The sequence below is a fragment of the Pelophylax lessonae genome (assembly GCF_965119305.1).
Source record: "Pelophylax lessonae genome assembly, chromosome: 2".
Taxonomy (NCBI): domain Eukaryota; kingdom Metazoa; phylum Chordata; class Amphibia; order Anura; family Ranidae; genus Pelophylax; species Pelophylax lessonae.
Window position 1 is genome coordinate 393,008,936 of NC_138769.1, and position 259,618 is coordinate 393,268,553.

The 259,618-nt window shown below is 44.3% G+C and overlaps 2 protein-coding genes across 2 annotated transcripts in view; one reads left to right on the top strand and one right to left on the bottom strand.

The window, feature by feature from the left end:
* Positions 1-274: 274 nt before the first annotated feature.
* LOC309546397 (multidrug and toxin extrusion protein 2-like) lies at positions 275-168,011 on the top strand. Its single transcript, XM_082246056.1, has 17 exons — positions 275-397; positions 21,420-21,521; positions 29,517-29,585; positions 32,824-32,972; positions 42,700-42,742; positions 44,825-44,869; positions 46,600-46,697; positions 52,194-52,291; positions 52,384-52,497; positions 74,330-74,397; positions 118,569-118,677; positions 133,513-133,588; positions 134,746-134,815; positions 134,910-135,042; positions 148,042-148,136; positions 167,218-167,320; positions 167,509-168,011. The coding sequence occupies exons 1-17, from the start codon at positions 308-310 to the stop codon at positions 167,763-167,765; spliced, it is 1,719 nt and encodes a 572-aa protein (XP_082102182.1). The 5' UTR covers positions 275-307; the 3' UTR covers positions 167,766-168,011.
* A 36,430-nt stretch (positions 168,012-204,441) lies between these two features.
* Positions 204,442-259,618, bottom strand: part of LOC309546692 (multidrug and toxin extrusion protein 2-like) — a gene marked incomplete at both ends in the record, with an annotated part of 151,864 nt that continues 96,687 nt past the window's right edge. The window contains 8 exons of the mRNA XM_082246406.1: positions 204,442-204,664; positions 205,447-205,586; positions 207,447-207,541; positions 223,281-223,413; positions 234,174-234,243; positions 238,448-238,523; positions 257,520-257,628; positions 258,153-258,220. Coding sequence (XP_082102532.1) covers positions 204,442-204,664; positions 205,447-205,586; positions 207,447-207,541; positions 223,281-223,413; positions 234,174-234,243; positions 238,448-238,523; positions 257,520-257,628; positions 258,153-258,220 — 914 coding nt within the window. The remainder of the gene's footprint in view (positions 204,665-205,446; positions 205,587-207,446; positions 207,542-223,280; positions 223,414-234,173; positions 234,244-238,447; positions 238,524-257,519; positions 257,629-258,152; positions 258,221-259,618) is intronic.

Here is a 259,618-nt window from a genome sequence, read left to right on the forward strand (position 1 = left end):
CTGGGCAGGAAGGTGAAGGTGTCTGGTACTGAAGTGGTGAATTCTCCAACCATGGAGGTGGGTGAGGTAACTGCTATGGCTGGTCATATGTAAGTAGTGCTCGGGTGTTCTCCTCTCATCGCTCTACACACAGGGGAGGGGAGGGGGGAAAGGGAAGGCTCTTCCCTCCCCGCACTGTGCGAATATTAAGAAGGCGGGGCTAGAGACATTAATAATACACGTGCGGACTACCCGGAGGACAGAAGCAGAAATGGCAATGGTCGGGAGCGGGGAAGAGTCCGGGGAGAAGAGAACACACAGCGGATGTATGGAGACTCTGGGAAGGATGATACGCCGGGCGTTACCGCTCTACTTCTGGCCTGAAGTGAAGGAGCTGTGTGCGGTGGCCGGGCCTGTGGTGAGAAGATTGTCTGCTATGTACAGTACAGAATGTTATGTGCCGTGTGAGGAACTCGGCTATTTAATCAATGACTGGATATCCAATCAGGGGACTCTCATTTATTTCCACATATTTATCACTCACAATGACAATTGTACATGCAGCTTCTGTAGACTAGTCTTTCTCCATGCTGTCTGTAAGATGTGAAAAACTAATAATGTAAAGAATGTAAGTAGATAATCCATGCTTAGCTTGCACTTCAACTGTTGGGGAACTACAAATCCCATGAGGCATTGCAAGACAGACAGCCACAGGAATGACTCTAAAGAGGTGAATGCATGATGGGATGTGTAGTTTCACCACATCTGGTGTGCTGAGGTTGCCTAATACAGAAGTATTCCAGGTATGGCTATTTCATACATAGTTACATTATTACAGTTTGGACAGTTGTAACTATGTATATACCATAGCTCAGTGATGGTGAGCCGTGGCACTCCTGATGTTTTGGAAATACATTTTCCATGATGCTCATGCACTCTGCAGTGTAGTTGAGCATCATGGGAAATGTTCCAAAACATCTGGGGTGCCAAGGTTCACCATCACTGCCATACCTGGACGGTGTAATGCACTGACATCACACTCTCCTTTTCATCCAATCAGAGAAGGCTTTGCAATCATTCAGAAAATACAGATCATTCTCCCGCAATGAGCTTCCATCCTCCTGCGTTCACAATGCATCAGGCTGGTCACTCAGCATGGGTCCTGGAAGCAAGTGAAGACCACTGGAGTAAAAGGCTCGGCTCACTGCTGCGACCTTAGGATCCTACTTGTGAGACCCCAAGTTGCATGACATGTGAAATCCCATGTTAGGCAATGAGCGCTGTCTTAGCATGGCTGAAGTCACTTGGAGTTTAGAAAAGGTCCCGGTATTACTTGAAGGTGACTTCTATCCAACTTTTGCCCATCAACTTTAACCACTTCAGCCCCGGACGGTTTTACCCCCCCCCTCCCCCTTAATGACCAGGCCATTTTTTCAAGATTCGGCACTGCATTGCTTTATCTGACATCTGCGCGGTCGTGCGACGCCGTACCAAATACAATTGATGTCCCCCCCCCCCCACAAATAGAGCTTTCTTTTGGTGGTATTTGATCACCTCTGCGGTTTTTTGTTTTTGTGCTATAAACAAAAGAAGAGTGTCACTTTAAAAAAAAAAAAAAACACCAATGTTTTTTATTTTCGGGTAGAAGACATTCCCAATAAAAAAATAAATATCAGTTTAGGCCAATTTGTATTCTGGTACATACTTTTGGTAAAAAAAAATCCCAAAAAGCATATAATAATTGGTTTGCACAAAAGTTAAAGCATTTACAAACTACGGGATAGATTTATGGCCTTTTTATTTTTATATTAGTAATGGCGATCAGCAATTTTAATCGGGACTGCAACATTGTGGCGGACAAATCTCACACTAAGTGACACTTTTTGGGGACCAGTGACATTAATACAGTGATCAGTGCTAAATAATATGCACTATTACTGGATAAATTACGCTGGCCGGGAAGGGGTTAACACTGGGGGTGATCAGGGGGTTAAATGTGTTCCCTAGATGTGCTTACTAACTGTGGGGGGGGGATTGAACAAAGGCAGAGAGAGATTGGTGATTCAGCTTAGCTGAATCACACAATCTTTCCCTGCCTCTCTGACAGGAGAGCTGTCTTGCATTGTTTACATACCAGACGGCTCTCATATCAGTATTGCCGAAGATCACGGGAGGCCGGCGGGGATCAAGCCTGCTCCTCCCGCTGTGTCTAATCACAGTGCGAGCGCAGTTCCGGTGCCGCCAAACCGCATGCGCATAATCACATAGATCTACATGATTATGAGCAGCAGAGCTGCCCTGCCGCAGTAAATCTGCGTGGGACAGTCGGCAAGTGGTTAATGGAAGTCGTCTCCAAGCCTTATCCTCATCTATATTGATGCGATTTGGATCTGACATTACAGGAAGATTACCCGGGAAGTTCATGGTATCTTCCTGTATGCTATTTTTGCATACCTGCACAAGACAGTCAAATCAAAGTAGTACTCAAGTCTCCAGCCAAAAACAAGGAAGTTGCCTGACAAAGTTGTACCGTAAGGGCTTGTTCACACTTGACTAAATTTCCATTGTTTAACAAACGCTCCTATAGCGTTAGTATGGGCATTAGACTCCCTTTAACCACTTTCCGACCACCCGCTGCCTATTTACTGCGGCAGGGTGGCTCGGGCAGGCAAAACCACGTAGACCTACGTCGCTCGCCTGAGAGGAGCTGGGGGGCGAGCACTCCAGATCGTCAGCTGGGAAGCCGGTGCGTGTGCCAGGCGGCTCCAATTGCCGCCTGACACCTGCGATCATTCCCCGCTGAGAGAGAAGGACGGTCGGCTATTGTAAACACCTGCGACTGTCCTTCCCCCTGGGATGATCGCAGAGCTCATGTGATCCTGCTATATAGGCTCACATGTCTCTGTGGTCATCTCAGAAGCCACGCCCCCCACAGTTAGACTCACTCCCCTAGGGTCACATTTAACCCCTTGATCACCTATACTGTTAACCCCTTCCCTGCCAGTGTCATTATTACAGTAACAGTGCATATTTTTAGCACTGATTACTGTAGTAATGTCACACTATTCTGGACGGGCTGCAAAGACTATGAATGTGGTTTTCAAGAGCACACGGCGCTCATTGCCCTGATGAGATTATCCATACCAAATCACCTTCCCAGATAGTTTACTCAGTCACAACTCGCATGTAAGAAGATCTGGCAATGTTGTAAAAGAATGATTCTTCCATACAGGGTAGGCGATATACAACAAGTCACGTTGGATGTACGGCATAGAATGACTAATACAGGAAAGGGGGTGTGCCTAAAGCAGCATGCAAACTATGGAGTGGCACAAGAGACAAACTTAAGATGAACATTAAAGAAACAGTATATTATAATAAAATAATATCATGTAACATGACAGTCACTGGTACCCCCAAAAGTGTCAAAAATGTCAGTTAGGGGTCCGATCTGTCCGCTGCAATGTCGCAGTCCCGCAAAAAATCACAGATCACTACCATTACTAGTATAAAAAAAACAAAACATTAAAAAATGACATAAATCTTTCCTGTAGTTAATAGGCGCGATAACTTTTGCGCAAACTAATCAAAATACGCTTATTGCGACTTTTACCAAAAAATTAAAAAAAAAAAAATTTGGGGAAATGTTATGTAGCAGAAAGTGAAAAATATATATATTTTTTTTTCAAAATTGTCGCAAAACGCAAAAAATAAAAATCGCACAGGTGATCAAATACCACCAAAAGAAAGCTCTATTTGTGGGAAAAAAAGGACATAAATTTAGTTTGTGTACAGTGCCGCACGGCCGCCCAATTGTCCGTTAAAATAACGCAGTGCCGAATTGCAAAATAGGGCCTGGTCATTAAGGGGGCAAATCCTTCTGGTCCAGAAGTGGTTAAAGAGCTTTAGTATGGGGTTAATGGCGTTTTACAAGCTGTAAGGACTTGCATCAAATGTAGAGCTTTAATGACACCACCACTAGCTGTTTCTTCTTTTGAAGGACTAGGTTTGCACATTTTTATGAAAAGAAAGTTCAGTAAACAAAACTTGGGTTTCCCTCGCAGGGGTTTTCAGCATTCCTTTGCTCATCAACATAAACCTCATTCAGCACTTTTGGCTCTCACTTGCACTACTGCTGCTCTGGTCTTAAGCTGGCCATACACTATACGAAAAAACAGGCGATAGCGATTTAAAAAACTGAACAAATTTTTTGGAACGACTCAAGATACTACCATCATGTTGCGACCAAATTTCGAAAGATAAACGTTCAATGGACATAAATGAACCGGTTTATAATTCGATTTGGTCACATTAGAAGGGAAAAGACGACATAAATTTGAGCTCTCGACGTCCCTTCTGGGTATACCCGCTTGGTGTACCGTACGTTCGTTGTGTGGACAGATCTTTCTTTCCTGCTTCGTTAGCATCCTCGTAGCTTTTCTTTCAGTATGGATCATGTGGATGAGAGGACCATTGCCATAGCAATGCTGGGTATCATGGCAATATGTATAACAGGCACATGAGACAATGAACCAAGCAATGGCTGAGGAACCATAAAAAATAATCTCACTTGACATTGTTGAGAGACCTGAAGGAGAATAAACCCGGATGACTTTCGGAATTATCTCAGAATGCTGGATGAAGCCTTTAAGCTGCTATTGAGCCATGTAGCGCCCCTCGTAAGAAAACAGGATACTGTCCTCAGACAAAGTATAACAGCAGAACAACGGTTAATTAACAAGCAACACTTAGTTTTCTGGCAACTGGAAGGACATATGAAGATCTCAAGTTTACCACAGGCATATCGGCCCAGTCGCTAGGTCGCATTTGCCAGAAACCTGTGCAGCTATAGTGAAGGTCCTGCAAACTTAAAATTTAAAGGTAATCACATTATCTCTGATTTACAAAAAAAAACAACATAGAAGTGATTTGATAATATATTTTATTTAACAGTAGGTAGTCAGCAAGAAATTATGTTTGTTTGTTGTTGGTTTTTTTTTTTTTATCGAAAACATAATTTAACAAGAAAACTGAGCACAAATGTGTTTTTGGGGGTTGTAAACATCAGTATAACTAGGAAAAAACATAACACAATTTATACAGAACATGAACACAGTTACAAGGACATGTACTGGAAATCATTTCCCCAGGTGTTTTGTTCATGTTGTTGGAATGGTACACGCCAGTGATGTGACTGCTGAGACTGTTGAGACGGAGTGCTATTGCGTTCAGCCAAGTGAGTGTGTTGTGTGAGCTCCCCTCTGATCCTCTTATTCAGTAGCTGGAGCAGTAATGGCTCAAGCAGTTGTTTTTGTTCTTCAGACATATGTCTTATCTTCTTCGCTATGAGGCCTCCTAAATCGTCACTTTCATCCCTCTGTTTATTCAGTGCCGCAGATGCTTGTGCAAGAAAGCTGGCATTGGAATCTTGGAAAGAGCGTCTTTTTTTACACTTGTGTGGTGTTTCAGCTGCTGATCTGGAAGGTTCTGAAGGATTGACGAATAGATCCTGTGTGGAAAAAAATAAGGAATTTGTTATATTATTACATAAAATAGCACACAATCTTTTAAACAATTATTATTTTGTGTTACAGTTACCAACTTCTGTGCAGGAATGGCTGGCAACAGCGAAGCAATTTCAAGATTATTGGAATTTCCCGAATTGTGGAGGTGCGGTGGATGGGAAGAAGGTGCGTATTGCACCCCCTGCAAACTTATTACACCCCCTGCAAACTCGGGTTCCTACAATTATAAGGAATATTTGAGCATCGTGTTAATGGCCATAGTGAATGCCAAACACGAGTTCGTCTTTGTGAACATTGGGAAGAATGGACGAAACTGAGTTTCACAAACATCTGAAAAGTGGGTCACTCAATCTGCCATCAAGACAAGAGATAGTAAATGGACTCAACTTTGTCTTTGTTGCTGATGAGGCATTTGGTTTAGGAGAAAATCTACTCAAACCATTTCCTATAAAAAATCTTAGCCCAGATCAAAGAATATTTACTGTAATTACAGATTATCACGAGCTAGACGTGTGGTTGAGAATGCATTTGGTATGTCCAACAGGTTTAGAATCTTCCAAACTGCTGTCAATGTCTCCCCTGATAACATTGATACAATTGTGTACAGTTGCTGTGTTCTGCACAATTTCCTGCGTCGCACTACCTCTTCATACATGCCACAGGCAATGCTCAATAGGGAAGACACTGTGGCAGGTAATGTGATTCTTGGTGATTGCCAAAGTGATACTGAGGCACTGGTGACCCTAGGCCATGCACATCCAGGCCTCTCCAGTCAAATTGCATGCCAAAATCGGGTGAAATATATGCAATACTTTGTTGGGCCTGGTGCTGTAGATTGGCAGAATAATATGTGGAGTGTATGCTGCGGCTCATTTTCTGTCAGGTTAAACCAAAGCCATCTATCAAAATAATCTATTAAAGTGTACATATATGTTCTTTGTTATATGATTTAAGATACATGTAAAATGAACAGACAGTCCATAATGTGTTTTTATGTATTTTTCTTCTTGTAAAAAAATACACATGGTACAAATAAAAAGCATTTCATGCAATTTACCTGTGTTCTTGTGTCCTATCCTCTGTATCAGGTCTGTTGTGCTCTCTGGGTAAACTGGATACAGATGGTCTAGCGCCATCTTGGTCATTCAGAAAGCGAAGACTTTCAAAGTACCATAGACAGGGTACATAAATGTCATCTGCCCCAGCTCCTGATCTTTTTGAGTCATTTATCTTATTTAATTCCTTTTTGAATACGGTTCTTAAATTTGCTATTTTTGCTTTAACGTAAGCAACATCAGATTTTTAAAACACAGCAGTGCAAAGTTCAGCCAATTTCAGATATGCATCATTGTTCTTCATTTTGTTAGAATATCCTTTATTGCGGACTTTCCAGAGACAGGGCAGGTCTCTATACATTTGGATAAACTGAGGTATAAAAATCTGGGGAAGTAAATTTATCCACCATAGTGCCTTTAAACAGAAAAATATTGGTTTGAACACTCACAGCATGCTTACATACATGCTATCTTTAGAAAAAAGTTAATTAAAGCAGTGCATATCTCTACTTACTGATACTTTGCAGAAGAAAATTAACGGAAGACTCGTGAAGTGTTCGTAACCATGATCTTTCAACTGGAACAGGAAATGCGTCACCTCGTACAAGGAAAAAGCTGATGTGCTCCGCCCTTCTCGATCAGGCGCCATTTCACCCATACCATGTGGAGTGAGAGTGCAGAAAAAGATGTGATGCCCAAGAAGTGGCAACACAGCACGAAGAAAGCAACACCTATGTGCTTTGAAGAAATGATTACCATGGTCTGAATACTGGAAAGAAACGACTATGATGGCAATATATGCACACTATCCAAAACCAAACACAAAGGACCAAATCATGGCTAAAGTTGTCAGTGCCATCTATGCTAAACACGGTGTGCAAAGATCCAAGGACCAGCTTTGTAAACGGTGGACTGATTTAAAGCTCAGGGAGGTTGATCAGCAGAATCCATAAAATTATCAAGAAAGGTACATTAATTATTATAGCAATTATAATAATAATAATAATAATAATAATGATCAGTGGATGAACATGGAATTGCTTATTTGCCTATTTTGCTGTGGCTTATATTTTATAAACACACGTGAGGACCATTTATAGGAATGCAAACGCTGAACTGCTACCTATATCCAATATGTTCTTTTATGGTTTGGGGTATATTTTTTCAGGTTATAATATTTTATTCCTTCTTATTTAAGAAAAAAAACATAAAGGAAAAATGATTGTTTCAGAAGGCATTGAAGCACACTATGACAATGTACATAAAGAAGATAAAATGCTTATTACTGAAGATGATATCATAGTTGAACCTGCAGAAGATGTTAATCAGCCAACAGACCAAGAAACAGTGTTTTCCATTGGAGAAGAGTGTACTATAGCTGACCAATCCACATGTCTAGATAGAGCTGAGGAGGCATTGGCGACTGAGATTTCTAGCATTTGAATCAAACATATTAGGCATACACATGTTCCAATCTCTCACAAGCCTATATACAGTGTGGTGTATATGTGTGTGTATGTGTGTATATATATATATATATATATATATATATATATATATATATATATATATTCTCCCACTTTTTGTTTTTTTACAGCACATAAGGTGGAAACATATATTAATAGCTTTACTGCCCAGAAAATGGTTGGGAGACATACTGCTGTGCTGCAAAACGATGAAAGAGCTCTTGGCATCAATACAACAAAGTTTGCTTAACCTGGTTGATACTTTAAACAAAATATTTTGAAATTTTTTGTGTTTTAAAAGATTGTATCGTTTTTTTATAAAGTTTATTTTCGAAGTTACAGATTACGCAAACATATTGCACTTTACAAAATCACTGTCAAAACGTAACATAAATGATAATATATACAGTATGTGATGTCTTCATATGTTGATATAGGTTTATTGTTTTATAACTAATGTTCAAAATTGTTTTCTGATTTCCCCTCCCCTCCCTCTTACTACATACTATATATGCTGGCGTATAAGATGACTTTTAAACCTTTAAAACATTCTCCAAAAATTGGGGGAGGTTGTCTTATACACCGAGTATAAAATGTAAACCGAACTCCAGGTTTCGGACCACCAAGCTGGCCCAAAACGAACGTTCCTAATCTGTCAGCCCACTGGATGTGTGGTAATACTGTGTGTACCGTAGCTTCGGCTACATACATGATACTGCGCTGAGACAACCACGGCGAGTGATGTATTCTATTAATAAACACAAAGCTAGCTCGGATTGGCTGAGCCAGAGCCAGAGGTTTTATCATTATCAGCACGCCTCCCTGACTCCGCTAATCTGAGCAGGCTTTGTATGCATAGAACACATCGCTCACTGTGATTGGCTCCGCACAGTATACTGTATGTAGCTGAAGCTACGGTAGTCACATACAGTATTACCGCACACCCGGCAGGCTGACAGATTAAGAACGTTTGTTTTGGCACAGCTTGGTAGTCCTAAACCTGGAGTCCTCCTTCCTCCTAAGGTTCACATTTTATACTCCTGTCTGATTAGTGGGTGTAAATGGCTGCTAGACAAGACCCCATCATGGGGGAGGGGGTGATCTTATATGCCGGTATATACGGTATTTTTTTTTTATTTTTTCCGGGGAGACACATACCTAGTGTCATTACAGTGCATGTCTCTAAACTACAACTGTGGCAAAAAAATAACACGAAGTAGGGTTGTCAATGCACAAAATGGTATTTTTGCACTGGAACAAGAGAGATTTGTATACTCACCACATGCAGCTAAAGTGAACATTTTTCCCCTAAAAAATCCAATGATAACCTTGGTCATGTAATCCTAACATCTTGAGCAGGTGTAGGGCTTGATGGCCATTACAGCATTTGTGCAGCCCAACTGCACAGTTTGCCATTATATGCATAGACCTGAGTGGGTAGAACCTTCTTCTACTTTTTTTTTTTTTTTTGTTTTGTATTATTATTATTACATGTGCGGTAAAAGAAGGGGATTCAATATAATGTGTCTGTCAGCAATTATATTACACAATTATGTTCAAACAAATCTGCAATACAATTATGCACACACTGTTATGTCTATTCTTGTACTGTTCATTCTCTCATACCTGTTAACTTTATCATGCATATTGCATAATCTTGCTCCGTGGGGCACATGATGTCATTCCTGATCATAGCTGTTTAAAAAAGGATTCCTTTGCCTTGTATTACCTAGTGGATAGCCACAAATGTCTTTTATCATTTGATGTCCTAACCATTTGTACTACCTCAACAATGGAGATAAAAACATTTGCACTTTGTTTTATTTAAAATAAAAAAAAAATACAAAAAATTTTAGCTCCAATAAAGTTTGCTAAAAGCAATTTTGCATGTTTTTACTTTTTAAGCATGGCAAACTGAAGTGTACTATTGCCTCGTTTCCACTGAGCGGATCGGTTCGGGTCAGTTCGGTACGGTATGCTAATTTGAGTGTTTCCATTATGAAAGTGGCCCATACAACCGAACCAAACCGCACCATTCTTGGTCCTGCTTCAGATGTAGGGCCATAGGAAATGGTACGGTACGGTTAGGGCGGAGCTACTGGCGTCACACGATAGAGTCCACTGATTGGCGGACAGGAAACCATCAATGCTCACGTCAAATGAAAGAGCAAAACAAACACCTCATTTGGTGTAAACCCCGCATGGTCCCTGGTGGCCCGACTTGCAGTGGAAACGCTCACCTGAATAGACCGGACCATTCTAACCCTTCCAAACTGTACCGACCCGAACCGTTCCGCTCAGTGGAAACGAGGCATATGTGTCCTGCTAGCTGAATGTGTATTTGAGCTTGTGTAGACGAACGATCGTTGCTTGTGTAGGTTACGTTCATTTGTTTACTTCCGGGTTAAAGGTTTTTGTACATGCGCACGAAAAATCGTACCATTTTTTTTTTCCCGTGCGAGGAAGCCACCAAACAAAGTTAGGGCTCTTTCACATGGTCTGCATTCCGTTGCGGACCGTGCTCTGCTCAGCGGGGATCGATCCGCCTATCCCCGCTGAGCCGGCGGATGATAGCTCCGTCTCCACACACAGTGCGGAGAGGGAGGTGTCAGAGTCCCGCTGCTCTCTATGGGGAATCGGATGAGAGCGGATCGCTTGTCCGCTCTCATCCGATCCCATCCCCAGGATGGATGGAAAATAGGGTTTCCATCTGTCCGGATTTCACGGACAGGATCGGATGCGGATGGCAGCGGGTGTCAGCGGACATGTCACCGCTGACATCTGCTGCTCCATAGAGCTGAATGGGGCATCCAATCAGATCCACCTAAAAAAACTGACAGGCGGATCTGATCGGAACGCCTATGTGAAAGAGCCCTTAGTTCAATCAGGAAAAATATTTCAAAATTTTCAAACAATTTTTCGAGGCTAAAAAGTTGAAAGAGATTATCGTTCATCATCCACTAACTAGAAGAAAATCGTCCGAGCGTTCGTAACAATAGAATGTTGCCTGATTTTTTTGTATAGTGTATGCCCAGCTCTACACTTCAGGCCTTTGTCTCCTACAGTCAGTTAGCTCACCAACAGGGTGCACACTGATAGCAGCCGTGTGCTGAACCGACTCCTGGGCCAGACCACCTGTCTGCCGGGGGGGGGGGGTCTTTTTTACTGAAAGACCCAGACACACCTGCACCATCAGTGTCCTGGCTAATCCTAAACCCTGGTCGCAGGATTGGAGATTTCCTCCCACCCAGATCGCTGCAAAATCTCCAGGCTCCAGGTCCCCAACTGGACTTTAGAAAACAATGAGGAAATGTAAAAGCCAGTTTCCTCTGCATTAAGCAAACCCCCTGGAGCCCCTCAACCTGTCCGGTTGAGAACTTTGGGCACAATCTCCTAGACCCTGGCAGGGCAATGCTCTGTCCCACAAAGTGTTGATGAGGAGTTAAAAATGCTCCCCAAATGCCCTATGGAAGCCTTTTTTCTCCTTTTTTTTCCTTTTTTCTGAAGCCTTTTCATAAGCGTAAGGTGCATTAACCACTTGCCGACCAGTGGTTAACTAGGGCGGCAGGTCTGCTCTGTCCCGCGAAACGGCATACCTGTGCGTCGCTTCGTGGGACCGCTAGTGGGGGGCGCACGCGCACCGATTGGCCACAGGGTGCCAATCAGCGGGTTTGGCGGCCTCGATGTCCACCGAGCACCCGCAAATGCTCCCTGTGGAGACAGAAGGGTGGTCTGCCGTTGTAAACATGGCAGACCACTGTTCTGTCAGTAATGAACACAGGGATCCTGTGTTCCTCTTATTTAGGAACACAGGTCTCTGTGTTCATACACAATATACACTTATTGGGATTTTCTTTTTTTTTTTTTACCAAAAACATGTAGCAGAATACAAATCGGCATAAAATGATGAAAAAATTAGATTTTTTTCAATTTTTTTTTTTTAATTGGTAATGTTATATAGCAGAAAGTGAAAAAAAAAATATATATATATTTGTTTATAGCGCAAAAAATAAAAATCGCAGAGATGATCAAATACCTCCAAAAGAGAACTCTATTTGTGGGAAAAAAAGGACATAAATTGTATCTGGGTACAGCATCGCACGACCGCACAATTGTCAGTTAATGTAACGAAGAGCCGTATCGCAAAAAATGGCCTGGCCATTAAGGGGGAAAATCTTCCGGTCCAGAAGTGGTTAAAACTGCTCTACAAACACGTATTCCATTGAAATTAATAAGCTAATCCTAATGCTCTACAACTGCACCATAACTGCCTGCCAGAGGGTTTGCGAAGCGTTACCATAGACTTGAATGGGAGGCGTTGAAAGGCTTCAAATGCCTCCTGACTCGACATGAGGTGTTAAATATGAAGCTACACTAACGCACTGTGTGCTGTCTATTGTATCTTGTACATAGGCTTTGAGGGGTGTTTTTTAACGCCTTCCAAATGCCTGCTTTTAATGCCAATGTGAACTGAGCCGTAGTCGCACGACTTTCAGGTCACAGTGGTTTGAACCGAGCCTCTGTGTCTACCTCAGTGATTTTCAGCTTCCAGAGGGGTCGGCCAGGTATAGTATACACCTGGGGCAGGGTGACAATTGCCCCCCAAATAGGCCGCTCCGCTTTACTCACATATAGTACTTCAATATCAATGTCCTGGCCGGCCGAGACCCATTTTACTTTCTTCCATCGCTGGTGCTAATGCCTCCACTGGTTGCTAGGACCTGGCGTATAGCAACCAGTGATGTCACATCACTGCAGAGCGAGGCCGAGGCCCCAGCATTCAGAGCAGAGGAGGATTTACCTTTTTCTCCTCTGTTCCAAGTTTTTCAGCTCCACCCACCTCCTCCCTCCATCCTCACCGCGTGGCAACATGCTCAGAGGGAAGGGAACTGCAAGGATTGTTAGAGCAACTCCATGAGGTGAGGCCGGGCAGCAGGAATTGATTGGAACTGTGCACCATATGTGTCATGAGGGAGCCGGGCACTGACTGCAGAGAGAGTCCCATACAAAGAGGACGGCAGATAAGCTGGCAGCAGAGGACAGATGACACTCTCGGAGGGGTGGGAGGAGGAGGTCACATCCTCAGCTCTGAGAGGTTCATGCTGGGACTTGTAGTCCTTCACTTTTGGGGATGAGAACAAATGTGAAGGACTACTAGTCCCAGTTTGAACCCCTGAGAGCTGAAGATGTCACCACCCCCCAAACAACTGTTAAAAAACTACAAGTCCCAGCATAAACCAATTAGAGCTAAGGATGTGACTCCCCCATAAATTGAAGAACTACAGGTCCCAGCATGAATCTGTGAGATGTAGGATCACATCCTAAGATCTCATGGGTACATGCTGGCACTTGTAGTCCTTCAACTTTCGGGTGAGGGGGGAGTCACATTCTTAGCTCTAATGGGTTTATGTTGGGACTTTTAGTCCTTAATTTCTTTGGGAGGGGGGGTTCATGTCCTTAGATTTCAGGGGTTTAAGGTGGGACTTTTAGTCCGTCATTTTTGGGGGATGTGACCCTCCCAAAAGTGGAGGACTGCAAGTTCCAGCATGACCCCTCAGATCTGAGGATAAGACCCCCCCCCAACTAGTGAGAGACTACAAGTCCTAACATGAGCCCCTGAGATTAGAGCTGATGAAATTATACCCCCAACTAGTGAAAGATCTCAGGAGTTCATGCCTGGACTTGTAGTCTAGGGGTGTAACCCCCCCCCCAAGTGAAGGCCTACAAGACCCAGCATGAACCCTGAAATCTAAGGATGTGACCCCTTAGATCTTGGGGTTCATGTTGGAACTTGTAGTCCTTCACTAGTTGTGAGGATTGGTTTCTCAGCTCTAAAGGGGTTCATACAGGAACTTGTCTGCACTGCTTACATTTTAGTTCCTGAAGGTCATGGTGGTACAAGTCTGCCAGGGGCCCTGAAGAGCCATATTTTCGCCCCCCCCCCCCCCCCACCCTTTGTGATCATGGGAACCCTAAACTGTTTTCCACGATCCATCACCTGCTTTACTTCCCACCTACCCCCACCACCTAGCATTACCCTGCCCCCCCTCCCCCAGTACAATAATAATGCTGTGTTTTGTGGGTACGAGGAATGTAGACTGTGTACAGTTTACTGCTTCCTGACTGCCCCACAAATATTTACTGAGTGGCCACTCTGTGCTGGATCACGTATCTGATCAGTGCTTCTAGGTAGGGCGTGCACCCACAGACACGTAGCAGAATACAATTTGGGAACAATTTAAGAAATTTGGATTTTATTTTTTTCACTGTTTTTTATTTGTTTATAAATTAAATATAAAAACAAACCCCAGAGGTGATTAAATACCACCAAAAGAAATGTATTTGTGGGGAAAACAAGTTTTATAAATTTTATTTGTGTACAGTGTTGCATGACTGCACAATTGTCAGTTAAAATAATGCAGTGCCAAAAATAAAAAAAATGGCCTGGTCATGAAGGGCAAGTGGTTACATTATGTGTAGGTTTAACCACTTGCCGACCGCCGCACGCCGATCTACGTCGGCGGTCAGCCCCTCACAGGCAAAGTGACGTAGGGCTACGTCACTAGCTTGTGAGGGTCTAGGGAGCGAGCGCGCGCCGCCAGAGGCGCGCTCCCGCGTGGTCACGGACCCCCCCGCGCGTGTGACCGGCGGACCCGATGTCCGCCGGCCACTCTGCGATCGGCGGGGGAGAGGGAGAAAGTCAGGCAGCTTGTGTAAACAAGCTGCCTGTCATTCTCCCCTCTGTATGAGAGCTGATCATATGGATCTACTATGTAGATCCGTTGATCACTCTGCATACAGCTGAAGCCACAGCCAATCACAGTAAGAATCACGCCCCTAGGGACACACACAGCCCCTCCCTCTCAAATAAAGTTAACCCCTTCACTACCAGTGTATTTTTACAGTAACAGTGCATATATATAGCACTGATTACTGTAGAAATGTCACTGGTAACCCCAAAAGTGTCAAAAATGTTAGTCAAGGGTCCGATCTGTCCGCCCCAATGTCGCAGTACCGCAAAAAAATCGCAGATCGCCGCCATTACGCGTTAAAAAAAAAACAACAAAAATGACAAAAATCTTTCCCTTAGTTAGTAAACGCAATAACTTTTGCGCAAACCAATCAAAATACGCTTTTTGCGATTTTTTTTTTTACCAAACATAGGTAGCATAAAACAAATTGGCCGAAAATGTTAAAAAATTTTGATTTTTACATTTTTTTGGGGGGAATTTCATATAAAAAAAGGGAAAAATATTGCTATTTTTGCAAAATTGGCGCTTTTTTTTGTTTATAGCGCGTGATCAAAAAATCGCACAGGTGATCAAATACCGCCAAAAGAAAGCTCTGTTTGTGGGAAAAAAAGGACGCCAAATTCGTTTAGGTACAGCGTCGCACGACCGCGCAATTGTCCATTAAAGTCACGCAGTGCCGAATCGCAAAATAGCCCCTGGTCGTTTAGCAGCCAAATCCTCCGGGGCTTAAGTGGTTAAAGGGTAAAACATAAATTTGTTTAAGTGTGTTGAGATTTCATTCCAAGAAATTACTGACAGTTGCCTTTCCCATTTAGAAGAATATGCTTATCATGCAATGGTTTTATCATTTACTGAATCTGGGTTTAAAGTTCACAGAATAGTTCAGTGGTATTGTCACGCGATTATGACAGCTGTCATTTAAGGCACATTCCTTCCTGTTGTATAATAGGAATTTGAAGAAAGATTCAATTGGTGTCAGAAGATTTTGTATTCTCTCTCTCTATCCATGTAATCTGTCATGCTGGAAATGTTTAAAATAATTTTTCAATGTGCATTGTCAAATATTAAACTATACGTTCTTTGTGCTTTATACATGGTACAATAAATCAAGAAAAACATGTTACTTAACATTCAGGCATGCCTTATGCCATGTACACCCGATCGGATGATCGTAAGAAAACAAATTGCTTTTGAGTTGATGGCACGATAATCTGATCATTAGTACACAGCTTTCGGAAAGCGGATCACGACAGTTCGTCCAACATTATCCTAAGGGACAACTACGAAAACTATTCTAGGACAATAGGCTAGCGAATATCAATAGTTTAATCAATACAGTATGCGTCTGCTAAAAATCAAAAGACAAAGACCACGCATGATCTGACACGTGAAAATAACCCAGAAGGGGATGGGAGAACGTAAACAATGTTCGAACCGCGAAACATACGTCCAGAAAATCGATTGCAGGCTTTCGCAATGTCTCACAACGGTCGGTTGGTACTTTAAAAATACAGAAATCATGATAAGCCTGGCTGCCGTTGCAGTATTTTTGACAATTTTTTTGTCGAAAGACAGGAATCTTTTCCAGAATCGTACGAAAAAAATCATACGTTTAGTAGAGTGCATTTAGCACTGTTAAATTCAATATTCGTATCATGCAACAAAATGCGAAAAGGTCGAACGATAAGTCGTCATATTATCTGATCGTGTGTACGTGGCATTATAGCTAAATGGGAATGGGAATTTTGCTACCGAAACAGAAAATGCAGGATGCAATTGGCCGAAAACTGAAAATGACAGTTTTAAAAGAATATTTATATTTTATATAATTGTATTGTATTAAGCTTTTTAATTAATATGAATTTATTATCGGCCATTACTGGCACTTTTAGCGTAAGAAAAGCTGAAGAAAAATGTATCCCATTAGTTCTATGTATGTCTTCCCATTGATCCGTTGTGCTTCTGTTGTGTTAATAATCTTGCTTGCTGCATTTTTGGTCAGTTAAAAAAAAAAAAAAGAATGCACCAAAAAATGCACCACCCTATTGAAATGCAGCAGGAATGCATCCATAACTCATCCGTGTTATGTTTTTCATGCGGTTTTTGAGTCGCCTAACCTATGAAAAGCACACCGTAAGCACAGTAAAATTGTGGTAAAATTGCAGCAAAATCAGCATGAATTTGCAGCAAAATTAGCGTGAATTTGCAGCAAAATCGCAGTAAAATCGTCACGACTTAGCGTCAAAATCGCATGCGTTTTCGTCATTATCAGCACCTTTTTTCTCTTATTGGCAAGATGCCGATAACGCCAGATCTCTTTAGCCTGCTGACATTTCATTGCATCTCTACTTCATTATTTCTTCTTTGATTTATTTTATTTTTTTCTTTCTTTTATTTTTACCTGGTGATCTGACCAGTAAGGCCCCGTTCACACTGGGGCGATCCGACTTCCAGGGGCAACCTCCGAGGTCGCGGTGCGAGCAGCGCTCCGCGACTTCGAAGCAGCCACCACGGACTTCATAACATTGAAGTCTATGACGGGCGCTCCGGGTCGCCCCAAAGAAGCTCCGGACGCTTTTTCTAAGTCGGAGCGACTTGTGTCGCTCCTATAAGAACGGGTCTTTTGTTGGAGGAAAAAAACAAAACAAAAAAAAAACAAGCTTGCCTGCAGATGTAGCAGTTAGAGGTATGAGACAAGCCATTGACCACTGACAGAGAAGCTTACAATGATCGGCTTTTAATTTATATAAACTTTTTCCATTTTAAATAGAACAAAACTGTTTGCTGTAACTGCCTAAAAAGTGTTAAGCTTTATGTACATTAGGCCATCGTTTACCTCGGCTGAGGGAAAACACAGCAAAATTGTACTGCAGTTTTGCCGTGTTTTCCCACGGCCGGCGATCAAAACGTATCTATCCTGAATGTGATTCTTCTGCCTTCAGGAGAGGGAAGTTGAACCTTATCCAACCGCAGCAGCTCCTAAACTCTGCTAAAAGGCTTTTATGGAGTTGAGTTTAGGAGCTTTGGTTAAAAAAAATGCCATAGCCTCCATGTACACTACATCTCCTTAACTTGAGTTTAGGAGCTTTTAGCGTGTTTTTTATTTTTATTTTTTATTTTTTGCCAAAGCTCCTAAACTCAACTCTATAGGCTTTTAGGAGCTGCTGCAGTTAGGGGAGGAGTTAGGAGAGGTTCAACCTCCCCTCTTTTGAACACGGAAAAACTGCATTCAGGATAGGAATGTGTTAACTGCCGACACAATTTTGCCATGTTTTGCATTTTCCGGCAGTCATAATAGGCTATGTGTACATGAAGTCTTAAGAAATAAAACTTTCAATTGAATTTAGTTTGAAATTCTAGCCACCTATGGCCAGCCTAACAGGCTGATTGTAAAGAAGACTTTGAAAGATTTGAAGGATAAGACTGCAGTAATTGCTTGTGGAGAGAAGTGGAAAGGAGAAGTGGAAGAAAATTAGATGCATACAAGCATTAGTATTTTCATGTCTGTATTCTTTTTCTGAGTCCCGCATAGCTAGTGAACAGGCCATGTGATCTGCTTCCCTGTCATGGTGCTTAGCCTAGCTAGGCCTGAGAACTGTCATGTGACCAGGGGAGTAATATCCCTGCTCCCCTGGGTTGCTGACACAGCCATTTTTGGTGACATTCATGGGTTCTACTGAGAGGCACTAAAGCAGGGTTGTGTTTTTTTTTTTGACCTAAAGCTAGATTTTGGCAAATATGAAGGTTGATATTAGGTTTGAATGGGAAATATATTCAAAGTGTTGAGAAACCTCTTTGGTCCCTAAAGTGGTTATAAAGGCTCAAGGTTTTCGTGCCTTCATGCATTCTATGCATGAAGGTAAAAAACCACCTGTGTGCAGCAGCCCCTCCAACCCCCCCCCCTGTACTTACCTGAGCCCCATCTCGATCCAGCGATGTGCACAGGAACAGCGCCTTGGCTCCCGTCAATCACAGCAAGTGAGCCAGTGAGGAGAGAGCAGGGATGGGGCGGAGTCACACTCAATGTGTGAATAGACACACAGGGCAGCAATTCAAGAGCATGAAGACTCACTCGACAGGAGGGAGAGCCAAGAGCCGCGGCGGGGGGGGGGTTTGTGGCCTGTGTTTGCATGGGCTCGGCAGCCTATCTAAATGAATAAGTTGCTGTGCTTGCGTTTACCGCAGAAAAAGGTGCATGCTCCTTTTTCAAAACAAGGCCCACAGGGAAATCGTATGGTTATATTAACCATGCGATTTCCGTGCAGTTTCTGCAACCACAAACGCTCTGCGTTTTTACATGCGTGGGGTTGCCATTCAGAACGAATGACAGCCCTGAACGTTTTCTCAGAGCAGCACGTGTTCACTGTGAACCTAGTGTAATGCCCATGCCCAATTTTGCAACTTTGATGTGTGTTAATTAATCTGTACATATCATCTAAACTACTTAGTATATCCAGGTGAATTATATCTTGGTGTGTGTTTTTTTTGTGTTTAACCCAGCGGTTTATTGAATAGCTCAGGTCAGAGCTGCTGTACTAACAATCTGACATTAGTACAGCGATCTCCCCTTCTGTGCTCTTGTGTTCTGACAAGGGGGTGCCCCCCTCCCCCCGCCAGAATGCTTGCTCCGGTCAGTGCTCTCAGCCATTGGCTGAGAGCGCTGATCGAGAGCCGATCAGAAGTCCTTTTTCGCTCATGACACTGACAGAAGCTGGCTGAACTGCCGGCTTTTGTCAGGCTGGCTGCCGTACACACGGGTCGAATGTCGTCCGACATTTCGCCCATGTGTACTAGGCTTAACACTGTGACTAACTGATACTGACATTAACACTGCCACAAAAACACTTACACTGACACGTACACTAACACTTGACACACTGACAGTACCATGGACACTCACTAAACTAAATTAAAGCGGAGTTCCACCCGAAATTTATACTTACCTCCATCTTCTCGCTCCCGGTCACCTGAAAAACAAATGGATAATCGCAATTTTTTTTTTTTTCACTTACCTTTTAGAGAAAATATACTCACCTTACTTCCTTCTTCCTCCCCTCGGCGGCCACGGCGATTCGTCACTTCCTGGCTTTTGCAATGATTCCTGGGAGCTGAACGTCATCGCTCCCAGGAATCATTGCGCCTGCACCGGCCCCGACGTCAGTTCCGGGGCGCGCGCGTCATTCCCTTCTAAACAGCTTCTGGGCATGCCCAGAAGCTGTGGAGGGATGACGCGCGCGACCCGGAAGTGACGTCGGGGCCGGTGCAGTGCATCGTGGGACCGAAGAAGGAGGAAGAGGACCGAAGAGGACGCGGAAGAGGATCGCGCTGGCTTCAAGATGCCCACACCCGAGATGGCAGCGCTGGAGAAGACAATTTCAAGGTAAGTATTTCTCCTGAAAGGTAAGTGCAACCCGGGACAGATCAGAGGCTAGCCATTGTGGAATGTGCTAGCCCTGACTGTCCCGGGGGTATTTTTATAAAAAAATGTATAACTAGGGTGGAACTCCGCTTTAAGTCCTGATCTGGTTATTTATTTTTTACAGACCTCCTCCAACAAGGAGAAAAAGGTACAATGTAACTGTTCAGAGGAGAAACAACACGGGCTATAGAGTGAGTGATAGATGTGATAGCCAGTTGCAGGCTATTAAATTGATCAGGTGTTCGGGATCCGATTCTCCTGGGTCCTGATCATTTGTACGAGAACCAGAGCTCAGAGCATTTCCTCCCTTCCAAGAAGTCTCAAACCTGGGATGCTTTCTTATGCAATTTTTACTGTTTGGGAATGTTGACTAAAGCCCCCGTATACACGATCCGAAAATCGAACGACAGATCGTCCATTATTATTATTATTTTCTTTTTTTAGTCACGTATTGAACATGAAGAGTTTCTCATATGACGGAATAAAAAATCGGAAGAGATGTTATGCGCTGTATTACTGTATTTTCGAACGACAACTGTACCGATTAAATGAAAATTTTGTGCTTGTCTGATCAGATAATATCAAATGAACTGTCGTGATTGTCTCTCAAAAGCCGTGTATTAACGATCCGATTATCGTACGATCGTTTCGACAGCGGTATTTTTCGCCTGATTTTCGAAAATGTGTGTACGGGCCTTTAGTGTGCTCGGTTAGAACTTTGGCTAACCCCTAGCAGAAAGATATATACAAAATAAGTTTTGTTAATAAAAAATACAGATGTGCACTTAGTGTTCACAATAATCATGGGCTCATCATGTCACTCGTGGCTAAACTCCAAGGTGTCTGGAAAGTGGTTACAGCATGCTGCTAGTTCGGTCTATGCGGTAACGAGCGGCGTGCGTTTCACCGCGCTTCCGCTTGCGTTCCACCTTACCGGAAGTGACATATGATGTTGCTGACAAGACCGGAAGTAAGTTGACGCATTTCGCCCCTCCCAGTGGGCGTTTTCAAAGACATGATTTTCGAAAACGTGTGTACGAGCCTTTAGTGTGCTCAGTTAGAACTTTGGCTAACCCCTAGCAGAAAGATATACAAAATTAATATTCTTAAATTGTTCCAAAAAATGTACAGCTAGTGTTGCTCCAAGGCTAGCAGAAAATATTGTTTTGCGTTATTCTTAAAACACAAAGCTGCATAATTCTAATGAGTTTGTTTGTTTTTAGTTTCTTTCTCAGATTATGGTATATTCCATTAGCATTGTGAGCACAATCTTCTGTGGCCATTTGGGAAAGATTGAACTTGACTCCGTAATACTTGCTGTAGCCGTAAGTATCATAAATAAAAGGCATGTTTTATGTTTCAGTTTTTATAGAGATATATATATATATATATCTATATATATAGATATATTTATATAATTTTTTGTTTTATTGGCAAGTAAATCATAGGTTGGAACTCTATTTTTTGGGTAATGCAGTAGTGCAATAAACCTAGCAGAATTCCTTTGCCCAGCTGCCAAAAACATTACGTTGCCCAATGACTGTATGTCTGGGTGCTTTTGGGAATAAACATGAGCATGTGCTGAAAAAGACAGAAGATTAAAAATGTGCAGGTTCTGACGGAAAGGTGTAGCATAGTTGCCAATACTTCACATAGTCGTGTGTGTTTGTGCAGAAATATGCACATGAGTGCGACCGTTCCCACTGATGCATGTTCACGCACACCTGCTGACAGAACTGGCGCCAAGATCAGTGGCTGCACTTAGACTTTGCTGGATGATCTTCAGCTAACAGTACTCCTTGTCCGTGTTTCCTGTATGCTTTGGATTACCTGTTACCGACCAGACTTGCCTCTGGACTTCTCTGCTGCCTGATCCCTGGTTTTGACCCGGCTTGTTCTAAAGGACTCTTCTTGCTCTACCCTGTATGACCCTGTCTTGCTCTTGACTACCCTTCTGCTTACTCCCTGGCTTGCCTTCCTATGTATGACTTTGGCTCCCATCCTGACTAAGCCTCTTCAGTCTGGTCCTGCCAGCCTGTTCCTTCCTATTCCTTGGGTGCCACCTTGCCTGTGGTCTCTGCTAAGGATGCACCGAAATGAAAATTCTGGGCCGAAACCGAAAATGCAGGATGCCCTTGGCCGAAAACTGAAACCGAAAATGACTTTTTCCCCCTAATAATTTTAAAATAGATAGAAGAGGGGCATACACCAAAAACAGGCAGCGATGTACACCTGTCGCTGCCACCCTTGCACAGTATATGTACTGTGACGGGTTGGCAAGAGGTTAATTTAATTACCAATAGTATTAGTATTATGCAGCATGAGGGGGTTAATGTATTGCCACTGCTGGTCACTGATGCATTAGTGACCGACCAGTGGCAGTTAATTAACCCCTTTGTGCTGCATTAGTGCAACCAGTATCAGTGTTAATTAACACTGGTTGCACTGATACTGGTTGCACTAATGCAGCACAAAGGGGTTAATTAACTGCCACTGGTCGGTCACTAATGCATCAGTGACCAGCAGTGGCAATACATTAACCCCCTCATGCTGCATAATACTAACACCAATGGTAAGCTCGCCTCAGCTTCCCTCCCCCCCTGCCTCAGCGTCCCTCCCAGCAGTACACCCTCCCCCCCCCCCGCCTCAGCATCCCTCTCAGCAGTACACCCTCCCCCCCTGCCTCAGCGTCCCTCTCGGCAGTACAAAAGCGTCCCTCTCGACAGTACACCCTCCCCCCCTGCCTCAGCGTCCCTCCCCATCCCAAGGATGCAATCACCTTACTGTCACTCTGCTTCTCCGGTGTCCTTCCTTTCAAAAGACGCGCCTCTGGCCGGCGGCCCGCCTCCCTGTGATGTCACTACTACTACGATCTGTGCATGAATGAACTAACACACCGGGCGGGCGGGCGAGCGGCCGTTAATAGCTATAACTATGTGAGCGCTTCACTTCCCTGTCAGAGGAGATACCCGCCTGATAGGGAAGTGAAGCGCTCACTTAGTTACAGCTATTAGCGGCCGCTCGCCCGCCCGCCTGGTGTGTTAGTTCATTCATGCACAGATCGTAGTAGTAGTGACATCACAGGGAGGCGGGCCGCCGGCCAGAGGCGGGTCTTTTGAAACCTGCGCTGCGCCCGCGGCGGCCATCTTTAATATCGGCATCTTTAACCCATTTTGGGCCGAAATGGAATAAGCCCATTTTCGGCCGAAAATTTAAGTTGCCGAAATTTCGGTGCATCACTAGTCTCTGCCCTGGTTCTGTTACACGCCTGGGGCTATGGAGGTCCTGCAAACTGTCCTGACAGACCAGCTGGCGGCTATCCAGTTCCACTGTGCTGCAAGCAGCTTTCAGCAGATCTACCTTAAGAGCACCCATCCTTCTTTGAGCCTAGCACTCCCTGTTCTCACCTTCAGGGTTGCTTTGCAGTTAGCCAAAAGGGAAGCCCTCTTCTCAAATCAGCCCCAGTCCAGGTTTGTGACTCTGTATAACATTGTTAAGGAATTACATTTTTATCTTCCAAGATTGAAACTGCGATCATCGCCTTGGGAGAGAGTGCAGAGATATAAATTACTGCGAGTTGTCACCATCTAAAGAGATGACAAACAACTGGATATTTCAGGCCTTTAGTGGCTACCCTAAAGTGTATGTATAGCCAAAACCTGTTTTTAATGTTGGATAGTGTAGGGAAGGGTTTTAACCATACAGGGAGTGCAGAATTATTAGGCAAATGAGTATTTTTGAGGATTAATTTTATTATTGAACAACAACCATGTTCTCAATGAACCCAAAAAACTCATTAATATCAAAGCTGACTATTTTTGGAAGTAGTTTTTAGTTTGTTTTTAGTTTTAGCTATTTTAGGGGGATATCTGTGTGTGCAGGTGACTATTACTGTGCATAATTATTAGGCAACTTAACAAAAATCAAATATACAGTATACCCATTTCAATTATTTATTTTTACCAGTGAAACCAATATAACATCTCAACATTCACAAATATACATTTCTGTCATTCAAAAACAAAACAAAAACAAATCAGTGACCAATATAGCCACCTTTCTTTGCAAGGACACTCAAAAGCCTGCCATCCATGGATTCTGTCAGTGTTTTGATCTATTCACCATCAACATTGCGTGCAGCAGCAACCACAGCCTCCCAGACACTGTTCAGAGAGGTGTACTGTTTTCCCTCCTTGTAAATCTCACATTTGATGATGGACCGCAGGTTCTCAATGGGGTTCAGATCAGGTGAACAAGGAGGCCATGTCATTAGCTTTTCTTCTTTTATACCCTTTCTTGCCAGCCATGCTGTGGCGTACTTGGACGCGTGTGATGGAGCATTGTCCTGCATGAAAATCATGTTTTTCTTGAAGGATGCAGACTTCTTCCTGTACCACTGCTTGAAGAAGGTGTCTTCCAGAAACTGGCAGTAGGACTGGGAGTTGAGCTTGACTCCATCCTCAACCCGAAAAGGCCCCACAAGCTCATCTTTGATGGTACCAGCCCAAACCAGTATTCCACCTCCACCTTGCTGGCATCTGAGTCGGACTGGAGCTCTCTGCCCTTTACCAATCCAGCCACGGGCCCATTCATCTGGCCCCTCAAGACTCACTCTCATTTTATCAGTCCATAAAACCTTTGAAAAACCAGTCTTGAGATATTTCTTGGCCCAGTCTTGACGTTTCAGCTTGTGTGTCTTGTTCAGTGGTGGTAGTCTTTCAGCCTTTCTTACCTTGGCCATGTCTCTGAGTATTGCACACCTTGTGCTTTTGGGCACTCCAGTGATGTTGCAGCTCTGAAATATGGCCAAACTGGTGGCAAGTGGCATCTTGGCAGCTGCACGCTTGACTTTTCTCAGTTCATGGGCTGTTATTTTGTGCCTTGGTTTTTCCACACGCTTCTTGCGACCCTGTTGACTATTTTGAATGAAATGCTTGATTGTTCGATGATCACGCTTCAGAAGCTTTGCAATTTTAAGAGTGCTGCATCCCTCTGCAAGATATCTCACTATTTTTGACTTTTCTGAGCCTGTCAAGTCCTTCTTTTGACCCATTTTGCCCAAGGAAAGGAAGTTGCCTAATAATTATGCACACCTGATATAGGGTGTTGATGTCATTAGACCACACCCCTTCTCATTACAGAGATGCACATCACCTAATATGCTTAATTGGTAGTAGGCTTTCGAGCCTATACAGCTTGGAGTAAGACAACGTGCATAAAGAGGATGATGTGGTCAAAATACTCATTTGCCTAATAATTCTGCACTCCCTGTAGTGTTTGTTTGTTTTTTTTATTGTCCTGGTGGGGAGATTTCCCTTCAGGTCCCTCCATACCCAGAACCGCAGGGTATTTAGCTGTGGCAGCAGCAGAAGAAAGTGTATCAGGGAGGGCTGCAAAGGTGACTTTAACAATGGGCATAGATGAATCAATGTGTGTGTGTGTGTGTGGCCCTCCCTGTTTGACAGACAGAGACGCTGGAAACTGTTTGCTGTCAAAATATACTGGTGGCTGCAGTCACTGACAGACAGACAGTCCTGCTATCCGATTACAAAGCCCCAGTTTTGGGGTTCCTCCATCCACCTTCATTTTATAGATGGAGGGATGGATTTGTCTTTTTTTTTTTTAACCCGCTGGCTGAACTAAAAAAAATAACGGTTTATGCTCAGCTTAAGCTGGCCAAGGTCTAAACTTTTACCAGAATTTGTCACTTTGCTCTGAATAGGCAAGGTGACCACAGTTTCTTTAAAGTCGAATTCCGGGAACTCAGCAACTTTACAAAAAGTGAAGGCACACTAAGATAAATCCAAGTAGGTGCATGTCATCTCTGAGACTTCTCTATTACATATATGAAGACAAAGTTATTGCACTCCCGGAGGACAGTTGTGAGAGGAGAGAAGAACACACAGCAGCAATGCTTGCCCTTCTGCTTTCCATTCGCAGAAGCTTTTGTATTTTGTAAATCCATTCACATATAACAAAGGCTTCTGTGAATGGGCAGAATTAGGAGTGTGCATAACAGATCCAATGACTGTTCATTAAGGAACGAAGACCACAGTGAGCAACTGGGAGAACCGGAAGTTCTCTTCTTGGAGCACAATGAAACAGTCAGATGTAAATAATGGAGAGAAGCCTACAAGACCAGACAGCAGGCACCTCGTTAGACTTAAAGGAGATGTACAGCCAAAGCTCGTTTGGCTGTAAATCTCCTATTGGATCACAGGAATGCAATTCGTTCTGTACTACTGTGACCCGTTTTCAGCAGAGAGCAGTCTGAAGTCCGCTCTCTGCTGACGTCACAGATGTCAGTCTAGGCTCCACGTCATCATGACCATGGAAGTTTGGATCCACCAGGTGCCTGGACCGACACCCGGCTCAGCCTCTCAGCGAGCTGCTGATAGCCTGAGCCAGCCCCTCTACACCCCTCCACAGCTTAGCATTCCAATGAGTGATGGGAGGGCAGAGCAGAGAGCTGCTGATTGACAGTCAGGAGCTCTCTGCTCGGGAGCTTTTAGAACCGGGCGATCGGCAGTGTTCTATCGCTCAGTTCTCAGTGTAGAGGCGCCGGGGGGGACAGATGCAGCATCAGACCGATGCTGCATCCACCTAGATAAGTATAATGCTCAAAAAAAACTCTAAAGGCATACTTTTCTTTTAACTCATGGTATTCCTGCAGTTTTTTCAAAGTAGCTGAATTTGTGGAATTCAGCTTAAAATGCATGAGAATTTTATGAGGCAAATACAACCAGGCTTATTAAATTTAAACATAGAGCCAAGTGTGTTATTACATAGTAGTCAATCAGCAGTAATCTCTTATTGTAAGCAGTTGTCTTGTCCCCTCTTAATTATTGAAAAGTGAAATCTGTTTATTGAAAAGTGAAATATGTTTAGTTGCAGTGTTACTGTTTAATTTACTTAGAAAATAAGGGAATAATCTACTACAACCTGAGTAATCTTCAAGAGCGCTTATCTCAATCGTACAGTACCAGACCCAGGTTAAATATTCACAGAACTGGAGTTATGGACTGGTACCTTCAGGTGATTGGATAACCCAGGGTCTGTAAATATTTAGCCTCTGTCCTGTGTTGTAGTCCAAAATATGGAAAATACAGATACATCAAAGTGCCTTTTTATCTGCCTCTTCTTTAATAAAGACTATATAGAAAGCTGGCTATGTGTTGCCAGGTGCTGTCATCCCTTTAGAACATGTATGAGGAAAGGAAACCCGCACTGACACAAATAAAAGCTATATTTGATGTAACATCATGAGCGTTTAGTAGAGATTTTTGTGAAACAATGTAACCTTTTATTGATGTTTATTTACCGAAGAGTTTTCTAAAACCATTTCATATTTAGGCCCCATGCACACGGGGCGTTTTTAACGCCGCTGTAAGTAGCGTCAGGCGTTTTCTTTTTGAAGCCTAAAAACGCACCTCCATGTTATTCTATGGCCTCATGCACACACAGACGTTTCTGAGCTGTAAGTGGCCTAGGCGTTTTTAAGCTGCAACAAGAACCCACAGCCTGCATGTTCTGAGGAACAGCGTTACAGCTGTAAAAATGTCTGACGCTGCTAAAGGCTGAATAACGTTGCTATAACGTTGCTTAACGTGCGTTAAGCCACGTTATACATTTTTTTTTTCTTCCATTCAAAATCAATGGTTCCCTATGGGAGCCTATTGATTTGAATGGAAGTCGCACCGCAAGTCGGATGAGGATGAGGAGAATCTTGAGGGGGAACTCCACGCCAAAATGGGAAAAAACGGCATAGGGGTCCCCCCCAGGTTCCAAACCAGGCCCTTCAGGTCTGGTATGGAATTTGAGGGTAGCCCCACGCCGATAAAACGGGGTGGGGTCCCCCCCAAAATCCATACCAGACCCTTATCCGAGCATGCAGCCCTGCAGGCAAGGAAAGGGGAGGGGATGAGCGAGCGACCCCCTGGACCACACCAGGCCACATGCCCTCAACATGGGGGGGTGCTGGTGCTGTGAGGCAGGGGGGGCTCTGCACCCCCCACCCCAAAGCACCTTGCCCCCATGTTGATGAGGACAAGGGCCTCATCCCCACAACTCTGGCCGGTGGTTGTGGGGGTCTGCGAGCAGGGGGCTCATCGGAATCTGGAAGCCCACTTTAACAAGGGGGGCCCCCCAGATCCCGGACCCCCTCCCTATGCGAATGGGTATGGGGTACATTGTACCCCTACCCATTCACCTCATAAAAGGCAGTGTATGTGAATAACGACAGGAGACGTTTTGGAAAGTTTATTTAAAATCTTCATCCGGTCTTCTCCACTCCGGTCTTCTCCACTCTGCTCTTCTCCCTGTCCGCTCTTCTGATCTTCTCCTCTCCGCTCTTCTGCTGTTCAATCTTCTGCTCTTTTGCTGTCCGCTCTTCTGCTCTTTTGCTCTTGGCTCTTCTTCTTCCTCCGGTCCTCCTCCGACGCTGTCCCCGGTGATTATGCCGGTCTCCGGTCTCTGTAGCTTATTATATAGCCATTAGGGGCTGGCCTCTCGATGACGTCATCGGGAGGCCCGCCCCCTTATGTCAGACGACATCATCTGTGACATAAGGGGGTGGGGTCTCCCGATGACGTCATCGAATGGGGCCTAATATGGGATCATTTTAGTTCAGTTGCCATTTTTTTTTTAATGTTCGCTTCTGTACATGTTCATGTGTACTTTTATACATTGTTTTAAATTATATGCATTTTGGGACTCTGTTTCTAGGATGTCCCTTTTTATATTTTGGATCAATAGATGGTATATTCTTTTACAAAAATCTCTAATCTAAGACTAAAATCTTTCATGACTTTACATCACATATATAATTTGTGTCAGTGCCTGCATAGTCCCACTCCTAAGAGTGGTTTTCTTTCCTCCTACATCTTCTTTAATTCAAAGGCCTTTAGCCCACAGTCTAACCTGCTTGGTTGACTTGGAATCCTTCACTTGATTGTGCAGCAAAATTGCATTGACTGAACAACTGTATTGTAGTAGCATCCAGCACGGCTAATAATGTCCATTAGTTACCAGTGATTGTCTTCTATGACCGTATATGGGGACTGTGTTGTGGCATTGAGATAAGTGACTTTTGTTGTATGGTATATTGAACCTGAATGAATTTTGACCATTAGGATATTTGTTCAGTGGTATTCCCAATGAACTTGTTATTTTACTAAGTTCCAGATCTAGCAATTTGATTCTGCACTGTTGCCTACTTGACAAAAAGATGTTTGTGGTTATTTCTCAGTAACCAGTGTTGTGGTCATATCAATGAATTAAGTACCAAGGTTAACCATCTATTATTTTTTTTACCTCAACAGGTTATCAATGTTACAGGGATATCTGTTGGCTCAGGTTTAGCCTCTGCTTGTGATACACTAATGTCTCAGGTATGCTAAGTAGTTCAAATAAAAATGTTGACAAATTCTAATTCTGTTCATTTTGCATAAAGTGAACTGTGTTTACAGAATAAACTACGGAAGTTGTATAGACTGAGGCCTCATGCACACTGGGCTTTTTAAACGTCACTTCTAGTGGTGTCTTCCATTTTTTTTTCTTTTTTGCCTCTAAACTCCCTCAATGTTGGCTTATGTGTACACACACACACACACACACACACACACACACATGCCCACTGGTAGCACATTTAGGAACAGCAGTGTTTTGGCAAAAAAACGTCTGACACACCTAAACGCGCTTAAGCACTTGGGCATGCATTCACTTCTATGGCCAGAAGAAATTATTATTCTGGACAATGAAATAAAGACTCGACGCCCAACTGCTTGATGTGCTTGAACACTGCTCTTCTCCTGGTAGGAGAAAGGCATTAAGAAGAGCTGTGTAAATACCCAGTGTGCATGCTTTCTTAAAGAGAATTCCAGGAAAATGTACAAATTCAACATTTTGTCCAGCAATTTGTTAAAGACCCAGAAACCGCTGCATACAAGGATCAGGCCTTGAGTGGAGGTGCTAGCACTGTGAGCCAACATGGCTTTAATGCATTGCACTGTGTTGATATACAAATATGTTTCAGGTACAGGAAAATGTGGGATCCTTATTTAAAATTCAGTGTGGTGGAGGTGGGTTGGTTACACAGGAAGTTGCAAATCTACAGGTTTTTTTCATTTTTCCTTGTGCGTCACCTTTTGCTGCCTTCATTATCATGCCATTTATTGCACAAGCGAATACTTTTTTTTACCTTGGCTGTTCATGTGTACTCACATTGGAAAAGGAGCTTGTCATTTTAACTCCAAAAACAAACATTCGTGACATTACACTGGTAAAAGGAACTTTTGGCTCTGTTTATAGTGCTAGTAAACTACAAGTAGATAGCACAACACTGTGTATTTTTTAAATGTATCCACTAAAGCGGGGGTCTTCAAACTATGGCCCTCCAGTTGTTCAGGAACTACAATTCCAATCATGCCTAATCATGTCTGTGAATGTCAGAGTTTTACAATTCCTCATGGGAAGTGTAGTTCCGCAACAGCTGGAGGGCCGTAGTTTGAGGATCCCTGCACTAAAGGATGATCATTAACCCTCTTCCCTTTTAAATAGTCAGTCTACCTATTTACAGTATTAGTACTCCTAAATTATTTTATATAGATTGGATTCAATATTTTCCTTAAAATGGTAGTAAACTCTACTTCACAAATCTGTGCCATTTAAATCAGAATATTACACCTTACTAATAGGTGTCTTTCAAAATGTTTCAAGGTGCTCTGTTTAGGAGATATTACCCTCTTTCTGGCATTTAAGCCACGCACGCATATGCACTGGAATTAAGATTGAAGGCACGCTGAGTGTGCCTTCAATCTGTAGAACAATGTGCCATGTTTAGCATTACTCCTCGGCATTAGTGTTATCCTATGAGATTGCTAACAATTATCAGTATCACCATCAGGCTTGGTTTATTCTAACCGTGCATGCGCGTGAGGTAGAAAAAGGGCAGAAGTTCAGGTTGTGAAGCCAGCAGGAGATTTCTGTAAAGATGGCACTGGCTTCAGCCACAGCAGACAAAATCACTAATAAGCTGCAGCAATAGTATAACCACATATGATACGTTTGCTTATTCATTTGTGTTTGAAAGGGCATTATATTGTGGTAATATGCTTTTCCTCAATTTGTTGTATTAAGTTTACTATAGCTTAAAGACATGTCATTTTGTGTAGCTTTGCCCTTGTCTTATGTTGAAGAGGGGAAATCTCTCCCATAGGGATAAAAAACAATATAAAATGGTGGTGATGACAATTCTAAACTTTCTTTACTTTATTAACCACTTTACCACCGGAGGATTTTGCTGTCTTCCGTCCAGGCCACTTTTTGCGATTCGGCACTGTGCGACTTTAACTGACAATTGCGCGATCGTGCGACGCCGTACCCAAACGAAATTTACGTCCTTTTTTTCCCACAAACAGAGCTTTCTTTTGGTGGTATTTGATCACCTGTGCGATTTTTACTTTTTGCGCTATAAACAAAAAAATAGCGTTTATTTTGAAAAAATAACAATATTTTTCACATTTTTTTATATGAAATTCCCCCCCAAAAAAATGTAAAAATCAAATTTTTTTTTAATTTTTGCCCAATTTGTTTTCTGCTACCTATGTTTAGTAAAAAAAATCGCAATAAGCGTATTTTGATTGGTTTGCGCAAAAGTTATTGCGTTTACTAACTAAGGGAAAGATTTCTGTCATTTTTGGTGTTTTTTTTTTAACGCGTAATGGCGGCGATCTGCGATTTTTTTTGCGGGACTGCGACATTGCGGCGGACAGATCGGACCCTTGACTGACATTTTTGACACTTTTGGGGGTACCAGTGACATTTCTACAGTAATCAGTGCTATATATATGCACTGTTACTGTAAAAATGACACTGGCAGGGAAGGGGTTAATTTTATTGGAGAGGGAGGGGTTAATGTATGCCTGGTGCTTACTGACGTGTGGGGGGGGGGTGACTGTGTGACAGAAGGACAGATCGGATGTCCAGCTATGCTGAACACTCCGATCTGTCAGTCCCTGTCACTATGGAGATCCGCCTGCTGTGTTTACATACAGCGGGCGGATCTCCAGACTCGATCCCCGACGATCGGGGCAGAGCAGCGGCAATCGCCGCTGCTCCTCCGCTGGCCCGACTCCCGCTGTGAATGAACACAGCGGGAGCGAGCCTCCGGCGGCGCGCGAGCGCCGCCCACAAGGGGCGGAGTCCAGCGACGTAGGTCTACGTCGCTGGACGGGATCGCGGCACTTTGCCGCAGTAGCCTCCATGTAAGCGGAGGTAAAGTGGTTAATATGGTGGAAAATCTAACCCTTCTTCACTTTATTAAAAAATATTAGACTTTATAGGATATATATATATATATATATATATATTTTTATTTTTTTTAATTTTTTTTTTAAGTTAAATAATCATATGATCTCATTTGTGAAAGCATCTTCACACTCTATCACACTATACAATACCCCCAGGGAATAATACATTCTTTCATAGAGAATAAGTGTCTTGTCTGTGTTTCCTGTTCTGTCAGATGATAACATCACTTGATTTGATCATGGCACAATTTTTTTTTTGTTTTTTGTTTTTTTTTTGTGAATTGTGGTTGTGAATCAATTTTTTACATACTCCTTTTAGACTTATGGGGGAAGAAATCTGAAGCGTGTGGGCATCGTTCTGCAGAGAGGAATTCTCATCCTAATGCTGTGTTGCTTTCCATGTTGGGCAATATTCATTAATACAGAGCAGGTGCTGCTGCTGTGCAAACAAAATCCAGATGTTGCCAGGTGAGAGGACCTTTGTTATATTGGATAGCATTATATCATATAATACGTACAGCTGCAGGATTAATCGTTAAAAAAATTGAAATCTCGCCCTCTCTGCTGCGGATCGATTGGTGCTCTGTGACTGGCAACCGGGTGGTGTTGCCAGAGCAGTGGGGGTTGTCCCTTGGCAGTGTTTTACACTTTTTTGTGGGGTCCCCCTGGGGACTCATGGAGTCTTTGGAGCACATCGCCCCACCTAATCCCCTCTCTGGGGCTGCGGGCCCTCCAAGTCCCATCCATCGATAAGTGCCCCCCGCCTTCCCCTGCCTCATCTGTCTCCTCAGATCGAGTGGGCTAAGCTTTTACACCGTGACCTGGAGGGAGAACAGCCCCCCCCCCCGCCTTTGCTGGGCTAAGCTTTTGCACCGTGACCTGGAGGGAGAACAGCCCCCCCGCCTTTGCTGAGCTGGCAGACCAGATGGTCCAGGGTCTGCAGTTTATCTGTGATGCCTCTTTGGATGCGGCTCCTCTGTTTCAGCAGTGGTCCTTTGGCCAGTCTTTTGGCTTAAATATCGTAAGGATCGTAATCTTTTTTCTAGGCAAAAAAAAATTGTAATAATTATTTTATCCAGAATCATGCAGCTCTAATAATACGTAACAAAATATTTGCAAAATAAATTCAAGCTTTTGAAAACATATTGGGTTTCTTCATCTGGCAGGCGTGATACAAGACTGAATATGAAATCCATGTATTTACAGGAAACCACATATAGGATACAATTTTTGCTATAGCAGAGCTTTCTTTTGGTGGTATTTGATTACCTCTGCGGTTTTTATTTTTTGCGATATAACCAAAGAAATTTTGAGGAAAAAAAGATTTTCTACTTATTATCAATATCCAATAAATGCATTTTTAAACAATGCAGGTTATGTGGGACTTTAAGTGAGACACCAGCAGGTAATGCCCAGTGTCTCCATCCCTGTATCAGAAAAAAAGAAAGTTGAAAAGGATTAAAAGAGGTGCATGGAAGCCAGCCAGCCCCCAGTCTGATGTACTCACCCTCCAGTCTGCCACCAACCAAGTAGACCTGTCTCATGATATAAATAAAGAACAGGGGTTTAGTTGACACGCATTTGCAAACGCATGTGTAAGCTGCAGGGCCACTACACGGCACCCTGTGTTACCTGCAGTCCTAACACTTTCTAATTTGAGTGTCTCCACAATGGAACCACATGGCTGCTAATGGATGGATGGGAGACAGGTGGGAGGGAGCAGCCCAAACCTCCCCCAACCCACCCCCATCCATAACTGGTCTAGTATATTTTCATTTTCAACTTCAGCTTCTCGGCCTTTTGGCTAAGATCAAGTGTAGTATCTGTTCTTATCAGTTGGTATGGAACCTGATGGTTAGTATCGGTGGGGGCCGAAATTAACCGGGGCGCTCTGGGCGTAACTGGAGGACCGGGAAGTAAGCCACACCAGAGAAAGCCGGATGGGTCCATTGCCTTCTGATTTGAATGGGTCCGCCCCTGTCAGTTTGAAGGGAGCGAGAAAGCCGGTTTCGCCAATTTTCCGGTTAGTACTGCTCCTGGATGTGATTGGTAAGGAATGGCGGATGGTGGTGGGGGGACCTTTCCTCCTCGGTTGAATCTGGCCTTGCAAAAGGCTTGTCCCCAGTTGAAGGCAGGTTCTCCCTAAGCTGTCAAAAGTTCTGATGCCTCCTGACAGGATAGGGCTACACTGGGTCTGGCCTCGGGCTGAGACCGAAAAAGCCTGTGGTGTACGTGCCCCTGGGGTGGCAGCCCAGGGGTGCCTTAATTCTCACTGGTGAGGGGCAGCTCACCTGAGTTTTTCGGCACCTTGGTCACTGCACCATCACACTTTTTCAGCACATGCCTCTTGGGGCGGGCCTTTTGGCCAGCACCAGAGGAATTTTTTATTCCTGGCCGGGGGGCCTGCCAAGGTCCTGCACTTTGGCACTACCCAGCACTTCTCCACTTCCCTTTTCCCCACTCTGTTTTTCTTTGTTGTGTGTCACGTTTGTCCCTTTTTGGTTGAGCACTTGCACGACTTGTACGGCGTAGGTCCTCGGGCCTGCCCTGAAAGTCTTGGGAGGGGGTGGATATGGCCTTCTGGCTTAGTTCGCCCTCTCTCATGGGGTCTCCCTTCGGGGGAGCCCCACCTAGTACTCGGGGTGGGCTGTTTCGGCAGTCCCCCTGAAGTGAGTACCTCGGTCCCTGTCAGGAGCTTCGCGCCCCGGGGGATCAGGGTCAGGGCCCTTCCTCTTCGGAGGAGGGCCATGTGTACGCTTGTGCACTTTTTTGTGTGTCTCACGTTTGCGTGTGTGCACTTTTTTATGCACCGGGTGTTAAGTCTTTTGAGTGTGTTTCACACACCACGGGCTTAAAAGAAAAAAAGTATATTTTCAACTTTCGTTTTTTATAAATGCATTTATTGCAATGATGTATGGCTCACGCATGCCATGGGTATATGTGGAATTACACCCCAAAATACATTCTGATGCGGAGTACGGAGATACCCCGTGTGAGACTTTTTTTGGCATTCTAGACGCGTACAGAATCCCGAAAACCAATCACTGCCTTCAGGCTTTCTAAGGGTGTAAATTGTTAATTTCACTCATCACTACCTATCACAGTTTCGGAGGCCATTAAATGGCAAGATAGCACAAACCCCCCCCCCCCCCATCCCCCAAATGACCCCTTTTTGGAAAGTAGACACCCTAGGCTATTTGCTGAGAGGCATGTTGAGTGTTTTGCAGATCTCACTTTTTGTCACAAAGTTTTGAAATTTGAAAAAAGAAAAAAAAAAATGCATTTTCCTTTTTTTTCCCCCTTAATTTTCCACAATAAATGTGAGCTGCAAAATACTCACCATGCATCTTAGCAAATACCTTGGGGTATCTAGTTTCCGAAAAGGGGTCATTTGGGGGGGGGGGGGGTTGTGCTATATTGGCATTTCATGGCCTCCAAAACTGTAATAGGTAGTGAGGAGTGAAATCAACAATTTACACCCTTAGCCTGAAGGCGGTGATTGGTTTTCGGAGGCCTGTACACGGCTAGACTGCCAAAAAGTCTCACATGTGGTATCTTTGTACTCAAGAAAAGCAGCAGAATGTATTTTGGGGTGTCATTTCACATATATTCATGGCATGTGTGAGCAATATATCATTTAGTAATAACTTTGTGTAAAAAAATAAAAAAAATTAATAAAATAATAATTTTCCCGAAACTTGTGGCAAAATATAAAATATTCCATGGACTCACCATGCCTCTCAGCAAATAGCTTGGAGTGTCTAATTTGCAAAATGGGCTAATTTGGGGGGTGGGTTGTGCTATCTTTTCAGGGTCTCTGAAACCGTGATAGATAGTGAGGAAGTAAAATTATGCAATTTATGCCCTTAGAAAGCCTGAAGATGGTGATTTGGTTTTCGGGGTCCTGTACACAGCTAGGCTCCCAAGAAGTCTCACACATGTGGTATCCCTGTACTCAGGAGAAGCAGCAGAATGTATTTTGGGGTGTCATTTCACATATACCCATGGCCTGTGTGACCAATATATAATTTAGTGACAACTTTGTGTAAAAAAAAAAAATGTGGCAAAATATTCCATGGACTCAACATGCCTCTCAGTAAAATAGCTTGGGGTGTCTACTTTCCAAAAAGGGGTAATTTGTGGGGTGTTTGAACTGTCCTGGCTATTTATGCCCAATATTAGAGGCTTATACCACACATCATCCACTCTTCTAACCACTTGAAGACCAAGCCTTTTCTGTGACTTTCTGTTTACATGAAGAGAATTTTTTTTTTTTTTACTAGACAATTAATTTGAATCCCCAATACATATATATATATATATATATATATATATATATATATATATATATATATATATATAATTTTTTTTTTTTAAAGCAGAGGCCCAACAGAACAAAATGGTGGGTTTTGCAATTTTTTTTTTACACTGTATTTGCGCATAGATTTCCAAACGCAATTTTTGCGGGGAAGAAAAAAAAGTTTTTAAATTGAATGCACAGATACACTATAATTTTCCTAATTGTTTGGTAAAATGTAAAAAATTACTGAGTACATAGATACCAAACATGATATGCTTTAAAATGCCCTTAAAGCATCTGTCCACACCAAGATTGGTGTGATAAGATGCTTTCCCAATTTCTCAAAGGCGCTGTTTATATTTGGTGAAACTGAGGTCATGAAATGCTCGTAGCTTCTGGTATCTTAGACCATAGAGATGATTGGAGCCATTCTCGTCCCCAATCAGCTCTATGGTCAGATGATGGAACCACCGGCTGCAGTCTCGGGTTACCCGGTGGGACAGGAGAGTCCGAGGAAAACCGTGAAAGGCGGGGGGAGGAGTCCCCTCCCACTGCTTGTAAAAAGCAGTCTAGTGGCTAATTATCCGCTAGGATTGCTTTTACATGTAAGCCGACCGCTGGCTGTAAAAAAAATGATACCAAGATGATGCCTAAATCTGCAGGCATCATCCTGGTATGACTACTCAAAGTCCAGCGACGTGCTGGTCCTTGTTGGTCATATATTGTACGGTTCTTTTTTTTTTCATGCAGCCCATGGGCTGAAGGAGAAATAAAAAAAGGAACATAGCAGATTCCTCCATTCGCATTGATAAACCTGGATGAAGAAATAACTGCAGTGGTGAAATCCCCACCTTCAGCGCTGCCATAATAGATTTCCATATATGCTGGGAGCAAACGCTGTTGCTGTCAGAATATATAAATCAGTGCCGCAGCTGATGGGTGTACCTGCAAGGCAAACAATGGTTAACAATAAAACCATAACAATAAAACATTACATTATAATAGCACAGAATGGTGGTATCTGAAAAGCAAAAAATGGTTAACAATGAAAAACAGGAACAATAAAACATTACAGTATAAAACTATATTAAAAAGTACAGTAAAAGTAGAGTAAGAACAGAAAATAAACTCAATAAAACAACTTTGGCTTTATTTTTTTAATTTTTTTTTATTTTTTTAACTTTAAAACGTTCCAAGTTAGGGTCTCTCAAAATGTGATCGCCATCTAACATCTTTTGAGACCCTGTGTAAGTGTGCCGTGCTGTACCCTATACTAATAATCTACTAGTGTGTGGTAGCGACAGAAATGGTCCCTGATGCAGCAAGCAGGTTGGCTAGGGCAGGAGGGACAAAAATAGCTGGTGTCACGCCTATATCTGCGTTTTAGACAGACACAATATCTTCTTTGGGGGTGTCTTTGGGTAGAGGTACTTGGGAGGACATTTGGAACATGCCTCTCATGCAGCCGACTCACTGCAGCTTGACTGTGACTTTTGGCGACAGCACCTTCTGGATACAGAAAGGCTGTGATGATCTCTTCCTGGAATTTTAGGAAGGATCCACTTCTTCCTGACGCTTTGTATAGCACATAAGCATTCAACAGAGCCAATTGAAATAGGTATACAGACACTTTTTTTTTTAACCAGCGTCTGGCCTTACGGGCAATTAAGTTCGGCACCATCATCTGGTCCTTGAAGTCCACCCCTCCCATGTTAAGGTTGTATTTATACTGTATAAAGCAGTGGATTTGTTAAGCATAAAGCCAGCTTGGTCTGCATGAACGATATCCGCAATTACTTTAAGCCTCCGAGCCAGTACTTTAGCCAAATTTTTTTATGCCAGCATGTAAACAGGAAATGGGCCTATAGGTATTATACTTCGTAGCTGGCTTACCAGGCTTCAAAAGCAAAATACTAGCACTGTTCATGGAAGGCGTTACCATCCATGCTTATGGGCCTCATTGAATATGTTCAACAGCTTAGTAAAAGGATATCAGTGTGTTGTTGGAATACCTCCATTGGCAGCCCATCATCCCCAGGTGCTTTTGGAGTTGGGAAAAGAGCTGGTTGCCTCCCGGATCTCCTCTGAAGTAAGAGGAGCATTCAGACTTGCTCTATGCGTGTCTGACAGGGTGGGTATATTGATAGGCTGTAAATAACTTGATAGGGCCTCTGGGGTATAGGAGACCTTAGATGCATAGAGATCCAAGTAGAATTTTACTAGTTCTGCCATAACTGTTTCCGGGGAATTGGGATAGCTTTAGTGCACCAATCATCGGAGCCGCTGGGCGTACTTTAACTATTTTTGCAAGCAGGCGACCAGTCTGTTCCCCCTCTTCATAAAAGATTACCTTGGAAAAAACCTACTTTTTTTTGGGCTTTGGAGTTAATCAATGTTGTGTCAGGGCATCCTGTGCAAGGAGCCAAGCTGACTGGGCCTCGTCTGTGCGTTATCCTGAAAGAAACGAACCATGTTTTGTCCAATCCCAGCGCCCTCCGATATCAGTTTCTGCCAAAAAAATTCAGCATATCAAAGGCGAGTGGTTAGACACCCCTCTAGGAGCATACCCTATTTTCAAAATCAATCGATCGAGCTGAACCGAGACAAAGATCTATACGAGACAGTGACCCATATGTCTTAGAATAACAGGAGAATTGGACAGTTATAGGGTACGTTTCTCTCCCTACAGCCACCCATTTTACCTCTTCCATAAATAGTTGCAGTGGTCTGCCCTTTATATTGAGGAACCTAAATTTGTGGGGGAGATGTCTTTCTAGGGTAGAATTTAGGGCATTATTAAAATCACCTAGGCTTATCTAAAGTGAAGACCAACAAGTCCTGCAGCACTGAAATGGGAAAAGGGTTGAGGTATGTAAACCACAGCTATGATACATACTGAAGAAAACAATTTACAATCTAAAAATTATGTATTGCCCCTCAGAATCAGATATTGCAGCTAGTTCATGAAAATGAAGAGATTTGTGTAGAAGGACACACCCCCCCTGGAGTATGAAGTATGCGTGGCATGATCTATCTTTTGTGCCCAGGAATACTTTACACAGCTAAGTCTCTGGTGTGAGATGGGTCTCTTGGAGGCCTATTATTGAAGGATGGTACTTACGGAGGACCGTACTCACCATCACCCTCTTTAAAGGATTGTATAGTTCCCTAACATTCCAGGTAACCAGAGGTACCGTATGTCCATCATGCGACTAATGATAGGATCTTATGCGATGTGGCAAGTGAGATGCATCTGCATCTCATACTACTAAAGTACCTGCTTAGGCCTAGTAAGTATTGTAAATGAACAAGATGGCTCCAAAAGTGCAGAAAACAAAGTCTCATAAAAAATACCAAAGATTAACTGAGGAAAAACCTGGCCGAGATGGTTGAGAGACCGTTCTTCCCGGCTATGGGTATCAATTAAACAAAGCCATAACTTATAGTGGTGCCTTTCAGGCAAAGCTTTCCAACAGATAACACCTATCAGGTGCTTTCGCATTTGGTGGTGAGGTATCTCGCAGAGAGCTTTTAACGATCCCTTACGAGGGGATGCCTCCATTTGAGCTTATCGGTAAACATAGCAACACTTTAGTGACTCCGGTAAAAGTGCAGCGCCCTTCAGAACCAATGAATTAAAAGTATGTGCACATTTGTTAAGGAAGAACAAGAAAATAGTCTTAGATTTCAGCGTTGTCTCAGTGCCGAGCAAGAAGAGAGGGCTCAATGACATCCAGCCAGTCTGCAGCTTCCCCGGCTGAGTTGAAAAAGTGTGCCTGACCCCTGGCTGTAATCCGTAGCCGTGCAGGGTAGAGCATTGTATATGGCAAATTAAGGTGTTGGAGACGTTGCTTGACATCCTGGAATTTGGCCTGCTTCCTCTGCACCTCAGCCGAGAAATCCGGATAAAATAAGACTCTGATGCCATTGTTGTGTATGGTGGATTTCTCCCTTGCTAGCCTTTAGAATTTTCTCTGTCGTGGTAGTGTTCTAGCCACGCCAGGACTGGCCTAGGTGCGTTGCCTGGGAGAGCCCTAGCAGGAACACGATGCGCCCTTTCAACAGCGAACAGTGGGGTAAGGGCTTCTTTCCCAAATAGATCCAGTAGCCATTTCTCAACTAATTCTGTGGGGTCACGTCCCTCAACCTCTTCTGGCAGCCCCACTATGCGAACATTGTTTACACTAAGACGATTTTCAATATCATCCATTTTGTCACTTGTGGCAGTGGCTATGCGGGCGGCTGTGCGGGTTTCAGCAATCAGTGGAGGTATTTCCTCAGGGTCACTGATGCGGCCTTTAGCAGCAGCAGTTCTTATATCTTCTTGAGGTCTTGTCGCAGCAGCAACACCTCTTCTGTCAGCCTCCCTAAACGCTCTTTGACTGAGTTAACTGAAGCAGTGCAATGCTGTACAGCTTGAAAAATTTGACTTGGGATAGGTTGTACTTCTCCCTCTATCATATCTGCAGTATCTGTCTGCTGATCACTGTCAGAGAAAGACATGGTGTTAAGCTCAGTCCCATGCTGTGTCTCTATATACTGGGATGGGTAAGCTTCTTCCTCCTGGGCTGCAGAAGTGCCTTGCCCCTCTTGGGGGCATCTTTTTTTTTTTTTTTTATGACAGTTACCCACTTTGCTGCCTGTGTCTTAGTGCTTCTCAGAGCCTCGTGGTGTTCATTTTGGGCAGTGCATGTTGAATGTCCAGGGCTGTTCCTTCTCCCTTGCCTCCTTGGGTCATCATAGCTCTGATCTGGTCAGGAGTGTTGTTGATAGATTCCTCTGGCTGCGCTGAAGAATATACCTATATCGCCAGGACAAAGTCCAGATCATTAGCAGGATATTAGTCGGGAGCTCTGTGAGGCTGTTCGACTCACATTCCCAGCCTGGCCACGCCCACCTCAGATATAAAATATGAACAAAGCATATCCCTCTATATTGTGAACTTGTCTCAGTCCAGAACACTAAATGCCATTTCTCTCTGCAGTCTTGTTGCTTTGCTTTCAGCATGAATCACTTCTGACAAGTTTTCCTGACACCAAAGGGAAAAAAGGTGATGGGAGGGAGCTCCAGCTGATTGGAGCACTGTTTCTGTGAGCTATGTGAAGGAGGGGGAGGGGGGGCAGTATCCCTTCCCTCCCCTCCAATCAGCTCTCAGAGCCCTGCAGAGTTTAAATTCAGCTCTCTGCCCCTTTTCTCTGACATTTCAGACACGCTTCATAAATTCTGGACTTTGAACAGATGGGGAGAAGACTGCTGATAAACAGGTACAACTTATGTAGGAGGATTTGTTTGATGTGTGTATCACTTGGAGCCAGTCACTTCTCTGGGTATGTGTAAGGGTTTACAACCACTTTAATGTTTTCTAAATATCTATAAATTCAGATAAGTAGAACTTGCTACAGCTACAGACCCCCGATGATCAAGGAGAGATGAGGGTACTCTTGTAAAGAATGGTGACCAGTCCTAGACAGCAGCAGAAAGGTAACGCTCAAGGCAGCACTTTGGTGAGAAGCAATTATAAAGAATCAGAAGAAAAAAGGCACCTCTTAGTGCAGTATTTACAATTGCCTTGTGTTATAAATTTTAAATACTGCACTCAGAGGTGCTTTTTTTTTTTTTTTGCTTCTTAGACCCCCGATGATCACTTGGGGGAAAAGGCAGGAATGGACTCATTTGTAGTAATCCAGAAAAATGTACCAATGAATAGCCATTATGTAGGAAGTAATAAAAGTTAATTTTTTTTCAAACCTTGTAGGAGAGAACGTCACTGAGGTTGTTATCACATGATTGCAGGAATAACCTCTGTAACTTTTGACTTTGCTCTGCATGTATTGTTAGATTCCTAACTAATGAAATCATAGATTTACCATGTAGTGTCCTTTTTATATTTTATAGGTTAACCCAGAAATATGTGATCATTTTCATCCCTGCTCTTCCTGTAAGTTTTTTTTTTTTTTTTTTTGTTTTTTTTTGGTTTTTTGTTTTTTGTATATTATTTATTGGTGTTGGAGACTGACATGTATACAGATAATAGCAAACCATGTAAAATCAAATTTCTTTTTTTTAATGGCTTACCGAAGAAGAGTGAATGAGCCAACACATTTCAGGGGTTCATGATGGTAGACTGAGAGAGAGTGAGTGGGCAGAAAATTTGTCTAGCAATCCAGGGGTTCAAATTTGACAGCACAAGGTCTGCTCCAGTGGCTGGTTTAGCAGACCCCATGGAATACCTGAAATGCTGGTTTTATATGATTACGAACAATGATCTCAATTTTATCTGGACTGTCAACCATACTCTGGCTTAGATGGGTTAACATGTCGGCTGTGTCAGCGTTGTGCGAGCGCCGCTGCGGGGGCTTCATTCTAAGGTAAGTATTTCAGAATGAGCTAGTATGTGGGTGGCACAGTGGTTTAGTGGTTAGTGCTTTCGCCTAGCGGCAAAAGGGTCGCTGGTTCAAATCCAAACCATGACACTACCTGCCTGTATGTTCTCCTTGTGCCTGCGTTGGTTTCCTCCCTTACTGCAAAGACCTGCTGGTACGTTAATTGGCTCCTGTCTAAATTGGCCCTAGTATGTGTATAGATGACTGTGAGTTAGGGACCTTAGATTGTAAGCTTCTTTAGTGTAGGGACTGATGTGCATGTACAATATATATGTAAAGCGCTTCGTACATTGACGGCGCTATATAAGTACCTGAAATAAATATGCGATGCATACTAGCTCTTTATGCCTTTTTGTCTTTCAGATTTTTTTATTTTTTTTTCGGAGGTTTACAACCGCTTTAAGGAGATTTGCTTTCTCTATCCCTGAAAGCACAAACAAATACCCATTTTTAGTACAGTGAGGGGTGGTTACAATGTTTTTTTGCAAAGGTTTACCTTTAAGGCCCAATGACAACTACTGTTACTAGTGCAGTTCTTATAGGGTCGGAAATATGGGGTTACAAACACAAATAACTCTATCCAAAGCAAAAAAAAAAAAAAAAGTTGGAATTTAGTTGTTAAAAAGGTAACCAAATTCACATGGATGGCCAAAAATGTTCTCTAGTATATTGAATTGTTAAGCTGTTATCACAAGTAACATCTCTTACTCAGGTCACTTCCTTGGATCGATCTTGTAACCTGTGTTTAAACTAAAGACACATTTTTTAACTTTGTTAAAAAAGGATCTTTGAAAACCTTGTTGTTAAAGTCCAAAACCGCTTCACACAAATAGATGTACCTGCATGTTTTCGTAACTCGGTGCTTTGACCAGGATCTTGGCTGCAGCAGTGTTCCTGGTATCATTTTTTAGAGTACAGCAAAAGTGATCTGAGCAGCTATCGACATCCAAATCAATTTTACGGGGGTTGAAGGGGGTCCTCCACACCCCCTTGCAGTGCAAGGGTAACTGCTCGATTAATCGAGGGGAGAGTTTTTGCACTTTCGCTTACCTGATCCTCTATTTTCCCATCAAAATGTGCTCCCCCACGCTCTGGCAGTGGACTGTCCCTCGGCATCATCAAGTCCAATGCAGGGCAATTGACCCTGCATTGATTTTGATGACTTCAGGATCTTAGACCGCTGGGCCATAGGGAACAAGAAACTGCAGAGACTAGTCTAGTCCTAAACAAGCAGTTAACCCTTACAGCAGGATTTCTCAACCAGGATTCCGTGTAACCCTAGGGTTTCTCCTGAGGTTGCTTGGGGTTCCTTGAGCAATGGGCAATTTCTGCCTCTCAGATAAGTTCCCAATGACACCATTGTTCCTTTTAGCTGTTTGTAAGGGGGTAGTTCTTCCCAATGATCAGAGTAAGGAGCATTCTTCTCACCGACTGTCCCACTAATTTTTAATTTTTAGCAGGGGTTCTCCGAGACCAGAAATTTATTTCAAGGGTTCCTCTGTGTTGAAAAGGTTGAGAAAGGCTGCCTTACAGTAAAGGAGCAGTTATTTTTAGGTTTCCCAGAGTTGAGCCTTTAAATGTATTTTTTTTGTCTTGCTGCAGAGAGATTTGTTCTAAAATTAAAATTCTGTTTACAGGCAACTTTCCTTTACCAGCTGCAGACACGATATTTACAGAACCAGGTATGCCCCTATGATTTACCATGCTTTTTTAAAGTGCTTGACGGTTTACTTTTATCTATTTTTACTGGCCTCTCAGTGTGCCATCAAGGTAACCCCTATGAACAAATGAGAGCAAAGGTTCTAGCACTTTGCCACTGCTGACATGTAAAATTGCCGAACATGAAATTGTTTAATCTCTTCTGTTTTGTGAGCAGATGGCAGGTTCTGGCAGCATTTTTGTTGCTTCCTCTCCTTAAAGACAAGCCACACCATGATTGAGTGATGAGGTGAAGCCTGGTTGAAATGGATTGAGCCTTGTGCAATATATCCTGGGCTGCAAGCTGGTGTACTGTTGTCACCCCACACCATTCATGTGTGTGTTGCTGCAGCAATCCTGTGAAAATTCCCCACTGGCTTTACAGAAGCCACTGTGCATGCCATACTGTGCAGCAATCATTTAATAGAAGGCATACTGGACTTCTCTGTGCACTTTCCCACCAACTCATAAAAGGACAGTATACAGTACAGATGAATATAGAATGAATGACTTCTTCCTGTATGACAGTCACAGAGATGGTCTGCAGTATATCTGCCTGACATGCACTCTTCATTTTGTCGATCAATAGGGAGAGAGAGAGACAGAATTTTTTTTTTCCTTCCCAATAATTTTTATTAGTTTTTAGACACACATCTTTGGTACTGCTCTGGGACTTGGCTAACCCAGAATGGATATGGATCCTCTGTTCACCCTAATCTGGTCAGTCACTCTTCAGGTGTTTTTCCACCTTTGCAGCCATATAGGGGGTAAGACCTATTTTTATATTTATTACGTGTTCCATTCACATATTGAGTTTAAATATTTTTTATAGTTAGGCTGATCCCCTTTTTTTACTTGCTGAAAAATTGTACTTGGCTTTCTCTTTCTATATGGGGGGTTTGTATCTGTCGTAATTAACCCTGTGTATACTGTGCTAACAGATCCTATTATGAGTTGTAAACATTGTCTAACAAAGGGCTAAAGATCTCAAGGCGTGGGTGTTACTTTGTATGTTAATACAATTTTAAACCTGTCCCTAAATCTGTTTCCCACTTGCTCACTGCACGGTATTCTGAAAAATACAAACTTTTTGAGAGTGTATAATTCTGCTTCAGAGAAACAACTATAAAGGTAAAAATGTCTAAATTGTTTTAAGGTATGCTGTGTGAAAAGGAAAACCTAATAAACATGCTCTGGGGATTTCTCAAGTTTGACTGCAAAGGTGGAAATGCACTTTAGAGTCACTTAGTCCTGCAAGATGGCATGGTCAAACTGCTGATCTCATTTTTCTCCTCTGTAGGGAAGCCTAGTCATGGCAAATGTGTTTTTGCACAGAGATGGCGGGTGCAGGTCATCGAGGGGGCCTGCCCTGATGCCGGGAGGAGCTGCTTAAAAAAACAAAACAAGCCTAGCTTGTGACTGGATAGTAAAATCGAAGTACACTGGTTAGGCTACCTTCTTTTGGCAAAGTCTCTTTTAGATTGACAGCACTGTGCATTGCAGTAAAACCTGAATAGCTTACAGCATGCTTCTTCCTCTGTGCTCTTTTTTGACTAATTCTGTGCAGTGGAGTGCAGGATGCTAATATAAAGACACGTTAAATATTTAAGGCTACATATCCTGGTTTATTGTCGGTGTTTAAATCTGTTTATAGTTCTAACTACTACTGTTCCATGGTATTTACTTTGAAGTTTGTTTTTATCTTTAATTCCAGAATATAATATGGCCACAGGTTATAACTGGTTTTGCAGTAAACCTCATTAATGTTGCTGTTAATGCCACCTTTATGTATGGTTTGAAGCTTGGAGTTGAGTAAGTATGTTTTATTTTCATAATTATACTGTATATTTTATGTTAAATCTATTTCAATATGTACATGAAACATGTACGAAATGTCTGTCAGGCAAATAAGTACAAAGATGAAAAGAACAAGCTTATAAGAGCATAGGATATCCTAAAAAATCCAGTTAAAGACTATTTTGACCCAAAATGTCATATTCCTGAAATGTCTGCTGTACCATGTAATTGTATGAAAAAGTATCCTGTTCTATGTGTTGTTTCTTTTGTGTGAAATACAATGTGCTTTCCAGTCCCTCTGCTTTCTTATTAAAAACTGACCACACTAGGCAGACATGCACAGCATGGTCAGTTTCCTAGTTGTGCTGGGAACTCGGCCTGCTCTCCTCCAATGATTCGAATTTTGCTCTCCTGATCCCCCCTCCCCCCCTGCAGAACCATTCAACTGGGTATGGGAGGGCCACGTGACAGTCTCAGTGGGCCCATTCCTAGTTAGAGAATTTGGCATGAGTAGTGTGCGCACCCTTTGGTGCCACCAAAGTTGGGGGACCTCCATACTTATGTAAAAAGTAAATCCCAGACCCTACAGGGAGGGCTGTTGAGAAGGGACTTTATACAGTGGGGAAAATAATTAGTTGACCCCCCTGCGGATTCTGTAAGTTTGCCCACCTACAAAAATGAAGGGTATGTAATTTTTATACCTTTAATTTAGGTGTATTTTAAATGGTAGAGACAGAATATCAACCAAAAATCCAGAAAAAAAACACATGATACAAACGTTATAAATTGAGTTGCAGTTCAGTGAGTAAAATAAGTATTTGATCCCCAAGCAAAACATTACTTAGTACTTGGTGGAGAAACCCTTGTTGGCGAGCACAGTGACCAGGTTTGCCCACCTCTCAGGAGGGATTTTGGTCCACTCTTCTTTACAGATCGTCTCTAAATCCTTAGGGTTTCTTGGCAACTCTAAGTTTCGGCTCCCTCCATAAATTTTCTATAGGATTAAGGTCTGGAGACTGGCTAGGCCACTCCATGACCCTAATGTGCTGCTTCTTGAGCCACTCCTTTGTTACCTTTGCGGTATGTTTTGGGTCATTGTCATGCTGGAAGACCCATCCATGACACATCTCCAGTGTTCTGGCTGAGGAAAGAAGGTTCTCATCCAAGATTTTACAATACATGGCCCCATCCATTGGCCCCTCAATGGGGCAAAGCCGGTCTTTACCCTTTGCAGAGAAACAGCCCCAAAGCATAATGTTTCCATCTCTGTGCTTGACTGTAGGGATGATGTTCTTAGGTCATAGTCCGCATTTTCTTCCTCCAAACATAGCGAGTCCCCCTCCTCAAGAAGGCACATGTACAGTCATGCCAATGAACATTTAAATGATTCGGAGAAGTATTGGGAGAAAGTGCTGTGGTCATATGAGACCAAAATTGAGCTCTTTGGCATTAATTTGACTCACTGTATTTGGAGGAAAAAAATACTGACTGTGACCCTAAGAACACCATCTCTACAGTCAAGCATGGAGGTGGAAACATGATGCTTTGGGGCTGCTTCTATGCTAAAGGTACAGGCCAATTTTGCCGCATTATAAGGATATAAAGTCAGTGGTGTGTCATCCATGGGTGCAGGGTGTTCACTGCACATGGGCCTGAAGGGGGGGGGCACTGTGCTCTTACACACACTGCACCCTTGGATGCTATCACTTGTGTAGCAGGATCTCCTGCACACCCGATCTACAGCAAAACAAGCAGGAGGGAGGCCGGTCCCAGAGAGAAGATAGGATTGGAGCCCTCCCCCACTAAGTATAAGTGCTCCTCATTTAAGCAGTGGGGAACCAAACTGCAGGTGGATGGCTAGATGATCCATGCAGAGTGCCCACCCTGCTGCCTGGATGGAGCTGAGTCCGACAGGAGGCAGCGGGGAGGAGAAGGGGGGAGTCGGGCATCGGAGGTGAAGAGGGCACAGGGTTGGGATGTGACCAGGGCATGGTATGGGAAGAAAGAGCACCTCCCCCGGGAACAGGCTAAATCTTTATTGAGAAGGGAACACTGTTCTCCTCCCCACTCAACGGGCCAACCTTCTTCCTCGGCCTCAGGGCACAATGTAATGATTCCCAAACTCCTCTGTTCCAGCCGACCAAATTCTTCCTTATCTCTCCTACTTGCTGCAACTATTAATCACTCCCCTCCTTCACCAAACTCCACTCTGCGGTCAGCTTGCTCTATCTTCAGGTCACTTTACCTTCTCTGTGAGGTCACTCTCACTTCCTCCAGCTCATGTCACCTCCACCCTCCATGTACACCTCTCTCTGTCTTCCTTGCAAAACCATGTAGTAAGTCAGCACTGATCCTCCTGTTTTTTTTTTTTTTTTTATCTCTTCATCTTCTGTCTTGTCTCCCCTCCATAAATCTGCAGGACATACATTCTGCAGCTTCCTGTCTCGGCATTCCACAAACCCATCTGTAGAACACCCTTTCAATCCCAGTTTACTTTTATCTCTACTAATTGTCCTATCACCATAATGCAGTCTAGCACATTCTCTCATGTCTCTCTGCCCCCCCTCCTGTGACACTGCGGCCCTTCTGTTCTGCTGCCCCTCCTTTTAACACTGGCCCTCTCCTGTCCCACTGCCCCCCCTCTGCTGTGACGCTATCCCCTCCTGTGGCGCTGCCCCCCTCCTGTCCCTCTGTCCACCTCCTATGACACTACACCCCCCCCCCCAACTGTCCCTCTGCCCCCAGGTTGGTCAGGAGACTATTGAGCCATAGGCTGCCGTGTTGACTGGCAGGGGCTGCCCCTCCCTCCACATGTCTTGTGTCTTCACCCGGCAGTGCAGAGGCTGCTCAGGGTGTCGGTGGTGAAGTCTGTACAAGGAGTCCAGGGATGGGGGAGGATCTATCTGCATGGGGAGTCCAGGGATCCGGTGAGTCCAGTGATGGGGAGGATCTGTCTGTCTGCACACATTACAATCTGTGTGGGGTCACATGACTACTCTATCACTAGTCCTGCCTTAGAGTGCCAGGATTGGAACACTCCCCTCCTGCACATACTACCCACCATAATACACACCACTCCCCTTTCTCGTACATACTACCCACCGCTGTGCACTCCGCTCTATACAAGTCCCTATTTAACATTGCCTCATTCTGCACTAGGTAAGTCACCTCAGACTCTATTAAACCACACCCCCTTTAAGCTACGCCCAATATTTAGCACAGTTTAAACCATGCCCACCCCTCGCCGTGGCGTGCTTTGCAAGTTTTAGTTTTCTTCAATGTCTAGGGCCCACTTTTGATCTTGCACACAGGCCCACTGATTACATGATACGCCCTGAAGTGTTGGTTCAGCTGCTGCAATAACAAAAATGTGTGTTCCTAAAAATTAAAACCATGTGATTCGTTGCTGTAAATCTTAACAAACTAAAAACACATTTTTGTATAATAAGCAATACTCCATGAACAGTAGGTGAAATATGAAGTAATAAAAAATAAATGAGGCTTAATACTCTCAATAATAATGTGAATACAAAGTTTTCTTAAGGAGGGAAGATACACTCTCAGTGCTATATACCAAAAAAAAAAAAAGTCCAATGATGTGAAACAAATCAGTGTTAAAACACAATATATATCTTCCAATGTTCTATCAATTGTCAATCCACTCAGTGAAATCTTAGTGTAGACAAAACTCCACCAAAGGTGTAATCCTTCGCCTCAGGCGATTGCACACATATAAAGATCCAGTTTGGGATTGAACACCCAACCCCTGTGCTGTAAATTAAAGAACTAATCCGGTGCTCCACCACAAAGTGAGTATAGGATGGACATGTACCTGTTGCATAGATCTATGATAGTTCTAGGAACGCTTGATCCCCAATCTAGGGGTACTCTAATGTATGAGCCGTCAATGGATGATCAGCAGTCTTCACCTTCAATGTACACATCAGTGGTGTCATCTCTCTTTTATAACAATTATCACAGAAGCTAGTAGGCTTATAGGATTCTGAAAACAGAGCTCAAAGCCACAAGTAGACTACCATAGCGTAGTAAGTATAATACAAGATGCTTTATAATACATTAATGCACTCACAAGTAAAACGCTTGTAACATTGCATCTGTCAGGGGTACCACATGCAGGCATCCAGCAAGGGTGATCAGATTAGTTGGCTGCACTTAAGGAATCAGGATCAGGACTGAATAAGGTTGAAATAAGTTGAATAAGCCAAATAATACACTCCAATACCAACACCAGTAAACCATAAACAAAGTAAATGAAAATAAATGTGACAGTGCAAACCCAAATAATAACCTAACTTACTATAGAAATGGAGGGAGCACACATGAGCAAGACAGGACAGGGGCAGGAGACAAGGGGAACAGGAAGTCAGGTACAGGAAGCAGGGTATAGGGAAGACTTGGGATCAGGATACGAGTTACAGGATCAGGATCAGGTTCAGGCTCAGGCTCAAATAGAGACACGACTTGCAGGTAAAATACTGAAGCCCTTAACCTCAGTGAAGGGCGGTCTTTTATTCCCCCAGCAGTCCACATCAGCTGCAGCCTAATTAAGTGTCCAGTACAGCTGCTGGGAGACACCCGCTGGTGGCCCACCAGAGTTACGTTCTTAGATTCCATGAACAACAGTGCCATCAGCAGGTGACCCAAATAATGACACCGATCCTGACCGCTTCTAAGTATGACAGCAGTTGCCTGACTTTTATTGTCAACATGATGAGGTCATGTGATTAGTGACGATACGCGTGGGGAGGAGCTGGGCGAGGACATGGACGAACACGGGGATTATATGGATGGAAAAATCGGCTGGGGTGAAGGCCTTGTGGGATCCCTGCACAGGTAAGTGTCCTAATATTAAAAGTCAGCAGCTACAGTATTTGTAGCTGCTGACTTTTATTTTTTTCTGAAGGAGCCTGGAGCTCCTCTTTATTGGTTAAATTAAACCTCTTTCTGAATATTGAGATGTACAGTATATACAAGTGATAAAACGGTGGTCACAACTGCAAATTCATGTTGATGTTGTAGAATGACATATTTTTTATGCAGCTTTTTTTTTATGCAGCTTTTGATATTGTGGCTGACAACATATTTACACTCCACTTGTTTTCTTGCAATTTCTTTAGGGCTCTTTCACACGGTCCGCCTCCGTAGGCGGATCCGTGCTGCTCAGTGGGGATCTATCCGCCGATCCCCGCTGAGTCGGCGGATGACAGCTCCGTCTCCGCTTGCAGTGCAGGATCGGATACGGATGGCAGCGGGTGTCAGCGGAGGTGTCTCCGCTGACACTTGCTGCCCCATAGAGCTGCATGGAGGATCCGATCAGATCCGCCTGAAAAACTGACAGGCGGATCTGATCGGATCGCCCGTGTGAAAGAGCCCTAACAGTTAATTCTTAGGGTTAATAGGCACACACGAGGTGCATATCTTAAATGTGTTTTGTAACATTATTCTGCTCTTTTTTGTATAGTTATAATGCTTTTTTTATTGATTTTATAGAGGATCAGCTTGGGCAACCACCTTATCTCAATTTGCAATGTCTGGTGTTCTATTTGCGTATATTGTTTTGAAAAAGCTACATGTATCAACTTGGGGAGGTATGTGAGTATGAAGAAAGTCCCTCAACTATATCTGGATAGTACTTTCAGTCAGTGTGCTGTATTTCATATTTTTATATTGTCTTCTTTAGGTTGGTCCATAGACTGTTTACAGGAATGGGGCTTATTTATGCGCTTGGCAATCCCCAGCATGCTTATGGTGTGCATCGAGTGGTGGAGCTTTGAGATTGGAGGCTTTTTGGCAGGTTGGTTGGAACCCTACCTTTTACTTAAACTGCTGTTTTCCCAGTAGCCATTTATACAGTGACTATGTAGCAGAAAAGTGCATATATTTTTAGCTGTCAGCAATGCACTATTCCTGGAGACAAAGGATAATTATATTAGTGAATATCCAATAATGAGGAATTAATGAAAGGAGAAACAGTGGCGTTGAGTCATTTGGCCCGGATCGGGCCAAAATGTGAGGCCACTGCTTTGCGGCCTACTCACGGCTGACGAAACTAGCTGTCCAAGCGACTGACCAAGCTGTCCGAATTGCTGATCAAGCTAACAGAGCTGTCGGCGGACTCGCGACCCACGCGGCTGGGTCTGACCTCAAATTTAGGCTGGCTGTCTGAGCTGTTGACCAGGCTGTTTGAGCTGGTGACTGGCTGCATTTTTTAGCTAAGCAGCCATTATTGTGTGGGTGAGGGTACTCTGCCTGCGTGTCTGCATCACGGCTTAGCATATAGCAAATCTACTGGGTCTGTGTGCATGCACTTGGGGTGCTCTGACGGTGAGGATGATTCCTCTTTTACTGCACATGCGAATGCAAAGGCGCTGGTGGATGCACTGAATGTATCGGTGCGGGTAATTTTAAATATTGGGATGCAGAGGCGCCGTTCCCCTTGGGGCCACAGTTCCCTAAAAAGCGGTGGAGGTTTTTTCCTTTTTTTCCACCTACTGTGACAAGTTTGTCGCGAGTCAGTGGGGTTGTTCTAAAGACAATATGGCGGTGCCTGAGTGTTTCAATAGTCGGTATCCCTTGAGGGGAGTCTCTGAGTACGTGGGCAGTCCCACCTGTGGGGGACTCTCAGGTCTCCAAGCTAAAAAAAAAACACCATAATTCCGATGGAGGAGTCTCCGGTTTTTAAAATATCCTTTTGACAGAAGAGCCGAGACTTTGGGCCGATTCGGTCCTTGGGCTTGTGTTCACCATAGCTTTGGTGTCCCTGACTTTCCCAAATGGGCAAAGTTTTTTTTTTTTTGCCCCAAGTTCTGAAAGGGGGAACCTGCCTTTGCGGAGTCGGCAGGCTTTTCGGTTATGGTTAATATACTGGTCTGCAGACCATGCTGTCTAGAAGACCTTATGTGATCTTCCCTTTGTGGGGAATCGCCTGTTCGGGGCCTCTCTGGAAAAACCTCCTCCGGAGGTTCCTTTGCGGACCCGGTCTGGAATTCCGAGAACGGATCTTTTCAAACCTGCAGACAATGCCTCTTCTGCCTGAAGGTGCGTCATCACCCGTGTTTGGGGTGGGGGAAGACGCTTCCTTCTTTGCTTCCTTCAGACCCATGGACCTCCCTGATTCAGATAGGTGGGTCCATAAGTTGATGGACCAGGCTACAAGATCGAGTCTTCGATCTTCTCCTTTAGTGCGCTTCTCTCCTTCCACCTGCGTTTATCCCCAGACCGCCTGTGTGGTCTCTTTGGGGCGGTGAAAAACTTGCTACTACAAGGGGTGATTGTTCCGGTCTCAGAATCGGAACGTTTGTTTCATGGCTTTTATTCAAACATGTTTGCAGAGCCTAGGAAGGAGAGTGTGGTTTGTCCAATTTTGGACCTTCAAGTTCTAAACTGTTTTGTGCGGGTGCAAATTTTTTGAATGGAGTCCATTCGTAAGGTAGTGGCATTCATACGTCACGGGGATCTTAACAAGGCTTAGTGCCGGTTCACACTTGTGCGGTTTGCGAGATCGCATGTAATTCGGAGCGCACTGCTCCTTTATTACATGCGATCTCATCTGCGGATGCGAGTTCAGCCATACACTTTGTATGGCTGAATTCGCAGCGCATCTGCAGCAAACGCGCACATGAGGCTTTTTTTGAGCCGCATCAGAATCGGATCGCACAGTGGTTCACACTTGTGTGATCCGATTCTGTGCGAACTTGCAGATCGCACTGCGATATGCGATCGCAACTGGGGGTGTCGTTAACTTTTAATTGACACCCCCTGCATATCGCATATGGCAGTGTGAACTGCCAGATGTGCGGATGCGATGCGGGAACACGCTGCATATTCGCAGCGTTCCCGCATCGCACAAGTGTGAACCGAGCCTTACCGTCTATTCCGGTATGTCGGTCATCCGCGCTTCCTTCGCTTGCCGTGGGCAAGAAGCATTGTCAAGAGGTCTCACCTCAGCCTCTCTGGCTTTCACGAGTGTTGGCCCCGGTGTTGACGTTGTGTCAGTGGGGGATTGTGGTACTGGAGTACCTGGGTGATCTTTTTTGGCGAGTAGAGTCTCTGACTATTCTGACAGACAACCGGGAGATTACTGTGTAGACTCTGTAGGACTTTGGTTGAAAATTAAATTTCTAGTTATTGGCTTTGGTTTCGTCCACCTAGTTGGACTATCTGGGTCTGTTCTGGACTCGGCCTCAGCCAGGGTGTTCCTCCCATGGGACGAGTTCCAAAATCTGTCCACTGAAGACCTCTGCAAGAGAGTTCCTTACTATGTGAAGCGAAGATCCACAGTCTCTAGACAATCTGATCCCGTTGAGTTGGGGTACAAGAAGGTCCCTGCTTTATTAGAAAAATTATATATATGAACACATGGTGTTCAAACAAATTTGGGACTTTATATGAGGTGTGACCAGTGTACACATAATGTTAATAATATACATATACATCCGCTGGTAAGCATATGGAAGCATATGGTTAGCATCACATGTTTAATAACGTATCAATAGCAGTTTAACATAGATACAATAAGTATACAAACAAAGTATGAGGGGACATAAAATGGTATACATTTGGATAATCATAATAAAACCATAATAGTCAATAAAAAACAATAACAGAATAAATCAGAAACATATGGTATAGATGAATGTAGATAATAGGATGCATGATGGATTGGACAAAAAAACTTTAAATGGCCTCCATTGCTCAACGCGTTTCGTGACCAAAGTCACTTCGTCAGGAGCAGGCACAATGCTGATTTCTAGAAAACATATAAATGTATAAACAATCTAGCATCCAATATGGGAGTACATTTAAAAAATATAAAAGAAACAGATGTATAACTTACAATGAAGTATTAGCTATCAATGAGGCAGTCTGGTCTCCCACAGAAACGTCCATAAAGGGAACTGAGGGGGCAAGGTCTCTGCCCAGAGCCAGAGCGCAGGATCCGGTGACAAAGTGTGAATTCCCATGGTAGGGCTTGGGCATGATAGGCAAGTAGAATTCTAGTAGGGTATACCAAAATTAATAATAATTATAAGTATATATACATATATATGTATAAACACATATATGCACGTAATATATATAAAAATATATAAAAGGAGGAAAGTCATCAAAATAAATTTGATGAGCCCAAAACCATAAAAAGTGGATGAAAAATAAAAATAAAAAAGGGTGAGTAGGTTATGTGGAACAATATATTCCAAATAATTGAAGAGTGAACAAAAAAGAGAAAAACATAGCGGCCAGAACCAGTATGTATTAAAAATGTGCCAGAGAAAGTGCTGAAACTGAGTGCAAAAAGAGAAAGGGATGACTATCCAGTGAGTTGATGTTAAAAGGAAAAGAAAGAATTCCCAAACCAGGGGTACAACCAAAATGGTGAAAGAAAAAGGAACCTCATGCATAAAAAATAAATAAATAAATAATGAAAAACGTGAACCCAGAATAGCAATAGTATTGTGCATGGAGATAAATGAAAAGATAGATTTCCCCTTTTGTCCTTTTATTACATTGATCCAGGGATGGAGGTGTGTCCCAGCATTTTCAACAATCCTACCTATTCATATTACCCCAATTCATCCCATTTATTATTATACTAGACATTAAGCCCGTTAAATTAACGGGCGCTAGAACATATGTGGTCAAACATTTGTAAAAACAGACTTAGCAGTAAGTCCACGCGAGCGCGCACCCGCCGTGCGCTTGCGCACACCAACCGATTCCAACAGTTTTGCCCGGCTGCCCGAAGTCTCTGCGCTCCAAGTCCCAACGGCTGTCCGTGGGGCACATGCGCAGTAGCGCAATCCCACGCACACAGGGACTGGACGCAGAGACATTTGTACTTTATATGTATAGATTATTTAGTATACTTAGAACAGAAGGAGCTATATATATATATATATATATATATATATATATATATTTTTTTATTTTTTTTATTTAGTATACTTAGAACAGAAGGAGCTATATATATGGGGGGGGGGGATTGTAGTGTGTTGAATGGGGGAGGGAGGGGATTGTAGTTTATGGGGGAGGGAGGGGATTGTAGTGTATGGGGGGACAGAGGGGATTGTAGTGTATGGGGGGGGAGATTATAGTGCATGGGGGAGGGGTTCTACAGTGCATGGGGGGATGGGTTCTACAGTGTATGGGGGAGGGAGGGGATTGAAGTGTGGGTGGGGAGAGGAAGGGGATTGTAGTGGGGGGAGGGAGGGGATTGTAGTGTGTTGGGGGGGAGGGGATTGTAGTGTGTTGGGGAAGGGAGGGGATTGTAGTGTATGGGGAGGGGATTGTAGTGTATGGGGAAGGGAGGGGATTGTAGTGTGGGGGAGGGAGGGGATTGTAGTGTTGGGGGGAGGGAGGGGATTGTAGTGTGGGGGGAGGGAGGGGATTGTAGTGTATGAGGGGGGGGAGAGAGGGAATTGTAGTGTATGGGGGGAGGGGATTGTAGTGTATGGAGAGGGAGGGGATTGTAGTGTATGGGGGAGGGAGGGGATTGTAGTGTGTGGGGGAGGGGGGGATTGTAGTGTGTGGGAGGGAGAGAGGGGACTGTAGTGTATGGGGGGGGATTGTAGTGTATGGGGGAGGGAGGGGATTGTAGTGTATGGGGGAGGGAGGGGATTGTAGTGTATGGGGGGACAGAGGGGATTGTAGTGTATGGGGGGGAGATTATAGTGTATGGGGGAGGGGTTCTACAGTGTATGGGGGAGGGAGGGGATTGAAGCATGGGTGGGGGGAGGGAGGGGATTGTAGTGTGTTGGGAGGAGGGGATTGTAGTGTGTTGGGGAAGGGAGGGGATTGTAGTGTATGGGGAAGGGAGGGGATTGTAGTGTGGGGGGGGAGGGAGGGGATTGTAGTTTTGGGGGGAGGGAGGGGATTGTAGTGTGGGGGGGTAGAGGGGATTGTAGTGTATGGGGGGAGGGGATTGTAGTGTATGGGGGAGGGGATTGTAGTGTATGGGGGAGGGAGGGGATTGCAGTGTATGGGGGAGGGAGGGGATTGTAGTGTGGGGGGGTAGAGGGGATTGTAGTGTATGGGGGGAGGAGATTGTAGTGTATGAGGGAGGGAGGGAGGGAGGGGATTGTAGTGTATGGGGGAGGGAGGGGATTGTATTTGTATGGAGGGGAGGGGATTGTAGTGTATGGGGGAGGGAGGGGATTGTAGTGTATAGGGAGACAGAGGGGATTGTAGTGTATGGGGGGTATTATAGTGTATGGGGGAGGGGTTCTACAGTGTATGGGGGAGGGGCTCTACAGTGTATGGGGAGGGAGAGGATTGTAGCGTGGGGGGGGAGGGAGGGGATTGTAGTGGGGGGAGGAAGGGGATTGTAGTGTGTTGGGGTGGAGGGGATTGTAGTGTGTTGGGGAAGGGAGGGGATTGTAGTGTATGGGGAGGGAGGGGATTGTAGTGTGGGGGGGGGGGAGAGGATTGTAGTGTATGGAGAAGAGAGGGGATTGTAGTGTATGTGGGGAGGGAGGTGATTGCAGTGTATTGGGGGGGAGGGGTTCTACAGTGTATGGGGGAGGGGTTCTACAGTGTATGGGGGAGAGAGGGGATTGAAGCGTGAGGGGGAGGGAGGGGATTATAGTGGGAGGGGATTGTAGTGTATGGGGAAGGGAGGGGATTGTAGTGTGGGGGGAGGGAGGGAGAGGATTGTAGTGTATGGGGAGGGGATTGCAGTGTATGGGGAAGGGAGGGGATTGTAGTGTGGGGGGAGGGAGGGAGAGGATTGTAGTGTGGGGGGGGAAAATTGCTGTCACGGGCGAACCAAAGGTGTTGGAGACCCCAAAATTGTACCGCAGGTGGCCAAGACACTCCACTACAGCTGAGAAAAATTTCGGGGTTCGGGGATGTAAGGGCGCGGAGCAGTGACCCCGAGAACCGGGCCGTGACCTAACCGCGATTTGACCAGGTTTAACATTGGAGTCTATGGCGGGTGGAGGCCCGGTTCTCGGGGTCACTGTTCCGCGCCCTTTCATCCCCGAACCCCTAAATTTTATCAGCTGTAGTGGAGTGTCTTGGCCACCTGCGGTACAATTCTGGGGTCTCCAGCACCTTTGGTTCGCCCGTGACAGCAATTTTCCCGCGGCGGTATTCTCTGCGTCCCAACGGCTGTTCTTTCAGCACATGCGCAGTAGTGCAATATCACGGACACAGGGAAAGCGGACACAGGGACACATGCGTTTTATTATTATAGATTTTTTACTCCCCCATTTTATAGCTTGCCATGCCTTTGGGTCATCCCCAATTGGTATCCTTTATTATTGTTCTATCATTCAGGCTGACAATACTGGGGCAGATTGGTAGACTCCCAGATCGTCCCCCCCTTGGGAACTGCGATGCTCCTCGATCGCTTCCGCCCCCTTCTCTTCCCCACCCCGACTGTTTCTGTACTGGACGGAGGCGGTGGGCCGTGGTCTGTGACCGCGGCGCATCGGCGCCACGTTTTCCCGCGCAGAGCATGACGTCACTTGTTGGCGTTGGCGTCTCTGCGCGTGTTTGCCATCTGCTTTCATAACCGGGACGCCATTCTAGGCAGCACAGTCTGCCTGGTGGCGCTCCTTCTTTTGTGAACGGCTCGTGACGCTGGGAGCCGTCCTTGCCCTTGCCATTCTGCAGGTCCATTCTCCTTATCTATCTTTTCATTTATCTCCATGCACAATACTATTGCTATTCTGGGTTCACGTTTTTCATTATTTATTTATTTATTTTTTATGCATGAGGTTCCTTTTTCTTTCACCATTTTGGTTGTACCCCTGGTTTGGGAATTCTTTCTTTTCCTTTTAACATCAACTCACTGGATAGTCATCCCTTTCTCTTTTTGCACTCAGTTTCAGCACTTTCTCTGGCACATTTTTAATACATACTGGTTCTGGCCGCTATGTTTTTCTCTTTTTTGTTCACTCTTAACTTATTTGGAATATATTGTTCCACATAACCTACTCACCCTTTTTTTAATTTTTATTTTTCATCCACTTTTTATGGTTTTGGGCTCATCAAATTTATTTTGATGACTTTCCTCCTTTTATATATTTTTATATATATTACGTGCATATATGTGTATATACATATATATGTATATATACTTATAATTATTATTAATTTTGGTATACCCTACTAGAATTCTACTTGCCTATCATGCCCAAGCCCTACCATGGGAATTCACACTTTGTCACCAGATCCTGTGCTCTGGCTCTGGGCAGAGACCTTGCCCCCTCAGTTCCCTTTATGGACGTTTCTGTGGGAGATCAGACTGCCTCATTGATAGCTAATACTTCATTGTAAGTTATACATCTGTTTGTTTTATATTTTTTAAATGTACTCCCATATTGGATGCTAGATTGTTTATACATTTATATGTTTTCTAGAAATCAGCATTGTGCCTGCTCCTGACGAAGTGACTTTGGTCACGAAACGCGTTGAGCAATGGAGGCCATTTAAAGTTTTTTTGTCCAATCCATCATGCATCCTATTATCTACATTCATCTATACCATATGTTTCTGATTTATTCTGTTATTGTTTTTTATTGACTATTATGGTTTTATTATGATTATCCAAATGTATACCATTTTATGTCCCCTCATACTTTGTTTGTATACTTATTGTATCTATGTTAAACTGCTATTGATACGTTATTAAACATGTGATGCTAACCATATGCTTCCATATGCTTACCAGCGGATGTATATGTATATTATTAACATTATGTGTACACTGGTCACACCTCATATAAAGTCCCAAATTTGTTTGAACACCATGTGTTCATATATATAATTTTTCTAATTAATCAGGGATGGAGACTCAATTGCACGAGTCTCATTTAAAGTCCCACTTTCCTTGCCTTTCCCCTTTCTTCAACATTCCCTCCCCTTCCCCCATTTCCCCTTTTGTCCTTTTATTACAAGGTCCCTGCTTTGGTGATTTCGCTTTCCAGTGCTGCGACAGGGTGAATTTTTCTTCCCCCTGTCCTGGACGGTGGTTACCATGGATGCCACCCTGTCCGGATGGGGTGGCGTTTTGACACGGATTGTGTTCAAAGGGTCTGGCCTCTAGAAGCATCCAGACTACCGATCTAATTACTGGACATCTCCTCCGGAGGTGTTTCATTGGTGGTCTCTCAGGTGGTGAACTCCCGAGTTGTACCTGTTGGCCTCTCGTTTCCACAGGAAGGTTTTTGGGTTTGTAGCACAGTCTTTGGATCCTCTCGCCGAGGCCACGGACGCACTGGTGGCTCCTTTGGGGCTGGTGTCGCCTGAAATCCGGCTTTCCTCTTCTGGAACCTCTGCCAAGATTCCTGCATAGGCTCGAGGCAGAAGGGATTACGGTCATCCTAGTGGCTCCCGACTGGCTTTTCCGGTCTTGGTACACAGATCTGTTATGGTTGGTCTTCGATGTTCCTTGGTAACTTCCTCTAGGGAACTTACTAGAGGAGATCTGTTGGCTCAAGGGTCAATCTTCCATCTTGCTTTACAGTTGCTGGCTTTAACAGCTTGGCTGTCGAAGCCTAGAGAGTTTTCTGTTTCCCACACTGCTGCAAGCTAGTAAATCTACTTTTATGTAGATTTACCATCGCCTTTGAGGAGCATACTTTGCGGATGTGAATCCCATGGGGCTCACTCCTGCTCTTTTTCAGTGATTTAGAGTTCAATGATTCTCAACGAGGTGTTGAGCAGCAGCTGGCCTTGGGTACCATTAAGGGCCAAGTTCGACCATTGGCGGTTTGCTTTCTTCGTCCTTAGGCAATGCCTTCTGTGGTCTGCACCTTTGTTCAGGGGGTTCGCCACTTGGTTGCCCTCGTGGGATCTCAACTTGGTGCTGTTGGTTCTTCAGTAACCGCCGTTGGAAAATATTCACAAGATTCCTTTGCTTGCATTGTCCCAGAATGTAGCCTTTTCTTGGTGGCTTTTTCTTCTGCACTGAGGGTTTTGGAGCTGGCAGCTGTCTTGTTTTTCACCTGGGTGGTTCTCGGAGATAGGAGTGGTGCTTCATACCTGCCAGTTTCCTTCCTAAGGTCGTCTCTTGTTTCCATTTAAATAAAAGCATTGTGTTGCTTACCTTGTGTTTATAAGCCTAAGCACCCTGAAGAGATTGTCTTTTATTCTTTGGATGTTGTTCGTGCAATCGGGGTGTACCTAGCGGAGTCGTTCCAAAAAATCAGATTCCCTGTTTGTCCTTACGGATAGTTTTGGTAAGGGGCTGGCCACGTCTGCTGTCACCTTTTTCAATGGATTTGGCAGATGGTGTGCAGGCCTCTTGTATTTAAGATCAGGATCCTCCATTTTCCTGTCAGGGCGTGTTCAATGAGGGCGCTTAGTGCCTCTTGGACCTTCCCTCATCTGGCGTCAGTGGTGCAGGTTCGCAGGCCGCCTGGTTGGCCGTGCACACTTTCATAAAATTTTCTAGGGTAGATATGTTGGCATCTATTGATGCCGCTTTTGGCCGCATGGTTTTTCAGCCTGCTGTTGGAGAAGATTAGCCCTCTTTGTGGGTGACAATTATTGCCAGGTGAGCTTAAAGCGGAGTTCCGGGCAGAGAAACGATTTTTTTCTGAACATACCCCCGGGACAGTCAGGGCTAGCACATTCCACAATGGCTAGCCTCTGATCTGTCCCGGTTCGCACTTACCTGTAAGAAGAAATACTTACTTAGAAATTTTCTTCCACAGCGTTTCCATCTCGGTTGTGGGCAGCTGAAGCCGGCGCGGTCCTCTTCTCTGTCTTCTTCCGCGTCTTCGTGTCCCAGAATGCACTGCACCGGCCCCTCTCGTCACTTCCGGTGCGGCGCCGCATTCCTAAACAGCTTCTGGGCATGCCCAGAAGCTGTTTAGCAGGGGAATGCGGCGTCGCCCGGAAATGACGAGCGGGGCCGGTGCGGCGCATTGATTCCTGGGAGCTATGACGTTTAGCTCCCAGGAATCATCGCGAGGCAGGAAGTGACGGGGTGAGCCTCGGCGCTGGAGGAGGAAGCTGTCATAGGTGAGTATTTACGATCTTCAATAAAAAGGTGAGTAAACAAAAAAAAAAAAAAAAATAACTATCCAATTCCTTTTCAGGTGAGGCATACCTAGCGGAGGGGCACAAAAAAAAAAAATCTTTTTTGTGCCCGGAACTCCGCTTTAAGTTGTTTTCCTGGTTGAGCTCCTATTTTACCTGGTTGGCTACGTTTAGCCTTTGGGAAGTATGTTTATTGCTGTGTTCTTCCCACCCCTCGTGTTGATACTGCTTTGGGACGTCCCAAGGGTCAAAGAAGCTATTGAGCTGTGTCCGTCAATGAACGAAAGAGATCTAGATTTTTGTCTTACTGTAAAATACTTTTCTCTGATGCTCATTGACGGACACAGCACCCGCCCCTCTAATGAGTTGGGGGTTATGTTCTTCGGACACTGCTTGTTACAAAACTGAAGAACTAGAGCAGGAAGTGGCACTATATCCCCTGGGACTACCCTATGGGCGTAGTCAAACTTTTTTTTCTACCTAGTGCCCTACTCCAATGGAGAGCAGCATAACCCAAGGGCCAAAGAAGATATGAAGCTGTGGATAAATGATTTTACGGTAAGACAAAAATCTATTTTCTTTTTTTTCTTCGAAGTGTCGGTTTTGCTGCAGCAGGTTCTATACACGGTACAGATGCACCACTTTGCAGGCAGACTAAGGGAACCCCACAGACACTATATTTAAAGGCGATTTTCATTTTTATTGTTTAATTGTTTCACTTTAACCATCAAAAAAAATCACTGCTCTTTTAAAAAGAACATTTTGCATTGATACATATCCCCCAGGGCAGTACTTGGACCCATATACCCTTTTTATGGCCAATACCTTGCATATCTGCCTTCTGAATGGGGACTTTTGATTTTTCAAGTTTGGGTCCTATAGACTTTAATAGGGTTTCAGGTTCTGGTCCGAACTTTGCGATGTTCAAGAGTTCTGGAGCAAACCAAACCTGGGGGGGGGGGGGGGGGTTGTTTAGCCCCACTCTATCTATTATTTGCTGCTGTCAAACACTATATAGGCATGAAATAGAGGGATACAAAGTAACATTGCTACTATTGTATTGTATTCTATCTACTCTGTTTCATTCTACTGCAGATCATAGATAAGAGCTTCAATCTGCAGCAACCTGGTAAAATGTATTTATTTTCTTTTTCGTTCATTGACATACACAGCTCCAGATATTCTTAACCATTGGGTTATACTGCCCCCTACAGGAGTAAGACATTAGGCAGAAAAAAAGTCTGGCTACACCTATGGGCAGTCCCAGGGGGTATACTCTCTCTCTCTGCTATAGGTACTTTTTCTGCCTAGTTAGGAGTAAGGACCTAGTTCCATGCTGGGATCTTTGGTTCTAGCAAAAATTTTTTTCTTTTTTCCTGTTTTTTTTTTCTGTGAGATCTACAATCAACTGCCGAACAGGCGGGATAATCTAGATCCAGTGGTCACCCAAGTCTGGGCAGCGAGCGAGCGCAGACCTCAGCCCCACCGTGACATAGCCCCACTGGACGGGAGCTGGCCTGTGAGTTAAACGCCTCGCGAGGTTGCATATGACCAGGTCTCGGCCTGAGTCGCAGCGTTCCTCCTGGCCGACAGCCCCCCATTTAGAAGGCGAGGGGTTCTGTCTGGAGCAGTGCACGTCTGGTTCCTGGTATGATGAGTAGCTGTCCCCCCCTCTCCCCCTTGAGGGTTTTGGAGTGGACATGGGTCCCTCCATGGGACGGTCAGACCCCCAGGTTCCCCTCCGTTCCTTAGGCACCCCCTTCACCCCCTTCACCTATCCCCCCATCCCCCCCCACTAATGCTGGGGCTGTGTGGGTGGTCTGGTACACTCCCGGGGTGTGGACAGGGCGCTGGGGGCAGGCGTGCGCCACCAGTGACTGGACGATCTACTGTGCAGGGGGGGGGGTTGTCCTGCCTGTGCCTGTCCAGAGGCCTAGGGATCCCTCCTGGGTCCGTGGGAGCCTTGTAGTGCCGCGCAGAGCTGCCATTTTCTTGTAGCCTTTGTGGGCGGCCGTGTTTGTGTGGTCTAGTGGCGATTTTTCAGTGCTTTGCCATAGAAAACAGCAGCGACCATGACAGTGGAGCCCTATGGGCGGCGATTTCAGTGGTGGGAGCCCCTCCTCATCCCCTGGTGCTGACTCCTGGATCCTTTCCTTTCCTCATCACCGTACGTGCATTACAGATTCTCCTGGTGGCTGTGGTTCCTAGTTTCTGCGGGGTGGTGAGTCTGGTGGGGTCCTCTACCTCCCTGCTGAGGATTGATTGGGGCTCTGGGACTGGCAGCCGGGTGTGCTGCCACAGTGGTTGGGGTGTCCCTTAGTAGTGTTTTACACTTTTTTTTTGTGGGGTTGTTAGGTACCTGTTAGGTAAAGTCCGAAGTGGAGTTTGAGTGCTGAGGATTCAGGCGAAAACGTAGTCAGGGATCAGGCCGGCAACAGATCGGGCAAAGCGGTATCCAAACGTAATCCAAAGAATGGTCAGGCAGGCAGAAGTCATACACAAGCTGGCGGTGAAGTACAGATTCGGCAGGCTGAAGAGGGGTCAAGAATACAGGCAAAAGTTCATACACGAAAGTCTATCAAAGAGCAAGCAGCACACCCAGGAACAGGAAGATATTCCAAGCAAACGGGCATTGAGTAACAGGAAGTTCTGCTTTTTGAAAGCTGAGTAAATTGTACATTGTTTGCAGCTGGCAGCAGGTGGAGCTAGTGAGTCCAAAAGTAAAGCATCAGGCTGGAAAAATCACTGCACAAACTCCAGAGCTTCTCTGTGGCACAACAGATAAGGCTGCAAGCTATGGAACAGGGAAGCTCCCGGTTCAAGGACACCCAGGTACATGAAAGGGGTCCCCCTGGTGGCTCATGGAGTTTAAGGGCACATCTTCCTACCTGATCCCCTCTCTGAGGTTGCGGGGCCTTCCGGGTCCCAACCATCCATCGACTCACACTGACGGCGGCCCTGGAGTCCTTTGTGTCCCGGGTGGAATTGGATTTTGGGTGACCAGACTGGCAGAAAAACGCCCCCTGCCTCATCTGTTCCCTCAGATCCTGAATCTGATTTGGCCCCTGCGACCACGTGCCCTGAATCCTCAGATAGGGAGGAGGATTCCTCCACTTCTGCAACCGCGCATAAAAATGCGCTGGGGGACGCACTGATTGTATCTGTGCCTGAGACCTTAAAGATGGAGGATGTTGCTGCAGCTGTGATGGAGGCGCAGGTCCCCTTTGGCACTTAAAAGCCATCCAGGGGTTGCAGTTTATCTGTGATGCCTCTTTCGATGCGGCTCCCCTAGTGGCTTGGCTCTCTGCAATGACAGTGGTCCTTCGGTGTATCTTTTGGCTCAAATGCTGATCTGTGGACCAGACTTCTAAAAAGGCCTTAACTGATCTTCCCGTTTAAGGATAAAAGAGAAAGAGATTTGGACTTTGAGTGAGGCAAGTGGTATACAGCTGATAAAACAATGTTATACAATGGCGTATTTATTGATTGATTCATGGATAACAAAGTTCGACATGGCACATCACAGAAATGAAACATGTTAATTATTAATGTGAGCTGATATACATGCCTTAGCATCCAATAGATAAAATACATAATTACAAACAATTGCAAAATTTCATATATTAGATCAAGATATAAATGCCTGATTGGGATATGGCTACATCCAGTTAAAGCTCAACGTGTTTCGTGCGCTAAATGCACTTCCACAGGAGCAGATGCAGGACATAAATAAATCCGCTCATAGTTGGAAATGGTGCTGAAAGTAGAGAATAGCTGAGAATGTGTCTATTCCGGAAGCTGTGGGAGCATAGCTAGCGGAAGTCCAAGGCATACACACAGCACATCCCTGACTGGGATAGGTCCCAAAAAGTTGTAAGTAATGCATGAAGCAGCTTCGAACATTGTCTGTAAAGGAAATAAATAGTATATAAAATAGTATATACATTTAAATGTTGCTGCTTGCATATAAGTATCTTACCTGGGAAGCCTAATTAGACCAAAAAGAGGATAAAGAACAAGTAGGTAATAAGAGTTAAACCAAAGGACCAACAACCAAGAAAACAAAGTGGTATAGTGTAGGAAGTGAATGAATTTGGAAGAGCATGAAAAAGTTAACCCCAAAAGAGTGAATAGAACCAAAGCTGAAAGGGGAATCTAGAAAAAAAAAAACACAGTGGTTAGTTACCATATTGAGTGATGTGTATTACTACTTATATATTGGTATGGGGCTCGTGCTCTTAAAAAGTCAAAGCAATAGAAAATATCAAGTGACACAAGCCAAGAAGAAAAAGGGTGCAAATGTGATAAAATCTAAGTGAGGGCCAAGGAAAATTAAATCCATGACACTTGCATGGACTCTGGAAGAATCAAGACAGTGGAGAAAGGGGAAAGGAGGTGAATGGAAAAACCATACTGAAATGATTACCTTGTAGATCCCACGATGGCAAACAAAAATATGAATGTAAACAACAGCCTCCCCAGGAGAAAAGAGTATGTGGGACCAATTACTCCCCCAGGGGTTCTATATGCACCCAAGGCAAAACCGCAAGATGCTCCCAGCCAATCTTCCACCCTGCTTTACAGTCGCTGGCTTTGATGGCTTGGCTGAGGGATAAGGGTTGGTCTGAAACAGTTATTCCTACGCTGTTAATAGCTAGGAAATCTACTTCTAGGAAGATCTACCATCGTACGTGGAAGATGTACATCGCTTTGTGTGAGTCCCTTGGGGTTCATCCTCGCTTCTTCTCGGTGACTCACATCATAACCTTCCTTCACTGGGGGTTGAACAGAAATTGCCCCTTGAGTACCATCAAGGGTCAAGTGTCAGCCTTAATGAATCTTCTTTCAGTTACCCTTGGCCACACACTCCCTGGTGCGTACCTTTCTTCAGGGCGTTTGCCATTTTGTCCCTCCAGTGCGTCTCCATTGCTGCCTTGGGACCACAATTTGGTTCTTTCGGTCCTCCACAAGTTTACCTTTGAGATTCTTCGGGAGATTCCCTTGTTTACGCTGTCTCAGAAGTAGGGAATGTAGACATTGTGTTGACTGGCGGTATTATCCTGTTGTTCACCTTACTTGGTGGTTCACAGAGATGAGGTGGTTCTTCGCCCCTGTCCGTCATTCCTTCCAAAGGTTGTTTCTGATTTCCATTTGAATGAAGACATTGTGTTGCCTTCGCTGTGTCCCAGGACAAAACATCCTAAGGAAATTGCCTTGAATGCCTTGGATGTGATTCGCGTAATTAGGGTGTACATGGCAGCTATGGGGTCTTTTAGGAAGTCTGACTCCTTATTTGTGCTTACGGATGTGTCTCAGACAGGGTTGTCTGCTTCCTTTGTGACCATTCCCAGATGGATCAGACCGACGGTGGTTCAGGCCTATTCCATCAGGGGTCAGGTAACTTCCTTTCCATATCAAGGCGCACTCTACTTGGGCGCTCAATGCCTCCTTGGCTTTCCGTCATCAGGCGTCAGTTATTTTGGTTGAGCCCCTGTTGCCTGGTTGGCTACTGTGTTTAGCCTTAGGAATTTTTTGCTGTTCCCACCCCTCCATGTTTAACACTGCTTTGGAACGCCCCAATGATTAAGAATATCAGAAGCTGTGTCGCGTCAATGAATGAAAGAGAAAATGGGATTTTTGACTTACCGTAAAATCCATTTCTCTGATGTCCATCGACGGACACAGCACCTACCCCTCTGTGAAGTTGTATTTTCTCTGACACTGAGTGCCTATAGCAGAGAGGCAGTATACCCCCTGGGACTGCCCATAGGCGTAGCCAAACTTTTTTCTGCCTAGTGTTCTACTCCTGTAGGGGGCAGTATAACCCAATGATTAAGAATATCAGGAGCTGTGTCTGTCAATGAACATCAGAAAAATGGATTTTACGGTAAGTCAAAAATCCCATTTTCTCTTTCGTTTATTGAGGGACACAGCTCCAGATCTTCTTGAACCTTGGTTTTATGCTGCCCCTACAGGAGTAGGACACTAGGTGGAAAAGAGTTTGTCTACGCCTTTAGGGCAGTCCCAGAAGGTATACTCCCACTTCCTGCTATAGGTCTTCAGTTTTTTTTCTGCCTAGTCAGGAGTAAGGACCTAGTTCCTTGCTGGGATCTCTGGTCCTAGCATTTTTTTATTTTATTATTTTTTGTTCCTGTGCGAACTACAATCAACTGCCAGACTGGGCGACGGACTGGATATCCTATATCCTTACGGTCTTCCCAGTCTGGCCAGCGAGCGTGACCCAACCATAACCTCGCGCTAGGTTGGCCACGACATAGCCCCACTGGACGGGGGCTGGCCAGGGAGTTAAACTCCTCGCAAGGATGCATAGCTCTGGTCACGGCCCTGGTCACGACCTAAGTCACAGCGTGCCTCTGGCCTGCAGCACCCCTTTTTCAGTATGGTGTGGTGGTCTGCCTGGAGCGGTGCCCGCCTGGTCCCAAGGTGTGGTTTGTAGTGTCCCCACCTCCTGTCTGGTGGTTTTTCGGGGTGGACGTGGACCCTCCCTGGGTTGGTCGGGCCCCCGAGTGCCCTTCCTTCCCTCATGCCGCTCCCCCTTACTATCGGGGTCCCTCTGCGGGTCACCCCCCCATTCACCCATGCCTAGCTCCGCCTCCCTTTCACAGGGCAGTCATGCCTGTTTTTTCTGTTTGGTGGTGTCGAGCGGGTGCTTGGTGGGGGAGGGCCGTCGGCTGCGTTTGGGGGGGGTGGGGGTCCCTAGCGCGGTCCCCCCCTTACTGAGCAAGTGTACCTGGGGGTCTGTTTTTGAAGCCTATGGATCAGTGAATCGTTGGTGGGCCTCTAGTGGCAGTTCCTATACTTCCTCTTTCTCGTTGATCGCCGCACAGCGTGCAGCCTGGCTCTCTGGCTCTGCATCTGAGGAGGGGGTATTGAGTCCTGTGGGTGCTAAATTGCTCCCTCTTTATGTTATAGGTCTTTGGCGTGCATAGACTATTGGTGCCGCTGGTGCAGCAGTGGGGGGAATTTTTGACAGCAATTTTTATACTTTTTGCTGGCGGTCCTCAGGTTAACCGTGGAGTCTCTGGAGCACGAGTCACCACCGGACCCCCTCTTAGAGGCTGCAGGGGCCCGTGGGGTCCCATTCCGCTTTGTCTACTATGGCAGGGGTTCTGCAGTCACTGGTGTATAAAGTAGATATAGCCCTCCAATATAGGATGAGCGAAAAGCGTCCTACCCCCCCTTCACCTGCATCCTCTGTCTCTCCAAATTCTGAGGTGGATTTGGCCGCCACAGGCACAAATCACCCTACTGGATCTGCTTCCACGTACCCTGAGTGCTCTGATAGTGTGGATGATTCCTCTACCATTATAGCCGTGCATGAAAAAGCGCTAGTGGATGCGCTGATTGTATCAGTGCGGGAAACTTTGAAACTGGAGGACGCAGCTGCATCGGTGCAATTTGGTACCCGCAGAGCCTCTAAAGCGGCAAAGGTGTTTCCCTTTCCCGCCTATTTTGACAACATTGTCACCAGTCAGTGGGGCTCCCCCAAACGCACTAGTGGGGTCCCCAAATGCTTCGCTAGAAGGTATCCCTTTCCTGTTGAAAAAAAAAAAATATTGACAGTAACACCTGTGGTGGACTTGCAGGTTTCCAGGTTGAATAAAGCCACCCTTCTCCCGGTGGAGGAATCTCTTGTCCAATACCTTTTTGCCATGGCCTGTTCCAAAACCTTGGTTTCCCAGACCTGAGCTGAATGGGCTAAGCTCCTGCGCCAGGGTTTGGAAGGGGGATAACCTCCTCCTGACCTGGCGGCCCAGTCGGTTCAGGGGTTGCAGTATATCTGTGATACCTCTCTGGATGTGCCCCCCTTAGCATGTAGAGTGTCCGTGACAGCGGTGACTCTTTGCCGTGTGATATGGCTGAACTACTGGTCTGTGGACCAGGCTTCAAAGAAAGTATTGACTGATCTCCCTTTTGTAGGAGACCGTTTGTTCAGAGATTCCATGGAAGAGATCATTAAGGGGCTTACTGGAGGTAAGAGTACTTGCTTCCACAGACTACCAGGAGCAACGTGGCCCTTTCTTTTCGGCCCATAAGCGGCCCTTTCGTTCCTTCAGTACCGCAGACAAGCCCGCTTCTGCCTGAAGGGACACCCTCACACGTATCTGGGGTGGGGGGACGTCTTCGCTTTTTTCCTGTTCCGTGGGCCGCCTTGGTTCAAGACAAATGGATCCACGGGTTGATTTGGTCCGGTTACAAGATCGAGTTCAGGTGCTTGTCCCTGGCAAGGTACTTGCCTTCCAACCTGCGTTTGACCCCAGATCCCCTACGAGGTTTTCTTGGGGCAGTACAGGATCTGCTTTTACAGGGTGTCATTGTACCAGATCCGGAATCGGAACACTTTCAGGGGTTTTATTCAAACCTATTTACTGTTCCCAGGAAGGAAGGCAAGGTCCGTCCAATCCTGGACCTCAAGGCATTGAACCCCTTTGTGCGGGTTCAGAAATTTCTAATAGAGTCCATTCGCACGGTAGTGGCATTCCTTCATCAGGGGGATTTCCTGGCCTCTATCGATATCAAGGATGCTTACCTTTATATCCCAATATATGTCGGGCATCAGCGTTTCCTTCGCTATGCCGTGGGCGAGGAGCACTATCAATTCGTGGCATTACCCTTTGGTCTTGCCTCAGCTCCTCGGGTGTTCACAAAAGTTTTGGCCCCTGTGTTAGCATTGCTAAGGCAGAAGGGGATTGCAGTACTGGAGTACTTGGCCGATCTCCTTCTGCGAGCAGAGTCTCAGAATGCCTTACCAGACAGTCTGGACATTTCGGTGCAAGAGTTGGGATGGAAACTGAATTTCCAAAAATCTGTTCTGGTCCCCTCCACCAAGCTGGACTATCTGGGCATGACCCTGGACACATCCTCAGCCCGGGTGTTTCTTCTGGAGGTGAAACTCCAGAAGTTGCAGGATGCAATATGGCTCCTGTTGGCCAGCCGGCGGTCATCTCTCAGGACTCGTATGCAAGTACTGGGCTTGATGGTCTCCACCTTTGAGGCAGTCCTGTTTGCCCAGTTCTATACCAGTTCTCTGCAAAAGGAGATTCTTGCCAAGTGGAACAAGAATCCACAGTCTCTAGACAATCTGATCCTGTTGAGCTGGGGTACGAGGGGATCCCTGATCTGGTGGCTCCACACTCCGGCGTTTCGACAGGAAAAATCTTTTCTCCCCCTGTATTTGGACGGTGGTCACCACGGATGCCAGCCTGTCCGGGTGGAGAGCTGTCTATGGGCAGGGATTGTGCTCAGGGGGTTTGGACTCTGAAGGAGTCCAGCCTACCGATTTAATATGGAAAATTTGGGTGATCAGGCTTTGCCTGACCCAATGGACGAATCGTCTGCAGGGGCGCCTGGTAAGGATTCAGTCGGACAATGCCACGGGCTTGGCATATGTCAATCATCAACGGGGCACCAAAAGTGTCCTAGCAGCCCAGGAAGTAGCCAGCATTCTAAGGTGGGCAGAACGCTTTGTTCCAGCCATCTCTGTTGCGCATATTCCAGGGGTGGAAATATGGCAAGCAGACTACCTCAGTCGGCAGACGTTGGATCAGGGAGAATGGTCTCTCTACCCGGAGGTGTTTCATCAACTGTGTCTCTGGTGGAGACTACCGATGTGGACATGTTGGCCTCTCGTCTCAACAGGAAGGTTCAGAGGTTCGTAGCAAGGTCTCGGGATCCTCTGGCTGATGCCACAGATGCTTGGGGCCAGTATCGTCTGATAACTCTTATGCCAAAACGAAGAATTAAGGCACAAGGTTTTCCAGTCATCCTAGTGGCCCCGTACTGTCCTCACAGGTCTTGGTATGCAGACCTGGTATGGCTGGTCTCCGATGTCCCTCGGAGACTTATCTCAAAGAAGATCTTCTAGCTCAAGGGCCAATCTTCCATCCTGCTTTACAGTCTCTGGCTTTAACGGCTTGGCTATTGAAAGCCAGCTGCTGAAGGATAGAGGGGTGTCTGACCGGTAATTCCTACGCTGTTAAATGCTAGAAAATCTACTTCGAGGAAGATTTATCATCAAGTCTGGAAGGCGTTAATTGCGTGGTGTGAGTCTCAGGGGGTTCCCCCCCGTTCCTTTTTGGTGTCTCGTGTCTTGGAGTTTCTCCAAAGAGGTGTAGATCAGTGTTTGGCCTTGGGTACCATCCAAGGCCAGATTTCGGCCCTGGCGATTCTCTTTCAGCGCCTGTTGGCCATGAATTCCTTGGCTCACACCTTTGTTCAGGGGGTCTGCCACGTGGCTCCCCCAGTGATGTCCCTGTTACCTCTGAGGGACCTCAATTTGGTGCTGTCGGTTCTTCAGAAACAGCCTTTTAAAAATATTTGTGAGGTTCCTCTCCTTACTTTTGGCAGAAGGTAGCCTTCTTGGTGGCTATTACTTCTGCGCGCAGGGTGTCAAGAGTTGACTGCGTTGTCTTGTTTTCACCCTATCTGGTGGTTCACAGAGACAAAGCGGTGCTTCGTCCCTGCCAGTCGTTCCTTTCTAAAGTCATCTTTGGTTTCCATTTAAATGAAGACATTGTGTTGTCTTCCTTGTGTCCTAAACATCCTAAAGAGATTGCCTAACATTCTGTGGATGTGGTTTAGGCAATCAGGGTGTACCTGGCGGCGACTCAGTCATTTCGCAAATCAGATTCTTTATTTGTCCTTACGGATGGACCCCGTAAGGGGCTGGCCTCATCTGCTGCGACCATTTCTAGATGGAGCAGGCAGGCGGTGGTACAGGCCTATTCCATTAAGGGTCAGGATCTTCCTTTCCCTGTTAAGGTGCATTCTACTAGGGCATTTAGTGCCTCTTGGGCAAATGTTATAAGGTGGATGTGTTGGCATCTGTGGATGCTTCTTTTGGCCGCAAGGTTTTGCAGGCCGCTGTTGGAGAGGATTAGTCCTCTTTGAGGGTGTTTTTGTTTTTTGTCAGGTGAGCTCCAGTTCCTGGTTGAGCTCCTGTTTTACCTGGTTGGCTATGTTTAGCCTTTGGGAAGTGTGTTTCTTGCTGTGTTCTTCCCACCCCTCACGTTGACACTGCTTTGGGATGTCCCAAGGGTCAAGAAGATCTGGAGCTGTGTCCGTCAATGAATTAAAGAGAAAACTGGATTTTTGTCTTACTGTAAAATTCTTTTCTCTGATGGTCATTGATGGACACCGCACCCGCCTCTCTATTGAGTAGGGTTTTATGTTCTTCTGACACCGCTTGTTTCAAAACTGAAGACCTATGGCAGGAAGTGGAAGTATACCCCGTAAGACTGCCCTATAGGCGTAGTCAAACTTTTTTCTGCCTAGTGTCCTACTCCTGTAGGGGGCCGCATAAATCCAAGGGTCAAGAAGATCTGGAGCTGTCTGTCAATGAACACCAGAGAAGAGGATTTTACGGTAAGATAAAAATCCAGTCTTTTTTTTTAATTTCATATTTGACTCTATTTAACTTCATATTAACCATTAGTTTACCCTAATTTGCCCTAATTTACTCCATTCTTTCCCTCAAACTATTATTTTTCTTCTGGTTTTTTTTTTTTTTTTTTTATTTCTATTTTATATTAATATTTAGTGTAGTTCTTTATACATAACTGTACAGCTTCAGCATATAACCAGTCTTGTAATGTTTTTTTATATTTAATCTCTAGGTGTTATAAGTGTTGTTGAACTGGGTGCACAAGCTATAATGCTGGAACTGGCCACAACAGCTTACATGGTGAGTGTTCTTGAATGGTAACTTATAAACTTATTTACTTATCAACTTGAAAATAACTTGTTTCTAATGGTCAGACAGTTTCTGACTTTAGCTTTCACCTCTCTGTCCTTAATGCCTATGATTGGCACTGAAACTGAGAAACGTTTTTGGGTTCTTTTGTCATGAGGTGCCCAGTACCAATTAATGCATGTCAAGGTTACTATTTTTAACAGTACACCAACCTAGTACTGCAAATATGAATGCACAAAAAGCCAATGATGAAGAACGTTCATGAACCATTTTTAAGAATCCGGGCTTGGAATGGAGTTGTAGGGCCTTTACGGTATATGTAAACCCAATCACTAAAATCTTGTATACAGTGGGTTTTGAAAAGAATCAATAGTATATATGAAAGTGGTGCTGCACTATTCCTGAATGAGTGATAGTGTGAAGATAATAGATGAAAGTAAGAGTAATTTAAGAAATAATGTGACATCAAGTAATCATCTAAATAAATATCATCCTTAATACACATGATCCATCAGTGATGAGTGGTAAAAACAAGAATGAAAATGTCAAATAGTAAAACTAGAGTGATAATGCAGTATGCAAATAAAGCAGCACAAATTGGCATGTAAAGATACATAAGTAATCATCAACTTAAAGAGCTGAGGATTAATATAACTAAGGCGAGTAAAATGAAGAGTCCCTGGCCAGTGACTGGCCTTATGTAGCAAGTAATAGAAGACAGGCAATGCAATCAAAACAAATGATGAGTCAAATAGTGACTAAGTAACAAAAATGATCCGTGGTGTCTCTGGCTGTGCTACATTCTTACCTTACAGCATGAATATCCAAGGGACTTGACTTATCCATGGATCGAACGGGGTTGCTCTTTTTCTGTATCTTTCAGATGTCCATTCAGTGTTCCTAGGACTGTTGGTGATCTTACTTGCTAGTGAATCTAGGAAAACTTCTTAATCTTGTAGAAGATGGGTGGTCCTGGAAGGTGACCCAGGAAGCATGGGCAAGGAGAGAGGAAGGCTCCAATAGTGTAGTCGTTTTTTAAAATAAATTTATTGTGAATAAAATCACTTACATTAAAAACAGGCGATCCTGTGTATGACAAACAAGCGTCCGGCTTGTCCTCCAGCAGCACTTCTGGTACCCACCAGTTGTATGCCCGACGCGTGTCGTCACCGTCATGTGACTTCTTCAGGGGATACTGATAGGTAGTTGCGGATGTGTTTATATAGACAAAAACGAGGGGTGTTTAGGGGGCAATTTTCTTAGAGTCTCTGTGTTTTACATAGTGTTAGATACGAATAGCGGCCATTTTCGTGAAGACCAATCTTTAATATCAAAAGTGTGGCCAATGTATACACCTCCATATTGTGATAGTGGTGAAAGAAGAAATTATTGTTACAACTCCCCATTGAGATCTCACATTAGAGTTGTCAATTGCAAAGTGCTAATGTGAAGATAAATTAATGATTTGATAGCGGCCGTTTTTTTGAAGCCAAATAGCCAAATATCCGAAGTAAGAGCCAATAAGTGCATAAGTGTAGTAAGGATAATGTGAAGAATATGTGGCTAAATATGAACAACTAAAATGAAAAGGTTGCATGGAAATGTTGCTTGGGGCAATGACATAAAGCCGTAAAAACATAAATATTAAAATATATAATATATAGAAGTCGTGGAATTAAACATGGATGTATGGAATATATCATGAAGGAGTCTCAATAGACATGAATAACGCAATCAGGAACGGTAGTGCATAGAGGATATCCGTATAAGAGAGAGAGCAATAGACAAAGTATATACCTAACTAGAAAATTTACAATTTCCAGGGAAATTGTGTGAAATTTTCTTGCCGCCAGTCTCCAGCTGGAGTGGGCGGAGTAACTGTGTGTGTGTGTGGGAGTGGCAGCAGTTTGTGTGGTGGTTCCTATGGCAACTCACTCTACAGCAAGGGCAGAGAAAAGCGGCTAAAAAAACAAACTGCTCCAACTTGCTCACAGCATAAGGCTTTATATTGTGAGAATCACAAGACCCAGACCTACATTTTGCATAGTATGTGTCTGAAATATTAAAAATGAAGGCACAGTTGCAGTTTAGATATTGTCCTTCAAATTTTAGGTGGCTAGAGTGGAGTTTCAATGAATGTCAATGGGCGGCGTGAGTTGCAAACAAATGGTCATATTGTGAAAACTATCAGGACTATGGCTTAGCCGTGGACATTTTTAGTGACAGCAGGGATAGCTGAACATTTAGATATAAATATTTGTGTATGTGAAAATGAGGGAGTGGTGGCAGTTTAGAAATCATGTCCTGATTTTTCAGCTCCCACTCTAGTTTTGAACATTCCACCAGTTATTCCTATGGGACCAATTTCGCCACAAAAGCGCCGATATTTCGTGAACCATTGGGCGAAACGTAGCACACCAATCGGGAACAATCTGCTCGTTTCGGTATATTACTTGTCTTTGTAGTGTAAAAACTGTGGGAGGAGTTAGGGTGGTAAATTTGGCTATAATAAGAATATATATGTGAGATAACAGTAAGTGGTCTTGCCATGCAAGAACTCTTAATAAACAAAAAATAAAGGAAAAAAATATATAAGGCTTAACGCCAAGTCTACATATGAGATAACCTAGATGTTGAGATGAAAGATATCTGATGATATAAGGTATATACTGCTGAATAAAAGTAAAGCATTTTGTCTGATGCCCAAGAAGAGACTTTGGAAGTAGATAAGTAGGACGATTTTAGATATGAAGGTAAGTAAGTACATGTATATAAGAATAACCCAAAGGGCACAAACATCAATGCAATAGAATGAGACTCAGAAATCACTAATGAAACAATTCAAGTCAAATTCTATGCTGAGCCCCTTTGGATTAAGTGTATCCATAAGGAATATCCATTTGGATTCCAATTGGCTAAGGGTTCTGACTTTCTGACTTTCTCGCCAATGTCTCTTATAAGGGATTATACCCCAGAATGTTAAATGCTTAAAATCTTTGTCATGTACCCTAGCAAAATGTTTGGATGACACTATGCTTGTCATATCGTTTGATAATATTCTGCACGTGTTCCCTAATTCTCACTTTTTTTTACTTGAATTAATTTTTATTTGGTTTTCACAATAAGGAACAGAAATATAAAACATAAAAAAGTATTTTACAAAGCGATATGACAATATTTATCGCAAGAACAGGAGATGGAAAAAACAAAGAAGATACATCTCGTAAAAAAATGAATATACATTCATAACATAAGGAAATATCACTAAACTTTGGGTGAGACTATAATCTGGCGTCAATATCCAATTAAACAATATGAAAGTAAGAACTCTGTTGCCAGAAAAGCCAGGCTGTATGAAATTTGCTACCTCGAAACACAGAGTATGCATATGCCTTTTCCAAGGAAAAATGTTGATTGACTAGACGTATTACCTCTATATGGGAGGGGGCTATGGGTTGTTTCCAACATCTAGCAATGACCGTTTGGTCTGCTATCAATGACAGGTCTGATGTCAAAGGGTATGTTTTCAATGCCCAAGTAAAGAAGGGCTATGGCAGGTTCAGGTTTGATCAGTACACCCGTAACATCAGAAAGTATTTCAAAGATCTTCCTCCAAAAACTAATAAGTCCTTTACAGGACCAGAATATATGAAAAAGAGTACCAGTTTGGTTGCACTTTCGCCAGCACAGTGGGTCATAATTAGAGTAGATTGAAGACAGGCGGTAAGGAGTCAGGTACCATCTAGTAACTATTTTTTGAAATTGTTACCAGTGTGTAACACATTGTGTTGCCTTATAAGACATGCGTATCGCCCATCTCCATTGCTCATTGGAAAAGGTCGAACCCAGGTCTCTTTCCCATTTCGTCATGTGGGACGTTTTAAGGAATACAAGTTTCTGCTGTAGTTGATTATAAAACACCGATATCCCTTTAATCTTTGATTTTGGGTCTGTAAGATATTTCCACAGTAATTGAGGAAGGTCAAGTTTAGGGAGTTGATTTTTAGATATAAAACTTACTATGCTATTATAAGCAAAAACAGCCTGAGGGGAAAGTGAGAATTCTCGTTGGAGGGCTGGAAAAGATTTAATAGTATTATCTTGATACAATTGCGTGACTGTGTCAATGCCCCCCGACACCAATTTGCTAATGTGAACACAAGGAAGCAAAATACTCATAGTCGATAATGGTATGGGAACTGATATATTATTTTGTTGTAGCAAGGGTTGTGCGATTAAATAACGCCAGGAGAGTAGGGACGCCCTTATTGTTAGTGGGAGAGTGTGTAGTGTTATAGGTTTCCACATGTCCCCCAAGAGTAACGTATATAAGTCCTGAGAGTTGGATAACGCAGCTTCTATCGGAAGCCACGGGAGGGATATTTTATGGGTTCTATGGGTGAACCAATACTGCAAAGGGGCAAGACTGGATGCATGATAATAGTCTTCAAGACTTGGCAGTCCCAACCCTCCGACCGATTTATGTCGTATCATATGTGAATATGCACATCTTGCTCGTTTCTGCTGCCAGATGAAGATACGTAGAAGTTTATTAAGCGAGTTTATATAATGTTTGGGGATATGAATCGGAAGGGCGCGAAATATATATAGTATCTTAGGGAGATACGTCATTTTAAATGCAGCTATTCTACCAGCCCAGGATAGTTCCGTCTTCTTTAATTTATTAGTGTCATTTGAAATAGAGGCTATCAATGGTCGCAAATTAGATGACAGTAACCCAGAGGTTGGAAACGTTAAAGATATACCTAGGTATTGCAAGGCTTGAAGGGTCCATGTATAGGGTAGTTTTTGCTTGAGGTGACTAAGTGCATGACCCTGTATGCCCAAATTTAGAATGACAGATTTATCAAAGTTGACCTTATAATAGGAGATAGCACTAAAGGTTTGCAAAGTAACATGAACAGCGGGTAGGGACACGGTGGGGTTCGTCAAGCTCAGGATTATGTCATCAGCAAATAGCGTGATAACATGTTGTGAGTGCTGAAGTTTAAAGCCCGAAATCATAGAGTTTTGTCTAAACGTTTCTGCCAAAGGTTCGATCAGTAAATTAAATATCAGAGGGGAGAGTGGGCAACCCTGGCGCGTGCCATTTAGTATTGGAAAAGATTTAGATAGGGTGCCCGCCAAGAGAACTCTGGCCGTTGGGGAAGTATATAGGGTCAGGATAGCCGACAAAATCGGGCCAATGAACCCAAACTTCTCCAATACTGCTCTCATATACCCCCAATGAACACGGTCAAACGCCTTCTCTGCATCTATAGATAAGAGCAGAGAAGGCGTTTTAGTGCGCTCGGCATGGTGGAGCAGGTTAATAACTCGCCTTGTGGCGTCAGGGGCCTGTCTGCCCTTAACGAACCCCATCTGGTCCTCCTTTATAAGGGTGGGCAAAATTAATGCTATCCTATTAGCTATAAGTTTAGCATATAATTTAATGTCATTATTCAGAAGGGATATCGGCCTATAGTTAGCGGGGGCGGTAGGAGATTTGCCTGGTTTCGGGATTGTAATGATATTAGCCTGTAACATTTCGGAAGGTACCAAACCGATCTTAACTATATTTGTAAAAAGTTTCAATAGGTGGGGTGCTGATTGATCTTTCATGGACTTGTAATATTCGTTTGTGAAGCCATCAGGGCCTGGAGATTTATTTAGAGACATGGTTGCAAGTGTGTCGGTCAATTCTTTAAAGGAAAATGGTCTATTTAATTGCGTTAGCGCATCTGTCGTCAAGGTCGGAAGATGGAGTTTATGAAGGAAATCCATTATAGATGTGTCCGTAGGTTGAGGGGTGTCTGTGTCTAGTTTAAGATTGTATAAAGAGCTATAATAATCTGCGAATGTATCCGCTATTTCTTGTGGGTGTAAATGCTTGTTACCAGTGTGTGGATGCACTATGGATTCAATTCTAGTTTTGACCCTCCTCGCCTTAATCCTGGATGCCAAAAATTTGCCTGCTTTATTGTGTGCAGAGTAGTACCGCATGTGAAGGTGTGATAACATGCTTTCGTGACGCTCAAGGAGAAGTCTTCTAAGGTCAACGCGGAGTGAGGCTAATTTAGAAGCATTAGATGGAGAAGGAGTCTTTTTATTTGCGGTATCTACATCCTGGATAACACGAATAAGATCTTCCATTTTGTGATGGAACCTCCTCTTCAGCTTAGACCCTAGCTGAATAAGAAGTCCCCTCGCAAAGGCCTTATGTGTGTTCCACAGCGTGGCAGGATCAATATCAGGAGTATTATTGATTGAGAAGAATTCTTCCAGTTGGGATTTCAAAATTTTAAGGGACTCTGGGTCCGATAAAATAGAATTGTTACACCGCCACAAGTGTGTAGTAGAGGAAGCAGGGCGATGGGACATTGAGATATGGATAGCGGCATGGTCTGACCATGTTATAGGTGAAATAAATGTATGGGAAACATGAGGTAATGTTTGTATGTCAACTAAAAACATGTCAATTCTGGTATAGGAATTATGACTTGCGGAAAAGTAGGAATAATCCCTCTCCTCCGCATGTTGATACCGCCACACATCATGGAGCCCTTCAGAATGGATAAGTGTAGCTAAAGAAGGAGCCGAGGGTTTTCCTTTAGAAGAAGCATCCATGACGTGATTCGCCACCAAGTTAAAGTCTCCGCAGACAATTAGTCTCCCAGATTTGAGTTTGTTAATCTTTACCCACAACGGAGAAACCTCAGTTGGTGCGTGTTGGGGGCATACACGTTCACTATGGTGTATGCACAATTATCAATGGTGCAGTTAAGGATGATGTAGCGACCTTCTGTATCCAACACCACCCTAGTGAAGGTGAAGGATACAGAATCACTAATTGCCAACAAAACCCCTCTTTTTTTTCCCCTAGCAGAAGATTGGAAAATATGTGGGTAGTCCCTATGAGAACATCTCGGGCTGTGATCAAATTGGAAATGTGTCTCTTGGATGGCAAGGATATCTACCTTGTGGGAAGATGCCTCCTTCCACATGGAATACCTTTTAGCAGGATGGTTCAAACCCCTAACGTTTAAAGATAACAGTTGCAAAGACATGACATAAACATTCTACAATGATCGTAATCTATTGACATATAATGAAAAGGTAGTACCTTAAATTTATGGATACGTTTAATAAGATCTGGCAAATACCGTATTGTAAGTGAGGTAGTTCGTTCAGAGAAAAAAAACAATTCAGTCGGCGGTAGTCCCCAGTCCAAAAGATACGTTGGAGCATGATAATATTTCTTATTATCCGTAGTGTGAGGCTTCAAAGTGTTCATTATGAACCTGTTCTGAAATAAAGAACGTGTAATAAAAAAGGCAAAAAAGGCAAAAGAAAAAAAAAAGATGAAAAAAGAAACAGACATATGAACATATAAACAAACATACAGACAAACAATACATGTAAAAAAAAAACAGGCCCAAACGGACCAAGTGCGCAGCTGTGGCTGCATCTTCAGTGGGAGAAAAAAAAGAAAAAAAAAAGCACGATTTAGAGTGCTGTTCAAGAGCAGGGGGGTCTCACTCCGTCTAGCTCAAAAAAGTACGGCCGTCATCATTTATGGCGATAGGTAGACCTGGAAGAACGATTAGCGACCTGCCAGTCAGTTTGTAGATGCTGGGGTCTCTGATCGTCACGGTGCTGCTGCAGGTCAGATGTGTCTGGTAGAATTTTCCATTGGCGGAGACATCTGAGCCCTTGTTCCGTAGTTATCTGGGAGGTTGAGCCTTGATAGGTCACACATATCTTAGCCGGGTATTTCCACTTATAGGGTATTTTATTGTCACGAGCCTTAGTAATTGTATTAAGGTTGCGTCTCAGTTGAAGAGTGTACTGAGAGTAATCCGGAAGGATCTGTAGTGACGCAGCCTGGTCAGGAAGATGATCTTTTTTCCTAAAGGTGTCCAAAATCTTTTCTTTCGCTTGAAAAAAGTGGATTCTCAGCAATACATCTCTGGGGATCTCTTGAGGTAAAAAAGAGGGTTTCGGTATACGGTGAATCCTATCTATAGTGAGATCGGAATTCGTGAGTTCAGGCACTGCTTTGGAAAGGAGATCATTTACAAAACCTGGTAGTTGGGACGATTGTATGGATTCAGGTATTCCCCTTATCTTGAGGTTGTTTCGCCTCGACCTATCCTCCAAATCGGCTATTTTTGCTCGCATACGCTGCATGTCCTCTTGGTGTGAAGAATGGGAATCGATTAGGGCATTATGAGATACCACTAACTCCCCCATTCTGTTCTCAACCACGTTTACCCTGTCTCCCATCTGATGCAGTTCCTTCTGGCAATACTGGATAGATGCTAAGATGTTATTTTGCATAGATGTATGGAAAATCGATAACATTTCCTTCAGTGTCGTATCAGACACCGGCTGACCCGTGGTGGGGAGATGTGCAAAAGGGTCTGGCTGTGGTGTAAAAGCCCAAACACCCTGCGGTGTTGTAACCTTACTGCTAACTTCCATAGATGGGTTGCTATGCTGCTGGGTATCCTCTTGTGTGTCTTCCTCTCTCCTCGGTTTTGATTTTGCAGGGCTCTGCATTGAAGGTGATGCGGGGGAAGAGTCCACGGATCGTGCCAATGTCATGGGGGATCTATCCAGCGATTGCACAGGCTGTCCCCGGGCTGCTACGTGCTGTGTGTCCGGAATCTGTGATACCGCTAGAGGACCTGGCTGTTGCGGGTCGGAGGTATGACCGCCGCCATTTTGCCGAAGTCCCGCCGGTGCCTGCGGGAAAAACTCTGATAACGTGCGAAGTTGCACGGCGGTAGTCTTCCTTTTCATCATCCTGGCCAGGGAACCGGAACCAGACCCCGATTCAAACCCCAATGTCAGCCGGCAAAAGCGCTACAAGATGAGGCCGCTATAGCTGCCGTGTCGGGCCGTAGCTATGGAAGTGGCAGACGGAGTGAGGAGCTCCCTGGTCACGCGGCCATCTTGGACCGCCCTCCTCCCTGTCTAATTCTCACTTTTAAAGGTATTTTTATGCGTCCAATGTATTGTAGCCCGCAACTACATTCAAGGGCATAAACTGTACCCTCTGTGTTTCAGCTAATAAATTCTTTGATATCCTATAGTATATCAGTGCTGTTGGCGATAAACTGAAATTTTCTTTTGTTTGGACGATGAGTACGGGTACAGGCAAAGCATTTTTTGCAGGGATAGAATCCCTTGCCATTAAAAAAAGTAAAAGGCTTTTTCTACTACACTTTTTACAATTTTGTCACGCAGGGTAGGGGCTCTTCTGTAAACAAATCTTGGTTTTGGAGGTAGAATATTTCCCAAGTGTTTATCAAACTTTAAAATGTGCAAATGGCGGTGGATAATTATTTCAACATTCTTATGTTGGATGTTGTAGTTTAATATGATAGGTACTTGGTCTAGACTTTTTTCCTTCCTGTTGATATCTCTGACAAGTTTGTTCCGATCCATTTGTGACACCTCCTAATTTTTTTGATTTATAAACTTCTTATCATACCCTTTATGTATGAATCTCTGTCCTAGCTGGTTAGCATGTATAGAGAAATCGACTATCTTTGTTCAATTCCGTCGCAGCCTCATTAGTTGTCATTAGTATATATATCAAGTAGTGCAGCGCTATGAACAACAAAATAAATTGTGCTTAAAAAAGGATAAACAAATGCAATATGGTGACATAATATGCATCAAAAACGTGAGTCCATTCAGCACATGGAGATATAAAGAGTCCACTTAAAGAATGAAGATCCCAAGATGTGGAAAACAGAATGGAAAACAGGCACCCGTGCAGATAGACAAGGTGGCAGCTTACCACAATGCGTGGGCCTCCAAATTAATGGAAAGGCCACTGAAAGTATAAGATGTTAGCTCTTATGGGCTGGACTCTCTCCTCTGCACGAACAGACCAGGTTTGCACTTCAGTTATCCTCCGCCTATTCATAGATCCAGGAATGACTCCGGAGTATATGGCAATATGTGGAGGAATGAAGATAACATAGTGTACTCCCGTATGGTAAAAAATGCAGCTTTATTACAAGTTCTACTTACAAGAGGATGAATATGCACAAGCGACTGGATATAAAAAGCGGCGTCCCGCTATGGTAAGCATGCAGCCGGCGTCCTGGGGGCGTGACAAGCGCGATGTCCGGAACCTCCCGACCGGTTTCGTCAGAGTGACGTCGTCAGGGGCGTGGTTACTGGACATCGCGGGCACGCCTCACATATACCCCATACAGTAATTACATCCGGAACTTCGTCCAATCACGGACGAGAAAGGGCGGAAGTGACGCACCCGATGTCTGGCCATTGAGGGCGGAAGTGTCCGGAGACACAACAGCGATCAAGGAGGACACAAAACTCGGATCAAATGAGTAATCCGCCATCCTCAATATACTGAAAATATAAAAACAAGGGCTACTACCACTTGCGCGGTAATAAAAATTATGAAAAAATAAACATGTATGGATAAAAAACGGGACTCTATAAATATACCACCGATATAAGAAAAACGCCATCTGGTGGCCAAACAAAGTATTGTCCCGGGAGAGATGTTAGAAAAAAGAGACCAGGCCAGAAAACGAATTGCAGCACTTTTCCCTTTAACATACAATCCATCTAAATGACATAACAGTAATCTCTAACAAATCGATAAAAGGACCATAAAAGATTAAATACCACTTACTGATAAATGGAAATAATGAACAATGAATAAAAAATTTATAAAATTCCGTAATAGTGTACATATAATAATGAAAGGGAAAAACGTGGCTTTACCTTTCCTGTCTTTGGCAACACTAACTGTTATTAATGAAACAGTTAATGTCCCATTCGACATTAAGGCCATGAGGTACATAGGTTTTCAAAATATAAATCCATCGCGTCTCGGCGCGAGATAATTCCCTTTTTGCGTTCGCCCCTCGCCAATTAGGAGTAAACTTGTCAAAAGCCACAAACAACGTGTTTCTGGGGTCTTTGTGTCGACAGTGGTCAAAATGTTTTGACACACTGTGGCCAGGGAACCCTTTACGAATATTTGCCACGTGTTCTCCCATGCGAATTTGCATATTCCTCAGGGTTCGTCCGATGTACTGCTTCCCACATTTACATTGAAGTAAATACACAACATTTTGTGTTGAGCATGTGATATAGGATTTTATCGGATATTCTCTCCCGGTGACATGGGACCTAATTTTCTCAATCTTTCTACCTTTAAATACATTTAAGGCGCAAATATTGCATCTCTTGCAGGGATAAAACCCTTTTAGTTCGGGTAGAAACATGGGCCTCTCTGGTTTTTCAATGACATTGTGGGCCACCTGGTGTCGTAGTGATGGAGCACCTCTAAAAATAACATTAGGTCGGTCTGGGAGAGCCGGACCCAATACTCTGTCATTCTTAATAACTGACCAGTGTTTCAGCATAATTTTCTTAACCTCATAGTGCTGTATGCTAAAAAAGGTGATAAAACAATTTTTAAATGGTTGACAGTCATTGTTTCTAATGCGTGGGGCTAATAGGTCAGATCTGTTCATATCAGCTACTTCCCTGATGGTCTTATCCAGGGAGTCAGCATGATAGCCCTTGTCCAAAAATTTACTTTTGAGTTGTGAGGCCTGTGTGAGAAAAGTATCGAGATGGGTACAATTCCGCCGTAGCCTCATAAACTGTCCCTTAGGGACAGCTTGTAACCATGATTTATGGTGACAGCTGTCAACTGGGATGAAGCTATTACGGTCGGTTTGTTTGAAGAAGGTGGAAGTGACCAACCTGTCCTCTTCAACTACCAGGTTAAGATCCAGAAAGTTGACACTGGTTGTACTACTGGTACAGTCAAGTTTAATGCCTCTATTGTTCTCGTTTAAGGTAGACATGAATCGGTCAAGGGAACATTGATCTCCATCCCATAGGAGGAGGATGTCGTCTATGTACCTACGCCACAGCACCAGCTGGGGCGGCCGGTCCCTATAGACGACATCCTCCTCCCACCTGGCCATAAACAAATTGGCCAGGCTGGGGGCAAATTTAGCCCCCATAGCCACACCACGACATTGTAAGAAATACGTATTATTGAACCAGAAAAAATTGTCAGTCATTGCAAAGTTCAAGATCTCAAGAATGAACTCAATCTGTACTCTATCTAAACCACTGAGAGTGTTCAAATAGTATTGTACTGCCTCATATCCTAATTGGTGCAGTATGATCGTGTACAGGGACATGACGTCCGCTGTAGCCACGATCATGCCTTCCTTCCATGTGATATCTTTAATGATATTGAGGACATGTGTTGTATCCTTAAGGTAGGAGGGCATCTGTGATACCAATGGTTGGAAGAAAGAGTCCACGTATCTTCCGACACGGGAACAAAGGGAGTCTATCCTGCTGATAATAGGGCGGCCGGGAGGTTTGATAGGATTTTTATGTACTTTTGGAAGGAAGTACATAACCGGCAGGCGGGGAGCCAGAGGTACTAAGAATAATTTCTCCTTCTCCTTCAAGATGCCTTTATCAAAGGCTTGGTTTACAAGAACCTGAAGCTCTTTTTTGTATTTAATTGTTGGGTTCCTTTTAAGGATTTGATAAGTGTCCCTATCACTCAAAATGTTATTCATCTGAAGGACATAGTCATCCTTGTCGAGCACGACAATACCACCGCCTTTGTCGGCCGGGCGGATGACTATGTCCTTGTGTTTACACAATGTTTGCAACCCAATTTGTAAAGAGTTGTTGGTTGGTGGCTTTTTTATTTTAATCCTTTCAAGGTCTCCCAGCACCAGTTCCTTGAAGACCTGTACAGAGGAGGAGACCTTACCGCGTGGATTAAAAAGGGAGGCGTTGGCCAGGGTGGTATGAGTATATTTACTACCATTATTTGATGTTGTTCTGGGGTTAGACAATATATGTCTTTGTATATTCAACTTCCTGATGTACTACATTTGGAAGGATTGGGAAACAGAGATTTCGGGCACAAAAGTTTTGTTAAAAAGATTTCTTTTATTCAATACAAAACTAAATATTTTAAAATCATAGAAAAATACAATATTTAAATATTGTTATTTCTCACACAGACAAAGAAATGATATGCTCCAGATGAAGCTTTTTTGTCTAAGAAAGCGAAACATGTCGAGCAAAGGTCATATATTACATGGTAAATGTTAACTTATATTTTCAGTCGACCCTGCTGACCGGCACCATACTACTTGGGTGTCCGTCGGCGGTTCTTCTGATAACAAGCAATACGTTTCCAAGGATTATATGACTACTAATGATCCTGTACTTTGAACTGTATATAAACCGACTTTTATAAGTTCTATGCACTGAGACATTGTACAAAATAGACCATTGTCATGTGGTCTTACTGTGTCCTTAATACACAATCATTTGCCTGTATTTTTCTATGATTTTAAAATATTTAGTTTTGTATTGAATAAAAGAAATCTTTTTAACAAAACTTTTGTGCCCGAAATCTCTGTTTCCCAATCCTTCCAAATGTAATTGATCAATTGAGGATAGGGGCACACCCTAAATTGGATACGTCATGGCCAAGATGGCTGCTATCTGTGGACACATGACTTATAAAATAACTTCCTGATGTATTTTTGGACATCAATAAAGGTGTCAAACTTATTGAGTGTCCTAGGAGGTGCAAACTTTAACCCGCGGTTTAGCACGGATTGTTCCTCTTTTGTAAAAGAGGCTTTAGAAAGGTTGAATATACCCCCATCATTTAGAGTCGCCTTCTTTTTTGCCCTAGCCTTCCGCCCCCCTCTGGTCCCTCTCTTAGTTCGGTGTCCCTCTGGGTATTTTGATTGCCCCTGGGAAAATCCCTCTGGATATTTTGGTTGCCCCTGGGAAAATCCCCCTGGTATGTATTAGTATTAAATGGTGGAAGTGGACGGAAATTTCGTGGTGACTCAAATTGTTCATATTCAGAACCGAAGTGGTCACCGAAACGATCACCGTTATCATTCCACCCCCTAGGTTCCATCCTAGGATGTCGGGTAATGACCCTGTTATTATTAGGGGAATCCCATCCACCATCATCCAAAGGGGTGAACCGATTGAAGGTGGGCACAGTGTATCCTGGTCTAGGTGTATAAGGGGCATTCTGATAATCATACTGCGGTGGGCCCCGTCTGTTATTAACAAACGGTTTTTGTCGGTTGGTAGATTGGGGTCTATTAACATTTCTGGTGTTATTGTAATTTTTAAACCCTCTATTAGGTAAAGCACCTAGGGGAAATTTAAGGTTTTGACCTCTCCCTTCACTAATAGGTCTATTGTTAGCCCCTCCAGCAATGTCCTGACTGTTAGGTATAGAGGTGGTTGCTGTAACCGTGTCCATGGGTTCACCCTGAAGGTTATTACTAGTGTTGGTATTACCAGCAGCCCTAGTAATTTGCCATTTAAACACTGTATCGTTTTTGTAGTCACCCACATCACGATTAAATTTCCGTTTTTTCTTATTTTTTTGATCAGAGGTTTCCTTCTCTAGATGTCTCACAAGGAGCTCAGACTGTTTTTTATAGTCATCCTTCTCCTTAAATTCCTCCAGAGATTTTTTCAAATCACTGATTTCGCTATCAATCTTGGATAGCTTACTTCTTTTCCTACTGATGAGGAATTGTAGAAAATGGATCCCAGCCTCATTGAAGTATTTAAACCAGCCATCCAGATCTAGTTCGTCATTCTGAGGATTGACCTCCCACCTGAGACTCCTGGGTACCATCTTGTCTGCGATATATCGTTCTAAGAACGCTATATCCCAGTTGGTGTGTACTTCGGTAGTCATCAGGTTCTTGAGTCTCGTAAATCGACTCCCAATTGGGATGACTATAAAAAACAGTCTGAGCTCCTTGTGAGACATCTAGAGAAGGAAACCTCTGATCAAAAAAATAAGAAAAAACGGAAATTTAATCGTGATGTGGGTGACTACAAAAACGATAAAGTGTTTAAATGGCAAATTACTAGGGCTGCTGGTAATACCAACACTAGTAATAACCTTCAGGGTGAACCCATGGACACGGTTACAGCAACCACCTCTATACCTAACAGTCAGGACATTGCTGGAGGGGCTAACAATAGACCTATTAGTGGTGGGAGAGGTCAAAACCTTAAATTTCCCCTAGGTGCTTTACCTAATAGAGGGTTTAAAAATTACAATAACACCAGAAATGTTAATAGACCCCAATCTACCAACCGACAAAAACCGTTTGTTAATAACAGACGTGGCCCACCGCAGTATGATTATCAGAATGCCCCTTATACACCTAGACCAGGATACACTGTGCCCACCTTCAATCGGTTCACCCCTTTGGATGATGGTGGATGGGATTCCCCTAATAATAACAGGGTCATTACCCGACATCCTAGGATGGAACCTAGGGGGTTGTCATGGTCTTTCCTTCTTGCTGTTCTCCTTCGTTTGACATGTGCTGGCGGCCATCTTGGTTTCTGGGTTTCTTGTAGCCTCCCACCCTGCGGCTCCTCCTTCCCACTGGGAGGAGCTGGATGCCTAGCTCATATATATAGGAGGTCTGTGGCTTCAGTTCCCTGCTTGGTCCTCCTGTGTTCACATGCTACTAAGACTGCTGCTACTTCTGATTCCTGTTCCTGGCTTCGTCTGACTACCCTGCTGGTTCCTGATCCTGGCTTCGTCTGACTACCCTGCTGGTTCCTGTTCCTGGCTTCGTCTGACTACCCTGCTGGTTCCTGACCCCTGGCTTCGCAAAAGACTCTGCATCGGTTTCGCCATCCGTTTGGACTTTTGCTTTATGCTTGTTTTTCAATAAAGCTTTCTTATTTTCACTTATCTGTTGTTGTACGTCTGGTTCATGGTTCCGTGGCATTAGGACCAAGCCATGAATTCTGACGGTACAGGGCCATCCTCGCTACCCACGCTGGTTGCCAGACTTGATCAGCAGGATCACCTGTTGGGTCGGTTCGCCGTGGCGTTGCAAACCCTGGTTGAACGCACGGTTCATTTCGCTCCCGTTGCCGATGGGTCGGTTGTCGCTCCTGGGTCCGCTCCTACTGCCGCTCCGGTTGTTGCGCCAGAGTCTACCCCGACACCTGTTGTTGCGCCTGCGGTGTTTCGGGGTATGTCCGGTTCTGCCCCCCTTCCACAGCGCTTTGGGGGAGAGCCAACTCAGTGCCGAGGTTTCCTTAACCAGGTGGGCATTTTTTTCGAGTTGCTGCCACATGCCTTTCCTACTGAGAGATCAAAGGTGGGCTTCTTAATCTCGCTGCTCTCGGACAAGGCCTTGGCCTGGGCCAGCCCTTTATGGGAGAACAACAATCCGGTGGTTGCCGAGTTTTCCGGTTTTGTTGCTTCTCTTCGGAAGGTATTCGATGTGCCGGCTCGTGCTGCCTCTGCTGCGAAGCTCCTTATGTCCATCAGACAGGGTTCACGATCCGTAGCTGAATACGCCATTGAGTTTCGTACCCTGGCAGCAGAGGTGGGCTGGAATAATGAGGCTCTGGTCGCTGCTTTCTCTCATGGTCTCTCGGATGCCTTGAAGGATGAGGTTGCAGCTAAGGACCTACCAGTGGAGCTCGAGTCTCTTATTTCTTTCCTGATTTTGATTGACACCAGACTCAGGGAGAGACCTTCCTTTAAGGAGAGTCTGCGGAGGCCTCCTAACAGATTGGCGCCTACCTTTGTTGTCCCACCCGTGCCTCCCTCTCCTCCCACGCCTCCTGGGGATGACTTGTCTGGGGGTGAACCCATGCAGCTGGGGTTTGCTCGCCTGTCCGAGGGGGAGAGGGTACTCCGGAGACGCGAGGGCCGATGCATGTACTGTGGTCTCGGTGGGCATTTTCGGTTGGCATGTCCGAACCGTCCAGGGAAACGCTCGCACCTGAGATCCTGTCGGGGGCAGATCTTGGGTGGAGTCTCCTCGTCCCCGGTTTCCCGTGTTGACAAACCACTGATCACTGTTGTCCTTTCCTGGGTCGGGGGCTCGGTGACGACCCAGGCGTTGGTGGACTCTGGTGCTGGTGGTTTGTTCATTGATAGTGTGTTCGCTGCCGCCAATTCTATTCCTCTGCAGGCTCGAGGTTCTCCTCTGGCTCTTGAGGCGATAGACGGCAGACCCCTTCTGCCGCCACACGTGACTCATGAGACCCTTCCAGTGGGGTTAGCCATTGGTGCCGTCCACAGAGAGTCGGTCTGCTTCCAGGTTATTTCGTCTCCACACTACTCGGTGGTCTTGGGGTACCCCTGGCTCCAGAAGCATAATCCGATTTTCGATTGGAGATCGGCCGAGATCCTCTCGTGGTCACCGCAGTGTGGGGCTAGTTGCATCCATGGGCCTGTCAAGTTGCTGTGTACTTCCTCGGACTCTCTGTTGCCCCCTGAATACGAGGAGTACCGGGATGTATTCGATAAGGTGCACGCAGTTGCCCTACCTCCGCACCGCCCATACGATTGTGCCATCGAGTTACAATCTGGTGCCGTTCCTCCTCGTGGCAAAGTCTATCCACTGTCGGTAGCGGAGAATGAGGCCATGGAGGAGTACGTGAGGGAGGCGCTTTCACGTGGACACATTCGCAAATCCTCGTCCCCGGCAGGGGCTGGATTTTTCTTTGTGAAAAAGAAGGGCGGTGAGTTGAGGCCTTGCATCGATTACAGGGGTCTCAATCGCATCACGATCAAGAACGCTTACCCGATACCCTTGATTTCCGAGCTGTTCGATCGCCTTAAAGGGGCCACGGTCTTTACCAAACTCGACCTGAGGGCGGCATATAACCTCGTAAGGATCAAGGCGGGCGATGAGTGGAAGACCGCGTTTAACACCAGGACCGGTCATTATGAATCCTTGGTTATGCCCTTTGGGCTGTGCAATGCGCCCGCAGTCTTTCAGGAATTCATCAACGATGTTTTCCGTGACCTGTTGCAGCAGTGTGTGGTGGTCTACCTGGATGACATCTTGGTATATTCTGAGTCCATGGAGACCCACATTCTGGATGTCAAACGAGTGTTGCAACAGTTACGAGAGAACAAGCTGTTCGGTAAGCTTGAGAAATGCGAATTTCACCGATCCCAGGTAACCTTCTTAGGTTACATCATTTCCGCTGAGGGGTTCTCCATGGATCCTGAGAAGGTTTCGGCTGTCTTACAGTGGCCCCAGCCCAGTGGTCTTCGCTCCCTGCAGCGCTTTTTGGGCTTCGCCAATTATTATCGGAAGTTCATCAGGGACTTTTCCATGCTAGCCAAGCCTCTCACGGATCTGACCAGGAAGGGCAGTAATTCCCAGGTCTGGCCGCCCGAGGCCATCCGAGCTTTTGGAGCTCTAAAGTCCGCCTTTGTGTCGGCTCCGATTCTGTCGCATCCCAACCCTGGGTTGCCCTTTGTCCTCGAGGTGGACGCGTCTGAGATGGGAGTAGGCGCCCTTCTGTCTCAGCGTAGAACACCAGAGGGTCCTCTGCTTCCTTGTGGGTTTTACTCCCGGAAACTGTCTTCCGCGGAGTGCAACTACCAGATTGGTGACAGGGAGTTATTGGCCATCGTGCAGGCTCTTAAAGAATGGAGGCACTTGCTCGAGGGTTCGGTGGTTCCGGTCCTCATCCTGACGGACCACAAGAATCTGACCTACCTCTCTGAGGCCAAGAGATTGACACCACGTCAGGCCAGATGGGCTCTGTTCTTGTCACGTTTTAATTACGTGGTCTCCTACCTACCCGGTTCCAAGAACATCAAGGCTGATGCCTTATCACGGCAGTACTCTGACCTGTCCAGGGAGGAGTCGATTCCGACTTCGGTCATACCTCCGAATCAGATCCTGGCTGCCATTCGCACCAGCCTGACCTCTCCCCTGGGTGAGCAGATTTTGGCGGCTCAATCTGGTGCTCCCTCTGGGAGACCCAACGGCAGATGTTTTGTGCCTGAGGAGTTGCGCACTCGGTTGTTGCGAACCTACCATAACTCCAAGACCGCGGGGCATCCTGGAAAGAATCAGCTGTCCTGGGCTGTTTCACGTCTGTTCTGGTGGCCTTCCCTACGTTCCGACATCGCCGCATATGTAGCGGCATGCTCCGTTTGTGCCCAGAGTAAGTCCCCTCGGCACCTTCCGTTGGGCCTTCTGCAACCCTTAGCCACCGGGGAGCGCCCATGGTCACACCTGGGGATGGATTTCATTGTGGACCTCCCTGCATCCCGAGGCCATACGGTCATTCTCATGATTGTAGATCGGTTTTCCAAAATGTGTCACTGTGTTCCTCTCAAGAAGTTACCCTCTGCACAGGAGTTGGCCACGATTTTTGCCAGGGAGGTCTTCCGGTTGCACGGTTTGCCCAAGGAGATTGTGTCGGATCGGGGGAGTCAGTTTGTGTCCAGGTTCTGGCGCGCCTTTTGCTCCCAGTTGGGGATTCATCTCTCCTTCTCCTCGGCCTACCACCCTCAGTCCAATGGGGCCGCAGAACGATCCAATCAGGCCTTGGAGCAATTCCTTCGTTGCTATGTCTCCGATCACCAAGACAATTGGGTTGACCTCCTGCCTTGGGCTGAGTTTGCCAGGAACACGGCGGTGAACTCTTCCTCTGGGACGTCTCCCTTCATGGCCAACTATGGGTTCCAACCTGCCGTGTTACCGGAGGTATTCTCTCCCCAGGATATTCCGGCTGTGGAGGATCACCTTTCCGTCCTACGTGCTTCTTGGGTACAGATCCAGAAGTCCCTTGAGGTCTCTGCGCAGCGCCAGAGACTCCAGGCTGATCGCAGACGAGCGCCTGCTCCTTCCTACCAGGCCGGAGACCGTGTATGGTTGTCCACCCGCAACCTCAACCTTCGAGTGCCCACTCCCAAGCTGGCGCCTCGCTTTGTTGGTCCCTTCCGAGTGCTTCGCAGGGTAAACCCGGTAGCCTATGCCCTTGCGCTTCCTCCTGGCATGCGGATCTCCAACGTGTTTCATGTCTCCCTGTTGAAGCCTCTGGTGTGTAATCGTTTCACTTCCTCGGTTCCTCGGCCTCGTCCGGTCCGAGTGGGCAATCGTGAGGAGTATGAGGTGAGCAATATCCTGGACTCAGGCCTGGTCCGCGGTCGGGTGCAGTTTTTGGTTCATTGGCGTGGTTATGGTCCAGAGGAGCGTTCCTGGGTTCCCTCCGCAGATGTCCATGCTCCTGCCTTGCTCCGAGCCTTCCACGCACGCTTCCCTCAGAAACCGTTCTTTACTCCGCGGAGGAGGGGCCCTTGAGGGGGAGGTACTGTCATGGTCTTACCTTCTTGCTGTTCTCCTTCGTTTGACATGTGCTGGCGGCCATCTTGGTTTCTGGGTTTCTTGTAGCCTCCCACCCTGCGGCTCCTCCTTCCCACTGGGAGGAGCTGGATGCCTAGCTCATATATATAGGAGGTCTGTGGCTTCAGTTCCCTGCTTGGTCCTCCTGTGTTCACATGCTACTAAGACTGCTGCTACTTCTGATTCCTGTTCCTGGCTTCGTCTGACTACCCTGCTGGTTCCTGTTCCTGGCTTCGTCTGACTACCCTGCTGGTTCCTGATCCTGGCTTCGTCTGACTACCCTGCTGGTTCCTGTTCCTGGCTTCGTCTGACTACCCTGCTGGTTCCTGACCCCTGGCTTCGCAAAAGACTCTGCATCGGTTTCGCCATCCGTTTGGACTTTTGCTTTATGCTTGTTTTTCAATAAAGCTTTCTTATTTTCACTTATCTGTTGTTGTACGTCTGGTTCATGGTTCCGTGACAGGGGTGGAATGATAACGGTGATCGTTTCGGTGACCGCTTCGGTTCTGAATATGAACAATTTGAGTCACCACGAAATTTCCGTCCACTTCCACCATTTAATACTAATACATACCAGGGGGATTTTCCCAGGGGCAACCAAAATATCCAGAGGGATTTTCCCAGGGGCAATCAAAATACCCAGAGGGACACCGAACTAAGAGAGGGACCAGAGGGGGGCGGAAGGCGAGGGCAAAAAAGAAGGCGACTCTAAATGATGGGGGTATATTCAACCTTTCTAAAGCCTCTTTTACAAAAGAGGAACAATCCGTGCTAAACCGCTGGTTAAAGTTTGCACCTCCTAGGACACTCAATAAGTTTGACACCTTTATTGATGTCCAAAAATACATCAGGAAGTTGAATATACAAAGACATATATTGTCTAACCCCAGAACAACATCAAATAATGGTAGTAAATATACTCATACCACCCTGGCCAACGCCTCCCTTTTTAATCCACGCAGTAAGGTCTCCTCCTCTGTACAGGTCTTCAAGGAACTGGTGCTGGGAGACCTTGAAAGGATTAAAATAAAAAAGCCACCAACCAACAACTCTTTACAAATTGGGTTGCAAACATTGTGTAAACACAAGGACATAGTCATCCGCCCGGCCGACAAAGGCGGTGGTATTGTCGTGCTCGACAAGGATGACTATGTCCTTGAGATGAATAACATTTTGAGTGATAGGGACACTTATCAAATCCTTAAAAGGAACCCAACAATTAAATACAAAAAAGAGCTTCAGGTTCTTGTAAACCAAGCCTTTGATAAAGGCATCTTGAAGGAGAAGGAGAAATTATTCTTAGTACCTCTGGCTCCCCGCCTGCCGGTTATGTACTTCCTTCCAAAAGTACATAAAAATCCTATCAAACCTCCCGGCCGCCCTATTATCAGCGGGATAGACTCCCTTTGTTCCCGTGTCGGAAGATACGTGGACTCTTTCCTCCAACCATTGGTATCGCAGATGCCCTCCTACCTTAAGGATACAACACATGTCCTCAATATCATTAAAGATATCACATGGAAGGAAGGCATGAACGTGGCTACAGCGGACGTCATGTCCCTGTACACGATCATACCGCACCAATTAGGATATGAGGCAGTACAATACTATTTGAACACTCTCAGTGGTTTAGATAGGGTACAGATTGAGTTCATTCTTGAGATCTTGAACTTTGCAATGACTCACAATTTTTTCTGGTTCAATAATACGTATTTCTTACAATGTCATGGTGTGGCTATGGGGGCTAAATTTGCCCCCAGCCTGGCCAATTTGTTTATGGCCAGGTGGGAGGAGGATGTCGTCTATAGGGACCGGCCGCCCCAGCTGGTGCTGTGGCGTAGGTACATAGACGACATCCTCCTCCTATGGGATGGAGATCAATGTTCCCTTAACCGATTCATGTCTACCTTAAACGAGAACAGTAGAGGCATTAAACTTGACTGTACCAGTAGTACAACCAGTGTCAACTTTCTGGATCTTAACCTGGTAGTTGAAGAGGACAGGTTGGTCACTTCCACCTTCTTCAAACAAACCGACCGTAATAGCTTCATCCCAGTTGACAGCTGTCACCATAAATCATGGTTACAAGCTGTCCCTAAGGGACAGTTTATGAGGCTACGGCGGAATTGTACCCATCTCGATACTTTTCTCACACAGGCCTCACAACTCAAAAGTAAATTTTTGGACAAGGGCTATCATGCTGACTCCCTGGATAAGACCATCAGGGAAGTAGCTGATATGAACAGATCTGACCTATTAGCCCCACGCATTAGAAACAATGACTGTCAACCATTTAAAAATTGTTTTATCACCTTTTTTAGCATACAGCACTATGAGGTTAAGAAAATTATGCTGAAACACTGGTCAGTTATTAAGAATGACAGAGTATTGGGTTCGGCTCTCCCAGACCGACCTAATGTTATTTTTAGAGGTGCTCCTTCACTACGACACCAGGTGGCCCACAATGTCATTGAAAAACCAGAGAGGTCCATGTTTCTACCCGAACTAAAAGGGTTTTATCCCTGCAAGAGATGCAATATTTGCGCCTTAAATGTATTTAAAGGTAGAAAGATTGAGAAAATTAGGTCCCATGTCACCGGGAGAGAATATCCGATAAAATCCTTCATCACATGCTCAACACAAAATGTTGTGTATTTACTTCAATGTAAATGTGGGAAGCAGTACATCGGACGAACCCTGAGGAATATGCAAATTCGCATGGGAGAACACGTGGCAAATATTCGTAAAGGGTTCCCTGGCCACAGTGTGTCAAAACATTTTGACCACTGTCGACACAAAGACCCCAGAAACACGTTGTTTGTGGCTTTTGACAAGTTTACTCCTAATTGGCGAGGGGCGAACGCAAAAAGGGAATTATCTCGCGCCGAGACGCGATGGATTTATATTTTGAAAACCTATGTACCTCATGGCCTTAATGTCGAATGGGACATTAACTGTTTCATTAATAACAGTTAGTGTTGCCAAAGACAGGAAAGGTAAAGCCACGTTTTTCCCTTTCATTATTATATGTACACTATTACGGAATTTTATAAATTTTTTATTCATTGTTCATTGTTTCCATTTATCAGTAAGTGGTATTTAATCTTTTATGGTCCTTTTATCGATTTGTTAGAGATTACTGTTATGTCATTTAGATGGATTGTATGTTAAAGGGAAAAGTGCTGCAATTCGTTTTCTGGCCTGGTCTCTTTTTTCTAACATCTCTCCCGGGACAATACTTTGTTTGGCCACCAGATGACGTTTTTCTTATATCGGTGGTATATTTATAGAGTCCCGTTTTTTATCCATACATGTTTATTTTTTCATAATTTTTATTACCGCGCAAGTGGTAGTAGCCCTTGTTTTTATATTTTCAGTATATTGAGGATGGCGGATTACTCATTTGATCCGAGTTTTGTGTCCTCCTTGATCGCTGTTGTGTCTCCGGACACTTCCGCCCTCAATGGCCAGACATCGGGTGCATCACTTCCGCCCTTTCTCGTCCGTGATTGGACGAAGTTCCGGATGTAATTACTGTATGGGGTATATGTGAGGCGTGCCCGCGATGTCCGGTAACCACGCCCCTGACAACGTCACTCTGACAAAACCGGTCGGGAGGTTCCGGACATCGCGCTTGTCACGCCCCCAGGACGCCGGCTGCATGCTTACCATAGTGGGACGCCGCTTTTTATATCCAGTCGCTTGTGCATATTCATCCTCTTGTAAGTAGAACTTGTAATAAAGCTGCATTTTTTACCATACGGGAGTACACTATGTTATCTTCATTCCTCCACATATTGCCATATACTCCGGAGTCATTCCTGGATCTATGAATAGGCGGAGGATAACTGAAGTGCAAACCTGGTCTGTTCGTGCAGAGGAGAGAGTCCAGCCCATAAGAGCTAACATCTTATACTTTCAGTGGCCTTTCCATTAATTTGGAGGCCCACGCATTGTGGTAAGCTGCCACCTTGTCTATCTGCACGGGTGCCTGTTTTCCACATCTTGGGATCTTCATTCTTTAAGTGGACTCTTTATATCTCCATGTGCTGAATGGACTCACGTTTTTGATGCATATTATGTCACCATATTGCATTTGTTTATCCTTTTTTAAGCACAATTTATTTTGTTGTTCATAGCGCTGCACTACTTGATATATATACTGAATGGGATTGCTATGATTCCAGTGTTCTAGCTGCTATTTGCTTATGTCATTTGCTTATGTCATTTCACTATATTGAACTCATCTACCATTAAGCGCAGGATTCCCCCCTTGATTTTAGTTGTCATTAGTAGCCAATTCTTATGATGGCAACTGTTAATCGGAAGGTAACTATTCCGATCGGCGTTTTTAAAATGTGTCTTGGTAGTCAGCCTTTGATTTTCTTGCATGATCTCAAGGTCAAGAAAGGAAATTTTCTTGTCGCGTATTTCCCATGATAGTTTGATATTTCTATTGTTCATATTCAACTGGGTTAACAAAATCATGTAGACTCTATTCATATCCTCTCCAAAGGATGAACACATCATCAATGTATCTTTTATAAAAGACTAGTTCCGTCTGAGTTTCCATAAAAATTGCTCCCATTCTGCCATAATTAGGTTTCTACGCTTGGAGCAAATTTTGCTCCCAAAGCTACCCCTGTCTTCTGTTGGTAATAGTTGTGATGATACCAAAAATAATTTTTACTAAGGCAGAATTTTAGACATTTGATCAAAAATTTCCTCTGCGAACAAGGTAAGTTGGTATGTACCCTCAGGCCCCATTTAGTGGCTTCACAGGCCTGATGATGTTGGATAATGGTATATAATGAGGAAACATCTGCAGTTGCCATCACAAAAGGGCCTTTGTCAAATTGTAATTCTTCTAAAAGTTGTAACATCTGTTTTGTATCTTAGATACTTTTAAGTATTTTGCACTGCTGGTTGCAGGTAGTTATCTATATATTGTCCCATTTATGATGGGTCTGGTAGGTGGATCAGTTTTGCCTTTATGAATCTTCGGAAGTATATATAATTGGAGTTCTACATGCTTCAGGCACTAGGAACTTAGCCTTCTTTTTGTTCAAAATTTTCTTTTTCAGCCCCCAAATGTAGTACGTTCTTTTTTTTTCTAAATTTGATAACAGGGTTATTTGTGAGCTTCATGTGGGTTTCCTGATCGACCAAGATCGACCAATAACTTTATCATACTGTTATGGTATTGTTCTTTGTTTAAAATCACTATTCCTCCACCCTTATCTGTGGGTCGTAAGACTAGGTCCTTTCTTTTTGTGAGTTTCCGAATGGCACTTGCGATATGTCGAGGTTCCGCTACCTTCTTTACTGTTAACCGCTTGCCGACTGCTCACAGTATATTTACTGCGGCAGTCAGCCCCTCACAGGCAGAGCGACGTAGGTCTACGTCGCTAGCCTGTGAGGCTCTGGGGAGCGAGCGTGCGCCCGCGGAGGCGCGCTCCCACTCCCGCGCGGTCACGGACCCCCCCCCGCGCGTGTGACCGGCGGACCCGATGTCCGCCGGTCACTCGTCGATCGTCGGGGGAGAGGGAGAAAGTCAGGTGGCTTGTGTAAACAAGCCACCTGTCATTCTCCTCAGTGTAAAAACACTGATCACACGGTTCTACAATGTAGAACCGTTGATCAGTGTTCCTACAGCTCAAGCCACAGCCAATCACAGTAAGAATCATGCCCCTAGGGACACACACAGCCCCTCCCTCTCAAATAAAGTTAACCCCTTCACTACCAGTGTATTTTTACAGTAACAGTGCATATGTATAGCACTGATTACTGTAGAAATGTCACTGGTAACCCCAAAAGTGTAAAAAATGTCAGTCAAGGGTCCGATCTGTCCGCCGCAATGTCGCAGTACCGCAAAAAAAATCGCAGATCGCCGCCATTACGCGTTAAAAAAAAACAACAAAAATGACAAAAATCTTTCCCTTTGTTAGTAAACGCGATAACTTTTGTGTAAACCAATAAAAATACGCTTTTTGCGATTTTTTCTTTACCAAACATAGGTAGCATAAAACAAATTGGCCGAAAATGTTAAAAAATTTAGATTTTTACATTTTTTTTTGGGGAATTTCATATATAAAAAATGTGAAAAATATTGTTATTTTTGCAAAATTTACGCTCTTTTTTTGTTTATAGCGCGTGATCAAAAAATCGCACAGGTGATCAAATACCACCAAAAGAAAGCTCTGTTTGTGGGAAAAAAAGGATGTCAAATCCGTTTAGGTACAGCGTCACACGACCGCGCAATTGTCCGTTAAAGTCACGCAGTGCCGAATCGCAAAATACCCCCTGGTCGTTTAGCAGCCAAATCCTCCGGGGCTTAAGTGGTTAAATCTTTAATATCTTGTAGAACTAGACTTTTGAACACTTCCACATGCTTATTGTCATTAACAGTCCGGTTAAACATTGATTTATTTTGAAGGTTGCTATGTCTAATATCATTTATGGGGGTATATTCCACTTTGGAAGTAGCATGTACTTCTTGATGTTTAATTGTCTAATATATTTTTGAACTCCGATTTATATTCCATACATCCTTGTTTACTTCCACGACTTCTATATATTTATATATTTTAATAATAATACGTTTTTACGGCTTTGTCATTGCCCCACGCAACATTTACGGTTTTATTCAACTCTTATTGGATCTATTTTTGATTGGTGTATATACAGCTATGGCTTATATATTCTCTTTTCACCAGCGGTGTCCTTTTTTAGGTATTTGATTTTTTTTTTTTTTGTGATCGGCACAGGGTCAATCAGCACTGTCCTAACAGAGGGTCAGGAGTCATGCAGCTTTATAGGACAGTCGGAAGAGAATGAAAATTTCTCCTACAAGCTTTAACCAGTGCTCGGCTGGACGCTGTTAGAAGTCACAAGACTTCTATCAGTGATATTTAGCAGTTTATATGTACTAAAATAATTGCGCCTCCATGTTTTGTGTACTGTGGGAGACCAGATATAGTGAATGCAGGGTCCTTGGTTTAGTAACGTCCTAACCACTTCAAGACCGATATATATATATATATATATATATATATATATAAAAAATTACACACACATGTTGCGCCTTTGAAGTGGTTTACCTGGGTTATGGCTGAAGCTATCGTCCATAACCCCGGTATTTTTTATTTTTTTTCCGAAAGCGCTCAGAGTGGCTTATGAGCTGCTGGAATGCTTTCAGAAATGGCAGGAGGGGGCAGTGTGTAACGCTCCTGCGTTTTTGTAACAAGATGGATTTGCAGCTGCAGAAATCTCCACTCAGCAGTCATGTAGAGATGTGTTGAAATACCAATTCCAACTCCCAAGACTCATCACTGTGGCCTGCCTGATTCAGCATACAAATATACACACTCAATAAGATGTTCCTGGAGTGATAGATGTATATAGCAGTATAGTGGTGATGTGCTGAAGGGACAGGTATGAACAGTGACAGTAGATGGCAAGCACTTGAGAGAAATGTTCAGGAGAGTATAGATGGTAACAGGTAGGATGCAGATAGGTTAGCAATCATGTATGGTAGTAGGTGGTAGGATAGCAGATGACATACAGGAGAGACTAACCCAGTGCAAGGATAGATGTTAGTAGGCTCAAGAGCTAGCAATCTAAATAACAGTGCAGATGATAGGTTTAGTATTGCATAGAGAGTGACAGTCTTTAGTGAGCAATAGATATAGTGTAAGTAGGTTTTATGGAGGTTTCCCCTGCGGGGTACTTATCACTAGAGAGTAGGTTAGTAGCGGGGTCCGGTAATGAGGAGTGATCCGGTAGCGAGATACAGGGATCAGGAGCGAGGTTCCGGTCTGTTCAAGGCAAAGGAAAGCAACTGGAGGTTCCGACAGCGAGACACACTAGCAAGCATGTGGACAGCCAAGCAGGAAAGCAGGGTGAGATAGCCATAAGTAGAAGCAGTATTCCAAGAGTGATCGGGTAGCGAGATACAAGATCAGTGAGTGAAACAAGTCCAGGTAGCGAGATACACGAGCGAGTAACATCAAGTATGGCTGCTTCAGACATGGCTTGATCGAACCAACCATGCGGTTGAACGAACAATGTGAGTGAGACCGCCGGCGGTTGAAATAGCCGCTCTGTGGCGCTCAGCAGTGACCTCATCGCTCTTAAAGGTATATGCGTACCACCTAAAGGGAAAGGTGGGACGCATTGAAAAGAAAGTAGTAAATAAGGGTACTAGAGGTACCAGAATCTTACAGTACCCCCCCTTAAGGCCGGCTCCGGAAGGCCTATAGTACTGGTTTCTCTGGGTATTTCGAGTGAACTCTTCGTATAAGCCTAGGTGCATGTACATCAGAGGTATCTAACCAGGTGTCGTCTTGGGGTCCATAGTTCTTCCATCTTATGAGATACTGGAGTCTTCCTCTATGGATGCGAGAATCCAAAATCTCTTTGATCTCATATTCTTCTCCGCCTTCAACTTGTATAGGAGGTGGAGGCAAGATGGTAGGCCTTATTCCTTGGTTAGGAACGTGTGGCTTCAATAGCGACACATGGAAGATGGGATGGATCTTGAGATCTGCCGGTAAGGTGAGCTGTACTGCAGCTTTTCCAATAAGTTTCCTGATTGGGAAGGGTCCCAAGAATAAAGGTCCAAGCTTTTTGCTAGGGATCTTTAATCTTAAATTTTTTGTTGATAGCCAAACGAGGTCCCCAATAGCATACTGAGGAGAAGGTCTTCTACGAAGGTCGTAGTACTTTTTTTGTTGACTATGAGCGTGTGAGATGGTAGTATTAAGTAAACCCAGAGAGTCTTTTATTTGGGTAAGATAGTCTGAGGCTACTGGGTTACTTGAGGGAAGGATGCGTGGTGGAAGAAGAGAGGGATGAAACCCATAGTTCAAGTAGAACGGACTTTGTTTGGTAGTACTGTGGGTTGAGTTGTTGTAAGCAAATTCTGCTAGGAGAAGGAGATCCACCCAATCATCCTGTAGGTATGATGTGTAGCAACGTAGATATTGCTCAATGCACTGGTTGACTCTTTCAGTCTGTCCGTTGGTCGGAGGATGGTAGGGAGAAGTGAGCTTTCGCTCAATCCGTAGTATGTGACATAGTTCTTGCCAAAACTTGGAGATGAACTGTGAACCACGGTCAGATAAGAGAGTCTTTGGAATTCCATGTAACTTAAAGACATGTTTCACTAGTAGTTCCGCTGTTTGTTTGGATGAAGGTAATCTGCGAATAGCAACGAAATGTGCCATCTTTGTTAGATGGTCCACTGACACTAGAATGGTATTAAATCCTTTGGAAGGTGGTAGTTCTACTATAAAGTCCAAGGACACAACTTCCCATGGAGCCTGGGGTATTGGTAGACTGCATAGTAGACCGGATGGTTTTGTAATGTCAATTTTGGACGTGGCACAAACAAATTTCTGTACAGATGTCTTCATCTCAGGCCACCAAAACTGTCTGGTAAGCAAATTAAGAGTTTTCGTCATACCCATATGTCCTGCCATAGGCACATCATGTGACAATTCCAGGATCTTGGTACGCATAGTAGGGGGTATGTAGAGTTTGTCGTTGTAGTAGAGGAAGCCTTCTGCATCAGTACTTAGGTGTGGTGGAGGTGAATCCAATCCTATACTGTGCAAAATCTCTTCCTTCAAGGAACGGACAACCCCAATAATACGCTTGTAGGGTATTATAGGAACAGAAGGGATTTCGGCGTAATTATTTTCAGTTAATCGTGATAGCGCATCCGCTTTTTTATTCTTGTCTGCAGGCATGTAGGTCACTAGGAAATTGAATCTTAGGAAGAATAGTGACCATCGTACCTGCCGGTGGGAGAGAGTTTTGTTAGTCTGAAGATATTGAAGATTTTTATGATCTGTATATATGATTATTGGTAATCGGGTACCTTCAAGTAGATGTCGCCAGTTTTCCAGAGCCAGTTTTATGGCAAGCAACTCCTTTTCACCCACTGGGTAATTTACCTCTGGGCTGCTTAATGATTTGGAGAAGAAGGCTACTGGATGGAGTGGTGAAGTATTTGTTGGTCGTTGGGAGAGAACTGCTCCTACTGCCATATTTGACGCATCTACTTCCAGAATATATTGGAGGGATGGGTCTGGATGGCGTAGTATGGGAGCAGAGATAAAGCTTGATTTTAACAAGCGAAAAGCGCCACTTGCTTCATCTGACCATTTAAATGTTTTTTTTTATACTTGTGAGCTGTGTGAGAGGTCTCACAATGGCAGAGAAGTTCTTGATGAACTTCCTATAGAAGTTTGAAAATCCAAGGAATCGCTGTAGAGCCTTGCGGGTGGTTGGTATAGGCCAATCCTGAATGCAGGATATCTTACTCATATCCATCTTGATTCCGGTTTTGGATATGATGTATCCTAGGAATAATACTTCTTCTTTATGGAATAGGCATTTTTTTAATTTCACGTATAGATTGTGTGTGAGTAGTCTGGATAACACATGTCTTACATGTTTTATATGTTCAGACAAGGATCGTGAATAGATAAGTATATCGTCCAGATATACCACCACACAGACATCAAGTAAGTCTCTAAAGATGTCGTTTATGAATCGTTGGAAGGCTGCGGGAGCGTTACATAGCCCGAATGGCATTACAAGATATTCGAATAATCCGTATCTGGTTCTGAATGCTGTCTTCCACTCATCTCCATCACGGATTCGGATTAGATTGTATGCCCCTTTCAGGTCCAATTTTGAGAAGTAGGTAGCTCCACGCACTTGTTCAATGAGTTCAGGGATGAGCGGTAAAGGATAGCGATCCTTTACTGTGATGGCATTCAATTGCCTATAGTCGATAATAGGCCTAAGACTTGAGTCCTTATTGCGGACAAAGAAAAGTCCTGCAGCTGTGGAAGAAGTAGAGGGTCTAATAAACCCTTTTGCCAAATTCTCATCCAAGTATTCCTTGAGATGAGAAAGTTCATCCTGGGAAAGAGGATAAACATGACCAAAAGGCAATTTGCTATTTGGGAGTAGATCGATAGTGCAATCGTAATCCCTATGGGGAGGCAATATTTGAGCGTTTTTCTCAAGAAAAACTTCGGACAGATCCTGATAGCATAGTGGTGCAATCTCGTCTGACACCACAGACAGGATCTTTCCATAAGACGGGAGGTTACACGTAGTCTCGCAATAATAAGAAAGGAAGTTTAAGGTCCGTTTCTTTCAATCTATGGTTGGTTGATGTGTGTGTAACCAGGGAAGTCCCAAAACAATGGGAAAGTGGGGTGAAGATAATAGATCGAAGGTGGTGGTCTCCGTATGGGACTCGTTAGTAGTGACGAGAAGTGCTTGTGTCTGATTAGTGATTGGGCCAGAAGCTAACGGGATACCGTTAATAAGACTAACAGAGACAGGCTTAGGTTTTGAAATAATAGGTACTTTATTTAAAGTAGCAAAATGTATATCGATATAATTTCCGCAAGATCCTGTGTCGATCATGGCTTTAGTGGTAATCCTAGTCTGGTCCCACTGCAATGTCAAACGAACAAAAAGATAAGGGTTAGTAATTGAAGTTGTTAATCCCCCCAGGAGGACATGTGAACACTCACCCTCTTTTTTGCGGGCAAGGGGACAGACGCTTATCATATGATCCGGGGATGCGCAGTACATGCAGAGATTACTGGATCGTCTCCTGGCTCGTTCAGTAGTTGATAAAGGTGGGCGTATGGTTCCTACCTCCATAGGAGTAGGGTCAACAGCGGCAATCCGAGAAGGACTGGACAATGGCATTCCCATTTTTTCAGCCTTTCTTTCTCGCAGCCGCCTGTCTATGTTGATACTGAGTTGTATCAAGGCATCCAGAGTGCCAGGTAAATCCGCTCGGGCGAGCTCGTCTTTAACGGCTTCTGATAAGCCGAGTCTGAATTGAGTTCGCAGAGATGTATCATTCCACCCCGAATCAAGGGTCCATCTTTTGAACTCTGCTACAAAGTCTTCTACAGGTCTCCTACCTTGTTTCAAGGACCTCAATTGAATATCAGCAGTACTCTGCCTATTGGGGTCATCATATAAACTAGCGAGTTCCGCTAGGAATAAAGCATAGGAGTTGAGAAGCTGGTCATCTTTCTCAAAGAGAGAGTCTGCCCAGGCCCGTGGATCACCCGTCAGATATGAAATAATAGTACAGACTTTAATATGATCAGTAAGGTAAGTACGAGGTTTTAGCAAAAAAAGTAACTGACATGCGTTTTTGAATTCACTAAATTTTTTGCGATCACCTGTAAACACTAGGGGAGGATTTATTTTGGGTTCAGGGGGCTGAGCAGTGGCAAGTTGTGATAGACGGGTTACCTGCTGCTTCAGAGCCTGATTGTCTTCTTTTAATTCAGCAAGAGCATGTATTAATGCATTTACTTGTTGTTTTAATTGTGTCACTTGAGTGGGTATTTCTGCTGAATCCATTTTTAGGGTTCGTTCAATCTGTAACGCTCCTGCGTTTTTGTAACAAGAGGGATTTGCAGCTGCAGAAATCTCCACTCAGCAGTCATGTAGAGATGTGTTGAAATACCAATTCCAACTTCCAAGACTCATCACTGTGGCCTGCCTGATTCAGCATACAAATATACACACTCAATAAGATGTTCCTGGAGTGATAGATGTATATAGCAGTATAGTGGTGATGTGCTGAAGGGACAGGTATGAACAGTGACAGTAGATGGCAAGCACTTGAGAGAAATGTTCAGGAGAGTATAGATGGTAACAGGTAGGATGCAGATAGGTTAGCAATCATGTATGGTAGTAGGTGGTAGGATAGCAGATGACATACAGGAGAGACTAACCCAGTGCAAGGATAGATGTTAGTAGGCTCAAGAGCTAGCAATCTAAATAACAGTGCAGATGATAGGTTTAGTATTGCATAGAGAGTGACAGTCTTTAGTGAGCAATAGATATAGTGTAAGTAGGTTTTATGGAGGTTTCCCCTGCGGGGTACTTATCACTAGAGAGTAGGTTAGTAGCGGGGTCCGGTAATGAGGAGTGATCCGGTAGCGAGATACAGGGATCAGGAGCGAGGTTCCGGTCTGTTCAAGGCAAAGGAAAGCAACTGGAGGTTCCGACAGCGAGACACACTAGCAAGCATGTGGACAGCCAAGCAGGAAAGCAGGGTGAGATAGCCATAAGTAGAAGCAGTATTCCAAGAGTGATCGGGTAGCGAGATACAAGATCAGTGAGTGAAACAAGTCCAGGTAGCGAGATACACGAGCGAGTAACATCAAGTATGGCTGCTTCAGACATGGCTTGATCGAACCAACCATGCGGTTGAACGAACGATGTGAGTGAGACTGCCGGCGGTTGAAATAGCCGCTCTGCGGCGCTCAGCAGTGACCTCATCGCTCTTAAAGGTATATGCGTACCACCTAAAGGGAAAGGTGGGACGCATTGAAAAGAAAGTAGTAAATAAGGGTACTAGAGGTACCAGAATCTTACACAGTGTTTCTCGAAAACGAGAAACAATCCGACAGTGTGGTCAGAGGGAATAAAAGACCATATCATTTTTGATCGCCTCTATGGCCCTAGAGGAGCAGAGCAACATCAGGACGTCCCTTTTCGGTCCAGGGTGGAAGTAAATGATTTGTTTTTTTGTTTTTTAAGCAAAAAGATAAAAAAAAATGTTTTCTCTTTCGTTCATTGACGGACACAGCTCCATAGCTCCTTTGACCTTTGGCTTATGCTTCCCCCTACAGGAGTAAAACTCTAGGCGGAAAATTATTGTCTATGCCTATAGGGCAGTCCTAGGGGGAATACTGCCACTTCCTGTTATAGGACTCCAGTTTTTTTCTGCCTAGTCAGGAGTAAGGACCTAGTTCTTTGCTGGGCTCTCTGGTCCTAGCATTTTTTTTTTTCCATTTTAAACAACATTTTTTTCTTTTCTTTTTTTCTGAAACTGCAATCAAGTCTGTTCCAGTGAGAGCTACAATCCACTACTGGACAGGGTGATGCATTGGATATTCTAGGTCCCGCACAAAGCGGTTCAAGGCCTTGAGATCCAGGATTGGACAGACCTTGCCTTCCTTCCTGGGATCAGTAAATAGGTTTGAATAAAACCCCTGAAAACATTCAGACTCTGGAACGGGTACAATGAATCCTTGTGAGAGCAGATCCTGTACTGCCCCAAAAAGGCCTCACAGATGATCCGGGGGCAGACGCAAGTTGCAAGCGAAGAACCTGCTGGCAGCAAGGAACGAAACTTGATCTTGTAACCTGACCGAATCAACTCGTGGACCCACTTGTCTTGAATCAAGGAGGTCCAAGGGTCAGGAAAAAAGCAAAGACGTCCCCCACCCACCCAAGATACGGGTGAGGGCGCCCCTTCAGGCACAAGTGGTCTTGTCTGCGGGACCAGCGGAACCCGCTTTTTGGCTTACCAGACCAGGGTCTCTTGAAACCTCCCGCTAAGTTACGGGCAGATTTTGATCCTTTGTCCTGCGATCCTGCAGGGCGAAGGGGCCGTTTGTGGGCTGAGAAGAAAGGACCACGTTTGCAACAAGGCCATTTGCCCTTGGTAACCTGAGGAAGCAGAGTACACTTACCTCCCGTAAGACCTTTAATGATCTCTTACATGAAAGCTCCAAACAGGCGGTCTCCTACAAAGGGGAGATTGGTCAGCACATTTTTGAACGCCTGGTCCACAAACCAGCATTTCAGCCAAATCATGCGGCGAAGAGTCACCACCGTCACGTACACCCTGCATCCAGGGAGGCATCACATATTGCAAGCCCTGTACTAACTGGTCCGCCAGTTCCAACAGCTCAGGAAGATGCTTCCAAATCCGGGCGCAGAAGCTTTACCCATTCCGTTACGGTCTGGGAGACCAAGGTTATGGCAAACACCGGCCTCAAAATTGAACCGGCCATGGTAAAAAGGTATCGGACCAAAGCTCTCTTGTTAACAGGGTCCTTAAAGGACTGAGAGTCCTCCACCGCTAGCAGTGTGGCTTTATATAACCTGGGAATCCACCACTGGCGGAACTGTCAGTTTCTTTACAAGGGACTCTTCAAAAGGATACCTTCTAGCGAAATGCTTAGGTACCCCGATCATGGATTTTGGGGAACCCCACTGACTATCTGGGTATCACTGTGTGAACTTTACAAGAGCTCGGCTGGAAACTGAATTTTCAAAATTCTGATTTCATCCAACAAACTGGACTATCTGGGTCTGACTGGATTCATCGTCAGCCAGGGTGTTTCTCCCAGAGAAAAAACTCCAGCATTTTCAGGATGCGATTCGGCTCCTGTTATCCAATCGGCAGTCCTCTCTCAGGACTTGCATGCAAGTGCTTGGCTCAAAGGTCTCCACCTTCAAGGCGGTTCTGTTTACTCAGTTCCATAGCAGACCTCTGCAAAAGGAGATTCTTGCTAAATGGAACAATAATCCACATTCCCTAGACAATCTGATCCTGTTGAGCCAGGGTATGAGGGGGTCCTTGATATGGTGGCTCCGCTCCCCGGCGCTTTGATAGGGAAAATCCTTTCTCCCCCTGTACTGGACAGTGGTCACCAAGAATGCCAGCTTGTCCGGGTGGGGAGGTGTCTTGGGCACGGTTCCAGATCAGAGGGTTTGGACTCTGAAGCAGTCCAGTCTGCCAATCAATATCTCGGAGATTTGGGCAATCAGGCTCTGCCTGTCTCTGTAAACAGATCATCTGCAGGAGCGCCCGGTAAGGATGCAATCAGACAGCGCCACGGCTATGACGTATGTCAATCATCAAGGGGGCACCAAAAGTGCTCTAGCTGCCAGAGAAGTGGCCGGCATTCTAAGGTGAGCAGAACGTTTTATTCCAACCCTCTCTGCTATGCATATTCCAGTGGTGGAAAATTGGCAGGCGGACTACCTCAGTTGGCAGACGCTGGATAGGGGAGAATGGTCTCTTCAACCGGAGGTGTTTCAACAACTGTCTCCGGTGGGGTACTCCCTTTGTAGGCCTGTTTTTCGGCCTGCATTTCGTCTCAACCAGAAGGTTCAGAGATTTTTGGCAAGGTCTCGGGATCTTCTGGCCGACTCCACAGATGCTCTGGTGGCCCCTTGGGGCCAGTATCATCTAATGTGTGCCTTTCCTCCACTAAAACTTCTGCCGAGGCTTCTGCGCAGGATCGAGGCAGAAGGGATTCCAGTCATTCTGGGGGCTCCAGACTGGCCTCGCCGGACTTGGTACGCAGATCTAGTAAGACTTGTTGCTGATGTCCCTTGGAGACTCCCTCTCAGAGAAGATCTTTTGGCTCAAGGACCGATCTTCCATCCTGCTTTACGGTCGGGTGCTGAAAGACAGAGGGTTGTCAGAATCGGTAATTCCTACGCTGCTGAAAGCTAGAAAATATACTTCTAGGAAGATTTATCATCGAGTCTGGAGGGCGTACATTACTTGGTGTGAGTCTTGAGGGGTTTCCCTCTGTTCCTTTTTGGTGTCTCGTCTTTTGGAGTTTCACCAAAAAGGTGTAGATCCACGTTTGGCCCTGGGCACCATCAAGGGCCGTATTTCAGCCTTGGCTATTTTCTTCCAACTCCCTTTGGCCACAAATTCTTTGGTTCACACTTTCGTTCAGGGGGTACACCGCCTGGCTCCCCCGGTATGGTCTCTGTTGCCTCCGTGGGACCTTATTCTGGTGCTATCGGTTCTTCAAAAACCGCCTTTTGAAAATATTCCTGAACTTCCTCTGCTTACTTTGTCACAGAAGGTGGCCTTCTTAGTGGCTATTACTTCGGCATGCAGGGTGTCTGAGTTGGCTGCGTTGTCCTGTCGGTCACCTTACCTGGTGGTACTACGACTCTGCCAGTCATTCCTTCCTACGGTCGATTCTGGTTTCCACTTGAATGAAGATGTTGTGTTGCCTTCCTTGTGTCCTAAACCTAAGCATCATAAAGAGATTGCCTTACATTCCTTGAATGTGGTTCGGGCAATCAGAATGTACCTGGCGGCAACTGAGTCATTTCAGAAATCGAATTCCATGTTTGTCCTTACGGATATTCCTTGTTTGCCCTTACAGGTGGTTCTCGTAAGGGGCATGCCGCATCTGCTGCGACCATTTCCAGGTGGTTTAGGCAGACGGAGGTGCAGGACTATTCCATTAAGGGTCAGGTTCCTCCCTTTCTCAGTTAAGGCGCATTCTATGAGGGCACTTAATGCCTCCTGGGCCTTCCGTCAGGCGTCAGTGGTCCGGGTTTCCAAGGCGGCCACTTGGTCGCCTGTGCACACCCTCACAAAATTTTACTAGGTGGATGTATTTGCCTCTGTGGATGCTGCTTTTGGGCACAAGGTTTTGCATGCAGCTGTTGGAGAGGCTTAAGCTTCTTGAGGGTGTAATTTTAAATTTTTTCAGGTGTGCTCTGGTTGTTCCTGTTTGAGCTCCTTTGTTACCTGGGTGGCTATGATTAGTCTTTTTAGAAAGTATGTTTATTGCTGTGTTTTTTCCCACTTGTCACTGCTTTGGGACATCCCAAGGGTCAAAGAAGATATGGAGCTGTGTCCGTCAATGAACAAAAGAGAAAACTGGACTTTTGTCATACCATAAAATCCTTTTCTAATGTTCAACACCCACCCCTCTGAGTTGGGTTATGTGTTCGTCTGACAGTGCTTGTTACAAAACGGAAGTCCTATAGCAGGAAGAGGGAGTATGCCCCCTAGGATGGCCCCCATAGGCGTAGTCAATTATTTTCCGCCTAGTGTCCTACTCCTGTAGGGGGCAGCACAACCCAAGGGTCAAAGAATATGTGGAGCTGTGTCCGTCAATGAACTTCAGAGAAAAGGATTTGACAGTAAGACAAAAATCCAGTGTTTTTTTTTTTTTTTTATCTTTTGCTTTTAAGGGTAGAGGAGAGATTTGGGGTGTCTTTGACCCCAGCTCTCTGTTAGGTACCTGTTAGGTAAAGTCCGAAGTGGAGTGCTAAGGATTCAGGCAAAAACGTAGTCAGGGATCAGGCCAGCAACAGATTGGGCAAAGCGGTATCCAAACGTAATCCAAAGAATGGTCAGGCAGTCAGAAGTCATACACAAGCTGACGGTGAAGTACAGATTCGGCAGGCTGAAGAGGGGTCAAGAATACAGGCAAAAGTTCATACACGAAAGTCTATCAAAGAGCAAGCAGCACACCCAGAAACAGGAAGATATTCCAAACAAACAGGCATTGAGGAACAGGAAGTGCTGCTTTTTGAAAGCTGAGCAAATTGTACATTGTTTGCAGCTGGCAGCAGGTGGAGCTAGTGAGTCCAAAAGTAAAGCATCAGGCTGGAAAATCACTGCACAAGCTCCAGAGCTTCTTTGTGGCACAACAGATAAGGCTGCAAGCTATGGAACAGGGAAGTTCCCGGCTCAAGGACACCCAGGTACATGACAGGACCTCCTCTCCCTCGGGGGGCCTAGCGAGGCTTAGCAGGAAAAGAGGCATGAAAGTCTCGGATGAGAGCAGGGGCATGCAAATCTTTAGCTGGAACCCAGGAACAGTCTGTGATGGGGTATTCTTTTCAATGAACCAGATACTGTAGGCCACGACCCCACCTTCTAGAATCCAGAATCTTAGAGACTTCAAACTCATGTTGTCCATCAACAAGAACAGGAGGAAGTAGTTTTTGAGTTCTGGAGTAATGATTGAAGATTGCCCTTTTAAGGAGAGAAACATGGAACATAGGGTGTATCCAGTGTGAGGAGGGCAATTTCAACCGATCGGAGACTGGTCCGACTCTAGAAATAACCCTAAAAGGACCAATGAATCGAGGGCCCAATTTGGTAGAGGGTTGCTTCAGTCTTATGTATTTGGTAGACAGCCAAACTCTGTCCCTCACAGCATATGGAGGTATATGGCGTCGTCGTCTGTTGGAGAAAAGTTTATGTCTGCCTGCTGACTTCCGTAGCAATAAGTGAATCTTTTTCCAGTGTAGCAAGATATTCTTTACCCGTTGATCTGCTGTTGGTACACCAGATGAAGGCTGAAGTAGCGGAAAGGTCTGAGGGTGATAGCCCAATGCTGTATAGAATGGCGTGGTATGCAGGGCACTGTGCAAACGAGAGTTAATGGTGAATTCAGCCAAGGGCAAATATTTAGACCAATTGGAGTTGACGAGTTGATGTAATGCCGAAGATAGGTTTCAAGGGTCTGGTTCATGCTTTTGGTTTGACCATCTGTTTGCGGGTGATGTGAGGTAGAAAGTGAGAGCGTTACTCCCAGTTTCTTACAAAATGCTCTCCAGAATTGGGAAATGAACTGAGATCCGCAGTCTGAGACGATATTGGTAGGTATACCATGATGTTTCACAACATGAGAAAGGACGAGGGTAGACAGAGCTTCCGCTGTAGGTAATCCAGAGAGTGGTACAAAATGAGACATCTTTGAAAAGCGATCCACTATAACCCTTATAGCAGTCATGCCATCAGATTTGGGTAATTCTGTAATGAAGTCCATAGTTAAATGGGTCCAAGGCTGGCGAGGTGCAGGAAGCGGTTGTAAGAGCCCAGCAGGCAATGTGCGAGGTACTTTATTAGCAGCACAGGTTGGACAGGCAGCCACATAGTCTGTAACATCTCTTTTCATATGAGGCCACCAAACATGACGCTGCAAGGTCTTAAGAGGGATTGTGATAGAGGAGTACAGCTCTCCTGAGGCTGGGGGCTACAAACAGGCGACCTGGTGGTACCTTCAGCCCTTGAGGAACACGATTCTGGGTTTCCTGTAACTGTTGGGAAAGAGCTGCAGAGATCTGTGCGACAATCTTGTGAGGTGGAATAATATATTGTTCGGTAGGTTGATCTTCTTCAGAAGTAACAAACTGTCTGGAAAGAGCATCGGCCTTCCTGTTCTTATGACCAGGGACATAGGAAAGGACAAAATTAAAATGGGAAAAGAACAGAGCCCATTGAGCTTGACGTGAATTCAAACGTTTAGCAGTCTGAAGATACAGCAGGTTTTTATGGTCGGTCAGGATAGAAAAAGGCTTTAGAGCCCCTTCCAGAAGATGTCGCCATTCGGTTAATGCAAGTTTTATAGCAAGTAGTTCTCGATTCCCAACATCATAATTCATCTCCACTGGAGAAAAAGTTTTAGAAAAAAACGCCACTGGATGAATCTTGCTGGTCTTAGGTTGTCTCTGGGACAGCACGGCACCTGCTCCTACCTCAGAGGCATCCACCTCAACAATGTATTGGAGATCAGGGTTTGGATGCTGAAGAATTGGAGCCTTGCTGAACATACCCTTTAAAAGCTGGAAAGCTGATTCTGCTTCAGAGGGCCACAGTTTGCATTTGGTGCCTTTCCTAGTCATAGCAGTAAGGGGGGCAGCTATGGAGGCAAAACCCTTGATGAAATGCCTGTAGTAATTTGCAAACCCCAGAAAGCTTTGGAGTCCCTTCAAAGTGGTCGGTTGGGGCCATTGCAAGACAGCAGAGAGTTTCTGTGGGTCCATTTAGAAAACCGACACTATTTATGATGTATCCAAGAAAAGATATCTGGTTTTGATGGAAACTGCATTTCTCAATCTTTACATAAAGGTGGTTTTCTCTTAGCCACTGTAATACTTGCCTTACATGTGAGCGGTGCTCAAGGCGAGTCTTGGAAAAAATTAAGATATCATCCAGATAGATTATCACAAAACGGTTACTGAAATCATGAAGAATGTCATTCATGAAACGTTGGAAGACAGCAGGAGCGTTACAGAGTCCAAATGGCATAACCAGATACTCATAGTGTCCATTGCGGGTGTTAAAAGCTGTCTTCCACTCATCTCCCTCTCTAATTCAAACCAGATTATAAGCCCCTCTGAGGTCAAGTTTGGTGAAGAGAACGGCTCCCTTAAGCATATCAAATAACTCTAGAATAAGAGGCAACGGGTAGGAGTCCTTTACAGTGATCTGATTTAACCCTCTATAGTCTATGCATGGTCGGAGACCCCCATCCTTCTTTTCGACAAAGAAGAAACCTGCCCCTACTGGAGAAGAAGAGGGTCGAATAAAACCTCTTTCCAAGTTGTCCTTTACATATTCCTCCATGGACTATTGTTCAGGCAGAGACAGGGGATATGTCCTTCCTTTGGGAAGAGGTGCTCCAGGGATCAGATTAATCGCACAGTCAAAAGAACGATGTGGAGGTAAAACCCCCGCCTTTTTCTTGCAAAACACATCTGCAAATTCATGGTATTCATGAGGCAAGGTAGGAGGGATGGTCGCGGAAGCCAAGAGACAGCCAGAAAGTCTTGTGGGTTGAGATAAACAGTTCAAATAACAAGAAGACCCCCAAGAGGTTAATTCTCCCTTTACCCAATCAAAGGAAGGGTTGTGTTGTTGTAACCAAGGGTAGCCAAGGATAACAGGCAGAAGTGGGGAATCAATAAAAGACAGAATGATTTCCTCTTTATGGAGTGCGCCTACCTGAAGGGTAATAGTGGTGGTCTCAAACTTGACAAGGCCATCTGCCAATGGCTGTCCATTCAAGGTGGTAATACTCAGGGGTCTAGACTTTGAAACAAATGGGATGTTATTTGCTTTAGCAAAATTGTAATCCAAGAATATACCAGCGGCTCCCGAATCTACAAAAGCCTCAGGAGGAGACAAGTTTAAAGGCTAAGTGGAAAGTTGCGGGTACAGTAATCTTGGTTTTGGAGGAAGTACTTGTAAGGTCTAACCCAGCTCCTCCGACACTGATTAGACCCTGTCTTTTACTGGACGGGCTGGACAACCAGATAGCAAATGTCCTTTAAGTCCACAGTATAAGCATAAGCCCAATGCACGCCTCCTCTGTCTCTCCGATTCTGAGAGGTGGAGATGGCTGACTTCCATGGGTTCCACAGGAGACTTGGATTCAACAGAAATTTCTGTTTCAGGCTGAGGTGGTGCTTGGAAGTTAGGGGCCAAGCGATATACCGGCCTTGGATGCTTATGAGTTTTGAGTCTCTCCTGGCACCTTTCATGATACCAGAGATCCAGACGAACACACAACTCTATGAATTTTTCAAGATCTTCTGGGGAGTCCTTTTAGACCAATTCATCCTTAATGCGATCTGTAAGACCTTTACGGAAAGCTGCACGTAATGCCCCTGAGTCCCATTTAGTCTCAGCCGCCAGGGTACGGAACTCAATAGCATACTGTGCCACAGTCCTGTTACCTTGTTGTATGTCCAAAAGTGAGCTCTCGGCTGCAGAAGCTCTATCCAACTTGTCAAATACAGTCTGAAGAGAAGCCAGAAATCTATCAGCATCTTGCAGCACAGGATCATTGCGTTCCAGGTAAGGAGAGACCCATGCCAGGGCTTTCCCTTTTAACAATGAAATTACAAATGTCACTTTGGCAGAAGAAGTACTGAAAGCCCCAGGGTTGTTGCGGAAGTGCAAACGACAAACGTTTAAAAAACCTCTGCAGTCCTCGGTGTCACCACCAAACTTTTCAGGTAAGGGAAGTTTGAGGGGCACAGAAGAGGTGGGTTGGATTGGAGCAGGAGTCTGGACAGATACAGAGGAGCCAGGCAAACTGGATTTTAGCATAGCACAAAGTTCATCTAGCTTAGCATCCAGAGAAGAAATATGCCGTTCATGAGCTCCAATCAATTTCTCCCTGATGCATAAGCGCCTTAACAATCTCAGCAGGGTCCACTGACATTATGGCCCGTTTGTTATGTTAGGTACCTGTTAGGTAAAGTCCGAAGTGGAGTTTGAGTGCTGAGGATTCAGGCGAAAACGTAGTCAGGGATCAGGCCGGCAACAGATCGGGCAAAGCGGTATCCAAACGTAATCCAAAGAATATTTTGTCATACACGAAAGTCTATCAAAGAGCAAGCAGCACACCCAGGAACAGGAAGAAATTCCTAACAAACGGGCATTGAGGAACAGGAAGTGCTGCTTTTTGAAAGCTGTGTAAATTGATCACAGCTGGTTAAATTGTACATTGTTTGCAGCTGGCAGCAGGTGGAGCTAGTGAGTCCAAAAGTAAAGCATCATGCTGGAAAATCACTGCACAAACTCCAGAGCTTCTTTGTGGCACAACAGATAAGGCTGCAAGCTATGGAACAGGGAAGCTCCCGGTTCAAGGACACCCAGGTACATGACACTCTCTCCATAAAGAGGACTTGCCATCCCTATTTCTATTACAAGGGATGTTTGCATTCCTTGTAATAGGAATAAAAGTAGAAAACAAAAGGGACAGGTTAAAAAAAAAAAAAAATTAAAAGCACCCCTACCCCTCTGTGTCAGCATGCAGAAGCGACGCCACATGTAAGTTGTGCACGCATATGGAAATTGTGTTCGCACTATACGTGTCTGGTATTGTTGCAAGCATTCGAGCCAGAACAATAATTCTAGCGCAACACCTCTGTAACTCCAAACAGGAGATTAAGTACCATAGTTTGTTGGCATTCCACGAGCGTGCACAATTTTAAAACGTGACATGTTAGGTACCTATTTAACTCTGTGTAACATCATCTTTCACATTTTACAAAAATATTGGGGTATATATTGTTTTTTTTTATTCATAAAAGTGCATTTTGTCCAAAAAAACTGTTTAAAATACCGCTGTGCAAATACCACGTGACATAAAAAATTGCAACAATTGCCATTTTATTCCCTAGAGTCTCTACTAAAAAAAAGTATTATGTTTGGAGGTTGTAGGTAACTTTTTAGCAAACAAAGTGCCAGAAAAAGCTTGGTCGTCTATTGCTCAAAAACTTCCAACACGACCCAAAAATGGCCTAAATGTCTGTTGAACTTGTTTGCTCATAGCCCTGATCAGATCCTGCTAACATAAGTCATCTTCTATGTTTGGATAGAATGAAGAAGAGCAGTGAGAAATAGTGTACAATATATATATTATCATTTTTTTTTTTTTTAACCTTCAAAGAATGTTTGAAAACTGACTTGATAAGACTAAATGCCTCTGATAATGACCCGGATTACTGATCTAAGAAAATATGATGTTGCATGATTTTTTTCAAAATTTTTTATTTTTTTTGCAGGTAGCAGTTGGATTATCTGTGGCAGCAAATGTCAGAATAGGGAATGCGTTAGGAGCTGGGAATGTGGAGCAAGCAAAAACCTCATGTAAAGTTGTCCTCGTATGTATAGGTAAGATAGATATTTACTGTTACAATAATGCATTTTATACTTACAGCAGCAGAAAATGTTTTTTGTTGATCATTCAGTTTATTTAAAGGGCACCTGCTGGTAAAGAAATGTGTAGTCTACCATTGCTGGCACCTGCTGAGAATCCTGGACGTCTGCCTGTTATGCTGATCAGCGTTTGTTACCCAAAAAAAAAAAAAATATGGATCCTGCTCCTTTAAAGCATGTTATACAGCACAGTGATTGTGCTGTATCATTTGGCCCTTTCTATCACCTGAAATACCTGGCTGATCCTGCCTGGTTCCATCCCCCCCTGTAAACTGACCACAGTTTATCATGGCTGCTGAGCCCTGACGCTGTGATCTGTTTACATGCCTCCATCATTGGCAGCTCTCGTCTCTGCTCCCCTGCCTGTCAACTAGTGACAGTGCCTGCCCCTCTCCTCCCATCCTGTGGCTAAAATAACTTTTAGATTTACATATAATCCTCTGTGTTTCCTAAAGCTGTGTGCCCCTGTGTGAGTGCTTTATTTAAAAAAATGCCGTCCTATACCTTTTTTTTTTTTTTTTCAGAGCACCTCCCGGCACTCACCTGAGTGGTCACCTCTCTCCTCCTCTCCTCCCCTCCTCCTGGCTGACATTAGCAGGGAATTTTCGGACTCTCCTTCAGCTCTCAGATCGAGAGGAGAGAGGCGGTCTGAAATAAAGTATAGACGGCATATTTTTTAAAAAAAACAGACACACAGGGGCACCTAGCATTAGGAAACACAGAGGAACGTATGAATGGATATAATGGCTTAACAACTACTTTAAAGGACAAATTTAGTCATGGATCTGGAACCAATTTGCAGATTATGAGTTTTGACACAGTTTGCTGCATGTTTTTTCCAAGTCTGTAACAGAAAACAAATTGGGCCAACAAGTAATCTTGTGAAGAACAGTTCATTCTATTCAAGAAGCATTGCAGCTTTGTTACACCCAACAGATCCTCAACGGCATTTATTTCACCTAGTGTATACCTATTTTAATTTATTCTTCTGTCCACCGATGCTGAGAAAGCAATTGACAGAAGTCAGTTTGGAATTTATTGTATACCTGCCACTTTGGCACATATTGGTATGGGAAAATTTGTAGGCAAAAACTGGATCACTGCCCTCTGCTGAACATTGATGGCAGCAGTCAACGTTAACAAGACTATCTTGAACTGTTACTGTTTGTAAGGGTGCCCTCTTTATATTTACCATAAAACTCTCTCTATGCAATATTAGGGAACATCTGGACATTAAGGGGTTAACTACTAACATAGGTTGACGCAAGGTCACCACATACCCTGATGACTTAATTTTCTTTCTCACCTTGGTAATCTCTATTCCAGTGTTACTAAAACTGCGAATTGCATGGCAGTATCTCCAGCTTCAAAAGAAACCTCTCTAAATCAGAAGCTACAGTATGAATGTAGCTGTCTACCGGACCAAATCTGAGGAAGCTTTACCTTGAGTTGGTCCTCTTGCTATATCTATTTAGGAACCCATGTTCCCTAAAATGAGAACCTTAGCAAAGACTATAAAAGCAGACTTGCAATGCTGGGAAAAAGAAGCAATGACATGGTTTAGACAAAACAATGTCATGACATTAAACATCTTACCGCACCTACTAAATCCTGTTTCAAACATTACCCATTATTCTAATAATTTCTAATTGTCACCTTTGGCACCAAATTAGATTCCCCAAGATGCCAACCCAGTGCTTACCTCCAGTCCTTACTCACTGCACATACAGTAAGTTAATTAAAAGAAACACATCTTTTGAACAAATATATCTAGCCAGTAACTTTTAACACCACTGGCTGGCTTTCCTTTATGCTACTCTGCTTTAAGATGGTGACCAGAGAGGCCCCCCGTTCTGCGGTGTTGGGAGGAGAAGTTGTAGAAGATGTTATCACAGGCCCGAAAAGCTTTGCTTTGCAGTTAATATCAGCAAAAAGGCAGTTTTTTATCATCTTAATACAAATGGTTTTGGTAATTGGCTTAACATACCTATCCTACTTCCAATGTAAAAAGTGTTTCTATTTAGCAATTATATGTAAGATAATCCTGTACTTATTACCCTTGCTGATGGTCTTCTGAAATAAAGACTTTGATTAAAAAAAAAAAAAAAAACCTGTATGGAAATATCTGACATACATTCCAACAGATGAGGTTTCAAGAGGACTTGAAGAAAGATGGACATTTACATGGGTATGTTGTGGTAATGAAGGAAGTGTAGTTAGTGATACCCATGTCTACCCCTGCACCACATTGTACTCCATTCTTTGAAGCATCAGAATATCCTGGAATGCAGACTCAAATGCTGCAGTTAAGTCAACTGAATGCACTCTAAAAATACACAGATCTTCTTACTTTGATATACACATTGGGGTTAATTTACTAAAGACAGACTGCTCACTTTGCAAGGGAATTTTCCCAGGACCTTGGTGAATGAGGTGAAGCTCTGATGACTTCCAACATTCATTCCTGTAGAGATACAAATGTTGTCTCTCTATCGTTCATTGACAGACGCAGCTCCATATTCTTCTTAACCATTGGGTTATGCTGCCCCCTACAGAGGTAGAACACTAGGCAGGAAAAAACTTTACCACGCCTATGGGGCAGTCCCTGAAGGCATACACCCACTCACTCTGCTATAGGATTCAGTTTGTTTCTGCCTACTTTAGGAGTAGGACCTAGTTCCCGGCTGGGACTTCGGTGTTAGCTTGTTTGTTTTTTTATTTTAAAAGGAACCTTTGTTAAAATTTTAATTTTTTTAGCTAGTTATGTTCCCAAGAGAACTGCAATCAACAGCTGGACTGGGTTCCGGACTGGATATCCTAGTCCGGCCAGCGAGCATGTGCAGGTTATAGCCCCCCGCTAGGCCTCGCCACGACAGAGCCCCAATGGACAGGCCCCAGGAGTGAAACACCTCGCTGGGATGCACACGACATGGTTCGGCCTGAATCGCAATGTGCCCCTTGGCCATCTGCACCCCCACCCCGAGTGGAGAGGTAGTCTGTCCGGAGTGGCGCCCACCCGATTTGTCGTTGGTATGGTGAGTAGTGTCCCCCATAGCTTTGGCGGTCTCGGGGTGGACGTTGGCCACTCCTTGGGGTGGTCGGTCCCCCGGGTTTCCTTCTATTTCCCTCAGCCCCTCTAACAGTCATGGTAGGCTTTTGGCCTCAACCTACAGCCCCCCTCAAACCTCGCGGGATTTTGTAGGAGCAGGCTTTGCCACTTTCTCCAGTAAGGGGGGTGGATGCGGTTGTTGCTGACCGGGCCATCTGGATCGCACATGGGGGTCTTTAAGCAAGTTCCCAGCCCCCTGGGACTTAGTGACTGGGGAAGGGATGACCTTTGGGCTCCCTGTGGTTATAGATTTTGGGGGGGATGTTTCTTCATCAGCTGGTCTGCTTCTCACGTGGCTGGATCGGGCCGATAATTTAGTCCACTTTGCGGCCTACTCGTGGCAGTCACAAAGCCCCCCCCCCTGAGTGCCCGCTTGCTTTGTGGTGTTACCCTTTGGTCTCGCCTCCGCCCCCAGGGTCTTCACCAACGTGTTGGCTCCGGTATTAGCATTACTGTGACAGCGGGGGATTGCGGTACTAGTATACTTGAACGATCCCCTCTTAAGAGCAGGCTCCACTCAGTTCTGGTGGGCGACCTGTCAATCACTGTGTGGACTCTGCAAGTGTTCGGTTGGACTATCAATTTCAGAAAATCTGCTCTGGTCCCAGCCTGCAAAATGGTTTATCTGGGAATGACTCTGGACTCTTCCCCCGGAAAAGCTGCAAACGTTTCAGAGGGTGACTCAGTTGCTGTTATCCAGCACTCTGTCCTCATTTCGGACTTGCATGCAAGCTCTAAGCCTGATGGTGTCTACCTTCGGGGCGGTTCCGTTTGCTCAGTTCCACACGAGACCTCTGCAAAGGGGTATTCTTGTCAAGTGGAACAAGGTTTCAAAATCTTTGGACAATCTGATTCAGTTGAGTCAAAACCCAAGAAGTGCTCTTTCTGTGGTGGCTCCGTTCCTTGGCCCTGCGTCAGGGTAAGCCCTTCCTTCCATTGTATTGGACTGTGGTAACCACCGATGCCAGCCTGTCCAGCTGGGGGGGGGGGGGGGGGGGAGTACTTGGAAAGCTGTGTGTCCAGGGGACCTACCTTCTGAAAGGGTCCGGACTTCCGATTAATATATTTAGAGTGATAAAGCTTTGATTGAGTCACTGGAAAAATCGTCTGCAGGATTTTACGTCAATCATCAAGGGGGCACCAAGAGTGTCCTGGCAGCCCGGGAGGTGGCCTAGATCGTAATATGGGCAGGAAATTTTGTTCCAGTCCTCTCTGCCGTGCATATACCCGGAGTTGAGAACTGGCAGGCGGATTACTTGAGTCGTTGGTGTTGGATCAGGGGGAATGGTCCCTGCACCCGGAGCTGTTTTCACCTGTTGTGTCCGGTGGGGGACACCCAATGTAGATCTGTTCGTTTCTCGGCTCAATAAGAAGGTACAGAGGTTTGTAGCTAGGTCTCAGGATCCTCTGGCCGATGCCACAGATGCACTGGTTGCTCCTTGGGGTCAGTATCGGCTGATCTATGTGTTTCCTCTGCTGAAACATCTGCAGAGACTTTAACGCAGAATAGAGGTGGAAGGGATTCCGGTCATTCTGGTGGGCCAAGACTGGCTTCGTCGGTCTGGGTACGCAGATCTGGTAAGGTTGGCCGCCGATGCTTCTTGGAGACTTCCTCTCAGGAAAAATCAGTTGTCTCAAGGACCAACGACTAAGCGGACGTTTATCCGTGAACCGCGTCAACTGCTATGCTTTCATCCCTTGTCTCTGACTGTATCATGGACTGTATCTTGGATTGATTTTAACTTTTGGATTCAAATAAACGGATTTTATATTTTGCACCTTCAAGTTCGAGTGCGGCTGCCTTTCTCTCTATATAATATAGAAAATCCTACCTCCAGGAAGATTCATCATGGTATATGGAAATTGTACATCTCATGGTGTGAATCAATTAAGGTTCATCCAAGCTCCTTTTCAGTGTCTAGGATATTGGCTTTCCTCAAAAGAGGGGTTGAGCAGCAGTTGGCCTTGGGTACTATTAAAGGCCAAGTGTTGGCTTTGGTTGTGTTTTTTCAACGCCCTTTAGCTAAGCATTCTTTGATTCGCACTTTTATCCAGGGAGATCGTCCTGTGGCTCCTCCAATACAGTCCCTGTTATCTCCGTGGGATCTTGGTATTGTCTGTTCTTAAAAAAACCTCCCTTTGAAAACTTAGGGAGATTCTTCTGCTTATAGTAAAAAAACTATCAGCGCAAGACTAAGTGAAATTCAAATGTGTATAAAATGTGCTAGAATAAATCAATATATAAATCCGGCTGCATACACAAATTGTGTCCACACCTCACAACAAAAACATAAAAATCAAAAAACGTGCTGCGCCAGAAGTGCACAAAAATAATTAGTGATTACATGAATCAACAAGTGTTATCAACAAAATATGGTGTCCATCATATGTGCTCTGATGAAACATAAATGTTCATATAAAGTGCTCCAAAGTAATGATTAGTATATCCAGGTGATGACAGGACAGCCTCAATCCCTTGTGAATCAAGCAGGAACCACCAGTGTGTGAACTCCCTCCACCAGTAAGATTGGCCTCTCACCTTGATACCAGACCCAAATGGGCCAGCATGAGCATATCAGGGGATAAACAGACTATCACAGTCTGTTTATCCCCTCTCTACGTTCTCTACCCCTACCGAAGAAGCCAAACGGAGCCCACGCTCCAGGCGTAACGCGTATAGGGAGGCGGAGCCTGCATGCCTGACGCCGATCGCTCGGGTGCTACTCTCCAACACTGAATGCCATAATAGCAGGCACGGCTGAGTGCCCAACAAATGTGAGTTACCCCTTTATGCTCAATGAAAGCTCATTATTTACATTCAGAGAGCACTAGATCTTTGCTTTATCTTTATTTTATGTCCTGGCGACCCCCGGAGGTGAAGGCTGGAGAGGTTACCTGTGATAGTCTGTTTATCCCCTGATATGCTCATGCTGGCCCATTTGGGTCTGGTATCAAGGTGAGAGGCCAATCTTACTGGTGGAGGGAGTTCACACACTGGTGGTTCCTGCTTGATTCACAAGGGATTGAGGCTGTCCTGTCATCACCTGGATATACTAATCATTAGTTTGGAGCACTTTATATGAACATTTATGTTTCATCAGAGCACATATGATGGACACCATATTTTGTTGATAACACTTGTTGATTCATGTAATCACTAATTATTTTTGTGCACTTCTGGCGCAGCACGTTTTTTGATTTTTAGATTCTTCTGCTTACACTGTCACAGAAGGTAGCCTTTTTGGTGGCTACTACCTCTGCCTCAGAGCCTCTGAATTGGTGGCGCTGTCCTGCCGTTCTCCTTCTCTGGTGTTCCACAGAGATTAAGTGGTACTTTGACCTAATCAGTCATTTTCTTCCTAATGTGGTTTCTGTTTTCCATTGAGTGAAGACATTGCGCTGCCTTAACTCTGTCCTAAACCCAAGGAAATTGCTTTGCATTTTTTGGCTGTGGTTTGGGCAGTTAGGGTTTGCCTGGCAGTTATTGAGTCTTTCAGGAAAGACGATGGTACAGGGGTATTCACTTAAGGGTCAGGTTCCACCTTTCCCTGTAAAGGCGCATTCTGTTAGGGTGCTGAGTGCTTCTTGGGCTTTTCGCCATTAGGCATCAGTAATGCAAGTTTGCAAGGTGGCAACTTGGTCATCACGTTCACAAAATTCTACAAAGTAGATGTGTTGGCATCATCGGATGCTTCTTTTGGCCGCAAGGTTTTGCAGGCTGCTGTTTAAAAGAACAATTTTTCTCTTTGAGTGTATGTTGTTTCTAGGTGAGCTCCAGTGGTTCCTGGTTGAGCTCCGTGCTACCTCATTGGCTAAGTTTAGCCTTTGGGGTATTACGTTCTTTCTCTGCGTTTTCCCACCCCTCATGCAAATACTGCTTTGGGATGTCCCAATGGTTAAGAAGAATATGGAGCTGCTTCTGTCAATGAACGATAGAGAAAACTGGATTTTTGACTTACCGTAAAATCCTTTTCTCTGAAGTTCATTGACAGACGCAGCACCCGCCCCTCTATTTCTGAGTGGGTTTTTTTTTCTTCTATAGCAGAGTGAGTGGATGTATGCCTTCAGGGACTGCCCCATAGGCGTGGTTTCCTGTCTAATGTCCTACTCCTGTAGGGGGCAGCATAACTCAATGGTTAAGAAGAATACGGAGCTGCGTCTGTCATTGAACTTCAGAGAAAAGGATTTTACAGTAAGTCCAGGCCGGCGAGTGAAACATCTCACAAGGACGCATAGCCCTGGTCTCGACACTGGTCACGACCTGAGTCGCAGCGTACCTCTAGCCCGCAGCACCCCCATTCCAAGATGGTTGTGTGGACTGCCTGGAGTGGTGCCTGCTCGGTTCCCTTGTGTTGTGAGTAGTGTCCCCCCCCCCTCCTCTGGGAAAATATTGGGGTGGACACGGGCCCTTTCCTCAGCTTGGTAGGCCTTCTATGTGCCCTTCCTTCCCACCTGGTGTTCCCACTCCTCTCTAGCAGGGTTCCCCTGCACATGTCACCCTCACCTAACCCCCTTGACCCCCCCCCTCCTTGGGGTGGCCTGGCTACTTTCAAGTAGGGGTCATGCGGTGTTGGGCTGGAGGGGAGGGAGCGCGCCACCGGTGGCTCACAATACAATTTTATGTGGCAATGTCGGGGGGGGGGTCCCTGTTAGGGCCCCCCTGGTGGACTACAAGTATCTGGAGGTTTGTTGGGGTTCCTGGGTGCTGCGCCGCACCACGTGGTGCAGCCATTTTACTGTGGATGGCTGTTCTGAGGCTTTGGCGGCCATGTGTTCGGAGTTTCCCATTGACCTCAATGCGGCGGCCATTTTGTTAAAGTCTGTGAGCGGTGATGTGACGGTGGGCCTCTAGTGGCAGTGACGGCACTTCCTCCTCTCTGATCGCCGCATGGCAAGTAGCTTGGCGCTCTGTATCCTTCCCTGAGTCGGTGGTGGGGAGTCCCTGCGGGTGTACAGCTCCCTCTTTCTGCTATAGTAGCACCGCCCATGCGCTGGGATTTGTAACACTACCGCTGCAGTGGTGAGGGGGGTTTTCTATTGCAATATTTTCACATATTGCGGGTGGCCTCTGGTTTAACTATGGAGCCCTGGAGCATGTGTCACCACCTGACACTCGGAAGCTGCGGGACCCCCACCCCCTTCACCTGTAGCCTCTGCCTCCTCAGATTCCGAGGTGGATTTGGCTGCCACGAACGCAAATCAACCCACCGGATCTGCGTCCACGCACCCTGTGTGCTCTGACAGTGAGAATGAATCCTCTTCCACTTCAGCTGCACATGAAACTACACTTGTGGAGGCACTGTTTGCTTCAGTGCGGGAAGCTTAAAAATTTGAGGACACTGCTAATGCTGCATCGGTGAAATTTGGTACCCGCAGACCATCCAAAGTGTTCTCCTTTCCTGACTATTTCAATGAGATTGTCGCAAGTCAGTGGGGATCCCCAAAACATAGTTGGGATACCTAAGCGTTTCACTAGGAGGTGTCCTATTTGAAGAGCCCCTTTTGAAGAAACTTACAGTTCCACTGGGGGTAGATTTTCAGGTTTCCAGATTGAATAAAGCCACGCTTTTTCCGGTGGAGGATTACCTGTTTTTTAAAGACCCGGTGGACAAGAGAGCTGAGGCTCTGGTCCGATATCTTTTCACCGTGGCAGGTTCAATTTTGAGACCTGTGTTTACCATCACCTTCTGCACCAGGATTTGAAAGGAGGTCAACATCCTCCTGGGTTGGCGGAGTTGGCAGATCAGTTGATACAGGGTTTACAGTATATCTGTGATGCCTCTCTGGATGCAGCCCCTTTATCCTGCAGAGTGTCTGTGACAGCTGTGATCCTTCACTGCATGATTTAGCTGAAATACTGGTCTGCGGACCATACTTCCTAAAAGGTGTTGACTGATCTCCCTTTTTGTAGGAGACCGCCTGTTCAGAGCTTCTATGGAAGAGATCATAAAAGGTCTTATGGGAGGTAAGAGTACTCTGCTTCCACAGGTTGCCAAGAGCTGAGAGCTTCATCGTAAAAGTGGTCCTTTCGTTTTGCGGGCTCGCAGGACATGGGACAAAAATACACCCATAACTTTGCGGAAGGTTCCAAGAGGCCCAGGGCTGGTAAGTCAAAAGTGGTTTCCACTGGTTCTGCAGACAAGCCCTCCTCTGCCTGAAGGAGCGCCCTCACCCGTATCTGGGGTGGAGGGACATCTTCACTTCTTTCCAGACCCGTGGGTCTCTTTCTTTCAAGACAAATGGGTCCACGAGTTGATTCGGTCTGGTTACAAGATCGAGTTTCGGCTCTGGTCTCCGGCAAGGTTCTTCCCTTCTAACTTGCGCCTATCCCTGGATTGGCTGCAGGGCGGTGCAGGATCTGTTATCCACAGGAAGTAATTGTGCCAGTTCCAGAGTTGGGACCTTTTCAGGGATTTTATTCAAATCTGTTTACTGTTCCCAGGAAAGAAGGCAAGGTCTGTCCAATATTGGACCTCAAGGCCCTGAATCGCTTTGTGCAGGTTCAGAAATGTCAGCTGGAGTCAGTTCGCACGGTGGTGGCATCCCTTCTTTAAGGGGATGTTCTGGCCTCTATCGATATCAAGGACTCTTACCTTCATATCCTAATGTATGTCGGGCATCAGCGTTTTCTTCGCTTTGCCATGGGAGAGAAGCATTATCAATTTGTGACGTTACCCTTTGATCTTGCTTCAGCTCCTCGGGTGTTCACAAAACTGTTGTCCCCGGTGTTGGCCTTGCTCAGGCAGAAGGGGATTGCGGTACTGGGGTACCTGGAGATCTCCTTCTGTGAGCAGAGTCTCCGTCTGTCTTAGGAGACGATCTGGACATCACTGTGTGAACTTTACAAGAGTTCGGCTGGAAACTGAATTTTCAGAAATCGACTCTGACCCCGTCCAACAACCTGGACTACCTAGGTCTGAGGCAAATTGAACTGGGAATTTTATCTTTGTTTGTTTCAACTGACTTTGGATTCAGCCACACAGTTAGAGGGAAAGTGCTGACAGGAGCAGGCTACCTGATACTGGTATCCACTAGCAGTGCCCTAACCAGTGAGCACTAGGAGACTAGCTTATGAAAATTCAAAGTTATTCTAAATCCAAAGTGATAACACAAAGTAAGCCAGATCAATAAAAGGAGTTCCACTGCTGCAATAATGTAGGGGGTAGGGTACCTTTAGGAAGGGGGGGGGGCCTTGATCCGTCCTCCCACGACGGAGTCTGCGTTGGATCCGTATGGTGTAGCAGGCAGAGGGGTGTTCTCTCCAGTAAAGGAGTGCCGCTTGATGGAGGAGGGGGGCAGTCTGACCAGGTGACCGGGATAGATGTACAGTGTAGCGTGCCTCGGCCGTGTAGCGCTATCTCCCCCTTCTCTCATTATCTTATGTTTATTCAGGCTCTTGTATCTTGCATAGTCAATGGTAAGTCCTGGCTTCTGTAGGGAGTCTTTTGCAGCAGTGTAGTTGTGTTTCTTTCCACTCTCTTTTCATTCCTTAATTTTTGTAACTGCAATCTAATTTGACCTTCTGTATGTGCAGACTGTAAAGGGAGGATCCGCTCGCTCCGCTTGCCAAGGGGTGCAACTTTAAACTTTAGAAAACTTTCATAGCTATCTATTTCCAAGAGGTGCTGCTGACTTGCTTTGCATCTGAATGCTGACTGTCAGCATTCAGAGTGAAGGAATGAAAAGAGAATGGAAAGAAACACAACTACACTGCAAAAGAATCCCTACAGAAGCCAGGTCTTACCTTTGACTATGCAAGATACAAGAGCCTGAGTAAACATAAGATAATGAGAGAAGGGGGAGATAATGCTACACGGCCGAGGCACGCTACACTGTACATCCATCCCGGTCACCTGGCCAGAATGCCCCTCCTCCATCAAGCGGCACCCCTATACCGGAGAGAACACCCCTCTGCCTCCTACACCGTACGGCTCCAGCGCAGACTCCATCGTGGAGGATGGATCGAGGCTTCCCCCTCCCCTTCCTAAAGGTACCCTACCCCCTGCATTATTGCAGCAGTGGATTGATCTGGCTTACTTTGTGTTATCACTTTGGATTTACAATAAACTTTGAATTTTTATGAGCTAGTCTCCTAGTACTCAGTAGCCTGCTCCTGTAAGCGCTTTCCCTCTAACTGTGTGGCTTTTTTCTGTTGCCCCCCTCCCAAGGTGTCTTTTTCAACAGCAGCTCAGGATCAGTCAGGCACTGTACTCTTCACCATCACCTATTGGTAAGCGCCAGAGTTTATCTGTGACTTTTTTCCTGACTTTGGATTCAGCCTCAACCAGGGTAGGTGAAACTACTAAAGTTGCAGCATGTGATTTGGTTCCTGTTGTCCAACAGTCAGTCATCTCTCAGGACTTGCATGCAGGTGCTGGGCTTGATGGTCTCCACCTTCAAGGCGGATGCGTTTGCTCAGTTCCAAACCAGGCCTCTGCAAAAGGAGATTCTTGCCAAGAAGACAAGAATCCTGAATCCCTGGACAATCTGATCCTGTTGAGCCTGGGGCGAGGGGATCCCTGATTTGGTTGCTCCGTTCCCCGGCGCTTCGGCAGGGGAAGTCCTTTCTCCCCCTGTATTAGACAGTGGTTTCCACGGATGTCAGCCTGTCTTGGTGGGGAGGTGTCTTGGGAACAGACTCGGCTCAAAGAGTTTGGACTCGGGAGTCAAGTCTGCCAATCAACATCCTGGAGATTCGGGCAATCAGGCTTTGTCTTTTCCTGTGGACAGATCGTTTGCAGGGGTGCCCTGTAAGGGTTCAATTGGACAATGCCATGGCTGTGGCATATGTCAATCATCAAGGAGGCACAAAAATTTCTGGCCTGGAAAGTAGCCGGCATCCTAAGGTTGGCAGAACGATATGTTCCAGCCCTCTATGCTGTGCACATTCCAGGGGTGGAAAATTGGCAGGCGGACTACCTCAGTCGACAGGTGTTGGAGCCGGGCGAATGGTCTCTTCACCCGGAGGTGTTTTCAAAAACTGTCTCCGGTGGGGGACCCCCGGTGTGGACCGGTTAGCTTGTTGTTTCAACTGTAAAGTTCAGAGGTTTGTGGCAAGGTCTCGGGATCCTTTGGCGGATGTCACAGACGCGCTAGTGGCCCCATGGGGTCAGTATTGTCTGATTTACACCTTCCCTCCTCTCAAGCTTCTGGCAAGCCTTCTATGCAGGATCAAGGCAGAAGGGATTCCAGTCATCTTAGTGGCTCCGGACTGGCTTTGCTGGGCTTGGTACACCGATCTGGTGCAGCTGGTCGCCGACTTTCCTTGGAAGCTTGCTCTCAGGGAGGATCTTCTGTCCCAAGGACTGATCTTCCATTCTGCTTTACAGTTGCTGGCTTTGACGGCTTGGCAGTTGATCGCCAGGTGCTGAAGGATAGAGGTTTATTTGAGTCGGTGATTCCTACACTGTTAAAAGCTAGGAAATCTACTTCTAGGAGGAGCTACCATCATACGTGGAAGACGTACATTGCATGGTGTGAGTCTCTTGGGGTTCATCCTCGCTCCTTTTCGGTGGCTCGGATCTTGACCTACCTTCAACAGGGGGGGAGGGGGGTCGAACAAATTGGCCTTGAGTACCATCAAGAGCCAGGTGTCAGCTTTGGCGGATTTCTTTCAACAACCTTTGGCCACTCACTCCCTGGTGCATACCTTTCTTCAGGGTGTCCGACATTTTGTTCGCCCTGTGCAGGCTCTGTTGCCGCCTTGGGACCTCAATTTGGTGCTTTCGGTCCTCCAGAAGCCTTCCCGTTGAGTCTTCGGGAGATCCCCCTGCTTACACTGTCCCAGAAGGTGGCCTTTTTGGTGGCGATCACCTCTGCGAACAGGGTGTCGAGTGTTATGCTGTTCACCTTACCTGGTGATTCAGAGATAAGGTGGTTCTTCTCCCCTGTCCATCGTCTTTCCAAAGGTTGTCTGATTTTCATTTGAATGAAGACATTGTGTTGCCTTCCCTGTGTCCCAGGCCTAAACATCCAAAGGAAATTGCCTTGCTTTGGATGTGCTCCGGGCATCTAGGGTGTACCTGGCAGCTATGGAGTTTTTCAGGAAGTCAGCCTCTTTGTGATCACAGATAGGCCTCGTAAAGGGTTGTCCGCTCCCTCTGCGACCATTTCCAGATGAATCAGACAGACATTGATTCAGGCCTATTCCATCAAGTATCAGGTTCCTCCTTTCCCTTTCCCTGTTAAGGCGCACTCTACTCAGACGCTTAGTGCCTCCTGGGCTTTTCGTCATCAGGCATCAGTGGCGCAGGTTTGCAAAGTGGCCACTTTTTTTGTTGGTGCACACTTTCACAGAGTTTTATAAAGTGAATGTGTTGGCATCTGTGGATGCTTCTTTTGGCTGCAAGGTTTTGCAGGCTCCCGCATTTTTACAGACCCTTATGCTCCTGATTACTATTTATAGGTCTCCTAGGTAGAGGAGATACTCCTAGGTACTTGCGAAGAACTGGGTCGTTGGTAAGTATATCCCAATTATTCTCAAGCACCGCGCGGATCTCTGAGTGCTGTCTCGAATACGTAGTGATAAATGACATTTTATCATCTCCATCCCTCTCTTTTTTTATTAAATAATAGCTCATGACGTGTTTTACTCTTAGCTTTATTATAAGCCTTACGTAATAGAGATTTGTTATATCCTCTTTGCAAGAGGCGTGTTCTTAAGTTATCCGATTCACGTTTAAAGTTAATATCAACAGAACAGTTGCGCCTAAGCCGGAGGTATTGCAAGTACAGAATACTATTAACCAGTGTTTTGAGGTGCGCACTATCAGAGTGCAGGATAGTATATAGTGCCTATAGCAGATAGAGGGAGTATACCCCCTGGGACTGCCCATGGGCGTAGCCAGAATTTTTTTTTTCTGCCTAGTGTCCTCCTGTAGGGGGCAGTATAACCCAACGGCTATGGAGATCTGAAGCTGCTGTGTCCATCAATGAACAATCAGAGAAATGGATTTTACGGTAAGTCAAAAATACCATAAAATCGCGTAGTGCTAAATATAAAAAAAATGGCCTGGTCATGAAGGGGTCATGAAGGGGGTACAATCTTTCGAAGCGGAAGTGGTTAGTGTAATCTCAGCTATTTTAGCTTCATCTTCCTTTAGTATACATTAGGCTTCATATTGTCTAGTTTTGTATTTAGTATCGAATGACTATGTAACCGTGTACTGAATATGTAAGATAGGTGAGTGTTTGTTTTAAGATTTACATTAGAAAAAAATCTGAAAAAGGTACATGCTGTGACTTTATCTGTCATTGAATATTTGTATACAGTATGTGAATCCAGAAAGAACAGATGGTATTTCTGGTTGCATACTTCTTACAGTATGTAATGCAGGTGCTGTAGTTCTTCCTGGGAGATGCAAGTTCAGAATGCACAGCCTATATGCAATCTGATCCTAGAGAAGCTCATGGTGGCTCACTTTTAACCATAGAATGTCTTTTCTTTTTGCAGTTTAGCTATTCTTCCTCTATACTGTATGTTAGTGTATCACAACCTGCAGCCATTGGTAAAGGGATATGAGGCCAGTGATTAAACCTGCATGGAGAACCGCAAAAAGTGTTAAAAAAAAAAAAGAAAAAAAGATTAATGAAAGTAGGACACTTATCTAGAGTTTTAACTCTTGAAAATCCTAAGTGTGCTGTTACATTTTAGCCTAAACTTTTTGTTTTCTTTCTCCTAGCGTTTTGCTCTTTAGTGTCTGGTAGTTTGCTGGCTGGACTGAAAGATGTAATTGCTTATATGTTTACCTCTGACAGGTGGGTAGAATAAATGGCATTTTCTCTGAATTCTTGATTATCCTTTTATATATTAAATCAAAGCCCAAGAAGAAACTAAAACAAAGGCATAGTAACACAGAAACTGTTTCCTTTACTGTTTAGAAGACTCCTGCTGCACTGGTCTTGGGCTCACTTCCCTCTTCTTAGAAAATGGGTGTCCTGGCGCTGCAGACAAAAAAAGGTCCTATGCGCCGTACTTCACTGCAAGACCCTGTGGATATGTGAAATGCCTAAGCCCGGATTGAGGCTGTCATTTCACATATCCACAGGGTCTAACGGCGCATAGGACCTTATTTGTCTGCTCTATTATTTGGAGGTGGGATGAGCTGTGTTGTGTCCTTGCCAGCACTCCCAGCGGTGAACTGCAGGAGAGGACCTGGCTGCAGTTTTTTGGCTGTTCTGGCGTTGCTCATCCTGCATCTCTTCTAAGTGTAGTGGCAGGTTAAGCAGCAGTTGAGGTCACAGGCCAGAGAATCACAATAGGGCAGTACAGTTGCTTCTACTGGCCGTGCTCAGCACAATTTGACAAGTGCCATACCACTAGCAGTGATGGTGACTGAATAAGTATGTGGCATGACCATGGTGGAGCTGTCTATGAGGGACTTGTGGAGTTAAGCAGGAAGGTAAGGAGGGTAGGAGATAGAGCCTATAGGGAGGCTGGCAGATTCTAAAAGGGTTGAAGAGGAGCCATGAGAGAATGAAAGGGACAAAAGTGCAGAAAAGAGCCAAACAGGGATGCAGGAGAGAAAAGAGGTGTAGGCAAAGTTTGACTGAAAAACGACCGTAGCCGCATCCCTCCGGCCATTTCACTTTACCCCCTCGTGTTTCTTCTTTCCACAGCCACCATCCCCCTACTCCACTCCACAGCCACTTAATACAAGCCCTCCCATTTACAGCCTGTTCCTCCCTGGCCACCCCCACTTTCCCCATTGCATTTCAGGCAGCCTCTTACTTATATTCTTAGGGCACATATGTGTTCCCTTGACAGCATGTCTCACAGTAAATCTAAATTTGTGGTCGTGGAAAAAAGCTAATCCTATCTGTTTTGAGGTCTTTTAAGTGGATTTGTCTGTTCAGGACACGTTCCATCTTAACCCTCCAGTTACTCTGCTCTAATTAATTTCCTTTTCTTATAGAGAGATTGTAACACTGGTTTCCAAGCTCATGGTCATCTTTGTTCCATTCCACCTGTGCGATGCTATAGCTGTAAGTACTATAATATCTGTTATATATATCTCAAATATATGTAATGGTAGCCTATCATTGACTCTCATAATTCACAACTGGTGTTTACTTCTAGGGTACCTGTTCTGGCATACTTAGAGGAACTGGAAAGCAAAAGATTGGCGCTATTACGAATGCTATTGGGTTTTACCTTGTAGGTTTACCCATAGGAATAACGCTGATGTTTGCAGCAAAACTTGGCGTAATAGGTATGAACAATAGATATGAAAGTATACAGTGATTATAGCTAATCTCTGGGATAAGCAAATATTGTTTAATACCTAAAAATGGATCATTAAAGCGCTATAATGCAGACTTTTTTGCAAATGTGTATTGGGGTGCTATTCAAAATTAATTCCAACCCACATATACCATGTGTTTACTGTGTAATGAGTTAACCACTTCTGGACCGGGCCTTTTTCTGACACTTGTTTTTTACAAGTTAAAATCATTTTTTTTGGTAGATAATTACTTAGAACGCCCAAACATCATACATATATATATATATATATATATATATATATATATATATACATACATACATACATACATACATACATACAGTATATATATATATATAAAATATATTTTAGCAGAGATCCTAGAGAATAAAATTGAGATGGTTGCAATATTTTTTATCACACCGTATTTGCGCAATGGTGTTACAAGTGCAATTTTTTTGGGGAAAAAAAACACTTTTTTTTTTTAATAAAAAAGAAAACAGTAAAGTTAGCCCATTTTTTTTATAAGGTGAAATATGTTATGCTGAGTAAATGGATACCCAACATCTCATGCTTCAAAATTACGCACGCTCGTGGAATGGCACCAAACATTGGTACTTAAAAATCCCCATAGGCGACAATTTAAAACTTTCTACAGGTTACCAGTTTAGAGTTACAGAGGAGATCTAGGGCTAAAATTATTGCTCTCGCTCTAAGGATCGCGGAAATACCTCACATGTGTGGTTTGACCGCCGTTTACATATGTAGGCACGACTTGCGTATGCGGTCACATCTGCGCGCAAGCTAATGGGGGCGGGGCGCTTTAATTTTTTTCCCTATATATTTTAATTTATTTATTCCTACACAGTTTTTTTTTTTAATTTTTGATGATTTTTTTTTTCCTATTACAAGGAATGTAAACATCCCTTGTAATAGAAATAAGCATGTCAGGACCTCTTTAATGTGAGATCTGGGGTCAAAAGGATGATACCTCTCCCGCCGCCTATAAGGGTGATCCCGTGCCGAATCCGCCGCTGGGACCACCCTTATGTTAAAGCGGACTGCCCGCTGTTTAAAAAAATACTGGGGTTATGGCAGTTATCTGCTGCCATAACCCCGGAATTTAACGTCAAAGTACCGAAGTAAATACACGGTGGGCGGTCCGTAAGTGGTTAACCTGCATTAAAATGCAGAGATTTAAATGCAAGGTAATACGAGAGGTGTGAATGGGCCCCTAATGGCCATGTCTCTATAGAAAAGATTTCACTTCTGTTCAGTCCTGCATGACATTTGTCAGCTGGACAGGAGAAGTGCGGAAACCGAGAGCAGCTAAATCCTGAAAGGGGTGCTAAACTTTCCACACTGTACTATAAAATGTAGTGTTATTGTGGCGTGTGTCTCCGATAGAGCATGTACTTCCTGTTTTCTGTGACAGCCATCAAAAAGACACGATGTGGAGGATTTCTCTTTCGTTCATTGACGGACACAGCTCCTGATCTTCTTAACCATTGGGTTATACTGTCATCTACAGGAGTAGGACACTAGGCAGAAAAAAAAGTTTGGCCATGCCTATGGCCAGTCCCAGGTGGTATACTTCCTCTCTGCTATAGGTACTAGTTACTTGCTGGGATCTTTGGTCCTGACAATTTTTTCTTTTTAATTATAATTTTTCTCCTGGTTTTTTCCTGTCAGATCTTCAATCCACTGCCGGACTGGGTGACGGGCTGGATAATCTAGATCTAGTGGTCACCCTAGTCTGGCCAGCCAGCGAGCGCACACACGTGCAGACCTCAGGGGCTGGCCTGCGAGTTAATTTCCTCGCTCGGTCGCATACGACCAGGTCTCTCCTCTTTAGGACGGAAGGACCCCCGGTTTCCCCTCCTCCCCGTTAGGAATCCCCCGTAATTGTTCCTCCCATCCTACCCCCCCTTTTCACTGACGCTGGGGCTGTTTGGTTGGTCTGGTCCAATTTCTGGGGTGGGGGCAGAGCACTTTGCTGGCGATGCCGGGGGGGGGGTGCGCTGCTGACGTCCAGACAATCGGCTGTGCAGGGTGGGGGGGGGGCAGGGAAGACCCTGCCAGGGCCCCCTGTCCTGCCCGGGCCTGTCCTTGAGGCTTGGGGATCCCTCCTGGGTCCCAGGAAACCTCATGGTGCCAAACTGGGCTGCCATTTTCTTGTAGCCTGTGTGCTTAATGCACGGCGGCCAGATTTGTGTAGTCTGGTGGCCATTTTTTGCGATGGTTTGCCATTGAAAATAGCGGCGGCTATGACAGTGGAGCTCTCTGGGTGGCTATTTCAGCCGTGGGTGGCTATTTCAGCGGTGGGAGCCCCTCCTCATCCCCTGGTGCTGACTCCTTGATCCTTTTATTTCCTGATCGCCGCTCGTGCATTGCAGATTCTCCTGGATGCTGCGGTGCTTGGTTTCTGTGGGGTGTTGAGTCTGGTGGGGTCCTCTCCCTCTGCTGCAGATCGATTGGTGTGACTGGCAACCAGGTGGTGCTGTCAGAGCGGTGTTTGTTGTCCCTTAGCATTGTTTTACACTTTTTTGTGGGGTCCTCCTGGTGACTCATGGAGTCTTTGGAGCACATCTCCCCACCTTATCCCCTCTCTGGGGCTACGGGGCCTCCGGGTCCCATCCATCCATCAATGCACTGACGGCGGTCCTGGAGTGCCTTGTGTCGCGGGTGGAGATGGCTTTTGGGCGACGGGCTGGCATAAAGCGCCCCCGCCTTCCCCTGCCTCATCTATCTCCTCAGATCCTGAATCGGATTTGGCCGCTGCAGACAGGGGTCACTCTGCTGGGTCTGTGACCATGCGCCCTGAATCCCCAGATAGTAAGAATGATTCCTCCGCTTCTGCAACCACGCACGAAAAGACGCTGGTGGACGCACTGATTATATCTGTGCTTGAGACTTAGTTGAAGGACGCAGCTGCGATGGAGGCGCAGGTTCCCTTTGGCACTCGCAAGCCATCCAGAGTGGCAAAGGAGTTCCCTTCCCCTCCTATTTTGATAGAATTGTCACTGAAGAGTGGGGATGACCAAAGCATTCCTTGGGGTCCCTAAGCAAGTTGCTAGGCAATACCCCTATGAGGATTCCCTTCTTAAGAAGTGTACTGTTCTCCGGTGGTGGACCCTCCGGTTTACATGTTAAACAAGGCAACCATGATTCTGGTTGAAGAGTCCCCAGCCTTTAAGGACCCGGCTGACAGGGAGGTGGAGGCTGTGGCCCGCAAATTGTACACCCTTGCTGGTTCGGCACTGAGACCGATTTTCACCATTTCCCTGGTGCCACAGACTCTTACCGAGTGGGCTATGCTTTTACGCCGTGACCTGGAGGGGGAGTAGCTCCCCCCTGCCTTTACTGAGCTGGTGGACCAGTTGGTCGAGGGGCTGAAGTTTATCTGTGATGCCTCTTTGGATGCGGCTCCCCTAGTGGCTCGGCACTCTATTTCGGCAGTGGTCCTTTTTTGGCTCAAATGCTGGTCTGCGGACCAGACTTCTAAAAAGGCCTTGACTGACCTTTCAAGGAGATCGCCTGTTTGGTGCTACCGTGGATGACATAATTTAAAGGTCTCATTGGGGGAAGAGTACATTTCTTCCGCAGGCAAGTCAAGTGAAGGCTTCTCCAGACCCGACGTTCCTTTGAAGCTTCCTCTCAGGCAGAATCTGTGGTCCCTAGGACAAATTGTTATAATCATGTATGGTGTAGAAAATCGGCGCTGATTCAAATCATAAATAAATGTGATACACTCTGTGACAATAATGATGTCCACCACTGTGGATAGTGCTCTATGTGATTAAACCTGATGCAAAAAATTCGAAGTAAAATCAATCCTCAATATAAAACTGTAAAAGCGAGCCCATACACAAAAGATCCTCAGTGGATGACTCTGAAAAGACTGTGCACAAATAAAGTCCTCAAATAAATAAATAGTGTGTCAATCCCAAGGAAATATATATATATAATGCAATCACAAAATCAATGCAATCGATGAAAAAGGGCGATGATCAACATAATCGTTGATGACTGATATGTGACGAAAAAATTCCTAAAAATATTTCATAAAACAATTCATATAAAAAGTTGTGTATAAAAATATAAGTATCTGAGAAAATCCCACAGTGCCCAATATACAATCAAAGATGAATGAAATAAATCTTCAAAGGATCAACCAATCGTAAAAAACGTGTGTGTGTATGTATATATATATATATATATATATATATATATATATATATATATATATATATATATATATATATATATATATATATACACACACACACATATATATATATAATATAACGCATGAATTATAATCTAATCAATAATATTATTTTATTATATAATATAAATATTGATTCGATTATAATTCATGCGTTTGTGTTTCAAATTTATCACATCTGGGATGTCTACTAGAGTCTTGTTTTGGTCAGGTTTAAGTCAGTAATTACTAAGAATTGTAGGCCTATAATACATAACGCCAAATTTCCATGAAAAAAATTGTACCACTTTTGGTACAGAATTCCTGACATAATCATACCGCCAGGGAGGTTAATATATTTTCATATCTTGACACAATCTTCCATCCTGCTTTACAGTCATGTTAACAGCTAGGAAACCTACTTCTAGGAAGATCTACAGTCCTATGTGGAAGACTTGCATTGCGTGGTGTGAGTCTCTTGGGGTTCATCCTTGCTCTTTTTCGGTGGCTCGGATTTTGGACCTTCCTTTAATGGGGGGTTGACCAGGAACTGGCCTTGAATACTATCAATGGTCAGGTGTCGGCCTTAGCGGGCTTATTTCATACTCACTGGTGCGTACTTTTCTTCAGGGAGTTAGGCACTTGACTCTTCCAGTGCAGTCTCTGTAGTCACCTTGGGACCTTGATTTGGTGCTCTGTCCTCCAGAAGCCTCTTTTTGAGAATCTTCGGCAGATTCCCCTGCTTACGCTGTCTCAGAAGGTGGCATTTTTGGTGTCTTTCATCTGCGCGCAGGGAGTGGGAATTGGCGGCGTTATCCTGTCGTTCACCCTACTGGTGCTTCTCAGTGATTAGGTGGTTCTTTGCCTCTGTCCATCGTTCCTTCCTCGGGTCGTCTCTGATTTTCATTTGAATTAAGACATTGTGTTGCCTGGCCAACACATCTGAGGGAAATTGCTTTGCATGCCTTGGATGTGGATTTGACAATTTGGGTGTACCTGGCAGCTACGGAGTCTTTTAGGAAGACCGACTCAATATTTGTGCTCACGGCTTTGGCCTTAGAAAGGGTTGTCCGTTTTCCTCTGCGATCATTTCCAGATGGATCAGACAGACGATGGTTCAGGTCTATTCCATCCAGGGTCAGGTTCCTGCTTTCCCTGTCAAGGCTCATTCGACTCGGGCGCTCGGTGCCTCCTGGGCTTTCCGTCATCAGGCGTCAGTGACACAGGTTTGCAAGGCGGCCTCCTGGTCATCGATGCACACTTTCATAAAGTTCTATAAAGTGTATGTGTTGGCATCTGCGGATGCATCCTTTTGCCACAATGTTTTTGCAGGCTGCTGTTTAGAGGGTCTGGTCCCCTTTTAGGGTGTATTGTTTTTTCAGGTGAGCTCCAGTTGATTTGGTTGAGCTTCTGTTTACCTGGTTAGCTATAGCTTTCCTTAGGGATTTCTTTTTCGCTGTTCCCACCCCTCATGTTTAATACTGCTTTGGGACGTTCCAATTGTTAAGAAGATCAAGAGCTGTGTCAAAAATGGGATTTCTCTATCGTTCATTGACAGACGCAGCTCCATATAATTCTTGACCATTGGGTTATGCTGCCCCCTACAGGAATAGAACACTAGGCAGGTAAAAGCTTTACCACGCCTATGGGGCTGTCCCTGCAGGCATACGCCCACACACTCTGCTATAGCCTTCAGTTTGTTTCTGCCTAGTTTAGGAGTAGTTCCCTTCTGGGACTTCGGTCTTAGCGGGTTTTTTTTTGGGAACCTTTTTGTAAGACTTTTTTTTTTTTTTTTAGTTCGTTTTGTTCCTGAGAGAACTACAAGCAACACCCGGCTGGGTTTCGGACTGGATATGCTAGATCTTTAAGGTCTCCCAGCCCGGCCAGCGAGCATGCACAGGTTATAGTCCAGCACTAGGCCTCACCACGACAGAACCCCTGATGGACAGGGGCTGGCCCGTGAGCAAAACACCTTGCCGGTACGCATATGACCTGGGTCGCACTGAGCCGCAGTACACCCGCTGGCCGTCAGCACCCCCACCTCGGGTGGAGAGGTCTGTTCGGAGTGGTGCCCGCCTGATGCCGTTGGTATGGTAAGTGTCCCCCCATTTCTCTGACGGTCTCGAAGTGGATGTGGGCCCCTCCCTGGGAAAGTCGGTCTCTGACGGTCTCGAAGTGGATGTGGGCCCCTCCCTGGGAAAGTCGGACCCTTGGGTATCCCTCGCTTCTCCTGGCCTCTTGGTGATGCCAGGCCCCCCTTAAGCTTTTCCCCCTCAAGCGGGGGGCGGATGTATTGTGGCGGTTCTGCGGGGGGGGGCTTATTCTGGTGGGGCCCTCTCCTGGGGACCCCCCCTCCCCCGATGCCACTGTCTGACCTCCCTAGGGGGTCCTGGAGACCGCATGGCGCTCCGTGGGGGCCGCCATTTTGCTGTAGTTTTCATTCTGCAAACAACAAATTTTCCCGTTGAAATGCATGAGCTGCCATGTTTTGGTAGTTCCCCCATAGGAATGCATGGGGCGGCCATTTTCCTGGAGTCTGTGATCTCTGCACAGATAGTTCCTACATCCCTCCAGATCCTTTTGGTGGTATGTTACTGGGGTCCCTGTAAGTATTTCTTATTCACCCTGCTGCAGGCTGCTAGGCTGGGACTTGTGGTGCCGCTGGTGCAGCGGTGCGGATCACGTTTTTTTGCAGTCTCTCTTAAAGTGACACTGCCTTTTTTTATATTAAGTAAATAAGGAGTCCCAGGACCAAATTTCACCCACAGACCCCCCTCAGTGCAGTTGCAGGACCCTCCGGGTCGTAGCCCCTGTCTGCATTTAAAGCAGTTTTGGAAAACCTCATGTCTAAGGTGTATTTCGTTTTAAAAAAATGCCACTAGTAGAAAGCGCCCTATGCCTTCCCCTGCCTCTCTAGTATCCTCGGATTCTGAGGTAGATATGGCCGCTGCAGACGCATGCCACCCTGGTGGTTCTGTGTCTTCGCATTCTGATGGCGAGGAAGATGTATCCTCGTCAGCAGCCACACAGAAAATCGCGCTGGTGAAGGCATTTAGTGTCAGTGCGGGAAACCTTAAAAATGGCGGATGATTCTACAGCGTCAGGGACGCAGGTGTCTTTTGGCACCCGTAAATCCCAGAAGTCGGGTAAGGTTTTTCCCTGTCCGGAATTTTTTGACATTGTCAATGAACAGTGGGGGCGCAGCAAACAAATGTTAGAGGTGTCTAAGCGTTTTAAAAGGCGCTACCCCTTCGCGGACGCGGTATCCGCTAGATGGACTGTACCACAAAAGGTGGATCATCCGGTTGCCAGACTAAACAAGTCTGTGGTACTTCCGGTTGAGGAGTCCCCGGTATTTACAGACCCCGTGGATAGACGGATGGAGTCTCTGTCCCGCCATTTGCATGTGATCGTGGGCTCAATACTGAAACCAGTCTTTGTGATCACTCTGGTGTCACAGAACATAGCGGAATGGGCGAAGTTACTGAAAGGTGACCTAGAAACGAAGCAGCTCCCGTCGGGACTGACAGAGCTAACAAATCAAATGATCCAAGCCCTTCCGTATATATGTGATGCGTCACTGGATGCAGTTCCACTGATGGCCAGAGTGTCTGCAGTGGGGGTTTGCGATTAGACGCATGGTGTGGCTAAAAAGCTGGTCTGCAGACCAGGCTTCCAAAAAGGCTCTTTTTGATCTTTGCTTTATGGGGGACAAACTGTTTGGTTCCTCCTTGGATTAGCTGATCAAAGGCCTTACAGGTGGGAAGAGTATTCTTCTTCCCCAATCCACCAAGAGCAAGGCACCGCGTAATAGACGGGGGCCTTAATTTACTGCTCATAGACGGCCCCTTCGTGCCTCCGGGGTACAGGAGAAAGGAGCTAAGCCATTTAAGTCTTCTGGGGGTTTCAAGAAGACATGGTAGGGTAAGCCGAGAACATTCCAATCCGGATTTGCGGACAAATACTCGTCTGCATGAAGGGACGCCCTCACGCCTGTCTGGGGTGGGGGGACGTCTTCGCTTCTTTCCGGAACCATGGATTTCCTTGATTCAGGACAAATGGGTTCACAAACTGATCCGATTGGGTTACAAGATCGAATTCAGGTACCGACCGTCGGACAGGTTATTTCCGTCCAACCTCCGCCTATTTCCAGATCGGTTAACGGACCTACTAGGAGCGGTGCAATATCTGCTGTCGCAGGGAGTGATTGTGCCGGTTCTCTCTCGGGAAGGTTTTCAATGGTTTTATTCAAACCTGTTCACTGTGCCCAGGAAATGCGGCATAGTGCGTCCAATCCTGGATCCAAATAATGCGTTTTCAGAAGTTTCGAATGGAATCTATTCGCACGGTGGTGGCGTCCCTACATCAGGGAGACCTATTGGCCTCTATCGATATCAAGGACGCATATCTACACATCCCTATATACACTGGGCACCAGCGTTTTCTTCATCTCGCTGTGGGAGAAGAGCACTTTAAATTTGTGGTGTTATCCTTTGGTCTCGCCTCTGCTCCCAGGGTCTTCACAAAAGTGTTGGCTCCAATATTGGCACTTCTACGTCAGAGGGGGATTGCGGGCGGTCCTGGGGTACCTGGACGATCTTCTGTTAAGAGGAGATTCTCATTCAGCTCTGTTGGAGGATTTGGCAATCACTGTAAGGACTCTGCAAAAGTTCGGTTGGACTATCAATTACTCAAAATCAGCCCTGGTGCCATCCTCAAGTCTGGTCTACCTGGGTCTGAATCTGGACTCCACATCGGTGAAGGTTTTTTCTTCCCCTGGACAAGCTGCAGAAGTTGCAGGGGGTGATTCGTTTGTTGCTGTCCAACAATCTGTCCTCTCTGCAGACTTGCATGAGAGTCCTAGGCCTGATGGTGTCGACCTTCGAGGTGGTCACATTGTCTCCTTACAAAGGAAAATTCGGGTCAAATGGAACAAAGATCCAAAGTCCTTGGACTCTATGATTCGGTTGAATCACAACACAGACTGCTCTTCTATAGTGGCTTTGCTCGTTGGCATTGCGTCAGGGCAAGTCTTTCCTTCCTTTGTATTGGACCGTGGTAACCACAGACGCCAGCCTGTCCGGGTGGGGAGGAGTGCTGGGAAAACTGTGTGCCCAGGGGTCCTGGACAGTGGAAGAGTCCAGACTACCGATTAATGTTCTGGAACTCAGGGCAATAAAGCTTTGTCTTTTTCACTGGACTAATCATCTACAAGGTTGTCCAGTTTGGGTTCAATCAGACAACTCCACGGCCGTGGCTTACATCAATCAAGGGAGCACCAAGAGTGTCCTAGCAGCCTGGGAGGTGGCCGAGATCTTAAAATGGGCAGAGAATTTTGTTCCAGCTCTCTCTGTTGTACATATTCCAGGTGTGGAAAACTGGCAGGTGGACTACCTGAGCCATTAGGTGTTTGATCAGGGGGAATGGCCTCTACACCCGGAGGTGTTTCATCTCCTGTGTGCTCGGTGGGGACACCAGATGTCGACCTGTTGGCCTCTTGGCTCAACAAGAATGTTTAAAGGTTTGTAGCCAGGTCAGGGGATCCCCTAGCCGACGCCGTAGATGCACTGGTGGCTCCTTGGGTTCATAATCGGCTGATCTATGCGTTTCCACCGCTGAAACTCCTGCCGAGACTTCTGCATGGAATAGAGGCGGAGGGGATCTCAGTCATTCTGGTAGCTCCAGACTGGCCTCGCCGGTCTTGGTGTGCAGATCTGGTAAGATTGGTCGCTGATGCACCTTGGAGACTTCCTCTCAGGGCAGATGTGCGGTCTCAAGGGCCGATCTTCTATCCTTCTTTACATGCACTGGCTTCAACTGCGTGGCTGTTGAAAGCCAGGTGTTGAAGGATAGGGGTCTTTCTGATTCAGTAATTCCTACACTGTTGAAGGCCAGGAAGTTTACTTCCAGGAAGATCTATCATCGTATGTGGAAATCATACGTTTCTTGGTGCGAATGCATGAAGGTGCATGCTTGCCTTTTTTTTTGGTGGCTAGGATTTTGGCTTTCCTTAACCTCCCTGGCGGTATGATTATGTCAGGAATTACATACCAAAAGCGGTACAATTCTTTTCATGGAAATTTGGCGTTATGTATTATAGGCCTACAATTCTTAGTAATTACTGACTTAAACCTGACCAAAACAAGAGTCTAGTAGACATCCCAGATGTGATAAATTTGAAACACAAACACGTGAATTATAATCGAATCAATAATATTATTTTATTATTTAATATATAATATATATAATAAAATTATATTATTGATTAGATTATAATTCATGCATTATATATTATATATAGATATATGTGTGTGTGCATATATATATATATATACATATATATATATATATATATATATATATGCATACATATATATATATATATATATATATATATATACTGTATATATATATATATATATATATATATGCATGTGTATATATATATATATATATATATATGCATGTATATATATATATATATATATATATGCATATATATATATATATATATATATATGCATATATATATAATATAAAATGTGTTTTGTGTTTTTTGCAACGTTTTTTTTTTTTTTTTTTTTTTGAATCTCCCTCCCTAGTTCCGCTCCCATGCAGCATTGCTGCTGCAGGGAACGGAACTAGGAAGTGATCAGAGCGACGGAGACCGACGGAGGAGCGGCGGGACTCTCGGCTGGCGGTCACAGCAATGAGAGATCATCGCTGGATCGCCAGGAGAAGGTAAGAGAACACCGCTACGCTCTCTGCAATCCACCCCGAGCGTGACTCGGGGTTACCGCTCCTGATATGAAAAACCAACCCCGAGTCACGCTCGGGATTACCGCTAAGGAGGTTAAGAGGTGTTCAACAGAAGTTGGCCTAGGCTGCTATAAAACGGCCAAGTCGGCCTTGGCTGTGTTTTTCCAACGTCCATTAGCCTCGCATGCTTTGATTCGCACCTTTATCCAAGGGGTCCATCATGTGGCCCCTCCGAGGCAATCCCCGTTACCTCCGTGGGATCTGCATTTGGTATTGTCTGTTCTTCAAAAACCTCCTTTTGAGAACATTAGGTATATTCCTTTGCTTACCTTGTCTCAGAAGGTTGCCTTTTTGGTGGCTATTACTTCTGCTCGCAGAGTATCAGAATACGCTTTCCTGCCGGTCGCCTAATTTGGTGGTCCACAGAGATAAAGTGGTACTTCGACTTAGTCAGTCGTTTCTTCCTAAGGTGGTTTCTGATTTCTATCTAAATGAAGACATTGGCTGCCTTCTTTATGTTCTAAGCTTAAGCATTCTAAGGAAATTGCTCTCTTTGGATGTGGTTTGGGCAATTAGGGTTTACCTGGTGGCTACTGAATCTTTTATGAAATCGGATTCTCTGTTTCTGCTCACGGAAGGACCCAGAAAGGGATTGGCTGCGTCTGCTGCGACCATATCTAGGTGGATCAGGCAGACGGTCGTTCAGGCTTATTCTGAAGGGTTAGGTTCCACTTTCCCTGTGAAGGCACATTCTACTAGGGTGCTGAGTTCTTCTTGGGCTTTTCGCCTTAAGGCGTCAGTGATACGAGTTTGCAAGGCGGCAACTTGGTTGTCTGCGCACACGTTCACAACATTTTAAAAAAGTAGATGTGTTGGCATCCTCAGATGCTTCTTTTGGCCTCAAGGTTTTGCAGGCTGCTGTTTGAAAGAGACTTAGTCTCTTTCAGGGTGTTTGTCCAGGTGAGCTCCTGTCCTTCCTGGTTGAGCTCTATATTCTCTGGTTGGCTACATTTTTTGCCTTGTTGGGAATTGCATTCTTTTTCTGCATTATTTTTCCACCCCTCGTGCAATTACTGCTTTGGGACGTCCCAATGGTCAAGAATTATTTGGAGCTGCATCTGTCAATAAACGATAGAGAACTGGATTTTTGACTTACCGTAAAATCCTTTTCTCTGAAGTTCATTTGACAGACGCAGCACCTGCCCCTCTATCTTGAATGGGTTGGGGTTTTTCCTCTAAACACTGCTTGCAATTAAACTGAAGGCTATGGCAGAGTGTGTGAGTGTATGCCTGCAGGGACGGCCCCATAGGCGTGGTAAAGATTTTTCCTGCCTAGTGTTCTACTCCTGTAGGGGGCAGCATAACCCAATGGTCAAGAATTTTACAAGTTCTATCAATGAACTTCAGAGAAAAGGATTTTACGGTAAGACGAAAATCCAGTTTTTTGACTTACCATAAAATCCATTTCTCTGATGTTCATTGACTGACACAGCACCCACCCCTCTGTGGAATTGTGATTCTTCACTACTTGTAACAAAACTGAGTACCTATAGCAGAGAGAGGGAGTATACCCCCTGTGACTGCCCATAGGCGTAGCCAGACTTTTTTTTTCTGCCTAGTGTCTTACTCCTCTAGGGGGCAGTATAACCCAATGGTTAAGAAGATCAGGAGCTGTATCCGTCAATGAACATCAGAGAAATGGACTTTACGATAAGTCAAAAATCCCATGATTTTTCCCTTACGTCCATTTCTCTCTGACGCCCATCAAATATCCAAAAAGTGAGAATAAATGTCTGAATGGGAACACAAGACAATATCAAAAGTTAAAGAGGTTCTAACCTTTCCCCATTTTATGCAAATCTAAAAAAAAAATAGGCTGGAATTGCGCTTTAAGATTTGCTCGCCAATTCTACCCAGGTGACTGTGGTCAATCATAATAGATTATTTCAGGGCTTTATTTTCAGTGAAATAACACTTTTCAGTCTCAAAAATCTTAGTTGATACTATTTTAATTTGTGTAGGTCTGTGGATTGGAATGATCTTCCCTGTGTTTATGCAAGCTTCCTTTTTTGTGGTCTACGTTCTGCGTATGAACTGGGATAAAGTGTGTCAGGAGGTATGTACATGTTCCTGCATTCTATTAGTTAGACAGAAAAAAATAAAAAATACACAGACATTGATCAGCCATAACTTTATGACCACGCCCCTAATATTGAGTAGTCCTGCCGAACCAGCCCTGACTGGTTGAGGCATAGATACCACTAGACCTCTAAAGGTATGCTGTGGTATCTGACACCAATCTGTCAGTGGCAGATCTTTTTAAGGCCTGTAAGTTGTGAGGTGGGCCTCTATAGATCAAATTGAACAATATAATAGTGCACACATAGACAGAAAAAAGTTGTTTTCAAATCTTGCAAGGCTATTTAAAAACACCTGCTCTTATAAAGTAAATATGGGGATTTGGTCACACCATATGGCCATACTGTGCTTAAGCTCACCACTATGTCAAAGTACCCCATTTCCAGTGGGTCCTACACTATTCATAGAAAAGATAATCCCACTTCTCAAAACCATAGAAGTTTGCAAGCTGCAGATTCATCTGCTGAAACTGCAATGAAGGGACACCTGTAACTACTCACAGGTGGACAAAGCTAATGAGGTCTCTATAGATCAGACATGTATTTCCATGCATATCCACAGATGCTTGATAGTGCTAAGATGTGGAGAATTTGGAGGCCAAGTAAACCCCTAGAATTTTTGCAGCATGGCAGTGCGCATTATCCTACTGAAATAGGCCACTGCCATCAGATGTAGTTTCCATGAAGTGATGTACTTGGTCAGCAGCAATGTTCAGGTATTTTATAAATTATATTAGCGCACAGGAAAAAGTCAGTTTAGCCCCAGCAGCTGAAATACAGTGCCCCCCTGGGCAGATGAAAAAGATCTTCTATGCTCTCACCAGAAAGACTGATCGTTCTCACATATGGGTTAAATTAAGTTTATTGTGCAAAGAATGTAGTGTAATTATTTAATCAAATCCACTTCCTCCTCAGGACATGCATTATATCCAAAAGAACAAACGACAAACAAACATACAGTGTAGTATGTCCCAGGAAAAAAACTCTTAAATCAGAAGCAATTATGTTGCTCACATATTATAATGCAATAATATATGTAATGCGCCTAGCACCCAGTGTTCATCGGTGCAGTGACCTTCCCCACTTACAAGCTATTTTACAGAGTATTAATTCCACTCTGGCATATATCCTTTATCTCTAAGGGCTTTCCTCCTTTTGAAGGTTCCAAATTTTTCCAGCTCCACAGTATTCTGATACCAAAAATGAAAAATATATGATGGTGTGATACAGTTTTTATTTAAAATATAAGACTCAATCATATGTGCTCACATTTGTAAAGTGCAATAAAGTGACAAACCAACCACATTTCCCGTGAGTTCATGCAAGCCACTCCCCAAAGCATAATCTACTTTACCAGACCCTCTGTCCACTGGATGATGGGCTTTATCAGCACTTTTGCAATCCAATGCAATCCTCTGTTTTTGCTCCACAAAAATCACCAGATTGTACTTGACAGCATGTAAAAAGGGTTAAAATTGGCTCATAGTATAGTATTTTAATGAAATTAGATGTATTATACCCCATACCTTTAAAAACAACTATAGAAGAACATATCAAAGACCACCAACAAAGTGGCCAACAAGGAACTTCTGGTTTCTGGCTGTGCGCCTGACGTAATTCGGACACATTTTGTCCAATAGACTTCTTCAATGTGGCATTGGACTCAATGACTGTACTTGTATAGTCCAACTTCTGCCATGCACTGGCCTAGAATCCGCCATATTATATACCAGAAAACCACATCTATATCTCCAGCAGTAATGTTAAGTACACTGTCACTCTGTAAAGTTCCTTTTTCCATTTGGCTCATTCTATTCCTTATATAAATACATATAAAAAAAGCAATAAAAACAATATAAAATACATTTAAACCCTTACTATGAATCTCATAAATCTTTTATACAGCCATCCTTAAACTCCCCCCAGTGGACAAACTGTATCGTTACATCTTTTAAAAAATATAAATATCTAATTTATACATAATTAAAATAGAAGTATAAAAATTACAAAAATAAATGTAAAATATCTTTAAAAAAATTATAAGATTTAAAATTTAGCAATGAAGCAATTTAGGTCCAGTTCTATATTTAGTCCCTTCGGACATAAACGAATTCAAGTTCAATAATCCAGTAGGTCTCAATTCTAGAAATATCCCTGACCTGATTAGACCCCCTCCAGTGTTCACCAACTGTATCTATTCCACAGAATTTTAGTAAAGATGGATCACAATTGTGTGAATACCTAAAATGTCTAGAGAGAATGTGTTTTTTTTTTTTAAACCTTTTTTGATGTTTAGAACATGTTCACGTAATCTGACCTGAAGCTTTCTGGTGGTACGCCCCACATACTGAAAAACACATATTACATCTACGACAAGGATAAAACCCCTTCATGTTAAACATATTTAACATCTGTTTTTGTGGAGGGAAAACCACATTTTTGACCAACCTATCCCATAAATTCATGGATTTTCGATATACAGTGGGTAAAATAAAGTATTAAACAGGTCACCATTTGCCTAGGTAAATTAATTTCTAAAGGTGCAATTGACATTAAACTTTCACCACATGTTGGTAACAACCCATGCAATCCATACATACAAAGAAACCAAAACTAAGAAGTTCAGAAATTAAGTTATGTGTAATAAAATGAAATGACACTGGGAAAAAGTATTAAACACGATAACTGAAATTTATTGAATACTTCATACAAAATCCTTTGTTGGTAATAACCGCTTCAAGATGCCTCCTGTATGGAGAAACTATTCGCATGCATTTCTCAGGTGTAATTTTGGCCCATTCATTCCACATAAACAGTATCCAAATCTTGAAGGCCTCTTCTGTGAACTCTGATCTTTAGTGCTTTCCATAGATTTTCTATTGGACTCAATTTAGGTGACTGACTGAGCCATTCTAGCAGCTTTATTTTCTTTCTTTGAAATTGAGAGTTCCCTTGGCTTTGTGTTTGGGGTCATTGTCTTGCTGAAATTTCAACCCTCATTTCATCTTCATCATCTTGGTAGATGACAACAGATTTTTATCAAGAATGTCTTGGTACATTTGTCTATTCATCCTTCCTTTAATGGCATGAAGTTTGCCAGTACCGTATGCTGAATAACAACCTCACACCATGATGTTCCCACCTCCAAACTTCACTGTTGGTATGGTGTTTTTGGGTGATGTGTAGTGCCATTTGACCTCCAAACATGGTGTGTATTATGACATCCAAAGAGTTTAATTTTGGTCTCCTCTTACCTTCTTCTCTATATTCTCCCAGTATTTCACAGGCTTGTCTAAATGATGTGCAGCAAACTTTAACCGATTGCCGACCGCCGCACGACTATATACTGCGGCGGTCAGCCCCGGCCAGGCAGAGTGACGTATGGATACGTCACTCGCCTGTCACTGACTTGCGAGCCAATTGCGGGCAGGCGCGCGCCCGCCGCGGCTCGTTCACAGACAAGTCAGTGCGTGTGACCGGCGGACTCGATGTCCGCCGGTCACACTACGATCGCTCCTGTGAAGGGAGAAAGGCGGAGCGGCTTATGTAAACAAGCCGCCCGTCATTCTCCCTGTGTAAAAGTGAAGATCAGACGGTTCTACTACGTAGAACCGTTGATCTTTGTTTTTACACCAATAGCAATGTCCCTGCACAGTTAGAAGCACGCCCCTAGGACACACTTAACCCCTCCCTGTCTAATAAAGTTAACCCCTTCCCTGCCAGTGTCATTTTTGCAGTAACAGTGCATATATATAGCACTGATTACTGCAGTAATGTCACTGGTACCCCCAAAAGTGTCAAAAATGTCAGTCAAGGGTCCGATCTGTCCGCCGCAATGTCGCAGTACCGAAAAAAAAATCGCAGATCGCCGCCATTACGCGTTAAAAAAAAAAACACCAAAAATGACAAAAATCTTTCCCTTTGTTAGTAAACGCGATAACTTTTGCGCAAACCAATCAAAATCCGCTTTTTGCGATTTTTTTTACCAAACATATGTAGCATAAAACAAATTGGCCGAAAATGTTAAAAAATTTTGATTTTTACATTTTTTTGGGGAATTTCATATAAAAAAATGTGAAAAATATTGTTATTTTTGCAAAATTGACGCTCTTTTTTTGTTTATAGCGCATGATCAAAAAATCGCACAGGTGATCAAATACCACCAAAAGAAAGCTCTGTTTGTGGGAAAAAAAGGACGTCAAATTCGTTTAGGTACAGCGTCGCACGACCGCGCAATTGTCCGTTAAAGTCACGCAGTAAAAAATCGCAAAAAACCCCCCGGTCTTTTAGCAGCCAAATCCTCCGGGGCTTAAGTGGTTAAGTGAGCTTCTACATGTTTTTTCTTCAGCAATAGTTTTGCGTGGTGAGCGTGCATACAGGCTATGGCGAGTGAGTGCATTACTTGTTGTTTTCTTTGAAACACTTGTACCTGCTAATTCCAGGTCTTTCTGAAGCCCTCCACAAATGGCCGTTGGCTCTTGGACAACTCTTCTGATAATTCTTTTCACTTGCACCTGGTCGTGATCGGTTTATGGTGAAATTATGTTCTTTCCACTTCTGGATTATGGCCCCAACAGTGCACGCTGGAACATTCAGAAGTTTAGAAATCCCTCTGTAACCAATGCCATCAGTACGTTTTGCAACAATAAGGTTGCAAAGGTCTTGAGAGAGCTTTTTGTTTTTACCCATCATGAGATGTTTCTTGTGTGTTACCTTGGTAATGGGAAACCTCTTTATATGCCATCAGTTGAGACTGAACCAGCTGATATTAATTTGCACTGACAAGGGGCAGGATTGCTTTCTAATTACTAATAGATTTCAGCTAGTGTCTTGGCTTTTCATGACTTTTTGCACCTCCATTTCTTCGTGTGTTCAATACTTTTTCCCTGTGTTATTCCATTTTATTATACACAACTTAAAGTGTTGCTAAACCCACAACAGTAAAATCAGTCTTTATATGCAGTAAAGCATGCTTATTATACTCACTGTGGAACCTAATGAGTTAATCCTCTGTGTTGGGTGTGTATGTGTGTGTGTGTGTATAAAAGCTGTATGATCCTGTTTTCTCTGATCCTCCTTTCATTGATTCCAACCAATCTCTTGATAGAATAGAGTATTAGGAGTCAGGCTGCACATGCTCGGTTTGGTGTGTATTGCTAGAGTTTTTTCTTTCTTTCATGACAGAGTGCATGTGATCAGCACAGGGCCAATCAGCACTCCCCATACAGAGGGTCAGCTGGGAATGAAAACACCTCCTACAAAAAGCTTAACCACTTAAGCCCCGGAAGATTTTACCCCCATTCCGACCAGGGGGTATTTTACGGCTCGGCACTGCGTGACTTTAACTGGCAATTACACGGTCATGCAATGTGGTACCCAAACGAAATTTACGTCCTTTTTTTCCCACAAACAGAGCTTTCTTTTGGTGGTATTTGATCACCTCTGCGCTTTTTATTTTTTGCGATATTAATAAAAAAAGAGCGAAAATTTTGCAAAAAAATGACATTTTCAACTTTGTCTTTTAAAAAATATCCAATATACTCAATTTATGTATTTTTTTTTGGCCAAAATATATTTAGCTACATGTCTTTGACAAAAAAAAATTCAATGAGCGTATTTTTATTGGTTTGCGCAAAAGTTATAGCGTCTACAAACTATGGTGTAAATACAGAAATTTACACAGCTTTAATTTTTGACTGCCTATCTCATTTCATGAAGTGCTAAAATGGCAGGGCAGTACAAAACCCCCCCAAACTACCACTTTTTGGAAAGTAGACATCCTAAGGAATGTTCTGAGAGGCATGTTGAGCTCATTGAATATTTCATTTTTTTGTCACAGGTGTTTGAAAAATGACTAAAAACTTTTTTTTTTACACAAAGTTGTCATTGAAATTATATATTGCTCACACATGCCATGGGTATATGTGTAATTACACCCCAAAATATATTCTGCTGCTTCTCCTGAGTACAGGGATACCACATATGTGGGACTTTTTGGGAGCCTAGCTGTGTACGGGACCACAAAAACAAATCCCCACCATCAGAATTTCAAAGGGCGTACATTTTTCATTGCATTTTCTCACTACCTCTAACGGTTTAGGAGGCCCTGAAATGTCAAGATACCACAAAACCCCCCCAAATGACCCCATTTTGGAAAGTAGACACCCCAAGCTGTTTGCTGAGAGGCATGGTGAGTCCATGGAATATTTTATATTTTACCACAAGTTTTGGGAATATTACTATTTTTTTTTTTTATTTTTATTTTTTTACACAACGTCACTAAAAGATAAAATTCTCACACATGACATGGGTATATGTGGAATTACACCCCAAAATACATTCTGCCACTTCTCCTGAGTATGGGGATGCCCCATGTGTGAGACTTTTTGGGAGCCTAGCTGTGTACAGGACCGCGAAAACCAATCAACACTCCCAGGTTTTCTAATGGCGTAAATTGTGCATGTCACCTCTGCACTACCTGTCACAGTTTCGGAGGCCCTAAAATTCCAAGATAGCACAAACCCCCCCCAAATGACCCCATTTTGGAAAGTAGACACCCCAAGCTATTTGCTGAGAGGCATGGTGAGTCCATGGAATATTTTATATTCTGCCACAAGTTCCGGGAAATACATATATATATATATATTTTTTTTTTCACAAAGTTGTCAGTAAATGAAATATTGCTCACACATGCCATGGGTATATGTGAAATGACACCCCAAAATACATTCTGCTGCTTCTCCTGAGTACATGGATACCCCATGTGTGAGACTTTTTTGCAGTCTAGCCGAGTACAGGTCCCCGAAAACCAGTCCCCGCTTTCAGGCTTTCCAAGGGCGTAAATTGTTGATTTCACTCCTGACTACCTATCACAGTTTCGGAGGCCCTAAAATTCCAAGATAGCACAAAACCCCCCCAAATGACCCCATTTTGGAAAGTAGACACGCCAAGCTATTTGCTGAGAGGCATGGTGAGTCCATGGAATATTTTATATTTTGCCACAAGTTCCGGGAAATATATATATATATATATATTTTTTTTTTTTTTTTACACAAAGTTGTCAGTAAATGATATATTGCTCACACATGCCATGGGTATATGTGAACTGACACCCCAAAATACATTCTGCTGCTTCTCCTGAGTATAGGGATACCCCATGTGTGAGACTTTTTTTGCAGTCTAGCCGAGTACAGGACCCCGAAAACCAATCATCGCCTTCAGGCTTTCCAAGGGCGTAAATTGTTGATTTCACTCCTGACTACCTATCACAGTTTTGGAGGCCATGAAATGCCAAGACAGCACAACCCCCCCCCCAAATGACCCCTTTTCGGAAAGTAGACACCCTGAGCTATTTGCAGAGAGGCATGTTGAGTGTTTTGCAGATCTCACTTTTTGTCACAAAGTTTTGGAAATTGAAAAAAAGAGGAAAAAAAATGCATTTTCCTGTTTTTTCTTCATTTTCCAAAAAAAATTAGAGCTGCAAAATACTCACCATGCCTCTCAGCAAATAGATTGGAGTGTCTACTTTGCAAAATGGGGTCATTTGGGGGGGGTTTGTGCAATCTTGGCTTTTTATGGACTTCAAAAGTGTGATAGGTAGTAAGGAGTGAGATCAACAATTTACGCCCTTAGAAAGCCTAAAGGTGCGCATTGGTTTTCCGGGTCCTGTACGCGGCTAGACTGGCAAAAAGTCTCACACATGGGGTATCATTGTACTCAGGAGAAGCAGCAGAATGTATTTTGGGGTGTCATTTCACATATACCCATGGCCTGTGTGAGCAATATATCATTTACTGACAACTTTGTGTAAAAAAATAAAAGAAAATAAAAAAAAAAATTTTCCCCGAAACTTGTGGCAAAATATAAACTATTCCATGGACTCACCATACTTCTCAGCCAGTAGCTTGGAGTGTCTACTTTGCAAAATGGGGTCATTTGGGGGGGTTTTGTGCCATCTTGAAATTTCAGGGCCTCTGAAACTGTGACAGGTAGTCAGGGGTAAAATCAGCAATTTACGCCATTAGAAAACCTGAAGATGTGGATTGGTTTTCGGGGGCGCGTACACAGCTAGGCTCCCAAAAAGTCTCACACATGTGGTATCCCTGTACTCAGGAGAAGCAAAAGAATGTATTTTGGGGTGTCATTTCACATATTCCCATGGCATGCATGAGCAATATATCATTTAGTGACAACTTTCTGTAAAAAAACAACAAAAAAAAAAATAATAATTTTCCCGAAACTTGTGGCAAAATATAAAATACTCCATGGACTCACCATGCCTCTCAGAAAAAAGCTTTGGGTGTCTACTTTTCAAAAAGAGGTCATTTGGGGGGTGTTTGAACAGTCCCGGCATTTTATGCTCAATCTTATCCACACATCACCCACTCTTCTAACCACTTGAAAACCAAGCCTTTTCTGTGCCTTTTTGTTTACATGAAAAAATATTTTTTTTTTACTAGAAAATTACTTTGAACCCCCAAACATTATATATTTTTTTAAAGCAGAGGCCCTATAGAATAAAATGCTGGATGTTGCAAATTTTTTTGTCACACGGTATTTGCGCACAGATTTTTCAAACGCAATTTTTGCAAAAAAATACATTTTTTTTTAATTTATTGCACAAATACACTATATAATTCCAATTTTTTTGGTAAAATTTAAAAGATGATCTTATGCCGAGTTCATAGACACCTAACATGACATGCTTTAAAAATTGCGCATGCCTGCGCAGCGACAAAAACGTATGTACATTTTTAAAAACATTTAAAAGTCTCTACAGGTTACCACTTTAGACTTACAGAGGAGGTCTACTGCAAGAATTACTGCACTCGATCTGGCGATCGCGGCGATACCTCACATGCATGCTGCAATTGTGGTTTACATATGACACTAGACCACCGCTTGCGTGCGCCATTGCGCGCAAGCACCGGGGGTAAGGGGGGGGGCTCAATTTTTTTTTTTTTTTTTTTTTTTTCTTTTGCTTTTTTATGTTATTTTGACACTTTTCCTTTAATTTTTTTTTTTTTTTAAATCATTTTTATTGTTATCATAGTGAATTTAAATATCCCCTATGATAGCAATCTGTGGTGACAGGTACTCTTTTTTAAAAAAATTGGGGTCTTTTAGACTCTAGATCTCTCCTCTGACCTTAACGCATCTGACCACACCAAAATTGGTGTGATAAAATACTTTCCCAATTTCCCAATGGCCCTGTTTATTTCTGGCGAAACAGAAGTCATAAAATGCTCGTAGCCTCCGGCATCTTAGGCCATAGAGATGATTGGAGCCATTCTCATCTCCAATTAGCTCTATGGTTAGATAATTGAACCACCGGCTGCACTCTCGGGTTAACCGGTGGGACAGGAGAGCCAGAGAAAAACCATGGAAGGCTGCGGAAGGCGGCGGTGGGGGGGGGGAGGCCCCTCCCACTGCATGTAAAAGCAGTCTAGCGGCCAATTACCTGCTAGAATTGCTTTTACATGTAAGCCGACCGCTGGCTGTAAAAAACGATACCAAGATGATGCCTAAATCTGCAGGCATCATCCTGGTATAACCACTCAAAGTCCAGCAACGTACCAGTACATTGCTGGTCCTTGTTTGGCATATAGGTTTTTTTTTTTTTCATGCAGCCTGTGGGCTGAACGGAAAAAAAGAGAACCTATCAGAAATCAGCACAGGAATAATGCGTAGTATTTCTCATCATTAACCGCCCAAACAACCACCCACTGAATTTAATGATGGGTATACACGACACTATCCACGTATACCAAAATAGGATTTTAACTGCAGTGCTGAAATCAGAAAATCACCACAGCTGCTATCAGCAAAGGTATCCATATATGCTGAGCGCAAACGCTGTTTGTGTCAGAATATATAAAATCAATGCGTGGTAGCCGACGAGTACCTGCAAGAGAAACAGGTCACAAAAGAATGAAAAAACAAACAAAGGACATTGAAAAAAGTATAGTAGGAAGGAGTAGAAGGACATATAAAATGACTGACAACAACAGTTTTTTGATCTTCATCATTAACCGCTCAAACAACCACCCACTGAATTTAATGATGGGTATACACGGCGCTATCCAAGTATACCAAAATAGGATTTTAACTGCAGTGCTGAAATCAGAAAATCACCACAGCTGCTATCAGCAAAGGTATCCATATATGCTGAGCGCAAACACTGTTTGTGTCAGAATATATAAAATCAATGCGTGGTAGCTGACGAGTACCTGCAAGAAAAACAGGTCACAAAAGAATGAAAAAACAAACAAAGGACATTGAAAAAAGTATAGTAGGAAGGAGTAGAAGGACATATAAAATTACTGACACCACAACAGTTTTTGGATCCTTTTATTTTTCTTTCTAACTGTTCCTTTATTTCTTGATTTGGGAGGGACTGCGATCTTCTGCGATCTTCTCTTCCAGCTTGGGTCTCTCAAAATGTCGATGGACATCCAACATCCTTCGAGACCCTGTGTTTATGTGCCCTACACTGTGTCGTGCTGTACCCTACGCTAATAATCCACTAGTGTATGGTAGCGCTCGAAACATTCCCCGATGCAGAGACCAGGTTGGTCAGGACATTTGGGACAATAATAACGGGTGTCACGCCTAAATCCGCGCTTGCTACAGACACGACATCTTCTTTGGGGCCATCTTTGGGTAGGGGTACTCGGGAGGACATGTGAAAAATGCCTCTCATGCAGCCGGCTCACTGCATCTGGAAGGGGAAGTTGGGCAGGCATGCCTCCTGGGTACAGGTAGGCAAGGATGATCTCTTCCTGGAATTCCCGGAAAGATCCAGTTCGTCCTGACGCCCTGTATAGGACAAAGGTGTTCAGCATAGCCAATTGGTATAGGTAAACAGACACTTTTTTGTACCAGCGTCTGGCTTTACGGGCAACTAAATACGGCGCCAAAAGCTGGTCGTTAAGGTCCACCCCTCCCATATTAAGGTTATATTCGTGGACACAGAGGGGTTTCTCCATAACGCCAGTTGCCGTAGGAATTTGGATCGTCGTGTCTGGGTGAAGGGAGGACAGAACATAAACATCCCGTGTATCCTTCCACTTCACCGCAAGCAATTTGTCCGTTTTCAAGCAGGCTCTCGCCCCCCGACTAAGACGGGAATCTACAAGCCGTTGGGGGAAGCCCCGGCGATTAGGTCGCACGGTGCCACATGCGCCAATTTGTAAATCGAGAAGGTGACTAAATAGTGGCACGCTTGTGTAAAAGTTGTCCACGTACAAATGGTACCCCTTTCCGGATAAGGGTGACACCAAGTCCCAAACGATCTTACCACTGCTCCCTATGTAGTCTGGGCAGTTGGGGGGCTCCACACAGCTATCTTTTCCCTCATAGACCCGGAAACTAACTGTATAGCCTGTGGCCCTGTCACACAATTTATACAGTTTGACCCCGTACTTGGCACGCTTGCTGGGGAGGTACTGTTTCATAGCAAGGCGGCCAGTAAATTTAATCAGGGACTCGTCAACGCAGACAACTTGTTCGGGGGTAAACAAGGCTGCAAACCGCTGATTGAAGTGGTCTATGAGGGGCCGAATTTTGTGGAGCCGATCGTATGCAGGGTCTCCCCGAGGACGACAGATTTCATTGTCGCTGAAATGCATAAATCGCAGAATTTGCTCGTATCTCGTCCTGGACATAGAGGCAGAGTACATGCGCATATGGTGAACTGGGCTAGTGGACCAATATAGCCGCAATTCACTCTGTTTAGTTATGCCCATGTGGAGGGAAAGGCCCAGAAAGATCTTAAATTCGGAAACCGTTATAGGTTTCCAGCCGAATTGTCTGGCAAGGTGTGAATTTGGGTTGGCGGCGATGAACTGTTGTGCATATAAATTTGATTGATCCACAATAGATCTGTAAAGAAGAACAGCTCAAAAAAGTTCAGGGGCGTAAAACCAGCTGTCTCCACGTGGATTCCAGGTTGGGCGGTGAATGGGGGAAGTACTGGCGCTGTAGTATCAGTGGGTTGCCAATTAGGAAATGCCAGCGCATCAGGGAGGGCACTATGGGCTCTACGGGCCTGTCTTCGAATACGCGGTGGCTGCGGGCCACTACTTGTGCTAGCCACCGCACCAGCTTCAACTGCACTTAGGGGACTCGCCACGTCACCAGGTCTTACTGCAGTGCTGGTTGTACTAGGTCCAGGTTGTACTAGGCCGCTGGCGCTTGCCAGGTCGCCAGAAGGATGAGCGGCACTAGTACCCACACTCTGCTCCATACGAGCACCCTGCGATTCCTGCATCTCAACAACTTCAGAATGGGGTCGGGTACGCCTGGGTCTAACAGGGACCCATCTGTCGTCGGAGCTATCTGTCAGGGAGCCGCTGCCGTCATCAGGTTCATATACTGACACTAATTCGGTCATTGTAGCTTCCCCTTCGCTATCAGATGACTCGGTCAGCATATAACTGATAAGCTCTTCATCCCTGTACGAACGTTTGGTCATTTTGGTAACTAAATTTACCCGTACAGTGATGCGACTCACAGGTAATAAAAGCACCTGGTTGTCGAAGATTATTTCAAGCGCTACAAAAAAAAAAACTGCTAATGCTAGCAGGGATCAGGCCTGACTCTGCTAACACAGCGGTTTTGTGTCTTGTGTTTTTTTGCAAGTGACAGTAATCTATTGATTACTACACTTGCCTGGGTGAAAGGGTTAAACGCAGGTGCTGGCCGGAATCAGTACTGATCGTGCAAACACCGCGTTTTGGGAACCCTAAACTATGGGGGCGCTAGTATAGTTCTGATCAGATCAGATATTCATCTGTTCAAACACTATACTAGAAATGGAAGTGTAGGTGCGTGCGTGCGTGTGTGGCAATCAAGGGGTTACTTCTAAACTATGCGCCGGGGATCTGGGGGGGGGTGGCGGGGACCCTAAACCTCCTTTGGGAAAGAAACTAGCTAGCTAGCGCAAACTCAAGTCACAATGACACCAATACAAAATACAGTAAAAACAGTATATTATGTGTGTATTAGTGCTAATGTGACAGAGGGTGTAGGGGTTAACGGGATGTGATCAGGGGGGGATCAGGGGTTTAAATCTTTATTGGAAGGGACTGGCGGGTATCCTAAGGATAAAAGGAACGGTGGCAAGCGCTAAACCTGGTCACAAGTCACACTTATACGGGTATATAGAAAATGCTATATAATGTATACGGTGTGCGTTGTGGCAGGGGGTGTAGGGGTGATCAGGGGGGGATCAGGGGATTAAATCTTTATTGGGCGGGTGGCGGGGACCCTAAACCTCCTTGGGACACAAACTTAGTCGCCTGCGCTAATTCTGATCACAATGACACTAATACAAATATACAAAAACACAGTATATTACGTTTGTATTAGTGCTGATGTGACAGAGGGTGTAGGGGTTAACTAGCGGTGATCAGGGGGGATCAGGGGCTTAAATCTTTATTAGGGGGGGTGGCGGGTAATTCAAGTGGAAAAAGGGGGGTCGCAAGCGCTAGACCTGACCACAAATCACACTTATACGGGTATATAGCAAAATGCTATATACTGTATACGGTGTGTGTTATGGCAGGGGGTGTAGGGGTGATCAGGGGGGGTCAGGGGCTTAAATCTTTATTGGGCGGGTGGCGGGGACCCTAAACCTTCTTGGGACAGAAACTTAGTCGCCTGCGCTAATTCTGATCACAATGACACTAATACAAAAATACAATAACACCGTATATTGCGTTTGTATTAGTGCTGATGTGACAGAGGGTGTAGGGGTTAACGGCGGTGATCAGGGGGGGGTCAGGGGAGATCAGTGGGTTAAATCTTTATTAGGGGGGGTGGGGGGTAATTTGAGTGGAAAAGGGGGGGTCGCAAGTGCTACACCTGTTCACAAATCACACTTATACAGGTATATAGGTAACTGCTAAATGCTGTATATAGTGTGTGTTGTGTCAGGTGCTGTAGGGGTTAATTGGGGGGGCGATCGGGGGTGAAATGTGCCTATCTACCTGTGTGTGGGTGTGCTTGGTGCAATACTCACAGTAAGATGTGCTCTCCTCTCACGCTGGATCCAAAAAGACCGTTGTGGGGGGAGGGCACATCTCCTCTAAGCCTGTGTTTACATTTCACAGGCTTAGAGGATGATCTGATTGGGCAGGACCGATCAACAGGTCCAGACCAAAAATGATTGGCCTGGACCTGATGACTGATCGGTTCTGAACCCAATCGAGTCATCGTCGGCGGCGGGGACGCGCGGGAGCGCGCACAGGGCCGGCAAATAGTGCTGACGTAAGCCTACGTCAGTTTGCCTGGCCGGGGCTGAGTGCCGACGTAGATCGTCGTGCGCCGGTCGTAAAGTGGTTAAAAAGGCTCTGATAGAAGTCACAAGACTGTTATATACTGCTGATGAAAAAAGATATTTATCAGTTTACATCTTCTAAAACTTTTGCATGTCCATATTCTGTGGGAGACAAGACAGTGAAGGCATGGTTTTGGGTTTACTAACACTTTAATTTCTGAACCTATTTGTTTTTTTTTTGTTTTTTGTGTGTATGGATTGCATGGGTTTTTACCGACATGTGAAAATTTTTATGTCAATAGCACCTATAGAAAATACAGTATCTCACAAAAGTGAGTACACCCCTCTCATTTTTGTAAATATTTTATTATAGCTTTTCATATGACAACTGAAGAAAGGACACTTTTCTACAATGTAAAGTAGTGAGTGTACAGCTTGTATAACATTGTAAATTTGCTGTCCCCTCAAAATAACTCATCACACAGCCATTAATGTCTAAACTGCTGGACAAAAACGTGAGTGAAAATGTCCAAATTGTGCCAAATTAGCAATTTCTTCTCCTGTGTCATGTGACTCATTAGTGTTACAAGGTCTCAGGTGTGAATGGGGAGCAGGTGTGTTAAATTTGGTGTTATCGCTCTCACTCGCTCATACTGGTCACTGAAGGTTCAACATGGCACCTCATGGCAGAAAACTCTCTTAGGATCTGAAGAAAAGAATTGTTGCTCTACATAAAGATGGCCTAGGCTATAGGAAGATTGCCAAGTCCCTGAAACTGAGCTGCAGCACGGTGGCCTAAGACCATACAGCGGTTTAACAGGACAGGATCCACTCAGAACAGGCCTCGTCATGGTCGACCAAAGAAGTTGAGTACACGTGCTCAGCATCATATCCAGCGATTGTCTTTGGAAAATAGATGTATGAATGCTGCCAGCATTGCTGCAGAGATTGAAGGGGTGGGGGGACAGCCTGTCAGTGCTCAGAACATACACCGCACACTGCATCAAATTGGTCTGCATGGCTGTCATCCCAGAAGGAAGCCTCTTCTAAAGATGATGCACAAGAAAGCCTGCAAACAGTTTGCTGAAGACTAGCAGACTAAGAACATGGATTACTGAAACCATGTCCTGTGGTCTGATGAGACCAAGATAAACTTATTTGGTTCAGATGGTGCCAAGCATGTGTGGCGGCAACCAGATGAGGAGTACAAAGACAAGTGTGTCTTGCCTACAGTCAGGGGAGTATCATGGTCTGTGGCTGCACTGGGGAGCTACAGTTCATTGAGGGAACCTTGAATGCCAACATGTACTGGGACATACTGAAGCAGAGCATGATCCCCTGCCTTTGAGACTGGGCCGCAGGGCAGTATTCCAACATGATAGATGACCTCCAAGATGACCACTGCCTTGCTAACGAAGCTGAGAGTAGAGGTGATGGACTGGCCAAGCATGTGTCCAAACCTAAATCCTATTGAGCATCTGGAGGGCATCCTCAAATGGGAGGTGGAGGAGCGTAAGGTCTCTAACAGCTACTTGGCATGCCTGCACCCATCCAGTTCATTGGTAGTAGTGACTATAGTTGGTTTTGACAAGTCACTCCCACTCAACGGATGGTATGCAATGTTGGTTTTGTTGCTTGGGTGGGACATTGGCGTGTGTGTTTGTATGTTGTCTGTGTTACTTGGCTGTCTGCCCAGGTCTTCAGTGGTCTGAATCATGTGCCAAATTGACCTATGAATTCTATTTTTGTATACATATTTTATCCACCAATAAAGAATTTTCACTTTTCAATTACAACCATAGTTGATCCTCCATTGTATGCAACCTTTCTGAGGTGATATTCACCTATCTCCTCTAAACCTCTTTTTAAGTCTCTAACATCCACCAGCTCCATTATGTCATCATGGAGGAGTGAAAGAGTAATCTAGTCGCAACCTATGAAGCCCTGGTGAACTTCATGCCCAAAAGGGTTAAGGCAGTGCTGGAAAATAATGGTGGCCACACAAATTGACACTTTGGGCCTAGTTTGGACATTTTCACTTAGGGGTATACTCACTTTTGTTGCCAGCGGTTTAGACATTAATGACTGTGTGTTGAGTTATTTTGAGGGGACAGCAAATTTACACTGTTATACAGGCTGTACGCTCACTACTTTACATTGTAGCAAAGTGTAATTTCTTCAGTGTTGTCACATAAAACTAAATAATAAAATATTTACAAAAATGTGAGGGGTGTACTCACTTGTCAGATACTGTATATTTACCTAGAAAAATGGTGATGTGTTCGATACTCATTTTACCCACTGTATAAACTGAGGTTCCTTAAGAATTAAAGGAACCTAAATTGTGTTCATCGGAATGGGCCAATATTTTCTTATAATGCTTATAAGCTCCTTTTTATTGGCAATTGTTATCAAAAACAATTGCAAACTCCAAATTATTATGATTTTTTTGCTTCTTCTCCAGTTTCTTTTTTGACCCCCTATGTCGTTTTTGCTAAATTCATACCTCACCATCTCTAATTTTAGTGGGTCATAACCTTTATCTAAAAATCTTCCTTCGATGACCTGTGACTGTGATATAAAGTCTTCCGACCTGGAATAATTCTCCGTAATTCTGACAGATTGTCCCTTAGGAACATTTTCAATCCACTCATTATGACAACTAAAAATTGGGATATATTTTGGTCGTATATTTTTTTTCGTTCATACTCTCCCCTCTCTTATAAAAATGTTGAGATCAAGGAAGTAACCTCCGCATGAATGGCAAGACCAGGAAGTAACATCCGCATGAATCGCAGGACCCAAGGTTTTCAAGCAGAACATTGCCCAAAGCATCACACAGCCTCCAACAGCTTGCTTCCCATACAGCATCTTTGTGCTATCTCTTCCCCAGGGGAGCAAAACATACGCACCAGACCATCCACATGATGTAAAGCCCCGTACACACGTACCGATTGTCGGCCGTCTTTTGTCCGGTGCTGTCCTGTCGGCTGAAAAGTGCTAAAGACTGCACACGAATTTTGTCGGCCAACAACAGCCGACTGCAGAAGTGATGTCATGTGATGGTTAACTTTCAGTGTGTTTTTTCTTTTCTGAGCATGCCCAGTCTTGCTAATCTGCTGTTTGTCGGCCGAATTCTGTACTGACTGGCGAACAATCGGCCGTTCTGGTGACGGCCAACAAAAATTTTAAAGTCTGCACGCCAGATTCTGTTCGGCCGAAAATTCGCTGTCGGTTGTCGGAAGCATCATACTAACAAGCCGACAATCGGCCGATCGTTCGGCGGCCGAATATTTACGGCCGACAATCGCTACGTGTGTACGGGGCTTTAAAGAAAATATGATTTATCAGACCAGGCCACCTTCTTCCATTGCTCACATGCCCGTTGTAGGTATGTTTAGCTGTGGACACCAGTCAGCATGGGCTCGCTGGCAGGTATGCGGCTAACCAGTCCCATAGACAACAAACTGTGATGGCCATTTTTTTTTTCTGCTTTCAACACATCAGCTTCAGGGACAGCATGTTTACTTGCTGCCTAATATATCCTACTGACTTTCAGATGCCATTGTGAGATAATCGGTGATTATCAAGCTCTAGCTGATCGGTATGTGTGTGTTTTTAATATGCACACAGTATTTTACTTATGTCAAAATTCCAGTTTATTGAACATCATAGACTATTCTTCAATATAAACAGAACTGTCCTCAGCAAAATATAAACATAGCTCTTATCGCTTTCAGTGGCATATATAAAGTACTTTTAGGACAAGGCTCATCAGCCAATAGACCAATGCTGCCAAAGCTGTCCTAGTCTGGGCCCCCACCCACATGGCGTTCATGTGGTTCACTGCATTGACTTACACACCGTATTGATCCCACTGCACCCCTGACTCACTATAGGCTGAACCCATCTATTCTCTATTGGATCCCTGTTCTCCCAGACACCCTTTCACTGCTTTCTCACCCAGCGCTGTTCGGTGACATTTGGGGGTTGATTTATTAAAACTGGAGAGTGCAAAATCTGGTGCAGCTCTGCATAGAAAGCAATCAACTTCCAGAATTTTTTTCAAAGCTTTATTGAACAAGCTGAAGTTAGAAGCGGATTGGCTACCATGCACAACTGCATCAGATTTGGAACTTTCCAGTTTTAGTAAAGCAGCACCTTGGTGTCCAATCACAATATGTATGTGCCATGTAAGTTGTAGTTGGAGAAAATTGCTTCTAGCATTAGCGATTTGTAGATCAATCAATCGCTGCTAAACAATCACCAGTGTGACATAGTGTGCCCTTAAGCCCCGTACACACGTACCGATCGTCGTCATACAAACGTCGGCGGACGAAAGATCTGCCGATTGTACGCTTGTTAGTATGGTGCCTCCGACAGCTGTCTGCGCACATTCTGCGGACAAGAGTCTTTCTTGCAAACATGAAAATTTTTGTATGCCGACACCAGAACGGACGATTGTTCGCCAGTCAGTACAGAATTCTGCCGACAGACTGCAGATTTGCAAGACTGGGCATGCTCAGAAAAGAAAAAACACAGGGAAAGTTAACCATTACATGACATCACTTCTGCAGTCGGCTGTAGTCGGCGGACAAAATTCTTGGGCAGTCTTTGCACTTTTCAACAGACACCGACATCCCGGGGAGAAAAGACGAACGTTTGTATGCCGACGATCGGTACGTGTGTACGGGGCTTTACTGTTGTCTGTTTCAGTGTGCCCTTACTGTTGTCTTAAAATGTTCTCAAAGACTAAGTAATGAAAATCTGTCTTTTAGGCTCAGGTTCGAGCAGGAGTAAAATCGAAGAAAGATCATGCATCCAGCATCTCAGCGGTGGAATATTCTATCACCGAGTTTGGGCCAGTTACAAATGGCAAGTGTACAAAAACACTGTATCGAATTTTGTACTTTTGAAACAGTTACTCTTATTTTGCCTTTTATTTACATCAGTAATGTTATGAGAGAATCTGCGCTAGCCAATTTATTGTGTTCGCTTAGTCACCATTTATATAAAGGTTTTGAAGTTAGTAGATATTACAATGGTATTTTCTAACTTTTTTCATGCAGGTGACATGCAGTCTTACGATACTGGCTATTCTGTTGTGGATCAGGATGTTACAGGTGCAGTTATTGTCCCAGATGTTGGCTTCAGTCATACAGAGCATCTGGTGTCAGAAGAGGACTCATCCCTAGAAGCTGTGAACGTAGTGGGTGAAGTCCTCTCCACCAAGCAGCTCATACTGCGAAGAGGACCTGTAGTGTTTTTAGCAGTGATAATTCTTCTAATAGGAGTGACAGTTCGACTTTTGACTGGCAATGGATAGGGCGAATGGCTTGGTTACCTCCACATGAAACCTATACACAGGCTCAGCAGAGCAGAGCCTATGCTGCACATTCTCAAAGAGTCAGGCCATTGTGATTACCAAAGGATAGCTTGTATAAAAATAATTCTCAGGTTTCAAGCTTTTCCTTCTTTCCATAAACATGTGAGCTGCAAACAGATTTCAGGGACAACACTGGTTCCATTGTGATAAGAAAAAAAAAGGGGTTTTCAAGTTACCTCCTATATCTTTCATTGGCTAGAACTGATCATTTTTTACATTTTTTTTTCAGCCAGAGTTAATCCAATTGTAATTCGTCATCGTAATTTTGAAAGGAGCTGCAGTGAGATCTGCAGCTTGAAGCGCTAGAAAGCAGTATGATGTAGCATAGCTAAATACAGAGGATTTACTAAAATTAATTATTTAAGCGCCTAAGACATCACTTAGTAAAATGTCCCCTGCAGTGTACTCGTCTAGATGATATGTATTCTCTCCCTATCTTCCTTGTGTTTGGCTGTTGCTAATTAATATTTACTCTTCTGGATATATAAATTCAGATCTCTTAACAAATGTGTAATTCGCTAATCCAGGAAATCAAGATTCATGAACCAATTATTTGAGTAATTCTTCATGCATTTGTTTAGGTAAATCCAAAAAAGTGCAACTCACAGCTTGATTTCTGAATTGGTTCACTAATCAGTACTTTTGATTCTGATCCCACAGGATGGGTGCATCACTCGTATTCTTTGTAACAGGATAGCTGGTGGTTACATAAAGCCTTGTTCACACCTTCATGCATTTATGTGCATTTTGCCATGCATAAAAATGCATGTCATGAAAATACAACGAGGCCCCTCACATCTATGTGCTGCGTTGCAAATATTGATGCATTCATTGAAAGCTCATGAAAAAATGCATAGAAAAAAACACATTGTAAAAGCACTACAAACACGTGTTAAAAATATAAAACACAAAGAAAAATGCATGACAGTGGAAATGGAGTGATGTGTACCCAGCAAGTGCCTTTGTGTCTTGGTTCTACAGTGAAGTTGCACATGGACTTATATTAACTAGAACATGACCTTGTCTGATGAATCAGTAATCACTGGTAGTGTGATACCAGTGATAGGAAGATGTCACACGGTGACCACTAGTCTTTATTTACATTTTTTGTTTCAGATCTTTTGTTAACTGTCTAATGATACCAGGCATTGTATTTCAAAATAGCCTTATGTTGGTCTGTAATAAATATCATGTCTGCTGTTTCCATATTTCATTGCCTCTAAAGGTAGAACATACGCACTTTGCTACTGTTGTTGATAAGGAGAAAATTATACTTCATTGTCATTTTGCTTTGCAGTTATGAATTCCATGTTTGATGGCATATTCTATCAAAAGCTCTGGGATGTAGGAGACATGGACAGTATAGCAAATTTACTAGAAAAAAGCTATTTCTGCATCATGTTGAACATGTATCATCTGGGACCCTGCGCATACCTGTGAAGTTTTGTGTTTTTACAGGCTCACTTTCCCAACAGTGCCACTAATGCAGACAGGTGACACTCTGCAAGGGAATTTCCACTTTGCAAAGGAACCTCCCCCTTAGCTTAGTGAATGAGATGAAGATATGTTGACTTTCATCATCCCAAAAAAATGCTGTAAATTAAGCGTGCTTTCAGAAGTAAAAACATTTGGTAATAGGTTTTTTTTTTTTTTGTTTTATAAGTTATAATGGAAAGAAAATGAACAGTAGAGGAATCCAAATCGATATTTGTTGTGACCACCCTTTGGCTTCAAAGCTGCGTCAATTCTTCTAGGTACACTTGCACACAATGTTGAAGGAACTCGGCAGGTAGGTTGCTCCAAACATCTTGGAGAATTAACCACAGATCTTCTGTGGATGTAGGCTGCCTCACTTCCTGTCTCCATGTAATCCTAGACATACTCCATGATGTTGAGATCAGGGTTCTGTGGGGGGCCAAACCATCACTTCCAGGACTCCTTGTTCTACTTTACATTGAAGATACCTTTTTAATGACATTGGCTGCATGTTTGGGGTCATTGTACTTTTGCAGAATACATTTGGGATCACACTCCTTCCTGATGGTATGGCATGATTTAAGTAGCTTCCTGTATTTCTCAGCATTGAGGACACCATTGGTCCTGACCAAATCTCCTACTCCATTTGTAGAAATGCAGCCCCAAACTTGCAAGGAACCTACACCATGCTTCACTGTTGTCTGCAGACACTCATTGTACGGTTTTCCAGCCCTTCGCGAGCTAACTTCCTCCTGCTATAGCCAAATATTTAATTTCTCTTACGTCCTCCGACAGTCGCCGCCTCCTCTAAGTCATCACTATTGGGTATTGTCCACCTATCCGTAGGAATAGCTAGGCATATAGACTTAGTCAAAAGACAAAAGGCATTAGCATATACACACCCACGGGAGCTGTCCCATCTGGTCAATACCCCCCCGCAGCATCACCACTCCCAACTCAGTTTTAGTTTGCCTAGCAATCAGGAATAGTCAGGCTACCTTGTGCTGTGGCTTCAGTCTCAGCCTTCCTAAATCTTTTATTTGATTTTCTTTTAAAATGTCAGTTTTTCTCTCACTTTACTAGCTGTTTATTTTGTCAGCTTTAGTGTTAGTTTATTCTTCGGATGAAGATGGATCATGCGGTGCTGGGATTCGGACTGGCCGCCCTGGTTCTCCAGGGCACGGAGGGTCAGATGGACCCCCAGCCCGCCATCAAGCATTCAGCTATGGTTCGCCCTGGCATTAAGAGCGACCCATCCCTGTTCGCTGCAGGGATGCAGCCGTGAGGTGGCTACCTCACAGGACTTGTCTGCGGTACTGCAGCGTCATGTCTCTGGCTCACGGCACTCCCTGTCAGATGAGGACAGAGGTTTATCCGTGCATGGAGGCTCCCCACGCAATCGGGTACAGGTAAGTACTTTCTGTGTGGGGCCTCTGCCTGGGGTGGCAGTCTGTGTTGCTGTGTGTCCCCATGTCTGTGCCTGTGTGACTCCCTGTGCGATCCCTGCGGGGTTCGCTGTGTGCAGATCATGTATGTTTGCCGGGGTCCCTGTCCCTGTGTCACCTTAGGGGCATGTTTGGGGGTACAGACTTGTGTGCTGTGCGGCGACCGCTGCGGGGGTGAAATCGCGCGGTCTGCCATGTTTTTACTACGCACAGGTGTATAGCCCCTCTGGGGCGAGTATCCAGCTCATTTTGGCGCCATCCGCCGCCATTTTGTGGGCGGTGAGACGATCGATTCGGCCACATGTCGGCGGCCATCTTGGTGTAGCCTCCTATGCATCCCTATGGGGCAGCCATTTTCTCTGGGGTCTGGCTTATGGCCAGCCCCCTCCAGCAGCATTTCCTTTTCCTCTCAGACAGCACAGACACAGGTAGCAACGATCTGCAGGCTCTGCAGTTTATCTCTCTCAGTCTTCCTCTGTATACTGCTTCTGGCTCAGTTTCTTTCTCCTTTTGGGGGTCTTCACAGCTGTGATAGTAGCGGTGGGCTGCGCACTCCGCAGCGCTATTTAAGGGGACAGCACACTATTTTTTTGCACTGTAGTTTTTTTATTATCTTGAGCCATGGATTCTCAGGAAAGCAAGTTTCCTCCAGCTTTAGTGGGGGGCCCCAGTTCTCCTGTGGCCCCGCTGCGACCTGATCTGGCTGCTGTAGTTGCGACTTTAGTGGCAAATATGGAAATGCTGATGTCTGAACGGGCTGCGAGAAAACGGCCAAGGCTGTCTCTCTCTTCTGATTCAGATGGGGATATGGATGCTGCTGCGAGCGTGCCCTTTTCAGGGTCCCGCTCATCCTTAGACCCCCCGGGGTCTGAGGGGGAGGCTGAGGTGGAGGGTGTTGATACATCCTCCCCAGGGTCACCCGAAGAACGGGCGACCATGGATGAGTTGATTGTTTCTGTTAAGGAAACCTTACATTTAGAGGATGAGCCCTGTCCTCCGGGCGTTGTGTCCTCATTTGAGACGCACAGGACCCGCAAGTCTGCGCTGGTTTTTCCCTGCCCAGCGGAATTCCATTACACTGTTAATGAAATGTGGCGCACGTTAAAACGTCCATTCCTGGTACCTAGTCGGTTCAAATTGCTTTATCCTTTTGCGCCGGCTACGGAATCACGATGGTGTGTGCCTCCACAGGTAGATCACACTGTGGCCGTGCTGAACAAGGCTACCTTGATTCCTACTGCGGATACCCCGGTTTTCCGGGATCCCACGGACCGGCGGTTGGAGTCTCTAGCCCGCCATTCCTATGCGGTGGCGGGTTCGTTGCTCAAACCCGTTTTCGCGTCCGTTATGGTGGCTCAGGCGGTGGCTGATTGGAATAAGGTGCTTAGAAGCAACCTAGTGTCCGATGGCGTGCCGTCTGCACGACTGGAAATGGTGGACCAGATCCATCAAGGAGTCATGTATCTGTGTGATGCAGCCCTTAATGAGGCCCCCTTGGTGGCTCACCTCTCGAGTGTCGCGGTGCTTAACCGGTGACTGATATGGCTGAAGAGCTGGTCGGCCGACCAGTCCTCGCGGAAAACTGTTGCTGATTTTCCCTATGCTGGTTCTCGCCTTTTTGGCGAGGCGTTGGATACCCTGGTGAAGGGCGTCACGGGGGGTAAGAGCACTATGCTACCCCAGAACCCGAAGAACAAGTCTTTCCGTGGCAAGCGGGGTTCTGCGCCTAAATCAAGTCAGGGGTCCTTTCGTGCCTTTCGGAAACCAATCCAAGGGCAAGCCCTTCAAGGCCCAGGGCAACCAGAAGAAACCCTGGGCGGGTAAGCAGAAGACCGGCAATGCCGGTTTGGCGGGACACTCCGCCTCTGCCTGAAGGAGCGCCCTCACCCATTTCTGGGGTGGGGGGATGTTTGCGCGGTTTCCTCCAACCTTGGCTGCTCCGGATCTCAGACAGGTGGGTCCAGGAAATCGTTCGATCAGGTTACAAGATCGAATTCCTTTCCAGGCCGGCGGACAGATTCTTTTCCTCCAATCTCCATTTGCTTCGTGTCTTCAGGACTTGCATCAAGCGGTGCAGGACGTCTGCAGGACTTGCATCAAGCGGTGCAGGACATGCTTGCTCAGGGGGTGATTGTCCCGGTGCCTCATCGGGACAGGTTTCGGGGGTTTTACTCGAATCTGTTCACTGTGCCCAGGAAGGAGGGCAAAGTGCGTCCTATTCTGGACCTGAAAGCGCTGAACCGCTTCGTGCGTGTTCGGAAGTTTCGAATGGAGTCTCTCCGTTCGGTTGTGGCCTCCTTGAGTCCAGGAGAATTCCTGGCTTCGATAGATCTGAAGGATGCGTACCTGCACATCCCCATTTTCGAGGGTCATCAGCGGTACCTTCGGTTCGCTATCGCAGAGGACCACTACCAGTTGGTGGCGTTACCGTTCGGTCTCGCTTCGGCACCCAGGGTTTTTTACCAAGGTGTTGGCACCGGTTCTGGGCCTGCTGCGGGCCCAGGGCATTGCGGTCTGGACCTGGACGATCTGCTTCTGAGATCGCGTGCCAGTCAGGACCTTGTGCGTGATCTGTCCATCACGGTACAGACGCTCCAGGAGTTCGGGTGGACCATCAACGTTCAAAAATCAGCGTTGTCTCCGTCGCTTCGCCTTCCCTATCTGGGAATGGTTCTGGACTCTGCTCAGGCAAAGGTATTCTTGCCGGAGGACAAGCTCCGGACTTTACGGGACGAAATCCGGTCTCTCAGGGACAATCCGTCCTCGTCACTCAGGGCCTGCATGCGGGGCCTCGGTTTGATGGTGTCGGCCTTCGAGGCGATTCCCTTTGCCCAGTTCCACACACGGGCTCTCCAGACGGAGATCCTGGCCAGGTGGGACAGACTTCCTCAGTCTTTGGATCTGGAGGTCTCCTTGAGTCGCCGGACCAGATTGACTCTTCTGTGGTGGATCCAGTTCCCGTCGGTGGCGGAAGGCAAGTCCTTCCGCCCGTTGGTGTGGACGGTGGTTACCACAGATGCCAGCCTGTCGGGCTGGGGTGGAGTCCTGGGCACCCTGTCTGCCCAGGGCACTTGGTCGGAGGAGGAATCCTCCCTCCCGATAAATGTGCTGGAACTACGAACGATAAAACTCTGTCTCTTCCAGTGGTCGGACCGTCTCCAGGGCCTGCCTGTTCGCGTACCGACGGACAATGCTACCGCGGTGGCTTACATCAACCACCAGGGGGGCACCAGGAGTGCTCGAGCAGCCCGGGAGGTGACCGACATCCTGTCTTGGGCCGAGACTCATGTCCCGGCGATTTCGGCAGTTCACATTCCGGTTGTGGAGAATTGGCAGGCAGACTATCTGAGCCGCCAGACCCTGGACCAGGGGGGATCCCCAAACGTGGATCTGTTCGCATCCCGGCTAAACCGAAAGGTGGATAGGTTTGTGGCAAGAACGCGCGACCCGTTGGCGGACGCCTCAGATGCGTTGGTGGCCCCTTGGCATCAGTATCGTCTGATGTATGCCTTTCCTCCGATTCAGTTACTATCCTGGTTCCTTCGCAGATTGGTCTCGGAACCGCACATGGTGATTCTGGTGGCGCCGGACTGGCCTCGCCGGTCTTGGTACGCCGACGTTGTTTACCTGGCAGTGGCGCCTCCGTGGCGCCTGCCTCTGCGGGAAGATCTCCTGTCTCAGGGTCCGATCTTCCATCCTGCTTTACAGTCGCTGGCTTTAACGACCTGGCTGTTGAGACCCAGGTCTTGAAGGACAAGGGTCTATCTTCTGAGGTTATCCCTACCCTGATCAAGGCTAGGAAATCTTCCTCTGGTAAGATCTATTACCGTACCTGGAAAGCCTACTTCACCTGGTGTGAGTCCAGGGGGTTTTCCCCTCGTTCTTACTTGGTGTCAAGAATCTTGGCTTTCCTCCAGTCTGGAGTGGATCAGCGCCTGGCGCTAGCCACTATAAAGGGCCAGGTGTCAGCACTGGCGGTCCTTTTCCAACGCCCTGTGGCGTCTCATTCCTTGGTGCACACATTCAGTCAAGTGCGACATTTGGCTCCTCCTAGGAAGGAGCCTTTACCTCCATGGGACTTGAACTTAGTCCTGTCCGCATTGCAGCGTGCTCCTTTTGAAAATATCAGGGAGATATCATTGCCTCTGCTGTCGAAAAAGGTTGCTTTTCTTGTGGCGATCACTTCGGCTCGCAGAGTGACGGAGCTGGCGGCGTTGTCTTGCCGCTCCCCTTACTTGATAATTCACAAGGATAAGGTGGTGTTGAGATCACTGAGTTCCACCTTAATGAGGTAATTGTCTTGCCTTCGCTTTGTACAAAGCCTAAGCATCCTAAGGAGATTGCTTTGCATTCCTTGGATGTTGTCAGGGCGATCAAGGTTTACCTGAAGTCTACGGAATCCTTTCGGAAGGCGGACTCTCTCTTTGTTCTTCCTGAGGGACCTCGGAAGGGCATGGCTGCATCGGCAGCGACTATTGCCAAATGGATCAGACAGACCATTGAGCAGGCCTATGCCTTGAAGGAACGGGTTCCGCCCTTCCCTGTTAAGGTGCACTCTACCAGGTCTTTGAGTACTTCCTGGGCCTGTTGGCATCGGGCCTCGGTGGCCCAGGTGTGCAAGGCGGCGACTTGGTCGTCGGTGCACACTTTTTCCAAGTTCTACAAAGTAGATGTTCTGGCATCAGCTGATGCTTCTTTTGGCCGCAAAGTTCTCAGTGCGGCTGTGCCATGATGGACCCTTGATTTTTTCTCTGGGTCCCTGGCTGTTGGCATTTCCTTTCCTGGGCTCCTGCTCCTGTTGAGCATTGTTTTTTTCTGTTGCCCAGTTGGGTATGTAAGATTCCTTTCTCTGATGTGGGTACTGCGTTGCCTTTTCTACGGTTGCGTCTCCCACCCCTCATGTCTATACTGCTTTGGGACATCCCAATAGTGATGACTTAGAGGAGGCGGCGACTGTTGGAGGACGTAAGAGAAAACAGAATTTTTGTAAAATCTTACCTGTAAAATTCCTTTCTCTGAGTCCTCCGACAGTCGCCGCCCCCGCCCCTCTTTTGGGGTTCTTATTACCTACTGCTATGCTACCAAACTGAGTTGGGAGTGGTGATGCAGGGGGGTATTGACCAGATGGGACAGCCCCCGTGGGTGTGTATATGCTAATGCCTTTTGACTAAGTATATATGCCTAGCTATTCCTACGGATAGGTGGACAATACCTAATAGTGATGACTTAGAGGAGGCGGCGACTGTCGGAGGACTCCGAGAAAGGAATTTTACAGGTAAGATTTTACAAAAATTCTGTTTTTTTAGATAATTATTTCAAAGCTTGCTACTATTTTTCTGAACCTCAGTTCCTATGTTTTAATGCATAGTTGAAACGTTTAGCCTTGTTCCATGAACACACACACAGTGTTTTTTTTTTTTTTTTAACCTTTAGTTAATCAGCACCTTTGCATATGCTTCTATTGTATAAAGGGTAACTATTGTGTTATTCCCTGTTTATTCTTTGATGTAGGACCTAACTGCCAGACTTCATCTGACAGGTGTTCTGACAGGTCATCTTACATATCTTACATATCTTCCTGTATATGATGAGTTTTCTATTGCCTAGCTCCTGGGAGTTATGGTTTCTGCAGTTGTCTTTCAGGTGTCTGTAGATATAACCTGTACTAAACATACCCGCACACTAGTCAAATAGCACCAATATAGTGACATACAGCTAGCAACCATGTATATCAAGTTTCTATGTTGCTAATTGCTGTCAAGCATATTATTCCTTAATTTTTCCAGTGTAAAGAATGTTTACATGCAAGCCTAAGTGTCTAAATCCGTCTTGATATTCATCATCTGCACATCAGAACTGAGACTGGAAGAAGGGAGTACAGTACTATGCACTCCTCAGACTCTGCTGCATACGCATTTACTGAGGAGGAGTGAGTAGAGCCGATTATGTATCACTGTAGTGCTGCTTGTTCATAATAACAGCATGCTGCAAGTTGGAAGGAAGATATTCCTCCTTTTAAAGCTGAACTCTGGGTTCAAAATCTTTAATTTGCCTACATTCCTCAATATCTATAAAGGTTATAAATATACTATGTGTGCACTTAATGCCTTTGCAAACCCAGATATTGCCTTGTAAAAGTAACAGGAGCTCTTTACTGTGGTGTACATAACCTGTGAAGAGGTCAGAACTGTGGGAGGGACCCAGAAGCCCCTCCCACTACAGACTCCCTGCAAAAAACTACAGATGGAGAATCTTCACCAGTCATCCTGCATAGGAGGAGAGGGCAGCAGTGACTGGTGTTTATTACATGAAGCTCCTGCACAAAGTGAGACTCTTGCACAGATAAGGAAGAAATAAACAAAGCACACCGAGATTCAAATAAGTACTGTAACCACAAGGTTCTTGTATTTGGACAACATTTGCTTATCCCAGAGCTCAGCTTCAGCCGACATATCTGACATTCTGGGATTCAGTTAGTGCATTTAATCTGCTGTAGAACCTGTATAGATTTTTCATGGAAACAGTTGTGGTTTTGAAATTGTAGGTCATCATAGGCAACAGGCCAGGAAGAACTACAGGGCAGTAGGGGCCAGATTTCAAGAGACAAATATGCCAGCAGAAGTAGGTTGCAATCAGGCCAGGCACATCAACAGAAGACCATCAGTACTGGTAAAGCATTAGGAGTAGGAATTGATCGATTATCGGCAAGGCCGATATATTGAGGGCCGATATTGACTTTTGCCGATATATCTGTATCGCCCCCGGAACTGGCCGATATTGCCGATATTCCAAATATTGCTCATGTAAGGGTAAAATTATGTCACATAGCATAATTCTGTTTACAAATGTTATTGAATATGCCACTCACATATGTACAAATTAAAGATATAAGCAATTCCACATTAGCAGATCTGCTGGCAGATCGGTATCTCTCACCCACTTGCCGTAAGTGACACCCGGGTGATACCGCTCCGTCCGGCATATGATCTCGGAGGTCACGTGCGTGGTCACGCCCAGATCGATACCGATCTGCCAGCAGATCTGCTAATGTGGAATTGCTTATATCTTTAATTTGTACATATGTGAGCGGCATATTCAATAACATTTGTAAATGGAATTATGCTTTGTAAAATCATTTTACCTTTACATGAGCATCACCACCTAATGGTTGGAGAAGGAGAAGACTAGTCTCTGACCATGACATAGGATGTACAAAATATCGGCCGATACCAATATGCGAAGGCCAAAATATCGGTATCAGCAACGAAAAAACGTTATCGGTCGATACCTAATCAGCAGTAAGTTGAGCTCAGTAGCAGAAAGCAGCAAAGATCTGCCAGAAAGGAGTAAGTAGGCAGGCATGAGATGATGCTTTACTTGGTGAAAACATGATACATATTGCTGAGAACTCTGACATCAGCTTGGGCAAGCTCCTATTTAATACAATACTGGGTTTCTGGTTTACTTATTTGTCTCACTCCCCTTTGAGTACTAACAGCATCACTACTTGCAGTCACACAAAAAAGCAAAGAACTGAAGCTGTAGTGGGAAAAAGAAACAAGAGGATATGTAGTCAGTATCTTGGCTGGATATAAGGTAATTTAATATGTATATTAGGACATTTCTTGGTACACAAACCGAATCGCCCAGGCTTTATGATCTTGAAAGTTTTTCTGCTGGGGTTGTTATTGCAGTCTAAATAATAAAGTTTGAGGTTTATTTAGTCAGATTTACTGTATGGTGTCTAGTATTTGATATAGCAGAAAGCCTATTTTTTAGTTTTTCCTAGTACTGTAGTTTAGTTACACTGACTTTCTGCCCTATTGAAATAATTTAGGTTAAAAAAAGTTTTTCTCTTTTGTTCATTGACGGACACAGCTTTAGATCTTCATAACCGTTGGGTTATACTGCCTCTACAGGAGTGGGACATTAGGCATAAAAAAGTCTTGTGACACCCATAGGCAGTACCAGGGGGTATACTCCCTCTCTCTGCTATAGGCACTCTTTTTTTCTGCCTAGTCAGGAGTAGAGACCTAGTTCCTTGCTGGGATCTTTGGTCCTGGCAATTTTTTCTTTTTTGATAGAATTTTTTTTTTCTCCTGGATTTTTTCCTGTGAGGTCTTCAGTCACCTGCCGAACTGGGAGACGGGCTGGATGATCTAGATCCAATGGTCACCACAGTCTGGCCAGCGAAAGGGCGCAGATCTCAGCTCCGCGCTAGGTCGGCTGCGATGTAGCCCCACTGGATGGGGGCTGGCCTGCGAGTTAAATGGCTCGCGAGCTCGCATATGACCGGGTCTCGGCCTGAGTCGCAGCGTTCCTCCTAGCTGGCAGCCCCCCCATTTTGATGGGGAGGGGTCCAGTCTGGAGCGGTGCCCGCCTGGTTCCTGGTATGGTGAGTAGCTGTCTTCCCCTCTCCCCCTGGAGGGTTTTGGGACGGTCGGACCCCTGGGTTCCCCTCCTTCCTGTTAGGCACCCCCCCTTGTCATCTGTCCCCTATCCTACCCCTCTCCCCCTCCACATATGTTTGGGTGGTTTGGTCCACCTCCTAGGGTGGGGGCAGGGTGCTATGCTGGAGATGGGGGCCGGGGCGAGGTGCGCCACCGGCGACCGATCGACTGACTGTGCGGGGGGGTTGTACCTGATGGGGGGCTCCTGCCTGGTTGCATCTGTGCGTAAGACCTTGAAGATGGGGGATGTAGCTGCAACTGTGACGGAGGCGCAGGTTCCCTTTGAGACTGACAAGCCATTCAGAGCGGCAAAGGTGTTTCCTTTCCCTGCCTATTTTGACAGAATTGTCGCTAAAGAGTGAAGACAACCAAAGCGTCCCCGTGGGGTCCCTAAGCGCTTTACTGGGTGTTACCCCTTTGAGAAGTCCCTTCTTAAGAAGTGGACTGTTCCACCGGTGGTGGACCCTCTGGTTTCCAGATTAAACAAGGCAACCATGATTCCTGTTGAAGAGTCCCCGGCCTTAAGGGTATGGCTGAGAGGAAGGTGGAGGCTGTGGCCTGCAATATGTACACTCTGGCTGGTTCAGCACTGAGGCTGGTATTTACCATTGCCCTGGTGTTGCAAACTCAGACTAAGTGGGCAAAGCTTTTACGCCATGACCTGGAGGGAGAACAGCTCCCCCTGCCTTTGCTGAGCTGGCGGACCAGCTGGTCCAGGGGCTGCAGTTTATCTGTAATTAAGGCAGGAGAAGAACGTGTTCGGAGCATGCGTGCTCCTTCATCAGGCTCTGAAGGGGCATCGTGGAAGTAGTATAAATTGCCAGCTGGACGTATGATGGGTGGGTTGGGACAAATGTATAAGTCAAATTGTAAAGAACAAGACAAGAGCTTGCCGGATGTGACGTCATCCGTGCCTCTGCACAGACCCAGGCGCTGTGGAAACAGCTATGCCGATTGATAGACGCTGACAGCCATCAGCCCACTTGTCTCAGCAGCATCCATCCGTTACCAGAGACTCTGCAGATGACTCATTACATTCACCATGCTGGCATACCGTTTACCTTTAGTGAGTGCATCATTTCTTTTAACCCCTGTTAAACTGCAGGTCACATCAGGTTTTGAGGATGCCATCACGCTACCCAGCAGTAGAGAAGTGTCCTGGAAGCGAGCGGTGCCCATTTCCTATATGCTTGTTCATATGCTACATTTGTGAGTATATTGTACGCTACCCTTCTTTGATTTTAATAAACTTTTAAGTGGTAATGCACGAGGTCGGTGCGCCCTACTCTTGTTGTTTTCTTGGGGTGGCACAAGACCTGTTACATCAAATCTGTTTACAGTTCCCAGGAAGGAAGGCAAAGTGCATCCAATCCTGGACCTCAAGGCGCTGAATTGCTTTGTGCGGGTCCAGAAGTTTAGAATGGAGTCCATTTGCACGGTGGTGGCATCCCTGCATCAGTGGAATTTCCTCTCCTCTATCGACATCAAGGATGCTTAGCTTCACAATCCAATATGTGCAAGTAACCAGCGTTTCCTCCGCTTTGCCGTGGTAGAGGTGCATTTTCCGTATGTGGCGTTACTCTTTGGTCTCGCCTCTGCTCCTCGGGTCTTCACAAAAGTGATAGCTTTGATACGCCAACGGGGGGTCGCGGTACCAGGCTACTTGGACAATCTCCTTCTGCGTGCTGAGTCCCCTTCTGCTCTGGTGGAAAACCTGGAGATCGCAATACAAACTCTGCGGGGGTTTGACTGGATTCTGAATTTTCAGAAGTCTGCCCTGGTCCCGTCTATAAAGCTGGACTGTCTGGGCTTGACTCTATACTCGGCCTTAGCCAGAGTGCTCCTTTCTCTGGACAAACTCCAAAAATTGCAGGCTGCAATTCGTCTCCTGCTGTCCAACAGATGGTCATCCCTACCTTTTTGAGGCAGTTCCATATGAGGTCCCTGCAAAGGGAGATTCTGACCAAATGGGAAAAGACACCGCAGTCTCTGGACAATCCGAGTCGGGCAACGTAGGAGTCATTGATATTGTGGCTTCGTTCTACGGCGCTTCGGCTGGGCAAATCCTTCCTCCCCTTGTATTGGACAGTGGTCACCATGGATGCCATCCTGTCCGGATGGGGAGGCATCCTTGGTAAGCATTCTGCTCAGGGAATCTGGATGCTGGAAGAGTCCAGACTCCTGATCACCGTCTTGGAACACCGAGCGATCAGACTGTGTCTGGACCATTGGACGGATCGTCTTCAGAGTTGTCCAGTGCACATTCAATCGGACAATGCCACGGCTATGGCTTATGTCAATCACCAATGGGGCACAAAAAATGTCCTGGCCCTGACCCTTTTTGAGGACGGTGCGGGCTAATGTGGACATCGCTGGCTTATCAGTTGCGGCAGGAGAATCTCCAAGGTGGCGGCATATGCGGACGACCTTCTCTTTTTCCTGACTAAACCACTCACTTCTCTCCCCAATCTTTTGAAAGAATTCCGCGTCTATGAATCATTGTCGTTCTACAAAATTAATCAAATGAAATCGTAAGCGCTTACGGTGGGACTGCCAGCATCCCTATCATCCCCCATTCAGGGCTGATTTTCTCTTCAAATGGGGCCAGTCCCATATCCGGTACCTGGGGATCTCTCTCCCGAGTTGCCCGGAAAATTTTTTTGAATATAACTTTCCTCCTTTATGTAATGTTCTGGTACCTATGGTTCCCTTATTTCCATTTCTCTCCTAACATTGCGTCCCATCTTGCTATCCAAATGGAATGCATACACCTTTAAGGGCAATGACATCATCGCCGAGCGCCGCTATGAGCGGCTATTTCAATCGCCGGTTTGCTCTCACTCATTGCTCGATCAAACCGCATGTTCACCTTACCTTGTCTTGTGCTGCCGGAGCTTCTAGCTATACCCTTTGCCTGAACTGAACCGGAACCTCGCTGCCGATCCCGTATCTCGCTACCGGATCACTCCTTACTACTGGACCTTGCTACTACTAACTATCTAGTGATAAATACCCCACAGGGTATTCCTTCCTAACCTATACTTTCACTATCATCTACTGCATATTACAAAGACTATTACTATCTAATCTATTCCTATCATCTGCATAGATTGTTAGCTCTTGGGACTACCATCATCTATCATTGCACTAGGTTACTCTATCTTGTATACATTCTGCTGTCCCCTACCATCTGTACTATACATGATTGCTAGAACCTATCTGCATACTACCATCACCTACCACTCTCCTGAATACTATTACTGAGTGCTCACCATACTATCGCCTGTCTCTCACCTCTATACTATCATATATTCTATCACTCCAGGAACATCATATTGAGTGTATGTATATTGCATAACAGGCTGTGCACAGTGATGAAGTCCTGCGAGTTGGATATGTTGTTCAACAGAATCTCTACACGACTACTGAGTGTAACAATTCTGCAGCTGCAAATCCATTCATTAACAAAAAACGCATGAGCGTTACAGATTGATCGAGCCCTAAAAAAAAAAAAAAAAATATGGATTCAGCAGATTTGTCCACTCAAGTAATGCAACTAAAACAACAAGTAGATGCATTGATACTTGCTCTTACAGAGGTAAAAAACGAAAATCAGGCTTTAAGACAGCAGGTTGGCCGTCTTGCGCAGCTCTCTGCTGCCCAGCCCCGTGAACCTAAGGTAAACCCTCCTCTAGTGTTTACTGGTGATCGGAGTAAATTTCGTGAATTTAAAAACGCATGTCAATTGCTTTTCTCGTTGAAACCTCATACCTATCCCACCGACCAAATCAAAGTCTGTACCGCTATTTCCTATTTGACGGGTGACCCCCGGGCCTGGGCAGACTCTCTCTTTGAGAAAGATGACCCACTCCTTAACTCCTATCCTTTATTCCTAGCGCAACTCGCTAGTTTATATGAAGACCCCAATAAGCAGAGTACTGCTGATACACAATTGAGGGCTTTAAAACAAGGAAGGAGACCTGTTGAGGACTTCGTGGCAGATTTCAAAAGATGGTCCCTTGATTCAGGGTGGAATGACACATCCTTGCGAACGCAGTTCAGAAGCCGTTAAAGATGAGCTCGCCCGAGCGGATTTACCTGACACCTTGGATGGCCTGATACAGACCAGTGTCAATATTGACAGACGACTACGAGAAAGAAAGGCTGAGAAGATGGGATTACCATTGTCCAGACCTTCTCAGATGTTGCCTGTTGACCCTACTCCTATGGAAGTAGGAATGATACGTCCACCTTTGACCTTTTCCAAACGTGCCAGGAGGAAATCCGAACATCTCTGCATGTCCTGCGCATCCCCGGATCATTTGATAAGCGGCTGTCCCCTTGTCCGCAAAAAAGAGGGTGAGTGTTCAAATGTCTTGCTAGGGGGACTAACAACTTCCTTTTCTAATCCTTATCTTTTTATTCATTTGACATTACAGTGGGACCAAACTAGGATCACCACCAAGGCTATGATTGACACAGGATCTTGTGGAAACTACATTGATACTTGTTTTGTTACCTTAAATAAAATACCTATTATTTCAAAACTTAAACCTGTCTCTGTTAGTTTCATTAACGGTATTCCGTTATCCTCTGGTCCCATCACCAATCAGACACAGGCACTCCTCGTCACTGCTGACAAATCCCATGTGGAGACCACTACTTTTGATGTACTGACCTCACCACATTTTCCCATTATTTTGGGACTCCCCTGGTTACACATACATCAACCTATCATCGATTGGAAAACAAGAACTTTAACCTTCTCTTCTCACTACTGTGAAACCACGTGTAACCTCTCATCATATGGAAGGATCCTGTCTGTGGTGTCGGATGAGACTATACCACCATGTTATGACGATTTGGCGGAGGTCTTCCTTGAGAAAAACGCTCAAATATTGCCTCCCCATAGGGACTATGATTGTTGTATCGATCTACTCCCTAATAGCAAATTACCTTTCGGTCACGTTTATCCTCTTTCACAGGATGAACTCTCTCATCTCAAGGAATACTTGGATGAAAATTTGGCGAAAGGATTCATCAGACCTTCTACTTCCTCCACTGCTGCAGGACTCTTCTTTGTCCGCAATAAGGATTCAAGTCTCAGACCTATTATTGATTTCAGACAATTAAATACCATTACAATAAAGGATCGTTATCCTTTACCGCTTATTCCTGAACTTATAGAACAGGTGCGCGGAGCTCATACTTTTCTAAATTGGACCTAAAAGGGGCATACAATTTAATTCGAATTCGTGACGGGGATGAATGGAAGACAGCATTCAGAACCAGATACAGACTGTTCGAGTACCTCGTGATGCCATTTGGGTTGTGTAATGCTCCCGCAGCTTTCCAACGATTTATAAATGATATATTCAGAGACTTGCTTGACGTTTGTGTTGTAGTATATTTGGACGATATACTTATTTATTCTCATTCCTTACCTGAGCACATAAAACATGTAAGACTTGTGTTGTCAAGACTACTTGCACATAACTTATATGTTAAATCAAAAAAATGTTTATTTCATAAAGAGGAGGTACTATTCCTAGGATACATTATATCCAAACATGGAATCAAAATGGACAGGAGCAAAATATCCTGTATTCTAGATTGGCCTGTGCCAACAACTCGCAAAGCATTACAAAGATTCCTCGGATTCTCTAACTACTATAGAAAGTTCATTAAGAACTTCTCTGCCATTGTGAGACCTCTCACACAACTCACAAGTACAAAAAAAACATTCAAATGGTCAGAAGAAGCAAATGGAGCTTTCTGCTTGTTGAAATCAAGCTTTACTTCTGCTCCCATACTACGCCATCCAGACCCATCCCTTCAATACATCTTGGAGGTAGATGCGTCAAATATGGCAGTAGGAGCAGTTCTCTCACAACGACCAACAAACACTTCACCACTTCACCCAGTTGCTTTCTTCTCAAAGTCATTAAGCAGCCCCGAGGTGAATTACCCAGTGGGTGAAAAAGAGTTACTAGCCATAAAACTGGCATTAGAGAATTGGCGACATCTACTTGAGGGTACTCGATTGCCAATCCTTATATATACTGATCACAAAAACCTTCAATACCTTCAGACTAATAGAACTCTTTCCCACCGGCAGGTACGATGGTCGTTATTCTTTTTGAGATTTAATTTTCTAGTGACCTACACGCCTGCAGACAAAAATAAAAAAGCGGATGCGCTTTCACGATTAACCAAGGATGGCTACGCCGAGGTTCCCTCAGTTCCTATAATACCCTATGAACGTATTATCGGTGTTGTCCGTTCCCTGAAGGAAGAGATTTTGCACAGCATAGGACTGGATTCACCTCCACCACAACTAAATGCTGATGCAGAAGGCTTCCTCTACTACAACGACAAATTATACATACCCCCTACTATGCGAACCAAGATCTTGGAATTGTCGCATGATGTACCTATGGCAGGACATATGGGTATGACTAAAACATTCAATCTACTTACTAGGCAGTTTTGGTGGCCTGACATGAAGACGACCGTACAAAAGTTCGTTTCATCTTGTGACATCTGTGCAAGGTCCAAAATTGACACTACAAAACCATCTGGTCTACTTTGTAGTTTACCAATACCCCAGGTTCCGTGGGAAGTGGTATCCTTAGACTTTATAGTGGAACTACCACCTTCCAAAGGATTCAACACCATTTTAGTGTCAGTGGACCATCTGACCAAGATGGCACATTTCACTCCTATCCGAAGACTACCTTCATCCAAACAAACAGCGGAATTACTTGTGAAACATGTCTTTAAAGCGGTTGTAAACCCTATAAAAAAAAAAAAATAAAAAAAAAAACCTGCAAGACAAAGGCATAATGAGCTAGTATGCATCGCATACTAGCCCATTATGTGTAACTTACCTTAAAACGAAGCCCCGACACGGACCCCCGGACATCGATGCGGGCGCTGCCATGATCCCTCGTCGGCTCCGGCGCGCTGATTGGCCGGAAGAGACGGCTCCGGCGCGCTGATTGGCCGGAGCCGCGATGACGTCACTCCTGCGCATGCGCGCGGGAGTGATTTTTCCGGCAAGCTCCCGGCAAGTTAATTGAAGGTCCCCCCGGACCTTCAGAGCGCATGCGCCGCTCGCGCGAGCGGCTGCATGCACTGTAAATATCTCCTAAACCGTGCCGGTTTAGGAGATATTATTTGTACCTACAGGTAAGCCTTATTATAGGCTTACCTGTAGGTAAAAGTGAAAAAAGCGGGATACTACCACTTTAAGTTACATGGTATTCCAAAAACACTTCTGTCTGACCGTGGTTCACAGTTCATCTCGAAGTTTTGGCAAGCTCTATGTCAGATACTACGAATAGAGCGAAAACTTACCTCTCCTTACCACCCTCAGACCAACGGACAGACAGAGAGAGTTAACCAGTGCATTGAGCAATATCTACGTTGCTATACTTCATATCTACAGGACGATTGGGTGGACCTCCTCCCGCTGGCGGAATTCGCCTATAACAACGCGACCCACAGCACTACTAAACAAAGTTCATTCTACTTAAACCAAGGGTTTCATCCCACACTTCTTCCACCACGTATCTTGCCATCAAGTAATCCAGTGGCTTCTGATTATCTTACCCAAATAAAGGATTCCCTGGGTTTGCTCAACACCACCATCTCACATGCTCATAGCCAACAAAAGAGGTACTACAACCTTCGTAGGAGACCCTCTCCCCAATATGCCATTGGGGATCTTGTCTGGCTTTCTACAAAAAATCTGAGATTAAAGATCCCTAGTAAAAAACTTGGACCGTTATTCCTGGGACCTTTCCCAATAGAGAAGCTTATTGGAAAAGCTGCAGTACAACTCACATTACCAACAGACCTCAAGATACATCCCATCTTCCATGTGTCGCTACTAAAGCCCCATGTTCATAATCAAGGAATAAGGCCTACCATCTCACCTCCACCTCCTGTACAAGTTGAAGGCGGAGAAGAATTTGAGATAAAGGAGATTCTGGATTCTCGTATCCATAGAAGAAGACTCCAATATCTAGTACGATGGAAGAACTATGGGCCCCAAGACGACACCTGGCTGGATATATCCGATATACATGCCCCTAGACTGATTCGCCATTTCCACTCAAAATACCCGGAAAAACCAGTTCTAGAGGCCTTCCGGAGCCGGCCTTAAGGGGGGGGGGGGGTACTGTAATGTTCTGGTACCTATGGTACCCTTATTTCCATTTCTCTCCTAACATTGCGTCCCATCTTGCTATCCAAATGGAACGCATACACCTTTAAGGGCAATGACATCATCGCCGAGCGCCGCTATGAGCGGCTATTTCAATCGCCGGTTTGCTCTCACTCATTGCTCGATCAATCCGCATGTTCACCTTACCTTGTCTTGTGCTGCCGGAGCTTCTAGCTATACCCTTTGCCTGAACTGAGCCGGAACCTCGCTGCCGATCCCGTATCTCGCTACCGGATCACTCCTTACTACTGGACCTTGCTACTACTAACTATCTAGTGATAAGTACCCCACAGGGTATTCCTTCCTAACCTATACTTTCACTATCATCTACTGCATATTACAAAGACTATTACTATCTAATCTATTCCTATCATCTGCATAGATTGTTAGCTCTTGGGACTACCATCATCTATCATTGCACTAGGTTACTCTATCTTGTATACATTCTGCTGTCCCCTACCATCTGTACTATACATGATTGCTAGAACCTATCTGCATACTACCATCACCTACCACTCTCCTGAATACTATTACTGAGTGCTCACCATACTATCGCCTGTCTCTCACCTCTATACTATCATATATGCTATCACTCCAGGAACATCATATTGAGTGTATGTATATTGCATAACAGGCTGTGCACGGTGATGAAGTCCTGAGAGTTGGATATGTTGTTCAACAGAATCTCTACACGACTACTGAGTGTAACAATTCTGCAGCTGCAAATCCATTCATTAACAAAAAACGCTTGAGCGTTACACTTTATTGGCTTGTATAAAGAAGGATCTGGAAGGGTGGCGTCAGGGAACGTTCTCCTGGTTTGGACGCTGCAATATTATCAAGATGAACATGATGCCTCGCCTTCTGTATGTGCTTCAAGACCTGCCCGTAACTATTCCGTCCTCCTTCCTCAAGAAGGTGAATCAAGTATTCCGGGTGTTCCTCTGGATTAGAGGCCCTCCACGCCTAGCTCTGCGGGTTCTTCGTTTGCCTAAATTGAGTGGCGGCATGGCACTACCTGACGCTGTCCTCTACTACGAAGCATGTCATCTGTCTCGCATAATTGACTGGTATCGCCATGGTTCCCTGAAGCAGTGAGTCCGACTTGAGCGTCACTCTGTGGGGGTCTCCCCTTGAGTCCTCTCTGTGGAGTTCCTCCCCCGTGCCCAGGGAGCTGTCTGTTCACCCCGACCATAGGCTCCACATTACCTGTGGGAAGACGTTTTTGTCATGATGGCCCACTGGCTACCTTTCAGTCGCCTCTCCTCCCAGTGATTGACAACCCGGACTTTCTGCCAGGGGTCGACCAGCCGGGTTTCCGCTCTCTGAAAGTTGCCGGGTGTCACCAGGCACGGCATTTCGTGAGAGCTGGGGCCTGGGTCTCTAGATCTCTTATGAATTCTGGCGCAGCCTTTGCCGCTTTGTCCTTTTTGGCAACGGGTCCAGCTTGCTCACTTCTTACAGGCTTTACCTTCGGCATCCTTGTTCACTAGACGGCTCACATATTTTGAGAATCTATGCTCTGATCCCTCACCTCTACGTCACACAATCTCTTTAGTCTATCGTGCTCTGGTCACACCTGATGAGTCTTTCCGACCCCCGTACATCGCGCTTTGGGAAAGAGACTTGAATATGGCTTTTACGGATTACCAGGTTGAAAGAATACTGTTCTTTACTTACAAGACCTCCCGTTGTTCTCGATACCAGGAGGTTGGCTACAAGTGTCTGACCTACTGGCACTATACCCCGACTAAACTTCATCGGATGTTACCGGCTTGCCCGGATGTTTGCTGGAGATGCGGTGAGGCAGTGGGGTCCTATCTGCACGTATTCTGGTCTTGCACTCGTTTACAGTCCTTTTGGACATCTGTACTTCGTATTGCCCAAAAATTTACTGACCATACCCTTACGCTAGATCCAGCCCTCTTTCTTCTCCACCATCACAAATTTCTTATTGGAAATCGATACTGCCGCTTCTGTTTACGGCGGCAAAAAGCTGTATCCCCCCGCTTTGGAAGACTCAGCCCCCTACGGTGACTGTGTGGCTCCATAAGGTTACCTGCCTTAATGAAATGGAAGACCTAGTTGCCACTGAGCACGGTACCAGGGACAAGTTTATGAAATGCTGGTATTACTGGCAGGAATTCACATTTACGACAGAATACAAAGATTTAATTGCCTGACGGACCGCGGATGTGGGGTAGGCCTCCCCCCCTCCTCCCTTTTTCCTCCCCCTTCCCCTTCTACTGCCTTCCCTCCACCATCTTTTTCTTCCTTTCAGCTTAATATCTATTTCCTTCTTTTTATTCCATCCCCCTCTTCTGCTTGACCTGGGAGCTTGACATTAGTTTATTAGTTCCTTTACACAAAGTTTAGCCTGTTTCCTAGGCCTGCATTATGCTCTCCCCCCTAGGGGGCATACACGCGCTAGACCCCTCTGTGACTACTACGATGACCTGGGACTCTGGGGATGCCTCTCCCAATTCCCAGTAGCCGGCCATGAGATGAATGCCGGTGGGTGGGGGGGGATCTCCCTAGCTATGTCCTCTGGGCTTCCCTGTCTATCTTAAGTCATACTGCCTTCAACCGTGGGGGTCCATTGGTGGTCTATCTCCTCTCCACGATCTCTTATGCTGTCATGTTTTTGATCAATGCTTGGTTTGGACTCTGTTTGTACTATGGTATTGGACTACTGTTTCTTCTTCACACCTACTGTTGCTTTATTGTATGCCTTCATGTTTTACTAAATAAAGAATTTATAAAAAAAAAAAAAGTGTCCTGGCGGCTCTGGAGGAACCTGGCATTCTAAGGTGGGCAGTGCGGTTAGTTTCAGCCCTCTCCGCCGTACACATTCCCGGGGTGGAAAAGTCAGCAGGCGTTGGACCAAGGGGAGTGGTCCCTTCATCCAGAGGCATTTCATCAGTTGTGTCTCTGGTGGGGCACCCCGTGGTGGATCTGTTGGCGTCTCGGCTCAACAGGTGCAGAGGTTTGTGGCTCGGTCAAGGGATCCACTGGTCGACACCACAGATGCGCTTGTGGCCCCGTGGCTCCCTGGGCTTGGTACGCTGATCTGGTGCAGCTGGTCGCCGATGTTACTTGGAAGCTTCCTCTCAGGGAGCATCTGCTGTCCCAAGGACTAATCTTCCATCCTGCTTTTCAGTCGGTGGCTTTGACGGCTTGGCTGTTGAACGCCAGGTGCTGAAGGGTAGAGGTTTATCTGAGTCGGTGATTCCTACACTGTTAAAAGCTAGGAAATTTACTTCTAGGAGGATCTACCATCGTACGTGGAAGACGTACATTGCGTGATGTGAGTCTCTTGGGATTCATCCCTGCTCCTTCTCGGTAGCTTGGAGCTTGGATCTTGACCTTCCTTCAACGGGGGGATTCAAGAGAAATTGGCCTTGAGTACCATCAAGGGCCAGGTATCGGCGTTGGAGGTCGTCTTCCAACTACCTTTAGCCACACACTTCCGGGTGTCCGACATTTGGTTCCTCCAGTGTGGGCTCTGTTGCCGCCTTGGGACCACAATTTGTTGCTTTCCTCCAGAAGCCTCCCTTTGAGAACCTTCGGGAGATTCCCCTGCTTACACTGTCCCAGAAGGTGGCCTTTTTGGTGGCTATCACCTCTGTGCACAGGGTGTCGGAAGTGGCGGCGTTATCCTGTCGTTCACTTTACCTGGTGATTTACAGAGATAAGGTGGTTCTTCGCCCCTGTCCATTGTTCCTTCCAAAGGTTGTCTCTGATTTTCATTTGCATGAAGACATTGTGTTTGCCTTCCCTATGTCCCGGGCCTAAACATCCGAAGGAAATTGCCTTGCATGCCTTGGATGTGGTCTGGGCAATTAGGGTGTACCTGGCAGCTACGGAGTCTTTCAGGAAGTCAGACTCTGTGCTCATGGATGGGCCTCGTAAAGAGCTGTCTGCTTCCTCTGCGCCCAATTTACAGATGGATCAGACAGGCAGACAGACAGTGATTCAGGCCTATTCCATCAAGGGTCAGATTCCTCCTTTCACTGTTAAGGCGCACTCTACTCAGACGCTTATTGCCTCCTGGGCTTTCCGTCATCAGGCATCAGTGACGCAGGTTTGCAAGGCGGCCACTTGGTCCTCGGTGAACACTTTAACAAAGTTTTATAAAGTGGATGTGTTGGTATCTGTGGATGCTTCTTTTGGCTGCAAGGTTTTGCAGGCTGCTGTGGAGAGGACCTGATCCTCTTCGAGGGTGTATTGTTTTTTTTTTTCAGGTGGGCTTCAGTTGTTTTGGATGAGCTCCCGTTGCCTGGTTAGCTACAGTTTTTAGCCCTGGGATTTTTTTTGCTGTTCACACCCCTCATGTTTAACACTGCTTTGGGACGTTCCAACGGTTATGAAGATCCGAAGCTGTGTCCGTCAAAGAACAAGAGAGAAAATGGGATTTTTGACTTACCGTAAAATCCATTTCTCTGATGTTCATTGACGGACACGGCACCCACCCCTCTGTGGAGTTATAATTCTCCTGACACTGCTTGTAACAAAACGGAGTGGCTACAGCAGAGAGAGGGAGTATACCCTCTGGGACTGCCCATGGGTGTAGCCAGAATTTTTTTCTGCCTAGTGCCCTAATCCTATAGGGGGCAGTATAACCCAATGGTTAAGAATACCAGAAGCTCTGTCCGCCAATGAACATCAGAGAAATGGATTTTACGGTAAGTAAAAAATCCCATTTTTTTTTCTTTTGCAGGTAAAACATAACTGGATTTTTGACTTGCCATAAAATCCTTTTCTCTTAAGTTCATTGACGGATGCAGTTCCTGATGCATATCAGTAGGTTATATTGCCCCCTACAGGAGTAGGACACTAGACAGAAAAATTCTGGCTACGCCTATGGGCAGTCCCAGAGGGTAAACCCTCTCCTTCTGCATAGGATATCAGTTTTGTAAAAGAGCAGTGTCAGAGAAGTAATACAAACCCAACTCAAAATTGAGGGGCGGGTACTGCGTCCGTCAATAAGAAAAAAAGGATTTTACGGTAAGTCAAAAACCCAGTTTTCTCTATCGTTTATTGACGGACGCAGTTACTGATGAATATCAGTAGGGACGTTCCAAAGCAGTGCCTTTAAATGAGGGGTGGGAATGGCAGAAAAAAAACATGTCCCCAAGGCTAAACATAGCCAACTCATTAGAAAAACAAGATGAGGCCCACCTGAAACAAACAGAAAACACCCTCAAGGAAGGCCAAAAAGCCCCTAAAACAGCAGCCTGCAAAACTTTGCGGCCAAAAGAGACATCAGCAGATGCCAGCACATCCACCTTTTAAAATTTGGTAAAGGTGTGAACAGATGACCAGGTAGCCGCCTTGCAAACCTGAAGCGCAGATGCCTGATGGCGAAAAGCCCATGAAGCACTAAGCATCCGAGTAGAATGCCCCTTAACAGGGAAAGGAGGAACCTGACCCTTAATCGAATAAGCCTGCACCGCCGTCTGTCTGCGTCTGGAAATAGTCACTGCAAACGCAGGCAGCCCTTTCTTAGAGCCATCCGTGAGCACAAAGCGCAAATCTGACTTTCGAAAAGACTCAGTAGTCGCGAAGTACACCCTGAGTGCCCGAACCACATCGAGTATGCAGGGCAAACTCCTTAGGATGTTTTGACTTAGGACACAAAGAGGGTAACATGATGTCCTTATGCAAGTGAAAACTGGAAACGAAGGATGGATCCGGACGAAGTACCAATTTATTCCTGTGAACCACCAGGTAGGGAGAACGACAGGGCAACACCGCCAGTTCCGACACTCTGCGCACAGAAGTGGTATCCACCAAAAAGGCCACCTTCTGGGATAAAGTAAGCAGGGGAATCTCCAGTCCAGTGGACTAGGCAAAGCCGGATCACTCTCAGCTCCAGAACATTGATCGGTAACCTGGATTCTTCCAGGGACCAGACTCCTAGAGCAGACAACCTGCCGAGAACCCCCCCCATCCGGACAGACTTGCATCCATGGTGACAATTGTCCAATATATAGGAAGGAAGGATTTCCCTTGTTTGAGCATCGGGGACCAAAAGCCTCCCTTGGTAGTCTGGCTCAGCTGGATCTGAATGTCCAGGGAATTTGGATTCTTGTTCCACTTAAGGAGGATTTCCTTCTGAAGGATCCTTGTGTGGAATTGAGCGAAGGGGACCGCCTCAAAGGACGACACCATCAGTCCCAGAACGCTCATGCAGGTTCGAAGGGATGACCATTTGCTGGACAGCAACAGCTGAACTGCAGTCTGGCGTTTTTTGGAGTTTTTTCCCTGAGGAAGAAATACCCTGGCTGAGGATGAATCCAAAGTCAGGCCCAGGTATTCCAGTCTCCTGGAAGGGACCAAGAACGACTTCTGAAGGTTCAGAATCCACCTGAACTCCTCCAGAGTTCTCATGGTGACTGCCAGATTTGTTTCCAGAACCGTAGGAGACTCCGCACGGAGAAACAGATTGTCCAGATAACCGATAGGACCGATATCGCCCGCTGCCGCAACAGCGCCAGGATCGGAGCCAACACCTTTGTGAAGACCTGAGGAGCAGAGGCTAGAACAAAGGCCAACACCACAAACTGATAGGGATCCTCTCCCATGGAGAAACCGTTGGTGTCCTGCACATTTTGGGATGTGAAGGTAGGCATCTTTTGATGTCTATAGAGGCCAGGAAATTCCCCGATTCCATCTTGAGCTTTTGAACTTGCACTAAGCAATTTAGTACTTTCAGGTCCAGAATTGGACACACCTCGCCTTCCTACCTGGGAATCGTGAACAGGTATGAATAAAAGCCCTAAAAACGTTCCACACATGGAACTGGAACTATTACCCCCTGTTGCACCAGGTCCTGAACTGCCCCAGAGAACGCCAGCAAGCGATCTGAGGACAGGCGCACATTGGAAGGGAAAAACCTTACCGGAGGGATTGATCAAAATTCCATCTTGTAACCGGACCGTATGACCTCTTGAACCCATTTGTCTGGTATCTGGGATAGCCACAGGTCCGGGAACCGGCAAAGACATCCCCCCCACCCCAGATACAGGTAGGAGCAAACCTTCAGGTCTTGTCTGCAGGTCTGGAGAAACCGGACTTTTGTTTGCCAGACCAGGTTTGCTTGGACCCGTCCGAGGGAGTCCTGAAGGACTTTGCCTTATCGACTGACCCTGAGGAACGAAAAAACTTGTGTGTGCGGAGGAGGAACCCCATCTGCGATGAGGGTCCTTACCCTTGTTAGCCTGTGGAAGAAAGATACTCTTCCCCCCTGTGAGACCCTTAATGATGTCATCCAGGTAGCTCCGAACAAGGGATCTCCTTTAAAATGTAGATCAGTCAAGGCCCTCTTTGAAGTCTGATCCGCAGACCAGCATTTTAGCCAAAGTATACGCCGGAGGACCACTGCCAAAACCGACAGTCGGCCCAAAATGAGAGCAGTGTCCAGCACGGCATCGCACACCAATTGCAGCCCCTGCACCATCTGGACCAACAGCTCCTTGAAGGCAGAGGCAACATGTTTCCCCTCCAGGTCACGGTGTAGTAACTTAGCCCATTCAGTCAACGTTTGCGTGACAAGGGCAACCGTAAATACCACCCTCAGTGCAGACCCTGCCAGGGGGTACATATTGCGGGCCACAGCCTCCGCCTTCCTATCCTCCGGATCCTTAAAGGACAGGGAAACCTCCACTGGGATCATGATAGCCTTATTCAGTCTTCAGACCGGACGGTCCACCGTAGGTAGCACAGTCCACTTTATCAGGGACTCCTCAAAAGCGTGGCATCTAGCAATCTGCTTAGGCAGCCCAGGGAAATGCTTTGGGCATGTTGTCAAGATACGCGGGAAAGGGAAAAACCTTTGCCGTTCTGGATGGCTTGTGAGTGCCAAACGTAACCTGCGCCCCAGTTGCTGCCGCAGCTGTGTTCTCCAATTTCAGGGTCTCATACACAAACATCTAGTGCGTACACCAGCACCTTCTCTTGCGTGCCAATGGAGGTCGAAACCTCAGAGGAGACAGGGCGAAAGGTAACAGACCCGGCAGGGAGACTCGCGTCTGCAGTGGCTGAGTCAGACTCAGAACCTGAGGCATCAGATGAGGCAGGGGTAGGCAGAGGGCGTTTCTTAGCATCTCTCCCTTTAAAGACCACCTCCACCCGGGACACAAACACTTCCAGGACCGCCAAAATTGCATCAGCAGACAGCTGGGTTCCCGGAGGGCCCTGCGGCCTCCCCGAGGGGATAAGGTGGGGACACATGATTTGTAGGGTCCATGTTGCACCAGGGGAACCCCTTCAGCAAAAGCTAAAAAAAGGTTGGAAATTTTATTTTATTTTTTTGCAAAAAACGTCCTACGGCGCTACAACCTCCCCCCCCCCCCCAAGGTCAGGCAGCATGCTAGAGACCCCCAGCAGAGAGAGAGTCCCCCAGACTCACTGTATTAAGATGCAGAAGCAGGCCTAGGTCATCTGCATGTGTCAGCAGTAAGTTCTCCAAAAGAAAATGAGCTGAGAAACTGCCCAGGGTATAGGGAGGGACTCCACCAACAGAACAACGCATCCAGGAACTCTTATACAGATTCCTAGCAGAAGAATCCACCGCAAAGTGGCCTAACTGGGTGTACGAAGATGGCCGCCAATCTCCTCAGCACATGTGGCGAGAAAATGGCGGCCTCACGCAGCTTGCAGAGCAGCCGAGGACCCTCATGGGGATCCCCCAGACTCAGCGGGATCGATCAGCAGGTGGGCCCTGGAGGTACAGACCAAGACCCCCCCCCCCTGCAGAATCGTTCCCCTGGTGGCGCCCCCTCTGCCCCCACATTTGGCCCGGAAATGTGGTCCCAGCCCCCGGGAGTAGGCCCAACAGCCCCCAGTGTGGGAGGCAGGTAGAAGAGGGGATGCGTTATAGGACAGAGGGAAACCCGGGATTGTGAGGGTCCAACTGTCCCAGGGAGGGGCCCGCGTCCACCCCAAAATCCGCCAGGGGAAGAGCTGGGGAACATTTACTCACCATACCAGGAACACAGGCGGGTGCCATCTCCTGACAGGACTCCTCTCCGCCGAAGTGGGGGGGCTGTCAGCCAAATAGGACTGCTGCGACTCGGGCCTAGACCCGGCCGTATGCGACCTGGCGAGAGGTTTAACTCGCGGGGCCAGTCCCCGTCCAGTGGGACTATGTCACGGCTAAGGCCTGCGCACACTCGTTGGCCGGCTGGGGTGACCACTGGATCTTAACATCCAGCCCGTCGCCTAGATCCAGCATAGTTACTTGTAGATCTCACAAGAAGAAATCTGGAGAAAAGTTAACTAAAAAAAATTAATTAGAAAAAAAACTTTGCCAGGGCCAGAGATCCCAGCAGGGAACTAGGTCCTTACTCCTGACTAGACAGATTAAAACTGACATCCTATGCAGGAAGAGAGAGGGTTTACCCTCTGGGACTGCCCATAGGCATAGCCAGAACTTTTTTTCTGTCTAGTGTCCTACTCCTATGGGGGGCAATATAACCTACTGATATGCATCAGGAACTGCGTCCGTCAATGAACGATAGAGCAATGTGCATTTATTATTTTTTGTTTCTGGAGCGAAAGCATTGCACCAGTGATCAGCAGATCGCTGGTGCCATTCAGGTCTCCTACAGTCTTGTAGGTGTATCTGTGTGCCTGTTTATCATACGGGCAAGCAGATACAATCTGACTGGAAGACTCAATAAACTACCACATCTCTCAGCAGCACAGTGGTAGTTCATTGAAAACTACAAGCTGACAGACAGAAAAGTTGTCAGGATTTGTAGCTATCTATTCAGAGGGCTTGGGAATGAGTATCATGGCCGGAATCCTGCTCAGCTGTGTTTTGTTTAAATTGCGACTGCTAGTGGGGGGAGAACATCCCTGCTAGCTGTCAAATGGGGGGAGCAGAGGCTAGTCTGTTCATAACATGTTACACCCTGAATATAGGTGTAACATGTTACAAAAGGTGAAGTTCTTCTTTAAATGTACCCAATATTTGTAATGCAAGAACAATGGAGTTCCCCTTGGGGCGGGACTTTTAAGGCACTATGTAATATCAAGATACACAATTTATTTGAAAATTTTATTGAAAAAAGTATATACAAAACAAGAAAAAATGTTAAAATACTGGCAAGTTATACAGACATAACGTACAGCAGTGAATTGCACCACAAATAGACCGCGGGTAATTGACCCGACGCGTTTCGGAGAGGAACCCCGAACTCCTTCTTCAGGGGTGCCCGCAGGAAGTGGTCTAGAAATAATTAGTATGTAAGTCATGTGTCACTTAGACAAAATTAAATACAATATAGTATTTTAACAAAATTTTCAAAGCACTTACATATTCACTGTAGAGAATGAAGAAAACTTGCCCGCCTGTAAAGGCTAAAACCAAGAGGTCAGACTGCCGCAAGGTGCTAAACTGGGATGCCGTAAAGAAGTGCTCGATGTTGGACCCAAAAGAAACCTTCTCTGTGTGTCGCAGGTGGCTGAAAAACTGCTTGCAACCCCAATTCCCCAAAAGGGAAAGAGGGGGTAGGAATAGCTGGAACCCCCAGAAGACAGTCCTGCTGAGCAAAAACCAAATAATTAGAAAAGATCCCCAATTTAGCTGAAAACGCAATAATGGTAGTAATTGCTTTTTTTTGGAAAAAAAATCCCAAAAACCAAAAATTAATAAAAATCAGAAAACTTGTAAAATAAGAATTATTGTTTTGGGGGGAAAAAAAAGGGCCATCGTCTGTTGCTTAGGTAGTAAGAAAAAACACAGATTAATTGTGATTGGAAAAATTGCACTGCGGGATTTTGCAAGTCCCAAAACCTATGGTTGAAAATACCAGAGGAGAGATATAATGAGTGTCCTCTTGTAAAAAATATGAATTCAACAAGAAAGAAAAAGAAAACAGAACTTGCCATCAGCATTGTAGTACCTCGGCAGACTGTTTAGCAAACTTTCTCAAAAAAAAAAATATAAATACCTTAGAGTCACTTGTAACGGGCAGACAAATCCAGCTTGGCAAAATCGATGTTATCTCATGCTCGGCAGTGGAACAAATGAGTCCAATGTCGGGCATGTAAGATATATAAGGAGCCTTGTCAATCAGCTGAGACTTGTCTCAGCCGAGAGACAATTGCAAACAGCTGGTTGCCTATGGGGTTCCCCGGGTCACATACGCCGGGCCTGCCCCCTGCCGGAAACATCCGGCGGAAGCTGGGCCGGCCTGTGCGTCCCACCGACACGGTGAAGGACTTCCGCCTGCGTGAGACGCAAGGCGGAGTCCACTGGGCATGCGCCTATAGCTCAAACAGAGCTAGATGGAATTGGGCTGTTGCCGCTGTTGCGGGCGCCATCTAGTGGCGTCCGCTTACCGTGCCGGGCTATTCCAGAGCCAGGATGGGAAACAAGTGTCTCTCCATCGTGCAGCTTCCATCCATCGAGACATCAGAGAAGGTTTGGGTCCTGTAAAAGAGTAAAATAAAGCAATAAATACCAAAAGGTCTTTTGGTATTTATTGCTTTATTTTACTCTTTTACAGGACCCAAACCTTCTCTGATGTCTCGATGGATGGAAGCTGCACGATGGAGAGACACTTGTTTCCCATCCTGGCTCTGGAATAGCCCGGCACGGTAAGCGGACGCCACTAGATGGCGCCCGCAACAGCGGCAACAGCCCAATTCCATCTAGCTCTGTTTGAGCTATAGGCGCATGCCCAGTGGACTCCGCCTTGCGTCTCACGCAGGCGGAAGTCCTTCACCGTGTCGGTGGGACGCACAGGCCGGCCCAGCTTCCGCCGGATGTTTCCGGCAGGGGGCAGGCCCGGCGTATGTGACCCGGGGAACCCCATAGGCAACCAGCTGTTTGCAATTGTCTCTCGGCTGAGACAAGTCTCAGCTGATTGACAAGGCTCCTTATATATCTTACATGCCCGACATTGGACTCATTTGTTCCACTGCCGAGCATGAGATAACATCGATTTTGCCAAGCTGGATTTGTCTGCCCGTTACAAGTGACTCTAAGGTATTTATATTTTTTTTTTTGAGAAAGTTTGCTAAACAGTCTGCCGAGGTACTACAATGCTGATGGCAAGTTCTGTTTTCTTTTTCTTTTTCTTTCTTGTTGAATTCATATTTTTTACAAGAGGACACTCATTATATCTCTCCTCTGGTATTTTCAACCATAGGTTTTGGGACTTGCAAAATCCCGCAGTGCAATTTTTCCAATCACAATTAATCTGTGTTTTTTCTTACTACCTAAGCAACAGACGATGGCCCTTTTTTTTCCCCCCAAAACAATAATTCTTATTTTACAAGTTTTCTGATTTTTATTAATTTTTGGTTTTTGGGATTTTTTTTCCAAAAAAAAGCAATTACTACCATTATTGCGTTTTCAGCTAAATTGGGGATCTTTTCTAATTATTTGGTTTTTGCTCAGCAGGACTGTCTTCTGGGGGTTCCAGCTATTCCTACCCCCTCTTTCCCTTTTGGGGAATTGGGGTTGCAAGCAGTTTTTCAGCCACCTGCGACACACAGAGAAGGTTTCTTTTGGGTCCAACATCGAGCACTTCTTTACGGCATCCCAGTTTAGCACCTTGCGGCAGTCTGACCTCTTGGTTTTAGCCTTTACAGGCGGGCAAGTTTTCTTCATTCTCTACAGTGAATATGTAAGTGCTTTGAAAATTTTGTTAAAATACTATATTGTATTTAATTTTGTCTAAGTGACACATGACTTACATACTAATTATTTCTAGACCACTTCCTGCGGGCACCCCTGAAGAAGGAGTTCGGGGTTCCTCTCCGAAACGCGTCGGGTCAATTACCCGCGGTCTATTTGTGGTGCAATTCACTGCTGTACGTTATGTCTGTATAACTTGCCAGTATTTTAACATTTTTTCTTGTTTTGTATATACTTTTTTCAATAAAATTTTCAAATAAATTGTGTATCTTGATATTACATAGTGCCTTAAAAGTCCCGCCCCAAGGGGAACTCCATTGTTCTTGTATCTTTATTTGGGATGTGGCACTCAAGGGACCACCCCACATGAATCAAAGTTTCTTTAATATTTGTAATGCATGTATTTTTTTTTTTTCTATGTTAAAAAGGTCATAGATTCGGAGGATCAGGGGAATTCCACTAAATGGCTAGCTCAAGTAATTCCCTTATACATACTGACCTCCTATGCACATGGTTGTCCACGTAAGTTTGACAAGATCTGGTCACCCTGACTGGAATTGCAATCTGCAATTCCTCTTGAGTGATATCCCCTTTCTGTGGTATTGTACTTTTTCTAGGTAAAATGCTGCCATGTATGAGAAATGATGTGACGTGAAGAGTGAGACAGGAACACCTTATAGTATAATTGTATTAAGTTTATTGGTCACAATGAAAGTACTTTCTTTCGACCTTCTTTTACAAATGTTCTACTTTATTACACTTTTTTCTAAAAAAAAAATGTACTTTTGGGATGCGGTGCATCATTTGGGAGCTTATGCATTTGCAAAACAATAGCAGGCAAGAATATCCAAACAGTGAACACACAAGGGATATAAAAAAAATGGGCATTTTAGATTGTGTGTTATTTTGTGATATACCCATGGGAACCACCAATATGTATATATTTTTTGTTTAAAATATAAAACCTTTTTTATTTAATACATACAATATGCTCACAAAAGTAAATCCACCCCTCACGTTTTTTTTTTAATATTTTATTTTATCTTTTCATGTGATAACACTGAAGAAATGACACTTTGCTACAATGTAAAGTAGTGAGTGTACAGCTTGTATAACAGCGTACATTTTCTGTCCCCTCAAAATAACCCAACACACAGCCATTAATGTCTAAACCCCTGGCAACAAAAGTGAGTACACCCCTAAGTCAAAATGTCAAAATTGGGCCCCAAGTGTCAATATTTTGTGTGGCCACCAATATTTTCCAGCCCTGCCTTAACCCTCTCGGGCATGGAGTTCACCTAAGCTTCACTGGTTGCCACTGGAGTCCTATTCCACTCCTCCATGACGACATCACAGAGCTGGTGGATGTTAGAGACCCTGCGCTCCTCCACCTTCCGTTTGAGGATGCCCCATAGATGCTCAAAAGGTCTGAAGACATGCTTGGCCAGTCCACCTTTACCCTCAGCTTTGTTGAACAAGGCAGTGGTCCTCTTGGAGGTGTGCTTGGGGTCGTTATAATGTTGGAATACTGCCCTGCGGCCCAGTCTCCGAAGGGAGGGGATCATGCTTTGCTTCAGTATGTCACAGTACATGTTGGCATTCATGAACTGTAGCTCCCCAGTGCCAGCAGCACTCATGCAGCCCCAGACCATGACACTCCCGCCACCATGCTTGACTGTAGGCAAGAAACACTTGTCTTTGTACTTGACACCATCTGAACCAAATACGTTTGTCTTGTTCTCAGACCACAGGACATGATCCATGTCCTTAGTCTACTTGTCTTCAGCAAACTGTTTTTTGCAGGCTTTCTTGTGCATCATCCTTAGAAGAGGCTTCCATCTGGGACGACAGCCATGCAGACCAATTTGATGCAGTGTGCGGCGTATGGTCTAAGCACTGACAGACTGACCCTCCCTACCCCTTCAATCTCTGCAGCAATGCTGGCAGCACTCGTATATCCATTTCCCAAAGACAACCTCTAGATATGACGCTGAGCAAGTGCACTTAACTTCTTTGGTTGACCATGGCGAGGCCTGTTGTGAGTGGAAGGTGTCCTGTTAAACTGCTGTATGGTGTTGGCCACCGTGACCAGTATGAGTGAGTGAGAGCGATAACACCAAGTTTAAAACACTTGCTCCCCATTTACACCTGAGACCTTGTAACACTAACGAGCCACATGACACCGGGGAGGGAAAATGGCTAATTGGGCCCAATTTGGACATTTTCACTTAGGGGTGTACTCACTTTTGTTTAGACATTAATGGCTGTGTGTTGAGTTATTTTGAGGGGACAGCAAATTGACACGGTTATACAAGCTGTACACTCACTACGTTATATTGTAGCAAAGTTTCCTTTCTTCAGTGTTGTGGGAAGGAAAGGAAGGGGAAAAAAAAACCCGGTCATAGGGGAGCATACATGTTTTGCTGCCATTTTAGCTTCCTGTCCCATGCTGGTCCTACAAACTCATTTAGATACTGTTTCACTTTTAGGCCAATTGAGAGAGGACCCACCCAGCTCTCTAGTGACCGCCCTTTGTGCCCTTATTAAGGGCTGGTCTATGTGCGGATTGATTGCTGGATCAATGGGTTCTCGGGAAACCCAGAGACCGCGTGTGGGTATTTCCGGTATTGAGGTCTATCCCTCACATACAATAGAGTGGTTAGCGCATGGTTAAATATGACTACTATCCCCAAACTAGGGTAAAGATTATACCATATATCAAATTAGATTATGGGATCCCCCCCCCAGTTAATTCCCCTTTCTCTATCGTTCATTGACAGACGCAGCTCAATATTCTTCTTGACCATTGGGTTATGCTGCAGGAAAAATCTTTACCACACCTATGGGGCAGTCCTTGCAGGCATACACCCACTCACTCTGCTATAGGATTAGGTTTGTTTCTGCCTAGTTTAGGAGTAGGACCAAGTTCCTGGCTGGGACTTCGGTCTTAGCTTTTTTTTTATTTTAAAGGGAACCTTTGTTGAAATCTTAATTTTTGAGCTAGTTATGTCCCTGAAAGAACTGCAATCAACAGCCGAACTGGGTTTTGGACGGAATATCCTAGATCCTTAAGGTCTCCCAGCCCGGCCAGCGAGCGTGAGCAGGTTCTAGCCCAGCGCTAGGCCTCACCACGACAGAGCCCCAATGGACTCCTTCCTATTTCCGTGGAAGCCCAATCGGGAGGAAACGCGTCAGAGCGAATGAGGAGTCGCGCCGTCACTCAACTCGCCGCGGCTTGCACTGCAGGCAACCGCGGCTCTATATATACAGCAGAATTGTGATCGTTTCTTGTAAGTGTTCTTGCATTTTCTTAATAAAACTTTTAATTGGGGTAATGCACTATTTGGCCTCTTTCCTCATTCCATTTATGGTGAACCGAACCTTGGATTGAGCTAAAAGCCAGGAGCACCAGGAGTCCCTCTTTACACATGATCTCCAGAGAGTCTGCATATAACCAATAGCTTTATAATATTGGGATCTGGTAAGCAGCCACTTTATTTATAAGTGTGAATTCCAGCACAGCACTGCCTCTTGGGTACATCATAGAGGTTCCCCTTTGGACCGATCTTTCTGTTTATCTGCCCTTTATTTACATTTATCTGGTAAGAAGTGAATCTGTGAGGTGGTGGGAAACTTCACATCCCATTTTCAACACGACTGTCGTCACTCCTGAAACACCAGTTTATTTTCTTTCACGTTTTTACATTCAGCACGTGTGGACTTTCAATTGGACCTTATTTTGGGAATTGTTGCACGTTTTACAGCTGGACTGATTTCTGTGTGATTATTGCAATATATTGTTTTAAGGACTCCTTAAGAAAATGTTTCACGTTGCACATATTGTTTTTGTTATCATCACTATTTGTTTTAAATAGGTCTAAGTTTTTTGGTATCACCAACACTTGTTCATGATGATAACACTGTAGCGCACCAGACTTTTTTCATCATTACAACTATTATTGCTTGTCTAGAAATGATTGGCTAATCTTTATTATTATTTATTTCCAGCATGAGCCCAGACATAAACAGCCATATTGTTAGCTATACTACGCTCATAGATGTTTGAGTGTAAGGGTGTGTAAACATGCAAAAAATCTTTTGGTGATCAGATGATTTCTCAGCAAACAATGCATTGAATACCCGTGAAAGTAAAACATTTTGTTTCACAATTGTTTCTTTTACAGATTATTCATATCTGATTTCATTGATTTCATACATTGAGTCAGCTAAATGTAGACTCGGTGCGCTACCCCTCTAAAAAATGACATTAGATAATGTACTTTTGTTATGTATTTTGGGGTAGGGGATTGCAAAGGTTTTTGGAAATGGGAAAATCGTCCTGGAAACATAGCACACTTATTTACGTGTGTTCATCGAGTCTCACCAGCTCCTGCATTACCTTTTTAGTAGTAATTAGTTTAATAAAGATACCAATCATTAGTAGGCTAATGCATAGAAGCAATGCTAGTCCCCTTCGGACAATCAGCTGTTTAGTGGAGAGGATTTCACCCACAACATTAGTTGTTTCCATTGGTAGATCATCTCTTACATCCAGTTGCTTTGGATGATTTTTGGATGATATAATTTTTTTTTACAAATGAATGAGTGGGATTCATATTGGCAGGGCTTTTCTGCAGCCATAGGAAACATTTTTACTTGGTGATGAGCCACCTATCTTTGTGTGTGCATGTGTGTGTGCGCGCGTATGTGTGTGTGTGACCCCTGTTCAGTACATGAGGTGCCAGGACAATAGAGAGTGAGCAGGCCTTTTTGAGTGTGAGTAAGCACATAATTTATCCCTGTTGAGAAACCCCTATTGTAGCATTAAAGCACATATCCAAGACCATAGAGAGACACATATGAGCAAAGTAATATGCCTAGAGCACTGCTGCATGTGCTATACTGAGAGAGTTTTGAACATAGTGGTCAAATATCAATGTAGTTTGAATAACTCATCAGAGGGAACCTGCAAGTTGGGTACAGGTGAAGAAACCTGTTAATCTGCGATCTTGCCTAATGATGGTGATCCTTTTATTCTACCTGTGGGCTTTTAAATTCTATCTAAAATGGTTTGTCCCCCCACCCCCTATGAGCTTATGGATTCAATGTGTTTTTTTTTTTTTTGGCATGAGATTTTTTTAGCTGCCTGGAGTTTGGCTGTAAAAACATTGGGCATATGTCCTAGGTACCCAGGTCTAGCAAAGCTATTGGAGTAACGTAGAGTAAAAGGTACTGATAGGTACCTAAAAGATACTGGCCAATCCAACCGAACACTAAGATTTGCCATACATGGATCTTTTTTTTTTCTCCCCCACTGTGCTATTGTATTCTGACAACAGGGACAATTCCAATTGACCGCAGGCACTGATCAAGTGAAAATGTTCTTTCGTCAAGTTCAGTAAGAAACTTTTTGTTCAACTTGCCATATTCAGATTTCGAAATATCTTTTTTTGAACTTCTTGAGTCAGGGACTTTTACCGTTTTCACTCCAGCTCTTATTTTAGCCTAGTAAAGTAAAATGTATAGTTAGGTGCCACTAGTACACATAATAATCCATCATACAATATATTTTAAAAGAGAAGTATGGACTTTCAAAAAAAAATTGTACTCACCTAGGGGGATGTAGCATAGATCCAATGCTGCATCTGTCCCCTGCCGCTGCTCGCTCAGTTCTCAGCATTCTGTGAGAAGAGAGCCTAGGACTGTCAGTCTCCAGCTCTCTGCTCTGTCCCCCCCAGCGCTGACTGGATTGCTGAGCGGTGGAGGGCTTGGCTCAGGATCTCAGAGCAGCACATCCCTGAGAGGCTGAGCCAGGTGCCAGTCCAGGCATCTGGATGGATCTCAACCATATGGTAGGGATCTTATCAGAGCCTGGACCAGCTCTGTAACATCAGCCGACAGCAGCTTTACCTTGCAAAGCATAGTTATGGTATGTGGTAAAATAGTGCCAATGGTTGTGGTACATCACAGCTAGCTGAAAAGTTTAATGGTGGTGTACATTCTGTCTGAAGGAAAAAATATCCCTGCATCGGTGGTGTTGATAAAGAGAAAAATGCAGCTGCATCATTGTTGTTAGTGAAAAATTGCTGCTGTGTCAATGTTGTGAGTCTAAGGAGAACTTTGTGTCAGTGAGATTGCTATGGGGGCAGATGTGTGGGCTTGCTCCCAAGTGGGGCTATGTGTGTCCATAGTCAAACACAGTGCCTCTTGGCCAGGCCCCCCACTCTGCTGAGCAAAACCTGTGAGAGCGGGGAGAGGGCTGCAATACGGCTCCTGGGACATTTGTTTTTTTTTAACTTTAATACAGGAAATGCATTAAGGTATAAAATGTCTTGGCTTTAACCACTTTAACTAAACAAGCCCATTCTTAGACAGTCTGCCTCCATTAGCCCTGTCTGCCAGTCCAACCAAAAGCCTAGACCGCTTCCCTACAACACCAACCCCATGCAGCCTGCCAGTGGGAGGGAGTGGTTACCTGGCTACTCTCCCTTCAGGCCTGACCAAAATACAAGCAGTCTTTTCTGGCTTGGTTCAAATGCTGCATCAGTGAAAGGGGCGGGCCAGGGGCTTTACAATGTGGCATGGCTGTGGGAAATGGAGTGGATGTATCAGCAAGAGAGGTGCCATACTAAGAAGGAGGTGTGTTCTCAGCGGGAGCCCTTTTTTCTTCTACCCACAGTAGGCTGCTGTTGAAGAAAGGAGAGAATCCTCCCTCCAGCAGCTATTGAGGCCCTTCTCATTGGAATGACACTGCCATCACTCTTGTCACTGAGGCAGCTGGAGAGCAGAATAGCTACATGCTCCCAATGTGCCCCCCCCGCTCTACATAGTATCATTGCACACACTTCTTTTGCCCTTGCCCCTAGTTCACACCATGAATATCAGCAAATAAAGGAAAATACCTGTCACTGCAACTTCCTGTGCACTAATCTAGAAACAATCAAATCAGCTTCCTCAGCTATGTTATGTGAAACTGCCCTCTATTCTGAGATGAGTGGGGGGGGTTTGCAGTCCAAATAAGGAGAGCAGCATACCGTGACAACACTGCTTTTCTTTATATAGAGTGCAATAGGTAGCTTTTGTCAACCCAGGACAGGAATGTAGTATTGGCAGCATTAACAGGGAAAAATTAAACAAAAAATAAATAAAATCTAACACCAGGTAAGCTGCAATATTACTTTTTTTTAGGGTTTATATCATTGAAATAGTTGGTCTGCAATAGATTTCACCAGCTGTTAATGCTGCAGGTGAAATCTAGAAATAATAGTAACTTGTTTAGGCAAATCTCAGGAGTGCTTCTGCATGGGCAAAGCACAGGTTCACTTTATTTCCGACTACAGTCTTTTTATGGAATAAGCTCCTTACCTCTTCACAAACCTTGTGCCAGTTCATGCAAAAGATATAGGTTATATGGATGCAAGTTTGCAGCAACATTGGACAAAGCATTCCAATCCATAGACCTTGAAAGATAAAACATTGGAAAAATATACAACTGTTAGCACCAGAAGCTATAACTGCCTTTAAAATAAATGATGAAATATAGTATATTAGCCAGTGTAAAGACATTATTTCAAATAATGTTGTATTAGAAACAAATTTACCTTAAGAGTAAATGTTGGATTATTTAGAAATATTTCTAAAAAATAATAGGATACTTGGAGCCACATTTATTTGCCAATTGCTGTAGCCAGACTGTATTGAGATTCCTGTGCTTCTGGGTTCTATTGCAGTCTCATAGTCTTATATTGGTAAAGCTAAGCCCTTGCTGCTAACTATTCCTACATACTATTACCATGTGGGATCATTGAAGAATACCACAAGCAGGATATACAGCTGACTAGGAGTACCCCACCACCCAACTGTTTTACTAGCACTATTGAGATTTTTTTTTTTTGGAGCATCAGGGCCCAGCTTTGGAAAATCATTGTTGTGTGGACATGAAAAGCAATCATTTGTGATGGCTGTTGGCTCCATGAGATAAGATGACATAGCATACAACTACCAAATTGTTCCTCTATATCTGACCTATTAGTCAGTGTTGTTTGTCAAACAGGATATTGCACTAAACCTGTAGGTAAATAAGAGAACTAGGAGAGAAAACTCAAGCGCCATCTATGTGTAGCACATCAAGTGATTTATTGGCAAGAGGTATACAGGTACTCACAATTAATTATGTGATAGAACATATAAGGCACTGTAAAGCATGTCCCCCTGTGGGAAGGGATTCATCAGGATGACTCGGCGGCTGTGGCTGGCAGGGATGTGACCGATGGATGTCAGCATTTCCAATGATCAGTGATGAGTCCACGCGGCATTCCGTGACGTGCACTTCCAGGTCACATCCCTGCCAGCCGCAGTTGCCGAGGCCATCCTGATAAATCCATTTCTGAAATGGGACATGCTTCACAGTGCCATATATGTTCTATCACATAATTAATTGTGAGTACCTGTATACCTCTTGCCAATAAATCACTTAGATGTGCTAAACTTAAATGGCGCTTGTGTTTTCTCTCCAGTAACCCACAAGCCCCTTCTTGCTTGCACACTGAGCAGCCGTTTAAAGGAGCCAGCACAAGAACATCCTCAAGGACCTATTTTGAACTTCCTATTGAACTTTTCATTGCCCTTATTATACCACATTACCTATGGCAGTGTTTCTCAACTCCGGTCCTCAGGGCACACTAACAGTCCAGGTTTGCAAGAAAACTAAAATACATCACAGGTGATATAATTTGCTGCTCAGTGATTGCACTATTCTAGTCTGCATCTCCCCAAGGTAATACTTAAAATCTGGCCTGTTAGTGTGCCCTGAGTACCGGAGTTGAAAAACTGACCTATGGGATGTAGCCTAATTCATGTTCTTTGTGCCAGTATGATTCTCCCAAATAAGAGAACTAGAAATTGCTAAGTGGAAGGGTGTGTTTGATAACAAAATTGTCAGTGCCTAAACCCAGGACAGGGCCTCTGTGAACAAAAGGAATTTATTTTCTGGGGAATCAACCAGTAATTTATTCAGAATATTTGGGAGCAGAGGAACTACTGCAATCAACATATAACATTAACCATACATATATAGCTGTACACCAGTAAGGAAATATAAAATACAAGCTTTATATAAGAAAAGATTAATAGCACATCTAATGTACAAATGGGTATTATCAGCCCAACAAAAGTCCTGATTGAATCGTGCATATATATACCCGGGTACGCTGTATAGTGTGCTAGAAGTAAGTATAGGCCAAAATATATTCTGACTCAGACTTGAGCCAGTGAGTCTTAATTGGGTCAGGGTTTATTAGAAGTCAGGGCTGTATGACACCTCTTGGCAGTTTTCTCTGCCTCTTACCCCTGGTCAAGAAGGTTGGAAAATCTTCTAGATTTAGTGGGTGGAGGTTAGGAGGAGCTGCCTTGAATATTTATGGAACCTCAGCCAATTCTCAAAGTCTGGCTGGCAGGGGGCTAAGAGCATTCCATAAGTAGATATGGGCCACTCCAGCAGAGGCAGTCGGTTGGAAGATGGAGATGCAGTGTTGAGGAGGTTGTCGATGGCCTTGAGGGGTACATTATAGTCTGTGGGGGGGGGGTGTCTTGCCTTAGGTGCTGGGAGGTTCCTTCTGCAACACACAGGAGCAGGCTTTTCTGGAGGAATGGGAGCAGGAGAGGACAGCGTGAGTAGAAACACTGTTGGGGACTGACAAGTGGGGAAACTGCCACATGTAGCCAGTCTCCCTGAAGACAACAGTGTGCTTAAGTCTTCATTCTTTCCCGAGAGATCTCCTGAGAGTCAGCTGGATGGGCTGGTGTGGAGAGTTAGCCTGGAGGGCTAGTGAAAGGGGCAGGTGCAGCCAGATGCGTTGGCAGTGCCTGAAGAGGTGGTGCTGAAATCAGTGGCCACAAACAAGTAGTAAGCTGTTTCACTACATTTTGCTACACTACATGGGACAGTGAGTTCCTGCCTGTAAAGGGCTATTGCTACACATCTGACTGGGAGCCTGTCAGATTATTCTACAGTGATTCATCTGGAGGAAGAAAGTGTGCAGGAGACAAGTGAAGGAAACTGTATATAGGAGGATTTCCCTGACAATTTTGCTGAAGTCAAGTGGGCATCCCATAATCTGCCATCCTTATCGAAGTTATTAACCCTCAATAAATAACAAAAAAAACAAAGTCACAAACTGTTCTCTGACTCTGAGGTGCTTGTGAAAATTTGGGGTGCCTGGCTGTGCAGGAGTGGGGGATCCAAGTTCATCTGCAGCTCCTACATGGGGTGTGCTACATTATTAATAAGGAATCCTCCAGATAAATGTTGTAGCAAAGTTCAGTTGCAGGGGCCCCTGAGGATGATCACAATAGGGCGTCTGTCTTTGTGTCTGAGACTTGTTGGACAACAGTTGGAAGACCTCCCAATCACCGCTGATCTTGTCTCCAACAACTGCTCAGCTTCTCACACACTCAGAGTCAGCCTATCTACTCTGTGCTTTAATCAGCAGTAGTCTCTCTAACCTGACATGCAACCAGGCCTCTAACTACCAGAAGTGGCTGTTGGATGCCTAACCTGGCTCTGGCCTATGCTAGTAATCGAGCCCTAATCTACAACTAGTTATAGAATCCCAGACCAGAAGAGACAATGTTCACTAAATCAACAGGAGCTGCATAAAAACTCAATTGTAAACCAATGGGCTGTCACTACTCCATTGACCGTTCCCTCAGGTATCCCTAACGTTAACTGCTCCTGACTAGACATACACGTATTTGGTGTTTGCCCCCTGTTCCCTGATACAGTAAGTTCCCCGCAGGGGGTATCGGGCTACAGGGAGCACTACCGACACATACATTCAGCTTTCGCCCCCAGGTTCCCCATAATCAAGCGGATGCCTTTGAAGTTCTTAACAATATGGTATTCCATCCCTCCCTAAAATCCTAGTACAGACATTTGTGCATTATCAGGCCTTATTATGGGTATAGTTAGACAGTTCTACGCAGATATATATGTTACATTGTTTCTAACTGTACGATATTGCTCTGGTCTGTACATCCCCCGGTTCTTTTTGTTTTCTTATTGTAATACCTGTTATGTTTTCTATGTACTCTGTTTCATTTCAATAAAATGTTTTGACAAAAAAAAAAAAAAACTAAATTGTAAATAAACAGGTTCCCCTTCTGATATAATGGAAGTTGGCCACTACACACAGTAGCACAGACCTAGCTATCTGCCACTGTGCATGTGAGATGAAACCAATAAGACCGAGATAAGTCTGTCACAATACTTTAAAATGTACACTCAAGAAACTATGGACAACTGCAGGTAAACTATTCTCTATAGGAATAATTGCTTAATAATCTCTGCTTGTCTGGGTCTGGATTTGAACCTGCAACCTTTGTGATGTCTGGCTGTAGCTCTTCTCGTTGTGCCATCTGAGATGGTAGACAGCTGCCTGTCTGATCTCTTGGACAATCTTGCCATGTCTCATGTTTCTGATGAACCTTGAACTGTTTCCTCCTCCCATGGTAAGTAGTGTCTCTGCTCTTGTTTGCCATATTATTGTGCTGTCTCCAGCTGATATCTTGTTCCATTAAATACTAGCAGCTGTCCTTATTTCCACTTCCACTCTTTTCTGAACTTGTTCTTTGACTTCACTTCTGCTTAATTACAACCTGGAACCATTCATTGTCGACCTCTGGCTTGGTTTTTGACTATGCTTCCGTTTGATTACAATCAAGTTACTGACCTTTGGCTTATTTACCTACAAAACTTCTGCTTGATCCCTATCTGCCACTGAACCCTGGTTTACTCACCTACGGATGATGCGATCGAGAGGACCACAACCTGGCACTAACATGCAGCACAACCCATCTCCACCATCAGCAGCTCTGATGAATACAAATTAGTGCTTAGACCCTGTGCCTTGAATGAGCTCGGGTCATCCACCATGGTGACCTGCTTGTGTACTTATCCTTCTGGTCAGTAGGAGCCTGTCTTCTGCTATATCTACTGGTCTCCGAACCTAACCCTTGATTGTGACACTGCTTTTCATGTGTTTGAAGATACAGCAGCAGTAATTGCATGGGCAGGACATGTGGCTGAGACTTTCTCTTTACACTTCCTCCTTCAGGATTTTTCAAGCCAGTCTCTCAGACAAGTGCATACATAACTAACCCTACATATGAAAAACACAGGTATTCACATAAACAGACCATAGAGTGCAAACAGATCCCTACGCAAATAATTATTTTTAATAGATCTGAGAAAAACAAATCAGAGTAGAGCAAATACACTAATACATTGTCTTGCTTTTTCAATCCGATTCTAATATTAAATAAAGTAAGATTAAAATACATGAGATGACCATCACCCACTTTATCAGATTGATCAATGACGTGTATGGCAAGCCCTATCCCTAACATCCGACTCTTGTGTAGGACAGTTAAATAGACAGGTTGCTATTGCTCATAAATAGATAACTGGCACTTGAAGTGTCTGCACCCAAAACCGAATCGATAAACGTTCACTCATAATAACCATTCATATTTATAAGCCCATTTGATGATGGTAATGCTTGAGAAAAGTTAGACTATGCATACACTTAAGACTGCTGTCAAAAGCCTGTGGGCACATTATAGACACCCACATAAAACATCCTAATTTAGGCTACACATCCATTAGCTCTCTTAGATGTATGGATGCCTAAACCTTTAAATACAGAATGAAAGCCGGTCTTATGTCTAGGGGCATTTCATGGTGCCTCCTCTCAGCAGAGTTAAAGGGGAATAGCTGTTCGAAAAAATGCTAGTGTGTGAACCTCAAAAAGCCAACAACCAAAGGTGTCTGGCAGGAGTTTCCTTTTCCTTCTACATTGCATAAACAAGCATGCTTGCTCAAAACAATGGGCAAAACAGGAAGGTCAGATGATGTCTGTACATCTGTACAACACAGAAGTTTTACATGTACCATGATACTTTGCTTTTTCGTGTTGTAAAAAATTATAGCTCGACTTTCATATTGGCACGGTTATAGAATGCATATTTAAAGTGGAAAAAAAACTGTGTTTTGAAAAACTGCTGACCAGCAGTATTTTTATGACAGGAGAGACCCCATCAGTCTTTTCTGTCATAAATACTTCCCCCTGCCTGTCAGCTAAAATTTACACAGTTCTGCACATGCACAGCTTAACTACTCTGTGCCATTATGATATGAATCTTGTACGCATGTACACGTGGAATCTTCTTACCTCATAACAAACTTCTGTCCCTTCACTCCCGTGCTTGGACTCTTCTACCACAGAGGAAGCCCCCATTTTGTGCCTTCATGAGGGTTTTGGGTCTAATGATTGCTTTCTTTGATACTGTTCCATAAGGCCAGTTTCACTCCTGACCATTGCAACTCAACATTTTGACAGCAAGGGACAAACAGACTATACATATACTATACTATACAGACCCTTGGACTATACCATGTGTCTGACCCCCAAGGACAGGCTCTCCCTAGCATGATGGATTTTCAGCCCAGTGCTGGAAATAGAGAAGTCTTTTGCGGGCACCTGAAATTGCACTGCACAAAAGGAAGTGGACTTTATATTTCTTGGGCAAAACTGCCAGCCCTGTCCAAAGCCCACATTCCAGGCATGGAAGATTGGCAGGCAGACTTTCTCAGTCATCAGTGTCGAGATCTGGGGGCATGGGCTCTCCTTTTAAAAGGTTTTCAAGCCATTTGCCAAAGGTGGGGGACACTGAAAGTGGATTTGCTGGCATCCAGATTCAACAATAAGTTGGAGTTTGTCTCCAGGTCCAGGGACCATCGGGCATTTGTAGTTGTCACTCTGGTGATGCAGTGAGATCAGTTCAGACTGATCTATTCTTTTCCAGCCCTCTAGAGTCTCCCTCATCTTCCCTGCAGGATTGAGATAGAGGCATTAATCTCGAATGCGCAATGCACCAAATTTTCCCAGAACCATGTGGACATACCAAGACTCCTGGAAGATGCTCTGTTGGCTCCTTCTGGATTGTGTGGACCTTCTTTTCCAAGGGCCAGTGTTCCACCCTGCTTCTCATTCACTGGCTTTAATGGCATGGCTGTTAAAGTCATAGTCCTGAGGGACCTTTCAGAATTCAAACAGAGGTCATCTCACCTTCTTGAATGGTAGGCAATCAACATATGAAAGTCTATTGCACCCAGAAAGCCCATTTTTCTAGCTGGGAGTCTGAACATTCATCCTAGAAAGCACTCCCTAGGATGTATTCTGTCTTTCCTACAGTCTGGCCTGGAATTAGCATCTAGCCTTGAGTAAAATAAAAAAGGAGAAATATGGGCCTTGGTCAGTCTGTTTCAGAGACCTTACTGCTTAGTTAAGGCCTTTGTGCAGCAAGGTGGTTTTTATTGCTATCACCTCTAAAGCCCATAGCCTGAGATATAGGGCTGCTCCCTTCCCTGTTAAGGCACAGTCTACCAGATCTGTTGGTGCTTCGTAAGCATTTGTACATCTGTTTTGCCATTTGTTTCTCAGATTTGCAAAGCTGCTACTTGGGATTCTGTTCACATATTTGTTAAGTTGTATCAGATGCCAGTTTCAGGTGCAAGGTGCTATAAGCTGCTGTCCAAATCTGTCAAGCCTTTTTCTGACCTGTTTTGTTAGGTGGGCTTGTTGGCATTGTTTGCAGTGTTTCCCACCCCTCAGTCGAACTGCATTTGGACATCCCACTTGCAATGAATAAAGAACTCAAGGGAGTACTGGGAACTTTTAGACTTGCAACTGTAATCAGATGAATGAAAATTTCAAATAAGCTTAATAGTTCCTGTGAGGCTGCTCCCACACAGCAAGGCTTCTCTCAATGGGCACACAACAGTAGCTCAAACTATAGAAATACAGAAAGCAGCACCAGAGTAAAATTGGATAAAATAGTCCAAGATATTTTTTATTGTTAAAAAATTGTAAAAAACAGCCAGTGCATTTCGAAGGCAACATCAATCCCCCTTCGATGATTAGGAAACATTGCTCAAGGTGTGAGTGCTACAAGTCTAGTTTTGCTTCCAAAGCAGAGGTGCCCACCCAGCTCGTCTCCGAGATCAACAGGGAAAAACGGATGATTGGCTGCACACTCCCAAAAGGATGCCAAAAATCTTTATTGTAGTGATCAACAAATAAAAGCATATAGAGCACAGTGAGCACCAGGAGATAAAAATGTTAATGCATTACACGCAGATAACAGTGCCTAATCATAGCACAAATAAAGAGAAAATGCCTCAAAATTGTGGTAAGGAATCACAGGTGTTAACCATAATTACAAGTTGGCCCTCACACCATCATGACCATATAATGACAAAAAGTATATAAAAAAAAAAGCTACCAAAAAATAAACAAAAACAGTGACTCAGAATAAATAATAATCAAATCATTGATGACAATCAATCTATCTAAAGTCACTGTCACAAAAAGACAAAAAAAAAAAAAGAGGGAGATCAGCAAAGAGAAAAGTGAAGGGAAAAAGTATTTGATCCCCTGCTGATTTTGTATGTTTGCCCACTGACAAAGAAATGATCAGTATATCATTTTAATGGTAGGTTTATTTTAACAGAGAGACAGAAGAACAAAAAAAAAAAAAAAAAGGCATTTCAAAAAAGGTATTATTTGATTTGCATTTTAATGAGTGAAATAAGTTTTTGACCCCTTCCCAAAACATGGCTTACTATTTGCTGGCAAAACCCTTGTTGGCAATCACAGAGGGCAGACGTTTTTTGTAGTTGGTCACCAGGATTGCACACATCTCAGGAAGTATTTTGTCCCACTCCTCTTTGCAGATCCTCTCCAAGTCATTAAGGTTTTGTGGCTGATGATTGGTAACTCGAACCTTCAGCTCCCTCCACATGTTTTCTATGGGATTAAGGTCTTGGGACTGGCTAGGCCACTCCAGCAACTTAATGTGCTTTTTTTTTGGAGCCACTACTTTGTTGCCTTGGCCGTGTGTTTTGGGTCATTGTCATGCTGGAATACCCATCTACGACCCATTCATAATGCCCTTGCTGAGGGAAGGAGGTTCTTGCCCAAGATTTGAGGGTACATGGCCCTGTTCATCGTCCCTTTGAAGCAGTGAAGTTGTCCTGTCCCCTTACCAGAAAAACACTCCCAAAGCATAATGTTTCTACCTCAATGTTTGACGGTGGGGATTGTGTTCTTGGGGCCATAGGCAGCATTCCTCTTCCTCCAAGCACAGCGAGTTGAGTTGATGCCAAAGAGCTTGATTTTGGTCTCATTTGACCACAACACTTTCACCCAGTTCTCCTCTGAATCATTCAGATGTTTATTAGCAAACTTCAGACAGCCCTGTACATGTGCTTTCTTGACCAGAAGGACCTTGCGGGCGTTGCACGATTTCAGTCTTTTACGGTGTAGTGTGTTACCAATTGTTTTCTTGGGGACTTTGGTCCCAGCTGCCTTGAGATCATTGACAAAATATACCTGTGTAGTTCTGGGCTGTTTCCTCACCGTTCTCATGATCATTGAAACCTCCACGAAGTGAAATCTTGCATTGTGCCCCAGACTGAGGGAGATTGACAGTTATTTTGCATTTCTTCCATTTGCGAGTAATCGCACCAACTGTTGTCACACTCTCACCAAGCTGCTTGGCGATGGTCTTGTAACCCATTCCAGCCTTGTGTAGGTCTATAATTTTTTCCCTGACATCCTTGAAAGGCTCTTTGGTCTTGGTGGAGAGATTGAAATCTGATTGATTGTTTCTTGGACAGGTGTCTTTTATACAGGTAACAAGCTGAGATTAGGATCAGTCTCTTTAACCACTTAAGGACCGCCCATTGCAGATTTACTGTGGCAGGCTGGCCCTCCTGCACGAAGCGACGTAGCTCTATGTAGGTTGTGCGCCTGCAGCTAGGGGCGCTCCCGTCCCCACTCAGCAGCGGGGACTCCGATGCCGCCGGGCACCCGCGATCGCTCCCCGCTGATAGAGAAGGACGGACAGCTGTTGCAAACACAGCTGACCGTTCTTCTCCCTGGAATGATCACAGAGCGCCTGTGACCCTTGATGTCACTGGTCCCCCCAAAAAGTGTCAAATATGTCAGTTAGGGGTCCGATCTGTCCACCGCAATGTCGCAGTCCCATTAAAAATCACAGATCGCCGCCATTACTAGTAAAAAAAACAAGCAATAAAAATAACATAAATCTTTCCCATAGTTAGTAGACGCGATATCTTTTGCGCAAACCAATCAAAATACGCTTATTGCGATTTTCTTTTTCTTTTTTTACCAAAAATATGTAGCAGAAAACAAATAGGACTAAAATGTTAAAACAATTCTGATTTTTTAATTTTTTTTTTTTTTTATGGAATGTTATATAGCAGAATGTGAAAAATATTGTTTTTTTTTTTTTTTTTTTTAGAATTGTTGCTCTTTTTTGTTTATAGTGCAAAAAAAAAAAAATCACAGAGGTGATCAAATAACACCAAAAGAAAGCTCTATTTGTGGGGAAAAAAGGACATCAATTTTTTTTTTAGGTACAGCATCGCACGACCGCGCAATTGTCCATTAAATTAATGCAGTGCCGAATCGCAAAGAATGGCCTGGTCATTAAGGGGGCAAATCTCAGCTTGTTACCTGTCTAGAAGACACATTGAAGCTAGAAATCTTACTGATTGATAGGGGATCAAATACTTATTTCACTCACTAAAATGCAAATCAATTTATAACTTTTTTGAAATGTGTTTTCTGGATGTTTTTTTTGTTCTGTCTCTCACAGTTAAAATAAACCTACCATTAAAATTATGGACTGATCATTTCTTTGTCAGTGGGCAAACGTACAAAATTTGCAGGGAATCAAATACTTTTCCTCTTTCGTTCATTGGCGGATACAGTTCCTGATCTTCTTAACCATTGGGTTATACTGCCCCTACAGGAGTAGGACACTAGGCAGAAAAAAAGTCTGGCTATGCCTGTAGGGTAGGCAGTCCCAGGGGGTATACCCCCTCTCCCTGCTATAAGTACTCAGTTTTTTTTTCTGCCTAGTCAGGAGTAAGGACCTAGTTCCTTGCTGGGATCTCTGGTCCTTGCAATTTTTCCTTTTATATAGAAATTTTTCTTCTGTTTTTTTCCTGTGGTATCTACAATCAACTGCCCGACTGGGCGACGGGCTGGATAATCTAGATCCAGTTGTCACCCCCAGTCTGGCCAGCGAGCGTGCATAGGCCTCAGCTCCAGGCTAGGTCGGCCCCTCCTTGCCGTCAAGCTCCCCCTTCATCTGTCCCCCCCATCCTACCCCCCTCCACCTATGCTGGGGCTGTGTGGATGGTCTAGTCCACCTCCTGGGGTGGGGGGAGGGTGCTATGCTGACAATGGGGCAGAGGGATGCACCGCTGGCGACCGGACGATCGGTTGTGCAGGGGGGTTGTACCTGATGGAGGCTACTGCCAGGGCCCCCCATTCTGCCTGGGCCTGTTCTTGAGGTGCATGCACATTCAATCGGACAATGCCATGGCCGTGACTAATGCCAATCACCAGGGGGACACAAGAAGTGTCCTGGCGGCTTTGGAGGTACCTGGCATTCTAAGGTGGGCAGAACGGTTAGTTTCAGCCTTCTCCGCCGTACACATTCCCAAGGTGATAAACTGGCAGGCGGATTACCTCAGTCAGCAGGCGTTGGACCAAGGGGAGTGGTCCCTTTGTCCGGAGGTGTTTTATCAGTTGTGTCTCCGGGGGGGGGGGGGGCATTCCTGAGGTGGATCTGTTGATCCACCTCAACAGAAAGGTGCAGAGGTTTGTGGCTCAGTCACAGGATCCTCTAGCGGATGCCACTGATGCTTTGGTGGCCACGTGGGGTCAGTATTGTCTGATTTACGCCTTCCCTCCTCTCCAGTATCTGCCAAGACTTCTATTCAGGATCGAGGCAGGAGGAATTCTGGTCATCTTAGTGGCTCTGGACTGGCCTCGCCAGGCTTGGTACGCTGATCTGGTGCGGCTGGTCACCGACGTTCCTTGGAAGCTTCCTCTCAGGGAGGATATGCTGTCCCCAGGGCCAATCTTCCATCCTACTTTACAGTCGCTGGTTTTGACAGCTTGGCTGTTGAACGCTAGGTGCTGATGGATAGAGGTTTGTCAGAGTCAGTGATTCCAACGCTGTTAAAAGTTACGAAATCTACTTCTAGGAAGATCCACCATTGTGAGTGGAAGTTGTGCATTGCATGGTGTGAGTCTCTTGGGGTTCATGTTAGCTTATTCTCGGTGGCTCGGATCTGACCTTCCTTCAACGGGGGGTTGAGCAAAAACTTGCTTGAGTACTATGAAGGGTCAGGTATTGGTCTTAGTGGTCTTCTTTTAATGGGCTTTGGCCACATACTCCCTGATGCGTACCTTTCTTTAGGGAGTTAGGCACTTGGCCCCTCCAGTGCGGTCTCTGTTGCCGCCTTGCAACCTCAATTTAGTGCTCTCAGTCCTCCAGAAGCCTCCTTTTGAAAAGATTTGGAAATTCCCCTGCTTACGCTGTCCCAGAAGGTGGCCTTCTTGGTGGCTATCAGCTCTTTGCACAGGGTGTCCGAATTGGTGGCATTATCCTGTCATTTATCTTACTTGGTGGTTAACAGAGATAAGGTGGTTCTTCGTCCCTGTCTGTCGTTCCTTCCAAAGGTTGTCTCTGATTTTCACTTGAATGAAGACATTATGTTGCCTTCCCTGTGTCCCAGGCCAAAACATTCGAAGGAAATTGCTTTGCATGCCTTGGATGTGGTCCAGGCTTTTAGGGTGTACCTAGCAGCCATGGAGTCTTTTAGGAAATCAGACTCGCTATTTGTGCTTATGGATGGGCCTCGGAGAGGGTTGTCTGCTTCCTCTGCAACGATTTCCAGATGGATCAGACAGATGGTGACTCATGCCTATTTCATCAAGTGTCAGGTTCCGCCTTTCCCTGTCGAGGCACACTCTATTCAGGCGCTCCGTGTCCTGGGCCTTCCGTCATCAGGCGTCAGTGATGCAGGTTTGCAAGGCGGCCACCTTGTCGTCGGTGCACTTTCACAAAGTTCTATAAAGTGTATGTTTGGCATCTGCGGATTCTTCCTTTGGCCGCAAGGTTTTGCAGGCTGCTGTTTAGAGGACCTGGTCCTCGTTAAGGGTGTATTGTTTTTTTCAGGTGAGCTCCAGTTGTTTTGGTTGAGCTCCTGTTTACCTGTTTGGCTATAGTTAGCCTTGGGAGTTTATTTTTCGCTGTTCCCACCCCTCATGTTTAACACTGCTTTGGAACGTCCCACTGGTTAAGACGATCAGGAGCTGTGTCTGTCAATGAACATCAGAGAAATGGATTTTACGGTAAGTCAAAAATCTAATTTTTCTCTCACTGTACTGTATGTTTATATATTCAAAAGCATCTACAGAGTTGCATTGAATGAGTGTTTGCACCCATATATAACTAACACTAGATAACATCCAGTAAAAATAAAGTCCAAAAAAGTGGGACCATTTCAAAGGTTAAAATATGAATATGGTATTTTAGTCAGGGTATCTGTAATATGACCACCATTGGTCACCAGGAATGTGAAATGGTCAGGAGGACCACCACCTATTCAGACAGAGTGCTCGCTTACCAGCTCACAGAGACCTCCTATCACGGAAGGTCTATAGCGCTTGTGGCTTTACACCCAGCCAGGGCCTTTTAATGCCGCCTGAAGGTGTTCTCAAAACCATAGATGAGGACCATCCAGAGGATGTTCCATACATCCCCAAAAATACAAAAAGCCACATATAGTGTAAAATCTTAAGGAAATATATTGTGATAAGATAAGGTTGCACTTACATCAAAACAGATTACAAATGCCTTGTTTACAATCTCGCCGGCCGGCGAAACAGCAGCAACCCATACTTCCGGGACTGAAAACGGACCCTGTGAAAAACTGAATATTGCAGTTGATTACACATTCCTGGTGATGGATGGTGGTCATATTACAGATAAACTGACAAGAATTCCATATTCATATTTTCAACTTTGAAATTATCCCAATTTTCTGGACTTTATTTTTACTGGATGTTACTTATTGTTTGTTATATATGGGTGCAAACGCTCATTCAGCACGACTATGTAGATGCTTTTGATTATTACGGTACTGTGTTTATATCTCACAGGAGAGATGCTGCTTGAATAATTGGTGTACTATTAGGTCAATTTTATTTAATAAGCGCGTTTTTTCTTGACCCTTTATGTATATATAAAGTGCTCTAGATCTATTAAATTAAGATCCAAAAGAACAGATCCCTATATAGATCCTAGAGCATCAACAAGAACACTGGACATGAAGCTGCAGTAAAAGCAAGGGATGGGTACACAAAATGGGGAACAGTACCCTCTAAATAGTGGTAAGGAATCACAGGTGTTAACCATAATTACAAGTGGTTCTAAAGGCAGAAGGTTTTTTTATCTTAATGCATTCTATGCATTGGGATAAAAAACCTTCTGTGTGCAGCAGCCCCACCAATACTTACCTGAGCCCCATCTCAATCCAGCGATGTTTCACGAGAGACTCGGGCTGTGCGGGACTCTCCCTCCAGATTGGCTGAGACACACAGCGGGCACCATTGGCTCCTGCTGCTGTCAATCAAAGTCAATGAAGCGAGAGAGGGGGCGGGGCGGGGCCGAGCTGCGGCTCTGTGTCTGAATGGACACACAGAGCCAGCAGTTCGGCTTGGGTGCCCCCATAGCAAGCTGCTTGCTGTGGGGGCAGGAGGGAGGGGCCAGGAGCACCAGCTAGGGAACTGAGAACAGGAGGATCTGGGCTGCTCTGTGCAAAACCACTGCACAGAGCAGGTAAGTATAACATGTTTGTTATTTTTAAACAAACAAAAAAAAGATTTCAGTATCACTTTAACTCTTACACCATCATCACTGGATAAAGCAAAAAGAGTATATAAAAAGAATCTTCCAAAAAATCTTTCCACATGGAGTAATAACTTAACAGTTGCTAAGCAGCAATGGTCTGGCGCTCCTTTCTGTATTTTTGTGCAGTGATTTAGGAGTCTGCGTCCTGCACGTTACAACTAAGAAAATAGAATTTTTGACTTACCAGTAAAATCTGTTTCTTGGAGTACAGTATAGAGCACAAGTCCCTCCCATCTGATTTCATGATCTCCCTATTGCTTGCTATTAAACTGAGGCTAGATGGGAGTGGTAGCTGTCAAATATGGGGGGCATTGCTCAGGTGTAGTGCTCACCAATGAGCTTATTTCAGCTAGAAAATACTGTTTAGGGCTTGTTGGTTCACTTTTATTTAAAGAATAAAACAAAAAGTTCCACAGAACAAAAGATTACCCTCGCAGGGGTTTTCACCATCATGTGAAAACACAAAAATAAATAATTTTACCCTCCTGGCTTGCTCTTTCAGCACCATTACTCAGGCCTCAAGCCTAGGCCTTTGGTCTGGTCCCACAGATCATTAAACAGCACCCACTGTGCTCCTGTACCACTTGGTATCTCTCTCCAAGCTCTCTCTGTACTCTCTTCACTGGCCCAAGTCCTGGCATGGGCAGGGAACCTTCTGTCTCTCGGGTAGAGCCCTAACCTGTTGTCTGGCCTTGAAAATAAACACTGTGCACATCTGCACTCACACGGCCTGCTGGTTACTGGTAAAATCTGGACACAGGGATAAAGGCTTTGTCACACCCAAGGTTCTTTAAAAAGCCTTTGGACTCTGGAGACAAATCCACAAATGACTACCATGCACAGGTTCACCAGATTCTGAGTGCTCCAGTTTTAGTAAATCTACCTAATTGCATAGTAAAAATGATGCTTAGAGCAGGGTTTCTAAACCAGGGTTCCACAGAACCCTAGAGTACTTTCAGAGGTCGCTAGGGGTTCCTTGAGCAAAGAGCAACTTTGTAAATCCCTATATTATTCCTACAAGGTTCACATCGAGGCTAGGAAAATAAAATAATCATTTTTAACACTTAAAACACTGCATCTATCGAATAATATTGCTTGGCTCAAATTTTTGAATGCAGTAAAGATATTTGTGGATGCCAAGTTTTTGTTGAGTTCAGCTGTATAATGAACATTGTCTGCAATGGTGGTCTCCACTATATTCAGGCCAGGCACAGAGGTCTCAAAAAGGGATAGGTCAATATTATAACAATTCAAGTCAAAATACAAACAGTTCAGTGTAGTAAGATGGAAACAGTTTGTAAGCATATATATTCCCGTCATATATGCAGTTTGTGATCTTACCTATAACCCCAAGTTTTGTTAGAAACATCAGCGATAATCCAACTGGAATCCCAATGAGGTAATAACCAAAAATATTTGTAATAGCACCAATTTTTTGTCTTCCCGTTCCTCTTAATATTCCACTGCAGGCTGTCTACAACAGATAATTGAATGTTAAATATCCTATACAATTATTTTACATAGGATCGCTATGAAAGTGTATGAACTGCAAAAACTGTGCAGCAACCTTTAAATAAATAAAACATTTTCTTGCATAGATTATCAAACAAAAGACCAAAAAGTTTTTCTTTCTCATCCACTGAGGGACACATGAATTCATAAATAGTTTGGTTATACTTCTGCTTATAGGAGGTTGTGACACAGGCAAACAGAAAAGTTGTAAACCAACAAGCTATCTCACTGACACTTTTCAATTTCCTGCCACTGCTGGTTTTACCATGGTGGGAACTGAGTGCTGATGTCATCTGCTCAGTGGAGCGACACTCCTGCTCCATGCTGTCCTTCACACCATTCAGTCTAAAGGACTAACCCAGCCTTTTTCAACCAGGGTGCCTTGAAGCTTCATTAGGGGTGCCATGGCAAAATGCCTAACAGTTGATCAAAAATTGTATACAAGCCAGCAGGTGGATGGAGCCTGCCTTTTAGTTACACAAAGCCACAGGTTTTCATTATGCATCATTGTTACTTTCTAGACACTGGCATCCTAACAACCTATGATGTGTGATCAGTTAATAAGGAGGATGTCTGTTCCTCCACAGCATCCTTGTTTGACCCTCCTTTGCCTCTCGCCCTCAGCACTAGGGTCACATTAGCTGACTAATGGAGAGAAATTGAGAGAGAAGAGAAACATTAGAATAATAGACAGTACCAGTGTGCAAAAGTGTATATGCTTTGGGAAAAAAAACCTCTAATGTTGGGCGTCCTACATGTGTAAATGTTGCTGCATTATGTAAAACTATTTAGCATAATTTTTTACATTTTAGAATAGGGTGCCTTAAGGCTGTCCATAATTTTAAAAGGATGCCTTCAGATTTTTGATAAGTTTATAGGGTGCCTTGACTGAAAAAAGGTTGAGAAACACTGGACTAACAATCCCACTGGTACTCTTGCTTGTGAAGCAGCAAGTTGATTTCCACTGCCCACCCACAGTGACCTTATTACCTTCGACTAAAAGCATCTGAGGCCTTACCTCACATTGGGTCCAGTTGCATTACAGATGTGCGGAAGCAAAATATCTGAGAGAACAGGCTGCCACGGGTGACCCCAGCCCATTCTTCACTAGTGGTTCCGGGGGCATTTAATCAGTATCTTCAGAGGAAATTGGAATCTGTAAGCTGGGACCCATATTATCATAGGGTTATTATCATCAGAGTCCTTCACAGCTCCGTTGGGAAAGACCAGGTCCTCCCCCATGTCCACGTAAACCTAAATTGCGGAATCAACACTTTTTAGCTATATTTGTTGGGACACTCTGCCTGCAGAGACCCTAAGCAAGCTCTGGCACCATCCCCTGCAGAGTCTGAATCTGACAGGGGCCACAGGCTTGATTTAATGTTTGGGCTCAGAGTCTCAGCAGTCCATCTCTAAAGAGCTGTTTTTTGAAGAGCTACAGTCTGCCACTGACTTAGATTTACAGTTTACAGGGGGTTGATCCAAACCTTAGGCTCCATTCACACCTGAGCATATCGTTTTCGGGCTTTTTCAGGTGTTTTTTGGACGTTTTTTTGCAGGTGTTTGGAGGCAGATATTAACATCTGACCAAAAATGGTTGTAATCTGCCAAAAAAGAAGCTCATACTTTTTTAAGCTTCAACGTTTTGCTTCAGGGGACAAAACGCTCATATGTGAACGGGGGCCATTGAAATGAATGGGATTTAGCTTTTTGGGCGTTTTGGAACTTCAGAGATGAGCGGATTATGAGCTGAAAAACGCTCAGGTGAGAACAGGGCTATACTGATGCAGTGGATATTGCCCTGCATCTGGGTTGATGTTCCAGGCCCTGTGTATTTATAAACTTCTACAGCTGCAAATCTAGTTTCTTTTTTAGACAATTCTCTGTGCAGACTAGAATAACACACTGAAGGGTTCTAGGTCCCACCTGAAAGTATAGTGGAACTTCTCCCTTTTTAAAGGGAATTTGTAAATTGGGGGTCTGTTCGAACTGTGATATACTAGTGACCCACCTTAACAGTAATACTACTTGACTGGTTGAGAGTGTGTTCACTTTTCAGGGATCCACTGAGAAGCAGCTAGAAACCCTCCATATATACCAATTTGGATTGACTGGTCTGGCCCCTCCATCTATTGTTGGCAGTAACCTTAATCTGTCAGACTTTGCCAGAATGGGTAGATTCCCTTTAGAGGGATATCTCCACCACCAGGGTTGTGCCTCTTTTTATAGAGCAGTTGTAGAAAATATCTATAGTGCTGTGCTTTAGATGTGATGGCTTGCTGATAGCTTCTTAACTTGTGTATTGCATGGGACTGATATTCATACAGATGTTCAGAACACTGGCTGTGTGATTGGGACATACAGTCAGGTCCATAAATATTGGGACATCAACACAATTCTAATCTTTTTGGCTCTATACACCACCATAATGGATTTGAAATGAAACAAACAACTGCTTTAACTGCAGACTTTCAGCTTTAATTTGAGGGTATTTACATCCAAATCAGGTGAAAGGTGTAGGAATTACAACAGTTTGTATATGTGCCTCCCACTTTTGTAAGGGACCAAAACTAATGGGACAATTGGCTGCTCAGCTGTTCCATGGCCAGGTGTGTGTTATTCCCTCATTATCCCATTTATTTGGAGCAGATAAGAGGTAAAAGTTCATTTCAAGTGTGCTATTTGCATTTGGAATCTGTTGCTGTCAACTCTCAATAGGAGATCCAAAGAGCTCTCACTATCAGTGAAGCAAGCCATCATTAGGCTGAAAAAACAAAACAAACCCATCAGAGAGATAGCAAAAACATTAGGTGTGGCCAAATCAACTGTTTGAAACATCCTTAAAAAGAAAGAACGCAACGACGAGCTCAGCAACACCGAAAGACCCGGAAGACCACGGAAAACAACTGTGGTGGATGACCGAACAATTCTTTCCCTGGTGAAGAAAACACCCTTCACAACAGTTGGCCAGATCAAGAATACAGAGGGTTCACCACAAAATGTAAACCATTGGTGAGCCTCAAAAACAGGAAGGCCAGATTAGAGTTTGCCAAACAACCTCTAAAAAAGCCTTCACAGTTCTGATACAACATCCTATGGACAGATGAGACCAATGTCAACTTGTACCAGAGTGATGGCAATAGAAGAGCATGGAGAAGGAAAGGAACTGCTCATGATCCAAAGCATACCACCTAATCAGTGAAGCATGGTGGTGGTAGTGTCATGGCGTGGGCATGTATGGCTGCCAATGGAACTGGTTCTCTTGTATTTATTGATGATGTGACTGCTGACAAAAGCAGCAGGATGAATTCTGAAGTGTTAAGGACAATATTATCTGCTCATATTTAGCCAAATGCTTCAGAACTCATTGGACGGCGCTTCACAGTGCAGATGGACAATGACCCGAAGCATACTGCGAAAGCAACCAAAGAGGTTTTTAAGGGAAAGAAGTGGAATGTTATGCTTTTGGACATCCCTACTGTTTTTGAATTCCGGTTTCCCCCAATGGAAAGGAAAGAAAATATGATTTTTGTACTTACCTGAAATCTATTTCTTGGGCTGGCCATACACTATACAATTTTCTTGTTCAACTTTCCTTTAGATTTACCAAAACCATGTAATATAGGGTCAAACCTAAACACTTTCAATTTGTATGCAGTCAGGCAGGCCCTTGCACTACATAGTTTAAGGTAAATCTAAAGGAAATGGAATAAGAAAATTGTATAGTGTATGGCCAGCCTTGGAGTCTTTTGAGGGACATATGCCCCACCCCTCTGTGATTTTTGCTTTGCCCTTTGCCCTTGCCAATCACCTGATCTGAATCCGATCGAGCATGTATTTCACTTGCTGAAGACAAAACTGAAGGGAAAATGCCCCAAGAACAAGCAGGAACTGAAGACAGTTGCAGTAGAGGCCTGGCAGAGCATCACCAGGGATGAAACCCAGCGTCTGGTGATGTCTATGCGTTCCAGACTTCAGGCTGTAATTGACTGCAAAGGATTTGCAACCAAGTATTAAAAAGTAAAAGTTTGATTTACCTGGGCTCCCACTTCGACAGGGACAAGAACATCCAGGGTGCAGGGAGCCCTGGGAAGTTACACTGCTTTGTGCAGGAGCACATGAAATACAGTGAAGGGCAGCTGAAAGAGATGCCCCGGAGGATTTGGCTGCTCAAAGACCAGGGCCTATTTTGCAATTCGGCACTGCGTGATTTTAACGGACAATTGCGCAGTTGTGCGATGCTGTACCCAAATGAAATTGACATCCTTATTTTTTCCACAAACAGGGCTTTCATTTGGTGGTATTTGATCACCTGTGCGATTTTTATTTTTTGCGCTATAAACAAAAAAAGAGCATCAATTTTGAAAAAAATAACAATATTTTTCACATTTTTTTTATATGAAATTCCCAAAATAAAAAATGTAAAAATCTAATTTTTTTTAACATTTTAGGCCAATTTGTTTTCTGCTACATATTTTTGGTAAAAAAAAAAAAAATCGCAATAAGCGTATTTTGATTGGTTTGCGCAAAAGTTATTGCGTTTACTAACTAAGGGAAAGATTTATGTCATTTTTATTGGTGTTTTTTTTAAACTAGTAATGGCGGCGATCTGCGATTTTTTTTGCGGGACTGCAACATTGCGGCGGACAGATTGGACCCCTGACTAACATTTTTGACACTTTTGGGGGTACCAGTGACATTACTACAGTAATCAGTGCTATACATATGCACTGTTACTGTAAAAATGACACTGGCAGGGAAGGGGTTAACTTTATTAGAGATCCAGGGGTTAAGTGTGTCCCTAGGGGCGTGCTTCTAACTGTCAAGGGGCGTGGCTTTTGATGTAACCACAGAGACATACGATCCTACATAGCAGGATCGTACAGTCTCTGCAGTTACACCAGGGAGAATGACAGACGGCTGTGTTTACATCAGCCGCCTGCCTTTCTCCCTCTCCAGCGGGAGATTGCGAGTGACCGGCGGACATCGGAGCCGCCGGTCACTCGCGTGGGGATGCCCGTCAACGAGCGGGGGCAGGAGAGCCGCCTCCGGCGGCGCGCGCTCGCCCCCTACAGGCTCCTGGGCGAGCGACGTAGTACTACGTCGCTTTGCCCAGGAGGGGCTGATTGCCGCAGTAAATGTACTTGCGGCGGTCGGTAAGCGGTTAAATTAAAGCTGAAAGTCTGCAGCTAAAGCACATCATGTTTGTTTCATTTCAAATCGATTGTGGTGGTGTATAGAGCCAAAAAGATTAGAATTGTGTTGATGTCCCAATATTTATGGTCCTGACTATAGTTCTGATTTGCAGATGGTTCTCCATTCTCTACTGTTGCTTTTCCCCCAACCTTCAGTTGGACTGCTTTTGGACATCCCTACTGTTTTTGAATTCCGGTTTCCCCCAATGGAAAGGAAATAAAATATGATTTTTGTACTTACCTGAAATCTATTTCTTGGAGTCTTTTGAGGGACATATGCCCCACCCCTCTGTGATTTTTGCTTTGCCCTTGATACTATTTCTCCCCAAAACTAAGGTATGCTGGGTAGAGGAGGTGTTATATGGGGGTGGTTTACAATTTTCTGTTTACTTGAACATCCAGCAGGCAGCAGTATAACTGGACTGTTTTTGAATTCCTATGTCCCTCAATGGACTCCAAAAAATAGATTTTATGTAAGTATTTAATTCTCCCCCCCTCCCCCCCCCCCCCAAAAAAAAAAAAGTAAAATATTGCAGCTTACCAAGATCTGAGTAAATAACAAATGTGTATAAAAATGATCAAACACTTATATTCAAATATAAAACAATTAGAGATACCCAAGATGGTGCCACGCATGCGTGTGCCATGATGTTACAATGCTGCTGTACAAGCTCATGCCAGTGATCTCATGGAGTGTGCATGTGCGACAGTATTGGCATGTGAGTGCTGATCATTTTGGCACCAAATTCTACAAGAAGGGGAGGGGATTGCCTTCATCTATAAAGGGATACCACAGACAGTGTTTTGGTAGCATCACTGGATGGAGTGGTTATGTGGCAGCTACATTTATGAATAGAAGACTGGAGCAATGGTATGCTTTATCTTTGACAGTTACTTAGTCTAAGATGCCGCAATAGAATCCATATACCAAGGGGTGTAGTTGGGAAATCAACATAGGCGTAACAAATTTATATTGATATTTTTGTATACAGACGTAAGCACAATAGGGACCATTCGGGGCTGAAGTTTTGGGGTATTCATGGGACTTATCCAATATGGAGGGGAGCCTATAGGGTGAAGGAACTATCCAGATGTGAGACCAAGTGGATTTACCTGACCAATACTTTAAGACCCAGGGGAATGAATGTTGAATTGGATCTCAACTGTTTTATAAGTGATTATTGATTTTATATGATTATATGTCCATATGAGAGCGGGTAATTATAATATTTTTTATAGATATACAGTATCTCACAAAAGTAAGTACACCCCTCAAATTTTTGTAAATATTTTATTATATCTTTTCATGTGACAACACTGAAGAAATGACACTTTGCTACAATGTAAAGTAGTGAGTGTACAGCTTGTATAACAGTGTAAATTTGCTGTCCCCTCAGAATAACTCAACACATAGCCATTAATGTCTAAACTTCTGGCAACAAAAGTGAGTGCACCCCTAAGTCAAAATGTCCGAATTGGGCCCAAAGTGTATTTTGTGTGGCCACCATTATTTTCCAGCATTGCCCTAACCCTCTTGGGCATGGAGTTAACCAGAGCTTCACAGGTTGCCACTGGAGTCCTCTTCCACTCCAAAATTATGACATCACAGAGCTGGTGGATGTTAGAGACCTTGCGCTCCTCCACCTTTTGTTTGAAGATGGGTCACAGATGCTCAATAAGGTTTAGGTCTAGAGACATGCCTGGCCAGTCCATTACCTTTACCCTCAGCTTCTTTAGCAAGGCAGTGTTTGTCGTGAGGTGTGTTTGGGGTCGTTATCATTTTGGAATACTGCCCTGCCGCCCAGTCTCTGAAGGGAGGGGATCATGCTCTACTTCAATAAGTCACGGTAAATGTTGGCATTCATGGTTCTCTCAATGAACTGTAGCTCCCCAGTGCCGTTAGCACTCATGCAGCCCCAGACCATGAGACTCCCACCACCATGCTTGACTGTAGGCAAGACACACTTGTCTTTGTACTCCTCACCTGGTTGCTGACACACACGCTTGACACCATCTGAAACAAATACGTTTATCTTGGTCTCATCAAACCACAGGGCATGATTCCAGTAATCCATGTCCTTAGTCTGCTTGTCTTAAGCAAAGTGTTTGAGGGCTTTCTTGTGCTTCCTTCCGGGGGATGACAGCCATACAGACCAATTTGATGCAGTGTGCAGCATATGGTCTGAGCACTGACAGGCTGACCTGCCACCCCTTCATCCTCTGCAGCAAAGCTGGCAGCACTCATATGTCTATTTCCTAAAGACAACCTCTGCACATGACATTGAGCACGTGCACTCAACTTCTGTGGTCGACCATTGCAAGGCCTGCTCTAAGTGGAACCCGACCTGTTAAACCGCTGTATGGTCTTGGCCACCATGCTGCAGCTCAGTTTCAGGGTCTTGGCAATCTTCTTATAGCCTAGGCCATCTTTATGTAGAGCAACAATTCTTTTTTTCAGATCCACAGAGAGTTTTTTGCCATGAGGTGCCATGCTGAACTTCCAGTAACCAGTATGAGAGAGTGAGAGCAATAACTCCAAATTTAACATACCTGCTTCCCATTCACACCTGAGACCTTGTAACACTAAGAGTTACATGACACCGGTAAGGGAAAATGGCTAATTGGGCCCAATTTGGATATTTTCACTTAGGGGTATACTCACTTTTGTTGCCAATGATTTAGACATTATTGGCTGTGTGTTGAGTTATTTTGAGGGGACATTAAATTTACACTGTTATACAAACTGTACACTCACTACTTTACATTGTAGCAAAGTGTGATTTCTGTAGTGTTGTCACATGAAAAGATATAATAAAATATTTACAAAAATGTGAGGGGTTTACTCACTTTTGTGAGATACTGTATATCATCCAATAGCTATCTCCAAGTCTGACCCCCGCTGTATGACAAACATTGTGAATATATTTATGAATGATAGGGAGGAAATGAAGTAGGATTTAAGACATTATTTCTGGTAATTATAGTTTGTGCGGATAGCACTATATTTAATCCACAGATAATGATTGTAATATATAGATCTTTCTGAATAATTAAATTGAATCTATGATATTTCATTATAGAGCACCAGATGTTAGCGGACATTGATGCGGTGACCTAGGGATTTTTTTTTTTTCTCCTCCTTTCTTTCCCCTTGAGGTGACTGATTTGCAGTTCACCATCCATGGACTTGCTATTCTCTTTAATATTGACTTGAACTATTTGCACATATTGTCAATCTCTACTACAGGTAGTATATGGCACTAATTGACAATGTTATGAAAAAATGGTAACTTTATCTTGAATATTGGCTATTAGATGTTTTCCTCTATATTTACAGATGCTTATGGAGCCTTGATTTTCGTGAAGAAGCAGGCTATGACCTGTGAAATACGTCAACTTAATATCAGGACTGAGAATATACATGGTGCAGTAAGGACATGTCTGTGTGTATATGATATTTTAAACAACCTGTGCAGCCACCTCTTGGGATTTTAAGGCGGTGTTCCAGCCTCACCCCCTCCCCCTCCAATTATTAAAAGTCAGCAGCTACAAATAGTGTAGCTGCTGACTTTTAATATTAGGACACTTACCTATCCTGGAGTCCAGCGATGTCGGCACCGCAGCCGATGTTTCCATCGGCTGTCGGGTGCTGCCGTCACCATACCGGTGAGGGAACCCGGCAGTGAATCCTTGCGGCAACACAGGCGGGTCCCTAATGCGCATGCACAAAGCACGCTGCGCATTTGAATTGACTCGGCGGCAGGGGAAGGAGAAGGGGTCCAAACTTCCGAGGGACGGCACCGCGGCGCCTTCTCCAGGAAGTGGGGAAGTTCTGGGTGGAACTCCGCTTTAAATACACATTGGTTATTGGTATGGTACCTTTAAAGTCTTGTATGGGTTTCTTTTTTGGTAGGGTTTTTATGTACAAAAAATGAAGGAGAATGTAGTACCTGTAAATCCAAGAAATCAGCGGGGTGAATAGTGTGCCCCTTCACCCCATATTATTGTATACCTAGATGTGATGGCTGTATTATTTTTTTTTTTTTTTTAGACTATTTATCTTTATTTTAACTGGCAATCCAGCCAGTTCTTTGGATAGCAGCATTGTCAGTCTGGGGTAAGGGTAGTGTTAGACTTGCAGCTTTAGATGGACTTGACTAACAAACTAAAGCAGAACCCTAGCTAACACTTTATAAGCGGTTACAGCAACCTGTTTTTTTTTCCTTTTGAGATAAAGGAATTACATAGATCAATGAAAGCTGTCATTGTTAAATGCTTTTTCTCAAACTCCTAAATGCTACTTTGTCTAGACAGCTTGGTTTATTAAAGTAGGTTGAAAAATCACAACTTGCTGGATTACCAGGTGAAAATAAAGGGGAAAAAAAAGACTAAAAATACAAAAAAGAAACCTAATGCAACCACTACATCTGAGAATTGGTGAGCTGCAATTTAATATATTTTTGTTTTTGGGTTTAATACCACTGTAATCACACAGTACAGGACACAGAGACTAATATTCTTATACCTAAACACTCTGTGAGGCTTCAGTTTTTTTTGTCAGTGTTCTTAGGTGATGGATCACTTCTGTAAGAGAACATTTTTTCTATGTTTTCAATATTTTTTTTTTTTTCTTCCTAATCTTTGAATGACACTTCTGTTAAGATCATACTTCTTATTGCCTCATGGCTCACTAAATTTTTCTGAATTGTCACCCTCGACGTACATCTTGTTCCTGGACTGTGCCTAAATGGGTCATATTCACTTTTAGTCGTTTTCTCCCTAGTAGTTGTTGTCTCATTTAACATTTACCTATTTATATTTTGTGGTCTTTTCTTCACCTATCTGAAGTTCTCTCTGGTTAGTGATGTGGTGCCTATAAGACTTCTAAATGCACACATCTAGCCAACATTTTCTGTCGAAGATGTAAGCTGAATGCTTTGCCATCTCACAGTTGCCCTAAAAGCTTTTCTGTGATCTCCTTGGTGCTTTCTGACTAAACTGGAGTCTCATGGAGTGGTTGGGATTATATGGATACATCAGGAGGCCTTACTTGCAAAGTTGGCCGATGTCCAATCACCTACAAGTTTAAATACCATTTTTTTTTCTACACGGAGAGCAACTCTGTGGTCACCCTTGCACAATGACAACATGGGGTTGTTCAACTGGCACTGCCACCATTCATAGTACATCTTTATATTTTTTTTTTTGGAGAGGAGAGGTGGTGGCATTCACAATGCCCACCTTCTTAATTAGAATGCCTTGTATTCATTAGAAAAGATAAGGCTTTCTATAAATGGTGGAAGTGCCAAGTGAGTGACCCCCACCCTATGGTAAGTGTGCAGAGGGGTAGCTGTATGCATGGAACCAAATTAGCACTTGGAATATTGCAGTTATCACTGTAGTATAGCCAACTACTACAGTCAGTTTCAGCTTCCCTAGTGGCCATATGTAATACAGATATTTCCTGGTGTTCAAATTTTTATTTCATTCATTTTAATAAAATTGAACTAAATAATGAAATACTTACATTTGCTCCCTCAAACAGGTGCAGTGGAGCAAATAGGAGCATGATTTTTGAAAGCAAAGCAATAATATCTCTGAATTTAAAGACAAAAAGAAAATACATTAAATCACATAAGAACATTCTATAAAACACTTACCATGACAATATAATGAAAAAAATAAAAAATGTTTTCTCCTGTTTCACGAAGAAAAAAACCTAGCCATTTCATTTACTAATAGCTCCCTTGTAAATACAGGTGCTTCTCAAAAAAATTGAATATCATGAAAAAAGTAATTTTATTTCAGTAATTCAATTCAAAAAGTGGAACTCCTATATTTTATATAGATGCGTTACATGCAGAGTGATATATTTAATGCATTTATTTCTTTTAATTGCGATGCACTAGGTTTACAGCTAGTGGAAACCCAAAATTCAGTATCTCAGAAAATTAGAATATTACATAAGACCAATAAAAAAAAAAAAAGGATTTTTAATACAGGAATGTTGGCTTAATGTAAAGTATGTTCATGAACAGTATAGTATGCACTCAATACTTGGTCAGGGCTCCTTTTGCATTAATTACTGCATCAATGCGGTGTGGCTTGGAGGTGATCAGTTGTGGCACTGCTGAGGTGTTATGGAAGCCCAGGTTGCTTTGATAGCGGCCTTCAGCTCATCTGCATTGTTGGGTCTGGTGTCTCCCATCTTCCTCTTGACAATACCCCACAGATTCTCTATGTGGTTTAAGTCAGACGACTCAAGCACAGCGATACCATGATCAATAAACCCGGTATTGGTACTTTTGGCAGTGTGGGAGGTGGAAAAGTCCTGCTGGAAAATGAAATCAGCATCTCCATAAAGCTATATTTAAAGTCTGTATGCAGCACTACAAGGGGTTAAATGCAGTCCATATTATATAATGAAAAGAGGGAAAAAACTGAACCCTGCACCAGCTTCAGTGTGAGTTGACAGCATACAACACCATGGTGACAATCCAATCTCTGTTCCAGAAGAGGGAGAGAAACCAGCATGAACAGGAATCTGTGTAACTCCAACTCCACACTAATGACACCAAGGCTGGAAGGTTTGCAGCAATCCTCCTTCACCACACAGGATTTCAGTGAGGATGACCCCTCCTTAGGACCACTACTTTCACTCATCTATTCATGGGTACAGTGTTGCCAAAATAAAATGAAGCAACACATAGTGAAGCCCGTAATAAGCATATAGGAACTTTTATTGCAAATGTACTTACAAAAAGATGATAAAAACAAGCATCAATGTGTCAAATGCCGTGGCTCATAGCGTGCTTTCGTCTCCAGGGGACTGCCTAACACGTTTCATCAAATAGGACATCTCCATAAAGCTAGTCAGCAGAGGAAAGCATAAAGTGCTCTAGAAAAAGGCTGTGCTGACTTTGAACTTGTGGAAAATTTTGCATTTCATTTGGAAATCCAGGTCCCAGAGTCTGGAGGAAGAGTGGAGAGGCACAGAATCAAAGTTGCATGAGGTCCAGTGTGAAGTTTCCACAGTTATTGATGATCTGGGGACCCATGTCATCTGCTGGTGTTGGTCCACTGTGTTTTATCAAGTCAAAAGTTAGCGCAGCCCTCTACCAGGAAATTCTAGAGCACTTAATGCTTCCCTTTGCTGACCAGCTTAATGAAGATGCAGATCCAACAATGCAGATGAGCTGATAGCCACTATCAAAGCAACCTGGGCTTCCATAACACCTCAGCAGTGCCACAGGCTGATTGTCTCCATGCCACGCCGCATTGATGCTGTAATTAATGCAAAATGAGCCCCGACCAAGTATTGATTGCATACTATAATGTAAGTGGACATATGTTTTTAGTAAACCAACATTTCTGTATTAAAGTTTTTTTTTTTATTGGTCTTATGTAATATTCTAATTTTCTGTGATACTGAATTTTGGGTTTTCACTAGCTGTAAGCAATTATTATCAAAATTAAAAGAAAGAAATGCTTGAAATATATCACTCTGTGTGTAACGCATTTATATAAAGTATATGAGTTTCACTTTTTGAATTACTGAAATAAATTAACTTTTTGATCATATTCTAATTTTTTTAGATGCACCTGTAAATTATCCATCTTAATATACCATTTATATGCATTTTTTATACAGAGAGAGGCTGAATGTTTACCAGACTTTTCTGCAAGTGATTTGGAAAATTAAAAATAAGCTTTCTAAAGATGAAGGTGGTTGTATTAGTAAAAATGAAACTGTACAACAGAGGTCAGAAACCAGAGGCGTAACTAGAACCTTCAGGGCCCCAGTGCAAGGAACCATGAAGGGCCCCCCGGACCCCTGGCCGGGGGCCCTTCCCTTCAAGCCTGGGGCTCTTCCCACTGATCCTGGGGCCCTTTATCATGGTCCCGCAATGGGACTATTTCACAAGTTCTGCAGTGGGCCCCCTTCCTGCCATCTTGGGGCCTCCCCACGGTGGTGGAATGCTAGGGCCCGGTTGGAAGTGGGACCTTTGCGATCCTGGAAGTTCACCCACTGGTGTCAGTAGTTTTTATTTTTTGGTATATTAATTGTATTATTTTTTATCATTTTATCATATTTTTTTTTACAATGTCACTGACTATGACTCTGTCCATTCAGAATAGGAAGGAGCTGGTGAATTACATCTTTACCGACCCCCTTCCTGGTTCTCTATTGGGACACATCCCCTGCAGCAGCCGGCAAGAGAGGGGAGGGAGCACAGTGGGGTGGGGGGGGGGGGGACAAAGGGGCCCAGAGACAGCAGAACACAAGTGAACTGGATAGGAGGAGTGGTGGGGGCAGCATCCAGAGGAACCAATCTCCTCCATTTTCCTCCTGCAGCTACAGGAGGAAAAAGGAGGACAGTGATTTCTCTACATGCTGCCCCCCGCTGCCCCTCCTATCCAGGTGTACAGGGGACCCGCACAGGCCCCCTGGAGCATGGGGCCCGGTTGCAATTGCAACCCCTGCAACCCCTGAAGTTACGCCCCTGTCAGAAACTATTAGAATTCTAAAATGTATTCACAAATGTAACTAAGATTAAGGTATGTTAAAATGATGCTGGAGCACAAAAAAAAAAAAAAAAAAATAGAAAAACAGGAGTTCACTGTAATGGTTCAAGGCAGAGGATAGTCTGTGTTCTACAGATTACATGTAGTTTGTTCTATTTGCAACTGTTGGCAGGGGAATCTTTATTTTTAAAGGAAAGTTCTATTCTATTGTGTTGTTCGCTTGTTCCTGACACAGTGGGCTCTTTTGTGGTGTTTACATCCTCTGTTTGGAAATGTTGGCACTGCCAGTGCAGTAATCTCCCATAAACTTGAATGGACAATATCTGTAACTTTTGAGTAAGCCCCTATTTACATGAAAGGGAAGTTACTGCCTTAGCACAGGCAGTGTGAAGGACATTTCTAAACAGAAGATGTAAACGTTGGAATTGGAAGGAGGTAAGTGGGAACTTGGGGGGAGTTTTAGCTCAGAGTATGTTGAAGTGTTAGCAAATGGAAGCTGGATATTCTTTATCTAAACTTGAACTTACCATTAAGTAAATATTTACTAATATGTACTAATTCTGCCATTCTTTAATTTTTAGCCTTGTGAAGAGGTGTCAGGATCTTTTTGCAAACTGACATGGCAGTAAGGCCTGTGAGGTCTTGCCAATAATGCACAAAACTGGTGTTGGGAGGGTCAAGGCTTGGAAGATATTGTGGGTTTGGAGGCATGAGGAAAGGGACACTTTGGACCACATTCTGAGGGAAAGCATATGTGGCTGGCCTAGGGTGACTCCAAGCTGATTGAGTGAGGTTCCTGTTCTGTAATGTTTGGAGCATTGTTCTGGCAAGCAGAAAGACCTGCCAAGTGAATGGAATGGTTACAGTGCTGTCAGATGTGCATTCCTGGAGGGTAACCCCATGTGATTGACAAGTTTCTGAGTGCCAGAGCCCTTGCCTAGAGAACCCATGAGCCAAATAACATAAGGGGATTTATAACATCTGGACTTCACTCACTACTATTTTCTGAAGTACCCTCTGCCTATATGCAAGATGCTTAGTGTCAAGGATTTGCCAGCCTAGCCCTGATGATGTATCCCAGTAAAAGCTTTCCGTCCCCTTCTGTCCCATCATTGCACATTTTTAATTCCCTATCACCAGCACAAGGCTCCCTTCCTGGTTCAAGGTGCTAATAATACTGAAAACCAAAGAAATTGTAACTGACCTCTAAATCCCTAAGGAAAATATGCTGGTTCTCTAAAAGAAGAAGAAATTGTTTATCTCCATATTACTCACCTATCAGTTGTAAACATATAACCTATGACATTTCTCAGTGCAAGTGCGGTACTGCTGACCAACAAGCAGCCAAATGCTGAAAAACAGGAAACACAGATTAGTCTAAAAATTATTTTAATATTAGAAATGCCTAGCGTTTGCTCACTAATACAATAAACAGTAAGTGAATCAAAAGTGGTGTTCCAAGCCCAAGGAAATTGTAAATAATTGATAACAAAAGACACATAAATGCATGAGTAATGTTTTTCAGATGTGTTTTAGGCTTGGCTAATAATGTGTATCTATAGTCATATTTTTAATTTTGGATAAAGTGGAATCGGACCTTTGTTAAATATTTCTTTTATTTTCTGACTAGGTCACACAAGGAAAATTTCCCTTCACTAACAGAAAGTTAAGCCCCGTACACACGTACCGATTGTCGGCCGTAAATATTCGGCCGACGACCGATCGGCCGATTGTAGGCTTGTTAGTATGATGCTTCCGACAGCCGACAGCACATTTTCGGCCGAACAGAATCTGTTGTGCAGGCATTAAAATTTTTGTTGGCCAACACCAGAACGGCCGATTGTTCGCCAGTCAGTACAGATTTCGGCCGACAGACAGCCGATTAGCAAGACTGGGCATGCTCAGAGAAGAAAAAAGACAAGGAAAGTTAACCATCACATGACATCACTTCTGCAGTCGGCTGTTGTTGGCCGACAAAATTCGTGTGCAGTCTTTTGCAGTTTTCAACAGACACGACAGCCCTGGACAAAAGACGGCCGATCGTTCGGCCGACGATCGGTACGTGTGTACGGGGCTTTAGAGAAACGATCTTTAAAGAGAAGAGAAACACCCTCTTAGGCTCCATGTACACGGGACGTTGTTAAAAGTCCCTTTGAATGCTGGAATTTTTAGGACATTTGAAACGTCCGTTAGGTCGCGTTTAGCGGGCGTTTGCGTTTAGAACCGTTCCTAGAGGTCAAAAAATTATTCCCCTTTAAAATGGAAAAACGCAAACGCTAAACGCGGGTCATCGCGTTCGGTCGCGTTCGGCCGCGTTCGGTCGCGTTTTTGCTTTTGAAACGCCGGGAAACACACGTTTGAAAGCAAATAATTGCGTTCTAAAAAATGTCCCTGAACGCAACTGTCTGCAAATGACTGTAAACGACCATGTGTACATGGACAGATAAGATAACATGGAGCTGCGTTCAGGGGCTTCTGAAAAAAACGCCCAACAGCTTCTAAACGGCCATTTCCAACGTCCCGTGTACATGGAGCCTTAGACAACTGACAATGAAGTAGGTGTCCCCATTGAAACATCCCCCTTATCTTCTGTTCCTGTGACAACTGAAAGCTTTTGGATTTCCTTTAAATTCCTGACCAAGTAGAAATGGTTACCAGTGAAGCTAAAACTTACCACCTTTCAGAGATTCAAAGATGAAGCAGTAATGGCACTACCTGACATGTATCTACACTACCGGTAGTTGTCAGATCAACTAAGAAACCTAAGCACACAGAATTCATTTATGGTTCCTCACTCTGCAGAAGCATATCTGGCAAGTGTAATAAAAATGGACCAACTACTCATTTACTTAGAGGCACTTTCACAACATTTACCTAGGGTACACATGCCTATTTCCAATCTGGCTAACTCAGCCTGGAGAGAAGTTAACCAGTTCTGGACCGGAAGGATTTGCCCCCTTAATGAGCAGGCCATTTTTTGCAATTCTGCACTGCGTGCAGTCATGCAACGCTGTACCTAAATAAAATTGATGACCTTTTTTTCCCACAAATAGAGCTTTCTTTTGGTGGTATTTTATCACCTCTGCGATTTTTATTTTTGCGCTATAAACAAAAAGTGTGACAATTCTGGAAAAAAAAAAACAATATTTTTCACATTCTGCTATATAACATTCCCAAAAGAAATGTAAAAATCGAAATTTTTTAACATTTTAGGCCAATTTGTTATCCACTACATATTTTCGGTAAAAAAAAAAAATCGCAATAAGCGTATTTTGATTTGTTTGCGCAAAAGTTATCACGTCTACTAACTACGGGAAAGATTTGTCATTTTTATTGTTTTATTGTTTTTTTTTATTTATTTTACTAGTAATGGCAGCGATCTGCGATTTTTAGCGGGACTGCGACATTGCGGCGAACAAATCCAACCCCTAACTGTCATTTTTGACACTTTTGGGGGGACCAGTGACATTACTACAGTAATCAGTGCTAAAAATATGCACTGTTACTGTAATAATGATACTAGCAGGGAAGGGGTTAACACAGCGGGTGATCAAGGGGTTAAATGTAAGCCTAGGGGAGTGTTTCTAACTGTATGGGGGTTGGACTTTTGAAATGATCACAGGGACCTGTGATCCTATATAGAAGGATCAGAGGCGCTCTGTGATCATTCCAGAGAGAAGAACGGTCAGCTGAGTTTACAACAGTCCTTCTCTCTCAGCGGGGAACGATCGCGGGTGCCCAGACAGCAATCGTTGTCCCCGGTCCCATGTATCGGAGTCCCTGCTGCTAAATGGGGGCGGGAGCGCCTAGCTGCAGGCACGCGGCCGACGTAGAGCTACGGTCGGTTTGCGCAGGAGGCCCAGCCTGCCGCAGTAAATGTGCGGCGGGCGGTCCTTAAGTGGTTTAAAAATTGTCCTCTGACTCTGACCTCTAATCAGATCTAGTTTTGTGGGACAATCCGAATCTGAAACAATTTAAAGTGGTGGTAAACCCCAAATCAAAAATTAATATTTTGCAGATTATCAATCACTTTATGTAGTAGCTGCATTTGTTTTCCTTTTTTTACTTTTTTCATTATTTTCACCTGGTGATCCAGTCAGTAATATGCTTCCTGTCTTAGGGTGTCTGCATTCTGGATGAAGTAGTATAGCAGACAGCTTTGTACAGCAGTGTTGTCAGTCTGAGGAGAGGGAAACGTTAGTCTAGCAGATTTAGCTGGATTTAACGAACAGTTAAAAACTGTAAACTTGCTAACTCTTTTTAAGCAGTTACAGCAAACAGTTTTTCCTTTTGGGGAAGCAACCTTTTTAATAAATCTCCATTTTTAATCTCGTTTTGTTTTTATTAAAATGGTTATTTTATGTTTAGGGCTATATCTACCAAAAATGGCCACATGCATTTTGTGTATTATAGATAGTATTTGTTATTTATTTTTGTATTTGCACCCTTGTTTCGAATGTAGGTAGCTGACTGATTTATGTGGCTATTCCCATTTAGAGGTTTTGCAATTTATGGTACCACATATATTTAGAATATACATATATATATATATATATATATATATATATATATATACAGTATATATATATATATATATATATTCAAAGTTACGGTATATATATATTTAGGAGTAGAGCTACACTGTGTCTTTAGTTGATCCAGAAACTCTGCCATTTTCTCTGGGCCAAAGCTAATTTAAAATGCTATGATATGTGTTTTGTGAATTCCAGTGTGTATACACCGCCTCCATGTTCATGTCAGGTATTCCACCTATTTGAAAAATTTATAGCTGACATACTGCTTCTTCCAGTTTTGCTGATGGGTGACTTAATAACTTTTTAATAGTATACAAGACAGGTTGCATCTAGACAGGCCAGTTCAGTCAGATTGACCCCCATGGGTAAGTTGCGTGGGGAGATGGGTCTGCATGACCTTTGGTGTAAATTGCATCATGTGGAGATTCGGTATACATGCTTCTCAAGGACCCACAATTCTCTCTTTTGTATTGATTCAATGCGGGGTACTTTTGAAATATTTAGGTACATTGTTTCTATTGACATTCTGGCTAGGGGCGTGTCAGATCACTCTCCTCTGCTGGCTACCCTTGGGGGTATCTCTATGGGATCATGTTGGGCCCTGTGAAAACTTAATCTGTTTTGGCTTCAGATAATCAATACACCAATGAATCTATACAATATGCTTTGAATTCTTTTCTGGAAATTAACTTAAACACTGCTTCTCTTATGACAGTATGGGACACCACGAAGGCCTATTTGAGAGGTCTCCTGATCAAAGAAATTAGCCAGGTTAAATCTGATAGCAGGAGGGAGATAAATTGAATAAATGAAGAGGTGATTGCAGCTGTGACTGTCTATGTTTTAGATCCAACTCCTGAAAATTATTCATCTTGGGTAGAGGCACAATCTAAACTTAAATTCCTTATACAGAAAAGAGCACAAGACAGTTTTTTTTTTCAAAACGTCTCATTTGGGCAGAAGGGGAAAAGGCAGTTAAACTTCGGTCTGCTATTGCTTGTTCACAAACTAATACCTCTTTTATAACCATAAAAAAATAGCGAGTGGGCAATTCTGCACTACTTCTGAGGATGTCCTGGCAGTTTTCAAATCTTTTTATCAGGAGCTTTACAGATCCAAGGCAACCTATACTAGTGCATATCTGTCTCTTCTCCTAGATTGACATTAATCTTCCCACTGTATCTCCTTCAGATAGTTTTCTTTTAGATGTTCCTATAACAATGGAGGAGTTAGAGGGTGCCGTGGCATCCCAGTCTAAAGGGATGGTCTTCCCAATGAAGTTTAAACACAATCTGGCAATATAATTCTGCCTTTTCTGTTACGGATCTTTAATGCATCATTAGTGACTAGTAGCCTCCTTTTGTTTATGATGGAAACCATTATTGTAGTACTACCTAAGAAAGGAAAGGATTTATTATCCCTGGAATCTTATAGACCAATTTCACTGCTTGATTCAAATATTACAATTTTTGCCAAAATTCTAGCCAATAGGTTGAATAAAGTTATTACATCCATTATTCATCCAGACCAAACCGGATTTATGCCCAACTCTTCAACTGCTGTAAATATAAAATGTACTTTTTTAAATATCCAGATTCTGGTTGATAACTTGTCGAACAGAGCATTGCTGCCCTTAGATGCCACTAAGGCATTTGACAGCATAGTATAAAGTTATATATGGGAGGTGCTCAAGCGTTTTGGTGTTCGGAACACCTTTTGCAATTGGGTTAAGCTTCTATTTACACATCCTAGAGCCTCTGTTCAAGTTAATTGGAGTATGTCACGTTCATTTCAGTTGTTTAGTGGAACCAGACAGGGGTGTCCATTATCACCCGTTTTGTTGTCATTGGCCATAGAGCCCCTTGCAGCCCTGCTAAGACAAACTGCGGGGGTGAGGGAATTCTATAGAGGAAAATTTGAGGAAAAAATGCCTCTGTATGCAGATGACATGTTGCTATATTAGGAAAAGATACTCCGGGATCGCTATCTACTGCAATGTCTGTTAAAACTTAGTTTGGCACCTTCTCTGGTCTCACAATAAATTGGAATAAATCTTTGTTGCTCCCGTTGGACTCCTTACAGGGCTCCCTTTGGTCTGTAGTGTCAAAACTTAAAAGCAGAGCAAAATTTAAATATCTTGGGGTAACTATTTTTAAGTATCCTAGAGAATATATTTCTCAAAATTTGTAACCTCTAGTTCAGAAATTCAAATCCCAGGGAAAGGTTTGGTGCAAGCTGCCACTTTCGATGGCTGGCTGCACCATTCTCATAAAAATGGTACGGATGCCTTAGTTAATGTTTTACTTGCATAGCTCTCCCTGTTGGATTTAATTTAAATACTTCAAATAATTTACTATGATCTTTCGGAACCTGATATTGTGTAATAAACCTGCTAGAATTGGATATAAATTCCTACAATATCCAAATGACCAGGGGGAGGAGGCTGGCTGGGGCTATCAGCAGCACCAAATCCCTGGCTATATTTTTTGGCAACTCAGGGGGAGGGTAGGGACCAGTAAAAGATTTATATACTACCTGCTCTGCAGTATTTCTGAATACTTCTGAATATTTCTGAATATTCCTGAAAGGTTCAGAATATTTTTGATTATCTATGAATGGCTTTTTGAGTAACTGTGAATATTATGGGAAAACTTAATGTAATTAAGAACGATGATTTGAACCTGATTTTTGTTGTTAGTGTTTACTTGTAAAATTTTCAAAAATAAAGAATAAAACAAACAAATGCAGATTTTTTGTAAATAAAAAAAAAAAAAAAAAAAGGTCTGTTGCAAAGTAGAAAACTGCTCTGTGGTCAGATGAATTGAAATTTGAAATTATTCTTGGCAACCATGGGCACTGCGTCCTCTGGACTAAAGAGGAGAGGGACCTTCCAGCTTGTTATCAGCGCTCAGTTCAAAAGCCTGCATCTCCAATGTTATGGGGGTGCATTAGTGCAAATGGAAGCTTGGACACCTGGAAAGGCACCATCAATGCTGACAGATATATCAGCATATGCTCAGATCCAGATTCTGTCTTTTTCACAGAACATCTGCATATTTCAGCAGGACAATGCCAAACTGCATACTGCATCTATGACTATGATCTATGGCTTTGTAGAAGAGTCCAGTGCTTAACTGGCCTGCCTGCAGTCCAGACCTTTCAAAAATAGCATATTTTGAAACAAAAAATATGACAAAGAAGGCCCAAGACTGTTGAGTAGTTAGAATCCTATATCAGACAGTAATGCGACAACATTCCTCCCTGAAAACTCCAATAACTGGTCTCTTCAGTTTTCAGATGTTCAGAGTGATGCTACACCATGGTAAACATGGCCCTGTCCCAACCTTTCTGAGATGTGTTACTGCCATCAATTTCAAAATTACCTTATTTTTTTTCCTAAAGTTTTACATTTTCTCAGTTTAAACATTTGATATGTTTTTTCTGTTTTCTATAGTGAATAAAATATGGTTTTATGAGATTTGCAAGTCATTGCATTCTGTTTTTATGTAGATTTTAAACAGCCTCCCAACTTTATTTGAATCGGGGTTGCGTGATTGACAAACTTGTATATGTGTTATGTTTGCAATAAACCGAGTTTTTAAAAATGGCTACCAGTGTAGCAATAACTCTTAACGGATCTGCTGAAGAAGTTGGGTTCTCCTATCGTAACTGGACCCAACAAAATCAACAACACACCAATAGCTGTCTCGGGTTTATTAAAGCAGAACAAAACCTACAGATAAATAATAGCAATTAATTAGTAGAAATGATAAAAGAAACAATAAAATTATAGTGGTGCAGTAAAACCACAAGATGAGATGAGCATGATGAGAGTCCATTCTCTTTGCCACGTGGGAAATACCTGGACTCAAAAGAACTAGGATGTAAATGGGGAATGTTGATGTGAAGGCTAAGACTGATGACACTGATGTAAAGAGGGGACTGTGATGTAACAGGGGAACAAGTACACTGATGTAAAAGGGGGGTTGTGATATGAAGGATCGGAGTCACAGAACAAATATAGGATTCGGACCTCTGTTGAAAAAAAAGTTTACTGATCGGACCTCTGTGAATGTTAATTCATTACCCCTGTCCTACAGGAATCCCCTCTTGCCAGAGGTCTACTTGGGTCTACTGAGGGCTGTATGGTAGGACACCATATACTGGCCTCCTTGATGTGTCCAAATCCTCCCTGGTGCCTAGTGGGTTCCCCCAAACCCATATCACTGACCGCACTGTTCTGGTTCAGCTTTCTTATCTTCCTGATGGCTGCACAGCCATTCTCTCCCTCTCGCCTCCCTAGCTCTGTCTTGCACTTTATCCTGTTTTCCCCTTCCCCCTGAGCTGGTGGGTGGGGCTGATGTGGCCAATCCTGTTCAAGCCCCTTCCTGACCTCATGAGGTCGCAATCATGCCTGGCTTTTGGTGCTCCCACACTTTAAAGGGGCTGCCAGCCAGGGCTACATCAGGGAAAATAGAGTAGTAAATTACTCCATCGGGATCACAGACAGCAAAAAAATCCTGATAGGTATATTCAACCCCTTGCCAGCTCCATCCAATAATAAAACCATTTTCCTGTTTAACTGCAGACATAAAACATGTTCAAAATGGTGTGTATAATACAACAATTAGAGAGAGACGGTGGAATATTAACCACTTGACGGGAAGATTTACCCCCCTTCATGACTAGGTCATTTTTTGCTATATGGCACTGTGTTACTTAACCACTTTAAGACCAGAAGGATCTGCCCCCTTAATAACCAGGCCCTATTTTGCGATGCGGCACTGCATTATTTTAACGGACAGTTGCGTGGTCGTGCGACGCTGTACCCAAATAAAATTGATGTCCTTTTTTCCCACAAATAGAGCTTTCTTTTGGTGGTATTTGATCACCTGTGCGATTTTTATTTTTTGCGCTAAAAGTAAAAAAAGAGCGGCAATTTTGAAAAGAAAAACAATATTTTTCACATTTTGCTATATGACATTCTCAAAAATCAAAATTTTTTAACATTTTAGGTAAATTTGTTTTCTGCTACATTTTTTTGGTAAAAAAAATAAATAAATAAAACCGCAATAAGTGTATTTTGATTGGTTTGCGCAAAAGTTATCGCGTCTACTAACTACGGGAACGATTTGTCATTTTTTTTTTTTTTTTTTTACTAGTAATGGCAGCGATCTGTGATTTTTTGCGGGACTGCAACATTGTGGCGCACAGATCCGACCCCTAACTGACATTTTTGTAATTTTTTGGGGGTACCAGTGACATTACTACAGTAATCAGTGCTAACAATATGCACTGTTACTGTAATAATGACACTGGCAGGGAAGGGGTTAACCCTATGGGTGAGTAATGGGTTAAATGTGAGCCTAGGGGGGAGTGATTCTAACCGTGGGGGGGGGGGAGGGTGTGGATTGAGAAATGACCATAGAGACATGTGATCCTTTATAGAAGGATCACAGGAGCTCTGTGATCATTTCAGGGAGAAGAACGGTCTGCTGTGATTACAACAGCCGACTGTCCTCTCTCAGCGGGGAGTGATCACAGGTGTCAGGCAGCAATCTGAGCCGCCTGACCCGTGCATCGGCTTCCCTGCTGCCGAGTGGGGACGGGAGCCTCTTAGCTTCCCGTGCGCGACCAACGTAGGTCTACCTTGGTTTGCGCAGGAGAGCTACCCTATTGCATTTTTGATTTACACATGGACTTTGTTTTTTGGGGTAGTTTTATGTATTGTTGATTTAAAAGGACTTTGATTAAAGGCACACAATTTTTTATTATTTTTTAACATGTTTTTTATTCTATTACTTTTTATGGTGATTTTTGGTTGCGCTGCACTGTAAGAATATTTATATGTTATTTGTAGTGTGAATGAATCAAAAGGAGTGTACAGCACCAATTTTCTATAATTGAGTATATTGAAATATTGACACAGTATTTGCATAGTGAAGGGTAGCGCTGATTGTATCTCACAATCACATACTCCTTATTGCACCTAATTGAAACTACTAGGACTTCAAATGGGGAGAACAGAGAAGCACCATCAATTAGGGGAACGCCTATTAGTAAATGTCAAATCAGGATAGTTACTTTTCCACTCTAGAAAATGCTAATGTGGTCCTTAGGACTGCAGGGTTTAGCCAAAATCCCATTGTGTGTAAAAAGAAACAATTGGCAAATGTGATTGATAGTAAAGATATTAATTTTTTTCTTGTTCTGCAAATTAATTCATTTTTAAATGAATGTTAGTGTAATGCATACTTTTTTTTCTAATGTTAAATATATCTATAAAAATTATAGTTAGGTCTTTAGTATATGACAAAAAATGTTCATGTCTAATTCAAATCTTATTAGAATATCTACTTATAATTATATGTTAATTCTTGAATCACGGTACTACTATACATACACGTGGTGCAATATATCTCAATGTGGTAAGATATATCTCAATGTTATATTAAATAAATTTTAAGACTCCATTCACACTATTACGACTTGTCAGGCGACTTGTCAGCAAACAAAGTCGCGGTCCGTCACGGTCCCATTGTGTAGTACGGGAACCGTTCCAATAGGAGCGACACAAGTCGCTCCGACTTAGAAAAAGGTTCCTGTACTACTTCGGGGCAACCTGGAGCGACTTGCATAGACATTAATTTTGTGAAGTCCTTGCAAGTCGCCCCGAAGTCGCGCTGCACGCGACTTCACAGGTCGCCCCCGAAGTCGTGCCGCTGCAGTGTGAATGCGGTGTTATGCGGAGTTCCACCCGTTGGGGTGTTTATTAAAAAAGTCAGCAGCTACAAAAAGTGTAGCAGCTAATTTTTAATAAACACACACTCACCTGTCCCACGGTCCAATGATGCGACCAGAGAAAGCCTCGGATCTCTACCTCTTCTCCCCCGCGGTGCCGGCATCTCTAGTGTGGGCACCCGGCTGTGATAGCACATGGCTTCACAGCCAGGTGCGCACTGCGCATACGCGAGTCTTGCTGCACATCCTCATTGGACGGGCAAACTTCTGGGACCTCTGACAAGTCCCAGGGAGGGACGGTGAGAGGAGAAATTCTGCTCGAGCCGCCTAGGTGGCCCGAACGGAAGTGGGAGTGGGTACCTGTCAAATCTAGGTACCCGATCCCCCCTCTCCCTCCCCCCCCCAAAAAAATGACATGCCAAATGTGGCATGTCAGGGGGTTAAGGGCACTTAAAGAGGAAGTTCAACTTTTGGGTGGAACTCCGCTTTAATCACATCTCTCTTACCGTAACAGAAATTTCCCCTTCCCCACTTAATTTTCCCAGCCTGTCTTTTGTGTGTGTACATTTAGTTTATTCATTTTCCACTGACTGCAGCTGCTGTAGTGTGCCTTAAGGATCAGTTTACACCACATGCAATCCAGTGTGTGTTTTTTTCTGCATCAAAAATGCATGGAAAGTAGGTTATATGGTTTCTAATGGCATAGTTCACACCAGTGTGGTCAGATCCAGGACGTTCCAGTTCCAGAAAAAAAAAAAAAAAAGTAGAACCTGCTGCATTTTTCCTGCACTGGACTGAACTGAAACCCAGTAAAACACATCAAAAATGCACTGAAATGCAGAAAAAACAATGGACCCCAGTACAGTGAAAAAAAAAAACAGGAAAAAAGAAGAAAAAAAGTATCTGGAATGCATCCAGAAATGCATCAAAAATTCACTGAAATGCGTTAAAAACGTGCATGCATAAACGCAGCAGGACTTATCCCAAGCCTCTTCCATCCTTTGGAATTCCCTACCCCAATTTGTCGAACTATCTCCAACTCTATCCACTTTTAGCTAATCGCTGAAAACTTTTCTCTTCCAAGAAGCCTATCCTACCTCCACCTAAAAACTGTACTTTCATTTTCTTCATCAGCTCGTCCCCCACAGTTATTACCTTTTGTGTTACTTAGATTGTAAGCTCTAACGAGCAGGGCCCTCTGATTCCGCCTGTATTGAATTGTACTGTAATTGTACTGTCTGCCCTAACGTAAAGCGCTGCGTAAGCTGTTGGCGCTATATAAATCCAGGTTTACACTGAGACCATTTTGAAATCGTGCAAGTTCAGCATTTCAGTCTGACTTCAGGTAGCGATTTCACAGACATCTTGTGTGGGTTTCTGCACAGTTGTGCAGAAACCACTTTTGGGAATCGGTGCGGCACTGCAAAGTCGGCATCGCACCGATTCAGACGGTGCAATTGGCTCTGATTTGACATGAATTTGACATTTCAAATCAGGCCAATGTGAAAGTGGGCTAATAATAATTTAAAAATGCAGTCCAGTGCAGGTTGACATGTCTTACCTATCCACCAGCTATATTCAAGGGTCCAATAAATTCAGTTTTGGAGTTGTTAAAGGTTTTTTTTTTTTTTGGTGGGAGGGTTTTTTTTTTTTTTTATTTAATGCTTTGCATGCATGCAGAGTAAAATGTTTATTTTGTAGACTATTAGGCCCCATGCACACTGGACGTTTTTACAGCTGCTGTTTTTGGTATCAGAAGTTATTTTCTGCAGCCAGTAAATTCTCCAGCATGTTATCCTATGTATCCATGCACACATAGGCTGCTATCAGCACTTTTTGGCAGGATATATTTCTGGCTGGAAAAGCCCCCCATAACTAGTGGGTTTTGAGAGTTTTTCAGCTGTAAAAATGCTCTAACTTTGACAAAAGCTTGAAAGCGCTAAAAAAAGACGGCTTTTCGGCGTTTATCAATATTTTTGAGCCATAAGCTTTTGTGGGAGTATAGTTTTGCTAAAAACAGCAGAAAAAAAGCTTTAAAAAAACGTTACTGCAAAAAGCTGAATAACTCCTTCTACAACTAGAGCTTTTAACTGATGTTTTGATAACGTCCAGTGTGCATGAGGCCAATAGCTTTATCTTTTTGTATGGATGGTAATATATTCCACTTGAGGAAAAAAGAACATTTTATTGATCCAAGATCCAAATAGTTCAATATTCTACATTTATTTGGACAGTAACAACACAATTAGGCAATTATGTGCAGTTTGTGATGATAGCTATGGGAGTTTTGATTTAGAGTTTTGTTAGATGCTGAGCACCAAGTGCAGTTTTTTGACCATTTAGGTAATATATCTCAAAAGTCCAAAAGTCAAAAGGTATGCTCAATGCACATGGCAGTACATACATAAGTATATGTACTGCAAAAAATATATGCTCCCAAAAAAAAAAAAAAGTAATATATATATATATATATATATATATATATATATATATATATATATATATAAATAAATAATATATTAAAATATGGTACTGGCATTATTTAAAAAATGAGAAAAGATAAATATTATATAAGAAGCAAAATACACAGCTCAATACAATTACAAAGGAAATGTAAGCCCCCGTTCACATAGAGGCGACCTGTGAGGCGACCTGGTCGCCTGACAGGTCGCCGTAGGTCGCTTCCATAGGGAAGCTGCGGACCCGTTCTAATAGGATCCGACTTAGAAAAAGGGTCCGGAGCTTCTTTTGGGCGACCCGGAGGTGACCGCCATAGACTTCAATGTTATGAAGTCCGTGGCGGCCGCTCCGAGGTCGCGGCGCGCTGCTCGCACCGCGACCTCGGAGGTCGCCACCCGAAGTCGGATCGCCCCTATGTGAACGGGGCCTGAGAGTTCTTAGAATATCTATGTTAGTGTTGAGAGCATAGTAAAAGGTTAGTATACAAGTATTGATGTATATGGGTATATATATATATATACAGGGCTTTTTTTCAGCAGGAACGCGGGGGAACGCAGTTCCGGCACCTCTGGCATTGAATGTATGCAAGGGGTGCTGGGATGTGCTGAAGGGTCTACTGATGCTGGCTGCTAGGGGATGTATTGTAGCTGGAGGGGATCCATATTTGCACTGCAGGGGGGTCTATTGTTGCTGGGGAAGTCTATTGTTACTGGTGAGGGATCTATTGTTGCTGGGGTTTGTCTTATGTTGCTTTGAGGTCAGTTGTTGCTGGGATAGATCCACCGTTAAGGGAGGGTCTATTGATGCAGGCTGTGAGGAGATCTGTTGTACTGTGGGATATTTTGTTGTGGGTGGTGCATTGTTGTTGGGGGGGGGGGATCTATTGTTGCTGGAGGGTGTATTGATGTTGCTGGCTGCAGGAGATCTATTTTACTGATTTTTTTGTTATTAAAAATCATTATCAAATTTCATACTTACTTGGTACCAAAAATAGTTCTGTATTCTCTATAAAGGGCAGTACTGGGAGGTGGGCAGGGGGTGGAATCAGGGAACGGTCCTCGGAGGTGGGTGGGGGGCGAAGAAAAGGAGTGAGTCAAAAAGGGGGAGTTCCTGCACCTATTCTTCGAGAAAAAAAGCCCTGTATATATATATAAAAAAAAAAATACACACACACACACACACACACACACACACACACTAGCCTCTCTATTAATTGGGCTTTCGCAAAAACAAGTTTTCCACATTTCAAACAACGTTTCCAGGCTTACGAACATTTACTTTACTATAGCACCTCAAAAAAAAAAAAAAAACAGGGAAGGCAAGTTGTCGTTTTTCTGGTCTGGGCATGCTCAGCTGTGTCACTACTGAGATGTTTGAACTAGAAGTCAATGTCTGTTTGGATTTTGTGAAATATATTACTTTAAACAGACAAATTTAGAATTCCTTTTCATTTGCTGTCTAGGTGCTATAGTAAATCAACCCCCTTATGTAGAAAATAAATTGTAATAAAAAGAAAAAAAAATTAATTTATTAATTAATTAATTAGTTTTCTTTTTTTAAACATATAAACACCAGTCAGTGTCTCTGATCACCGCCACACCAGTTATATGATTACACCTTTAAAATACTCGCCATGCCTCCTACTGATTACCTTGGACTGTCATTTGGGGAATATTTTTACTGTCCTGGCATTTTCAAGTATCAAGAAATTAGATAGGCCATCAGTGCATCAAGACTGATCAATTTTCAGATCTATATACCATAGTTTTCAGATTTTGGCCTAAATTTATGAAGAAAGTTTTTTTATTTGCAAAATTTTATAACCTAAACTAAGAAAACATTTTTTCCAAGATTTGCAGTCTTGTTTTTTTTTATTTTTTGCAAAATAAACTAAAAATCTGTGATTAAATACCACCAAAAGGAAGCTCTTGTTGTGTGAATTTTTTTTTTAATAAAAATGTCATATGGGCACAGTGTAGCCGGACCGCACAATTGTCATTTAAAGTGTGACAGCGCTGAAAGCTGAAATTTGGACTGGGCAGGAAAGGGGTGAAAGTGTCTGCATTGAAGTAGTTAATTACCATTGTTGTGTAAGTTTGTTTTTTCCTTTTTTTTTTCTTAAAAATTGTACTGCTTAATATTCTGCTAATACTTTGTGTATAAGTATTGTTTGGACCTTGAAGAAGGGGACATACCCTCATACCCTGAGAATTAACTAACAAAATGTGTATGTTAGTGCAAATGAACAAAGGTATCAAGTCTGTACTGTTTTTGTCACAAATACCGTATTTATCGGCGTATAACAGGCACTTTTTCCTCCTAAAAATTTCTCTCCTAAAATTTAGGTGCGTGTTATACGCCGGTGCGTGTTATACGCCAATAAATACGGTAATTTAGAACAAAATTTTACAGTAATGCAAAAATGATGATATAAACTATGTTACATATCTAACATCTCATATAATATATTTTTTTTAATTTATTTAATCATTTATTATGTTAAAAGAGGCTTACTATACTAAACATTGTTAATTCTCAGGATTGGAATATGTTGCATGTTCCATCTGTATTTAGGGTGGAACATATAACATGTTCCAGCTCCTGTCCCTCACTGTGAGAGTGATTCATTCTACTCTGATTGTCCTATGAGGCTGCAGGACCCCTAAACCTCTGTCTGGACAGTGATGATTAGCCCTGTGTTGATCACATGCACTTTCCTATGAAAAAAACAAAAAAAAAAACTCTCTAGCAATACACACCAAATTAAGCATGTGCAGAGTGCCCAAAGGCTCTGTATTATCAACAGATGGATTGGGGACAGTGGAAGAAGGAGAGGATCAGAAAAGATAGGATTAAACCGCCTTTTTACACAATGAAGATGATTAACCTCTTAGGTTCCACAGTGAGTATAACAAGCATGCTTTACTGCATATACACACTGATTTTACTGTTGTGGGTTTAGTAACACTTTAAGGGTATATCTCTAGTCCAACTCCCGAAGAAGTAGGAATCTACTGACCCCCCCCCCCCCTCCCACCCGGGGCAAATTTTGTGTTTTCACGAGCTGTAAGCTATAATCAAAATTTAAAAAAAGAAATTCTTAAAATAGATCATTCAGTGTGTAACACAACTATATAAAATATGAGTTTCACTTTTTTTAAATAAATTACTGAAATAAATTTAAACTTTTTGATGATATTCTAATATTTTGAGATGTACCTGTATGTACTAGAGCTGGGGTCTCCAGACTTTCTAGGCAAAGGCCCAGTTAACTGTTCCTCTGGCTTTAGCGGGGCGTGACTGTGGTCAGTGGAAGTAAAAAATGCCCCAGTGTCGGTGCTTCATCATTGGTTTTATTGGGAAGAATGGGGCCCTTTGTTGGTATCAATGAAAAGAATAGTGCCCCAATGATGGTGTCAGTATCAGTAGGGGGAATTGTGCCCAAATATTGGTGTCAGTTGGTGGAATAGAGCCCCAAGGGCCATATTAAGGCAAGCAAAGGGTCACATCTGGCCCCTTTAGCTGCAGTTTGAAGACCACTGTACTAGAGTATACATGTAGATAAAAGAAAAACGAAGTCATGCTCACAGAAATCAGATATTTGCTTTTGATTTATTAAAAAAAATCTATTCTTCTTTTCAACTATGTGCTTCAGTACAGGAAAACTGACATTTTTCTATCAAATTCTTACTGTAATTTTCCTTTCCTGATGGGCTCCATGGCAGCATATGTATGGGTTAACCCCACCTCTACTCCTCCCCTATAGGGCCCCACTCCCATAAATCTTTGCTATGAGCCAGAGGCTGCATTCTGTAACTAGCCTACTCCTGATTCTGGGAGGGAACTCCTGCTGCCATAGAGTCCATCAGGAAAGGAAAATTATGGTAAGTATTTGATAGGAAAGTTTTCCTGACTCCATGGTAGCCTACGTATGGGAAATATACAGCCATTAACACCCAGGTGGGCAGAACAAAAGAAAAGGGTTTAATTGACACTGTCAACTGACAGGATTGTAAACCAAAAATTAACAGAATATAAAGAGGCCAGCTCTACACAATAATGAGCCATAAATGTATTGATCGGGGACCACAAGTCCACGCTACCGATTACATTGGAAACCACATGCTGCATAGCCGCTCAGGATGTAGACACATTCTTGGTCGAGTGAGCGGTTACCATCTCCAAATGAGCAAAGCCCTCGGCTCTGTGAGTCTGTTGGATGGCTCAGACAATCCATGCCACAATCGTCCTAGATGAGGCACGTTTCCCTTTGCGGCAAAAATAATAAACAGGCGTTCTGAAGCCTGAAGGAAGCTGTAGCTTGTAGATTTAACTTCACAATATCTGAGAGATTCCTAGGAAGGCACTGCTGAGAGTCAAACTCAGGATTCCCTGTTTAGCCGTAATGGCTGTTGGACTTTGCTTGTGGCTTGTACCCCACTCTTTAAGGGTTTTCTGCACTACACACCTCACCAAAGATTCCATTTGCTGGAAATCACCATCCCCTTTCTCAACCGCCTGGGCTTAGTATGGTTCACACAGAAACTTGCTCTCTGGGACCTAAGTCCTGCATCCCCAGCAGGCTCTTTCCTTGGATCGGCTGACATGGCGGTGGATGTGATACCTAAAAGAGGATTCAGAGCTTCTGCCATGAAGGCTGGACCTTGACGGTGACCAATGATAACTGAATCTGAAGAATGTTGGTGAAGTGACCTAATGAGGTCTTTATCATCTTGTGCCGTGTATTGCCAATCGGACCTAGAAGGACTTTGACTTTAAAACAAACTATTTTAGAAAGGAAAGGGTTAAAAACCCAAAAGGAGTGCCCAGGCAAGTGAGGAAATGAACGGGTTAAACACACCCTTTCATTCCTGCTACATCAGGTCTGGCCACGGGGGCCGGGGGGGGGGGGGGGGGGCTGTACTGCAGCTTTGCCTGCCAATGGCCAAGCTTAAGCCCTTCATGGCACCGCTTACATTGCTCTTCTCCACCCAGCTAATAGCTGGGGACTGATTAAGCACACTTGCTAGTGTGTGAAACGCGTCTACCTGTTGTTTGCCACATTGGGATGTTCGGTTAATAAACCAGAATTTTGATAATACCTGGAGTGCAGCCATTTCTTCTATATTAATATCTGGGGACTGCTGGGGACTCCACATGGCCTTGAATACAACGCCCTTCTCCACCCCTCTATAATCTGGGGACTGCTGGGGACACCACATGGCACTGAATCCATCGCCCTTCTCCACCCTGCTAATAGCTGGGGACTGCTGGAGGCTTCACACGTCTTCCGGGGCACTGCTTGCCGAACAACCAGGCCTTGATCGTGGATCCAAGATAGGTGTCAGCAACAAGGGTGACCAGAAATGTGTGGACTGCCACAGAGAATATCAGGCACAAGTAAAGTGTAAAAGAATAACATTTTATATAAAACGCACCTCCCGAAAACTACAACTGTGTAAATCAAACCAGATAACCAAACAATAGTGACACACAGCGAATAACTGCTCAAACCAAATATATACAGAAAACAGGATAAACTAATCGTAACAGAGCCGGTGTAACGTGAGAATTACCTACCCCGTGAGAAAAACCTACCCTCGTCACTTCCGGCCAGGAACAGCTGAGCAGCGCAGCACTGCGCATGCTCACAGCCCCGGATACCTAATGAAAGAGCTGAGGACCTGACTAGTGCGCATGCGCACTAGTAGGAAATTATCACGGTGTCCGTGAAAAAAACCTACCCACGCCACGCTTACATTAAAACAAGTGTGCTGCAATATAAGTCATCTCCGCTCCTGTCCCTGTCACTCCCCTGATCTTGGCTAGTAAATATAAAAGCGGGTCTCGGCTCCGTGATTTATGTTCTCATACACCCGCCGCCGCTTTTATATTTACTAGCCGAGATGAGGGAAGTGAGAGGGACAGGAGTGGAGATCACTCGTATTGCAGCACAGCTGTTTTAATGTAAACGCCGAATTACATACAGTGCCGTGCAACCGGAAGTGATGAGGGTAGGTTTTTCTCACGGGTAGGTAATTCTCACGGAACACCGGGGTCATACACGGGAGAACAAACAGAGGGAGCTGGGAACAAAATAGAACAGGGAGAGGGTAATGGAGATGGAGTAAGCAGGTAGGAAGGAATCAGGCTGCAGGATCAGAGTTCAGGATCAGGATGCAGGGACACAGGTCAGGAGCACATGGAGACAACATCAAGTCAGTAAGAAAGAGCATGCACAGGGTTTAAATACACTTCCTGCAACCAGCATCAGGTGATGACTGACTGCATGAGCTGTCAGCATCTGGCTGCTGAGAGACACCCACTGGTGGACACTGGAACTGCAGCCTATGGATCTGGGAGCTACAGTGCCACCAGCAGGTGAGTCCTTTCCTGACAGATAGGACTTCAATCATTCTGGTCCTTGGGAGGAAGACAAAAAAGGAATGCGGCCTCTGGCTCAGAGCAAAGATTTATGGGAGGCGGAGTTAACCCATACAAATGCTGCCATGGAGTCTGTCAGGAAAAATATATTGCTTTCTACAGGGTAAACATCACCTTTTTTCCCCTTCTTATACTATGTAGCATTTCTTTAGAGTACAAAATCCTACCTGTGCAATAAAGTACAACTTTACAAGATTTTTTGGCTCGTTCGATGTCTCCAGCTCCTAAAGCAGTTCCAACCCTGATATTGACAGCCGTGCCAAAGCCAATTGGAAGCTGGGGAGAAAAATATAGTATGAGTTAGAAATCTGGCTAAGACATTGCAATTGAAGATCATTTTAGTTTACCACCCTGGTAAAAGGCTGCATTCACAGACATCACAGCTATTAACCAAGTGGACATGATGAAAAGATTTTAGTATAAGAAAAAAAATAATTTTAACCACTTAAGCCCCGGAGGATTTGGCTGCTCAAAGACCAGGCCCTATTTTGCAATTCGGCACTGCGTAACTTTAACGGACAATTGCGTGGTCGTGTGATGCTTTACCCAAATGAAATTGTAGTGACTACCATCTCCCCCCCCCCATACATATATATTATTTTTTTTTCTCCCCTCCCCCCTCCTTCCTTTGTACATCAGATATCGTGATTGCATACATGGAGCGGCTAAGGTGTATGCGGTTCCTGACAACGTAATGCTGAATTGTTTTCATGTAATGTTCATTCCTTGTTACTCATCTTTTAAAAATAAAATAAAGATTACAAAAAAAGAATGCATAAATAGTAAAGTGACCATCATACCATTGCAGCCAATGTTACCAGCTCCAACATAATGGCTTGTCCTCCTAGCTCCACAACACTAATAAGCCCTAAAAAGATAAAGGTGTCAGTAGTTGGGCAACTGTTTATACATGTTTTTGCTCTATTTGACCAACAATAACCATGTGATTAACATAATCTGAGGAGCACTGATGGCTGATAAAACAGGAAATATCAGTCAAAATAATTTTCCAAACAAAACTCGTTGTTTTCTTGTCAAAGTATTACTACTTCATCCTTGTTCTTGATAAACAGTCAGTGACTTTACAACTCTATGTGAATAAATCCCTGACATTTCACAGGGTAAATATTCAATAAAAACACCTTTTATCACAAAAATGCAGTCCTTTTGCTCCGGTCAAAGGACTGTGCCTAACCTGATAAGGGCACCTCAGAGAATATTATCCATCAGGAACCATTTCCTCAGTTTCCCCTCATGCACTCTAGCTTTCATGGAGCTCCTTAGATGATAGCAGGGAATGAATTGGGTAGAACATGTACACACAGCCATGAAGAAGGTTCCCTGTGGAGTAGGCTAAACAAGTATCATGTTGTTGCTGGGTAATATGTTGTTCAGGAGGAATAAAAAGTCTAACATATGTCCATGTGAAGCACTGTCCCTGCATGAACTGCTGAGTATTCTGTTGACGGGCTCCCTGGTTACCAGCACACATTTACTTGAAAAAGTCCCTGAATCCCTCCTTTTTTCCTCCGGCTCATCATGAACAGTCTAGGGGTGATGTTTGTTTTGTTGTTTATTGGTAATTTGGGATAATAGAAGGGAATAGTGGGATACTCCAATTGAACTATTCACATTGTTTGAGGACTTCTATCTTCAGACCTCTACTTGGAAATATGGAACAGCCAGGCTGTTAATCCACACTGCCACTAGGATGGATGGGGTTAAGTCTCTTGCTCTCTTTGCTCTCTAACAAAATGACTTGATGGACAATAATCTATCTTCAGGGTACTCTCTCTAGCATCCTCTTCCCACTGACACCCATCCACTGAATATACTAGAAGCAGGGGTGGCCCCCCTCAGGTCAGGCCCCTTGACACGAGTTACTGTACTCACTGTACTGCAGAGACAGATCCTCCAGTGTCTCCCCTCTCAGTCAGCTTCTCTGGACCTCTGGGTTCAGCTCCTCACTGCTACTCTCCAGACCCTCAGGACGACACCCTGAGGCCACATTGGCACCTCTACAGAGGAGGAGGCAGCCGCCCCCTCTCTCCGGGGACTCCGCTCCCCAATGAAAGACCATGTGCTCCCGACTTTTTATACAGTATCCCAACATGCACAGAGGCGACTTTCCCTCTGCCAATCATCAGGACTGTATCAAAAGCCCATGCACCCATTCATCAGGTTTCCTCCCACTGTCCAACATGCCTCCTTATTGGACCAGTGTGAAACACTCTCTAGACAGAATGAGTTGCACTCTGAGCACAAT

Excerpts from the sequence above, each read along its gene's own strand:
- LOC309546397 (XM_082246056.1), top strand. The coding sequence starts at position 308 with ATGGAGACTCTGGGAAGGATGATACGCCGGGCGTTACCGCTCTACTTC. Across the intron at positions 32,973-42,699 it reads CAAAATCCAGATGTTGCCAG|GTTAACCCAGAAATATGTGA; the intron begins GTGAGAGGACCT and ends TATATTTTATAG. Across the intron at positions 52,292-52,383 it reads ACATGTATCAACTTGGGGAG|GTTGGTCCATAGACTGTTTA; the intron begins GTATGTGAGTAT and ends TGTCTTCTTTAG.